The 279,921-nt window shown below is 35.3% G+C and overlaps 37 protein-coding genes, 3 long non-coding RNA genes, 2 other non-coding genes and 3 pseudogenes across 71 annotated transcripts; 18 read left to right on the top strand and 27 right to left on the bottom strand.

The window, feature by feature from the left end:
• Positions 1-6,400: 6,400 nt before the first annotated feature.
• LOC140842062 (uncharacterized) lies at positions 6,401-9,281 on the bottom strand. 2 transcript variants are annotated; one of them, XM_073209882.1, is made up of 5 exons: positions 9,129-9,281; positions 8,963-9,050; positions 7,566-8,101; positions 7,147-7,322; positions 6,401-7,046 (listed from the first exon to the last, which is right to left on the bottom strand). In XM_073209882.1, the coding sequence occupies exons 2-5, from the start codon at positions 8,982-8,984 to the stop codon at positions 6,593-6,595; spliced, it is 1,188 nt and encodes a 395-aa protein (XP_073065983.1). In that variant the 5' UTR covers positions 8,985-9,050; positions 9,129-9,281; the 3' UTR covers positions 6,401-6,592. The 2 variants fall into 2 exon arrangements, with proteins under 2 accessions (XP_073065983.1, XP_073065982.1); XM_073209881.1 differs by having other exon boundaries at positions 8,963-9,264.
• A 1,834-nt stretch (positions 9,282-11,115) lies between these two features.
• Positions 11,116-16,850, bottom strand: LOC140842061 (SNF2 domain-containing protein CLASSY 4-like). Its single transcript, XM_073209880.1, has 4 exons — positions 16,707-16,850; positions 14,407-16,236; positions 13,405-13,563; positions 11,116-13,110 (listed from the first exon to the last, which is right to left on the bottom strand). The coding sequence occupies exons 2-4, from the start codon at positions 16,234-16,236 to the stop codon at positions 11,230-11,232; spliced, it is 3,870 nt and encodes a 1,289-aa protein (XP_073065981.1). The 5' UTR covers positions 16,707-16,850; the 3' UTR covers positions 11,116-11,229.
• A 439-nt stretch (positions 16,851-17,289) lies between these two features.
• On the top strand, positions 17,290-19,227 carry LOC140840647 (uncharacterized). Its single transcript, XR_012120039.1, has 3 exons — positions 17,290-17,551; positions 17,676-18,393; positions 18,893-19,227. It is a non-coding gene; the product is annotated as an uncharacterized lncRNA (long non-coding RNA).
• Positions 19,228-19,545: 318 nt separating this feature from the next.
• On the bottom strand, positions 19,546-25,491 carry LOC140842060 (mannosyl-oligosaccharide 1,2-alpha-mannosidase MNS1-like; annotated as a pseudogene).
• Positions 25,492-28,133: 2,642 nt separating this feature from the next.
• LOC140842058 (calreticulin-like) lies at positions 28,134-31,607 on the top strand. The gene is made up of 14 exons (XM_073209876.1): positions 28,134-28,276; positions 29,113-29,220; positions 29,311-29,503; positions 29,600-29,858; positions 29,956-30,012; positions 30,090-30,137; positions 30,230-30,316; positions 30,392-30,449; positions 30,541-30,608; positions 30,690-30,785; positions 30,900-30,947; positions 31,099-31,128; positions 31,228-31,332; positions 31,425-31,607. The coding sequence occupies exons 1-14, from the start codon at positions 28,162-28,164 to the stop codon at positions 31,434-31,436; spliced, it is 1,284 nt and encodes a 427-aa protein (XP_073065977.1). The 5' UTR covers positions 28,134-28,161; the 3' UTR covers positions 31,437-31,607.
• An 818-nt stretch (positions 31,608-32,425) lies between these two features.
• LOC140842056 (uncharacterized) lies at positions 32,426-36,303 on the top strand. Of its 6 annotated transcripts, none has more exons than XM_073209874.1 (4): positions 32,426-32,613; positions 33,293-34,615; positions 34,714-35,628; positions 35,772-36,303. In XM_073209874.1, the coding sequence occupies exons 2-4, from the start codon at positions 33,293-33,295 to the stop codon at positions 35,820-35,822; spliced, it is 2,289 nt and encodes a 762-aa protein (XP_073065975.1). In that variant the 5' UTR covers positions 32,426-32,613; the 3' UTR covers positions 35,823-36,303. The 6 variants fall into 6 exon arrangements, with proteins under 6 accessions (XP_073065975.1, XP_073065973.1, XP_073065972.1 ...); XM_073209872.1 differs by having other exon boundaries at positions 33,289-34,615; XM_073209871.1 differs by having other exon boundaries at positions 33,237-34,615.
• A 116-nt stretch (positions 36,304-36,419) lies between these two features.
• On the bottom strand, positions 36,420-40,006 carry LOC140842059 (exonuclease DPD1, chloroplastic/mitochondrial). Of its 3 annotated transcripts, none has more exons than XM_073209877.1 (4): positions 39,872-40,006; positions 37,462-38,040; positions 36,932-37,137; positions 36,420-36,847 (listed from the first exon to the last, which is right to left on the bottom strand). In XM_073209877.1, the coding sequence occupies exons 2-4, from the start codon at positions 37,992-37,994 to the stop codon at positions 36,669-36,671; spliced, it is 918 nt and encodes a 305-aa protein (XP_073065978.1). In that variant the 5' UTR covers positions 37,995-38,040; positions 39,872-40,006; the 3' UTR covers positions 36,420-36,668. The 3 variants fall into 3 exon arrangements, with proteins under 3 accessions (XP_073065978.1, XP_073065980.1, XP_073065979.1); XM_073209879.1 differs by lacking the exon at positions 39,872-40,006 and adding an exon at positions 38,545-39,840; XM_073209878.1 differs by lacking the exon at positions 39,872-40,006 and having other exon boundaries at positions 37,462-38,525.
• A 775-nt stretch (positions 40,007-40,781) lies between these two features.
• LOC140842055 (uncharacterized) lies at positions 40,782-42,711 on the bottom strand. Its single transcript, XM_073209869.1, has 2 exons — positions 42,266-42,711; positions 40,782-41,468 (listed from the first exon to the last, which is right to left on the bottom strand). The coding sequence occupies exons 1-2, from the start codon at positions 42,612-42,614 to the stop codon at positions 40,951-40,953; spliced, it is 867 nt and encodes a 288-aa protein (XP_073065970.1). The 5' UTR covers positions 42,615-42,711; the 3' UTR covers positions 40,782-40,950.
• A 457-nt stretch (positions 42,712-43,168) lies between these two features.
• LOC140842054 (GATA transcription factor 16) lies at positions 43,169-44,173 on the bottom strand. The gene is made up of 3 exons (XM_073209868.1): positions 43,597-44,173; positions 43,438-43,530; positions 43,169-43,368 (listed from the first exon to the last, which is right to left on the bottom strand). The coding sequence occupies exons 1-3, from the start codon at positions 43,603-43,605 to the stop codon at positions 43,195-43,197; spliced, it is 276 nt and encodes a 91-aa protein (XP_073065969.1). The 5' UTR covers positions 43,606-44,173; the 3' UTR covers positions 43,169-43,194.
• A 1,956-nt stretch (positions 44,174-46,129) lies between these two features.
• Positions 46,130-47,635, bottom strand: LOC140842053 (GDP-fucose transporter 1). The gene is made up of 2 exons (XM_073209867.1): positions 47,513-47,635; positions 46,130-47,412 (listed from the first exon to the last, which is right to left on the bottom strand). Exon 2 carries the CDS (start codon positions 47,301-47,303, stop codon positions 46,245-46,247), a length of 1,059 nt encoding a protein of 352 aa, XP_073065968.1. The 5' UTR covers positions 47,304-47,412; positions 47,513-47,635; the 3' UTR covers positions 46,130-46,244.
• A 186-nt stretch (positions 47,636-47,821) lies between these two features.
• On the bottom strand, positions 47,822-51,053 carry LOC140842052 (calmodulin-binding protein 60 B-like). Of its 4 annotated transcripts, XM_073209863.1 has the most exons (8): positions 50,895-51,053; positions 50,717-50,792; positions 50,534-50,571; positions 49,820-50,313; positions 49,532-49,692; positions 49,247-49,444; positions 48,953-49,121; positions 47,822-48,659 (listed from the first exon to the last, which is right to left on the bottom strand). In XM_073209863.1, exons 1-8 carry the CDS (start codon positions 50,975-50,977, stop codon positions 48,196-48,198), a joined length of 1,683 nt encoding a protein of 560 aa, XP_073065964.1. In that variant the 5' UTR covers positions 50,978-51,053; the 3' UTR covers positions 47,822-48,195. The 4 variants fall into 4 exon arrangements, with proteins under 4 accessions (XP_073065964.1, XP_073065965.1, XP_073065966.1 ...); XM_073209864.1 differs by lacking the exon at positions 50,534-50,571 and having other exon boundaries at positions 50,895-51,052; XM_073209865.1 differs by lacking the exon at positions 50,534-50,571 and having other exon boundaries at positions 50,877-51,017.
• A 1,221-nt stretch (positions 51,054-52,274) lies between these two features.
• Positions 52,275-55,282, bottom strand: LOC140842051 (single-stranded DNA-binding protein, mitochondrial). Of its 2 annotated transcripts, none has more exons than XM_073209860.1 (6): positions 55,154-55,282; positions 54,797-54,975; positions 54,150-54,358; positions 53,973-54,073; positions 52,729-52,788; positions 52,275-52,583 (listed from the first exon to the last, which is right to left on the bottom strand). In XM_073209860.1, exons 1-6 carry the CDS (start codon positions 55,212-55,214, stop codon positions 52,567-52,569), a joined length of 627 nt encoding a protein of 208 aa, XP_073065961.1. In that variant the 5' UTR covers positions 55,215-55,282; the 3' UTR covers positions 52,275-52,566. The 2 variants fall into 2 exon arrangements, with proteins under 2 accessions (XP_073065961.1, XP_073065962.1); XM_073209861.1 differs by having other exon boundaries at positions 54,797-54,972.
• Positions 55,283-63,570: 8,288 nt separating this feature from the next.
• On the top strand, positions 63,571-65,365 carry LOC140842048 (probable protein phosphatase 2C 34). The gene is given in 6 exon segments (XM_073209856.1): positions 63,571-63,606; positions 63,608-63,826; positions 64,000-64,308; positions 64,402-64,519; positions 64,665-64,888; positions 65,066-65,365. Coding segments are annotated over 6 exon segments (1,119 nt in total). The 3' UTR covers positions 65,279-65,365.
• A 94-nt stretch (positions 65,366-65,459) lies between these two features.
• Positions 65,460-69,261, bottom strand: LOC140842049 (uncharacterized). 3 transcript variants are annotated; one of them, XM_073209857.1, is made up of 8 exons: positions 68,926-69,260; positions 67,893-67,959; positions 67,589-67,628; positions 67,363-67,495; positions 66,957-67,028; positions 66,668-66,748; positions 65,794-65,855; positions 65,460-65,692 (listed from the first exon to the last, which is right to left on the bottom strand). In XM_073209857.1, the coding sequence occupies exons 1-8, from the start codon at positions 69,172-69,174 to the stop codon at positions 65,626-65,628; spliced, it is 771 nt and encodes a 256-aa protein (XP_073065958.1). In that variant the 5' UTR covers positions 69,175-69,260; the 3' UTR covers positions 65,460-65,625. The 3 variants fall into 3 exon arrangements, with proteins under 3 accessions (XP_073065958.1, XP_073065960.1, XP_073065959.1); XM_073209859.1 differs by having other exon boundaries at positions 67,893-68,014; positions 68,926-69,153; XM_073209858.1 differs by lacking the exon at positions 65,460-65,692 and having other exon boundaries at positions 65,815-65,895; positions 68,926-69,261.
• A 668-nt stretch (positions 69,262-69,929) lies between these two features.
• Positions 69,930-72,535, top strand: LOC140842047 (probable pectinesterase/pectinesterase inhibitor 58; annotated as a pseudogene).
• A 2,750-nt stretch (positions 72,536-75,285) lies between these two features.
• On the bottom strand, positions 75,286-76,050 carry LOC140840646 (nuclear transcription factor Y subunit B-4-like). The gene is made up of 2 exons (XM_073207826.1): positions 75,496-76,050; positions 75,286-75,403 (listed from the first exon to the last, which is right to left on the bottom strand). Exons 1-2 carry the CDS (start codon positions 75,905-75,907, stop codon positions 75,327-75,329), a joined length of 489 nt encoding a protein of 162 aa, XP_073063927.1. The 5' UTR covers positions 75,908-76,050; the 3' UTR covers positions 75,286-75,326.
• Positions 76,051-78,608: 2,558 nt separating this feature from the next.
• Positions 78,609-82,029, bottom strand: LOC140842046 (thiocyanate methyltransferase 1-like). Its single transcript, XM_073209855.1, has 8 exons — positions 81,776-82,029; positions 81,572-81,702; positions 80,375-80,461; positions 79,985-80,085; positions 79,809-79,908; positions 79,321-79,367; positions 79,125-79,203; positions 78,609-78,793 (listed from the first exon to the last, which is right to left on the bottom strand). Exons 1-8 carry the CDS (start codon positions 81,960-81,962, stop codon positions 78,740-78,742), a joined length of 786 nt encoding a protein of 261 aa, XP_073065956.1. The 5' UTR covers positions 81,963-82,029; the 3' UTR covers positions 78,609-78,739.
• Positions 82,030-97,779: 15,750 nt separating this feature from the next.
• Positions 97,780-112,286, bottom strand: LOC140842045 (acyl-CoA-binding domain-containing protein 4-like). 4 transcript variants are annotated; one of them, XM_073209851.1, is made up of 20 exons: positions 112,048-112,261; positions 111,317-111,438; positions 110,194-111,151; positions 109,596-109,666; positions 108,987-109,050; positions 108,838-108,909; positions 106,640-106,834; positions 106,475-106,552; positions 106,057-106,146; positions 105,862-105,931; positions 105,324-105,385; positions 105,047-105,186; positions 104,675-104,801; positions 104,448-104,562; positions 102,277-102,365; positions 100,893-100,976; positions 100,610-100,798; positions 99,467-99,622; positions 98,797-98,856; positions 97,781-98,280 (listed from the first exon to the last, which is right to left on the bottom strand). In XM_073209851.1, exons 3-20 carry the CDS (start codon positions 110,338-110,340, stop codon positions 98,092-98,094), a joined length of 1,998 nt encoding a protein of 665 aa, XP_073065952.1. In that variant the 5' UTR covers positions 110,341-111,151; positions 111,317-111,438; positions 112,048-112,261; the 3' UTR covers positions 97,781-98,091. The 4 variants fall into 4 exon arrangements, with proteins under 4 accessions (XP_073065954.1, XP_073065952.1, XP_073065953.1 ...); XM_073209852.1 differs by having other exon boundaries at positions 110,194-110,860; XM_073209853.1 differs by lacking the exon at positions 109,596-109,666 and having other exon boundaries at positions 97,780-98,280; positions 112,048-112,263.
• Positions 112,287-114,363: 2,077 nt separating this feature from the next.
• LOC140842044 (formin-like protein 11) lies at positions 114,364-117,752 on the bottom strand. The gene is made up of 4 exons (XM_073209849.1): positions 115,949-117,752; positions 115,669-115,859; positions 115,344-115,579; positions 114,364-115,269 (listed from the first exon to the last, which is right to left on the bottom strand). The coding sequence occupies exons 1-4, from the start codon at positions 117,487-117,489 to the stop codon at positions 114,544-114,546; spliced, it is 2,694 nt and encodes an 897-aa protein (XP_073065950.1). The 5' UTR covers positions 117,490-117,752; the 3' UTR covers positions 114,364-114,543.
• Positions 117,753-122,810: 5,058 nt separating this feature from the next.
• Positions 122,811-149,906, bottom strand: LOC140842040 (serine/arginine-rich splicing factor SR30-like). Of its 4 annotated transcripts, none has more exons than XM_073209842.1 (14): positions 149,735-149,906; positions 149,523-149,608; positions 149,104-149,169; positions 148,916-148,990; positions 148,725-148,830; positions 148,575-148,621; positions 148,416-148,473; positions 147,936-147,985; positions 147,723-147,779; positions 147,551-147,645; positions 147,363-147,398; positions 147,011-147,044; positions 146,836-146,934; positions 122,811-122,825 (listed from the first exon to the last, which is right to left on the bottom strand). In XM_073209842.1, the coding sequence occupies exons 2-14, from the start codon at positions 149,604-149,606 to the stop codon at positions 122,820-122,822; spliced, it is 813 nt and encodes a 270-aa protein (XP_073065943.1). In that variant the 5' UTR covers positions 149,607-149,608; positions 149,735-149,906; the 3' UTR covers positions 122,811-122,819. The 4 variants fall into 4 exon arrangements, with proteins under 4 accessions (XP_073065943.1, XP_073065944.1, XP_073065946.1 ...); XM_073209843.1 differs by lacking the exon at positions 122,811-122,825 and adding an exon at positions 146,467-146,767 and having other exon boundaries at positions 146,846-146,934; positions 149,827-149,851; XM_073209845.1 differs by lacking the exon at positions 122,811-122,825 and adding an exon at positions 146,467-146,767 and having other exon boundaries at positions 146,846-146,934; positions 149,735-149,784.
• Positions 133,992-136,059, top strand: LOC140842041 (stress-related protein-like). Its single transcript, XM_073209846.1, has 3 exons — positions 133,992-134,151; positions 134,255-134,485; positions 135,381-136,059. The coding sequence occupies exons 1-3, from the start codon at positions 134,116-134,118 to the stop codon at positions 135,846-135,848; spliced, it is 735 nt and encodes a 244-aa protein (XP_073065947.1). The 5' UTR covers positions 133,992-134,115; the 3' UTR covers positions 135,849-136,059.
• LOC140842043 (E3 ubiquitin-protein ligase RFI2-like) lies at positions 136,439-145,214 on the top strand. 2 transcript variants are annotated; one of them, XM_073209848.1, is made up of 4 exons: positions 136,439-136,805; positions 137,135-137,201; positions 141,837-142,006; positions 142,417-143,674. In XM_073209848.1, exons 1-4 carry the CDS (start codon positions 136,758-136,760, stop codon positions 142,477-142,479), a joined length of 348 nt encoding a protein of 115 aa, XP_073065949.1. In that variant the 5' UTR covers positions 136,439-136,757; the 3' UTR covers positions 142,480-143,674. The 2 variants fall into 2 exon arrangements, with proteins under 2 accessions (XP_073065949.1, XP_073065948.1); XM_073209847.1 differs by lacking the exons at positions 136,439-136,805; positions 137,135-137,201 and adding exons at positions 139,866-140,221; positions 144,022-145,214 and having other exon boundaries at positions 142,417-142,475.
• Positions 136,745-136,870, top strand: LOC140842217 (small nucleolar RNA U19). The gene has a single exon (XR_012120348.1). It is a non-coding gene; the product is annotated as a small nucleolar RNA U19 (small nucleolar RNA).
• Positions 138,730-138,810, top strand: LOC140842225 (small nucleolar RNA SNORD36). Its single transcript, XR_012120355.1, has one exon. It is a non-coding gene; the product is annotated as a small nucleolar RNA SNORD36 (small nucleolar RNA).
• Positions 149,907-150,406: 500 nt separating the features above from the next.
• On the top strand, positions 150,407-158,034 carry LOC140842039 (uncharacterized). The gene is made up of 12 exons (XM_073209841.1): positions 150,407-150,542; positions 151,127-151,225; positions 151,951-152,160; positions 152,264-152,388; positions 152,484-152,605; positions 152,692-152,774; positions 154,321-154,467; positions 154,656-154,760; positions 155,433-155,615; positions 155,892-155,986; positions 156,074-156,171; positions 156,603-158,034. The coding sequence occupies exons 1-12, from the start codon at positions 150,501-150,503 to the stop codon at positions 156,701-156,703; spliced, it is 1,410 nt and encodes a 469-aa protein (XP_073065942.1). The 5' UTR covers positions 150,407-150,500; the 3' UTR covers positions 156,704-158,034.
• A 1,217-nt stretch (positions 158,035-159,251) lies between these two features.
• Positions 159,252-165,639, bottom strand: LOC140842038 (importin subunit alpha-4). Its single transcript, XM_073209840.1, has 10 exons — positions 165,305-165,639; positions 164,020-164,116; positions 163,842-163,933; positions 163,620-163,751; positions 163,249-163,434; positions 162,936-163,099; positions 162,679-162,757; positions 161,931-162,059; positions 160,233-160,360; positions 159,252-159,860 (listed from the first exon to the last, which is right to left on the bottom strand). The coding sequence occupies exons 1-10, from the start codon at positions 165,533-165,535 to the stop codon at positions 159,482-159,484; spliced, it is 1,617 nt and encodes a 538-aa protein (XP_073065941.1). The 5' UTR covers positions 165,536-165,639; the 3' UTR covers positions 159,252-159,481.
• Positions 165,640-165,757: 118 nt separating this feature from the next.
• On the top strand, positions 165,758-173,415 carry LOC140842037 (rhodanese-like domain-containing protein 6). 2 transcript variants are annotated; one of them, XM_073209836.1, is made up of 9 exons: positions 165,758-166,087; positions 166,185-166,346; positions 167,136-167,241; positions 167,651-167,846; positions 168,466-168,547; positions 169,691-169,773; positions 170,865-170,997; positions 171,233-171,403; positions 172,203-173,415. In XM_073209836.1, the coding sequence occupies exons 1-9, from the start codon at positions 165,896-165,898 to the stop codon at positions 172,971-172,973; spliced, it is 1,896 nt and encodes a 631-aa protein (XP_073065937.1). In that variant the 5' UTR covers positions 165,758-165,895; the 3' UTR covers positions 172,974-173,415. The 2 variants fall into 2 exon arrangements, with proteins under 2 accessions (XP_073065937.1, XP_073065940.1); XM_073209839.1 differs by having other exon boundaries at positions 165,759-166,087; positions 171,233-171,398; positions 172,213-173,413.
• An 838-nt stretch (positions 173,416-174,253) lies between these two features.
• On the top strand, positions 174,254-176,824 carry LOC140840645 (Golgi apparatus membrane protein-like protein ECHIDNA). The gene is made up of 6 exons (XM_073207824.1): positions 174,254-174,360; positions 174,920-174,976; positions 175,084-175,287; positions 175,414-175,473; positions 175,734-175,860; positions 176,431-176,824. Exons 1-6 carry the CDS (start codon positions 174,346-174,348, stop codon positions 176,517-176,519), a joined length of 552 nt encoding a protein of 183 aa, XP_073063925.1. The 5' UTR covers positions 174,254-174,345; the 3' UTR covers positions 176,520-176,824.
• Positions 176,825-178,751: 1,927 nt separating this feature from the next.
• LOC140842035 (uncharacterized) lies at positions 178,752-181,577 on the top strand. Its single transcript, XM_073209835.1, is given in 7 exon segments — positions 178,752-178,909; positions 179,012-179,080; positions 179,724-179,993; positions 180,630-180,734; positions 180,814-180,861; positions 181,284-181,415; positions 181,417-181,577. Coding segments are annotated over 5 exon segments (660 nt in total). The 5' UTR covers positions 178,752-178,909; positions 179,012-179,080; positions 179,724-179,726; the 3' UTR covers positions 181,525-181,577.
• On the bottom strand, positions 181,355-182,293 carry LOC140842036 (uncharacterized). Its single transcript, XR_012120305.1, has 2 exons — positions 182,053-182,293; positions 181,355-181,579 (listed from the first exon to the last, which is right to left on the bottom strand). It is a non-coding gene; the product is annotated as an uncharacterized lncRNA (long non-coding RNA).
• A 2,035-nt stretch (positions 182,294-184,328) lies between these two features.
• LOC140842034 (shaggy-related protein kinase alpha-like) lies at positions 184,329-191,106 on the bottom strand (annotated as a pseudogene).
• A 2,369-nt stretch (positions 191,107-193,475) lies between these two features.
• On the top strand, positions 193,476-197,936 carry LOC140842033 (ATP-citrate synthase alpha chain protein 2-like). Its single transcript, XM_073209834.1, is given in 13 exon segments — positions 193,476-193,744; positions 194,528-194,714; positions 194,789-194,943; positions 195,042-195,122; positions 195,463-195,514; positions 195,767-195,881; positions 195,975-196,026; positions 196,028-196,057; positions 196,314-196,409; positions 196,509-196,610; positions 196,691-196,807; positions 196,890-197,006; positions 197,599-197,936. Coding segments are annotated over 13 exon segments (1,275 nt in total). The 5' UTR covers positions 193,476-193,645; the 3' UTR covers positions 197,671-197,936.
• A 3,098-nt stretch (positions 197,937-201,034) lies between these two features.
• On the top strand, positions 201,035-203,789 carry LOC140842028 (S-adenosylmethionine synthase 5-like). The gene is made up of 2 exons (XM_073209826.1): positions 201,035-201,186; positions 202,297-203,789. The coding sequence occupies exon 2, from the start codon at positions 202,306-202,308 to the stop codon at positions 203,485-203,487; it is 1,182 nt and encodes a 393-aa protein (XP_073065927.1). The 5' UTR covers positions 201,035-201,186; positions 202,297-202,305; the 3' UTR covers positions 203,488-203,789.
• A 568-nt stretch (positions 203,790-204,357) lies between these two features.
• On the top strand, positions 204,358-208,966 carry LOC140842027 (uncharacterized). 4 transcript variants are annotated; one of them, XM_073209824.1, is made up of 9 exons: positions 204,358-204,509; positions 204,830-205,010; positions 205,741-205,936; positions 206,455-206,625; positions 206,712-206,828; positions 207,617-207,814; positions 207,886-207,945; positions 208,036-208,134; positions 208,645-208,966. In XM_073209824.1, the coding sequence occupies exons 2-9, from the start codon at positions 204,949-204,951 to the stop codon at positions 208,735-208,737; spliced, it is 996 nt and encodes a 331-aa protein (XP_073065925.1). In that variant the 5' UTR covers positions 204,358-204,509; positions 204,830-204,948; the 3' UTR covers positions 208,738-208,966. The 4 variants fall into 4 exon arrangements, with proteins under 4 accessions (XP_073065925.1, XP_073065923.1, XP_073065926.1 ...); XM_073209822.1 differs by having other exon boundaries at positions 204,830-205,085; XM_073209825.1 differs by having other exon boundaries at positions 204,365-204,509; positions 204,916-205,010.
• A 217-nt stretch (positions 208,967-209,183) lies between these two features.
• LOC140842026 (probable receptor-like protein kinase At2g42960) lies at positions 209,184-212,594 on the bottom strand. Its single transcript, XM_073209821.1, has 8 exons — positions 212,278-212,594; positions 211,290-211,949; positions 210,838-210,942; positions 210,599-210,721; positions 210,350-210,520; positions 210,105-210,234; positions 209,644-209,856; positions 209,184-209,524 (listed from the first exon to the last, which is right to left on the bottom strand). The coding sequence occupies exons 2-8, from the start codon at positions 211,946-211,948 to the stop codon at positions 209,450-209,452; spliced, it is 1,476 nt and encodes a 491-aa protein (XP_073065922.1). The 5' UTR covers position 211,949; positions 212,278-212,594; the 3' UTR covers positions 209,184-209,449.
• A 6,702-nt stretch (positions 212,595-219,296) lies between these two features.
• On the top strand, positions 219,297-221,561 carry LOC140842024 (uncharacterized). Its single transcript, XM_073209819.1, has one exon. The coding sequence runs from the start codon at positions 219,420-219,422 to the stop codon at positions 221,559-221,561; it is 2,142 nt and encodes a 713-aa protein (XP_073065920.1). The 5' UTR covers positions 219,297-219,419.
• A 45-nt stretch (positions 221,562-221,606) lies between these two features.
• LOC140842025 (uncharacterized) lies at positions 221,607-223,797 on the bottom strand. Its single transcript, XM_073209820.1, has one exon. It carries the CDS (start codon positions 223,681-223,683, stop codon positions 222,487-222,489), a length of 1,197 nt encoding a protein of 398 aa, XP_073065921.1. The 5' UTR covers positions 223,684-223,797; the 3' UTR covers positions 221,607-222,486.
• A 4,307-nt stretch (positions 223,798-228,104) lies between these two features.
• On the bottom strand, positions 228,105-231,805 carry LOC140842030 (uncharacterized). Of its 3 annotated transcripts, none has more exons than XM_073209828.1 (3): positions 231,516-231,805; positions 230,554-230,908; positions 228,105-230,479 (listed from the first exon to the last, which is right to left on the bottom strand). In XM_073209828.1, the coding sequence occupies exons 2-3, from the start codon at positions 230,898-230,900 to the stop codon at positions 228,523-228,525; spliced, it is 2,304 nt and encodes a 767-aa protein (XP_073065929.1). In that variant the 5' UTR covers positions 230,901-230,908; positions 231,516-231,805; the 3' UTR covers positions 228,105-228,522. The 3 variants fall into 3 exon arrangements, with proteins under 3 accessions (XP_073065929.1, XP_073065930.1, XP_073065928.1); XM_073209829.1 differs by having other exon boundaries at positions 228,105-230,470; positions 231,537-231,805; XM_073209827.1 differs by having other exon boundaries at positions 231,537-231,804.
• A 1,258-nt stretch (positions 231,806-233,063) lies between these two features.
• LOC140842032 (uncharacterized) lies at positions 233,064-235,008 on the bottom strand. 2 transcript variants are annotated; one of them, XM_073209832.1, is made up of 4 exons: positions 234,873-235,006; positions 234,754-234,796; positions 234,143-234,350; positions 233,064-233,456 (listed from the first exon to the last, which is right to left on the bottom strand). In XM_073209832.1, the coding sequence occupies exons 3-4, from the start codon at positions 234,288-234,290 to the stop codon at positions 233,314-233,316; spliced, it is 291 nt and encodes a 96-aa protein (XP_073065933.1). In that variant the 5' UTR covers positions 234,291-234,350; positions 234,754-234,796; positions 234,873-235,006; the 3' UTR covers positions 233,064-233,313. The 2 variants fall into 2 exon arrangements, with proteins under 2 accessions (XP_073065933.1, XP_073065934.1); XM_073209833.1 differs by lacking the exon at positions 234,754-234,796 and having other exon boundaries at positions 234,873-235,008.
• A 457-nt stretch (positions 235,009-235,465) lies between these two features.
• Positions 235,466-240,043, top strand: LOC140842031 (aspartic proteinase oryzasin-1-like). 2 transcript variants are annotated; one of them, XR_012120304.1, is made up of 14 exons: positions 235,466-235,636; positions 236,012-236,373; positions 236,462-236,522; positions 236,612-236,706; positions 236,803-236,915; positions 236,988-237,156; positions 237,498-237,537; positions 237,620-237,684; positions 237,777-237,890; positions 238,228-238,292; positions 238,555-238,711; positions 238,798-238,917; positions 239,300-239,574; positions 239,608-239,903. XR_012120304.1 is itself a non-coding variant. In XM_073209830.1 (14 exons), exons 2-14 carry the CDS (start codon positions 236,017-236,019, stop codon positions 239,833-239,835), a joined length of 1,530 nt encoding a protein of 509 aa, XP_073065931.1. In that variant the 5' UTR covers positions 235,467-235,636; positions 236,012-236,016; the 3' UTR covers positions 239,836-240,043. The 2 variants fall into 2 exon arrangements, 1 of the variants encoding a protein (XP_073065931.1); XM_073209830.1 differs by having other exon boundaries at positions 235,467-235,636; positions 239,300-239,388; positions 239,751-240,043.
• A 10,822-nt stretch (positions 240,044-250,865) lies between these two features.
• Positions 250,866-251,736, bottom strand: LOC140840951 (uncharacterized). Its single transcript, XM_073208089.1, has 2 exons — positions 251,391-251,736; positions 250,866-251,245 (listed from the first exon to the last, which is right to left on the bottom strand). Exons 1-2 carry the CDS (start codon positions 251,734-251,736, stop codon positions 250,866-250,868), a joined length of 726 nt encoding a protein of 241 aa, XP_073064190.1.
• Positions 251,737-252,005: 269 nt separating this feature from the next.
• LOC140840950 (uncharacterized) lies at positions 252,006-255,357 on the bottom strand. The gene is made up of 4 exons (XM_073208088.1): positions 253,522-255,357; positions 252,722-253,455; positions 252,140-252,670; positions 252,006-252,051 (listed from the first exon to the last, which is right to left on the bottom strand). The coding sequence occupies exons 1-4, from the start codon at positions 255,355-255,357 to the stop codon at positions 252,006-252,008; spliced, it is 3,147 nt and encodes a 1,048-aa protein (XP_073064189.1).
• Positions 255,358-264,112: 8,755 nt separating this feature from the next.
• On the bottom strand, positions 264,113-264,918 carry LOC140842023 (uncharacterized). The gene is made up of 3 exons (XR_012120303.1): positions 264,794-264,918; positions 264,639-264,724; positions 264,113-264,315 (listed from the first exon to the last, which is right to left on the bottom strand). It is a non-coding gene; the product is annotated as an uncharacterized lncRNA (long non-coding RNA).
• Positions 264,919-268,064: 3,146 nt separating this feature from the next.
• Positions 268,065-272,126, bottom strand: LOC140842019 (uncharacterized). The gene is made up of 2 exons (XM_073209815.1): positions 271,848-272,126; positions 268,065-271,317 (listed from the first exon to the last, which is right to left on the bottom strand). Exons 1-2 carry the CDS (start codon positions 271,884-271,886, stop codon positions 268,297-268,299), a joined length of 3,060 nt encoding a protein of 1,019 aa, XP_073065916.1. The 5' UTR covers positions 271,887-272,126; the 3' UTR covers positions 268,065-268,296.
• Positions 272,127-273,106: 980 nt separating this feature from the next.
• On the bottom strand, positions 273,107-276,250 carry LOC140842021 (protein NRT1/ PTR FAMILY 4.5-like). Its single transcript, XM_073209816.1, has 6 exons — positions 276,082-276,250; positions 275,930-276,011; positions 275,612-275,829; positions 274,636-275,073; positions 274,430-274,554; positions 273,107-274,217 (listed from the first exon to the last, which is right to left on the bottom strand). The coding sequence occupies exons 1-6, from the start codon at positions 276,082-276,084 to the stop codon at positions 273,260-273,262; spliced, it is 1,824 nt and encodes a 607-aa protein (XP_073065917.1). The 5' UTR covers positions 276,085-276,250; the 3' UTR covers positions 273,107-273,259.
• Between the last annotated feature and the right edge of the window lie 3,671 nt (positions 276,251-279,921).

Raw genomic sequence — 279,921 nt, 5'->3', positions numbered from 1 at the left:
TGAAAATTAGTGTGTGATGATGTAGGTAATGATGTATTTTATTTTTTGGATTATGTGTAATGAAACTCTATAAATAGATCTCTCATTTGTGAAGAAAATCACAATTGAGTAGAGAGAAAAATATTATAAAGTGTGTAGTTTGGTAAATTTTGAGAGTTTGAGATTTTTACTTTTTACCATAAATTTTTACTTTTTCACAACACGTTATCAGAACGAAGCTCTAAAAGTCCTACATACTTTTCCAAGCTCCAAACAGAAGAAAAAGGTAACAAAAGTAATAATATTTATTTTACTGTTATTTATTTATTGTGTATTTATTTAATATATAATATAATGTTATTATTAGAAATAATAAAAATAAATTTTTCAAAAACTTGTTATAAATCCTAGGAGGATGTTAAGACGACATCCCACACTCTCGGTAAGGGATACGACAAGTATAAAAACTTATAAGGTTTTTAAACAAAATAAATTATGACACTCATTATAATAATATGATATGATATACATAATTATTTAAACATGTCTAATATTATATACATCATATTATTACCATAAAATTATACAAATACATACATTTATTTTTTTTGTACACCAACGGTTATAAACGGTAACAAACGGCACATACACATTCAATCACTCCAACTTTCTCTTCTTCTCTAAAAATTATTCTTCATCAAATTTTTCGAAGAAAAAAGAAGATGGCTTTCTCAAGGATATTTTTAATTATTTTGGTTATCATACTCACGAGTCTTGTATTTATCGGAGAATATCCTCCTCGTGCGTTTTCTTTATTTTTACAAATACTTGTACTTGTTGTTTATCCGTTATTTTGTATTGCAATATTTATTAACTAATAAAATGCATCGTAATTTTTTAGTACCACCATGTCAAATTTAACAAAGCTCGAATTTGTTGCGCTCGACATTACGGGAAAGAATTATATGCCATGAACTCTAGATGTAGAAATGCATCTTGAGTCATTGGGTCTAAGCGAGACCATTAAAGAAAATGGCATATGCACGTTACAAGAAAAGGCAAGAGCCATGATATTTTTGCGTCGACATCTCGACGATGGACTGAAATGTGAATATCTGACTGAAAAAAATCCCATGACTTTGTGGAAGGGATTAAAAGAAAGATTCGAACATATAAGAGAAGTTATACTTCCGACCGCTCGGGATGAATGGAATACATTGAGATTCCAAGACTTTAAAAAAGTCAGTGATTACAATTCGGCGATGTATAGAATAATCTCGCAATTAAAATTTTGTGGACATGAGGTCACATAATCTGAGATGCTTGAAAAAACATTTTCCACGTTTCATGCATCAAATATTACTCGACATCAACAATATAGAGTTCGTGGATTCGCGAGATATTCTGAACTCATCGCCTGTCTTCTTGTGGCGGAAAAAAACAACGAGCTATTAATGAGAAATCATCAGTCCCGACCCACTTGATCAACAGCATTTCCAGAAGTAAATGCTGTAAGTAAAAATGAATTTAAACCTGTAAACCAAAATCAATTTCAAAGACAAGGTTTTGATCGAGGTCGAGGTCGTGGACGTGGACGTGGACGTGGACGTGAAATTGGTCGTGGTCGTGGGCGCGGCTGTGGTTTTGAAAATAATAGAGATAGTTATTTTTATAACTCATCTCAAAAGAACGTCTCAAACCATCCACTGAAAAGGCATCATGAGAATACAAGTGTTAATGAGAATCACTCAAAAAGATATGAAAGTTCTTGTTACAGATGTGGTACTCCAGGACATTGGTCCAAAGTTTGTCGAGTCCCTGAGCACCTTTGTAAACTTTATAAAGAATCATTAAAGGGGAAAGAAAAGGAGACCAACTTCACTGAACGCAGTGACCGTTTGAGTGATTCAACTCATTTTGATGCTGGTGATTTTATGAATGATTTCTCTGGAAATGATCAATATGTTGGTGGGATAGAAATGAACAATATTGATGCTGCAGATTTTCTCAACGATTTCTCTGAAAATGAACAATATAATAGTAGAATATAAATGTACAATAATTTATTTTCATGTATTCATAGAATAATGTTTTATTGTATAATTATGATATGTGTTATATTTAAATATATATTGCCAGTAATTTATTTCATTGCATATTTTTTTGAAGTTCAAATATAGAAAATGCTATGAGCAAAGCTGAAGTTTGCATACCCGATAGTGGTACAACGCACACTATCCTCCGAGATAAAAGATATTTCTTGGAACTAAAACCAACAAAAACAACGGTGAATACAATATCAGGTCCTGTAGACTTGATTAAAGGATGTGGTAAAGCACAATTTTTGTTACCTAATGGTACAAAATTTTTGATCAATGATGCTTTATATTCACCACAATCGAAAAGAAATTTGTTGAGTTTTAATGATATATATTCCCATGGGTATGATACTCAAACAATGAATGAAGGGAATGAGAAATATATGTGTCTTATCACATATAAATGAGGAAAGAAATATGTGATTGAAAAACTACCAATGCTCCCTACTGGATTGCATTATACACATATAAGTCCGATTGAATCAAACATGGTAGTTGATAATTCTTCAATATTAACCAATTGGCATGATCGATTGGGACATCCTGGTTCAACAATTATGCAAAAAATTATAGAAAATACACATGTTCATCCGCTGAAAGACCAGAAGATCTTTCAGAATAATAAGTTTCAATGTAAAGCATGTTCTCTTGGAAAACTTATTATAAGACCATCACCAGCCAAAATCCAAACTGAATCACCAATGTTTCTTGAACGTATTCAGGGTGATATTTGTGGACCAATCCATCCACCATGTGGACCATTCAGATACTTTATGATATTGATTGATGCCTCCAGCAGATGGTCACATGTATGTTTATTGTCAACTCGAAATGTTGTATTTGCAAGATTACTTGCTCAAATAATAAAATTGAGGAATCAATTTCCCGATTATACAATCAAGATGACTTGATAATGCTGGTGAATTTACTTCCCAGACTTTCAATGATTATTGTATGTCTATGGGAATCATTGTTGAGCATCCTGTTGCTCATGTACATACACAGAATGGATTGGTTGAATCATTGATTAAACGTCTGCAAATGATTGCTAGACCAATGATTATGAAAACAAAGTTCCCTATTTCTATATGGGGACATGCAATTTTACATGCTGCTTCATTAATTCGTATCAGACCAAGTGCATATCATAAATACTCCACATTGCAGCTTGCATTTGGTAAAGAACCAGACATTTCTCATTTGAGAATTGTTGGATGTATGGTGTATGTGCCTATTGCACCACCGCAACGAAAGAAAATGTGACCTCAAAGAAAGGTTGGAATTTATATCGGTTATGATAGTCCATCAATCATTCGATATCTTGAACCTCAGACATGCGACGTGTTCACAGCACGTTTTGCTGATTGTCATTTTAATGAGGAAATCTTCCCAATGTAAGGGGAAGAACAAAAACATACCGAAAAGGAAATTACATGGTATGTAACATCATTGTTACATCTAGATCCAAGAACACAACAATGTGAAAAAGATGTACAGAAAATTGTGCACTTGCAAAGAATAGCAAATCAAATACCAGATGCATTTACAGATGCAAAAGGGGTAACTAAATCATATATACATGCTGTAAATGCTCCTGCTCGAATTGAAATTTCAAAGAAACAAATTGAACAAAGTCATGACGTCGTAAAACGCCTGAAGCGTGGAAGGCCAGTCGGTTCCAAGGATAAAAATCCTCGAAAAAGAAAATTCATAGAGAAACACGATGATCACAAAATAGAGAATGATGTTCCTGAAGAAACACATGATGATCACAAAATAGAGAATGGTGTTCCTGAAGAAACACATGATGATGAAAATGTTCTGTCAGAACCACATACTGACGAGAATCATGAAATCTCTATCAATTATATTAATACTGGAAAAATATGGAACCGAAAAGATATAGAAGAAATCGATGATATATTTTCTTATAATGTGGCAATCGACATCATAAATGATAATGAAGATCATGAACCAAAATCATTTGGTGAATGTAAAAATCGACAGGATTGGATAAAATGGAAAGAAGCCATCCAGGTTGAATTGGATTCGCTAAATAAACGTAATGTTTTTGGACCTATAGTCCTTACACCTGAAGGTGTAAAACCTGTTGGATACAAATGGGTTTTTATTCGAAAGCGAAATGAGAAAAATGAAATAGTAAGATATAAAGCTCGACTTGTTGCACAAGGTTTTTCTCAAAGATCTGGAATTGATTATGAAGAAACGTATTCTCCCGTGATGGATGCAATTACGTTTCGCTATTTGATTAGCTTGGCAGTATCTGAAAATTTAGAAATGCGTCTTATGGATGTTGTTACAGCTTACTTATATGGATCACTTGATAGTAATATATATATGAAAATCCCTGAAGGATTTAAGATGCCTGAAGCACAAAGTTCAAAACCCAGAGAATGTTATTCTGTGAAATTACAAAGATCATTATATGGGTTCAAGCAATCCGGTCGGATGTGGTACAATCGATTAAGTGATCACTTGATGAAAAAGGGATATGTAAATAATTCAATATGCCCTTGTGTTTTCATTAAGAAAACAACATCCGGATGCGTAATTATTGCTGTATATGTTGATGATTTAAACATTATTGGAACGAATAAGGAAATTCAAGAAGTTGTGTCATACTTGAAGGAAGAATTTGAAATGAAGGATCTTGGAAAAACCAAGTATTGTCTGGGTTTACAAATTGAACAAAAAGAATGTGGAATGTTTGTTCACCAGACAAATTATACAGAAAATATCCTTAAACGTTTTAATATGAATAAATCAAATCCTTTAAGTACTCCAATGGTTGTCAGATCATTAAACATAGAAAAGGATCCATTCCTACCATGTGAAGAAGATGAAGATATTCTTGGTCCAGAAGTACCATATCTAAGTACTATCGGTGCCCTTATATATCTTACAAATTGTACAAGGCCTGATATATCTTTTGCCGTAAATTTGTTGGCAAGATTTAGCACATATCCAACAAAGAGACACTGGAACGGAATTAAACATATATTCCGTTATCTACGAGGAACGACAGACTTGGGACTTTTGTATTCAAAAGATGCTAATCCAAGTATAATTGGTTATGTCGATGCTGGATACTTATCTGATCCACACAAGGCACGTTCCCAAACTGGATATGTATTTACTCGTGGAGGCACTGCAATATCTTGGCGTTCACAGAAACAAACGCTCGTAACAACTTCATCAAATCATGCCGAGATTATTGCACTACATGAAGCAAGTCGTGAATGTGTGTGGTTAAAATCAATGACCCAACATATTCAAATCTCATGCGGATTATCATTCGACGAGAAGCCTATGATACTATATGAAGATAATGCTGCATGTGTTGCTCAAATGAAAGAGGGATACATAAAAAGCGACAGAACTAAACATATTCCTCCTAAGTTCTTCGCATTCACCAAGGAGCTAGAGAAGAATAAATATATTGATGTTCGTCACATTCAATCAAGTGAAAACTCATCAGATCTCTTCACAAAGACACTTCCTATGACAATATTCAGAAAGCACATATATAATATTGGGATGCGCAATCTACGAAATTTGTGAAGAATTGTTCATGTCAACATCAGAGGGAGTTTACGTGACTGCACTCTTTTTCCCTTGCTATGGTTTTTATCCCAATGGGTTTTTCCAAGTAAGGTTTTTAACGAGACAGTATAAAAAACACGTAATGAAGACAATCATTATGATCATCATCACAAGGGGGAGTGTTGAAAATAATATGTAAAATGTGTGTATTGAATATTTGAATGTTGAAAATAAGAGCTGTAAATATTGAAAATTAGTGTGTGATGATGTAGGTAATGATGTATTTTATTTTTTGGATTATGTGTAATGAAACTCTATAAATAGATCTCTCATTTGTGAAGAAAATCACAATTGAGTAGAGAGAAACAATTATAAAGTGTGTAGTTTGGTAAATTTTGAGAGTTTGAGATTTTTACTTTTTACCATAAATTTTTACTTTTTCACAACATTTATAAATATATATGCTCATTTTTTCTCACACCAAGTTCTCAAAATCTCTATTTTTTTCTTCTATTTATTATAAAATTCCATATACATGATTTTCATGGCTCTGGATAGAAATTAGAAAGAGAATCGTAGAAATTTAAATATTAGCTTAGTTATTCTTATTTCATTCGAGATGATAATATTTGAATTATCTTTTATAAAATCAAAGATTATACACTTTTATTTGATTTGATCGTAAATATAAAATAATAATGATATAACAACATAATCTTACAGAAGTTTATACGGGTTGACATATAATGAAACACTACATGTCTGAGCATCACAATAACCAAATCATCACTCGCATAACTAAAATGTTCAATCTAAAACAGCAGATCCAACTATCTACACAAACCCGATAAAGCAGTAGAATCAACCTTGGCTTACTCCAGCAAGGAGATAATTAAAACACGAATAATTCTTTTTACAAATGGTAAATAAACGGATATCTTCGTTCTGAGTTAGGGAGAAGCCCATTCGAAGTAAAGGCAACGAGCACCTCTAGCAGCAGTCCAGTTTCCACATCCGAAAAACATGCTCCCCTTCTTAGGACCTGGTTTCCGAATAACGCCTCTGCTACTTGTCACCCCACAATAACAATAAAGACTTTTCTGGAGAGGTGGAGCTTGTGACTGCCTCAAATTCTGTGGTTGATGCAAAGCTGGAGGAGGGTTTTCATGTGTCGGCTTCCATGCAAAAGGATCACTGATGGACTGATCGGTGAGTGAGTTGGTAATTGAGAATTTAAAGCCATTGTTCATGATCAAGGCAAGTAAACGGGCTGTATTCTTTGCATCGTCCAAACCACAGTGGGCACGACCTTGCCATGTGAGGCCAGATTTCTCCACTGCTTCTTTCAAACTGCACCTTTCCCCACCAAAAACCTCATAGAAAGGAACCCTCAAGTTTATCCATCTGGCCAATTAGTGTAAATTTATAGATAAATATGTTTATCAACAGTTTAATTGGTCAGGAAATGAAGTTAGAAATGAATGAGATGGAGTTAGCAACATACCGATTGAAATATGGAGGCTTTCTAATTTTTTTGAAACGACATTCAGATTCCAACATCACCTGGCAATCCCAGTTGGACCATGTCACCACAGCAAAATTGGTATTCTTTATTCCTTTATTTTCAAGCCAGTTGTCATGCCTAAGAAGAGCTTCACTCAGAGTAATTCCCCTGTCCACCTACAAAAACAAGACAGTAAGATACGTGAATAAATTTATATAAAAAAATTTGGACCTGGGATCACCCAAAACGACATTGTGAATAATTAGTGTAACAAAAGGAATGATTTTTTACAGTTTCGTAAGAATATAAGTTTGAAGCAATATCTTCCTATTATTAATCACCATAAGGTGGAGTCTTCCCCTGATAATGAAAAAAATTTCATGAAGCACGTAAACAAAAGAAACTCAATTAATATAAACCTGAATTTGCTGGATGCCTGTCAGATCCTTACAGAAATCACTCAGGAACCGGTTGCACATTGGTCGAACGTATGTCTGAAAGCAAGCTTCCAGCTGCCCAGTCGAGCTGTTGACTAATACAGACGGGAACTCTATTATCTCTTGTGGATGAAGATTCCTATTTTTGTCACAAGTTGCCTCAAAATCGATCACGACAAAATATTGAAAATCCTGTAAATTGTGATCGTATCTATAATTTTGAGGGAATCGGCCGTGAAAGCTATAATCCAAAGCAGAAGGGTTGAACTGGCTCTGAAAGGCAGTCAGTTGGTTCTGTTGCACTATATTATGATCAGGATATGCAGACCACATGCCGAATTCCTGATGGTAGACGTGCCTTTGCTTGAATTCTCCAGGAGATTCTGGAGGCTCGTAATTCGATGAGTGATCTTGAGTAATGAGATTCACACCCGGTTGAGCATAAAGGCTATCCTTGTGCTTGGTGAAGCCCTCAAATTTGGTATCCTTATATTGCAGGTGGTAGCGTTGCCAAGGATCTGTACATCATAAGAAATGAGGTATAAGTTCGATTCGCCCCTCTCAAATAAAATGAAAACAAATTTAGGAGTTCACAACACAAGAACGATAAAATCAAAATGACATAAAATTATACAATTCTCCCATATGGGTTTTGAGATGATAATTCGGACTTTCATCTTCTACTAACACTGAACCGATTGACACAAGAAATATTTCAGTTAAATATCAACTTCAAAAAAGGATTGGAAACAGGAAATGTGAGTTGGTAGAGGCTCCTTTGCCACAAATCTAATCCAGCATTTTCTGATTTGGATTCCGAACGAACCAATCTTGAGTTCCATTCAAGTAAATACATGAAGGTTTGTTTTGTTTCTGAGTATATGCATATATATTTACATATATACATGTATGCATTAAAAATACAAACACGCACAAGTATACAGTCACACACAGAAGGATACATGTATATTGATATGTTAGGCTTGACATCGGACATTGTATTCGTCTCAAATTCTTGTCGCATCTGCATTCTTTACACCTATCTATATATTATCCCGTTTGTTAACTATGTCTCAAAGGTGTTACATCTCGTTCTCATAAGCTTCTCTTTTTCATAATTACAGTGCTCCAATTGATTCTACTGTCAAACCAATGAATCAACAGCCCAAATCCTGATTTTTAAAACAAGAGCTCACGAATTTTCTTTCTTCATAGATAGGCTCCATTAATTTTAAGCAAATACTAACAAAATTCACTAGGACACAAATCTAGAAACCCAGAAACGTGATCCCATCACAAATCCCGGAACCAAAAGATCTAGATTTGTTTAACAAGAACAAGAAACAACGGAAGAAAAAAAGAAAAGAAAACAAGATTACTTTTATGCGGTGAAGCAATCATCGTGTTTCTGTACGAAGTGCGGATCCGCAAGCAAGAACATCAAATCTACCACTTCGAAATTCCTCACTGCAATTACAGTTCAAATTCACGATCAAGAATCGACACATCCACAGACGCACACGCAAAATTGTGAGTATTGGGTACCTGTGTGATCCGAGGAGGAAAACATAAATAAATTACGTTTTAGGATTCTTGTTTGCAATGGAAATTACGGAAACAAAATCTACGGGTTAGGATTCTCTCTCGAACAAATCAAATTAAAATTCTTCAGGAGATTAAATTAAAATTCTTCAGCAGGAGATTATTATTTTCTTGTATCATTCACGTCTCTATTTCTTTTTATTGAAATAAATATTTTATTAATCTTTAACTACATTTTTTTAATATTATTGAATTTAATATGATAATTATTTTAGCCTTCTTATACAATTTAAATTTGTGCATATCTATATTATTTATTTTTATTATTAATAATAATTAGTGTTATGTGACACATATTAAATTTTTTTTGTTTGGTGATCTTTGTGTAAAAAATATACAAAATATTTTATTAAGATATGATACTAATAAATTAATTACTATGTAAGATTTACTTAGATAGTTTGAATTTTTAGATAAATTAGAGATAAGATGAAGAAAAAATCGAAAAAAAAACAAAATATTTACAAAAATTACTAATAAATCATTAGCTAACAAATTTTATGAACGATAAAATTGTAAAAAAAAAAACTCTCAATTTTAATTAGTACAAATTTTCGTACATTTTTTTTATTTTTTTTCCAATTTTTTCTTCAACTTATCAATAATTTATCTACAAGTTCAAACTAACTCAGTAAATCGTCAATAATAAATATCAAATCTTAATAAAATAATATACAATTTGTTACACAAAAATTATAATTCAAAAAAAAATTAATATGTATAATGTGCTAAAAAATAATTTATATTATATAAAATTTGATGGTCGTTAATTTATTGTAATCTAACAATATCTAGCTAGCTTTTATAAAATGATCTTGAAAAGATTCATCTTAGGCAATTATTTTAAAATATACTATTAAACTAATAAATTTGTAACAAATTTCAGTTATATTTTTTTTTTTATTTTTATTTTTATTTTTAATCAAATCGATCGAGAGTCCTTTGGGTGCTAAAAGAGAAATTTTCATGATTCGTTTTTATGACTAATTAATACTGAATATACTGTATACCCACTATTCCTGCATATATATATATATATATATATATATATATATATATATATATTAAAAATTAATATAAATTTAATTATAATTACATTTTTAAATGAATCAAGCATTAAGTAATATAATATTACCATGAAGCTTAGATGGTGGCCCAGACGTTTTTTTATTTAAATATTTAATTTTTTTGTTCATCTCTATAATTTTCCAATAATTCGTCTATATCATATTCAAACTCAAAATCTATAACATATCTTCTTTTTTATCTGATGTAAATTGATTGACTTGCTTTTTTAAAAAAAATTAACATTTTAAAAATAAAAAAAAATTATATATTACATTAAATGACCATTTAGAGGGATCTAAATATCGGTCGCTCACCGCGTGGACAGAGCTTGAGTGATGTTAGAAAACGCCTTTTAGAACACTCATTGAAACACAATGAAATCTTAAAGTGATGCTACTCGTATATTCATATTTGTACAACATAAAAAAATCAATACAAAAATTCAATTCATAAAAATCTCGCCAAATATTGAATACAAAATCTCGTTATATAATGATATAAATATTGTTGTAATAATATATTTATTGTAACTTTAACATTAAGTCAATTGCATTAACTATGTTTGTTAAGTACGAAAAGTATTTTAAATTTCAATGTTATTATAAAAAAAATTGTTTTTTTACGACATAATATATGATACATACTTTTAGTGCATACAGGCGTATTCATATTGTTCCAAATTGAGTAGTAAAATTTTAATTTCCAATTAACATTGATCAACTATTTACTTTAAAAAATGACTTTCTCAAACGTATTTTAAATTGTTGATTTTTTTATTTTTTGTTTTAGATAATCTATCGAACAAAATCAAAAAATATTTATGCATATGAAAAATTTAAAATACAATTTTTTTTAAAGTATAATTTAATAATATTAAATTCCACGTAGTGACCAAATGGTTTTGAATTACGAAACTGCAGTAAAGTCAAAATTATAAATTCTACACATGACCATGGTTACGTGGTATAATTTGGATTTACCTGAGATCGACGGACTTCAAGATTTCGATCAAATCAGATTCCTTTGGCTGGTGAATTATCTTTGCAAAGCTGTGCTTGAAGTTTTCAAGATTAACCAGAGCATCCAATACTTTGTCATCCCACACCGAACAAGACCTTTCACTGCTATATGTATCTTCATCCACAGGAGAAAATATCAACTGAGACATGCGATCTTTTTCAGCCTGTTGTGCGTACTGCATGAACTCCGATCCAGATGTCATCAAACGATACACGAAAACTAGTCTTTTCTGCCCAAGCCGGAAAGCTCGGCTTACGGCTTGTCTCTCGACGGAAGGGTTCCAAACCGTATCGATCAATATGACTCGGGAAGCTCCTACCAGACTAATTCCTTCGGAACATGCTCTTTGTGATGCAAGAAGCACCTTCGCTTTACTTGAATGATCGTTAAAAGATGCTATTTTTTCTTGGCGATGTTTCATGTCAGATTGGCCGTCCATGTAGAGCACTTGCTTGCCTTCATTCCAAGAGAAATGGGATTCAAGTTGTTTCTTGATAAAGACTAAAGGATCAAGAAACTGACTGAAGATTAAAACCCTCTCACCGAGTGCATCAGCTAGCGATATCAGATTCATAATAAATTTTGTCTTCACTCCAGCATCAACAGTCAATTCTATCTCTTCTAACTCGTTTTTATAATCAGAGAACCGCTTTGATTTAGACACAAGGGAAGGGTGCACAGAGATCAGGGACACCAATTGAATCCTGTGGAAAATGTTTCCTTCTTTGGTAGCAATTTCCAGAAGGGTCTTCTGCAGTTCAGTTGGATGTAAGAAAACGAGAGTGTTTCTCAGTCCGGGGAGACTGTCTTGAAGTATAGATCCTTTGTGCAAATGAACAAATGGATCAAGCATGGCTCGGAGCTTCTTTAGCTCTTCATCGGTATTTTTGCAGATAGAACTAGCAAAATCCATAAATTTGCTTTTCGCTTCATCACTCTTTCTCCCACGTTTTTTGCTACAAATTTGTCGAGTTTCATCAGACTTGAAATGATTTACAAATTTTGGATTGACCAAGCAGAGTGTGTTGTATAACTCAGTGAAATTGTTTTGGAAAGGAGTTCCAGTGAGCATTATGCGTCGCTGTGTTGCAACTTTTGTCAACGCCTTCCACATTAGGCTTTTGCTATTTCGTGCGGTATGCCCTTCATCAAGCACTAAAACACCTGGTGATTCGAGAAGTAGTCTCCTAATTTGCTCGTTTTGTTGTCTCCGCTCTTTATCTCCAGCAAGCTGTTCAAAAAGCCGATAGCTGATTCCTAGAATACTTTTTCTCTTCATCCAAGAATACAATTTTGCCAGCCGGATATGTTCTAAGCCGATTCCACTACCTCCTACTTGCCCAAAAATGATAGAAGCCATGTTACTTTCATTATCAGATAACTCCTCTTTGTTCATGTTGTGAAACGGTACATCAACTTGCCATTTTGATAATTCATCTTCCCACGTGAAAAGCATGCCACGAGGAGCTACAACCACAGGCCGACAGGTTGGATATAGCTTCATAAATGTCAAGAGAAATGCTATCGTGAGTCGAGTTTTTCCTGTGCCAGGGGCATGTGAAATTATGCATCCCCTTCCACCATCAGAAAGAGGGCCTTTTAGTTTCTCTATGTGAATATCTCCAGCTACATTTTTCCATATAAATTCCAAACCCTCACGTTGATGGGGGTAAAGTACATTTTCAATGCCAGCCATCAATTCCCATATGGTTCCTTGGGTTCGAATAGCATAATCGGGGATTCCACAAGCAGGATGTTGCAACTGAATTTGATCGAAGATCAAGCTTCGTGACTCAGCAAATTCTTTCCTGTCCCTTCCCCCTAAAGGGGATGTGTACTGCAAAAGAATGCGAATGCAAATGCAATAAAAAAGTTTAACCAGATTGTGCAGATTACAGGTAAGATGTGCAAAGCAGAAGATGACATCATGACACTATCAACTCTTGATAGAATTCTAAATGTCATTACCCTCTTTCTTCTAAAAGAAATTAGCAAGTCTTTAACAAGGAAAATTTACAAACATGGAAATCGAGGTATGTAATTTATGAACAGGAAACACAGTTTATCATGAGTAGATAATATGACTAAATTTTAAGCAAAAAGAAAACAGCAGCTATACAACCATACTTACAAAAGGTGGCAAGACATATTTTATCTCGAGGAACACAATCTCGCAGTATTTACATCTAATGCCTATCTCTTCATCAAGTATATGATAATGCTCCCCTCTTTGGCAACTAGCTGCTGGACTTGCATCTATCTCTGGAGAGATTATGTCATCAATATCTGTCTGAAAATCAGCACAGATGCAGTCAGCAATCATTCATCATTGAATAAGTTTTGCATGAAACAAAACATAAATGATGGTTTTTATTTAAATTCTTCTCCAACAGGTCATTTTAGGAAGGAAATTATCAAAAGAAAGGGAGAGTGGAGACTTATCCATAGCCATGTGTAGAGAAAGGTCTATTAGATAATGACACAAACACTGACCATGAAATGATTAAATTTCTTGGAACTGCAACACAAAGATATGGCCAGACATTTACAAAATGTGAAATGATGTCAGGAAGGATGAATACATGCAGGATAAAAATCTTGTTCCTCCTCCAAACCCATGAGCCTCAATCACAACAAATTTCTGCCCATTCCCCAATTCCGGCAGGAGAAAACTACGTATAAGTTGATGTGGTTATGAAGCCAATCCAATAGTTTATTTTTCAAGATTTCAACCCATGATCCATGTACATGCAGCCTCGATTGAAAAATTGTAGATGTTGCACAGTGACTTCCTCTTTTCAAGTTGAGCAACATGAGTGCAAAGCAGACCATTTCAGCCTTGATCAGTGTACACTTCCGCAATGAAAATCTAATAACAGCAGCTATTGCATTCTTAGGAAGATTAAATGGAATAATTATTATATCACAAAATCTTTAGTATTATAGGCTCCAGAATCAAATAATTGAAGGAAAAGTAATTGAAAGCAGTCATTCAGGTTTAGCACAATGCATCATTTTTTTCAAATCACTAGAGAAAAAGACTAATAAACTGAGTACCTACCCATATGAGCATGATTAATAAGTAAGCATAAATTAAATCAGAGAATCCTAGAAACAAGGAACAGGCGCATACCTCAGAAGAATTAGGGTAGCCAATTTCACATTCTCGAAGACCCATTTCCAGATCGCCGAAAAGAGAATCAATTTCCTTCTCCCATTCCGATCTCTCTGGTTGAGGCTGCACCTCATCCTCGAACCTAAATTTCAATGGCAGGTATATTTGAGTCCAAACGCTCTCTTCAGTTGGAGATGCACTCTCACGAAGTGCATCTATGGGATCTTCCAGCATCCTGATCATATCAAAATTTCTCCTGAGACGAATCTTTTTCTTAGTGAGTTTAACTGCTTTCTTTGTAGCTTGACTCCTTTTAAGCGTATGTTTAATCTGGAAGCCAGCCTCCTTTATCAAAGATTCAGGCTCCTCATCAGTGGAAGAAGCAGATTCATCACTTTCTATTACAATGACAGGGGAATTTGAATTTCCCTGTTCATTTTTTTTCTTTTGAGACTTGGAAATCAAGGGTGATTGCAGATGTTTTGTGATACTTCCATGTGTGTTCTTGTTATGTTTGTAAAAATCTAAGCAAACATCAAAATCCGAAGTTTTTCTCTTCTTCAAATCAGTCACGATGACAGTGTCATCTTCTCGCTTACTCGCACTTTTTGGCTCCAGATTGACACTGCTATCTTCAAGTTTCCTGGCCCCATCCATGCTAATATAATTTGAACACGGTTTGTGTAATCTATTTATCCTAACCAGTTCATCGTCTCTCTTCCCTTTCATTCTTGTACTCTTTCTAACATTGGGCTCCTCACCATCCACGATAATTATTATCTCCTCAATTTTTTTCCGGTCAGAATTTATTCTGGTACAACTATTATCATTGCCGTCCCCATCACAACCCTCATTATTTTCATTATTCTTTACTTGCTCGACATCGTTTTCTTTCTTACCCTTCACTTTCATACTCTTTGTACCTAAAATAAATGTTTTCTTGTTTTCTATGGAATTTGAACTGTTCTCTTCTCCAGGATGAGCATTTATTTTAATTGGACTATCATCATCATCTCCCACTTCATATTCATCATCCTCTTTTTGCTCAGCATCACTGCTGCAATGTGAACCATCAGAACCAGATGGCTCAATCTCTTTATAGTCCTCATCAGTTGAATTATCCTTGCTACTGGAGTCTGGTCCATAAAGCAATGATTCAGCAGAAGTATCTGATCCATCTGATTTCAAAGCTGAATCAGCTGAATCTACAGCGTTCTCCAAATTGATGGAAGCATCATCAACCCTGCGCTCGTTCAGATGTTTGATTCCCAGCCTTCCTCTACCACACACAACACTATTCTTCACCTGATCAGTAATTAAGCTTGTTTTCTCTACTTGCTTTGAGCTACACGAGACAATCTCATCCACACTAAGCTTTGAATGTGACCCAGATCTTGACTCTGACCCCACTTTCGAACTAAGCCCATTTGAGACAACCTCTTCACTCAAATATATAACTTCATCATCACCCTTCCCAACATCATCATCATCATTGTTAGCCCTCATATCAAACTTCTTCCTGCTCCTCAAACGCGTTTTTATCCCAGCCAAATTATTATTCTTTGCATCCCCGGCTATCATCTTTTTTACAGTTTCCCCAATGTTACCTGAACCAGATATTCTCTTCACATCCCTCGTCCCAGAACCCTCATCCTGTACAGTCATATCCACACCACCAGTGTTTCCACCAGTTATCCCAAAATCATGTTTCTCCACACTTGTTTCCCCACTTTCTTGTGTTTTAATCCCCTTCACCTCGTTGAAGCGATTTCTGTAAAATATATCCCACTGACTTCTGGTTCGCCTCGATACAGTATTCATAGGAATTTTAGAAGCATCCATATTCATCTACAAAACAATATTTCTACATCCCACGTAAGTCTGCACACATTCTATTCCATGATATATATCATGCCAGCGAAAAAAGTGTAGCACTACTTATCACCAAGCAGAAATTAAAGCAATGCGAGTGCACAATCCCCTTTATTCTATACACAGATCAGACCAACATGCATCAACAGAAACAAAATCAAGATACCCATTTCGAACTCCTCCCCATTTGTTAATGTTAGGCGCAAAGTAGGGGCGTAATAACCCATGCAACAAGCAAAATGAATAAAGAGAGAAAAAACAAACTAAAGTTCACAATTTTTAACCAATTAATTTTGTTTCATCTTACCAAGAACAAAAGAAAAAAGGTCGAGTTCCCAAAACTTCCTGAAAAGATGCCGAGTCAGGACCGACTTCACTCATTCAAGCACCAAAGAGCTGCACACCCGATCCACACATTAGAATCTGGTCGAAAAGAAAATACCTACCAAGAAAGTAGAATACTTTACACTTGATATCACTGTATTCACCTTGTAGGGGTGTGTGTGTGCGCGCTGTGGGGCAGAGATGCGAAGAGGGCCGGGAGGAGTGGAATTAGTAGCACCAAATCCGTATAATAACAAGCGAAAGGCGCCAAGCTGTTAACGGAGCTAAACATTCTTATGGCCTAAATGATTTTTTTTCCCTCATCAAAATCTATAATAATTTATTATCAAACATTCAAATATTTTTTAATTTTCAAACTTTAAATTCTTGCAAAGACTAGTAATAAAATTTATTGAATTTTCATTTAAATACAGCATCACTGAAGAGTTGAAAATTTAAAAATCGACAAAAACAAATTGATTTTCAAATTTGGGTCACCGACATGCTATGCTGTCATTTTCACCTGCCACTGAAAAGTATGCCACCCCCCACTGGTCCAATTTCAAATATCAAATCAAATATAATATTTATTATTAATTAATTAATTCTGGCATTAAACCTTCGTTAATTGCTTTCTCCAAATTTTCTGGCTTCCCACCGAGACGTGAGCGAATGGCTCTATTCATGATAAGACGCATGGATTCTGGAGTTCGCCTGTGATGAAGTGGAAGTGCTTTTCTTAATGAGGAGTGAATTAGCTCATGAAGAATGAGAAGTAGCGATTTTAGCTCATTTCGATTGGAGTGAGGAGTTCATGATCAAGTATGGAGTTCCTGTCTACATCTATACACTCTCAAATTAACTGCATCCATTTGAATTTTTGTTGGATTTGATTGTTGGCAAAATCTTTGGGGTTGACTAGAGGATGAGCATGATAGACTAACAAGATAATTTCGTGAATGTAGATGTATGTAAGTTAATTTTTCCAAGTTTTGCAATGCTTAGAGGTTCAATAAGACATGTTTTGTTAATCTGAAAGCATTCTTATATTTAATCTGTAATTGTGAATCATAATTTGCTTAATCATGCAGGTGATTCATTATTGTGAATCATTATAACCTGGATGATCTGCTCCTTGAATCCTGGGACAATTGTGTAGTTTATTGTTGTATTACCTCCACCATCTCAGTTCACCGAATGATGCATTTTAGCTAAGAATATTTCCCGGTCTCTTCGTTGTCTGGGACTTTGTTCTCAAATAGCAAGTGGACAACAAACATCCCCAGTTGTGTATCCAGAAAAACATAGGATGGGGAAGGGGTTTATACATGATTTTTTTTAGAGTAAAAAAGGTTGTTCCTAACAAATCTAAGAGGGCGGAACACCGGATCGATGTTGGAGATAAGCAGCATGATTTATTGGGCTATGAGATTTTTAATGGGAAATTGCATTGCACAAAAACGAATTCTTGTGAGAAATATGAGGTGCAAACATCAGATAATGCAAATTTGGATTCAGTCGATGCCAGACTGACAAGCAAGGCATTTTGTATCTTGATGAACAAGTAGTATTTACTTAAATAGTGTGTTTTATTACTCATATCCTCTAGTGAGGTGGTGCATCATGTGACTTGGAGGTTTTATAATATTGTTTCCAACATGGTACACCAGATTATGAATTTAATACAGAGCTAGTCCCAAAAACCATGTCAAAAGGATTGGCGTTTATTTCTAAGAGCGGCTTCTGAAAATTAGACCTCACGGACAGCTTCTGCATGCCAACATATTGGGACAAACTATGCTTTGAAAGGTAATTATGACTTGTATGAATTCACTCAAATATTGGGTTTTCATGTTCCCCATAAAAATTTCTGGGTCTTCTTGTACTGGACAATCATGTTTTCAAATGAATGGATATACTTATACTTTGAGATTGACTGGAACTTTCATCACCTGCCAAAGGGTTCCTAATTGTTGTTTCTTCTAACCATGGTAGCTGTTCTTCTTTAGCATTTTTAAGCCCCTAGTGGCACTACCGTCTATATCCATTTCGGTAGGTGGCATACAGTTGTGGTGATATGATGACTTGATTGATTGCTCATCATTTTTTTCGAGAATCTATCTGCATTGACTTTCACGCCTTATGGAGTTTGAGTTGCACGTGTATGCACTTGTGCAAGCTGGCTAGAATAGTTTGATATACCACTTTTATCGAATCAATGGAGTTTTGTTCTTAACGAGGTTACAACTTTTGAGAGAACAATTCTTGTTTCCATTGTCATCATTCTTTAAATTTCTCCGAAATGCAGGTTTTGAATGTCATAATAGGCTAGGCATTCTCAGTGACGTGGAGATGACATTTTGTGATTCATCTCCTGAAAATACTATCGAAAGATGGCATTTTCTTGAAGTTGGTTTCAGGGGAGCAAGGCACAACTCATTTTAGCTAATTGTCTTGATCGTGATACAAGCGGCGTTACGCTCATAACCAAGGCGCCGCCAACTTCATGCGGAGAGCTTGGCTTTCGATCATCCTGCTAAACAAAATATGGGTCTATCACATTTTTATGAAATTTGATATATATATTAATGATCTAAAGGTTAATGTTTGATTACATTATATAAAATGTAACATAGAATAATTCATAATTGGTGATGGTGTGTCAATGAAGGACAAGATTTGTGTTCTTTATGGTAACTACATATACACTCGATTATAGAATGAATTGCTTTAAAAAAAAAGTCCAAAAAAAAAAAAAAACACTTCTAGACTTAAATACTCATCATTAGGTGCAGCTGAATTTGATATATTGAAACCACCAATTGAATTTAAAATTATATATTCAAAATATTTGATTTCAAGAGATTTGAGGCACGAGAGTTCAGAGTTTTCAATCGATCGATTTTAAGTTTGCTTCCGACGTCATTTGGCACACGATTCCCAGCAAAAGAGAGACTTCGATTAAATTCAAACTCAGCGATAATATTGATGAGTATAAATAATACGCTGTTGCATTTCTCTAACCATCATCCGTTCCAAAAACTGGTGTGTAACTTCTACTCGGTGAGGAAAAAAAACCCACTAAATTACAACAACCTAGTATTGGTCAAATGTCACAAATCAAAAGAGATTCAATTGTATCTGTTATTCCAGCTCCCAGATGGCAGCATTCACGAGTCTCTCTATCTATTTCTTCGATACAAACCCAAATACTTCGCCTAGTTCTCACCAAATCTGCCTTCTTTCCTGGAACGTGATCGAGTTTCTGGTTTATGTTTTCCAACTGATACTCCCATTGTTTCCACATAGGTCATTTCGAGGAGTTATTCTAATAGGGTGTGCTTCTGTGTTGAAAACCCATTCATCCAGTGAAATGACTGAAGATGGAGAGAAAAGAAGATACAGATATTTAAGCGTCTCTGCCAGAAAAAAGCTTTGCATCATGTTGTCTTTCACACCAGTATTAACCTGACAATAAGTAGAAAACAGCGCGTGTCATGGCATGAATTTTATGTCTCTCAAAGAAAACTGGAAATCAAAAACGAAGAACATGCAACACAATTTACAACATCACAGAATTGTATCAATTAACAGATAATTTAAGTGCCAGAGAAAAGTATAAAACAAACAAACATAAGAACCACGAAAGACAACAAAAGAAAAGAAGCTCACATCTTTTAATCCAACATATCCTGTCTCTATGCGGGAGTTCTTCTCGAATGCTAGAAAGATATTCCATCCCCATTCTTGATATGTCTTATTACCGGTCAAACGCCAGAGGTAAAAGAGTGACTCAACCGTTTCTGGCCTTAATATGTTCCATGAAGTTCCAACACTCATATCCTATACGATTATAACCGATCAAACAACTGAAAAAAAAAGCAGCTTTCTAATACGTTCTGCAATAAATGTATGGGACGGAAGGAAAAAATTACTTGTCCCGAATTAAAGAAGTAATTTTCTCCAGCTAATTTTGTTGGTGTTGATAGGTAGAAATTATAGCACGTCCAAGCTAGCTGCACAAAGAGGTCAAAATTATTCACTCAAAAGCAATAAAGGGCCACCTGCTTCACAGGCATATCAGCTCATGAAACTTTGACGTGAGGAAACTGGTACAGATACCTCCTCTGCCAGAGATAGAAACTTTTTAGCTTCATCAGGAGCATAACCAGTAGAACCCAATGCTAACATTCCTGGAGCAAAACATGCAAGTTCATCCATCTGCAATTGTCTAATGAATTAGAGAAAATGTTCCAAACACCTGAAATAATATATTTCAGCACTAATTTTCAATCAAAGCTAAACCACCTTGTCTATCAATGAAGCTCCATTCTTCTCGCATAGATAAGCAAATGACGAAGGGGTAGTTCTCCGAACCAAGGTAAGAAGACCTTTCATTGATGTCTCCCACATTTCCCTGTTAGGAATCAATAGCATGACGGTTGTAAGAAGATTGCAGGAAAGAAAAACTATCACAAGAATTCAGTAATGCTAGAATGGTGATCAAAACAGCCAGCCAACAAAAAAAAACAAATTTTACTAATAAAAGTGTAAGAGTAAATAATGAAATGCAAGTGAAGCGTGGACAAAAGGACCGGGTAATAGCAAAATGAAGACGAACACATAAAAATCAAAGAAGGAAAGAACTTCACTATTAGTCTGACCTTCAGGGAACATGAGCATATGCAAGTGTCTGAGTGAAGAGATACGTACCGATAATGCTTCACTGCAGCAGGTCTTGTTCCCTTGAATCCACACCTTGAGTAGATATTCATAAAAGCTGCATAATTTGGTTTCTTCATTAAACACTGTAGATAAGCTAATAACTATTGATATTATTTATAAATATGCATCAGTATACAAATATTCTGAAGTTCAGACTATCAGAACAAAAGATATTAAATATTTTGGATACATAGAAACCTGTCCCCCATGGCTCCGAAGGTTATGGTTGAGTGAGATCTTGTTCCTGTGTGTGGATTAATATATATAGGAAGCAAACCATCTGGTGGAAAGGTCTTATTAAGCTCCAATATAACATTTTCCACCTGAAACATTTAGGTCTGGATTTAATTACACTGAGGAAAGACAAATTATAATAAATAGTGGAATTTCATGTTGTTATCTGAATTTTCTTCACTTGATTGTGCTAGCAGGGAGAGGGGTGACTCTTTTTTCTTGTGCGAGGGGAATTTCTTCCGAACATGAATTAAGTCATATTCCCATATTCATAATGTAAAAATAGTGGAATTATTTATCCCCGTCTGATTCATCGATCTTATTTTGTTTTGGTATTGCTGGGGTTTAAACTCCTCTCAGTCGTTAAAATCTTGACAATCTAAATATAGCACCATGTAGACATATACATGCTCCATCACCAATGATACTTCATGAAGTTACTTTCAGTTCTTTGCGAGCATTTTCTCATCTGTCAAAAAATAAATATTTTGGAAAAAAAAAATACCTTCTGCTGATACTTGATGTCCCCTGTCCTTTGGGAAAGAGCAATAAATTCCAGCTGCTCGGTGCCAGAATCTGCCAGGATGCTATCACCCTAAATAAAAAGAAAATATTATCTCTGCATTCATGCATGCTAAAATAGAATAAGTTCGGTGGTACTGTTCAAAGAGAATCTGATTCTATTTTTATACGTAAAAGGTGACTTCATCTTTGACAAAGGCTACGGAGTCAAAAAGATAATTTCAACTAAGAGGAGCTTGAAGGGAAAAAAAAGGAATATACGCCTTGCACTACTCATGCTTCATATTGTCGACAAGGAGAAGAAATACAAAAGAGTTGATCACTGAGAAAAATTTAGAATATATAAATTGAACGTTGAGAACAGCCAATTTATTGGGTGACAGAATGTTGTGCCCTTATTTTGGTTAAAGAAGAAAAAGATTTAGATGTAATTGAACATAAAAAGTGGTATGTCAATAAAACTCTCTTAGGCGTTAGAGAAACGTGCTGATGCATGGTATGTAAACCGTAAGAGCAACATCAAGAAGTAAATTAAGAAAAATAAACCATGCATAAAAGAACTGCTGAGTTAAATTTTCAAGACAACTCATTCCAACACACAAATAAAGTATAACAAAAGCTTTAGATAATTATATAGGCTTAAGATGAGGAACAAATAAATCTTTAACTTCATCTTAGAAAAGGGTGGAGCTTACTTTAGAAATGATAACTTACCCCTGACCACCCAGGATTATGAGGATTCCCATGAGCCAAGTTAATAACATTATATGGTATGCCAGAAGGAGTATCCCATGCAGGCAGAAGTATGTCAGCAATATCTTTAGCTTTTTCAAGAAAAACTTTATCACCAGAGAGATCATATGAACTGAGAAGTCCACCTACAACTCTGGATTGTCGCAAAAAACTAGAACTGTCAGCAAAGAGCTTGAAAGGTTCCTCGTCTCCTTAATTGAAACCGTCAAACCTTATTAGCAATATCATATATATATTCATGCATGCCAAATGACTAAGGAATAAAAAGACATATGAAACCTTGCAAAGCAACCTTATGGTTGTCTCAAACACGCTCGCATCATAGTTCTTGTTAAAGTCCAAGGACTCTACAACCCACCTGCCATGATAAAGATGCATTAAAGAACAATGATGGAAGGTAAAGTTGTTCAGTAACTTAATACGAGATACTTAAAGTAAACAGAAGAAGTTACACAGGAGACCAACAGTTTCATCTCATTCACATCTCTCTCAACTAAGTTTTTGCTTTCATTTTGTGTTGTTCTAGACTTCAGATATGAGTAGCAACTTAAAGAAAAGAAGTCATAGAGTTCTACTCGGGCTGAAAGATCATTTGGAAATGGCTAAAGAAATATAAATAAAAAAAAGCTGCACTAGTGATATGCTGTTATTGAGGGGTATAGAACACAAGAGTTTAAAGTAGCAAAGAAAGGAAACAGAAAGTAAATAAAACATCCCAGATTGATCACAGAAAAACCTTAACTTACGCTCTAGCTTTTTGGAACTGCTCATCCAAACCCATAATGTATAGTGTGTCAAGAGCATCAATTAAAGTTGCTCCAAGACCACCAAAGCTGTTAATGCCATTCTTTGTTTGAGGCTGTTACAGAATTTGAGATCATGGGCAATTAACAAACAATTCTCAGGCTATTTCTTCTCTAACTTTTTTAGCCCCTTCAAACAATTAAATGATTAAAGGACATAACATGACTGCCTAATTAAAACACCGAGGCTTGAGAGCTTGTACAAACAGAAGCTAAGATTGAATTAAAAGAAACGAGAGAACCAAAGAGCAATGTTATTGTCTCTAGCTTTAAGACTTTGAGCAATAAATAAAAAGTAGTTTGATGAGACAGTATTCAGACTGATTGTTCAAAAAAGCCTTTCTTTATGGTTTCTAATTCTGTTCTAATCTTTACTACCAATTGTCATATGAATTGAAACAAGATGGCAAAATGACAATAAATTGAATGAGAAACAATCTTCAGAAGATGGGAGTACATTGTTTATTATTAGCCAACAGGTCTTTAACCTCTTGGATTCCGTTACCAGATTGGCACTGTTCCAAGATAATTATTGCAAAGTATATTTATTTGAATTACTATTATCATATCACATATTCAATCTCCTGCAAAACAAAGTTTCTGACACTAAGGGAAGAAAGTCAACGCCAACAAAAGCAGAAACCATACCTGGAGTTCATCATGACCCCAAGCATATCTTTCATATGAAGTCCATGCATGAATCATGGCATTTCTAACTTTCTCTCGTCTTTCAATATCAATTGGATCATCAGAAACATCTGAATGCCTACCTAAACTATGGACTCGGGCACTAGACTTCTCCTTTCTAGCATCCTCTTGACCAGTCTTTATTTCTTCAAGCTAAAGTATCAACCAAATTCTAAGCACCATGCTAAACGAGTACGAAAGAGAGGAAAAACACCAAAACGAGTGACTATGCTAAGGAAAAAACGAGGGAAAAGATTGCCCAGAACTTTCAAGCATTTTATATATGATGTGTCGTGAGGTTTATTTTCATGATACGATACGAAAATTAGAAACTTCCTTTAATCAAACTTACTGAGAATGCATATCTGCACAGACCTACAAATAATCCTACATGAGAAAGATTCATATTGAACAAAATCTTAGCCTGCAATGGTACGACATGTGGGTTAAAAGAAAAGATGGAATTACAAAGGAACACGATGACAACCTCAAACAAAGTGACTTAAGAAAAAATTGAAACTCTTAAATTGCAGACGTTACCAGATCTTTTAACCGAATAACTTCATCGTTCAATTTAGACACCTCTTCCTGCAAAAAAGTTCAGTGTGTAGTCAATAGAAAGTGGTGTATAACTATTCTTTCACTTACGAGCTGAATCAGCATGAACAGAAAGCAATGCAAACAATGATACAAAAAAGAGGATCCCGTAAAGCAATTCAATCAGACAGCACAGGCAGCTGTGTGTTAATAATTTAGGCACACTTTTGCTCACATATTTAAGATGGCGGCCGCCAACAACACGCAGCACCTAAGCCAGGCCGAAATTTTTCCCCAGTTAGTGAACATATTACATTCCTCTATCTCAACTCTTTCCAGTAATTACAAAACAACCTAACAGCAAAGAAAGCAAAGGGGGCGATCGTACCTGGTGTTCGCGGACTAAAGTTTGACGATCCCAAAAAAGCAAAGTGGAGGAGACGAAGAGCGTGAAGATAAAAGCTAAACGCTTTGGTCTCTTCAGATAATAGGCGGGATTTAGGAATCTCCACCTGTTGGAAGACGATCTACTCCTCGCCATGGATACGGATAGATTGAATTATTTATTTTCAATCTTGAATATATACGTGAAGAAGAAGGCGAAGACTGCTGCATCACAGCATTTGATTTGGGATGGCTTTTATATAAAGATTGACCTTTAAATGCAAAACAAATTTGCGTATACGTGTCACCAATTGATCATACTGATATTTACAATAAAAAATAATATTTTTAATATAAAAATAATAATTTTTCATAGATGACTTAAATAAGAGACTCGTTCACAAGATATGACCCATAAAATCGTTTACCTAAATTTTTACCTAAATTTAAAAAGTCAAAGCTCAAAACACAACATATTATCATGTTAAATATTAATCATGATTTAAATTCTATAATCATGATTTCTCCACTTGAAATTGACAAAAGCTTCACACAATTGTTGTTTGGAGTATTCGTAAATTGTTAAGGGATTAATATAGAAAAGTCCGATATTTTTTTAAAATTGCATTTAAGATCATAATTTTGATCACCTGTTTCTCTCAAAGAATTGCACAGTGGATAAGTGCAAAAAGAATAGAGATCAATTTATTTAATTTCCTCGTTTAATTGTCGTTTTATTTTTGTTTTCAAGTGTTATGTCATTCATTTTTTTCTTATCGTACTTTTTATTTACTTCTATGCTATCTATTTAGTGAGATATTACAATGATAGTAGATGGTTTAAGTAAAACTGTAAATTTGAATTGACATATGTTGTATTATCTATATATAATGCATGGCATTTCATCTATATCTAAATTATTATTATTTTTTGTTACTTTTCCTAATATATAATGTGTGGATGGATTGTTTTTGTTACTTTTCCTATAGTATATATCTAAATTATATATATATTAATTCATATTATATATAATTAGTCTAGTATATATTACAATTATACATGATTTTTGTAGGACCTGTGAAGATTATAGGTTCTATCATCTCCGCTGAACTCAGCAACAAAGACAAGACCTTACATTTACAGTTCCCGGCGAATCAATAACAAAAGCTCGACTGCGGCGGTGGATACATGAAATTGCTCGGTCGTAAAGTTGATTAAAAGAAATTCGGTGGCGATACCCGATAATGAATAATTGTTTATGTTTGGACCAGACATATATCTGTGGCTACAACGCCAAGAAAGTCCATGCATGCAATTCTGACCTACAATGCAATTGATCAAGAAAGATGTCCCCCAACTGAGCCATGTCTGTACTTTTATCCTCGACCTGATGTCATTTACAAGAAGCAAATTGGTAGCTTATATTCGGACTGGGATCGGCCACTCCCTCCAAAAAGAATAACGGACACTGATGCCAAGACACATTCATGTTCATTACTGACCAACACCCTGAAGATTGGGATGATAAGGAATTCATTCCTGATCCCAAAATACAAAAAACCAGAGGTGGATTAATTTCTCGAGTTCATGATTCATATCTGCATAAAACCACCAAAGTGGGTAATTAATTGTAGGTTGTGATTGGATGATGCGATATTTGTGGCGGAATAGGTGAGCCGTGGGGCTGGCTGTTCCATTTTCCCATTTTTGTTTTATTAGTCCTATACTAGATAACTCTTACCAATAAGTTGCTTGTCTTTGATTTTCCCTTACCTTATTCGGGCTTGAACCAATTGAAAAGATTATTGTTGTATCAGCCAGATTGTTTCTTTAATTGTAATTTGATTTCATCAAATATAAATCAGTTGACCAATAATATCCAATTATGTATATACTTACAATGGAATCAAATTATCACGGTTAATGAGATCCTACCCATGTGGGCATTGCATCCATGAGAGGATGGATGACCAAGATCTTGCCAAACATACAATTTCAAAAAAAAAAAAAAGTGGGTCCTACATATGCATAGACAAATTTTGACCATCCATCCTATCATGGGGGCAATGCCCGCATAAGTAGGATGAAATAAACCAAATTATCCCCGAATTCAGATGAGTTTTTGCGATATTTTCCTACAATTTCTACTATGTATTAAATCAACAGGGATATATTATGTGATGTCAGCCATGTCTGTCCAGTTTTTCAAATAATAAAAAATTTTAGAGTTATCAGACATTGTTCATTTCACTCGATAATTGATAGCAATTTTTTTAAAATAAGATATATTACTCATTTTTAGAGACTTCGGTCATATATCGATGATAAAAAAAAAATTTGCTAGATTTTTTTTGTTACATATTCTTTTAAAGGAATGTCAACACAAAGCTTTGCATTGGTTTAGCGCTAGGAAAGTCCAAAGAAAAATGCAACACGATAAAAATAAGTTCTCGAAGCCTCGCCAAAAGTATAAACTTCAAGAAAAACTTTTATGATATCGTTTAATAAGTCGATTTTATAATGAAGATCTCTAATCCAACATGGTTAATAATTTTTTTATTATAAATATAGATCGGATTAACTTAGTTAAATTTACCCTCGATACAATAGGAGAATATTATTTATCAAAATATAGATATTATATTTTGTGGGCCAAATCTCCTCCATTTATATTTCTCCGTTTAAACCATCATATTTACGTGCAAAATTATTTAAAAAGTTACTTTAACATGTAGTATTTAATAAAAAAAAATTCAAATACTTCAAACCCAGCAATTCGTGTAACTCCCAATTAATACTTGCCACGTGTCAAAAGTGACAGCGAACCATGACGTGTTGATATCCTATTCGTTGGAACACCTGACATTCCACGTCATGCAGATGATATATATAAAAACATGGAATTCATTTCTGTCTCTCTTAGCAATCAGCCATGGCAACTGCACAAAGAAGACTCATAAACCCTAATATTCTCTCTCTAGCCCTTGCTTTCTCCCTCCTCCTCGCCATCGCTTCTGCCAAAGTATTTTTCGAAGAGCGTTTCGATGGTATTATTTTCATGTATAATTCGCTGGATTTGGTTACGTTTTTGTTGCCTGGATCTGAGACGCAATAATGTGAAGTAAATCTGTGATGGTTTTTCGAAAATTGTGCTGGTTTATTTCTCCGATTGCTCGTCTTGTTCTGGAAATGCTGAACATTTGATTAATATATGAGATGTTTGTTTCTGATGCGATTGTATAATTGTGATTGACGTTGCAGCTTTGTGGGTCTCTTAAATTAGTCGGTATGCTGTCAATCCCCGTTCCCTGGGGTAGATTAGATCGGTTGTGAATTATGTTGGTTAAGTGAAAGTAAATATACTTGTTTAATCGGCAATCCTGCTAGTAGTTTGTATTAAATACGGTGATTGTACTTGAAGGAAATTGTAGTGGATGGTCGATTACTTGATGGTAATTCTTTCCACAATTAGGTCCAACTTGTCGAAGAATCCTTTGTTTATCCACAATAAAAAATGAATCTTGTCTTCTACTCGTTTACACAAAGAGTAGCAAAATAGTATCTTTCCAGTTGATATAGATGATTACTAGTATTTTAAGAGAATTATGCGAGAGTTTAATTATTTTCTGGAAGAGGAATGATCTGGACGTGTGAGAACAAATTACCATACAAGCTTATTGACTGCTTCATATTCTGGAGTTGGAGCTATCCTACTATACTGACAAGTTTCAATCCATTATTCAGTTTCCTCGTATCCGAAAAAAGATTAACCTTTTTGCCTGCAGAAAAACAGACAAAAGATTGTTGTTTATTTAATTAAATGAAGCAACCCCTTTCATGTTTCTTGTTGTGGTTCTGATTGTCGTTTGGCTGAATTTTTAAGATGGATGGGAGAATCGGTGGGTCAAATCTGACTGGAAGAAAGATGAGAGTATGGCTGGAGAGTGGAATTACACCTCTGGCAAATGGAATGGAGATCCTAATGATAAAGGTAGAAATATCCTTGTGCCGCGTGCTTACCGCATATACTGTGTATCCTTGTATGTTTAAAAGAGATTCTTGTACACGTATGTTTCTCCAGGTATCCAGACCAGTGAAGATTACAGGTTTTATGCCATCTCTGCTGAGTTTCCTGAACTCAGCAACAAGGATAAGACCTTAGTTTTCCAGTTCTCTGTCAAGCATGAACAGAAGCTTGACTGCGGTGGTGGATACATGAAATTGCTCAGCGGTGAAGTAGATCAAAAGAAATTCGGTGGTGATACCCCTTACAGGTGATGAACACTCACTATTTGTTAGTGAAGTATTCTCTTCGCTAAGTTTCTTTGACCTATTTATAACTGATTGGTTGTGTTTGTTGTTGACTGTAGCATTATGTTTGGACCAGACATCTGTGGCTACAGCACAAAGAAAGTCCACGCAATTCTCACCTACAATGGTACTAACCAATTGATCAAGAAGGATGTACCCTGTGAGACCGACCAACTGACTCATGTCTATACTTTCATCCTCCGACCTGATGCTACTTACAGCATTCTCGTTGACAATGTTGAGAAGCAATCTGGTAGCTTGTATTCTGACTGGGATCTTCTCCCTCCAAAGAAAATCAAGGACACTGATGCCAAGAAGGTGCGTTTGTTCACTTCTGCTGGACATCGTTATTTCCAGCCATAAATGCTCTAATACTTTATATTCTGATGCTATTCTTTCTATATTTTGATGATAGCCTGAAGATTGGGATGATAAGGAATACATTCCTGATCCTGAAGACAAGAAGCCAGAGGTAAAATAATTTCTTAATTTATTTACGAATTCTTTGTATTTCGTGACATCACGGACATCGAAGTTTTATTTCCACAGGGTTATGATGACATTCCGAAGGAGATTCCGGATTCTGATGCCAAAAAGGTAATTGAATAAAATTCTGCACTCTTTTCTTGTGCACGAATGAATCAGAGCCTAGTAGTTAATGACTTGTGTAAACTGCTCCCTGTTTGCAGCCTGAGGATTGGGATGATGAGGAAGATGGAGAGTGGACTGCACCGACGATTCCCAACCCTGAGTACAAGGGTCAATGGGAAGCAAAGGTGTGTGGATCTCATTTCCAGTTTATTCGGGTTTGATATTAAATGGATGCTAATTACCCGTTTCTGCATCATTAGAAAATTAAGAATCCGAACTACAGTGGCAAATGGAAGGTACCGATGATTGATAACCCAGGTGATTTGCTGTTTTTTCAGCATTTGAGCCAGGTGCATTTTACTGGTTCCTCAAGGTCTCGAATTTGTTTAATATTTTGGTGTGGTTGCAGACTTCAAAGATGACCCAGATCTCTATGTTTTCCCGAATTTGAAGTACGTAGGCATTGAATTGTGGCAGGTATAGGAATCCTAAATGTTTCTTTTTTATTCCAGTTGACTATATTAACTTGTGGTTAATTGGTGACATAAAATGTTACAGGTGAAATCTGGAACCTTGTTTGACAATGTCTTGGTGTCTGATGACCCTGAGTATGCTAAGACGCTAGCCGAAGAAACATGGGGCAAACAGAAGGATGTATGTTAGTTTGGTTTTGTGTTCTCTCTTCTATTTTCTTAACATCAACATCCCTACTTAAGATTGACAAAAAGTTGTCTCTTTGATGATGCGCGACTGATGTTGATATTGCAGGCTGAAAAGGCTGCTTTTGACGAGGCAGAAAAGAAGAAAGAAGAGGAGGTAAGAACACATACCTTTTCATATCCTATTTGGTAGCATGTCCTATCACCATTCATTGTTTTTTGACTTTTATGGTCTATTTTTATCCGGAATAAGACTGATTCTGATTTGCGAGTGACGTCAATTTAATTTTCCTGATATTTCTATTCAGGAATCGAAGAATGATGCCATTGATTCCGATGTGAGCAGCAAATTCTTTCTTCAAAACACAGGCTGAGTGATGCCTTTATTAATCATTTGTATCCCGAATCCCTCACCTGTTGCACGCTTTGATTTACAGGCTGAGGATGGAGAAGATTCTGATGCGGACTCAGAACCCCACGATGCCAAGGATGATGTCAGACCGGATTCTGAGGAACAAGACGAAGCTGAGAAAGATGTGCATGTAAGGGTTTTACTTTGTTTGACATTTAATTTGTGTAGCATTCAAAGTTATATTCCCAATGAAATAATTCATATTTGGTTGTATATGTGCAGGACGAATTATAGGATGCTTGGTGGGCAGTGAGAGATTTTCTTAGCTAGAGCTCATCAACCAGATGTGGAACATTTTTAGCGAAAATGAATTGTTTTGAGGCTAAGCTTTTAATTTGAACACTCGAACCAAATTGTGAAATCTACTTCATGTTTTGAGATAGAATCAGATTGATATTTTAGCCATTGTTTATGTTACTTAATTCATCGCCCAGTCTACTTAATAACGAGAACAAGTTTCGAAATATATGTGTTTTATATATATTAATTCAATAATATAAAAATCATTATATAATATTTATATAGAAAATCAAATAAAGGAGGTTCCCTTACTTGACCAGTTTACTCCATATCCGATCAAATGTCGTTTTTTTATTCTGAGAGTGATCGAAGGTCGTTGTCGGTAGTTTAAACTTGTGAATGTTGTATTAAAAACATAGAATAAATTATTAATGGTTTTAATGTAATGTAATTGTCGTACCATAAAATTCTGGTTCGTCTGTATCCACCTTCGATATCTAGGAAAATATTCACACCATTTAGCATCTCGTTTGGTGGATCATATATACTCAGACGATAATTAGAATTTACAGGTAAACTGAATTAGGAGCACTGACTATATTGGGAGAAAGATATATTTTGGGAAAAAAGGGTTTTAAAAATGTGGTTGAGATAATATGTTTTTGCCTTAGAGGGTCGAAAAGGGTTAACGATTCTTGAATTTGAAATGATTAGCCGATTGTTTTACCTACAAAATAACAATGGTCTCATATATACCATAAGATGAACATTTTCCGAAATGTGGGATTAAATTATAGTTATGATGATATCCTTTTTTTACTATTCCATCTAAAATTGATAATTCATTCATTTATATTTTTGGAGACGTGGGATTAAATTAAAGGCAAGTCTGTAAAATGGAAATAGATATAATATAAACAATACGTTATTTATTATTACAATTATTTGTGTGCCATAATTTAAGGTTGTTATTATTTGTACAGTGATAAATATAGAGAGATGATGCATCGATGCCAACCCCTTCTTCTTTTCTCTCTCTCTCTCTCTCTAGAACTTGTCATTTTCCCCCAATTTTTTCTTCTTCTATTCTCGTTTGGAATTAATCAGGGCATGAATTTCCCGCTGTTCTCTTGTGGATAAACACCGTAGCCTGATTAATTTGACTCTACGGGTATTTTGTTTATCCCTGGAAATGAAATTGATTTTTTGTGTTTCTGGCACGCTGAATTGTTTTGTCGATGATCGGGCGTTTTCTTGGATGTTGAATGTTAATATTGTTTTGATTGGAATATGATGAAATTGTTCTATTTCGATCTATGGTTCGTTTTTGTCTGCTTTGGGGAAATGTGATTGATTTTTGTTACGTTCGGATATTCAATAGGAAAAGAAGATGGCAGATGAACTTTTTTGGGAGCATTTTTTGCTTATTTGGGATGTTCAATTTTCTTTCTTTTCTTATCTCTTCTTTGTGTTTTATTGAGAATCTCGATCGAACGGTTTCCCGCTTGAGGTTAGTAAGTGTAGATTACGAATTTTGATCATTTATTGTAGATTTGTTGTTCTTCAGCTATTGGTGCACTTAATTTTTTTGGTGCGGGTACGGGTTTCCTTGTACAGAAAATCAACGGTAAATTTGCTTTTTTAGTAATTCTTTAGGGCTTAACAGAAATTGAGCAAGTTTTATGAATCTGGAAAGGTCTGTGGCTGGAAAGCTTATGAGAGAATGAAATAACACGTCGATTCCAAATGTTTTTGGATTGCCACAATGGTTTTTGATTTAATCTCAATATGCAGGTTGTCATATACACGATATTTAATCTTTTCTTCCGATTTTGTTGGTGCATAGCCAGATGGCTAGAGGTGGAAAATTTGGATTGAAGCGGGAGGCCAGGAACAACATTCCATTTAGTAGAAATGGTTCAGATGAGTCGGACGAAGACTACACCGTTGGTGAAGATGAGGATTTCAATGAGTCAGAGGATGAAGATTGTTCTCTTGCTGAGGATGAATCAGAAGATAGTTTAGGAGAATTTGTGGAAGAGGAAGAGGAAGAGGAAGAGGAGGAGCCGGTTACGATAAAAAAGAAGGTTAGGAAACCTGGAGGTGGAAAGTGTGTTCAAGGGAGAAAGAAGAATGGGTTTGCAAAGGGAAGAAAGGAAAAGATAACTTATAGTGACGAAGAGGATTATGATTATGATGACGACGACGATGACGACGACTTTTTTGTCTCTAAGCTGAAAAGAAAACATACACTGTCATGGCAACAAGAGGAAGATGACGATGTCGAAGATTTGTTGGACGGTTTTGATTTCAAAATACCAAGAACAAGTTTTGAAAAAAAGAATGGTGGTCATAAGGAGAAGTCTAGAAAGAGTACTAAAGTTTTAAATCGAAAAGTAGAGGAAAAAGGTGATTATGATGATTCATACGAAGACGATGATGAGGAATTTACACCAAATGAGGTTGATGACTTTGATGAGGAAGAGTTACCTGCCACAAAAAAGAAGCTCAGGGTGCAGGAGACTTATATTGCCAGAGGAAAAAGGAGAAAGAGGAATACTGAGGTCTTGAAGAAGACTAAAAGGAAGGAACCTGTGATAGAAAAAAGTTCGAGGAAAAGAATCAGATCTGATCATGGTGAGTCTACGCTTAAGAATCCTGTGTTTTTGAAGAAGAAAAAGGACCCTAAACCTGTTCGAGGAAGGAGAAGGAAACTGAGTTTGGATTATGATTCAGATTTCGTGAGTTCCGGGTCAGTCGATTGTGAATACAGAGTCTCTGAAGAAGAGAGAGAACAAGTTAGAGAGGCTAGTGAATTTTGTGGAAGTGTGGCCACTGGTTTGAGGAGTTCAAATGCTTTGAAGATGATTAAAGAAGAAGAATTTTTGCCTCTGCAAAGAAAATGCCCAGGAAGGAAGGGCAAGGAAAAGGTGGTAGACATGAATGTTGCAGTAGGAATGCAAGTTTGTGGCATATGTCTGTCCGAAGAGGGGAAGAGGACTGTCCGGGGAATATTAAATTGTTGCAGTCATTACTTTTGTTTTACTTGCATTATGGAGTGGTCAAAGGTAGAATCACGATGCCCCCTCTGTAAGCAAAGGTTCGCAACTGTTTGTAAAGCTGCTCGAGATGATTTAAGAGATTTAGTTATTCAAGTTCCTGAGCGAGATCAGGTATTGGAATGAAACCATCTTTTTAATTTAGGATATTTAGAACTATTTAGCTGCCAAAATATATACTTATTTGTCCCAGTATTGATGACACTTTACAGGTGTATCAACCATCAGAGGAAGAGCTTCGAGGCTACCTTGATCCATATGAGAATGTTCTTTGTACTGAATGCCTGCAAGGTGGGGATGATGCTCTCATGCTTCTTTGTGACATCTGTGATTCACCCGCGCATTCTTATTGTGTTGGTCTTGGACGTGAAGTACCTGAAGGAAATTGGTACTGCGATGGCTGTAGACCAACAGCTCTTACTTCCTTGAATGCTCCACATTTGAATCCTACTCCTGATCTTGGTGCAAGTAACAATTTGCCTGTTATCTCATCACCTGTTGCCACTGTTCGTGAAACTTTTGATCTCAATGAATTATACGTACCGGAAACCCCACTGACTCAAGTAGCCATACCTTCTCCATCCCCGAGACATTCTATTGGAGATACTCAGGCTACGTCACCTGGTTCTGGATCAGGTGCATTTACCTTGTTTGAAAGACGTCGAATTCAGCGACAGATCCACCAACTTCTTAATGGCAGGGGCCACCCACTTAATAACAGGAGTAGACAATTAGACGGAAATGATGCTGTTTCCCCTGTGACTGTGATTAGCCTTTTTGGTTCTCAAATTACTCGTGACGGGGTATTAGCACCTCAACATACCGTTAATCAATCAAGAATGGCACCACAAAACATCCATCGCCAGGGAAGGTTACCGGAAAATTCCACGCCTTTGTTGTATCGTAGGGAAGTCATGTTGCCAAGATTAAGCAGTTTGAGGGGACATGTACTTCATAATCAAGCTTCTACATCCACAAATCACACTTTTGATGGATTGGCACACGGAGAATTTGTTGGTATCAATGAAAGAATCAACCGGGATATGAGTAATCAGCAACTTTATACTTGCAGTAGTACATCGAACACTGGATCTGAAGCTAGCATGTCTCCCTTTCAATTTAGAGAGGTTCATCTCTCCCTTCGAAAAAGAACGTTTGCATTAGTAATAATTTTAATGTTCTACGTGGTGGATTTCTACTTGTTTCAGGCCTATCATTTATATGGAACCTGTCTTCTGTCTTTTAATTATTTCGAATTTCTTGGATGCAGGTTCCAGTACCTTCAAGGACATTGCAAGGATCTCTGCGCACCCCTTTTTAGCTGCACATGTTCTTGAGGACCAAAGTAGTAAACCGAAAGCGCACACGACCCTTAATCTGTTATCACGCTCATCTATTATCGACTGGTTTATCAGAAATCTGGTGTCCCAAGTTCATGTTATTTGCAGATGGCAGAGTTGATCCTGGCTCACATGATCTACAGACATGTTCGGATGCGTGATCTGCGTTTCTGGACGACTGATATATGTTAAGCTAAATCATTTTTGAATTTGTTTTACAGATTCAAGTCACTCATTTGCACACATGGAACAAGAATTAAAAAGTTATTTAGAACAAAAATCGGAGCTTCTTCCTTTCATGTTCACAATAGAGATAGCGAGTACTAGAAGTGGAGCTGCTGGTACCCATTTGTTGTTGATAGATGAAAACATGGAAGAGGCAACCGGTTTACAAGCTATTTTATCACATTTAAAATTGTTTGTCATATTTATATACAAATGGCTTATTTTTCTCGATTTTTTAATATTGGAGCAATATTAATTATTCATCAATGGAAATGCGTGAGTGATCATAAATATTTAATTTTTGTTTCTAAAACGAAAAAATTAAGAATGTTATCTCGGATACAGCAGGAAAATGTTGACTGTTGCTTCCTGAAAATGGAACCAGTTCTTAAATTCATTCCAAGAGGCTAACTTTACAACAAACCAATCTAATCTTAGCCAGTATGATCATTTGAAAGAATCAGTACAACAAGAAAGCGAGCGTAGGCGGGAATGATTCATATTTCTTGAGATATGAGATTGAGTAAATCTGGTGGTGTCTGGTTGTTCTTCCTACTATTCCAACGTAAAATAAATCTCCGCCAACAGTCCCGACAATGCTCCTACTTAAACGATCCCCGGATCAGGTCAGATATTGGCACTTTAAGGTCATAAGTCAACCTTTGTAGAACTAACGCTAACGAGTGCACATCCGATAGAGCTCTATGAGCAGATCCAACCAATGGAATGTTATAGTGTTCCCTTAGGCCTTGCAATGATATCTTTGAAGGAACCTTCGATCCTAGCAGCCAAATGACATTTCCTACAACATTTAATATTATGCACCAAGAGAGGCAAGTGGGAAAGAAAAAGAAAACGAAAAAACCTTTGGACTTCATCAATGCACGAGCCAGTGGAAGAGTGTCAGCGAACAACCAATCTTCAGGAATCTCGTATGAAGATCGACTAAACTCATTTTTCAGAAAAGGGACGTCAAAAGTGCGGCCATTATGAGCTACAAACAAAACGACTCCACCAGGAATTTGGCGGCTTCTAACATACTGGATTATGATAGGAATAAGGTCCTTCATCCTACAAAACAAAACTAGAATAAGAGTTGAGTTGTACTTTGATCAGACCAAAGCTATACCTTTTCGGCGTTCCCATGCCAAAAGCATAGTTTGGATTCAATTTTCCGGACATCATTTTCATCTGAGGTAATGAAATTATATCTCTCTCAATTTTTGGATGGCAAGTATCGGTAAATTATGCATCCCCAGAGAGAGAGAGTGCCAAAATTCATTTAGCAGCAGAACAATAATTTATGCTTGCCAGTCAATTTATTAGACATAAATTACATAAGGGAACATCAATGTCTTATGCAATAGTCTAGAAATAAACGTTTTTGTAAAGTACCTGGGTACGTTTGATCTTTTAACCATGTGGGTAGAAATGCCATGAAAACGTGCATTTGTCACATCACGCCCCGGATTTACAAGAGTCTGAAAAGTGCTGTTTTCACCCCCTCGAAGATCTTGAAATGCTATCTCAATTATTCGATCATACTCTCTACTCAACCCAGTGGTTTCAATGTCGAAACAGATAGTAGTCACGTTCTTGGCCAAGTCAATGTAGTACTGATCTGTTTCTGATTTAATATTTTCTAGTTTACAAGTATTCAACTTGGTGCTTTTACTTTCAGAAACTATCTCGTTTCTTATACTCGTTTTACGTGTTAACTTCTCCTTGCTTCCACTTGTTTCTGTATTTATGGTTCGTCTGGTCCATCTCTGCCCTCTTTTGAGCTCATGTTTATCTGTGCAAAGAACTGTTGTGCTGCTGCCATTCCTAGTTAATTTATAGAAGCCTCCCCACCAAGAATTAGCTAAAGTTTGAATTTTGCATCGGGGCAATTGCAACAGAGAGAAGCACATTCCGACTGTTCTCATCCAACAGGGCCAGATTGAAATTGGTAACTAAATAAAATGGCTTAACCTGCAGAGGGCAGCACAATGAACATATCACAAGTGTGATTTTCTGCTTCCCTATAAGTGTTCAAAACATTTAATCTTAATTTGATATTTTTCATATTGCAACTAAATTACCATGAACAGGAAGCAACATGAACATCAACTACGCAACACAAATTAAAAGCTTTTGCAGTGAAAAACATAGTGCTTTCTCAGGGCATCCGATTTATCGAGCAAACTTCAAGCTAGATGTTCAATACAAGTAAAAAAACCTCATGTTCAAATGTAAGGAATTCCAGAAAAAATGGGATGAAATGTCAGCGAAACATGTGCTTCATATGATATGTATAACAGAGCATCGAACCTCATACACTTAAGTTGAGGTCCAGTACTACACTGTAAGTCTGAATCTTGGAATTCTTTCTCATGTTTTAAATAGCTTGTGCTGAATTAGTCGTAAAAAATTTAAATTAACAAAAAACTACTAATTAGAAAAAAGACTAATCAGCCAAAACACGAAATTGCCAACCCTATCCAACTCAGGGCAGTTGAACTTCCAGTAACAACCCACAATTTCAGTTTCGCCTTTCACCAAATGTGAAAACATGGATCTATTGTGAAATAAATTTTATTAGCATGCATAGGAGAAACAGACTAAAATTAGATAAAATAAACGATCAATTTTTGACAAGATCGTAAAATATGGGTACAACCATATGATTGTAATGAGTAATATCATATCACAATGGATAAATGAGATAGAGTACAACCATTTGAGCCAAAATCAATATATCATATTTACGAGTCCTAGTACAATGGCACTGATAATAAACAGTTTTATCATATTAGGAAGCTAAGCTAAACACATGGGAACCCTAAACTTTACTTCTTCACATTCTTCAATGTGATAAAATCTAGGAATACAAGTCATTTGCAAATCCTATGCTTTCAAACATATCCATATCCTCAATCGCACTTTAAGTAACAAAGAGTAACTTTATATGAAAAACTCTTCAAGCAGCACCAAGACTTTACATTCAATTTCAGACTTTCCCTAGAGCAAAGAATGCAAATACTCTACTGAAAAACCAAAAATCACAGTAAATCTAAGTTCATGTAGAATAGTAATGCTGAAAAATACTGTAAATCCACATGAAACATAAACAATAAAATCCTTAACACAGCACAAGCTCGAACTCTTTCAATAGAATAACTTCTTAGACCTTTTCATTCAACTAAAGCAGAAACTAACTCTAAACTACTACTTAGTAGGAATACGAAAAGTGAAAACTGAGAAAAATAATCAAGAAACTAGAAATTCCCGGAACATTCTTATTGGACTTTTAAACATATCCGGTAGACAGTTTCTATGGGGCGTAGGCCTCCCAAAAGGTAACGGAGGCGTGCAAACAAAGGATTGATACCCATGACTTTGAAGACTCTGCGACAACCCAAAAAATGTTACTTTACAAATAGAACAGCAACACTGACCCCGTGAAACCAAACCCATTGATCGACCTGAAATCTTAAAAATACCTTTTCCCAATTTCATGATGTCATGCTGAGAAGCAAAATAAAATTGCATCAACGACAGAAATGATTAAGGAAAATTGTACAAGCGGTAACATGAGCGAAGTAACCCATTAATTCCATCAAAATCCGTCAAAAAAATCCAGAAAGTAAGCTCCTCTTCCGCACCAAACACACAAATCCAACTGAACCCACGGAAAAAGAAAAACTAACGTGTTTCTCATTAGAGAACATCAAGAGCAGAACCAATAATCAAATATGGAAAAAAGACCAAAGAAATGCTATACAAAAAGAGCAAAGACAAAACAAGCCGGAAAAAGACATGCCTGATAGAATGCAAAGCCAAGAATAAAAAACCAATCTTGAAATTTCAGTAAATGATGTTGGTATAAATAAATGATATACAGGAAGTTGATTGGGAAGAGAGGAAAGAATTTTGGGGAAGTTCAAGTCTGTATGAAAGTGTGGTAATCATGGCCGCAGTGTCCTACAAAAGTGGGGGTCAACAGGCCCGATCCATGTTTCTAGGCCCACTATTTGCTTTCTTCAAAATAAGTCCATTAATTAAATTTTTATATGTATTTAAGTGACTTTTATGTTAAAACTATCTTCCTCAAGGTTTATTTCACCCTATCTTGTGAGGCACTGTCCCTATGAGATGATCAAAGGCCCAGATTTAAACACACATACACCCCATGAAGTGATCAAAGACCCAGATTTAATCACCATGTAAAATCAATGGCTGAAATCCTGTGAGGGCACTGCCCCCACAGGTAGCATCTACTCTACCTATCTTGCAATTAGTTTATAAATTTATTAGTGTTTTGAAATCTGAATAGAATAAACTCATACTCAGTTTGAATGTTTACATAAAAGATAGATCTCAATTATTATTAAACTTTAATTTAAATTATGAAGTGGATGAAAATATAATCCATAACAATACATTCCGAATTTCGTTTCGATCGTGTTTTTGGCTTGGTTTCCTCACAGTGTGGTTGGTTGAATAAAAATGAGATTAGGAATTCGTTACAGCGTGTTTCAGATCGATTGCAAGAAAAAAAAGGGATTTGATATTAGAAATACCATTTGTCCATTTTAAATGTTTGAAACGATGAGATTTCAAAATGGAATGGTGCTATCTTTTAAGCGTGAAAATGAACCTTTCCAGAGTCAAAAAAATCCGCTCGGTTAACCAAGATCGCATTCAATCTGGCGTTGCATAGTAAGCATTATAAGAGAACCCGACACCAATGACATTTAACTCAAAATTTTAAAAATCACCAAAAATAAATAATGATAAAGCAAAAATTTGTAAATCCGATACAAAAACCGAAAGTGTCCCAATTCGATTTGAGTCGAACCTGACTACGAAACTTACAATGGATCTAGTGAAAAGAAATAGCTAGTTTGCCCTAGGAGCAGCCCATTCGACTCGGAGGATGAGATTGTCATAACCATACCCATTAAGCTTGTTGATAGCTCTCTCGGCATCTTCTCTGCTCACAAAGTTGACAAAACCGAAACCTCTGCTGGTCCCTGTCTTCTGATCAACTGCAACATAAACTCGACTCACCGCACCAAATGGACGGAATAACTCGAGTAAGTCAGGCTCCCTGGTGTCTTCAGAAAGATTAGTGACCCTAACAGAGTTCTCTTCATTTCTGCGTCTCATGTCAGTACCAGTTCTCTCAGTGTTAACCCCGGGTCTCATGCTTGGAGGAACATATGTACCTTTTGGAGGACCTGTCGAAAGGGTTTCGAGTGGTGGCTTATCCATGAAGCTCTCACTCTGTTGGTTTAGATCCTTGTAAGGACACCGTGAAGTCCAGTGATCCCCTTTTTTACCGCAGGTCCTACAAACCATGAGAACTCCTTGACCTAGAGAATCAACAGGTGCCTTATTCTCCTCTGGATTAGTACCTATATTCAATTTATCAATTAATAAGAATGCTAAAATGAAATTAGATACGAAGGAATAGAGGTAAAAAATAAATAAATAATTAGAAAAACACTAAACAACCAAGTGCATTTGGAAAAATTAATAGCAACTAGCAGGAAAAGAGAAACAGCAGAAAAAAGTGACAACAATAATCCTTGACTCATACCAGGTATCAACAACGACTAAAGCTGCTATCACAGCATGCCTGAAATTAAAAGAAAACATAACTACTAACATGTGATGATCCACAACATATGCGGTAAGAAGAGCAGGTGCATCGGAGCCACGGTGAAACATCTCACGCCTAATTGAATTTATATCCACACATAATATTCTATAGCCTAAATGCATGAAAAAACAATGATGTACCTAAAATCCACATCACAATTTACATAATTTAAAACACATCGTCCATCAAAATTCGTTAGAAAAAGGGTATTAAATATAAAAAATCACAAAAGATAATCAGGAGACCTCCTATTAGCTCGAGCTCTTGCAAAATGTCATGCCTAACTCTATCTTCGTAATCCCCAATTTACGAGTCTCGAACTTGTTAGATTACAACCTCAGTAAATTTTCCCTCAAAACCTTGAGAATACTTGGATCAAATTTGAACTGATTATTTTGTAGATCACAAAAAACATCAAACCACAAACAGTATCAATTCATAAATGATAGATCATCACTCTCAATCTCTAACAATCCATTCAAATGAAAAACAAAGAAAGAAATATTCATCGGATAAGAAAACAAATATTTAATGCGTAGTTCGCAATACCGGGGGCGCGTGGCCGTTCAAGGAGAATTTCTTCAGTGGAGACCATGGTGAGACGGCTGCCAACATCCACGTGTACCGCATCGCCGAACTTGGACCACGAGCGGCGCTCGACAGCGTGCTTGCTGAGGCGCGCGTTGGCTATCTTTCGGATCCGCGTAGTAGTGGTAATCTTGACCTTGTTTCCATCTCCGTTGAACTTATATTCAATCAGTTTCTTTATCCCATTCGCATCGGGACCGATCAGTTGCTTCGGCGGCAGAAAAAAGTCTAAATCCTCACCATCGTCGTCCTCTTCAAGCTCCCCCCACCGTATCTTGCTCGGTTGCGTCGCTGCATCCACCGCCATCATGATATCAATCTACACGGAAGGAAATTAGGGTTTTCGTTAACCGGATGATACGAGAGAAATGGAGTTGAAATCATTTTTAGTCATTCATATTCATTTATAAATAATAATAATAATAATATCAAGGTCGATAAGAAATTAAGGCCAGGAGTTGAGTATTTGCAAAACACCGTAATTTCAATAACAATTAGGGATTTGCCTTATGATATTAAAAATATTGTAATTAAATAAATTTGAAGAGAGAAAAAAAAACCATTAAAAAATAAACTCGTAATAATTTAGATTATGACAATAAGTACTGAGTTTGTTTTAAACTATAAGTTATATGATTTTATCTTAATTTTGATTTAAAAAAGATTTTAAATGCTCAATTATTTATTTTTAAACATTTTTAAGCAATTAATAGAACTAAATTTATTCAAATAAACAAATATCAAAATAATAGTTATTTCGTACATGAAAAATAAATTTTAATTTAAATAAACATATATTAGAACAAAATAAACTTTTCATTAGCAACATGATATGTACACCAACCACTCGACCTCTCTATAATAATAATAATAATAATAAAGGAAAAAAGTTAAACAAAAACAGCACCACATGAGAGGGCCATTAAAAGCAAAGCAGCTCTCTCCACTTCGCCCCTCGGATTCATTTGCATTACATTTCGGCTCTTCCCTTTCTTCTTCTTGTTGGCATCATTCTTCGCCGGCCGTTTCTTTCTGTGTCTGATTCCACATGCATTGCATAATGACTGAAACACATCCATCAATCGATCAATCATCCGAGAAATCTAAAGCACAAATTACCCCGGTTTCTATACCTTGGGGCCGGAGGGGCCACTTCTCCAAAGGGGAGTTTTGGTGGTCTTGCAGTCGGAGCAACATTTCTTTATCTCTAGCTTAATCAACACTTCCTGAAATAAGAAAAGAAACCTCAGTAGATAGCCAGACCAGTACAAGCACAGAGCACCATCTCTCACCTTTTCCATGGTCGATCAATATTCGAACCAGATACAGCGACGGGGCCCTACTCGTTCCCACAAAAATACGGAATGATTAAACCCTAGTTTTCGATTTATGAAATGACGAAAAGGGGCCTGAACACAGCGGTCAGTCACTACACACGTGTCAACTTGCATGAACCCCTACTTTTCATTTTCTATTTCTATTTATTATCAATAAATATAATTAAAAAGAACAATTAATTATAACGTTTACAAGAAAATTAATTTCAAGTAACTTTTTTATACCTATTATTCCCAGCATAAGGATGCTATCGTACGTATAGGCGGATATAGAGCCATTACTAAACCATTATGTCATAACATAAAAAAAATAACTTAATTGATTGCAAGTAACATAGAAATTAAAATGAATGATAAACTTTGTGGAAAGCAGGGAAACGTAACTTGGACCAGCAACAGGTTTGATCATGGTGTGTGATCGGAATCAGCTTAACAGGACGGATCCATTCCAAACCGGTCAGGAATCGCCTTGTTAAAAACTGGCCCCAACACATTAGAAAAATGGTTTCTTGTGTTAAAAACTGGAGCCATTCGGTTCTGGACCGATAAAAAGAGGGCTTTGGGCGAAGGATACCCATATGTAGGGCCCCTGAACCATTCCGATTCACCTCATAACCATAACGATAATACCGAAACGGTTTGAATTGGTTCCAAGGTAAAATTTGGAACCATAAGTACTGAATCCCCTTTATGAACGCGGCATAGGACTGCACCGAAAGCCCAGGACTTTAAGCATCCCTAGGAATATGTATAAAGATTACAAACAAGAAATAAAATAAATTACAAATGATCTCATCGATATCAGAACTAGCTTATGGACAGGGTGACTTGGAAGTTGACCACAATTATATTATATTGGCCAACATCATCATTAGTTGTTTTGAGACAGAAAATTGCTTATTGTAGAGATTCTGCTCTTTGAAAAGTATCCAATCATAAAAAAAATGGACTAAAAAGCACAAGTCTGACTGACATACAGGGATATAGTCATGACACTCTCATAAATTTTTTTCCACAACTTTGTACACATCTACTACTTATAAGTGTGTAATTTGCTCTTATACAAGTCAAAAGAAAAATGGAGAGATCACGAAAAAGAGAGCTTTTTTGAAAAAAAAAATAAAAAATCATACAACTGACATGTTTACTAGTTACCTTATTAACAATCGCATATTGCTAATACTGTAAATTACAATACCTGCCTCAAGGTTTTCTTTGTAAATGAAGTAGGTATGGCAAACCAAATGCTCCCTAGTGCAATAAACCGGTTCGATGTCAAATTCAAGAAGGATGCTATGGAAAGACTCAGCATATTACTAATTCTGGTAAAATTGTACATTTAGCCCTCAAGAAACATCCGTTTCAAATGAATCTTCAAGTTATATCAAGCGGTAAAAACATATTAGAGCACACAAAAAACCAATATATTACATAACTGCGGTAAACATTTTATTCTTTCACAGAACATTCGTTGACTGGGGGCATGATTACCAGTTTACCACATTAGAGATTTTTTCCTATTTTGCCAACTAGAGTTGGGAAGGCGGAAAAGATTGGAACATAAGCTTACAAAATGTGAGTTTAGCGGTTCCTCACGGCATTTGAACTTTCAGGATAGGACAGACAAAGCATGTTGAATCCCAAAGCAGGAGGAAGTCTTTTATTAAGCAGCATTCAGTTTTTTCTTTCAAGAGAGACACCTGCTTCAAACCGTAATAAGGATTGCTGGTAGATGCATTAATATTTAAATGGGACATCTCTTTTTCTCCTGAATTTTACTAGGAAAGGCGAGTATTGTGGAGAGAAACATCCCCAAAGTTCACACAACCTTGATCACACAGTCAAATGTTACTCCTTAAATCTTTTAAATTATCCCATAAACAACCACCACAATTCGATCATTTAACATTTGAAGCAAAACGTTTTTATTGTCGTGCCACCAAAATGTTGTTCACTAAACAATCCATCTCCCGACAGTTGCATCAACCTGCAACTCAAGAAAATCATACTCGCAAGTCGCAACCTTGACTCCCCTTGTACGTCCAAAATATATAGTCTATGTTAATAGTGCAGTCAAATCTTTTTAATTTTATTGATTACATGATACCATGTTCCAATAAGAGGAACAAACCATTAGCTTGCCAAGTAACTTACATAGGAATCTAGGTTAGCACAAAAACAACCATAAATAACATTGTACTCAGGATCTCAAAAAACAAGGATAAACGTTTAAGAAATGGTTAACCAAGATAAAAAACATTGCTTACTTATAGCAACAGAGAAACACAATATCATCTCTGATTAAGAAAGGCAACTGAAAAAGCAAATAGAAAAATGTGTACTGATCTAAGGTCTCAATTCACATGACATACAGTTTGTGTTTCACAAGTTAAAAAAACAAACCTTGAACCATCAAGCATACAAGTGTAAACAATAAGCATGTTATATCGTAAATTCTCGATGTATAGTTCAAAAAATATCGGACTAGTAAACCGTGAGCACCAAAAAATACAAAATATATGCTGAGAACAGAGTTATATTATCAAGTCACAAACGTGTGCCTCAAAGCTCACATAAGCAGCCTCAGTTTATGCAATTAAAGTTCATACACCAGAAATTTTATCAGAAATGCCTTTTTCATCATCCTCATCTGAATAACCATCGGCACTGCTGCTCTTATCAATTTGTTTGGATAGTCCAGGCTCTCGCTGGTTCGAAGAATTTCCAGCTCCTCCAGTGACTGATTGCTGATAGAGAACCCCTCCAGCAAGAGTCAAGAGCAAGCACACCAAACCAATTGGTGTAGCGTGTTTATCCCAAATCAACACGTTAATCGCAACAGTCAAAAACTTGTTCACCACACCGGTAACTGTGAAAGCAGTAGCTGAGATAGCCTTTCTAGCTGAAAAGCCAAAGAAACTAATAAGCAACCCAAACACACAAGACAACGAGACAGCGAAAAAGGGAACCGGCTCGAAAAAATCCCCAGCACTCGACCTTCCAATAGCCATAAACACATCAACATACTCTCCGGTTACAATCCAAAACACAGGTGCCATCATCAAGGACAACAAATTATTGTAAAACACAAATCCCCACGTACTCAAACCAAGATTCGTCACCATGTGCTTGATGTAAACCATCTCGGTGGTAATAGTCACCAGATATGCTAATGCCCAAGAATAGGCAGTCAATGTGAACCCATTATCCGTTGCTACATAGCCCACCGCACCGCCCAATATGACCACCAAGGATAAAAACGTTAACTTGGATGGACACGGCTGTCTCCTAAACACAGTATCTGCAATTGCCACCAAAAGGGGGGTGAGTGATCTAAAGACTATGAAAGTATCGACATTGGCGTGGCGAAGGAGATTCGTGTTGGTGAATATAGCCAAATAAAAAACAAATGCCGCAGGAAGGAATTTCTTAGCAGTCTCCAGCACGAATGGATCGTGTGCCAAGAACCCTAATTTCCCCAATATCCAGACCCCAAGAGCAGATGTCAGGTACTGCAAAGCATTGAGCAGTCCCGGGTAATTAAACTTGGTGACGGCAAACTTGTTGATCACAGCAAGTAAGCTAGAGCAGAGAGCGTAGCCTATCACAAGACTGCTGGTAGCGTAGTATTGCTTAGATGCCTCCAATCTAATAGAAGCCATTAGGGTTTCTGAATTTGATACAGCGCAACACTCCAATCTGAGCTGAATTTGGGTAAATTGCGACCGTAATAGAGAAATCAAAGGCGGAAACTCGGAATCATCGGTCAACCTTGAAAAATAATGGGAATAATGAAGAAATTGCGATGAAAATCCTCGAAAATGAGGTGAGATCGCAGTTACCAAGATGAAGGGGTGGGAGTGAAAATGACCTGTGGATCGACACAAGGCAGAGCGGACATTAATGAAGACTGACGAGGGAAGAAGACAGGAGAGGAGGGAGGAGGAGCCCTACCGATTCCACGATTCACTCCCTTATCGTTATTTCATTTACTGTTAAGTCGTACGAGTAAATAAATTATTATAAAAAAATATACTTTGGGATAAAACTAGAGATCATTGACGTTTATTTGATCGCAGTTTGATTCCGTCTGTTTTGTTTACTTGGTTCACATTATGATCACAAAAGTTAAGATTGTCAGTCGTCGTGTATGATATTTATGATTTATTCGAATTTGAAATTTAGATCTCAAACGACTTCAAGTTCAAATTATAAAGGTTTGAAATGACAAAAATATATAATACAAATTCAAAAACATCCAAATATAACAAATGAAGAAACAAAACAAAGCAGTAGGAAGCTTAACCAAGGAAAGACGAGAGCCAATTCCATGGGCCATTTTCTTAGGCAGGTGGTTCTTCACTGACCGCTCGATCTTGTACTCGAAGACGACACTATAAAAAGGAAAACAGACACCCTTTGTTGCATTTTACACAAAGGGACCATGACCAGATTGAGACGCCTATAATACACATTGTGTTTGTTACAAAATCTTGCCTAATTTACAACGAGGCTTTAAAAGCCGACCTCGTGTTCTTGCAGATGAGTTGATGTTTACATCAAGTTGTAGAAGCTTTCCAGTTTTCTAGCAGCTATGTTACGCCTAACTAGTATCCACCACTTGATCACTGCCAGAACCTTGCACCACCTAGTCTTGGGCCTATGAATTCCAGAACTAGAATATATTGTGCATATGTTTTGATTGTTGGACCCGAGAAACAGTCCACGCCCTTGCCATGCTGAAGGTTTACCATCCACCGGTAGATCTTGATGTAACAGTTGTGATCCGGCATAGTTATCTTCAGAAGCCCACATATGATCATTTTCCACAAAGAATTCAGCAGGGGAATCATCAACCTCGAAACTGTTTCCCAATGTTAAATTGAACGTCCCTTGGTTTTGATCCGAACTAGATGCCATGCACATTTCCAAGGAGCTATTATATTGTTCTTCGCCTTTGTAACGTTGTGAAAATGAAATAGTTGGATGATTGACATTCATCTGCGCTTCCAGATAATCTGTGACAAATGCTATTTCAGTTTCTTCCGAGTCCAAGAGAGATATTGGCAGTATTAGAAAAATCACAAAGGGGGCTTCCCAAAATGTCAAAAAGAACAAGAGTTTTTATATGATCTTGAATTTATACAGTTGCCATCAATAAGATGCAGTAAATCGTCATGTTCATTAACCATTGAACCACGTACTGATGGAAAAATTTCAAGCCGAACGTATAAAACTGAAAAATGATTGGGACCAAAAAGTAAATGGAAATTAGCACGTAGGAGAAGGGCCATACTTATTAGTTCATTACCATGTTCATCTTCCAAGTTAGCGTGATCCAAGCTTGGCTTGTTGAATGAACTTTCTCCAGCACTAGACAATAACATCCGGATAGGGCAGCCAATAATCGACGGGTCTGCTACCAAAACCCAGTCCTTCAAGTTGTTATATGCTTGCTGCTTCAGACGTTCCACCACCCCCTGGCAACACAGAAGGGAAACTAAATCTGTCTCATATTTCTACTCCATGTGACACAATTTCAAAGTCAAATTAGCCAGTTCTATGCTCAAGTTAAAATAAGAAGTTCCAAAAGCAAGAAACCAACCCCATGATATACGTCGAGTTTATCCAAAGAATGGTAGTTCTGTCCATCAAAAGTTGCTCCTACAACCTTGTGGACAGAGTTGAACACTAGACTGGTCCCTTGCGCATTACTGTACAAGTATAGCTTGTTATCGACTGGACAGGTTAAAGCATGTTCAACGATTGTTTTCCACATCTTATTCGAGATGTTAGGCAGCAACTGCACATCGAGCGAGTAGTATTGGCAAAATTAACATATTTTCAGGACAAGAAGTTAGTATGTAAACTTCGTGCAAGTGTATCTTACATGACGTAAATATAGCTGGTCTTTGAAGTACAGTCTCAAGAAATCTTTGACAGAGTGTATCTCGCACTCCATCAATTTTTTATGGGATGGCCCATCCTTAGCAATCTTCTCCAATCGCCAAACTTCATCATCTAAGGATGGAGGGTAAAGTTTCTGATATGCTACAGAACAAATGATATATCAGCACGTCGTTTTCTACAAGTTAATCTTAGCAGAAAATGAATGAACTTCCATAAGACATCTATATATGGCCATTGAAAGAGAAAGAGGTTCAGAAATGACACCTACATTCTCCACGATGATCTTTAACCTTGAAGGCGTTGCTAATTCCTTCCCTAACACTAATTTGATCAGACCTGGCATGGAGTACTGCACCAAATCTGAATTTCCCACTTCTTACCCAGCTTGAATTGTCTGTGAAGCTAACATCACCGATATGTCCTACACCCTCACACAATTGAACTATCAACTCTCCAGTTACCAACGGCCTTTTCCCTTCTCTGTTCTGCACGATTTTGCGATCAAACTGTCGTCCCATCCAATCATCGTGATCATCTGGATTAAATCCACCATCCAGAACTACGAGATCCACTTTGCTTGAAGACATGGAACCGGAAGTTATTACTCTCTGGGAAGTGGGATCACACAAGACCACTTTTACAGGGATTTTATCATCAGATAAAATCCTACTCCCTGTGAAAATGGTACTGGGGATATTACCCAGAAACCGCAGCTGCCAAGTCTTGGATACGGAGGATCGTTCGATTTGGTCTGGACAGGAACTGAAAGTAAAGTTCAAGGATACATGTTTAGAGTGTCATAAAAAAACAAGGTACATAGAAACCAAAACTGCAATTCTGAAGCAATACTGCAGGCCAATCAAAAAGACCAAGTAAGACTCTGTTATCCCATGAAACCAGATACATAGCAACAATACACTTGGAGATGAAAACGCAAGTGATTCCAAAGGTGACAGCATAATCTAGTAATATACTAACTAACCTCAGTTTTTTAAACGAACTTTCCACCGCCTCACGCACCTATCAGGCAGAAAGACAACAGGGAAACAAAGATACGATTTTTAACATTTGATCAGAGCCTCCCCGCGTGCAAGGGTGGGCAAACGAATCAAGAATACAAAGATGCGTCACTCGTATGACTTAAGAAAACCACAATAATTAATACCCATGTCCGCAGGAGGGGTTCCAATCTGGGTACATATTCTTGCAGCAGCCGTCCAGCAGTCACCCCCCTGGAAATACTGCACAAATCCAATTGAGGAAAAAACGTAAAAAAAAAAAAATCTAAGGTAGCCAATCGGTAAACAAGAAAATTGAACAAGTACAACTACAAGTCCACCAACTTGGAACTTAGTCGCCGGCGTTTATCCTCACCAGCTTCGGAAATTCCCCCACTCCCCTCCCCGAGTAGCCGTTTAGCGTTCATCAAAGAGCGGAAGTGGAGGCAACTATTTGGAATGGCTAAAGAAATTGCATACCAACTACTTTTAAATAAAGAAACTGGTGGGAGAAACAACACAGAAGCTTCGTCCTTATTAAAAAAGGGTGACCATATAATTAGTTGTCAACCATAAAACCCCACAAACCCACAAAAACCGTGTGGGTGTGTAGGACAGATTATTTCTTACCGAGAGCACCAAGTAGAAAGGACAAATCCACTTTGAGGAAAGCATGTCAGACAACTTAACTCCATCGTTTTCCAAATTATATATTTTAAAAACCATTTTTATATATAATATATATTTGGAGTTATGGGTCATACTCACCATCAAAATATTCAATGGCATAATAAATACGAGAATTTTATCACATAATAGAGATATTTAAAGTAAAAGAAAGATTGACTGGTTTGTTGCATGCCTTTTATATAACATTCATCATTACATGATGAGGGGATTTCAAAACTTCCTTTTCAACTAAAGGCATGCATGCATGCCTATACCAAATATTCTTCTGAAAGGAAAAAAAAACTTTTCTTTTTTTAAAAAATATTACATCTACCACATAGACGACACAGAAAAACGACTGGTCTTTAGTGTTCAAATTATATACAAGAGACATATAATTTCATTGCGTGTGACGAAGCCAAAAACGAATATATCAGTTTGTTTGGTGTTGTTTTCAAGCAGGATTCTATCTTCCCCACACTCCCTTTCAATGTCGCTTGGATATTTCCTGGAAATAGAGGTTGGTTGGAAATTTGGGTTTGGGCATGTTGAATCGACCAAAAATTCAATTTTTAAAGAAATTATACATGAATTTCGATGTTCCAGTCATTTGAGGTAGTTTGTCAAAAAGAATTCTGGAAAAATCAACTTAAAAAATACTTGGCCTAAATGTATACTTTTATAGCAAGTTCTTGGAAATTATTTGGTTGTGCTTGTTGGGATAGTTCAAGGAAGTTGTTTTTGTTTCCATGAAATTGGCTAGCATCTATCTGCATGTCACTCTCTTCAACCAAATTAATCCTGGGATCTTCCGCAAATTATTAATGTACTTTGATTGGTATGAACATAATAAATATATTGAAAAAAATAAAATCAAATCTAGAATCTCGAACTTATTCAATGACACTAGATCACAGTAACAGTGAGATAATTTTTTAGATTTCTCGATTCAGTTATTTTTCTTTTTGGTTTCACAACTCAATACCTAAAATAACATTTTGCTGGTTTATAGAATAAAAACATATAAGATTGGATGGTTGATCCATGGAATCAGGATTGGATCAAATGATACATCTATCTAATATCAAGTGAGATGAATATTTTAGATTAGTCCATAAAACAAAGTATGAATGCTACAACTGGTCGTTTTCTGAATACAGGTATTGGTCCGACTTTCCCCTCATAACGTAGCGAGTTTTTTCTCCTTAAATACTAGTTCTAAGAAAACACATTTTTCTCGACTCTTGACTGGATAACAAGTAGCTAGAAGTATAAAATCAACATAATTCCTCGAGATGGTAAAGATCATTCTGACGATCACCTTCACACGAAGTTGTATATTTAGTCATCATAGTAATCCTTCCCCTGCATGTTAAAAGAATATACATATATAAAGAATTAGCTAAACTTCTTAGTGGGAAATCAAACAATGTATTTTCCGAAAGCCATGATTTAGTATCATCCCCGACAAAGGACTATCACTTGCGAATAATTGCAGAATATAACTTACGCAGCTCATCAATATTGATGTTACTCGTGCTTTGCCCTCCCTTTATCAGGCGAATTCGCCCTGCAACAACATATTAAAACAATGAAGAGACTTGATAACAAAAGATGTACAACATTGAGTAGTTATGGTTTGTAGTTAGGTTAAAATCGAGTTTAAATGTGTGATATTTTCATCAGAAACGGCATATATAAATCTTGTCATTTCATCCACCTTTCTTTATGCAGTACACACCAAAACTATGTTCAAGTTCTGGAAGTAGATTGGTGAGGCTTAAAAGAGGCCATCACAAATAGAATGAATGAGCATAGAACTTCCCACTGGTTTTTGCTCTTAGATATCGTGCAAGTTGTTTCAATTCAGTACGAGATAGTACAACTTAAGATTAGACTAAATTACAGAAACTATTTTTTTGTTTGGACCGAAGGACTTTCGCTTCTTACAGATGAGCTGTAGAAATTATCATTTCTGTGAGAATAATTTGACGTTAGAAATAGATGCAAAGTTTAGATGATAAAATTTGTTTAACATAACAAATCAAAATTCTCAGGAAAATGCAACAAAGAAATGGTTTTAAAACAATACAAAAGAAAAAGTTTGTCTAAAAGAAATGACATGTGAAAGGTCCTTTAATATTAATCCTTCTGTGTTAAACGCACTTTAATTAAAGGACCATCAAATTACCTCACTCAAAAGCTCAGAGATTAACAATAAATTGGACAAATAAATAAAACTCCAATCAATTGCAATACAATGCAATACTTCCGACTATTCACTGTGGCATCAGCCACAAACACAATCCTTCAAATCAAGATGAACTATGTGGCATAAAGAAGTATGGGAGAAAACTAGATGGTTTTCTGGCTTTGGGATTCAAAAATGTTCTAAAATCACTAAATTGTTAGTGAAGACGAATAAGATAAACAAATAGGACTAGCATACAGGAGGAAAAGTAAAATAAGACAAAAGACTTCTGATTTATTAAGGTCATCTCAACCTCGGGAAATTATCTTCTTAGACTTAAATGCTTTATTTGAATAAATCAATGGATGAAGAAGAACGGGAAAAAACATAACTAAAATTGTAAAAGAGAATGCTAATTGCAGATTCATGCAAAAACAAACCAATCAACCATAATTAGATCAATGTTTATAAATACCAATGAAGGTGCATGACAAATTCGATTATAGTTTAGATGACACGGAAAAGGCACACAGGAACATGCCTAAAATAACAATTTCACATACCATCACGACGCACAACGATTTCTGGTATACTTTTTATGTCACCATTAATGCTGTCGTTGTAAACTCTTGTTTCAAGTTCGCCCTCAACATAAACTGAAGAGCTGGGAAGAGCATCAATTCATTAGACAGAAATCTCAAATCCAAAATTGGGTTAAACTGCAGTAAATGCATTCCTACTTTTTCACAAGTTGTTGAACTGCATAAGCCCCGAGCATAGGGTTATGCACTGCAATGCGATGCCACTGAGCTGGTTTTGGCAAGTCAGCAGCACCAATTTGCCTTTGGTCATACATGCCGCCAGTTCCCACCGTAAAAACAGTAACAGTCCGGCCATTTCTCAGAATTTTTTGGATAGGGGCTTGCCCAACTTTCCCACAAATAATGGCCTGCCCATATTTAATTAAGGATCGTTGATAAACAACAATCAACAATGCAGTCATCGACGACCAAATTCAGGACGTGATATCTATGTTTAGAAAAAAGAGCAACTCAAATGACAATTATATACAGTACTAGATTGCCATTCATTTTGGAATAAGATGGGAAAACTTATTTCCATCGGGAAAACTTGATGATTTTCCCGAAATAATTCAGCAACATTGTAATAGAGCTTGTTTTTGGGAAAATTATCAAATTAAAACCAGGATTCTCATAAGCTTCACCAATTCATACTAATTCAACAACTACAATGAAATGGGTGAAAAAAATAACAACAACTAAGCCATGGTGAGTTAAACCAGAATATTTAAAATTAAAGTCATCACCAAAAAGGACATTAAACTCTAAAAGATCTGGAATGTGTCCATATGTTTTTACTGATATACCTTGTGGACACCACGAAAATTCCATCCTTTTTTGGGATCAACAGTCTGCAGTTTTAAATCCGGCTTATCCGCAAGAAAATCATCATCAATTTCAAAACCACCTTTCCCACTTTCATTTGCATCAGTGTCGCCAAATCCCCCAGTGGAAAAGAGCTTTAAGCTTTCTTTCAAACCAACTGCTACAGAAATTTCATTTAAAGAATCGTAAAACCCATTTCAAGGATCATTAAAAATAATGAAAAATCACATAAAGTAGCCTGTTTTAGAACTGCTCGCCAAGTGCTCGCTAAAATTCCAGAGCAACCAAATGTAGAAATAGTTCTGTAATATGAAGAAAAAATGAATGAAACAGGTTACCTGTGGAAGAGGAGGGTGCGGTGTTGCGAGGAATTTTGAGGAGTTTGAGGAACGAACTCATTCTGAGAGCGAGAGGCAACGCAAAAGAAGCTGGAGGGGTTCCACAAGAGTTCGAAATAAAGCCTCCTCCTAGACTATATATACTTTTTTTAATGCATAGTTTCTAGTTTTTATACTTGTAATTTTAAATATAAATAAATGAAGAAATTTTTTTAGTATTTAAAATATTTTGAATGAAAATTTTATTAATCTGAAACGATTCATGTAGCGTTTTTACTCGGAATGCAATAATAATTATTGAATCAAATTAATTAGAGTATAAAAACTCATATATATATATATATATATATATATATATCAACGGGAAATAACGAAAATATCCGCTACACCAATATAAATATAAAATACAACACATAAGAATGCATAGTCAACTAATATCATACTCAATACTTACACTCCAGATTTAGATATTATAACCAACATACTGCTATTATTATTATTATTATTATATATTCCTGCTTTATAACTTAAATCATATCCTCTTATTAAATAAGACTGTCGGATCATACGTACATTTCATCCGTTGAAAGCCCTTTGGGATTCGCCGCTGGATCCTTGAGTTTCTAAACTTTCTCAACTCGTATGAACTTCGGAAATGGCTATGGCTTGAACTTCCCAAAAAACACTAGGATTTCAACAGTGTCATTCTTTCATTTGTTGTATTTACTATAAATGTAAAGATCAACAGTGTAATTTGGTAGACAATGAATAACATCATTTTAATTCACAACCTCTGAGCTGTTCTATCTTGCCTTGACAGCTGTGTGTGGGTTCAAAGGGTCCCGTCCTAGCTTCGGAAAGTCCGGACCGACCATTCTAGATGTTGAACAATTGCTTTGATTTGTGTTAAGTGCTGTACGTGTCCTTTTTAATCATGTTTAAATAATACTTATTAAAAACTGCACTAGTCCTTACAATTCATTCAAAAAAAAATTAGTTGGAATTTAAATGGAAATAAGATGTTGATCCGACTAAACGAAATCCCGAAGCAAAGGGATCAATATGACAAGATCCTCTGCTGTGGGGGCAGAGGTGCTGTGTATTAAAAAAACAAGCTAAACAAATAATTTTTTTTTAATCGAATCGGATCCTGTGGCTGTGCTGCGATAACATGATTAGGAGCTTGCACAGCTTGGCTTCTGGAACATGAAACAATGTGCGGTTATGAGGAGTTCACGACCTTCATGCATCAAATATAAAGATACGGGCCCAGACCTTAGCCACCTTGACAAGTTTCGGAGCCAAAATACACGAGCATGCATGCATTTTGAAGCACAATACCGGACTAGATTCATTCAGATTATAAATTAACCTTTTACCAGCTCATGCACCTAACCTATGGAATTAAAGTTGGTTGAAAATTTACCATTGGGTAGATATTATACATACATGTAAATCATAATACTACATGGATTTCAAAACATATCAAACGGTATCTTGTGGAACCCACTGCAAAAGACTGAATTCCGGCCTAAGACACTTGTCAGAAGAAAATAGTTGAGAGACAAATAACCCGGATGTGTGATTAACCTGGCGTGTACGTTCAATCTTGAAGGCGTCATATGTTGCTATTTTGGTCTCATGGGATACAAGCAAGCGAACTTGGTCTGAACGGAACTGAACCCTAGTGTCACCACTCACGGCCATTAGGTGCTTTGCCAGCAGGAAGTTGTACTGGAACCGATTTTCTCCTCCCATGTGTTAATGCTCCAAATGCAAAGCTACAGATAAGGCCAATGGTCGATCGAGTGGGAAACTAGATTTTCACTCATATGAACTATGCTAGAAAAGAAATTTTATATATTACAACAAACTGTTAAGAGACAGCAAATATAATGCAATTTTCAGCCCTTCACCTCTAATTTTACGTTGACAAGGTGAAAATTAAACTTGCTTGATCAGCATCAGCACCAGATGACACCAATATGCTGAGGTTGGAAGAAAATGCCAAACCATTGATGTGCATGCTTCTGGTGGCCTTTTAGTTTTGATTCGACCTATTGAGTTCACCGCATAATAAACTTAGTTTCTATATATGTAATTAAGGCCCGTTTTACAAGCAAAATATATATACAAAACCTTTAATGTGACTTCAAGAAGGATGGCAAAATCTACCTCTTCTATCCTAACATTATATATGTGGATTTTTGAATCTTCCAATATTCCAATTGCTATAACGTTGTTATCTTGTGGATGACATGCCAAGAAAGTAGATGCTCGTGGTGGTGACATAAATGTCGTCATCACCTGTCATTGTATAAAATTCTCCACAACACACATTCACTGATCCGCCTTAAAGTTAAAAAGTGAACAAACAAAATCAGAAGATTTACCTTAAATGTCATCATGTTGAACAATGAAACTTTTCCGCCAGCTGTAGCGCACATGATATAAGAGTCATTCTTTGACAGAGCTATGCATGCATGGAACTGCTTCCTCAAGTTTGACGCCTGAGATGTCATTAGTCAGAAGAAGACCCCTGCCTCCAGGAACTGAAGTATGAGAAAAACCAATTCCCTGCTCAGCGACGACATTTCCTCCTCGAATTTCAAAACAGAAAACCAGATCTAAATCCCTACTCACAAATCTCAACCATACACCGCCCGAAGCGGCCAGTTGTTTTGTATAGTTCTTTCTAGGGTTTCTCTTAAAAACACAGGACAGAAAAGGAAAACAAGAGAGAGGAATTGATAGAGATGGAGTAGAATTTTAAGTGGCGGGTAAAATATCGGTCTCTCTATCTTCTATGCTTTTGGCAGGAGACTATTCATTTCACGGACTCGGATCACCTACAGTGGTACCTCCACTGTAGTCTGTAGGTGATGCTGTGTCTTAGCATTTTTAGAATACTAATTGTGTCGAGCTTACATGATGATGACGCGTTAAATATATATATGTACAAACAAAATTATATCCTCAATTGTGTTGCTATATAAATTTATATAGATAAATAATTTTTTATATTATATAGTTATGTAAATACCTATTTGTTTATATAATAGAAATGGAAAATAAAATAAAAATTGCGGATTTGAATGTGGAATTGAAATGTCTTGGTTACGTATCGCGTAAAGAGACATGCATGTGTTTCATGTTTGTTTGGCCTCACATTAATTCAAAATGACTACTTTTGTAAAAGTAGAATTATTTTTTTCTCCATAAATTCGGTTCACTCATATTTAAATGAATAACATAATTAAATACGACTTCAATCATTTGTAAAAATTAAGTTACATATTGAATAAAATAAATCATTTAGTTTCTTATTATTTACATCCGATCCACCGATCATTGCTGTTTTCTCAAGGGATTAATGTAAATCCAATGTTTATGAATTTTTTCAGTCATTAAAAATAAGACAGAAAAAATATTTTAAATCCAATATTGTTTATGATATTTGATTATATGAATTAATAACCGCTAATTCTCAACAATTTTTTTTTTTAGGTACAACTTTGTAAACTTTATTACAGAATTAAAAATAAGTTGATTTAGAACAAAATGTCGAAACAGCGGGCCTATTAACTGAAAATGAAAATTAGTGAAACAAATCTAAATCAGGCTTCTAAAACTTAGCCCCGACTCATATGACTGGCACGATTCGTAGTGCCCCTTGTAATGTAATTCAAAGATTATATAAAAGAATATATGCTTACAACATATATACAGCTTCTGGAATTTAAAAGTTTTTATCATTCTCTCATGAGCCCTCATCGAAGTGAGAGCTTCCAAAAATTGACGAGCAAGTTCGCACCATATGTAGGGAGGAACTCGCACGCCTATAAAAGTTGTGTTCGTTGCGCAGGTGTTGGCACGACTCGCCGTCTCTAGTCGATCATTGACAAGTCGCCTCGCACCCCCGGCAGGACGGGTTAAATTGGTAAGTGACTACGAACCCATCTTAAATATTAAGTCTCAGCAACCCAAAATTTCAAAGCTCTCGATGTGGGAATTAATTATCTTCCATGGGCCAGCCAAATGCATTACGGCCATTTAGAAATAAAAAAAATTAAAGGGATGTTGTTAATTTTCCACCTACTTTGTCCACTACCTATTTGTTTTTCTCCATATCAACTCATGTTATATTTTAAATCTAATTATAAAGTTTTATCCACTTTTTACAAAGAGTCGTGCTAGGATTAATTAAAAGAACGATAGTAAAAATATAACGATATAGGTATGAGAAATAGATAGCCTTTTTAATATATATATATATATACATACAATTGAGAAGTTTTCAGGTACTATATTACAATGATTTTTTGATTAATTTTGTTACATAAAAGTAAAAATAATACGACAAAAAAGAGAGAATAAGAAGCCTGTGGAATGGGGCTAGTCGGAACTGGACTGGCTCAAATTGGCAAAAATCAAAAGTGTCCAGTTGTGAGCTCAATTCATGTAGGCCCGTCTCATCCAGGAACGAATCCATGATAATTTTGTGGTCAATTAGTTGAGAGTAACATAGAAAAAAATGGGTAAGACATGATGTTACAAATACTAATAACTACATAAAATAAAATATTCATGTATACAGAATATTGAGGTAAAATCGAAAAGATTTTTGATACGATAAATCATACCATAGTGTAACTGAGATAGTATAGATTAAGCTAAGAGATAAACAAACATAATTCAATGGACGCAGCAGTCAAAATATATCCAAAGGAATTTATTACACGAGAAATTACCATTTGTGAGTTACCGTAGGAACGTATGGAATATTTAAATCGCACAAATATCGAGTGGAAAATAGTTATTTTGATGGGTGTGGAGTCCTTATCAAGCGCACCGCCCCACATGCGGATGTTTTTTTTTTAATTATTAATATTGCATAAATCTTTCGGCATTAATTTATCATGTAATTTTTATAGATTGTACAATTAACAACCATTGTATGTTGTTTTTTTTAAAATAAAAAACTTGGTGTTTTTTCACTTGTGATATGGTGAATTTGTAGAATTTAGATCATTCTTTCATTAAATACATGAGTAAATTAGACGTGTAACGTAGATTATTAGAGTAATGTAGTTGGACCGTCACCGACCACCAAATTCTAAAAATCCAGATCCAGATCGTTGTTGACCAATCTGCAAGGGACCATTACAATTAATAATTGCACTGTTGCATGCCCTTTCATCACTCTTAAGATATCAGATAACTATTTATTGACGTGACTCGTCCAGTCTTATACCTACACATTTTTTTTTTAAAAAATCTCTTTCGTTTGGTGTGAGATCGGTTTATTCGTGTTTTTTTTTGTCTAGAAGTCTTTCAAGAGCCCTTCTTTATACATATTATTTTCTGCCCTCTTCGACCATGAGCGTGACAGTAATAGATTTGAGAAAGAACAAATTAAAATCTAATATAAACCTACGAATGAGAATGTTATAAGGTGGTCCTAGATTTTATTAAAGCCTTTTTGTTCTTAATCACCAGAAGAAGAAGAAAAAAAGAAAGAAATGGAAGTGGGAACAATTAAGATGTGTGAAGATCTTTGCAATGAAAGCCTTGGCCTACCATTAATAAATGAATCGCATCCACACATGATCATTTATTTGTGAGCAATTTCCCGAACAATCAACCGCCCATCACTTTCGCTTTTAGGAAAGCAATTTTTGAGGAATATCGTATTAATTATAGCAATGAAATGAACACAACTCTTCAATTCGTACCATTGATAGATGAAATGAATATGATTCGCATCGAAGGAGTTCATTTTTACTATTATGATCGTTATGTAATCAACTCTAGAGTAAGTATTTAGGGCCAAAAATTTAAAATAATAAATAAATAAACTTCGAGACGAGAATAATTGATTTGGGTATATTGTTTCAATTTCAGTTCAAACAATAAAAAAGCAAGATACTGGAAAAGCTAACGATGCAAATACATGGCTGTGAACTGTGGTGCAAATTTGACTCACCATCGCAATTGCTACGAGTGTAAGGAATTCTTTTCCAGCAATATCATTTTCTTTTACCAATCTACTCAATAAATAAATATATATTTTTTAAAATAAATAACTAGCTTGCTACTAATTAAATTAAATTAGTAAAAAACATATATACTACATTAGTTCTTTTTTTATTTAAGAAATTATTTGTGGCCCCAAAACTTGTAGGAGAAACTAATATCGTAAAGTACTTGGCTTTAATATTACAAAGGTATATATATTTTATAAATCTTTATGTCATCTTCCGATTCATCAGCAACTTGGTCCCACGTATTATTTTATCTCATCAAGTGGGTTAATCAATTAAGTATTTATCCCGATTATTATAACACTTCACATATAAAATATACATATTTTACACGCAGTTTTTTCTATGGATAAAATATCTACTTTTCCTAGAAAATTATTGATATAAATACTCTTAGCATATCAAAAAGAGTGTTTTTATGTGTATTATAAAAAATCTATTGGTTTCAGTTACCTATCAAAAGTCAAATTCAGCGTCACAAACTTTTTTGTTTTCACAAATGTGTTTGATTTTAAAAAAACGAATGATGTATTTGTCTTTGAATATTTTTAAAGAGTTTTATGTCTTTTAGATTTTTCACAGCAAGAGTTGGTGTAATTAGCACTATTACCGTTGATATGAATTTACTTAAAATATATATATATATATATATATATATATATATATATATATATATATATATATAGATTTAAATAATGATAATACTATACTCAAACAATTGATGTATATGAAATTAACTTAGAAATATAATTCATGTAAACAAAAGTTTATAACAATTTTATATTATGTTAGAGTAGCACGTGGCATTATTCGTGTTACATCTCATATTTCCATTTTGTGGACAGATTTTAAAAGCCATTTTTAGCATTGATTTATAATATTTATTCAACCATGAATAATAGTCGCAGGTGCTACTTGCTTAGGGTCCACGTACAGGATAAGTATGCAACTTGGTGTCATATTTAATACTTTTTCATAAATTCATAGCCTACATGCCCTCGTGTTAATCTTTTTAATCAATATTTTTTTTATAGACATCTAAAAATCTCTGAATAAAATTATTATTTTTTTAAAAAAGAAATAAAATCGTCACGACGCACGTTATCACTTTCAATATTTTGTGAAAATTTAGAAAGCATGAAACTGCTAAAAAGTATTAATAAGATAAAACATCATTAATTTTTAAAAATCAAACACATATCATTATTATAAAAACTCAGACACATTATTTATGAATGTATCGTTTTCTTGCTGTCTGAAACAATAAATAAAAAATATTAGGACTTTTTTTTTAAAATATTTCCTGTTCTTATTGAAGCAAAATGCATGCACAGTAAAGTTTCAAGAAACAGTCGTATAATATACATGTGTGTGTGTGTGTGTGTGTAAATGGTACTAAAAGGACGCCTTACACGTCTCTCTCTGCATAAACCAAACGCCTTGTTTTCTTCTGTTCTCTCATCATATATCATAGATTAAAGGGGAAAAAATTAACTATGGATTTTGATTCTTCCGTAGTCTCATTCTCGTTTTGTTTCAGCTCCATTCGTCGTAATCGCGTCAGTTCTCGGAGATGACGTCATAGTCCTAGCCACTTTCTTGTTCTTTGGCCTGCTGACTACGCCTACTTCTCCGACCCCTTCTCGCCGGAGGCGCTTCATTTGAATCCGTACTTAAAACTGCCTTTAGCTTCGTGGGTTTTGTTTATTTGATCAGCCGGGCTTTCGGTATGTTTCGGAGTCTACTTTTAATTTCTCTGATTTACGGTCAAACGAATCCTAGCTTGGATTTGGATTTTGTTTTATTTCTCGATCTTAGATCAACCGTTATGATTTGATTAGACAAAAAAAGGGTTGAAAAAGTTATTTGGAAATTTCCACTTTTAAGACGTCTTTGACTTGATCGTTCTCCGAGTAAATCCGAGACTGTGGCATGCCTTTTCTTGTTGATATTTCCGTCGTGTAAAGAGTTTGAAGATTCTTTATTTATCAAATTCAAGATTCATCTTTTTGCTCGTTCGATCTGTATTTTCTGCTGCTTAAATTAATCTCCGTTTTATCTGTCAGATTACATCTTTTTCTCATCTAAGGGTTACACATTTCCTAGTTTGGCCTAGTGTTTGATATTACTTAATGTACGCGCCTGTACTTGCTGAACTCTTCCATAGTAAGTAAAAAAGATGATATGATGCGAAAACACACTGGTACCATTCAAATGAAAACTTGAATATATTGTTATGAAGATTATTCAGTTGAGGGAGCCCCAGGAGAGCATCGTTTGTGTTTATTCATGTAATTTTGGGTATGGATTTCGAGTATGTTTAGATAATTCTTGTGGTTGTGTAGGTTATAAGTTTGCGGGGGGAGGAGAGTCATGGGGCACTTGTCATCTATGTTTAATGGGATTGCAAAAGTCCCTTTCGATCAAAAGAACGCAAAATTCAAAGAACAAACCGCATAAAAGTGATGGGAAAGAGGCTGTTGAGGCTACGGCGAAGAATGCCAAGAAACAAGAGTTGATCTTGAGGACATCAGGCATTGTTAACATTGAGGGATCCAAGAATGTGGCTTCTGTTTACTCTAAGAGAGGACAGAAAGGCGTCAACCAAGACTGCTCCATTGTTTGGGAGGTATACTCGATCATCTGTACTGGTTCACTTTTGGAAAAATTACGTATAAAATTTTATTTTTTTAGGCAAAAACCCCTTTGCCTTCATCGGGTCTGCCCTTGCGGTCACCAATCCAGATGGTGGAAAATGCGGTGTTTGATTTTTTGAACACCCTTTGATATTGTGGATTTCAGGAGTTTGGATGTCAAAAAGAGACAACATTTTGTGGGATATTTGACGGGCACGGTCCATGGGGACACTTTGTGGCGAAAAGGGTCAGAGACTCAATGCCGTCAACTCTCATCTGTAATTTGCAAGAAACGCTTGCCCAAGATTCACTCAGCTATGATTGTGACTCGGAATCGGATAAAAAGCTTCATCTATTCGATGTATGGAAGCACTCTTATTTGAAGACCTGTGCTTCTGTAGATCAAGAGCTGAAACACAACCGTAAAATAGATGCAGTATACAGTGGAACCACTGCCTTAACAATTGTTAGGCAGGTAATCAAAGTTGATGGCTTTTTATTAGTTAAATAAAAAATGGTTGAGTTAACCACTATAACCAGCATTATGACATTCTTCACTTTGTGTCAGGGTGATCTTTTATATATAGCAAACGTAGGTGATTCACGTGCTGTATTGGCCACAAGTTCAGACAACGGCGACTTGTTACCAGTACAACTTACTGTCGACTTCAAGCCAAATTTACCTCGTTCGGCTCTCCCTTCTCTCTATGTTTTTTTATAAATACAAGTTTATATCAAATCTCCCCCCACCCTCCGCATGTTTTTCCTTTATCATAATCTGTCCAGGTCTAATACATAATATCTGAGTATCAGTTAATGATATGTACACAGAGGAGACTGAGCGCATAATTCAGTGTAAAGGCCGAGTTTATTGTCTGCATGACGAGCCTGGGGTTTATAGAGTATGGTTGCCAAACACAGAATCTCCTGGACTCGCGATGTCTAGAGCATTTGGTGACTATTGTGTAAAAGATTTCGGACTCATTTCTGTGCCTGAAGTGACCCAAAGACGCATAACGAGTAATGACCAGTTTGTCGTGATGGCAACCGATGGGGTATGTATATTGACAACCATATATTTCTTGCACTCTTATAGTATGTTTCTTTATAGCATGTAGTGTTTTTACTGCAACTTATATTAGACTCGTGGACATGGGGCAGACACCAGGTATTGACTACTGTGGGTGGCTGGTCTGAGTCGAGATGTAATTTAAAACATTTTGCTTTTCCAGGTCTGGGATGTTATATCGAATCAAGAAGCAGTAAGAATTGTGTCGACAACTCCCAACTGGGCGAATTCGTCTAAGCGTCTCGTGGAGTGTGCTGCTCATGCTTGGAAGAAGAAGAGAAAAGGAATAGCTATGGATGATATATCAGCAGTCGTACTCTTTTTTCAATCTTCTCGTTTATGTGATCAATTTTATGCAGCGCCTACTCCAAAGTAGTTTGTGTTAGGCTCCATTTGGATCCAACATTTCATCCAAGCAAGTGGAAATAAAAACAATTTCAAGGCAAAGTTGAAGTATTGTTCATTTTGTCAACACTTTCTACGCATTTTAAAATTGACGATTAATTAATGATCGAGTCCTGTGATGTATTATGTTCCCGTTTCGGCCCATTTTGTAGTATCAAGCACCGGACTGAGAATTTATTACGATCTATCAAGATATAAGATTTAAACTTTCAAAAGATTTGGATAAGAAATTTGCTTGATTTAGGTAAACGACAGCATGTTCAAAAGCCTAAAAAGTCTGCCACGAAGAAGAGCGAAAATGTCGGAGGTCTAGTATTTTCAATCAAATCTCCAGTTCCGGCAATCACAATGAACCTTGGCCAGCGACGCCATGTAGTCATCAGACCTGAGGTTTGTTCACACAATGTGAGTTATACACTATATCGAAAGGCAACAGGCTGCCCTTAATTTTGGATAAAAGATAGTAACCTTTACGGAGAAACAAACCTTGAACCATAAGGAGACTGAGATGCTGCCATTACGTGAAGCTTAGCCGCGTCCGCCTCATTCTGCATCCCACACATTAAATCAAGAATCACCAAATTATGTCTATAAATCAATCATTAAGCAAGAGGTTGATTAATCTAACCACAAGATTTGTGTCCAAAGTGCATATGATCAACAACAATCCAAATCACTCTTCTGTTGGACTAGTTTAGAGCTGACACGCGAAAGGAGTAACATTGGAAAGTGCTACCCTTGAGTCAGTATTGATAATAAACCCGTGTTCACACACATGTTGGATTAAGATGCATACACTAAATATCAAATGGTGAATGAAAGAGGTATAAAGTGGGTCACTATGGCTTTGGCTTTTTAAGGGTGTAATGTACATCACCTTTTCTAAAAAAAAATTATTTGGAGAGAGAGCGCATGCTATCTGTTTCTCCATTTAGCTCTCCTCTTTTTTTTTTTTTTTAATATATCCGATTCTTAGTTAATTTACTCTGATTTGGTACATCTTTTGATAGAGCTGCAGAACAGCCAACATTCATTTATCAAATCTTCCAAGTCATTCGTGGCACACAACACTTTTTTTTGGATCTTAGGATAGAGCTGGAACTTAAGGTTACAGGAGCAAAAACTAAATCACTCTATATATCTTTAATGCATAATATTAGTAAATTTGAAGATTATAAGGAGGGGGAGGGTTCCCCATCTAGCCACCGTTGCTTCACTTTATTAGAAGTTATTACACATGTCTGATAATCTGCTCTTTCTAGTCTTATAGGGCATTAGAGAAAAAAGTTACCATATCCTTCAAAAAATTACCCTGTCCATGGTCTTTATTAGTCAGACATAAAGTGGTTCAGAAGATTACCTGAGACTCGTAATATAGTCCCACATACAGAGAAGCATAGAAATATTCACTCTCCCGAGCATTGGAAAATGCTGCAACAAGCTGTGTCGAAGACCAAGTTACTCCACAGTGCATAATCTCTTCAAAGCACCAAAAAGAGGCCAAGATTTCGAGAGTAATTTGATTAAATCACTTCAATCATACTGGATTAAAAAATGAAGTGCACTGATAGTATACAAATGATAAAATGCCTTAAAAAGCTACAAGTAGACAGGCAAATGAAGAGATATCAGAAATTCACACAAATCACCTTTTCTGGGTCACCACCATCTTTGAACATGCCGTAAGCTTCCCTCATGACAGATCGAGAATCTACACCAACCTGCACATGGAACACTGAGCAATTGAAAAGTTCATGCCAATTTTTAACATAGGAGTGCAAGAGCGCAATACTCCATGAAAGTCGGTGTGATGATTTCTTGAGCTTCATGACTGCTAATAGAAATTAGGAAATCAATTTAAAAACAAATGCTCTAGGAGAAATCTCCAAAAGAATACTAATCATGCATTATTAGGTACATCAGTACGAAACATGTTTCGTAGTCCACTTCAATTCAACTATACAACAATTTTATACATGACCAAGTATCTGGATGTCATTGTAAAAATAACTTCCCCGGGTAACAATTGTTTTACTCTAACAGTTAATTATATACCTCCAAGAATCTTCGTCTTGCTTCATCAACTCCATACAATCGAGCTTCACAGAGAAAGCACCATATTGATTCTTCAGTATCATTAGGATTTTGTGCAACATCTATTCTAAATTGCTCAGCGCCTTCTTCATATCTATTTAAAAAGATCAAAAGAGGCATATCATATATATGCTTGGTAACAAATGACATCATCAAAACTCACACATTAACATGAATATAAAATTACCTGTTAAGATAGTATAGTGATAACCCCCTCTGCCAAAGATCTGGTTACCGAACAAAAAAGTCTACATCACTATATAATAAGTAACTTAACACTTCAAGAGTGTGACAAGCAAATCAAATATCCGATGTTTGGTAAACGAAAGTGAAGATGAAATAAAAATTAATGGTGGATTGTAATGTTAAATCATTGATGTGAATAAGAAAGCGGGATGTGTACTCTCCACTCAAACAAACTGTATTGGTTCCTTGAGGAAATAAAATGATTTCATCCCATTTACTTATTCAAGAAGCTGTAAGAAACTCACAAGCTTTCTGGCGAGGATCGAGCTCAATAGCCTTGTCAAACTCAAGTAGGGAACCCGAAACATCACCCTTCACCATAAGAACAATGGCATTCAAAATACTGAGGCTCGAAACCATAACATTCCTGATTTACTCAAACACAAAAATAAATTTATCAATCAACTTTACATGTTCAGTGAGAGTGTTCTAGGTCGAACACCTTTTTTAGTGTTACAAACTAATTAAACCCTAAATTACTTTGAGATAAAAAAATTCCATTGTGCATATCATTCTTCCATTGTCAAGAAAAAAGCGAAACCAAACTATATCATGTTACAGCTAGCAGCCCAAAGAAAGTACAGAAAAGCACATTGAAAAAAAGTAGGAGAATGCTTGTTTCACTCAAACCTGTTTAAATATAAATTAACTGTCAAGTCAAGTTAAAGAGGAGGTAATAACACAATAAATTATGTGATTCAACCATTCATCGTACAAGACCAAATAGGCGATGGGAGTTGCATTTCTCTCTTGATTTTGAATTACAATCATCACTTACGGGCTATAGAGATGGACAGTGGCACTACAGAGAATGTGGTGGACTGGTGGCACACTTACACACATTCTCATGTGTGTTTCAAAACTTGCTCCTGTCCATTCATGTCAATATTCCTAATGGCCCATCATAGAAGGTAAATATCCACCCAAAGGCTGAACTAAATTTCAAATGGACAAGCAAAAGTTAAGTTTGTGATGGTGAACTTTAACCTTTCTTTTCCTTGTCTTCCAAAAAAATCAAGTCGAAAGTCTTGGATTGTGTCGACGGGATCCTTACAATCACCAGCCCAGATTACATAGGTTGAAATTTAACCGGTTGGAGCACAGACTTGAGCCAAAGATTCAGCTTTCCTGTGCTCCAAAATCTATTAATTACTTGAGATCGAGTAGGTTCTGATTTAGTATCGATATAAAGAGGTGGGAAATCCAACTATAGCAATAGAAGGAATGTAATTCGAGATATCAATTTCAAACATCATGCTTAAGCTGATGCGCCAATACCTGTCTGAAAAGAGACATTCCACGCCGAATTGCAATGACGGCTTCTCGAGCAGAATTTCCACCGGTTATGGCGTCCCAGAGCCCTGAAACTGAAGCCGAAAAAAGTCTTCTTGACAGCGTTGGAATTGAATTTTGATGACTTTGAATTCTTACAATCGAGGTGCCGCAGAATAGGGAAACGTTAGAAGAAAACGGGAGCAAAAGAATTGAGCTTGTATTTGACATTTTTAAGCTGTGGATCGACGCCATAGTCAAGAAAAATGGAACAAAATTACAGCGAGGGAGTGGCACTTGGAAATGCAGTGTCTCAGATAGATGATATGCTTCTTGTGGTTGGTTTTTTTTTTTTTTTTTTTTAAATTAAATTAAATTAAATTTAATTTAAGATCTTGATCTTGTTATACTTGGATTACACACTAAATTCCTTGAACACAGAAAAATAAAAATAAAAATAAAATAAAAATGTATTTTTTATGATGAACAGCAGGAACAAAATAAAAAAATAAAATGATTGAACACTTGATAATAGTGTACCTAAAATTATTTTGGGATATTAAGAAAAATAAGAAAATTTCGTTATATGATATTATGAGTCAATTTGTGATACAAGTATTTTATTTTGGTATTTCATTAAAAATATTATTTTTATATAAAAAATATTACTTTATTGTAAATACGAATATGATTGATTCATTTCATGAATATATATTTGTGATATTGTGACACAAAAAACTTACTCTCATGTAAATAACTTGGTCAATTTTTTTTTAAATAAAATGAACATATTTGAAAGACATGACAACATAATATTCGTTTTAGATAACAAAATACCCGTAATTTATGGGGTCGGATAAATATTTAATATCATTGATAATAAAGTGATGACCACTCATCTCACATATACTAATTAAAATAAAAGTGATATTGAAGCCTCACATCTTCAACTGAATTAACTACCTTTGGACCAACAAGACCAATCCCCTATTAACCCTCTCCACGCCAAGAATTCATTCTTATTCGTCAAACAACAAGGAGGGGGGGTCAAGTATCTCTTCAGAAATAGCCCTTCTCCAGCCGGAACCATGTTTGGCTCCAACATGGATAATAATCAGAAGAAAAAGATTGCTATAGTTAGTGTCTGTTCTTTGGTTCTTGTTGCCATGGTAGTTGCTCTTACCATTGGATCGTTGGATACGGAGAATTCGACAACCAATGTCGATGTTTCGTCTTCCCAGAAAGCCATTCAGAACATCTGTCAATCAACAGATTACCAGCAAACCTGCGTCGACAGCCTCAAAGCCTCGGGAAGTGGCACCAGTGACCCCAAAGAGCTCATCGAGGTTGCTTTCAATGCCGCTATCAAGTATATCAATGAGGCTGCCAAGAACTCTTCCGTCCTCGAAGAACTTCAGACCGATCCCCGGGCAAAGACTGCTCTCCAGGACTGCCGCGAGCTTGCTGACCATGCTGTGAGTGATCTGGAAAGATCTTTTGCTAAATTTAACGGTTTCGATGCGAGTAATTTCGACGAGATGCTCATGGACCTGAAGATTTGGCTCAGTGGCGCGATTACCCACCAAGAAACGTGCCTGGACGGCTTCGAAGAGGTTCCTGGTGATGCTGGGGACAGGATGCGGCAGGCCTTAACAACAGCCATGCAGCTGACAAGCAACAGTCTTGCCATGGTGGCTGAGGTTTCAACGGTGATCGAATCTATGGGTGTAGAAGGTTTCAACAGTCGACGTCTTTTGTTTGATGATCTGCCTGTGTTGGGACATGGTGATGATCTCCCGTATTGGCTTGATGTCGAGAGGCGTGAGCTTCTTACTGCTACGCCGGTTCAGATCAGGCCGGACTTTATCGTGGCTAAGGACGGGAGTGGCAAGTACCGTACCATCAACGAGGCTTTGAAAGACGTCCCGGAGCGTAGCAACAGGACCATTGTGTTGTACATCAAAGCGGGTATCTATGAAGAGAAGGTGCAAATCAATAGTTCTATTGTAAATTTGATGATTATTGGTGATGGCCCCACGCAGACGAAGATTACTGGAAGATTGAACTTCATTGATGGGACTAATACGTATCAAACGGCCACAGTAGGTACGTCTAACATTTTCGTGAGCAAGGGTCCAAGCAAACAAGTTCCCTACCCCCACTTTTTTTTCAAAATTTGAGCAATAGTCTTTTTTTTTTTCTTTAATGATCAAGCTGTTCATTGCAGCGGTCCAAGGAGACAATTTCATCGCCAGGGATATCGGCTTCGAAAATTCTGCTGGTGCAGAAAAGCACCAGGCCGTAGCATTACGCGTCAGTGCAGACAAAGCCATCTTCTATAATTGTCAAATGGATGGGTATCAAGACACCCTATATGCCCACACGTATCGCCAATTTTACCGAGACTGCGTGATCTCGGGCACCATTGATTTCATATTTGGAGACAGTGCTGCCGTTTTCCAGGGCTGCACATTGCTAATCCGTAAGCCAATGGACAATCAGCAGAACATTGTGACAGCTCAGGGCCGGAAAGATTTGCGCCAGCCAACAGGTCTCGTCCTCCAGAACTGTACGTTTAAAGCCGATCCCACGTATTATCCTTTCAGGAACAAGCTCAAGTCATACCTTGGCAGGCCTTGGAAAGAGTACTCGAGAACCATAATCCTGGAATCATTCCTGGATGATTGTATCCAGCCACAGGGATGGCTGCCCTGGAACACGACATTCGCCCTGGAAACCTTATTTTACACCGAATTCAACAATCGAGGCCCTGCTGCACCCAAGAGCGAAAGAAGCAAGTGGGCTGGAGTCAAAGAATTGCCATCTGATAGGATAGAACGGTTCACGGCGTCCAAGTTTTTGGACGGAAACAGATGGATACCTCCCAGCGGTGTGCCTTACTGCTGCCGGATTCATCTTCCCTGTTCCTAAAGAAGATCCTAACATCAAATACTCACCAGTTGTTCCGGAAGAAAACAAAGATTTAGGAAAGGCTATTGATAAAGCGGCCTTCATTGCTAAGCTTAAACCGGCTGCCGAAAATAAACCTGATTCCAGTGAGAAATCCGATAATGACAAGAAATCTGATTCCGAGAAGAAATCGTTGGATGATTCGAAATCTGATCATCATGATACTTCGGCTTCCTCCTCTTCCAGCTCGAGCTCGGGTTCAATTCCTCAACCCGACACAGCTGTTCCAAGCTCCGTAGGCTCCGTCATTCAACCCGACACAGCTGTTCCAAGCTCGGTTGGCTCGATCTTTCAATCCGACATAGCTGTTCCGAGCTCGGTTGGCTCGATCTTTCAACCCGACACAGCTGTTCCAAGCTCGGTAGGCTCGGTCATTCAACCCGACACAGCTGTTCCAAGCTCGGTTCCTGTTACGATTCCTGAGTCAGGTATAGCAGCCCCTCCAACGTCGTTTTCATACGCTAATGCGGACGCTCCCGCTCTTAGCCCAGGCTCACAGCCGAAGGAAAATAAATTCTCACTTTTGAAGCTGTTCTTCAGAGCGTAATTGTTTCATTTTTATTGTGCATATTGTTTTGGTCTTAAGAGGGCCTAAGACAACAGTTTGTGTTTTTGTTTGCATTAATATTTGACAATTATATATTTAAATTTTGATTCTTATTTAATTCACAAACTTGTCTGCTTTTCTTTTTGACATATATATATATATATATATATATATATATATATATATATATATATATATATATATGTGTGTGTGTGTGTGTGTGTATATCAAATTTACATATTGTTTTACATTAACAAATTATTCAGCAAATTATTCAGATGATATATGTTTTGTACCCCAAAATTTCAATTTTAATTATGTAAGTTTTACTGTTTTAGATTTTAGTTATGTAACTTATAAATGTTTGATTTTCACCTACGTACTTTGGACTTTTTTGTTTTAGACTTTTTTCGCTCGAATATGCTAAATCTATTAAATATATCTTATTGGTTGTGATACTCTCTTATATTAACTTATATAACGAGAATAAAATATATATTATACAGAATAAAATTTATCTAAGCAAAAATAAAATGAAATAATAAGTTTTTTCTTCCCACTTCAAAATACTGTATGTCATTTTACTTTATTTTCCTATGTTCTTATTTAGATTTATTTTAATAAATATGATATTGTTTATTCAAATTACATGATCTACATATGAGAGAAAAAATGTCAACTAAATTATTCGATTGGCTTACTGACTTTTATTTGGCCAAAAATATCAATAAAAAAATGCAAGTTATTTGATGAAAATAAAAAATCCACAAGTTATATGATTAAATCTCAAAATAGTACGTACTAAAAATGCAATTTCCACCTAATAATAAAACCTATACTAAAATTATTTTAAAAGTTACAACATTTAAATAACATATAAAAAAACAAATTAAATACGTGAAATAGTACTTCAATAATATTGGTAGATAGATGGCTAGGTTGATATATAATCATTTGGAATTAGCTAGGGGTACGATAGAATACAACTGCCCAAGATTGGAATTGAAGATTAGTTCAAAATTATATTTAATCGGAAGGAAATCATTTAATTAATTTTGTGCTTATATATTTCATGTTATAATAACTATAATTATATAAAGATTGTAGCATGAAATATATCAGAAAACGGAACGAAGCATGTCATTCTGTTTTCGAGTTCAATATATGATTCAAATATTACTGTCTTCTTAGGAAAATACATATTCAAACTCGAGTTTTTTTTTTCCTCTCGTTTCTACTCAAACTCGAGACTAATATTAGCTCGTGCTTGACCATCATCAGTTCAAGTTTCAGATTAAGCATGAATAATGATATTTAGGACTATACATCGATCGGTACTACGTAATTTATGGTTCATAGCTCACCGTCGCTAACTCGACTCAGCTTAATTTTACCCTCCTAATAAATTCTGTTGTGGGAGCTCTGAAGTTGCAGCTTACTCACACAGATGATTCCATGTGATCTCAAATATATACCGTCTTAATTCACTACTATTTATTTTTTTTAAAAAATCAGTACTATTTCATTGTTGAAAACCCTAATCTTGACATATAGATTGTTACATATATTAGCTTGCCTTGGGCTTTATTTTGATGGCTCCAGACTGGAGTCATTTTTTAAATAACATTTGAGCTAGATTTAGTAAAATATTAAAACAAAAATAATTTACTAACCTGCGTGAAATTAATTAATTAAATATATATTAAGGAAGTGCTTGCAAAAGATTATGTTTTTGTAGAAATAATTAAATTTATAGATTATGAAAAAAATGAGAAAAATAAAACTTGGGCAGTGTTTGAAAATAAGAGGGAAAAACTAGTTTTTTTTTTTTTTAAAAAAAATTTAGAGTGTTTGATAATAAATGATTCTCGTACTAATTTTTTAATACAATAACAAAAATATCCTTATCAGAAAACACATATCTCTTTCATTTTTTCGAATGAATGTAAGAGTAATTTTTTATTAGACAAAATATTATTGGAGGTAAAAATATTAAGAAGAATTTTTATTTGTTTATCAAAATACCATAATCACTTTTGAAAAATCAGAATTATCATTGGATTAGCTTTGAGATTGTAATTAAATTTAGTAGAAATAAAATCTGAGTTTAAAAATCACTAAAAAATGATTATTTTCCAAGTCAAAAGTACTGAATAATCACCTGTTTTAGTGATTGAAAAATGCAAACACTCCCTAAACTGTGCCACAAAAAAAGAAGAAGATTGAAACGTCATCTTGGGACAGATGTAGAGAAACCCTAGTCTGTCATTGAGATTGGCCAGATTGGCGTTAACTTGACTTTTTGTATCTCTTTCAAAGACTGTTAGAAGAGAAGAACTTAACGTCTCTGATATATATATATATATACTAGTGCACCGACGCACGCGTTGCGTGCTTGTATAATATTTTTTATAATTCATTTGATTTATATTTAAATGAGGATCATAATATAACTATAAGAAATAGTGAGGGACTAAACTGTAATTTTGATAGATAAATTAAAAAATAAATGAAAAAATAAAAAAATAAAAAAATGATCTCAATAGGAATTGAACCTTTAATTAACCTAAACCATTAAGAACAAAGACTCTAACCGACTGAACAACATATAACTTACATAAAAATTTTAACATTTTATTAATATATATAATTAATAAAACAGACCATGACACCAAAGTTAGTTACTATAAGTGCCTCACCCTTAATAGATAGTAATAGATATATATATATATATATATATATATATATATATATATATATATATATATATATATATATATATTAATATAAGCTATTCAATGTATAGTACAACTTGAATAAGTTTGCAATCTTGAAGATATAATTTGATGCCAAAACGTAATAACAATGAAAAAATATTAAAAGAGTAATATCAAAATTTAAAACCCATGAAAAGATACCTTAAAATCTCTCTGTAGTACTGATAATAGTATCCATGCTGTCGGAACACTGATATCAAATATACATACATGCCTTTAAATTTCACAGGGTATTTTTGAATAATTAAAATTTTGTCGAAGAAGGCTTGGTTGAAGTGGTACCCTTTTCAAGAATCCCAAAATCAAAGAATGGATCAGCTAAATTAGTTCCGTTGCCGCCATAGCTGGTTTCTTCATCTTTGTCTTCGCTGCTACAACCATTGCTTTGGATATTGTTAGCCCTCTGTCTTTCATACTCCCGAAACCTAGCCAAGTACCTCAACATCCCCTCTGAGTAGTGATCAAACCCTAGTGAACTCAAAGCCCAACAGATGTCGTCGCCGTTGACCGTTTTACGGTTCTCTTTGTGACATTTCTCAGACGCTTCACTAGTCACAAAACTTATGAACTCTGAGGCACATTCTTGCATTGTCTCCTTGGCTTCTTTGGAGATTTTCGCATTCGGGGGTAAGATCTGCTTCATTAGCCGTCCCACGTTGGCGATTGGCAACAATTTTTCTTGGTGGGTACTCATAGATCTCGTAGCTTGATGCTCGAACTAAAAGTATCCTCTATTTGGTTGTGTACGTGTAGTGTGTATTTTGAATCGTTTTGGGGCGTGTCGTCGGCAGGGATAATCGATCTCGATATATTTCGTTCACTCGCTCATGTGTGCACTTTAAATATTCAATATCATGTACTTGTAATTAGTTCTATAAGATGAATATTGTTATAAGATCAAGGTAGTGATGATGCAAAGAGGCATAAGTTGGTGGTTTGAGCATTATTGATACTATTGGCCTATAAGAATCAAGAGACATTCTTTTAATCAAATCACAAGTTTCTAACTTTTAAAAGTTCGGGTCAAATCCGATACCACAATAATAGTCCAAGTGGCAGAATCATGGTCGTTCAATGCAAGAATAATGTCTTGGATGCTATCCGTACAAGAAACCCCATTTTCCCAAAAGAAAAAAAAAAGCCCTAGTTACCTAGGTTAAGTCCATAAATAGTTGTAATTGTGGTCCCTCGGAGTCGTATCATCCCTAAAAAAAGTTCGCTTTCCCCATTTGTTGCAAGGCCCCAACTTGCTTTAGAATATTGTTCGTGTGATTTTGAATTAATGGACCAAATTAATGCACGTTGATCTGCCTAATACTTTAACAGATTATCGAAATAAAGAATTAACATAAAGGACCACAAAACCTAGTTCGTGCTGCCAATCTAATATTTGGTGGCAAAGCCAACTTTAATTAATTAGTCCCCATTTGAAAATTAACTAATAAATATGATCGATATTGTAGTCAAATCCTTGAGCCAAGTACTTAATCAACTCATTTTATAAATGGATCGAACCACTTATTGCTCGGATATGAGCTTTTAAGCGATTTTTGTGGTTCATTAACTTGTCCAATTTTGAGTTTCGATACATTTTGTTTTCAAAATTTGGTTGTCATGACATATTTACCTTTATTTCTTTTTGATGAAATTTGAAAATTTAATGGACCAAAACTTATTTTTATTCATATTTTTCTACCTTAGGTTTTTGAGAGCAAAAATAATAAAAAGTTTATTCCCCAAAGTAATTTGCTATTTCCAAAATACTTTATAGGACTGTCATATATATATATATATACACACACAAAAAATATCAGTGTTCACACACTTTATAGGCCCATCATGCATGCGTTGCTGTCTACGAAGGTTTTTGTGTACGTTCCATATGGAATTATGCATTTCTAAACTCTTAGGATGTGTTTGGTTGAGTGGATTAATAGATAAGGATAGATTAATAGTCAAATAGATGATATAAATCTCCCGTATTTAATTTTATAGAAACTTGCACCATATTGGAAATCTAAAGCCCAGACGTTAGAATTTGCACATTACGAGGAGAATTACTCCAAATAAAACATAAGCAAAACCAGGTTCGCTAGATGATCAGCGAGGTCTACGATGGACCGGACAGTTTCCAGTTGCACAAGAATCCAAACATGGAGTACGTATATGGCTAAGTCTACCATTATTTAGTTTTTTGAGTTTTTCATTTTATTGGAAATGAGTAATAATTATTGAAGAATAAGAATTAAAGTAAAGGAAGAGGACAAGGCTTAGAACAGAAACAGGGGAAGCAAAGACGTGCGCACTTCTAATGCGATCTATATAAGCGCTAGGCCAGTGATTTTTGGCGTTGCATTTACTTCACTTACACAAATCTTTTATCATCCATCCATAGAACCCTAATTGCACCAATCTCCAGTTGAAATTTAGAATTACACGCTTGAATTTGCTTTAGAATTAAATGTGATCAATTTATTTATACGAGCTTATATTTGAATAATTATATATTGTGTGTTGTCTATTAAGTTCAGTCCAAAATTAATGTGATCGGTTAAAGTTTTGATTATTGAGCTTTAATGTATCTAACAAGCTGCAAGCCTATGCGGTGTGAAGACATAAATATAATTTTTGTTTTTATGATTACCTAAATCAGAAATATCATAAGATAAATGAAGGACAATATCCATATAAAAGTCATGTTCCTCATAGCGCGCATAATCATATTTCATATTCTCTCTCAATAAAAAAAATAGTTTAGAATACTAAATGATTTTCAAAGAAAATAGCGTGGAGATCTATAAGATCAATACACGTTGTAAAGAATTCAGAATTATAGTTTTAGTTAACTTCCGCTTAAGTTTTGACTCAAATTCTTAATGATTTAACATGATTGGTTATATGGTTTATAGATTTTTGTCCCGACATTGAAGTCTAAAGTCTGTCTTTTTTTGGAAAACTTGGGTTGATTGATAGTTACACTTAGCCATGGCCTTCGGATTGATAGCTACATTTAGCTACAATATGTAAGAGTTTCAGTGAAACAGAGTTCAATCATCCGGAAAGTTGGTTGGGTTTTCAGACAATAGCACATCGAGCTGCGGAGAAGGGAAAATGGATCCGTTGGCGGTGTTGGGCGGCAGCCACGCTCTGTTAATGAGCCAGTGGTGGACTGGGTCCACGGGAGAGCTCAACATCAGTGTCATTGTTCACTTTGAATGCGCGATCGCCAGAATCTGTTTGGCCCCAATTTAAATCTCATTTTTACACGATTGCTGACTCTTTCAATTTAGTCTGGTTAATACACAGTTTTTTTTTTAAAGTTCTTTCATGATTTTTGAATATATTTGTGAATGCTACAATCGGTTATCGTAAATCAGTGTTTTCACTTACAAAAGTAAAATAAAGGCCCGTTTTTTATCTGTTCATAAACTAACTGATTTACTCAGTGTTTTCATTTTGTATTCTAATAATAAGAACGAATCAGCAACAAAAACATAAAGTAGGTTTGGCATAAAAGAGATGACCATTATAAACACGATTGTGAGGCAAGTTTTCTCCATCTCCCTACTTTCTCTCTTCCCTGCAAAGAATGCAAAAAATTGTGTTAACGCGATTTGATATCGTTAAATAACAAGTCTCGTCAATAACACATGTACTCTTGCTCCATGAGAAACATTCGCAACTCATATTTTAAAGTAGGTCACTTCATCCAAGTCCAACAATCAAGACGGTTGAAATTTTTTAACCCTCACAGATTAAATCATGCTAAGAGGGGGACCATACTGGTTATAAAATAACATCTTTAGAGTTCTTAAATTATAAAAGCATTTAATCGGTCCTTCCACCTATGAAATCTCTCATTTTCTGGTATAATAACAAAAAATAAAAGATTTACTTGTAGATCAACTTACCTTTCGAGGTGCAATAGCCAACACATTTTCAAAGATAGAGGTTGCTCTGAAACCAGCAGGGTGCAAGACATCCTCATAACTACATGTTAAAAAGGCCAATTGTAAGTGAGGAACTAGGAAATTTGCTTGAGTAAAGTTACTATAGCATCATAAGAGAACAGACGAGAAATAAAATCGAGCATAGAAATGAAATTACTCAGTGACTGATACTTTATATGGGGGTCCACCCTCACGATCTTCAATCTGGAAATAATAAAACATGTTGAACATCCAACAAATCAATGATCTCAACAACATAAACAAAAATAGTGAAACAGAAGAGAATAAACTAATCCAATACATAATCTTTATTTAAGACCAATAATTATCAAAAGGAGAACATTCTGGCTAAACTAAACTGTCACAGCAGAATACATCAATATGAAACAGTATAATTAAGCTTGGAAGGATCGGCGATCTTTGAATTGGAAAATATTTTGTACTCAAATAAGGATACTTTTCATGGCCGTAAAGCAAATCTGAGAATTTTACATATGATACCGAGTCTTTCATAAGTGTGCTAGGACAATCTCTCTCTTTTGTTATTTAGAGATCATGCCAAAAATGTCTAGCACAGTTGTTCAAAGTGACAGGAAAACATATAAAAAGAAGAACAAACGAAATATAATGAGAACTATTCCTGACCGGATACATAAGTGTTATGAGCTCTCCATCAGGTTTTAGAAGATCGTGAGTTCTGCTGGCCCAAGCAGATCTCATATCTGGTTCAATTGCACAGAAAAACCTAAGGGAATCATGCAAGACCCGATCAACACTGATAATATTTGAAGAAAGTTGAACTAATCTTTCAACAAACTTACGTGTAATCAAATATGAGATCAAACAACTCAGCTGGATGCCAGGTGAAGAAGTCTTCCTTTAAGAAAGTAAAATGCTCTGCATTTGGTGATGCGGAAGACAACTGCCTCAATATGCAATAATACAAGAAAACATTCAAATATTGATCAGAATAAATGTAAAAAATCAAGTAAGAACTTAGTTTCTTGCACAATGATTGGAAAAAAATACTAAGGTATTAAGTGGATGTTGCATGAAAAAACTGAAAAAAATTGATACATTTGCATTCCATCTTGATGTCATCCTATCAAAACATGGTTCTTGTACTTTGATCAATAGCTACAACCCATTTCTTATTTGCATCCGTGTCTGCAAATTGTTAAGTTAGAAAAGGTGAAAAACTGAGCCCTCACCTCCGTGGCTTTGGCAATGGCGTTGTCTGAAATGTCTATGCCAACAACATATCGTTCAGAGCATGCAATTGCTACAACATCATATCCCTGCTCCATATTTGAAAGTTTCTGTTACTACGAGCAATAGTAAATAACTAAAGGAAAGGAAGGAAAGATATGATGGAGCAAATTTATAAATCAGCAAGGCATAATCCCATTTATAATGTTGTTTCAGCATATCTCACATCTTAACTATTTGTTCGCATATGAACGGATCAAGTTTTTCAGCTGGTGTAGCCCAAGACTTTTGTAGTGGGGCATATATAACATAATTTTTAAAATCATCAGCGAATTAATACATTGCTGCAGCTTCGAATTCTCTTCATTTGAAGGGCTTTAAAACCACGATCTTCAATTCCTCTGCAATGCTATTCACCTTTTCGGCTCCTAAACTCTGGTTCCCAGTTAATCTTTTTAGCTTCAAACCGATCTAATCACAAATTCGGTCACTGTCAACTTGTGGAGAACCAAAAGCATCAAACAGCTAAAATTCACCACTTGTTTGGCAATCCTTATTCATAATCCACTGTTAAATGGGTCCTCTTAGTTCTCAAAATATTCATCCAAAAAGATTGGCTATTGGGTAGTGTGACCTTCTTGAACTAATAAGCTCCTCTTTATTAGTTTTAATATTCGATGTGAGCTATTTGTAACGCTGCGAACCCTTGAGAAGCCGACCTCCGCGGTGACCCACTCTAGACGACTTTCATTCATCTTTCAGGATATTCAGTGCCTGAATCATGAACCTTAATCATGATTCATGCCTACAATTTTTTTTATCCACACTGAGTTCGCTCATTCTCTCGACAAGAACAACAAATGTTAGGTTATAAACCTAACAAAGGTATATATATACCTAAAGAATTTCCCATTGAGTGTTGTAACCATCTCAATCAATAACCATCTTGAGTTTATAAGATACCATTTATTAATTTTAATATTCTATTTGTGATATTTGTAAACATAACATTAGCTCTTATCAAAGCCAGCTCCCAGTGAAAACTACTTATCGTAAAACCATACAGTGATACAACCACTAAAGCACCCCACAAAGTCACACCCTCGAAATAAAAACCCGAATTTTCTACAGAAAAAAAATACACGGATTATGTCCGTGTATATCCGCACAACAAACCCAATAGAAAGCACGACACGTACACTACCGCAGCCAGGAACAAGAGCTCTGCCTTTGGGAAGATCCCCTGTGTTATGAAGATGCAACAGCACTGGCGTGGCCCCCCCTAAATCCCAAGGCGTCAATCCTTCTTCCCAGCATCTGTCCCAACCATCTGGGAAAAAAAGGACAAATTTTTATGCAAATTAACAGGAAATAATTCTGCCCCTTTACCCGTTAATACTTACTGGTGGAGTCAGAGTGAACAATCTGCTGCATTTTGCCAACATTTGAAGTGGCTATGGTGTGAGATTTTTGCGTTGATTCTTGGGGCTGATGAGTCATTTTACTCAGGCCTACTCTACGATAACATGGTAAGATAGCTCGGGCTCCGATTAAAAGTTGGCTGAAGCGGTGGATCAAATATGATCGCATGGATTTTGAGACGAATATGAAACGAACTGTGAGTGTTCGTGCTGAGTATTTATGTGGTAATTAACTACAAATTGCTTGGTAATTGTATTTGTACAGTCTTATTATTATTATTATTATCAATATTTTTTAATCCGAATCTGAATCTCTTTGTGTTTGCACAATATTTGGTGTTGCGGGCGTGCCAGGTGCGAAGTGCACCGATTTGTGTGAAAATGATAAAATCTAACTTCTAAAAACAAGCGATTGTGAATTCTAAATTTGATCGTCGGTTCTAATCTCCTAAAACAACTATAACGCCAAAATAAAGAAAACTATTGGGATTTGAGGAATAAATCTCTGACATCGTTTATATTTTCAATAAACTGTAGAAATTTACAAGACATAAAAAAATATAAAATATGAAGTTGCTGAAATCTACAAACGAGAAGACGTAAATAGAAATATGCTTGAAAGCTTGAAAAAGACTATTGCTTGAATATTGGAAATTTTGCAGAGTGTTTGCAGATTTGTCTGTGTTGAAGAGTTGTTGTGTCCTGTAGAAGTTCTCAGTGTTTGCCGATCCCTTCTTTTTCTTCGCTTTGAAAGGTAGTTTCTTCCACTCCCCCATGAGCCCATGATTTTTCCCACTACCTTCGCACGATTTCCATTTCTTTCCTCCCACGTTGTAATCGGTTTAATTCGATAAGAATTGAATTGATCTGTTATGGGCTTTTATAATTTAATTGGGCTTAACATTAAATTGGGCTTTCATAATTAATTATTTTTAGCCCAAACAATTGCCCCCCACAAGCGTTGGCCCGTGGGCCAAAATGCTTGTATGTAGCCCAATTCCAACTTGTTTGTCGGAGCGGCCCGTAAGCATTTTCTCTTGTCATGGGCTTGTGATTTTGGATTGGGCCCAATTCACACTTGGGTTTTTAACAGCAGACTCCTTTTCAAATTCAAAATCTGTAATCCGCTTTCTTCACTTCTTCCTTCTCGCTGCCCTCATCCGATTACTCCCCGCTGCCACTGTGGAAGCCCGTCGCTCCGCCAATCCTACACCTCAACCGTGGCGGCTCTCAAGCTCTTTCCAGCCGTTCTTTGCTGTCGATTGTTCTCTACTGCTGCCCACAGTCGTTTTATGGCTCACGATCCACCTCCGGCGAATCCTTCCGCATCCATCGCTGTGGGCGCCATTTCTGCTCCGGCCACTGTTTCTGTCTCGTTGCCCATTGCGTTCGCCGGCTCCGCCACTGGTCTTAATCCCTTCCTCGCCATCTCTGGGTCGTCGATTTCCCATTCGGTAGCCAAGTCAACTAATACTTAATTTGATCATCATCACGTCTTAATGGTGTTTGTGAATTTGCCCAAATGAAATCCACAAACATTTCCTTGTATTGCATGTCTGCTTCTTTAGCTTCCATTCCTTCTTGGATTTGGGATTCATTCAACTCCTTACTCTTTCTTGGGCATCAACTCCCCACTCTCATTTTTTTTAATAGTGTTGGCATGTTTACTCATAACAGGTATCACTGGATTGAGATTGGCCATGGGTTGGCCTCAGCTCCCTGGTGCATTTGACACTTAAGCATTTGTGTCATTTGAGGTTTCTTGACACAGGTATTTCTCGACTATTATGTGCTCTTATATGCTCTTATGTGTTGCATCCACTCAAGATGATTCCCTCGCTCCTAACATTATGCATTGCACTTCAGTCGGATCCCTTTCCCGCATACACGTATATGCATTTGCACTTCAGTTGGACCCCTTTCCCGCATACACGTATTTGCACTTCAGTTGGACCCCTTTTCCGCATACACGTATTTGCACTTCAGTTGGACCCCTTTCCCGCATACACGTTTACTTACTGTTCTTGCATGCGGTGGCTCCGCTTCTTATCTGTTGATTGTTGGTTTGGTGTTGTGGTTGTTGGGTGATGGGTGTGGTACGAAGGTGGATTTGTATGGGGTGTTGTGTATTGGATGTTGGGAAGGAGTTTCTATTCGTTCTTAATTCACTTAACCCAACTCATTTTCAATAGCTTCAATCAAAACCATATGTTGGCTTAAAACTCCCCACTCGAGATTATTCTCTCCCTTCATTGGCTATCGAAACACAATGGATCCAGTACGATAAAAGTGGCCTACTGGCCAACTTTAATCGATCGTTGTCATTTTTGAATCATAACCAACAAATATTTACATTAGTGGCCCTAAGGCCTACTTCAAATAAAATCGTACAACATGAACATGAAGCTAGAAATATGCAAAAATGGCTGATTAGCCTATTTTTCTTCCAAAATCAATTTCTGGGTCTTTTTGGGGTTTGCATATTGCCTTTGTTCTCTTCAGTTCTTCCTTTATTACTCATTGCCCGCCAGGTGAGCTCAACTCCCCGCTCGTCTTTCCTGTCATATTCTAAGTGGCCTCAAGGCCTACTTCATGAATCTGTCACTGCACATGCAGACAAACAATTTATAATGGCGGTATGGTCTATTTCACCATGATTTTTGGTACCATAAAAACATTGGAAATAAGTGGCCATAAGGCGACTCCCTAGTGAAACAAATGGCCTTCAAAATGATGAATGAAAGTGGCTTACTGTCCCACTCTCTCTTATCAATTTTATTGTTGAATCATAAACAGATATTTATTTCAGTGGCCCTAAGGCCTACATCACGTGATATCTTGAAATAAGGAACTTAATATATACAAAAGTGGCCATGAAGGCCAACTCCCCACTGAATATTAGCCTTCGTGTTTGCTTCACTCGCAAGCTTTTCCTACTTCTTCTCTCATACTTGGAAAATACGGCTTGAGATACTTGCCGTTTATGCATCTTTTGTGTGGATGGCCATCTATGCTTGATAGCCAATATGCATTTCCGTCTAACACCTTATGTACCTTGAATGGTCCCTCCCAGTTGGGAGACCATTTGCCCAGGTCCCTGTCCTTTGTTCCTAGTGGTAGTATGGTCTTCCACACTATTTCTCCTTCATGGAAACTTTTCTTGTTAACTCTTTTGTTGTAGATTCTTGCCACTTTCTGTTTCTGTAACAGCAAAGCATTGTACGCTTGGATTCTCAACTCATCTAGTTCTTCTAGTTCCATGATCATTGCTTCATTATAATGCTCAAGGGAAAGTTCATTTTGCTTTGCCACTCGCATTGATGGCACCATAATCTCCAATGGGAGCACTGCATCATGGCCAAAGGTAAGGGAAAAAGGGCTTACTCCAGTGGCAGTCCTCTTGGATGTCCTGTACGCCCACAAAGTTTCTGATAATAGCCTTGGCCAATCCCTAGGATTCTCTTCCATCATCTTTTGTAGAATCTTTATCAACACTTTATTTGACGCTTCGGCTTGCCCGTTGGACTGTGGGTAATGAGGGGATGAGTTTATCAATTTAATTCCATAGTCTTCTGCAAACTCCCTCATATCTGAGCCTGTGAACATAGTTCCCTGATCTGTGGTCAATGACTCTGGAATTCCAAATCTATGAATAATATTCTCTTTCACAAAGTTAATAACATCCCCTTGCTCCGCTTTCTTCAAGGGCACTGCTTCTACCCATTTGGTGAAAAAATCTGTAGCCACAAGGATGAACGAGTGGCCTTTAGATGATGAAGGGTAGATTTTCCCTATTAAATCCATGGCCCAGCCTTTGAATGGCCATGGTTTGACAACGCTGTGAAGTTCATCCGCTGGAATTCTTTGGATGTTCCCGTGTCTCTGACATGGCTGGCATCCCTTAGCATATTTGATGCAATCTTTCAGGATGGATGGCCAATAGTAGCCATACCTCCTTATCAACCATCTCATCTTTATTCCAGATTGATGCGCTCCACACACTCCCTCATGAACTTGCTTCATGATCTCCAAAGCCTCTGGGAAGCCTATGCATCTGAGAAGCAGACCATCTAGCCCTTTCCTGTACAAATCACCCTCCACTAAAACGTAATTAAGAGCTCTCATTTTTAAACCATGTGGAATATCTCTCCCGGTTGATTCTAGCACATGTTTTATGTCATCCCTCCAGTCACCAGCTAAGTTTATATCCAAGTTGAGCGTATCTACCTGAATCCCTCTTTGCTGAATTGAAGGGTGGTTTCTCTTTTGAATCAACACCAGCCTGTGTATAAGTTCCGGAGACATCTTCAATCCCGAAGCAACCTGTGCCAACTCGTCTGCCTCCCAATTTTCTTGTCTTGGGACGTGTACTAATGACACTTCCTCGAAATCATCTAGCAGTTGGGATGCAGCGGTATAGTAAGGAGCTAAGGACAAACTTGTGCATTTGAACTCCCCTGACAGCTGTTTGAGTACCAGCTGAGAATCCCCTGATATCAATAACTCTCTTGCACCTAAGTCTTTCAGAATTTCCAATCCAATGACCAATGCTTCGTATTCCGCTTGATTGTTGGTGCATGGGAAATTCAAATTAAAGGATAGAGCGGTTTTCACACCTCTTGGGGAGGTGATCACAATACCAGCTCCAGCTGCTGTTTCTGTACTTGATCCATCGAACTTCAACTCCCAGGGTTGAACTCCCACTCCACAAACTGGAAATCCAACCTGTTCTCCAATAAACTCATCAAGTGAAGGGTGATCAGCTAAAAAATCGGCGATAGCTTGGCCTTTTACTGATTTTTGGGGATAATATGTCAATGTAAACTCGGCCAATGCTAAAGACCACTTGCCAATTCTCCCAGAGAGGATGGGTCTATTAAGCATGTATTTAATCAAATCGGTTTTAGCCACCACAAACACTCTTGATTGAATTAAATAATGTCTTAACTTAGTACATGCATAATACAGTGTTAAGCATAGCTTTTCAATCACAGAGTATTTCACCTCTACTGGAGTAAGGAATCTTGTAGTAGCCCGAATTCCAAATTGGGTAATTAACGGAGTATTGGTGATTAAGAAGGTTTAATGTGTAATTTTGACCGAGTCATGATCGGACGGACCGAAGATGGTTCGGAAGCACCGAAGAGGTCGGAAGGTCCAAAGTGAGTTCGGTGGATCCGATCATTAGGTGTCAAGAGTTGATCGACACGTGGGAGTTCGGACGTTCCGAAGTGTAGGTTCGGTGGATCCGATCATGAGGTGTCAAGAGCAGTTGGACACGTGCATGTTCGGACGGTCCGAAGTGTATGATCGGAGGATCCGATCATGAGTTGTCAAGAGCCAATGGACACGTAGCGTTCGGACGTTCCGAAGTGTTGTTCGGAGGATCCGAACATGGCCTATAAATAGTGCTCGGATTCCTCATTTTGGTATTGCCATTTCTTGAGATTGAATCTTTAGTGAGAGATTTGGAAGGTTCCAGGGTTAAGTTGTTGGTCGAGCGATAGCCAGGAGCTGCCAGGAGTGGTAGCGTAGCGACGTCTGAGTTTCAAGGCAATCGACATCAAAGGGCTGTCGACGGACGAAGGTAAACCCTAAACCTTTGGTAGTACTAGGGAGTACTGGTTTTGCTAGTCGAGCATGGTAGTATTGATTGAGTATGCTTTTGATGCGTAGGCTTGTGCTAGACCTGATTAGCGGTGTTGCGTAAGGCTAGGCTTGCTGTGATAGAGGTACGAAAGTACTATCCGAGATATCCTGGTTGAGTATACATTCTTATATGTGTTGCATGATTATATGGTGCATTGATATATGTCATATGATGCATGCTATTATGTCACGTTTATTACTGCACGTTGCATTTCATGTTGAGCCGTATCTTCTTCGAGATAGCCTTTACTGTTGAGCTGTATCTCTTTCGAGATAAGCTATATCTTGGGGCCGCTCAGCCCTGTCTTGTGGACGCATGGACACCGAGAGTACACAGTGGCCGACGGGTCGGGAGGGCTTCGGTGGTCCGGGACATTTTAGGTCCACGTCTGTCTTGTAGTGGATGCAGTGACCCAGAGGTTGGACCGCGCGGCACTATCCACTTGGCGCCTCTAGACTGAGCATTGTTGAGATCCTTTTGTGACTCCTGTTTCTTGACTACCCCGGTATCATGATCATAGCATGTGCATTTCATATAGGTCTGTATACTCATACTTTTGTACTGGGCGTTCTTATCGCTCACGTCCTCGGTTTTGTTTATTCTTGGACACCCCATTCCCACGGGGCAGGCCTCAGGTTGGACAGCTCAGGAGGAGCAGGAGGAGGACGTTGAGTAGCTGGTTGGTTTAGTTTATCGGTATTGTTTTGATTCAATATGGTTGTATTGGGTATTTTTTATTTTGAGTTATTCTAGACTTCGATTGGGTTGTATAACCATTATTTTGTTGGTATTTTTCCGCTGTTATCTCTGATTTTTGTTAATTAGGTTAATTGCATGCTTAGTTTTTGATTAGTAGGTGATTCTGGAACGGGTCACTACATTTATGGTATCAGAGCATGCGTACGATTTTGGGATATAGATTTCTGTTTTGGGATTTCCGTTGACCAATTTACTAGTTTCCCCATTCTATGTTGTAGCGATGGCTGACCATTTTGATGACGGGAGTAGTCAGGGGAGTGTAGGTCGTTGGGGTGACCAGGACGATTTGTTAAGCGTCATAAGTTACCGCATGTTTCTCTAGATGTCATTCTTTCTGTTTCTACTCCGATGGGTCATTCGGTTTTAGCGAAGCGTCTAGTGATGGGTTGTCCCTTAGATTTTGAGGGTAATGATGTTGTTATTTCGTTTTGTTCATTCTCTAAACTTGATTTCGAGGACGAAATCGTTTTAAGGGGGGGAGAATGTAGTAGCCCGAATTCCAAATTGGGTAATTAACGGAGTATTGGTGATTAAGAAGGTTTAATGTGTAATTTTGACCGAGTCATGATCGGACGGACCGAAGATGGTTCGGAAGCACCGAAGAGGTCGGAAGGTCCAAAGTGAGTTCGGTGGATCCGATCATTAGGTGTCAAGAGTTGATCGACACGTGGGAGTTCGGACGTTCCGAAGTGTAGGTTCGGTGGATCCGATCATGAGGTGTCAAGAGCAGTTGGACACGTGCATGTTCGGACGGTCCGAAGTGTATGATCGGAGGATCCGATCATGAGCTGTCAAGAGCCAATGGACACGTAGCGTTCGGACGTTCCGAAGTGTTGTTCGGAGGATCCGAACATGGCCTATAAATAGTGCTCGGATTCCTCATTTTGGTATTGCCATTTCTTGAGATTGAATCTTTAGTGAGAGATTTGGAAGGTTCCAGGGTTAAGTTGTTGGTCGAGCGATAGCCAGGAGCTGCCAGGAGTGGTAGCGTAGCGACGTCTGAGTTTCAAGGCAATCGACATCAAAGGGCTGTCGACGGACGAAGGTAAACCCTAAACCTTTGGTAGTACTAGGGAGTACTGGTTTTGCTAGTCGAGCATGGTAGTATTGATTGAGTATGCTTTTGATGCGTAGGCTTGTGCTAGACCTGATTAGCGGTGTTGCGTAAGGCTAGGCTTGCTGTGATAGAGGTACGAAAGTACTATCCGAGATATCCTGGTTGAGTATACATTCTTATATGTGTTGCATGATTATATGGTGCATTGATATATGTCATATGATGCATGCTATTATGTCACGTTTATTACTGCACGTTGCATTTCATGTTGAGCCGTATCTTCTTCGAGATAGCCTTTACTGTTGAGCTGTATCTCTTTCGAGATAAGCTATATCTTGGGGCCGCTCAGCCCTGTCTTGTGGACGCATGGACACCGAGAGTACACAGTGGCCGACGGGTCGGGAGGGCTTCGGTGGTCCGGGACATTTTAGGTCCACGTCTGTCTTGTAGTGGATGCAGTGACCCAGAGGTTGGACCGCGCGGCACTATCCACTTGGCGCCTCTAGACTGAGCATTGTTGAGATCCTTTTGTGACTCCTGTTTCTTGACTACCCCGGTATCATGATCATAGCATGTGCATTTCATATAGGTCTGTATACTCATACTTTTGTACTGGGCGTTCTTATCGCTCACGTCCTCGGTTTTGTTTATTCTTGGACACCCCATTCCCACGGGGCAGGCCTCAGGTTGGACAGCTCAGGAGGAGCAGGAGGAGGACGTTGAGTAGCTGGTTGGTTTAGTTTATCGGTATTGTTTTGATTCAATATGGTTGTATTGGGTATTTTTTATTTTGAGTTATTCTAGACTTCGATTGGGTTGTATAACCATTATTTTGTTGGTATTTTTCCGCTGTTATCTCTGATTTTTGTTAATTAGGTTAATTGCATGCTTAGTTTTTGATTAGTAGGTGATTCTGGAACGGGTCACTACATTTATGGTATCAGAGCATGCGTACGATTTTGGGATATAGATTTCTGTTTTGGGATTTCCGTTGACCAATTTACTAGTTTCCCCATTCTATGTTGTAGCGATGGCTGACCATTTTGATGACGGGAGTAGTCAGGGGAGTGTAGGTCGTTGGGGTGACCAGGACGATTTGTTAAGCGTCATAAGTTACCGCATGTTTCTCTAGATGTCATTCTTTCTGTTTCTACTCCGATGGGTCATTCGGTTTTAGCGAAGCGTCTAGTGATGGGTTGTCCCTTAGATTTTGAGGGTAATGATGTTGTTATTTCGTTTTGTTCATTCTCTAAACTTGATTTCGAGGACGAAATCGTTTTAAGGGGGGGAGAATGTAGTAGCCCGAATTCCAAATTGGGTAATTAACGGAGTATTGGTGATTAAGAAGGTTTAATGTGTAATTTTGACCGAGTCATGATCGGACGGACCGAAGATGGTTCGGAAGCACCGAAGAGGTCGGAAGGTCCAAAGTGAGTTCGGTGGATCCGATCATTAGGTGTCAAGAGTTGATCGACACGTGGGAGTTCGGACGTTCCGAAGTGTAGGTTCGGTGGATCCGATCATGAGGTGTCAAGAGCAGTTGGACACGTGCATGTTCGGACGGTCCGAAGTGTATGATCGGAGGATCCGATCATGAGCTGTCAAGAGCCAATGGACACGTAGCGTTCGGACGTTCCGAAGTGTTGTTCGGAGGATCCGAACATGGCCTATAAATAGTGCTCGGATTCCTCATTTTGGTATTGCCATTTCTTGAGATTGAATCTTTAGTGAGAGATTTGGAAGGTTCCAGGGTTAAGTTGTTGGTCGAGCGATAGCCAGGAGCTGCCAGGAGTGGTAGCGTAGCGACGTCTGAGTTTCAAGGCAATCGACATCAAAGGGCTGTCGACGGACGAAGGTAAACCCTAAACCTTTGGTAGTACTAGGGAGTACTGGTTTTGCTAGTCGAGCATGGTAGTATTGATTGAGTATGCTTTTGATGCGTAGGCTTGTGCTAGACCTGATTAGCGGTGTTGCGTAAGGCTAGGCTTGCTGTGATAGAGGTACGAAAGTACTATCCGAGATATCCTGGTTGAGTATACATTCTTATATGTGTTGCATGATTATATGGTGCATTGATATATGTCATATGATGCATGCTATTATGTCACGTTTATTACTGCACGTTGCATTTCATGTTGAGCCGTATCTTCTTCGAGATAGCCTTTACTGTTGAGCTGTATCTCTTTCGAGATAAGCTATATCTTGGGGCCGCTCAGCCCTGTCTTGTGGACGCATGGACACCGAGAGTACACAGTGGCCGACGGGTCGGGAGGGCTTCGGTGGTCCGGGACATTTTAGGTCCACGTCTGTCTTGTAGTGGATGCAGTGACCCAGAGGTTGGACCGCGCGGCACTATCCACTTGGCGCCTCTAGACTGAGCATTGTTGAGATCCTTTTGTGACTCCTGTTTCTTGACTACCCCGGTATCATGATCATAGCATGTGCATTTCATATAGGTCTGTATACTCATACTTTTGTACTGGGCGTTCTTATCGCTCACGTCCTCGGTTTTGTTTATTCTTGGACACCCCATTCCCACGGGGCAGGCCTCAGGTTGGACAGCTCAGGAGGAGCAGGAGGAGGACGTTGAGTAGCTGGTTGGTTTAGTTTATCGGTATTGTTTTGATTCGATATGGTTGTATTGGGTATTTTTTATTTTGAGTTATTCTAGACTTCGATTGGGTTGTATAACCATTATTTTGTTGGTATTTTTCCGCTGTTATCTCTGATTTTTGTTAATTAGGTTAATTGCATGCTTAGTTTTTGATTAGTAGGTGATTCTGGAACGGGTCACTACAAATCTACTCAAATAATAGATGGCTTGTTCATTTCCTTCATGATTATTTTGAACTAGTAGGCATCCAATTGACTCATGAGCAGCAGAGATGTATAATTTAAGGGGTATTCCATACCTGGGCGGCATCAGAACAGGTGGGTTAGATAGATAACCCTTGATCACATCAAAAGCTTTCTGATGCGACTCCTCCCATTTGAACTCCCCGCTGTCTTTGAGCTTCAACAGCTGTGAAAACTCCTTTGTCTTCCCTGCAAGGTTAGAGATAAAACGCCTCAGGTAATTCACTTGCCCGAGGAAGCGTTGCAACTCTTTCTTGTTTCTAGGCGGATTTGCTTCCATAATGGCTTTGGCTTTGTTTTTATCCACTTCAACTCCCCTCTGGTGCACAAGAAATCCCAGAAAGTTTCCTGCCTTCACGCCAAATGCACATTTCAATGGATTTAACTTCAATTCATATTGCCTCATTCTTTGGAAGCTTTTCCTCAAGTGTTCAATGTGATCAGCAGCTTGTTTAGACTTCACAACGATATCATCTATATATACTTCAATGTGATGCCCTATCATGTCATGAAAGATGGAGTTCATAGCTCTTTGATACGTGGCTCCCGCGTTCTTTAGCCCGAATGGCATAACAAGCCATTCAAACGTACCAACAGCTCCCGGGCATCTGAATGCTGTTTTGTGAGTGTCAGTCTCAGCTATTTTGATTTGGTTGTAGCCCGAGAACCCGTCCATGAAAGACAACAACTCATGTTTAGCCACTGAATCAATTAACATATCAGGTATCGGCATCACATATACATCTTTGGGAGTTGCACAGTTCAAGTCTCGGAAGTCGATGCATATTCTGACCTTGCCATTCTTCTTCATTACTGGCACAATGTTTGAAAGCCACTCGGTATATCGGATTGGCTTTATAAACTTGGCCTTCAACAATTTCTCAACTTCCTCTTTCACTTTCAATTCAACTTCTTTTGACATGCGACGAGATGACTGTTGAAATGGTTTGAAACCTTCTTTGAGTGGAAGTCGGTGTTCGACCAATTTTCGGTCCAACCCTGGCATGTCATCATAACTCCATGCAAAACAATCTTTGTATTCCTTCAACATGCTGATCAAGTCTTGCTTCAACTGCTCTTCCAGTAGCTTACTCACATATACCACTTTTGGATTCTCAAGCTCCCCCAAGTTAATCTCTTCCAATGGGTCTTGAACTTCATGTTGGCCATCTTCCAGTTGAGATGGCGCCATCAACAACTCATCGACTTGGAGCTCATCATCTTCGTATTCTTCTTCTTGGACAACTTCAGTTCCATAAGTGTCCCATGCTTCCTCTTCCCTTAGTTTGTCCAGTACTCGCTGCACATGTGCCTTCCATATAGAGGTTGCAGCTACCTCCTTTTCTTTTTGATTCGAATCAATCATCAATCTCCTCAATCAGTGGCTGAATTATCGACCTCGACGGCACGATAACAGTAGGTTTGAGGATTCTTTCCAACACCGAGCTTGGAGTTGGTGTTTGCATGTACAGTGGATTTTCTTTCTTGCTATTGCTACGGATTTTGATAGGCCCAAAATCCCCATTGTAATATCTGGCCTCCACTGCACTTGCACTAGTTTGGAACGGTTGTCCATCCGCTTCTACGACCTCCACGTCACCCCCCTTCCAAAATAACAACAGTTGGTGCATTGAGGATGGTATGCACTGGTTTGCATGGATCCAATCTCTACCTAACAACGCTTGGAAGTTGGCGGAGGAGTTTACCACGAAGAATGCACATAAAGATGACATACTCCCCACAGTAACATCAGCGGGGAGTACCCCAATGGTCTTGGTAGTTTCCCCTGTAAATACAGCAACCGAAACTTCTGAAGGAATCAAGTCTTCCTCATTTTTGCCCAGACTTTTCCACATTCTTACTGGGAGAACGTTTACCGCTGAGCCATTGTCAATCAACACTCTAGACACTGGCTTTCCATTCAAGTGGGCTTTGATGTACAACGGCCTTATGTGCTTGGTCATGGCCGGTGTAGGCTTTTCAAGTATCACCTGTTGAGGCTTGTTTCGGTGACCCTCCTTGATAATCACTTTTGAACTCCCTTCAGGGAGTTTACTTGCCTGATCTTCTTTTTGCGACGATTCATGGGGTATCAACTCCCCGTTCCCTTCTTCTACCATTTTAAATCTCTCGGGTAGTATCACCACTCCAGTGGCACAATCCACAGTGATGTGAAATTCCCCAACGCGAAAATTAATTGATTTCCTTGCTTGATCATCCTCTTCGCTTAATAAATCATCATCGTCTTCAACAAACTTGTCCTCAGTAGCCGATCTTCCAAACTTAGATTTACTCCCCACTGGCTCATTGGAGACTGGAACATCAATTTTGGATTCATTCCTCAGCTTAGCGGACTCCTCTCTTCTTGCAATAGCTCTTTCTCTCAACAGTCGTCTCTTTTGTGTCCTAGTCGGTGGCCTAGGGAACTTTTTGTGTTGGGCCACTCTCCAAGACTCACTGAACTCCCCTCTGGCTGGAAGGACGTATCTCGGCTTTACTCCACTGTTCTCAATCATTTTTCCTTTTGTGATTTCGTATGAACGCCGTTCTCTGCCTTGATCAGCTGATAATTTTCTAGTTTCCACCATTCGTGACTCAAATGCATATGCATTTCCCCTGTCCGAATACCTTTGACGATGATTGCAAGATGACTCCCCTCTAAACCATTGTTTCTCCACCACTGGTCTTTCAAGGAAATGTTGATTCCTCGGCCTAAAGGCCGCGGATTCACCAACATTTCTGGGGAAACGTGGTTGAATTGTGCGCATTTGATTGGCACTATGTCTTCCACGATCTTCAAACAATTGACCCTTTGGAACCCAGTATTTCTTGATTACTCGGTCTTTCACTGCAAAGGATCGGCTTCTTTTCTCATTGAGAAGATCCCTCAAATCTGTCACATTCACATTAACCAAAGCTACCGGGGGGAAAGGATCATCATTCACCGCCATAGACTCTTGTTTGTTGGGGAATTTCACAACTCCCTTGTTAATCCTATCTTGCAAAATGTTCTTGAACGCCCAACAAGATTTGGTGGCATGATTATAGGAGTTGTGGTATTTACAATACTCTCGTCCCTTCAGCTCTTCTGTAGGTGGCATCTTGTGATCAGGCGGGAATGTGATGAACTTTTCTTTCACCAAGAAGTCGAAAACTTCTTCGGTCTTTGATACATCGAATGTGTACTGCATGTCTTTGGGGAGTTGGGAGCTGTTCTTCTCTGTTGGCTTCTTTTTTAGCAGGGGAACTGTGCAAGACCCGGCCGATTGCATCTCTGCCAATGCCACCTCTTCCACCTCCTGATAATAAGACCCCATAGTAGTTTTATTCTTGTACGACTCTTCACGTAATAGTTCTTCGTATTCAGCCACTTTGGCAGCTAGCTCGAAGAAATCCCTGAACTCCATTCCCTGGAATTTCTTCCTCAATTCAAAATCTAGCCCCTTTTGTGCCATCTTCACGAACTCGGTCTCCGGTAGGAACACCTTGCACCTATTCTTCATCTTCTTGAACCTGTCTATGAAATATTCCACATACTCTCCTTTCTTTTGAGTGACTCTGGATAAGTCCGCAATGCACACTTCAGGCTCTGTTCTATAGAATTGGATGTGAAATTGCCTTTCCATCTCTTGCCAACTCATTACTGAATTTCTGGGGAGTGAAGCATACCAGGCGAATGCAGTCGCAGTGAGGGAATTCGGGAATAGCCGCAACTTTAGATTGTTGAAGTTCTCCAAGTTGGCTAATTCCCCGCACTGGATAGTGAATCTGGCTATGTGTTCCATGCTGGACTGGCCATCCTCCCCGGAGAATAAACTGAAATCATGAACTCTATAACCCCTTGGGTACGGGTTATTCATGTCAATGTAGTCTGGATAGGGTTTGTGGAACTCTGGGCGGCCAATCTGTTTCAAGGCCGGCCCATATAACTCTTGAACAGCTTCTCTCACCATTTCTGGATCAATCCCGTGCATGTTCCGAGCGAGGAGTTGGTGATGGTAGTAATTTGCCCCCCGAGCTTGGAACCCTGCATTTAAACCAAAATTACCTCCTGGTACGCCCCCATCCACTCCTTGATGATCCATGTGGGATATGTCATCATAAGCTCCCGGTTGGTACAGAGGATTGGTCACACTGTACACTTGAGTAACTGGTTGTTTCGAGCTCCCCACTCCATGAGCGCGTGGATATGGCTGAGATCTCCCCCCTAAGGTTTCTTCTCTCTTGTGAGGTGGAGTATACCTTCTTTCTGGCTGATTTGGATGAGTAAACTCCGGGCGGCGAGGATTGCCAGCCCTTGAGTTTCCAACTCCCTGGTCAAGTTCATGGACATTGTTATTTCCCTGGACTTGGTTGCTCCCTTCCTTCTCCTTTATGCTCTGTTCTTTGTCGGTTGACTGGTTCGGTTTACCCAATACTGTCTTCAAGCAATCAGACACAGCCTTGGATAGTGCTTGTGATATTTCCTCAATTTTCATCGCAGTCAATTCTTCAACCAAACGGTTTGAAATATGAGCATACATCTCTGGAACATTACTTGGGTGCAAATCCAACTCCCTGGTCGACTCTTCAACGGCCGTAGCGGCCTGCTGCTCTGTCTGTGGAGCGTGAATCTCTTCCTGGCTTGGTTGAGACTCCCCATCCCCTTGATTGACGTTTTCTTTTCTCCTTGGCGGCATAGTGATAGTCCCACTGGGCGTGCCAAAAATATGTTTGCACAATATTTGGTGTTGCGGGCGTGCCAGGTGCGAAGTGCACCGATTTGTGTGAAAATGATAAAATCTAACTTCTAAAAACAAGCGATTGTGAATTCTAAATTTGATCGTCGGTTCTAATCTCCTAAAACAACTATAACGCCAAAATAAAGAAAACTATTGGGATTTGAGGAATAAATCTCTGACATCGTTTATATTTTCAATAAACTGTAGAAATTTACAAGACATAAAAAAATATAAAATATGAAGTTGCTGAAATCTACAAACGAGAAGACGTAAATAGAAATATGCTTGAAAGCTTGAAAAAGACTATTGCTTGAATATTGGAAATTTTGCAGAGTGTTTGCAGATTTGTCTGTGTTGAAGAGTTGTTGTGTCCTGTAGAAGTTCTCAGTGTTTGCCGATCCCTTCTTTTTCTTCGCTTTGAAAGGTAGTTTCTTCCACTCCCCCATGAGCCCATGATTTTTCCCACTACCTTCGCACGATTTCCATTTCTCTCCTCCCACGTTGTAATCGGTTTAATTCGATAAGAATTGAATTGATCTGTTATGGGCTTTTATAATTTAATTGGGCTTAACATTAAATTGGGCTTTCATAATTAATTATTTTTAGCCCAAACACTTTGCTTTTTTAGTTGTGTTATATTTACCACTGTAATTTTAAAACAATAAACTTTAAAAATATATGTCAAGTCTTTTGACCCTAAAAAGATTTTTAAACTAAGTCAGGATCTTACTCTTGTCGATTCCCGGTCGGTCCGATCCGATTTCAAAAACAATGGTACAAAGTATTTATTCGACATTATGTGAAGCCCCCGTGTCTCATTTTAAGAACTATTATTCAACATATATTGATCTCTTTTGATACACCTTTGCATAGTGCTACAATTTTTTTTTGTTAAATAGATAGTTGTATAAGCTGCCAAAGAAAGAGGAAACTGCAATTTATACACTTAAAATTGTTGCAATTTACACACTTAAAAGTTGTTTAAACGCTTAAATCACTAATATGCTTCAAGTTAACCGAATACTTGTTTGTGTATTAGTTTCATAAAAAAACATAGGATCTAACAGTATTTTATACAACTAGCAAACCTTTCCCTGGAGCCTACAGGGTTCAATATATGACTCGTATGGGTAAGAAACTTTTTATTTCCTTATTTGCTCCCAAAAGAAATGAATTATGAAACCAATCGGGTAAAAACCGAATGAATGGGTATCACACCTGCGAAATCAAGAATCAAATAGTGTTGATGTGATAATCACGCACTGTCAACTTTTTGATCCGGCGGCGTTCCAGCGAACCAGCCCCAAACACCTGTTGAGCTCTGTCTTTGTTTTGCATTCAATGCAGCTTCTTCAAAAGAAGCCTTTTGTCGCTGGAGAATTTCGAGCTCTTTCTGTAAGGTGCCCATTTTTTGTAGTTTTTGTCGTAGCTCCGCTACATCTACCTGTAAGTTTGAACTATAAGACAAGCTTTTGGGTTAACGACACAAATGCAACCAGGCTAAATCGAGAACTGAAACTACAGTTGTAATCAAACAATACCCAAGATATTAACAAAGAACGATGTAAGACATGTTTAAGTGTTCAACATGTCATCCTAGTTGAGGTCATAAAGAAAAGACGAGGATACTGAAGACCACATTTTCAATATATTTTCTTAAACCACGTATCCAGCTAATTTTACATTTTTATATCCAACCATTACTTTAACTTCAGCTTTTCTATAAAACCGCTAAAATTTGACTATGGCCCACCATCTTCTCAATGATAGGGTGTATTGACAGTAGAAAATATCTTTAAAAAAGAAAACTAAAACATTTATCAGCTTCTCTAATTCATTTCATGATAAACATTTTCACAAAACATTCCCTAGAACATAAAAAACAATACCAAACATGAGCAAAAATTTACCAAATAGCAATACAAAGAGAATCAGTACGAATTTCTGGTATGATGCAGACCTCGAGTTTGAAACATCTAGATTGTTCTGCGGCAAGTTGGCCTCGCACAGATTGGAGTTCCTGCAAAACATAGGCTCTTTCTCAATGTAGACTAAATTTGACGGGTTATGAATGCTAATGCTGTTGGAACAGGCTTTTCATTAGCCGAACACTAGGGGAAAAGATGAAATAAAACCTCGACATTATACAAGTGTAGTGTTCTCTTCTCTGAACTATGGTAATTCATTATCGTAAAATAAGGACGTGAGAAGTCGCCAGTGTATCCTTTTGCATATACTTGTGTTGAACTATGCGTAATGGATTCAGGAAGTGATATTAGAAAAATCATTAATTCCTACACTGGAAGCTCATTGTTAAGTTAGCCAAAGTATTACAAACGTGAAACTCATCTCTTGAACCAAAGACACAACAGTACAAGTTGAGAATCACCTTGTAAACTTATAGGACTCAATTTTGTATTATTCACACTATTGGGTCAATCCTATTTGTAAGAGGAATTTGAAAGAGTTTACGAGACTCTAAATCAGATATTTTTTAAACAACTTTCTGTTAATTTTTTTGTAAAGTGAGAACGGGTGTGAAATAATTAAAACTCATTGAAGGCCCCCACACTATGAGCTTGAAAGAAAAACAATCCAACAAATATATAATTGAGAAATCGAGATTTTACCTTGTACAGATCCATGTTGCGAGTTTCTGATTCAATCAATTCTTGCTTCAGTTGGAGTGCCCACATTTTCTCCTTTGAGAGAGATGATTCTAGTTCTTCCTTTTCTGATTTAAGGGATGAAAGAAGATTTTTGTTTGTTTCTTCACCCTTGGTAGCCTGACCAAAACATAGATATGGAAATTCTTCAGGAAGGGGTGTTACAGAAATACGAGTTAAATACCATCACCAAAGTTTTAAGCAACTACACTGTAGGAATTAAAATAATGACAGCAGCAATCTTCACAACTGTGTAAATATTGCGAGACAAGTATTAATAGAACATAATAAAAGGTGCATATTCAAGACAACCAAGGAAGAGGTTTATCTCAGTATCAACAAAGTTAAAATAATAGACAAAATATAAGTAAACTACCCTTCAGATCCACAAAATCAAGGAGAAACAATGTCAATTCTACTTCTCGAAAAAATATAATTATAAATGAAATAAAAAATGACATACAGTCATTTTAGTGCATATAAGTTTCACTATTATCAGAGAGACAATATCAAGTGGGAATAGGACCTACCACTGTTCGATTTTTGAATCATAACCTCAGATTGGAACCATCTCTCTTAACACTGAAAATGAAACTATTCTCTGGTTTAGGCTCAAGAATCACAAACAGAACTGGAATTTTAAAAATATGGTTTGATTCCAAATCTTGCAGAGAAGTCACAATGGGAGTTCTATGGATAAGCTTTCACTTGTTAAAAGTAATTAATGACACTAAATATATATAATCTAGTGTTTGTTATACTGCCTCTTCATTATACCATTATTCACATACATTAATATCGTGAATATTATGCAGAAATACCAAAATGATATAGGTCAAAAAGAGAATTATTAGTTTGAAGGAAAAAAGAAAAAAAGATGTAATATGTAGCACAGAACACTTAAAAAGATTGGACATATCATATTTCGTAAGGATAGAAAATTTTAACATGTTTAATTCGTTTGAAGACTTCGCAGAGCTATGTTTTTTTCTTCAGTAAAAATTCAAAATCAGTTTGCGTTCAAAAACTGGAACCTAACCGATGTCAAGGCTATAAGGGAATACATCTGAGAATAATGGTAAATTAATAATAATCAACAGCACATACCCTTTGTTCTGATGCAACATCACCCATAACAATTTCTCTTAATTTTCCTTCTTCGCCAGTCTCAAACTCAGACTCCACATCTCTAGTAGCATTGTTGACATTTTGAACAGCTGATAAGCTATCAGGCACTGAGTTCTCCAACATCTTTGATTGTAAAGTTGATTTATGACTCGGTTTAAGTACATGGACCTAATTGCAGCAAGCAAAACCATATGAAATTATTGAACAAGTTCAACTCCTTCCAAATGCCAAAAAAAGGGGGGAAAACAAGGGACTATCAGACCTCATTGTTGTACCTCCCATTATATCCTCCAAATGAAACTAGAATATCTCCGCTGCTACAGGAACTCGTTACCAAACTCAAACCCTAAAAACAGAAATTTAAACTCGTTTGTAAGTCATGAATAAACAAAAAACTCTGTTGTATCCACACATCCGATGGATTGATTGTTAGTTGACATCCAATTTATTATCAAGAAAACCAACATCTACATACGGGGAGAAATTCTCAAACCAAAACGGTTAATGGAAGGTTCCTTCACCAAGGGGCCTCAGTACCATTATTGATGACTTCCATGAAGAGGTTCATGGTTTAACACATATGTGCAGTTAAGAAAAGAATTTTTTTCATGCGTGACATAGATTTAAAAGATTGCTCCAAAGTACGAACATATCTAAGAGCCATTGCAGTTTGAAATTAAGAAAAATGAAAGCTAGAAGAGATGCAAGTTGCAGCTTATGAAGTTCTTTACAGAGAACAATCATGTCTTCCTTTCCATCTAGTTACTTTGGAGTGAATCCAAGTTTTCTCTCAAGAACACAGAGTCCTTGTGGAATTTTCTCAGTGAAGTAGGAAAGAAAGCATCTTTCATTCGGTACAAATAAATAGGTGCTTTGATCTAGAAATGAAAAAGAAAGAGGAGTTACCTTTAAAACGTAAGATCAATTCACAATCCCAAGAATAAAATCAAATACAATTAACTCATTTAAAATCTATTTTCCCAGATATATTTTCAACAATTTTGAACCAACCAACAAAATCATTTCAATTGATTCAACTATATGGCACTGCCAAAAACTGCTCTATTGTTGTATTATATTTCAATCTAATACACTCATTTTTATTTTTAAAATATCTAGCTCCTAATCATTACCAACTTAAATATCAATTCAGATATATATTAATAATATTTACCAAACAAATTCTTACTTAATTTGACCTGCATGGTAAAAAAAATTATCCACTCGGAAAATAATTTCAAGCACACTTTTTTGTCTCATATATCCATCACACAAAGTCTTTTCCCAAAATATTTCTCCTAACATTAAAATGAAACCAAACATAGTAAATAAGTTTTTACTCTAAAATTGTAGCATCAAGTGCAGAGCTTTCAGTCTTGGCAACAATTTTCCATGGTAACTTTTTCTGAACAAATGTTAAACCATGGAAATTGAAATGAGCTAAAATGGAAAACATGACATCTTCACGCTACATAATGGGTAGGTATACTCCCGTTATCCAACTAATTCGGCCAGGGCGTGAGGCATTTGGATTCAAATCTAAACAGTTGTACAACCATAATATAGACTATGACAAACATATAAAACAGGGAGCATGACATAGAGAGTTGTTAGATTTATTGATATTTTTCTACAGAGTGAAATACCTCACTAGCAAGAGGAACACGTGCTTGGACTGCAGTAACAACTGACCAGACCAATGTGTACATGTTAAGGACAACAGTTTCAGAAACTCCTGCATGAATAAAAAAGAGAGGCAAATTTGAAGAGTATCACACAAATGAGTCCAGGGTTTTCCATAGCAACAAATATTCTCGAAAGAAAACTGATGGAAAATGGGAAAAAAAGAAAAAAAAATTGTAAATTTTCCAAAGAATCCAAAAATATATGAACTCAAGATAAGAACGAGAATTGATGAAACTTGATACACTTTGAATGTTCACATTAGTCAACATCTTTTTTTTTCTGGAAAATTACAGGTGAAACATCATATGAACAATGTTCTAAAGGGCGGTCAAAGCGGCCGCCTACGCCTGACCGCACCGCCTACGCATGTGGCGTGTGTTTTAGGCGGCCCAAGCTATACAGCGTTGGGGCGGTCAAGGCGGGTGGAGGCTGTGAGCAAGCGGGTGAGACGACGAGGAGGTGGGCGAGGCGAGGCGACGCAGTTAACATTTTTAAGTTGTAATCAACAAATTTTAAAAACCTAGTCAAAGTCAACTAATTTTAAATCTCAAAACCCTATCACACCCCACTTAGTTTGCATTTATATATTTATTTGCACATTATCTAGATGATATTACATTGTATGAAGCTTCTTTGTGCTTAAACATTATTTAATTAGACATCTTATATAAAAAAATGATGACTATTTGTGATTATATTGCATGATTATATGTAAAAAATTGCTTAAAAAATTCAATCGCCTAGGCGGCCCCTGCCACCGCCATTTACCACCTTGCATATGAATAACAAGAACAAACCCCAGGAGGGCAATGAAGAAATCTTTGGCAGTGAAATCAGGCACAATGTCTGATTGGAATTCCTAATCTTCAAAACGAAAATCTTGGAATAGTAATTTTAAAAGCTTTGTGTTGCAATTAATAACGATGAATTTGAATGGAAAATCACCACAAGGAAACAAATGCTTCTCAGATTAAACTACTGAGGATCAAATACAATACTGTAGAAACTCACCAAAATTATCTTCAAGATAGAAAACTGGGAGCCAGTTCTAGATGCATCCTGGGAGCCAGTTCAAAGGTTTCTAGATGCATCTCTCAATCAACATGCAATAATTTACCAGCTTAATAAATTCCTATTTTTTCTTGTACTACATTAAAACCATGATGCTTCACACAATTCAACACATACAATTATACAAATCATTACATAGAGCACACCATGGATAGTTGGCAAGCATTGCCACTAAAAGGTTTGTTTGGCTATCTTAAATATCTTATGAGCTTTTACAAGTTACTATAAGATGTTTAAATTTTAAGCTCTTACATCTTATTTTAAAATTAACCTCTTAAATTGTTTTCATCAAATAAGTTGCCTTAAAAAAATGATCAAGCAGAAGAGAAACAAATCAAATGCACAGACAAGTGACGAAAATATGGAGAAAAGAATCAATTTGAGAGGAGCTTGTGATGTAAGGGTAAGTTTTGCTTTTTTTAAAGTCTTATAAGCTCTTAACAGCTTGTCTGTAAACATCATAAGATCTCTGCTGAAAACAATTGTCCCAAAAGTTTGAGCTCATGGAAGACGCAACAATCAAAAGATTTATACTTTAACACAACCCACAAGTGTAAGCCGGAAACCAGGAAATATGTGTTTGGCAATAGTTTCCATGACGTACATGCAAGTGTTGGTCAGGTTTCAGGCAATAAAAAAGCACCCAAGACCAGCTTAAGAATATGTGGATTTAGCGTTGCTGGCATCTTAATCCATTGACCTCCTAGCTCTGAGACAATGTTCAAAGTACTTGACCCCAAAGCTCTAGCTCAATGAAAATAGCACAATCAAAAGTTTTATAATTTAACAATTTTTCATAAGAATGTTCACCAAAAACCTGAGTAAAAGTTTATAATCATCTTATAAGATGTGTACAGAACTCATAAGTTGAAGTTACTTGCCACAAGAGCTTAATTTTCAAATAATATGTAACTGGCATATAAGTTACCAGAGCATCATACAAGTTCCAAAAGCTTATAAGATTATTAAGATAAGTTCAGCCAAACAAATTCTAAGTCCACATATAGATAAGCTGTGAAATTCTGAATATCAGGGACTGAATCAGATATCAAATCTGTACCACTCTTATTGTCCCCTCCACCAACAATGAACCAATTCTCTCCAACTGTAACACCTGCATGGCCAGCCCGAGGACTAGGGATCTCGCCCTGCTGTGTTGGTCTTGACCATTCCATCTACCACATCAACGTCAAAATATAATAAAAACATAGAAAAGAACTTGGGATTTTAGGAATTCATCGAATTCTGACAACTAATAATGTTACCAGGTTAAATAATTTATCTCACAGTTTGAAGGTCGAGAACATGAAGGTCATTAAAGCAGGTTGCATGCGAGCCCCCACCAAATACAAGAAGATAACGATCTGCATGTACCGCAGCAGCATGATCAGATCTTGGAGAAGGTGGCAACCCCCTATAGAATGGATGAGAGAAAAATACACGCAAAGACTAATCAAGATGCTAATCTGTTATGAGAAACTACTCTTCTATAATTGAAACAGAGACGAGGTAAGTGGAAAATATTATCAAATGGATACGATGAAATAAGAATGAGGTCACCCAATTCTAGTTGAAGGCCAAATGTTCAGGTCTTAAATCGGTATAGAAGTCTGAAGGCCAGATGTCAGGTCTTAAAATTGCCAAAAAAAGGAATCTTACACTGTGTCCATCTCATCCCAGGTCATGGTTTCTAAGTCTAGAATGTGCAGATCATTTAAAAGAGACCTCTTGGCATCTTGTCCACCAAATATGACTAGTGTCATTCCCACAAGGGTCGCTGACTGCCCTCCGCGAGAGACCTACATTAACCAATTCATCAACAAAGCAACTACCTTAATTTCTTGCTGTACAAAAAATTATAAACCCGGAACTGGGGAACCATAAATCTCATTCATTTCTTTAAATCAAGATTATCGTGATCAGGCAGAATTTTTACCGGAGGTTTTCCATATGTCTTCAAGGTTGACCAGGCAGAAGTTTGCAGATCAAACACCTTAACTGTAATCATGTATCAATAAGGCATCGAGGTGCAAAACTAAAACAGATTAAAGTCAGGAGGATGCTCAGTAATCATGTGAAAAATCATCTTAATGGACTTCAGAAACCACCCATTGATATGAAATCAACTGAAATAACAGATTCTAGCAACAAACATAAGTACATAAAATCTGTTGCATCCACCTAACAACTTCAGGTGTCTAAAACTCAAAATCATATGGTGATAAACGTCAATAATGTGAATTGAAACGACAAAGACATAAAACCAAACAATCAGAGTCTTCTTATTATTTTGTTTCAACTACGTGATGAAATAAAACATGGAACTGTTACTCAGATATCATCACACATCTCTTCGGCATCACACAAATAAATCCAAAAGTAAATTTCAAAACAATACCTATTTAGTTCAAAAAATTGAAATTTAAAAAAATTTAAAATGAAATACTTGGAGGGTTTGCAATAAGATTTTGAACCTTGTAATGCTTCGGAAGAATCCTTCGTATGCCCAGCAACTGAAAGAAGCTTATTTCCATCCCATGGTACCTGAGAGATGACATGCTGATAGGTCATACAACTCAGAGAAAAACTTGAAATACCAGAGACTGATCATAACATAATTATTATTATTTAACTTTTCAGAAAGGTTAAACAGTAATCTCAATACTTACCAAGGAATGGCCAGCGCGAGCAAGTGGCAGGCCATCCTTGCCTGCCTGAATTTCAACTTTGGACCAAGTCCAACTTCTCATATCCAGAACCTAAACCCCAAAAAAAGTACAAAAGTCATACCCATAGAAACCGAAAAGAAAAATGTAGCAGAAACTTATCATGTAAAACTGAACCCCAGAAAGGTGTATGGGGCATTGCTTATGACACGGAAATTCAAGAAGGTAAAAATTACGAACATAGGTAACATTTGGTGGTGTTTCTACAATAAAACTCGGAAAGTTTCCTAGTTTTCTGGCTCATCACTAATCCAATCCAGCTGTATTAAAGTTTCCCCAGACGAGAAAGTTATTTAAATTGTGATACAGGAATCTCACACACATTCGGCATATACAGGTATTAAAACTTAAATTCCAATACCTGGAGATCATTTAGGTGACGACCATTATGGTTTCCACCAAATATGTAAAATTTATCTCCAATAACTGCTGCTCCATGCTACGAATGTTGTTAATAAAAGTTTAAACCCAAGGAAAACGCAACAGAAACGCCATTCTGAGCATAATAGGACAATAGAAACCAAACCTCGTATCGGCCTTTTGGTCGTGTGCCAGATACTGGTGGTGCCACCCACTTGTCATATACACAAACTACTCCAGGACCTTCAGATACAATATCTTTATCCTTATTTACTGAAAGACTGCCATTATCAGTAGGAATAGTCTTCGTCTCTGGAGAGATGTTTCCATTTTCAGAAACTGCTGCAACTTCTGGAATATGCTGAGATGGTAAAAATGGAAAATCAGGGGAAGAAGAAGGTTCAAAGCAGAAGTAAGGACAATGTAGAGGAGATTCCAGGAAGATGCACTCTTCAGTTAATTTGCTATTAAGAGTTTGTTTCAACCTTATTTCATTCAGGCAAATAAAGGATATAGATGAAGCGACTAGATTTTGAATTGCTTCAAAGCATCCGCCATCCATGAAAGTATTGCTAGGGAAGTTGGTGAAACAAGCATCGACTAAATGAGAAGCACAAACTCAACAATAAAGCTCCCAACACTGGAACTTATACAATAGAATAAGTAGAGAAAGAGAGGGTTAGACACATTTGCACACTTCTAGATAGATCCTTCCTTGCAATAGGTTAAAATACCAATATGAGAACCGATGGCATTCTTTTTGGCCCAAGACAAATACTAACAAACCAATTTTTCCAGAAAGTTTACACTAGCATCTAAAAAGATGCCAATAAATCCATCAAGATGCCCCTTAAACCTGCATAATTCACCAAATAGGGCCCTGAGAACACATCAAATTTCATGTGGTACCCAACTGCCATGAACCTTTGACCTCCAACAACTTGACGCAGCCACAATCACTACTTGAACAATACAAGTAAAATCAGAATGGAGTGGATATGGGAATTCCAACAACAAAAAACTCATTCTGTAATTTCAATGCTTAAAGTTTCCACTTCAATGGATTTCCTTGTGATCTTATCTGGTTTCCATACATACCTTACGGGTAAAAAAAATAAAATTTCACCACAATTAGCTATAGTGACTATTCTGTAGCTCACCCCATAATGCGTTTCATGGTATGAGTATGCAACTTTATTTGTTCAAAATGTTTGGTTTGGTGCCCCAAATATGCCACAACCACAGAAATATAATCATTGACCTCTTCTTTGCAAGTTTATCTATTGGTCAAAAACCTACCTCCCATCACTTTGTGAAAAACTTCTGAGAAATTTAGGGAACTCGGTAAAACTAGTCATGAACCAGATTTTTTTTATTGGTAACACATACTAGAAATTGATTTTCTTAACATGACGAAAGAGGGAATAGAAAAATGGCTTAAAAGGCGCGAGCCTGGCGCCTATACGTCACTTCACTTCAGCAGCATAAATCACCATATGCAGATAAATACAACCCACTACAAACTTTAAACATCAGAGGTTCCCTGATAAAAAAAAATTCGAAGACCAGGCATATTCAAAAATGAATGCAACACACAGACTTCCAACAGAATCCAAAGCTGACAAGCATACGAGATGACAAAAGTTACGTCCTAAACAATGATCGTAGTGTTATCCATGGATTCAAGTCCATGAAAGAGAATCATATTGTCCAGTGGGATGGTTCGAGTTTAAATCAAAGAAACTAAGCTGATGTATAGAAAGAGGCAATCCAGGAAGTTGTTTGTAGCTACTTGTTTGAGAAGTAATACAAAAATGTACAGTTAGAATCAGGCAACTTAACCTATTTCCAGCAAACAAAAAGATGTGAGATAACTGAAATAATCTATGATGGACCCGCCCTCATTGACATTTTAAAAACATACCATGATTGATGTTTTGTTATGATGAGATCTAAAACTAGTTGATGGAGATGCGTATTAATGGTTACTGCGTGTTGCCACTAGTGATTAACCAGAAAAACTCAACACTGGAATGCTCCAGGAATATTTGTCCGACAAATAAACTCAAAAGACTTTTTAACAGAAAAGAACATATTGTAAAAGAAATTAATCGACATACAATAATAAGAAACTACATAAAATTTAAATTCCTCAAAGAAGACTGGGAAACCCCACATTTTGCAGGATATTTCTATTGCACAATGAGTTTTAACTGTAAAACAATCCATTTATGCTTGCACGATACATAAATTTCCTAGAATGTTTTTGCAACAAAATTTAATAGCGCAATCGAAGATCAAAATTACAATGACAGAAGACTCCAACAACAAAGAATGACAGAAATTCATATTATGGAAACTCACTTTAATTTCAACATCCACAGCAGGCTCTGAAACAAAGTTTGACACTCTTGAATACCATCCTGGATCTTCTTCCTGCTCCAGAAATGGTAAAAATAAAATGTTACCTGCAAGATGCACAGTGATATGTATGCATATGACTTTGCACTAACCTCTAGTATTTTAACAAAGAGGCGCATTGCCTCTGTAGAAGCCATGTTTCCAAGTCCGCTCCAGCTTCAAAAAATGAAAAGAAAAAGAAATTTAACAAAATTTGCAGCAGCCAAAGGATGCATAGAAAACGTAAATATTGTAAACATCATATTACAATGGTCCACCATGATCATGATAATCTAACGCAAGACATCACTCCCCAATTAATAAATTCTAGGTCAGACATCAATGTTAAGATCAAATGTTTGAAGAGGTTTCATTGGATCTTCTCACAATTCTACTCCATCCACAGTTTAACTTTGAGGAAACCTTGTGCAATCTGTTCTTGTAAATGTTCCATAGAGTGTCAGTCGCAATTAGCAATCGTTACTTTCTGATTCTGTTGTCAAAGTCTCGGTACTTCTTTAAGCTAAGTATTAATGACTGTATGTCGTTTAATGATTTGTTAGATACATTTCCTTCGAAACTCTTCTCCTCTTCCACAAACAGTGTTTCTAGATTACTTACAAAACAATATACTAAAAACTTCGTTCTGAAAATAACCAAGCAGTTGAAGTAATGCTATCAGATGCATATGCATAATTATCATTGAGTTTGAGCTCCGAGACCTTGTCCATTTGCTTTGCTCAATGGGGCTCCAACCTCTAGGTTTAGGAACGCTGCAAGGTCCTACAGTTGCCTGAGACCACCAATTGCCAATATTATTCACAATTATGATCCAACAAAGGATCAAATACGCAGACAAATAATTGTTCACAAAAGCCAGCGACTCTGGTCTTGCGCAAGAACAGCTAAAGGAACTCCACAAATAGGAGAATGCAGATCAAGCTTATTTTATAAGCTACAGTCATATATGCCAAAAATTTGTATATGGCTAATAAATCAGATAAACTACCATCAATAGTCAACGTGATTAAACCTTGATCAACCCAATGGCTGATATTACAGACAGCAAGTCCGTGTGGAAAAGTAAAGTGAAATAAGCAAGAAGAAAGTCAATTTATCGATTGAATATGACTTACTTACAAGGGTTGACAGTTTAAGGTAAATGAAGGCACGACTGGGTTAAAGAGTTTTGATCAATGTTAAATTTGGACGACCCACAAATTTTAAGCTAAACCAGAAATACCATTGTTGAGGAAATAAGAGTGGATCAGGCTAAAAATGAACAAGTCGTTCATAGAATTGGCGGCAATGCGGTGAAACCTGCTGATATAAGGCGTAAAGGAGAAGAGCTGAGTCATTAGAGAACTTGGAGACGACGGCGGAGTTGGGTGATCCAGCAAAGCCAGCGTAGGTGGCCGCCGCATAGAATCTCTCCGGGTACGCTAGGCCTGAGTTTGCTCTCGCCATGGCTGTTTCGGATCGCGATTTTGGAGTATCTGTTAATACTAAACTGTGCTGAATTTAAGACCGGGAGGTGCATGTGAAGAGGATTGCCTTTTTTTTAATCAAATATTTTGTAAGGGCGACGTGATATTCTTATTATTCATTTCAAGAGCATTTGTACATCGTAAGCCCATTGAAGGGTTTGGGCCTAACTCAGTAAAAGTCCAAGAAGGATGTGGATAAGCATAACCGACCTGGCCCAAACAGTATTTTTTATATTTCTTCGTCGATCAAAGATATTGAATATCAAAATTTCTCAAAGACACGTTGATACTGATTGATATTGCCTGTTAATTCCTTAGCAGTCTGCTATGGCATAATGAGCCTACGTTCTCAAGTCCATCCTGAAGGGAAGTAAAACTGATCACTCCACCACATAATAGAAGTTCATGCATCTGATTAAGTTTTTGTCCTTAAGTTGTGCCGCGATCAAGTGTCATTGAGGTCAATAATTTTCAGTCCAAGCCACGTTCAAACAACTCTCCTACATTATACAAATAATTAACAAATCAAAATCAGAACATTTTAACAAGCTTAATGTTCCCCACACAGCCAAGGGTAGGAGACCTACAGCAACAATCTCTTTACTTGAAGCCAAATGAAGTCCGTCTACTAGGGCAAAAGCAACACAAGGTAAATGAAGACATACAGACCGTGTTTGGAAAAGTCTACTACCATACTGCAAGGAATGGTACAAAGGCAAAAGGATGAGCTGGTAGCGTTAAAAGTTCCATAAGGATCCAGTAGCATAAGGCTCAGCAGAGGTTCCTTCAACCTGAAAAAAATGAGGACTTTCCAAGAGAATCTAGAAGATCTTGATACTAGTTGAGGAAAGAGGAAACTAGTGGGAGAACAAAGAGAAGACCATGGATTCAGAGTTTCCATCAGTGACCGTGTGCTCAGAGTGAGTTCTAAACTGGAGAGATGGAATTTTACTCACCTGTTTCTCTTGAAGTGCTCGGTTATTGTGGAGACAGAGTCAACTGGCACAGCAAAATTCAATCCGTCAGCCCCCAATACTTTCATGATATTGACACCAACGATTTCTCCATAAACATTACCCTGCAGTGCAGTCGCACAAAATAAAGGAAAGGTCTTTGAATAACACAACCTCTTTATCCTAACAATAACGGGGGAAAAATAAGACAAGTGATTGATAGCAAGGTTCTGCTAGTTGAATGGACTACGTAATCCATACTAAATAAAACAACTCAAACAGTTCTATGTATGATCCATCCAACCACAAAATTAAATATTGAACATTATGATACAAGTTCCCACATCACGGAGGTTAAACTGAACATATCACTTATTCTTACAATAATTTAAGATCTATGGAAGGAGATTTCAGCACACACAGAATATACTCATACATGATAATACCATTTGGACAATGCAATAACATAATGACTGTAACTTGGTTGGGACAATACAACTTTGCCCCATAAAAAAAACTACCGACGACACTTGCATTTTACACCATCCTCACCACAAAGAGAAACCAAAAAACTCCAAATTATAACCATATAATTTTGAAAAGTGTATTGAGATGACTACAATAATGACTATTAGTACCCACTCATATTACCAAAATGCTCCCAAATATGGGATGAAAGGGAAATCACAAGCGTTAATTTCTTTAAAGTAAGTGCAGGACAAAGAACCTTTTACCTCATTAACAGCACATTCAGTCTGTAAGTACTCTCTGCGGAAGCCCCCCTGACCTAAGTCACTGCTCCTGCGATCAACACAAGTAAAGGCCATGGTAAATATAGCATTAGGCATAAGGAAAGAAACTATACTTCCATATACATAGTCCACTTCATTAGTTAGTTCATACATTTAAATAATTCAAAGCTTATTCCAATTTGATAGTGTTAAGTGACATCCAAAACAAACAGCAGATGTTAGAGGTAATGGAAGACCTAAATTACCTTACAATACCTGCAGTTACAGTACTTCATCAAATAATCTATGTAAATGATATTTATTTTGATTTACATATTTTTAAATATTTTTCCAAAATTTTCAATTTATATTAATTTTTAAAAAATATTCACGCCGCGTCTGTTCCGGAAATGTCATGAGAACTGGAACGGTGACCTCCGTGATGGTCTCCACAACCGCGATGGAGCAACATCCTTGGAAATCAATTACTACATGAGCACAAGTCAAGATAGTACCATCCTCATCTGTTATAGTCCCTGACCCCACACTTTTACCCATAGTCATCCCACTAAAACCTGCCAAAAACTTTTACCCACAGTTTAGGAGAACTAGCTTCCATCACTATCCATTATCATAACCAAACCTTATACAAAATTCGCGGAGGAATTCCCAGAGATGGACAGATCAACTAGACAGGAACCTTATTCACTCCCCTAAGGAACAGGAACAACTGATCAGTGCCTAGCCATCCGCAAGTTCACCAAAAACCAGAAAAAAGAGTGCACTAGATTGATTCAAGTAAGATTTTACATGTCCATGTGCACCACCCGAAATCGCAAATCCCAAGGCATCTGTAAACCCAACTTAAGAGCCCAAATCTCAACTTCAGCACATGCACGTTGCTATAAAAATCAATACAGGCGTTTCTGAAAAAGTCCATGGGCATGTACAGACAATGGGTAAAACAAAATCCCAAAAAACTTAGTTAATTTCATCAACCTTGATAATCGTCCACCTCTATCGTAATGAGCAAAAATATCATCATCAATAACTAATAAGCATAACAAAATTTAAACTAGTGGAATAAAAAAAAAGGAGCCTCGCCAGAATTTGAGGAAGTAGCGAAACAGAGAATCCCTGAGCCAGCAGCAGCAGCCAGAGTTAGTGCGCGTATGAAGGAGAATTTCCCATTCAAACAGCACAAAAATTTCAAAGGCAATCAATGAAACACGTTCGAAGCAAGGAATGGGGAAGTTAAAGAGTACGTTTAAACGAAATATAAGAGTGCATGCCATTGCAATGGATCTCCTCTGCTTTTATTTCTCAAATTTCCTGTGTTGGGTTTAATAATTAAAAATATGAAATAAAATTGAAAACAAAAGTTAGCTGAAGTTTTTATTAGTATAATGCTCCTAAATTGAGAATATGTCTCGTATAAATTTTTTTCATGTGAGACTGTTGATCTAATTCATATTAAAAGTGAAAAACGAAATTTTTGTATAAGGAATAGTATCTTCGATCAGATAGTTAGATATCTATACAAAAAAATCGACTTACTAATATATCATATGAATTTTATATATTTAAGAACAGTTCCTTTGATTTTAAGAAGCTTTTTTGTTAAAGCTAAAAAAAGTTCTGATATTTGGAATGACCGAAAAAGACAGAAAAAGACATTAATAATAAGCATAGTGTCTTGCTTTCTATGCATATTACTTTTAAAATACTCTCTTAAAATTCTCAGTATTAATTTTTTAAACAAAGACAATGCCATTATATTATATGTTATAAATCCGTTCAGTTAAGATTCAAAACCTCAAAGAAATAGCTCAGATTTTCAGAGAAAAAGCTCATCCGACTAAAAGTCGGGGCCAATTATTAATACCAAAAAATGTGTCTAACCAGAAATGATAGAGCAGATTTTCACCATATCAGGCAAGGCCTGGTAAATTCAGCTTTCCTACCAAGCCAATAATAGGTATTTACTGCCAGCAGGTTAAATCCTCTCAACTCTCAGTGATGCCCTGCAACAATTAATATGGCTCTGCAGTCTAGAATTAAATAGATGTGTAGTGCTAACTAAATTTGGTTGCTAGTGGTCCAGGATATTCGACTTGACGTTTGATCAATTGTCATGATTTCGATTCTTCGTAACAAGACAAGCCTGTCACAATGTTATTTATGTAATTTGCTTGCTATCACGTTAGTATCGAGGGTTACCATAACGAATGGTAACGACTACTGCTTCAAAGTCACCATAAAGAAATAGGTTGCAAGTTATTTATTCTAAACACGTTATAAAAGATGTGTTTGTGGCACGATGAAGGCTGAGAATTCCATACATTCAAGTTCAAAAATTCAAGTACATATTTTTGAAGATGCTAATGATCCATTCCAGCTAATGGAAAGAGTGAAAAACTCACTTGTCATTTGAATATGGTGCACAAATTAATACACGAGAAACTATGGCAGATCAAGCCATAATCTTCTTCTACTCTATCAGAATACAGATAAAGGGTTAGGACTTCGAGGCGTTTTCGAGCTTCTCAGTTCCTTGCACACATGATCTAACATACTCAAAAAGTCTCTTACAATTACAAAAATATGAAGTGGGTTCGATTCGTCTTTGCTTACGTTTCCATGAAAATATTCGGTGATTTCTTTAACATGTAACAAGACTCTATTCTCATTTTGTTGCAGTTCTTTCACCTTCGTTTCTGCATACTTCAAGAATGATCTCATCGAAATAACAAAGTTACCCTTTGTTTCTTCCATTATCATGTCCTTTTGAACCAAACGTTGCAGCTTACTCGTTTCCTCGGATAAATTTGTAACCGAGCTTGCAAGAACATCTAAGTCTATTGTTGCTGTTTTTTTTACATTGCATAGCTCAGTGCTTAAACCGGAGACAAGGTCTAAGCCCATTTTCCTGTAGTTTTCTTCCTTGTCTTCAATGTTTAAAGTGTTGCTTCTCATGTTGATTCTGCCCATTATGCTTTCTGATACTCGTATGCCCTCTGACCGCATGATTTCTTGGACGACAAAATGAAGGAGCGTCGTTTTTCCATCTGTTCCCTTTACATCAGCAAGTTTAAGAAGGGTATCGAGCTTGAAAGCTTTGGCGCCTCCTCTTGTCGTTCCAATATTCATTCTGTTTCCTGTTTTGAGAACTGCCTCGAGTAGTTTTAGGAAGAGTCGGCTCGATCTTAGTTCCTTGCACGCCTCCTAATATCAACAAAATTCATAAATTCATAAAGATGATAATAATATGTGGAAGATTGGTTCTTTTGTATTATTACCTCGAGCATTGAGAAAGATTTTATGAGATGAAAGACCTCATCTTCAAAAGTCTCTCGGTATAGCATAGCCTTTATTCTTGCAAATGCAAATGGTATCTTGAGCATCTCCTTCACTAATTTCTCAGCTGATCCTAATTCAAGAACATCTCCTCTGTAGTTTGAGAGCTTAGCCTCTTCTTCCTTGGTGGGAACCATCTTTGAGAGTGCTTCTAAATCTTGTAATGACAGACCATCCCCTATTTGTAAAAAAATTAAGAAAAGAAATGGAAACATGGTATTCATGTTTTTCGCTCATACACACATGGAAAAACTTCAAAATTCATACCTCGGATTAGCGCCCGGCATACTTGTGCTGCAGTGACATTCAATGCTTTAGAAAGTATGGTTATGTTATGTAGTCTTTTAGGATCAAGGACATGCTTGCTCGGTGATGGAGTTTTGCTTTTTGCTTCATCCATCTTGATGGTATTTTGGAGGTTGTACCCGAAAAGAGACTCGATCATTTCCTCATCAAATCTATGCAATGTTTCATGATCATTATAAACTTAAGCAAAATCAATGAAGTAATATAGAACTTTTATTTGGTGTCTGAAGTAATTTCTTACTCGAACGAGCTAGATCGAAGCTTGTCCCACACCGTTGATCTATCTGGTGTAGCTCTAACTTTGTCCCAATGGAGTGGTTTGAGCTTTGGTAGTGGCGAGCCATCTTTTCCTGATGGCATATGTTGATTGTGCTGGGAAGGTGGAGGCGGTGGAATTTTGAGAGGATTATTCACGTTTCCTTCCAAAAGGGATGGTGGCAGTGGTGGGGAAGGACTTGTTTTCGGAGCTTGGGAATACGAAAAATTCACCAATGTGGACGGTTTAAGGCTGGATTTGGTTCTTGATGAAGGAGATGAAGAAACGATCATGAATGGCACTGAAGGTGGTGGAGGTGGTGGCGGTGGCGGTGGCGGTGGCGGAGGTAGCAGCGGCAGGGGAGTACCTGGGGCTGATAAAATGGGACTAGAGTTCGAAATCTCTGAAGATTTAAAACCGAGTGATTCCTTATATTGGTCATCTTGAGAAGTAACTTCAAAAAATTCGCCTACGCTACCGGCTGATACATTGGAGTCTCTCACTTGCGGCGAACATGAATTGCAGAAAGAATGGAAAGATTCACCATCAGATGAATCAGATTCTTCATTGATAATCTTATCGTCAAATTCATGTATTTGTTCTTCAGTAATCAATCTTTCACCACAAGAAAAGTGACGGTCCTCATTTTTATGCTCGACCGACTCAGAAATTTCATGCACAGTAGTGATTTCCACAACTGAACAACGCCTACCACTAACATATTCAGAATGCATAACTTTCTTATCAGATTCTTCACTCTCATCATGCGAACAATTTGACATGTTTCGAGCAAAAGCCGTTTTTCCGGGATCGAAATTCGGATTGATGAAACCATGTTTTTGGTTTAGTGCCGTTTCTAATGAATCAAGGTAAAAAAGGTCAGGGCCTGGATCTGAACTCACCTTTTTCGCTGAGCTTTGGGAAGTGGCAAACTTTGATTTACCTTTGTTTCTTGGCTCACTTGTGTGCATCGATACGCCTTTTTTGGTCCTCCATTTTAGTTGTTTCTTGAATTTCCTGCAGCAAAAGAAGAGCCCAATTGCACATAGTATAGAGGTAACCCCAACCGACGCAAATACTGCACTCAAGATTCTTCTATCTTTCATGCCTTTTCCTTCGTCTTCTTTCCGTTCTTTATGATCTCTCGAGGACGAAGAGTGGTAAGGCAGCGGCGGATGCGCGTGTCGGTGAGTGTTCACCACCGGAGCTGTAGTCCAGGCTGGCGCTGGCGAAGGTGATGATGATGGAGGAAGATATGCAAATTGCCCATTTCTTGACTTGTGAGATCGGAAGCTTGGAAGTCCCAACAGAACTCTAAACTTCTTCAAAAACAAGCCATTTTTATCTTGTTTTCCAGCAAATTCATCCCCATTATTTCCTCCATAATACATTTCACTGTTGAAGTAGTACTCTTGTGCATTGAATGAGGCCTTTGCAATCAAATTGTGTGTACAGTAGAAAGATGTTACAAATAAAAAGAAGATCAACAAAAACAAGTGGAGAACTTGAGAACCACCAAAACCCATGTTCTTGAATTCAAAATCATGGAGCACTTGACATTATTTTGGCCTATAAATCTACCTTAATACTTGCCATTTCTTGCTTTATATATACATAAAAGAAAATCGGAGTCGTAGTTTGTTTCGGATGGTAAGAAATATGGTAGTAGGGTTGTAGAAGTAGAGAAGATGTAAAAACAGTGTCTTTAATGCTACTCCAAGGAACCCCTGAGCCTGCAGTTGTAGGTGCTTTATTTCCCCTGTTTATTTGCTCTCCTCCCATTAATTTCCCCTTGACTAGTGTGCTAATATTTAGTACATCATCTTCTGTTTTGTACACTTTTGAGTTTTGTCTTGATTCTTTGTTTAGGACAGCATCTGTATCCCAAACAACCCTCACCACATTTTTTTTCTTTTTAATTACTCCAGTTTGTTGGTTTGTTTGGAGAGTTAGTTTTTATGCCACCACCATTTTATTGAAATCTGTAACGCTGTCCCATTGCTTACAGCACAATTAGCTAGGCATCATTGTTTTCTATGGAAGTCAATGATGGTATTTTGAGCTCAAAAATGCAAAATAAGATTTCATAGGACTTTTAAGTATCACTTTAATCCATCTTTCATTCATGAAATGATTCGGAATGCATAATACAAAGATGATAAATCGATATAAAATATCTATGTACGATATCAATCGTTTATATAACTTGAGCTATACATTAGATCAAACAAAGATGAGTAATCAATATATAAGTTGAAATCACGGGATTTTTAAACTTGAGTGAAGTATGTATTACATGTAACTGAACGTCATTATTCATACTAAAAGTATATTTAGGTGGGTCCTAATTTGTTGGAGGTGATGGTGTAATCTCACCAACCAATGAATGTAAAAACCTGGATTGACTTTCTCACGTGATTTGGTCAGAATAATAGCACACTTTGTGAGATTTTGAGGTTGAATTATCCAAGATTCAGTGTCTCTTTCATAAACCTTTTTCAATTAGCTGCATATATTTCGGAATCTAATCACCATTAAAAAAATATAAGTCAAATTTTGTCTCTTCTGTAACTACATGAGAGAGAAGGAAGGTGGGGGCTCGGCTTCTGAATTTTATCTTTTTCACATTGGATAATAATTCAATTTTTTATTTTTTTTTAATGATTCGACTTCTTTTGGATGTTACCCAATTAAAGATTCAGAAGTTAAAAATTGATGAACTATTTTTGGCTCAAACTCAAATTTAAATCAACAAGATTACTAGACTATTGACTAATTAAATGTTGATTCTTAATATTAATTAGTGACATGGTGTTTATACAGTATTTTATTTATTCAAAAAATGGATTGTAATCAATTTTCTTGTAATGAGTTTGATTTATATTATAAATTTGTATAATATTATATTAGAACTGTGAAATTTTAATTTGTTAAGGAATAGTTTTATTTCGATGTAAGTTAGTGTAAAATATTATTGTTTTATGGTTTTTTTCACTGTTTGAAGTAATTTATTTCAATTTATTTATCAAAGTAACGTGCATAGTAGGATTTTATCAAAATAAAGTAAGTCACCCTTATTAAAGGCATGCTGTACATAAATATTTATATTTTTAAAAATAAAAATAAAGCCTCGCCTGTATAAGAGGTGGACATTTATAATAATAAACTAGTGTATCGACGCACGCAATTTTATAATTCATATGATTTATATTTAAATGAGGATTAAAATATAATTATAAGAAATAATTAATGACTATACTATAATTTTGATATATAAATTAAATAATAAATTTAAAAATAAAAAATTTAGTGAGAATTGAACCAATAACTTAAACACCAAGAAACAATGATTATATCCGCTTGAACTACATTTAACTTGCAATAAAATTTTAACATTTTATTAATATATATAATTATTAAAACAGATAATGACACTAAAGTTAGTTACTCTAAGTGACTCAAACTTAATAAAATAGTACAGAAGTATAGATTTATGAAAACTTTTTATTGCCCTGCCTGGCCATTTTGCGGAGATGCCCGCTGGCTTGCAAATTTTTTTTAAAAAAATAAAAATAAAACCAAAACCAAATATTTTATAAATAAAAGAATCTAAAATAAAATAAAATAATAGAATTAGCTAGACATACGTACATTCATTGAAATGTATAGTAGGTGAAAACAATTGATTGTGAGTTTTCTCGTATGAAAGTCTTTATATCCTCATTAAAAATATATTCAGCGCATTTTTCCAAAATTGTCCAAAACCAATTTGAGGAAAATTCCATTCATAACTTCTCGATGCATATATGTGATCATATTATTGCTACCAATTTCAAATAGTCGACGTAATTAGTCGATCATTCGTTCAGATTCCGCATATATAATTGGATATATGATGCTTCTGATACACAACTTTGACAATGCCTTTTAACAATAGAGAACATAGGGATTAATTAATTAATTAATTTTATATATATATATAAAAAAAAAACCCTAAACCCCACGGACACGCTAAATAAAATCAAATTGATGTATTATGCACACAAGTACGTACAAAAATGGATCAACTAAAAATGTGAAAAAAAATGAAAAACATAATCATAGAAAGAAAATGTACTCATCTCTATCCTTACGAGCACTAACATTGTTATCTATGACATGACCGCTCGACTCCTTCTCGGTAGAATTAATCGGGATCGTAGCAGTCGGGTTAGTGGCCAGAGGAGTGTATGGGATCACATGACCACTCGATTCGTCCTCAGTAGAATTAATCGGGATCGGAGCAGTCGGGTTAGTGGACAGAGGAGTGTATGGGATCACAAAGCTGCTAGAGCTAGCATTCCACATAGGAATATAACCAGGGTGTGCTGAGAAATTTGTCGTAGACGAGGTACCTGCAAAAGAAAGATAATATGGAGCCAAAGGAACATTGTTACCAAAGAGATGGATTCCCCCACTGCCAAAACAATGGGGAAATTGATCGGAAAACCCCGGTAGATTAGAGCCAAATCGAGGATCAAAACTAGAACCAGTTGGTTGGACCAATTGAAAGTCAGTTGCGGTGCCAAGATTTGGACTTGGCCCAAGAAAAGTATACGGAGTTCCGGTGAAACTTTCGTGTTTTGCCTCTTCCTCCTTTCCAAGTTTATTCTTGAAATCTAACACCTCCCCTTTCAACTCATCAAGCTGATGGTAGTTAAAGTCCTTTATTTGTTTGATTTTACCCAGTTGTTTATCGATCTGCTCTAGTTCTTTTGCCTGATTTTTCGCGACATTCATCTGATCTACAACTCGGTTCAGTTCTGCATTTGCATTTGCAATTGCCATCATGTGACGTTCGTTCTCGAGTGCTATTAATTCGCCAGGTGTTGGGGAAGAGTTGTGATCATCTTCATCAAGAAATCTGGAGATAACTCTTTCGACATTCGGGTGGCCAAAGGAAAATGGTTTGCCTCCGGGAGAGAAGACAACTATGGCGCTTTCAGCACCACAACGAGTGCTAATTTCACTGGCTTTCTTGAACAGTCCGTTACGCCTTTTCGAGAACGTAACCTGGAGATTAGCTTCGTTTTCCATCTTCGCCATGGGCACCTTTCGACGACCTTTACCCTTTCTTGTTGGGTTTTCTTCATTATTATACTTTCTTGTTGGGTTATGATCTTCATTATTACCTGAAGTACTCATGGCAAAGAAACGGGAAAATAGAAAAAGAAGTGGATTATGGTTTGGACGTGCATTTGTAAAGGAGAGAATACCCATTTATAGTAGGATATTTTGCCAAGTTGGTTCCAAAAATTCCATGTAGTGGATCTCACCCTTACTGAAAACATAATGATGCAGAATCGGGCGGTGACTACTAGCTGATTCAGTTTCTTAAAACAAGAGAGAATAATTTATTTCTTTTAGAAAGAGAAATGAAAAAAAAAAATGATTTTTTAGTCCACTAAATTATTTAATTTTAGGTTTTGAGTTTTTAAAACTTTTGTTTCCATACATTAACTTTTATTTTTGACTATTTTGATTCAATTAGTAACGTGATATTGGACAACTCATCAGTTTTCGATGTCACATCAATGTTCTATATATGATCAAAAGCCAAAAAATTTCAAAGTTAGGGTACTAAAATCTCAAGATGGACAAATTTAGTTGAGCAAAAAAAGTTATTTTCCCAAACCGGAAATAGACATTAATTATATTAATAAAAATAAAGACAAAAATTTGTGTTAGACAGTCTCACGAGTCATATTTTATGAGAGGATATCTTATTTGGATCATTCATGAAAAAGTATTACTTTTTATGCTAAAAGTATTACTTTTTATTGTTAATATCGGTAGAAATATTACTTTTTATGCTAAGAATATTACTTTTTATTGTAAATATCGTTAGGGTTGACACGTCTTACAGATAAAATTCGTGAAATCGTCTCACAAAAGACCTACAAAAGAAGATAGGAAATTAGTATTCCAGGAAGTAATTTAACCCACAGGAGATAGGAAATTAGTCGTCGAGGGGCCTACGAAAGGAGGATCATTAATTGTTTGATGCCAATGGAGCATATATACATAGTTACAAATTATTTTCTTGTTGCCATAATAGGGAAATCGATTGGATAGCCCCTGCAGATTAGAGCCGAATTGAGGATCAAAACTAGAACAAGTTTGTACGACCGACCAATTGAAAATTTGTTGTGGTGCCAAGATTAGGGTTTACCCCTAGAGTACTGAGGATGAAACTTTTATCTTTTCCATCATCAGTTCCCAACTTATTCTTGAAATCCAACACCTCCCCTTTTAACTGATCAAGAAGTTGGTACGACCGAACAATTGAAAAAATGATTTATTGGTCCACTAATTTATCTAACTTTGGGTTTTGGTCCATAAATTTTTTTAAAAAAATCTCATACACTAACTTTTAATTTTTAGTTGTTTTGGTCTAATAGTTGACAACTCAATATATGAGATAAATTTATATTCACCTTGCATATTTTAGGTATTAAAAATTTATGTAATCCATCAAACAAAACTTTTATATATAATCTTCTCATCTCATAATAAGATTACTTGATGGATCAAAACACATCACACGTATCACACACGCACTAAAATGGAACAAATAACACACAAAAAATGCACGCACAAATTAAAATTAATGTATCACAAAACATTTGCACGTCGTTGCCACTATAATTTCTTCAAAAATTTACTCATGGCTATCCTTACGAGCACCACCAATGTTGTTCCATGGGGGCTGGGGCATCACCACTTGATTCATATATTCTCAGTAGAATTGATCGGATTGTTGCGGTTACGCTACAGTTCTGTTGCATGATTTTGCCTACTTGTTTAGTTATCTGCTTCAGTTCTTTTGCTTGATTTATCGCGAGGTCCAGCTGATTCATAGCATGGTTTAATTCTACGATTAAATTTGCAATCATATATGTTACGCTTAGCCTCGATCGAGATAATCTTAATTGATGATCAGTTGTTGGGGGCAAGTTATGATCATTTTGATCACCAAGAAACATGGAGATCACTCTGTCGATGTTCGGGTGGTCAAAAGAATAAGGTTTGCTGTTGGGAGAGAAGACAACCAGGGTGCTTTTTGCACCACAGCGAATGCTAAGTTCACTGGCTTTCTTGATCAAACCATTGCGCCTTTTCGAGAACGTAACCTGGAGCTTAGATTCATTGTCCATCTTCTCCATGGTCACCTTTCGACGACCTTTAATTTACCCTTTCTTGTTGGGTTTTGTTAATTATTTCCTCAAGTACTCATGGCAAAGAAATGGGGAAATATAGCAAGACCAGGATTATGGTTTAGACGTTTTTTTTATTAGATAGAATATACCCATTATATTATAGTATAGGATATTTTGCCACTCTGGTTTTCAAAAATCCATCTCATTTAAATATGATTTTTTATATCTAAATTAATATATAAATAAATTGAAAAGTTATGTATCCTATATATAATAGTTAGTTGAAAAAAAAAATGTAAAAATTTGATGGAAAATGCTTAGTATTATTACTATATATATACATAAAATAAAATCTACACATATATATAATGTAAGGGTGGTGTCTCCCTAAGTTAAACTGTTAAATATAATATAGGTACACGTAACGCGTGCGAATGGACACTAGTATATGCATTATATTTTGGAGCACTTCATGACTCCACACATAACGCACATAAAATGCACATGCGGCACACAATTTTTGGAAGTTTAAATTATAGTTATGAATATTAATTGTAACAATCTAAATTTTATGTTTGCATTTAAATACACGATCAAAATAAACGAATTTCTTAGTTTATATCTTTTATTTATATAAAAATTACATACGGTGCTATTTGTGCATGGTGTGAAAAAACTTTAGAGCAACATATCAATATTTGATCTGGTCGGATATATGATCAGGCATAACATGTCTATGCATGTGACCATAAATTGGATAACATTTTACTATAGAACATTTAGACTATTCTTTTTTTTACTATACTTACACTCAATGATATATATATATATATATATATATATATATATATATATTTATGTTAGGCATTAAAAAAACTTGTATAATCCATCAAACGGAACATTAATATATATTAATCTTCCCAAAATAATAAGAATTGATCGATGTGGATCAAATACATTACACATATCACGCACACACGAAATGGACCAAATGTATCACACACAAACAAATTGATGTATCACACACATCATGCACACAAGTACAAAAATGGATCAAGTCCGAATGTGAAAAAAATTAAATAAAAGAGAAAAACATAATCATAGCATGAAAATGTTACTCGTTTCTATCTTTAGGAGCACCAACATCATTGTTCTCTATGATATGACCACTCGATTCGTTCTCAGTAGAATTAATCGGGATAGGAGCAGTCGGGTTAGTGGACAGAGGAGTGTATGGGATCACAAAGCTGCTAGAGCTAGCAATATTCCACATAGGAATATAACCAGGGTGGGCTGAGAAATTTGTCGTAGACGAGGTACCTGCAAAAGAAGGATCATATGAAGCCAAAGGAACATTGTTACCAAAGAGATTGATTCCCCCACTGCCAAAATAATGGAGAAATTGATCGGAAAACCCCGGTAGATTAGAGCCAAATCGAGGATCAAAACTAGAACCAGTTGGTTGGACCAATTGAAAGTCAGTTGCGGTGCCAAGATTTGGACTTGGCCCAAGAAAAGTATACGGAGTTCCGGTGAAACTTTCGTGTTTTGCCTCTTCGTCCTTTCCAAGTTTATTCTTGAAATCTAACACCTCCCCTTTCAACTCATCAAGCTGATGGTAGTTAAAGTCCTTTATTTGTTTGATTTTACCCAGTTGTTTATCGATCTGCTCTAGTTCTTTTGCCTGATTTTTTGCGACATTCATCTCCTCTACAACTCGGTTCAGTTCTGCATTTGCATTTGCAATCATGTGACGTTCGTTCTCGAGTGCTACTAATTCGTCAGGTGTTGGGGAAGAGTTGTGATCATCTTCATCAAGAAACCTGGAGATAACTCTTTCGACATTCGGGTGGCCAAAGGAAAATGGTTTGCCACCGGGAGAGTAGACAACTAGGGCGCTTTCAGCACCACAACGAGTGCTAATTTCACTGGCTTTCTTGAACAGCCCATTACGCCTTTTCGAGAACGTAACCTGGAGATTAGCTTCGTTTTCCATCTTCGCCATGGGCACCTTTCGACGACCTTTACCCTTTCTTGTTGGGTTTTCATCATTACTATCCTTTCTTGTTGGGTTATGATCTTCATTATTACCTGAAGTACTCATGGCAAATAAACGGGAAAGTAGAAAAAGAAGTGGATTATGGTTTGGACGTGCATTCGTAAAGGAGAGAATACCCATTAATTTATAGTAGGATATTTTGCCAATTTGGTTCGAAAAAATCCATGTAGTGGATCTCTCACTTAATGAAAACATAATGATGTAGAATCAGGCGGTTACTACCAGTTGATTGAGTATCTTAAAACAAAATAGGGAAAACAATTTTTTTCTCTTTGATAAATTCTTCAATTTTAGGGTTGGTCCACAAAAAGTTTAATTTCTTTTTTTGTCCCTAAATTTTAGTGTTTGGCTATTTTAGTCTAATTACTCATAACTCATAAGACATCGAACAAATTAACATTTCTAGTACCATTCAACACTTTGGTGGAATAGGACAATAAGCCGAAAAAGTTCCAAGGTAGTACCAAAACCCAATAAGCAAACGAGTGAACCAAAAAAATTATTTTACCAAACAAAATATTTACATTAATTATTACAATAAAGAAGCAACACAACATTATGTTCATTCATCATACCAGATATGAATCGCGAATGGAAAGGCGAAAAAGCTCTTGACTGCATGATCCACCCATCGAGAATGGACGAAAATTCGTCCTTAATTAGTGATTTGGCATTGTCGAGTGGAAATGTCAGCACTTAACGGATAAAAGTTACTCTAAGAATGATATATTAATCTTTCTCAAAAGCTCATGCTAGCCTAATATATAGGAAAAAAATTTAACAGTTATTAATTTAACTTTAATTAGTTACCATACATGACGCATGTATTAAATTTATTTTTTTTGAGCATAAAAATATAATTGCATCTCATATTTTTCTAATAATTTTATTTGGTTAAAATTTAGTACATTTAAAAGTTTTATGGAAAAATAGTAAGAAGCTTTTAACACAAAAACTCTGGTGAAACGGTCTCAAAGATCAATTTAGTGTGTCGAATCTCTTATGTGAGTCTTCCATAAAAAAATATTACTTTTTATGCTAAGAATATTATTTTTTATTGTGACTATCGGTAGGGTTAAACCGTCTCATATATAAAAAATCTTGAAACCTTCTCACAAGAGACTTACTCAATTTTTAAATATATTTATATAACTCTTATTATTTTAGGAAAATAATATTCTATCAAAAAGAGATATATTTTAGGAAACCCATACTCGGAACGGTGAGCAATGTCGTCATACTTAATTTATCGTATAGATGAATCAAGCGGCTAATCTCTACTTCATCAATTTAAAATTTACTTGACAAATAAATAAATAAATAAATAAATAAGGGTTCAAAAAAATGTTAGTTAATTTTTTTTTTTGGTGCCAAATCCAAGTGTTTATCATTTTAGAGCATTAAGTTACTAGCATTTTCAAGAGACTAAAAGTCGTGTTCATGATTTCGAACAAATTAAGGAGTCATTTCAATTTTCCTTAATTTCTATATTTAAATATATAATTATATTTGACAATTAACATAACATGTGGTGAACATTTAGTTAATTTAGTATATATAAATGCTGTACCAAGTAAAATAAAATATTTAAAACCGGTCAAGATGATTAACATTTGGTATCATAAATCTAGCTATCTATATACATTTAGAAATCATAGCAAAGTAATGAAGAAATTATATTCATATATAGAACTATGTTACAAAAATAAGATATTTCCATTCACCAATATATCAACAGTATAGGTGAATAAAAATTATCTTTTTTTTTTTTACCAAGTGAGCGTTTGGCTAATGGTTTCGATTATCACAATCATCACTTTTTCGGGCGAGCTTGTCATACTGGAATTGTCCTATGTGTTTTACCCGAATAACATAGGTTTGCAAGCTATTACATTAGTGTCAGGGTTTAAACAATGCACATCAAAAGATAGGGACTCACGACTGTATGTTCCCATGGAAAGATTTTATTTTTTGTAATATAATTATATTAATTTAATTCCTTCATTACTTCGATATGATTTCTAAGTGTATATATGGATGCATTGATTGATGTGTGTATTTTTTTCCTTTTTATCAATCTACTTGGGATCGTTTCTATTAAATGTAATTTCCAATTTATGAAACATTACAACAAATTAAATATTTAAAGAGGGCTGCAAAGAAATAGTCGATCGACCAAACTACATTGACCATATACACTAATTAATAAATAAAAATTCTTCAAGATTAGATATTTGGATTGAGACATATTAAATTAAATATACTAGATATATATCCTATGATGTCTAATATATTTTTTGAGTACTTGCAGCTTCGTTTTGTGTAATATATAGGTTCTTTTTTCCCGTCAGAAAAAACTTTCTAGGAAATCAAAAGTTAAAAAATTGGAGTACTAACTAATATACGATAAAAATTTTTAAAAAAAGTAATAATATTTATCTTGCAATCTTCCTTTGTTGTGATATCCATTTCTTTCATCGTATTTCCCCTTTTCTCTCTTGGCACCACCACTATATATACATATATATATACATATATATACATATATATATATATATATATATATATATATATATATATATATATATATATATATATATAATTAATTAATTAAGCTGATACAAAGTTGTAAATCCAATTCATTTAATTCAACATAAAATCAATAAATATATTTTGAGATTGATTAACCAAGTGCATAGTAATATTTGATGTGATCGGATGCATATTTTTAACACAAAAAATGGTGTATAGAAATAAAAAAATTAATAAACAATATGTATATATAGAAAATAAAAGAAAATAAGATTAATCGATGGATCAAACACGTACATATCACGCACTAAAAAGAAGCCAATGACACACACACAAAAATTAATGTATTACACACATCAAACATGCACTAAAGAAACACAAATCCATAATAATTAAATCAATTAAGGAGTCTTAATTAATTCACACACCGAATATTCCTTCCCAACGTTACTCAGGTTTCCTTACTAGCACCACCAACGTTGTTCCCTGCTGGGCCAATACCACTTGATTCGTTCGCGTTAGTGGACAAAGGAGCATTAGGATTCACAAAGCCAGAGCTAGCATTCCACATAGGAATATAACCCGGAGGGGCTAGAAAATTATTCGTCGAGGTACCTGCCAAAAGAGGATCATTCGAATCCAATGGAGCATTGCTACCAAAAATATTGATTCCCGGTTCGACCAATTGAAAATTTGTTGTGCTGCCATGCCCATGATTGGGGTTTGGCCCAAGAAAATTACTCGGAGTACCAGTGAAACTTTTATCTTTTCCACCATCAGTTCCAAACTTATTCTTGAAGTCCAACACCTCTCTTTGTAACTGGTCAAGCTGGTGGTAGTTAAATTCCTTTATTTGTCTGATTTTGCCTACTTGTTTAGTTCTCTGTTCCAGTTCTTTAGACTGATTTTTCGCGAGGTCCAGTTGATCCAAAGCTTGGTTCAGTTCTGCGGTTGAATTTGCAATCATGTTACGCTCAACCTCGAGAGATCTTAATTGATCAGTTGTTGGGGGCAAGTTATGATCATTTTGATCACCAAGAAACCTGGAGATCACTCTTTCGACATTCGGGTGGCCAAAAGAATAGGGTTTTCCCCCTGGAGAGAAGACAACCAGGGCGCTTTCAGTACCACAACGAGTGCTAAGTTCACTGGCTTTCTTGAACAGCCCACTGCGCCTTTTCGAGAACGTAACCTGGAGGTTAGACTCATTTTCCATTCTCTCCATCGTCACCTTTCGGCGACCTTTACCCTTTCTTGTTGGGTTTTCTTCATTATTTCCTGAAGTACTCATGGCAAAAGAATGGGGAAATATAGCAAGACAAAGATTATGGTTTTTACATTTTTTTATAGGAGAGAAGACCCATTTATAGTAGGATATTTTGCCAATCTTATTTGAAAAAATCCATGTCATGGATCTATGATTTAATGAAAACATAACCAGGTGATAAATACTACCGATTGAGTATCTTAAAACCGGATACTAACATTAATCATTATAAAAAATAAAATAAAAAATATACGACGTTTTGTGTGTTCATCGGACGGAGATTGGCCCAGAAGCAAATGCTGAAGAGCGCTTAAATGCAAGATCCACCCGTATAGTAGGGATGAAAGTCGGCCTTAGTTATTCGACGTTGTCGAGTGGAAGGAACGTCGTTTAACAGATAAAACTTACTCTAAGGATAATAGCTAATCTCCCTCGAGAGCTCAAATCAACATGAAGATTTGACTGCTCCATCTCCGTTCTGTGTTGAATTGTTAATAATTGAATACCAAAATATTTATATTGCGACAATGAAGCCTATAAATAGAATATTTTTTAATGGTATATCGATTTAATTTTAATTATCAATAATAATAGTAGCACACACATCTAGTGTATCGATTACTATTATTAAGAATCTCTATAATAGAGACAAAAAAAGTGTCTTGGTCTGTTTTTTGATCTTCTAATTTTACCCTATGTTATACTATTATTACACTTTTGTTTTTATTTTTATTTTTATTTTTAATTTCAACAAACATTTTTGTTTTTGTTTTTATTTTTTTTAATTACAGCAATTCAAATAGCACTTCATTCTCTTAATAATTTTTCAAATTTCACTTTAATTCCTCGATAATTATAAAAAAAAACTATACACACATCACGTGTGCAAAGTAACTAGTTAGATATTATATTTTTTTGCTAATATAAAAATTTAATTAAGTTTTGTATTTGATTAATAATATTATTTTGATAAAATGTGATACATTTAAATATGTATAAAACATACGAAAAAGAATAATTGTTTAAGAAGTATTTATCGATATATATATATATATATATATGTATATATATATATATATAATATCATTAATTATTTTAGGAAACTAATATAATATAAAAATGGGTATTTTAGGAAACTAATATTCGGTGATCTATGTAATTGCCTTATTTAGTAAAGTAAATAAATTCCAAGGGTTCGTGTTTTTTTAAATAATTTTTTCTTTTTCGAGATCGAAGAGAAAATTCTTTGTATATGATTAATTTGTCGTGTTAAATTTTAATTATAAACTAGTATAACGACGCACGCGTTGCGTGTTTGTACGATATGTTTTTATAATTTATTTGATTTATATTTAAATGAGGATCAAAATATATTTATAAGAAATAATGAGTGGCTACATTATAATTTTGATATATGAACTAAAAAATAAATTAAAAAAAAATAAAAAAGACCCAAGCAAAAATTGAACCTACATCCTCATGATTAAAAAACATAAGCTTTATCCACTAAACTACATGTGACTTACTTTTATTTTTTAACACTTTATTAATATATATAATTAGTAATGTAGAGAATGGGGGTGAAGAGTATTTTAGGTATTTTAAAAAACAGACCAAGGAAGTTACTCTAACCTACCCAACCTTAATAAATAGTAAGAGATTGATCCATAGGCATAGGATGATCAGAGTAGCTTTGCGAAAGTAGTAATAGTCGGTTATGAGACACGGAAAACACCGACTTCCTAGTGAAGTTTTTCCATTATAAATTCTCTTTTTAGTGGTAAATAATTTTAATTTGAGTGGCATTATTGTCAAAACAACAGACTCCCCAGTCCATTTATTATCCCCCATATTCTCTCTACTTTAATCTCCGCGTGTACGTAGGCTCTCTCCGCCCCCGTCACCGAAAATTCCAAATAGACAAGGATAATTTGTAGAAATCAGAGCACGGATTTGGTCGGTATTCTGCGTTTTGAAATGACAGGCTACTGGGAATTTCTGCGGTTACTGTTCTTAATCTCATCTCTGCTGCTTTTCCGAGTGTCGGCGATGGATTCCGGGGATGCATCTGTGTGGATGATGCCGGCAATGAGATCCGGCTGCAAGGGTTCGGTCGGCGAGTGCCTCGTCGATGAAGACGTTGAGTTCGAGCTGGATTCGGTGTCCAACCGGCGGATCTTACTCACCCGCAAGTACATCAGCTATGGTGCGCTGCAGAGGGACAGTGTGCCCTGCTCTCGCCGCGGCGCGTCTTACTACAACTGCCGCCCCGGCGCACAGGCTAATCCATACACCCGCGGATGCAGCGCCATCACTCGTTGCCGGAGTTGAAACATTTGTTAACTGCAGTATTGGTACTTTATTTTTTAATTTTAATTTTAAATTTTATTTTTTTGTGTTTCTGGTTTGTTTGTTTGGTATACCATAAATTTGTGGTCACTCTCTGGTGATGTATAATAATGAAGATATTGTTATGTTATTTATTGGTTGTCATATATATAATTATATTTATTTTTAATGAATTTTGTGTGAAAATAATATTCTTGCCGACGCATGCTTTTCTAATACTTTTTTATGCAAATTTTTGTTCCTTGTTAATAAAATTGGTCGGCCTGTACGTTCTTTAAGATCTTCCTCTTTTTGCGTTAAGGAAAATGGTTAATGAAAAGTAAAAACTGGTGATCTATTGTGTTTTATTTAAATAATTTACTAAATTTGAAAATATTGATATTTCCATAAAAATTTGAGTACTTTTATTAGCTATTGGGGTTGAAATATAAAGTAGATAACATTTGAACTGAGAAATTGATAAGTAGATTTGGAGCTGCTTTACTTAGAGACAGCCCATATCTACCTTAAAATCCAGCTGGAGATGGGTATTATTATAATTGGGCTGCTAACTACTACCCCTCTTATATTTAGAAAAATAGATTTGGTTAATTATTTTTTCAAAAATATCTCCCCATAAATTTATACATGTGAGATGAGTTTATTTGTTCAATATATATGATGAAAATTAATATTTTTGACATAAAAATAATATATTTTAATCATCAAATTGAACGAGGACTTTTTTTTTTTATAAAAATAACTTATAAGATGGTCTAACGAAAGTTTTTGTATATATTAAATAAATAATTCTAAATTTTAATCAGCATAAAGCACAGATAATAATTTTTTAAGAAATTTAAATATAGCCCTCCCATCTCACTGTAATCCATGTTGTTGGGATATATTATTGGCTTTACATAATCCATGTTTTATTTTTGATGGATATTTCTATGATTGAAAAATCTATTAATATCTGTTAATTACATATATATCTCATCTGAGATTTATCATATTAAATGAAATCGAATTAATCACTTCCATTCATCTGAAAAATAAAATAAAAAACTTTGAAATGGTTGAGATATTTTTTTTTTTTAAATGTTGGACAAGGCATCTCTTGTACGCAAGATGTTTGGTACATTTGTATTAAAGAGTTTCACATGCTTGTGTTTTTAATTATGATATTTATTTAAAACCGTACGTGTAAATGTCGTGAATGTTGCATTTCAATTATCCACTTTTACGTTTTCATGCAAATATTATTTTTATTTGGGTATTATCCTAAACCGAAGGGAGACAAAAGTTATATGGTGAACTGGACGTTCGAAAAAGACGGCTGGTTAAGGACTCAGTTCTTTTTTTCTTTCCTGAAATTATTGTAACTGAGAATTAAAATGATGCTTGGATAATCGAAATTTAAATTTGAATCATAGTTTTTTTTAATTTCATATTTAGTTTTACGATTAAATTGATCTATTCTATTTTTAAAATTAAAGTTTTTATATTTTATTTTTTAAATCAGGACCATTGAAATTTAGTTATTTTTCTTAATAAAAAATAAGGGACGGTTGTGCTTGCAACAGACCGAGTTGAATTCACCCGATGCGGTGTTGGTCTTTGGATTTTCCGACCTATCAAACCGACTATTCATAAATTGTTGTTAGATCAACGTTGAAAATACTCTCTCGGTGGTTGCTACGGGTGATGCAAAAGGAGAAGAAAAAGAAACCACAAATCTTCACATAAGCAAAAAACTTGTATGAGACTCACGAGTCGTATTTTGTGAGACTGATTTCTTAAAATATTATTTTTATTGTAAATATTGATAAAATTGACACATCTTACAGATAAATATTCGTGAGACCGTCTTACAAGTTGTTTTGAACTTGAAATCCAACACAATTACTGAAAATAATTGTTTGAGATATGTATTTGTCCAAACGAATCATTTGAATTGATCGGATTCAAATCAAATCTGGTCAGTTTAATCAGATGAGATCTATGGTGTCTCATATGGTTAGAATTAATATTTTCCATTACAAGAATGATAATTTTGTGTCATATAGGTGGACTCGATTAATAATCAGAGTAAAAAAGAATATTTTAGAATAAAAATATTATTTTTTATGAGTTGATTTTGATAGAAGATATGTGTAATAAAATTTAATAATGAAATGATTTTATAGGAATTTTTGTGAAAAATAGATTTAGGCCAATGTCAATTTGATTAAAAAAAATGAAGAGAAAATAAAAGATATAAAATAAATTTTTTGATATATTTAATAGAAAAATGGGGTAATAGATAAAGATAAAGATTTCAAAAAATTGAGGGAAATAAGAATAATAATTCTGTAAAGGCAAAAACTTGTGTGAGACGGTTTTACGGGTCAAATTTTGTGAGACGGATCTTTATTTGGGTAATCCATGAAATAGTATTGTTTTTTATGCTAAGAGTACTACTTTTTGTGATGAATATGGGTAGGATTGACCCGTCTCACATATTGATATCCGTGAGACGGTCTCACATGAGACCTACTCTTCTGTAAAAGGCACAAGTGGACGTACATGGGAATAGGCAAAGTTTCTTAACCTCGAAGCAATCAACGGCCCAAACCGTAGTATACGCGTCAGACCACGCGTTCCCATTTTTCCTGTATAAATACCGCAACCACACCTCGTTTCTCTCCACACAACGATTCCCTCCTTCGAAACAGCGAGAGAAAAACAACCCGAGAGAAGAGATCTCAATTTCAATTCTGTGGCAATGGCGCAAGCTGATTCCAACCCCAAACATAACATCGTAAGGATTTTACACAAATTTGTCGATTGATTCTTTTATCGTGATATTGTTTTGCTTTGCTGTATTTATTTATGAATTCGTCTTTCCTCTGTGTTGTGTGAAGATGGAGAAGGAGAGCGAGGAGAAGAGGCTGAAATACCTTGAATTCGTGCAAGTGGCGACCCTACATGCCCTGATTTGCGCTTCGAGGCTCTACAATTTTGCCAAGGAAAAGTCGGGCCCTTTGAAGCCTGGAATCCACTCCGTAGAGGATACCGTCAAAACCGTCGTCTCCCCTGTTTACGACAAATATCATGATTTACCTATCGAGGTCCTCATGTTTGTCGATCGCAAGGTCTAATTTTCTTCCTTTTTTATGTTAATTAATAATTAATTAACTAACAGGCTTCGTTTGAATCTTTTTTATTTTTGTTCATTTGATATTGGTTTATTTCCAACGCAACGATTTGATATGGTTTTTTTGCGTTATCTTTTGTTCCAGTTCTTTTTCGAGTTTGTTTCTGTATTATTTTACGTTTAGGTTGGCTGACAGTTTTGGGATCATTAACAATTGCTTGTGGATTTGAATTATTTAAATTATTCCTCAGTATGTGAACATGTCAATTTTAATATTTTCTTTTATTTTTAGTTGGATTGCGATTTATTGCCCTGCGGGAACTGATAATTTATCGTATGAAATTATAAAATGCTTATTAATTAGATATAATACAAGGATTCATGATTCTGCGTGGAATGACTTTAGTTTTTGTTGAAATAATAAATACACTAGCGCTCCTTCTTGAGACTAGCTTTGACAGATGCAAGGACATGTGATTATTATACATCCTTAGACGAGTACAGTAATCTGTGAAGCTAGATCAAGCCTTGGTAATCACATTGAATTCAACGTGGGAGTCGAGTCATTACTGTTGTCGTATCTCCATTGCTTGTTTTGTTCCCTTCCACCCGAGGGGTAGGGTCTGTTTTGCTGGGTATGAAATGTGTAATTCTGTAGTGCACTTGAATATTGATCTCATAATTGATTTTCGAAGTCGCAGACAGGGGTGCTCATGCACTAATGTGTGTAAGGGTGGAAGCTGAGGGAGATATCATGCCTTGATGTTTATAACAAAACAGTGCTTAAATTTTAATTTTTCCACACAATGGATTAACCCTCTAGCATCATGTGCTAGGTTAATATTGATTTTTTTTGCAAATGAAGAACTTGAAAAATTTTGTTCTTATTCCAGGTCGACGAATCTGTGAACAAGGTGCAGGTTCATGTACCCACAACTCTGAAGCATGTATCAACCCAAGCAATCGATACGGCTCAAAAAGCTCCACAGGCTGCTCGTTCAGTACTGGCAGATGTCAAGAATACGGGCATGATGGAGACTGCCTCGGGGCTGGCAAAAACTGTGTACACAAAGTGTGAGCCTACCGCCAAGTACATGTACACAAAATACGAACCCGTAGCTGAGCAGTGTGCGGTGTCCGCATGGCAATCCTTGAATAAGCTGCCACTCTTCCCTCGAGTGGCTCAAGCAGTTGCTCCGACAGCCAGTTATTGTTCGGAGAAGTATAATCAAGTTGTTCAAGTTTCAGCCGAGAAAGGGTTCAGGGTTGCTACGTATCTTCCATTGGTACCTACAGAAAAGATTGCTAAGATGCTTAATACTGGAAACATGGAGGAGCCTTTGGTTTCTGGTGTCCACTAATGATGCTCTTTTCACTATGACCAATGATATGCGTGGTAGCAACATTTGTGCCTGGGTTTTCGTTTTGTTAGCTTCGTTATGTTATTCTCATGTTTGGACTGTCGGTTGATTCCGATGCCAAATATGAGGTAGAAAGTTGTATTACAATATCACCTTTCATTCGTTCCGTTACCAACAATACGTATTATTTACAATTCCTATTTCCAGTGAATTCATTTCAATGGCTGAACCAGCTGATATCTTCGTAGCTGTTAAATTCAAATTCAAATAATTTTTAAAAAAAAAAATTGAAGACTAGGTTGTTACAGTTACGATCTTGGTTTCAGATTAGCTACAACAATTCAATTTAATTTTGCTCATGTGAATATTTAATATGAGACCAACTCTCCACTTGGAACAACTGCGTTGCACTTTACTACACGAATTAGCTTGTTTTTAAATTTATTCCACGTATAAAATAGACACAATTCACCATGGGCAATGTTGAGTTTCACGTTAACTATGCGAAATAGACAACCAATTAATTAATCAAATACATGATATATGATGAATATTGGAAGAATAGTGATCGTTTGAAAATAAAAACAATAATTCAAAAGGAAAAAAAAAATTAAGGCAGGAACCAACCCAAAGCCCATGGAACAAAAACATTTATCCTTGATAAGCGCAGCCCATTATTGTGCTCCACTGAATAAACAAAACCCTAGCATGCGACTCCGCCGTTGCCCGTGTTTATAAACATCTGGGTTTCGAGTGTATGTCTTCTTACTGTGCGTGATTGGTTGGTGATAGAACATGTGCGAATGAGTGTTTCTTGGCTGAGGAGAAACAGTGCCTCTGTTGTGTTGAATTGGACGCCTCTTTGAGTAGCCATATGAAGAGTTCTCTCATCTCATAGCCGGCTTAGTTATGATGCGGACACAAATTCTCTCGGTTCCCCTTTTTGGAACTTGGGAGGTAAGGTTTTTTGAGTGGACTTTTTTCTTCTTCGTCAATTGTCCTCCAAACAGCCTTAAACATACCCCTATCTGTGCTTCTTCTTGGATTACTACAGCTTAATTTTCGACCCATTTTGATGAGCTGCCCCATGAAAATTTTATGTAGAAATTTAAGTTTTTTTTTCCAAGACTGTAATTTTTAGCTCATTCCAACTTAATTTGGAATGGGCTCTCGTCAAAAATGTTCATGGCCTTACACAGGTTTACTTTTAGAAAAGTTTTTAATAAAAAAAATTCGGAATTATTATTTTTATTACTGAATGCCTCTTGATTCTTGAATAACTGGAGCGGCTCTTTCGAGGATTTGCCATTTTGGTTCAGACGGAGGCGCAAATCAACTTGAATCTATCTGAAGGTGAGGAACTATTATCATTATTTCCAGCTTTTCTCTTAGTTTTGCTTCTGACATATTTAGATCGAATGAACATGTTTTGACATTTTGGCTTTAAGTGGTGTGTATTCAATTCAGAGATTTGATGACTTTTAATGACTTTTTTAAATAATAGATTTTTATGGATTTGATAAATTTTTATTGACTTTTATGGAATCTCACAGATTTATAAACAGATTTATGTGGATTTATGTAGATTTTTTTGCAAGATTTTTATAGACTTTTGTAGATTTTTTTTTATAGAATTTTATAAATTTTGTAGTTAACTATAACATGTGATTTTTTATTAATTTCTTTGAACCAATAATTAATTGATATATATAACATATTCAATTTGAAATTATTTTTAATATTTATATTAATAAATAGATTTACTTATTTAAAAGTTAAATCGTTTAATCCTTACATGTATATATATGTGGGTTTATATGCATGTTTGTAAATTTTTTAAAATACATCAATTGATTAACATGTAATCTTATTTTTAAATTGATAATATAAATGTAAAAATAATATTATTTATTATTGTGTGAATATAATTTTGTATAAAAATATCATAACTTACATATTAATTAAAAATACGAAAATGAATTTAAAAAATCATTGTTGTTACGAAACTATTCAATTATTAAGAATTAAACAACATTTTTTTGATCATCTTTTATTATTATTGAATATTACATTAATTTGTATAAATCATAAATTAAAAATCACAAAATCAATTCTATAATTCAAAATTTCCCCGTGTTATTAAAATAAAAAATTATTAAATGAACAATCAGCCAAAAAATGAAAAATTTGAAAAAGAAAGATGAAAATATATATAGAGATACACTTCGAAAATTTGAGAGAGTAATAGAAATAGAAGTGAGGAGAGAAGATATGAAGATATGTGATGTGAAGCGACAGAGAGAGAGTTAGAAGTTTTAAAAATCCATTCAAATCTTTGGGGTGAACCAAATACAATTTTTTACAATTTGTAGTTGTACCTTAGGCTTTAAATGTTTGTATGTCAATGAATTCCATGAAGTTATTAAAAGTCCATGGAAAATTTGAATACCTGTAGACTTTTATAGAGTTTATAAAAGTCAATGTTGAATACCACTTGACTTTTTAAAACTCCATGAAAGTCTATTTTGAATACCACAAGACTTCTATATAGTATGCAAAAGTTTTGATTGAACAACTCTAGATTTTTAAAATCTACAAAAGTCATTAAAAGTTAATAAATTTCCCACGTTGAATACACCCCCTGAAATCTCTTGGTTTCTAAGCTGGTTAAGCTGCCTCTTGATGCATGTTCAAGTGCATAATGATAAGATGCTCCCTGAGAATCAGCTATATCAGCATTTTCATGGCCGATCACTGACCAAGTGGGCTTCCTTTATTACTAGCCTTGCTTCTGTCTCGATACGGCACATTTTTCTTTCTTTCTTTATTTTTTTTCCTGCAATCTTGATTACTGGAATGTTTTTGCAATCTTCGATTTGTGGGGCAGATGATGAGCAATTTTATACATTGGCTTAATAAACCATGTAGCTATATAATTCGAGCTTTTTAAAACTGATGCCCATATATTTGTCATTTTAGCTCTTCTGAAAATTGGAGCTCTTGAGTGATTTCTTTGCCTCGAGGTTTTGGAAGTTGTGTTCAAGCAATTGGGTTTTTTCGATGCCATCGAAAAATCCTTAACGATTGTGAGGCTAACAATCACAATCCATGCTTTGAGTATTGCTTGTCAAAAGTTTAGGTTGTGGTTTGTGAAATAATTTTTTGTAATGGATAGAAGGATTTCTTAATTTTGTATCGAAGCCATGACTCCTTAGTTTGAATCAACTCGTTTTGCTTTGGTAAATTTCAAGTCTATAGTTTTCAAATCCTTTGAATAAATTAAATTTTGTAATATTTATTATATAATTTTTAAAAGACATGAAAAAGCACGACTAAACACGAAGCATGAGAAAAAATACTTGCTTAGAACTGAGCCGTTCAATCTAGAGTAATGGCATTGCCCTCGCTTCTGCATTCAATTTTTCCTTAGTTTGCCCCAGTGGCATAGAAAAACCCACAATAGTGATAAAGTTTGATCTTGATTCTTGGTGCAATTATCCTTACTCTAGAATGTAGATCAAACCAAAAGTGAGTCGAGTTAGAGATGTCAAAATAGATTAGAAGTAATCCAATTCCATTATATAAAATACGGTGGATGGGTCGACAATTTTTCAACCTGTCAAAATAGTGGCTCGACCCGCTAGTCTGTTTGGTGTCACACATTGAATCATGCAAGAAAAACCGAAAGAAACTGCACGAGGATCGAACAAAAGCGGGATGAAATATCATAAAACCGAAAATCAATAATCAACAACTCGACATTACATTTTCCAGATAAATTCGATTCAAGTACATCTCAGTTTCTTTCTTTATTTATATAAATTTTTTATTTCCAACAATATGTATGTCTTCATTTTCCAGCAATTGCGTTTCAACTTTCATACTTTTTTTTATTAGAGGGTCACCATCCTTTTAAAAAAAAATGTTACCTCATAAAATTATGTATTTATTTTCAAAATGGCATAGTTATTCGCAATCTTGTTTGTGAATTCAATTTCATTCATTTAGATTTTTAGTTTTTGTCACCAAACCAAAATTACGAAAATTGAAAGAAAAAACGGTTCACAGTTTATCCCTGTTTCTGTCGTCTATTGCATCTTAATTTTATCTAAAGTATCCATCGCCATCCTTTTTTTTCCCATCAATTTTAAGCTGAAGAGAATTTCCATCGACAACAAATCGTGAATTCTCGGAATTAACGGTTAAAGTTATGGGATTGGGCGGTGCGGATTTCCTCGACGACTGCGATGGGGGTGGCGGAGGAGGACTGGCGATGGCTATGGCCTTGTCTTGTTCGATTTGCTTAGAGGCTGTCATGGATGGCGGTGATAGATCTTGGGCTAAGCTTCAATGCGGCCATCAATTTCACCTCGGCGAGTGATTAACATTTCATTTTCTGAAGAATTAATCGCGATCTTACCATTTTTTTTGTCCTGCTCGCGCTAAACTCTTGAATTATTCTTTTCTATTTATTGGATTAGTTTGAATTGTCAATTCACCCGGAATGTTGTGGTTTAACGACGGATTTTGTGGTGTAATGTTTGCCCTCAAAGTCTCACTGCATCTAACTTGTTATTGGAATTGGGGAATTACGAAAATTTCGGGGGAATGCTAAATTTTTTTGAGTTGATAAATAATTAGAAATTCACTGTTTGAATGATCTAATGTAGTTCCGTGATTGGAAAACGAAGTTAATTTGTTTGCTGGAAGAAGTTGTAGGTGTCTTTACTCTCTGGAAATACACTTGCATGGAACGTCGAGTCGGTGCATTATAGTTTAACGGAGGTGAAATTTTGAATCGGTGCCTGTTGGATAGAATACTATAGATGCTTATTGATGGATTCATTCTTCTAGTCTTTCTTACTCTGTGGTTGGAGATGTTTCTTTTGAAACGTTCTCTTGTTTTAACTTAGTCCGACCTCACCTGTTTGTAGTTGTAATTATTATTTTATGGAATACATCTCTAATGATTGTTTTGTTTGAAGTTTTTACTCTTCTCTTGGAGCTGTCCTTTTGTTTAATCGTTATGAAATTCATGTCTTCTTATTGTTGGTTACCTTTTTTGACAGTGGCGAATGGCGACCAATCTACATCACTAGTTCTTCTTATTGAGCTTAGAAAAATCTATTTTACTGAATCGATCTTATCTGAGTCTAGGATTTCGAAATTAGATTACCTGCAAGTCACTTTGAATTTGATTTGGTGAGCAACTGTTTAAAATGGCATGGGAAGCGAATGCATTACCATTTGTCGCTAAATTGGCCTCAGCGCCTTGAAAAATTAATCTGCCTGATGCGTTTGAATTTTGATTTTCTGACAAAAAGTTAGGATGATCATGAATTGGAAGAGAAAAATTGTTGAGTTTTTTGTTCTTAAATAATTGGTTCTATCAAATGCATCTATTCATTCAGATAACGTGAATTTTCATTGCTATGTATGAGGCCACCTCTGTGATCAACGTTGCCAATGATTTTACCCTTAGAAATGTAGTCTGTTTAAACATTTTTGGATTTTGAAAGCATATTTAATTCGAACTAAAGCAATATCGAAATGGAGAAGTGGTTGCCTAAGGTGAATTATTTGTTTTTGCTAACCTTACTTTGGAACAAATGAGCAGCTCTGCTCAGTTGTAGCTTTTATTATGCTTGGAACAAAATCTTTCATCACTGCCAGGGGTGGAATTTGTTCATGGCAATGTTGAAAGCATTTTTCTGCACGTATTGGCCTTTGGTTTAGGCCAATGATCTATCAATTATCGTATTAGACTGTTCAGTGGTTATTCGTACAAAAAGGAACTCACAACAACTTCTGCATAATGTGAAATGTGCTGTTCTGGATGGTGGAGGCCTTCACAAGAAATATGTAAATTTTTATACAAAAAGAAAATTCTATAGGTTGATGCTTTAAAGTTTGAACTTCTGCTCATTTGTTTTTTTTCTAAATGCATTTTTTTCTCTCACTATATTGTGGTTATTATGATCTGTACAGATTGCATTGGTTCAGCATTCAACATTAAGGGGGCAATGCAATGTCCCAACTGTCGGAAAATTGAGAAAGGACAATGGCTTTATGCAAATGGCAGTCGTCCCTTGCCTGAATTCATCATGGAAGATTGGGCTCATGATGAGGATCTCTATGATCTAGGCTACTCTGAAATGGTTATTACACAAATTTAGTTTATAATTTTTTTTTATTTTTATTATTTGTGTAACTGGAAATTGCAGATTTGATACAGTTACCTGTAAATTGTAAATGTATAGGTCTTCTGGTTTCTCTATATGCGAGGACTCCCACCGATGCCCCCAAATTTCTTGATTACATTTTTTATTTATAAAATCTGGTCATAGACAATTTTGAAATAGGTTGCTTATACTGAATTGTCACTGTCATTTATTGTTTATACTCTGACTCTCTGAGTTTAGATGAACTCCAACCTTGCATTTCGATGTTAGGTTATGTGGACTTTTGCATTTCTACCCTTGTAGCCTATTGTATGTATAACTACGTATAAAAGCTAGACAATCATTTTTCTGATTAAATTTTAAAATAATTGTGGGTTATTTTGCAGTCGTTTGGAGTTCACTGGTGTCCATTCAGTGGATTGACAAGGATCCCTGCTTCTTTTGAGTAAGCCCCATTAACGATTATGAGTGTAAATTTCGTTACAAGTCCTAAGTGTAGTTGTATTAAATTTCAGTCCTATGTTTGAATGGATAATACATCTTAGGACGATTTTCATTTTCAGGTTACTTTTAGATGCCTACAGAAAAATATATTCTTTTTTCCTTTGTTTACTAGCAGCTTGGCACACATGATGGTTGCACACAAGGCATTGAAAGTCATTTAAGATACTTTCTGTACCATTTCACTGGGTACTGTGGCTTTTGCAAATTTGACGCCTGTGCATGATATATTGAATGCTTTAAAAGCTTTCTGTTAAAATTACCTGAACAACTTTTTGGTTTGGCGGAACAGCATGACAATAAGAATGTTATGAAATGAAGAATGTTATTTAAGCATACACGAGTCTCCACCTCGTCGGGCTTTATCTATTCTCATTTCTTCCACCAATGATAAGTCATTGATGGGAGAAGCTTACCGTTGATGGGGGAAGCTTACGAGGGAAAATTATACTAGCAGCTACCAGCTTGCTTTAAGTATTCATTAGATTTTTAGCACGACCATCTTATATATATACAGTAAAAACATCTGAAGGGGTCCAATCAGTCAAAGATTCTCTAACTTGAAAGATAAACTACTGTCTGAGTACATACACCACATAACACCTTGAAACAAACCATATTTTCATTTGGACACCGTGAATTCCGTGTTAGATAAAACTCTTTCGCTTTTTCCGCCAACTGACATAATAAATGCGATGTTTCCTGCATAATATTTTCAATGTATTTGAGCTTCTGTTTGCATGCATTATTGCATTCAAAACAAATAAACAGTGCATATACTTACTATTCGTGAGCCATATATTTGTGATTTTATATGTGGGGCTTTTGTTATTAGATTTAGTAGATATTTCTACTTCCAGAATATTCAATTAAACACGCAAGTGCTATAGATGACTGACATCAAACATTTAAATATGATTTATGTAGAGCACTTGAAACTGAGTAGGAAAAAATTGCAACAATTTAGAAGGAATTCACTAATTTGGTGTTTAACGTTTCCCGTCTTTCTGTCGTACTATCATGAAAAAATATTTAAAAAATGGCAAATATATATCACAGGTGCAACCTTTCCAAAAGCAACAAGCCTCGGATTATGAATTCATCCTCAAACATTGAAGAAAAGTTGGAATATTATACATCAAAGTTAAAAATAACCGATGCTGAATTTTATAGGGTTAGAGAGAATCATAATATGATCTAGAAATCCCTGTCCAACTCATTATCTAGTGCTCCATTCCACAGATAAAATCACACTAATATTAAATCAACATGGTTAAATGCGTGTAAAATCTAACGAATAATCTTCTTGTTACTGTGATGTATACAATTATTTATATGCAGTGAATACGCTCAAGAAAGCTATTTGTTACAGCTATAACTTTATATCTGTTTGCCTAACAATGCTTTTAGATCTCAAATAGGTACCCACTATAGAGGAGGTATTAAATCTTTTCCAAAATTTAACACAATGAAACCTAACTAAATTGCAGATGAGGATTCTGGAAAACATAGAAACTGAAACTATTTGTAGACCAAAAACACAAATTTCCCAAATTGCAAAACATGATTTCCAGAGGTAAGGATAAAGAGGATTAAGGGGAGAAAAGGAAATGCTTTGACATTGGTGGAAGAAAGTCAGAGGCATAAGAACAAGCAAACGTGTGTTCGGAGAAACATGCCATATAGGTGTGCAGAATGGATTCTGGGTTTTTATTTTTATAAATGTGCAGAATGTGGATTCTGGGTTTTTATTTTTATATAACTACAGTTCAAACCTTTTTGTTTTGTGTGAAAATATACAAATGCGGTCTTTTTGTGGAAACCATTTAAAGTTGGTATTATAAATACGTCTCGACTGAGTAATGGTCTCTTTTTGCCACCTGAATTTGGAGTTTATCATGCTTAAATTTTTTTAGAGATCACACAGTTAAAAATGAGGAAAAAAGAAAAAATTACAACTACTTGTGAGACATAACAAGTTTACACTTTTGGAATTGATTATGTCCTTGGTCCTAACATTTAACTAGGAATTAGTAGCATAACCTTAACCTTCTGTGCAGGTAGTATGTTTTTTTTTTAACTTCTTGATTCGAAATCTTGCAAACAGTGAGATGATTGAACAGCTTTTCAACTAGTCTTTACGCTTTAATTCTAGCTTTTTGAACTGGGAAAAGAATTAATTATCAGCAAGGGAAAAGCTCTTCAATTGCCCCTTTATTCTGTTTCCGTTAATTATTTATAAAATTTTGGACTTCAAAACTAGGTGTTGATTGGAAACATGCTTTGATTATAGTTCACTGCGGTGAAATATTTTCCTGCGTGTACGGGGTGAGATTCCGTACAACACACAGACACCGTCATAGTCATACAGAAGATTTGTTAAAGAAAGACTAAATTAGTAGGAAAGTATGTGACTAATCTAATACTTAGCATGATTAAACTAGGTTTTTATTTCTTGGAAGTGTTTCAGTTAAACTTTTTCTATTTTATGGTTATAAATTTCTTGAGTTATTTAATGCCGACACAGTTCTGGTAGTAGAGCTCCAAGCTCCATTACCACGTCAGTGATTCCACATTACCCTGGTATTGTTGCGCGACCTCGTGACCATGCTCCATCGCTTCAAGCATATTTTCCACAATCCAACGACGCCCCAATGGCACGAACTCCTCTTGTATCCACAGGGAGAAGATCCAGCGGCCGTAGAGGTTTGGCTCAAGTTGTGCCTCTCAATTCATCATCAGATCAGTCAAGTGGAATTTACTTCTTTTCTTCAAATTCATCTGGAAGAACCGTTCAAGAACCTGAAAATACCCGTCAAGATCAATTCCATACTTGGGACCGGTATTACCAGCGTTCCCTCCCCCTGAACCCCGTTGATCGAGATTCCATGTGGGGGCCGTTTTAGCCACCAGCTGGTGGATCTGAAACTGGAATGCGATCCACTGGTTTTCATCATTGGCATGAGAGGACACCCCAAAATCGGCAATAGGTGTCTTACTATGTTAAATCGAAAACTGAGACTGCTATGACTGTAAAATCATTTATGTATATTTGAGCAGCAATCTAAAATGGTTGGAGTCTGCCAAGCACGGCAGGGCTGAAACTGTTGTGTGGCTTCGAGCTTATCGTGTTCCTTTTTATTTTAGCAACCACGAGCTGTGCGGTGGACCGTGGCTCTCTCATCTCTGGCACCTGTCCCCTATGGGTGACCAGGCTCGACAGTTAAATCGGAACTGCTGCATTTTAAAGGGCTTCCATGTTGTGGGTATTCCATGCAACATCCTCATTTGATTGGGTTTTCTAAATAATATCTATTTGCTGAGTGTCATGTCTTGGTGGAATGGTTTACATGCAATGAGCTGGTCTTACAAGAAAAGGTATAAAAAGCCTGTAGTTGTAAGCATTCAAATATCAGTTGGAATTTTTTTTTTCTGAGAATGATATCAGTTGGATTTGATTCCGAATGTGTGTTATTTATTTTAACACAGATACCCCGCGTCAAATTTCATTGTTTTCCATCGTCCGTAGAGTTTTAGATTTTTTACCCTTTGAAATGACTTATTCTTTTAGGAAAATGCGATAGTATATGCACTTAGGCTACACTAATGTTTTCATTCAGTGTTTAAATAGCGAGTTTAATTCCACCACATGCCTCATCATTGACAAATCTCCGCTTAAAAAAGTGAGACAACTACAAAAAAGAAAAAGAAACACATTCCATTTGGCTCAAGTGATTCAATTTTCAAATAAATTTATTAACTAATATAAATTATTGGAATATATTCATATTAAACATGAATACGTTTATTTTGATGAACCCCGATGACTCCAAAGTAACGTAATTTATTTTGGTGGACGTATATAAATTTAAATATAAAAAGTTATTTCTCTCCATTTCAATCGGAATGAAACATTTTTAATGAGAAATTATCATAATATTTATTTTTATTAAAGACAAAACATTATCAACGATGAGCTGGCTAAAAATGTTTCGACCATGTCGAGCTCGAAAATCTACCACTGATGTTGATGAAAGCAGCAGCAACGAGCAAACCACACAAGAAACAAAAGTACACAAGCAAAGTTGTAGTTTCACCTAAATAGTTGAACAAATAAAAGTTCAAAAGCACCTAATATGATATTCAATGATTCTGCATATCAAATCTTTTCCTCTTAATTCTATTGCCCCCAGCTCGCTTCAGTCGACAAATTATCAGCTTCAGTCAGATCTCCCCTGTAAAACGTAAGAAAATCATTAAAGAAGAGCATGCAACACAGTCAAGATGTCACATTGAACAAAAACAACCAAAGTCGAGGAAGATACCCTATCCGAGTTGCTCCTGCTCCTACTCCTGCTTGGAGTTTCCCTAGGACTAACGGTCAGGTGTCTTCGTCGATGAAACTGGACAGTGACAAGAAGTTGATGACAGAAGCACATAATAGACTGTCATGCACACAACAAACAAAGTTACACTTACAGGTGATTCGGGAGATCTCGATCTTGAACGATACCTGTATGATTTCCATAAACCATCAATTCAGAATTTACCAACAAAGTTCCAACTACAAAAGCAGCTGCAATAGGTAAAGGCATCACATCCACGTTTTTTTATTTCTAAGTGGATTCATTTTTTTGGCTGGCTGATCGTTCAAAATCGAAAGAACCAACCCTTGTATTTGCATTACCACGTCTCAAGGCCCCACAATGCATATTGCTCATAAGATAGCTTTAAACTCTTCAAAGTATATCTAATTATATATTTATCCTAAACTTATCTAGATGATGTAAATAATAACGGCAAAGTCAAAGTGAAAAGCCAGTCGTCATACCTTGATTCATTGCGAGGAGGTGATCTAGATCTTGACCTTGATAAGGATGATGAGAATTTAAGGGTTAGAAGAGAAACAGGTGCACAGCATATTATATTTGCAGAACACACACATAAATACAGATAATATTTGTGAAATGTTTTTCTGTATGATACTGCAAATAAACCCAATTTAATTTCAAAAGACACCTTCTATCCCTGGGGTCATAATAGCTGTGACTGGGACTTCTTGAGTAAGGATGAGGGCTCCTGGAATAACCACTCCTCCGGTCATACTCTTCTACCTAAAGTTTACAGAGACATGAATTAATTTGATCTTCACGAATAACAAATCCAAAATTGATTCTTTACGATAACATACCCGTATGTAAGCTCGAGAAAACTGATTCCGAAACAGAGAGTCATCTAGCTTTCTGATCTAAGCGATGGAAAGATACCAGAACAGTGCAAAAGACAATGGATATTAATTTATAATCAGTCACCAAATTAAGATAAATGATTCTGAAAAACACACATTAGGGAAGCAGTCAATATGAGAATTAGTTTCAAAACTAGAAGGAATAAATATACTAACAGCATATTTCATGTCGTCAGAGTTTGTATAGTCAATTACTCCTCGCATGCCTGTATGATTAACAACAAGAACATCATCATTGTCAATTGTAATGTACAAAAACCTATCGAGAAAAGGCAAATCAATACTTGCATGAATATAATCACAACAGAACTACTCTGTACAGCAGTTTCAGAAAGTGAGTTTCCAGAACACTGGAAATAGCATTTATGAAACTTAAGCAGCTACCTAGATGATAATTACTGAGACATAAGTGAAGAGATGAGTAAGGTTCAAGAAAAAGATCAGATACCAAGAATCTGGTAACTACTTTATTCCACTAACTTTCAGAATAAACCCACTAACAAAATAGCTATCTGACTTCTGATACCAAGAATCTGGTAACCAATTTTCCATTTGTAAACTGTTTTTGCCTTCTCGTATCTGCTCAGCCAGAACTTTATTTCATATAAATTCAAAATTCAAGGGCATAATAATTACCATCTCGATCGCGGTAAACTTGAGAGAAGCAGACATCTCCTGCTTGACGCATGTGATCCTAGGAACACCGATTCAAGGAGGTGAATTACGATGTTGCAGTGGAACAAATTTCTCTCCCCAAAACCATATACATGCACCCACAGAGAGGAAGGGACATACCTTTAAGTCTTGCCAAGAAGCAGAAGAAGGAAGGCCAGTAACCAAGACTGCAAACAAAAACAGTGTTGGAATATTTAGAGTACACTTGCAATCACCACTGCATGGTGAGAATGCAAAATCATAATTTAAATACATTCCAAATGGTCCAACCTCTGTAATCAGACCGCTTTGAAATTCCCCCATGGCTACTTCCACTACTATAGCTACTGTGGCGATCATATGATGGTAATCTTCGTCCCCCATGAGAAAGTTCAACCTACATCAACCAAAAAGAAATGACAAATGTTTGAGATATGAGGACCATAAGCATTCTTATGATGTTGTAGAGTTAAATAACTAACCCGTAACCTGTAACCATCAAACCTATAACCATCTCGGCCACGAATAGCATCATCAGCATCGCGCGAATCTTCAAACTGAAACAAAACAGCATCAAATTCATTATAGCAAAAGAAAATGACCACCAAATCAAATTACGATCCCATCGAGCAATAATTTGCAGCCTCCAAATTCTCAAATGGTTGCTCACCTCAACAAAAGCATAGCCAGGCGGTCTGGATGGAATTTTCAAATCAATGTTAACTATAGGCCCATACTACAATAATAACCAAGAAAAGACATAATTAGCTCGTAGGAAACACTAAGACTTCATTGACTCCAAACACCAACCAACCAATTGTAAATAAAATATTCACAACATGTTATTTCAACAGTAAGCAGCATAATTCTCACGATCCATCATCAAAGCAACTAAGTCCTTTTTCACACCCGAAAACATTAACCTCATCCCTCATGGTTCATTTCAAGAGTAACTGAACAAGACACATTATTTTGGGCATCCAAGGACTAGTAGTACCGCATGCTGAAGTGAGGATGCCAGATTTACTTGTTCTCTGTGTAACAAAAATAATATATCTTCAATCACACAAGGAAAAAAAAAAATCAAACCTTGTAAAACAAATCTTCAACCTCGCTCTCGCGAATATCCTCAGGAAGATTTCCCACATAAATAGTGCCGGTTGAGCGTCCCATCACTGAGTTAATATCAAAAAAAATTGCACAGGAATAAATAACACTGCAATTGCTCTATCTGAAATTGCATGCACGGGCTAAACCATATTAAATCAATAAGCAAAATGAAGGTTAAATTAAAAAACAACCTGAGAAAAATCTTAATGAAACAACAACTGGGTTGGTAGGATCCCAAAACAGAGAAGAATTGGAACACGTTTTTGCATAAAACAGAGATTACGTGTGGGAAGGCAGAGGAGGAATTAAAGGAAAGCATGTGTACGGCCAAGCGAATCTTGTAATGACATATCACCTTTTACGTGTCAGCAAATGGGGTTTCAGTTGACACCATAATGGAAAATTCAAAAGGTATCAAAAATTTTATACATTTTTTATTTTGAGAAACAATTTTCCTAACTTCTCATATTTTTTTGTTAATATTTTACATTGATTTGGTTAAAGTAGGAATACTATAAACATAAATTTAGTTTGGTGTCAAATCGATTACCATATTTTTTTAGAGAGGGTAAGCATGAAATTAAAATTAATTAATACTATTACTATTATTTTCATGTTTTCTTAATTTTTGTTATTATGATTTTATTTTGTATCACTCATATGTTTAGTTACTGTTTGCAAGAACTTTTCTTTTTAAAAAAATTATTAAATTTATAGATTACCCAAAAACAAAAAAAAATTAACAGTGAATAATATTTGAAAACAAAATTGAAAAATATAGTTATTAAGATATCGTGTTTAAATTCCGCTGCAACATGGAACTTGTGAACAATTATTATCGAGGAGTGTTGTCACTTGGCACGTTAAAGGACAAACGCTTTTCCCGTAAGAAACACGATTTTAAAAATGGGCACAAAAACCTGCAGAAGTCTGTCTTTCCGCAGTGAATAACGAAGAATGGCTAAAGTACCTTCCAAGCACTCTCGGGATCAAGCTCCGGTATTTCTCTTTTCATGTCTTTGAAAATGCCAAATTCTTGTTCTAATTTGAGCACCTTTTTCAGCTTGCTACTTTTCGGGATTTATCTGGTTGAACTAGAGGGCTGCCCGTTTGATTTAAGAGAAAAGTAGGTTGTGAACGGAGACGATTTCTAGTTTTTTATGGTTTAGCTATCAGTTCAGTTTAACTTTTGTGAAGGAGGCGGGTGGGGGTCAACAATTCGAAACGAATGGAATTATCTCATGGGTTCATGGTTTTGTTAATCGTGTTAACAGTGTGGTTAAAAACTATTTATTTATTTAGATTTTTTGAAAAAGTATACTCCTTTACTTCTCCGTTCTCACTTAATCTTAAGCGTTGTGGGAATCTACTATCGTTGAAGCTATTTCTTCATTTAACAGTAATGCTTAGGAAGAAAAAGGAAACAAAAGGTGAAAAAGAGAATCCATGATTCCTCCTGCATGAAAAATTCCTTGAAACAATCATGAGATTGTATTTTTTCTTTTTTAAATTATGCTTCTCATAATTGTGGATAAAAGCTTATTGCAAGTTGTTTTTATTTACTGGGATTTTTTGCTTTGTAGGATTTTGAGGGGCTCCTGAATAACTTACAAGATTGGGAATTGTCATTGAAGGAAAAGGACAAGAGACTGAAATCGGGTTCTACTGGCAAGGAAAAGTTGGTAATTATATTGATCTGAGGATTACTTTTATCATTTACAATGAAGAATCTGTAATTTGTGGTGAAATTTTTATCAGATGATTGTTATGATGCATCTTCATGTAGTAACAAAATAATTTTACGCAGATTTGTGTTTGCCAGCATCCTTTCATCTTATTTTTCCTGTTTAGAATTTTCATTTGTCCTCTTTATTCGGTCAAATAAAATTATGATGTAGACTATCTAATTATTACTGAGGGGAAGATTGGAAGCCGCGTGACCTACAGCAGTACAGCTCAAACAGTTTTATATGTTTATGAACTTAAACCTCCATCCATGATTTTTTTATTTACCCATATTTATTTGCCCTTTATCATATATGGTAATAAATATATAAGACTATATGTATTGTTCGTATCGTCATAATATCTGGCCACAACTAAAACCTTTTATCAAATTTCTCAAATACTCTTTGGGCTGTGGAATTTCAAGATCAAGTTTATGGAAACTCTTGGGGTAGAACCATTGCGAAAATGCTTGATAAAATAATCTTGATTTTTTGTTTTCCTTTTTTATCGTGATACTCTAGAAATTAGTCCCAGGGACTTGTTCTCTTCCAATCTTACAAATTTATAAATAACATCAAATATTCCCTTAGCTTTTACGATGCATTAAACTAGTGTTTGATCCTCTTAACTCTCCTATATGTTACGTGTCTTATATTTTGTAAACCTTGTCCTTTTTAAGGATTTGCCAGTTAAGACTAGTAGAACGAATAGTGGTCAACTTTCTAGTTCTGGAGTCAATGGAAGGCAAATATTGGAGAAAACTCCAGCTGACAATATCGGTCCCTTCAGAGACTATGATCATCTGAAAGGCTTTGATGCTCTCAGTCGTTTATCTGGTGGATTCAGATCCGAGGAGAGCTTTGTTGATGCAAATTCAGAAAAAGAGTTGGTATTCTCTGCCTTCAAACGAGTATAATTCCTATGTTGTAAATTGACATGGCATGCTTGAAGTTATATTTAATGTATGTCTTCATTCTATATCATTTTTCCAGGGTAATGAGTTTTTTAAGCAAAGGAAATTTAATGAAGCAATAGACTGCTATTCACGAAGCATTGCATTGTCGCCAACTGCAGTAGCTTATGCAAACAGAGCAATGGCTTTTCTCAAAATCAAAAGGTATTTTTGGTGTATGAGGCAAAGTCTGTTGCTTCAGTGAAGGACTTTACAGTTTTCTCGTCCTAATTTCCGTTGTTTATCCATGAGTCGATTAGATTCCAGGAAGCCGAGCTTGATTGTTCTGAAGCGTTGAATTTAGATGATCAATACATAAAAGCTTATTCTCGTCGATCAACGGCTAGAAAAGAGCTTGGCAAACTCAAGGAATCGCTTGATGGTAGAGTCTTAATATAATAAAATTGAAACACCTTTTTAGTTTCATTTTGAGTATCTATTTAGTTAACTGTTTATAGTCGAACTCAGATGCTGAGTTTGCTTTGAGGTTGGATCCCCAGAACCAAGAGATAAAGAAACAGTTTGCTGAAGCAAAATCTTTAATTCAAAAGGTAAACGTTATACTCTGCTTAAATTAATGTTTTTTGGTTCCCCAAGTTCTTTTTGATATAGTGATTTGTGGTTTGGTAATTTTCTATATTTTTCCCTGTGCAAAATGGATTTACTTCTTGAGGTTTACAAACTAGTATATATTTCTTTACTGCTTAATGTGGCCAGTACATTGAGCCAAGTAACTTTCATTTGCTGCATACATTTTTTAAAAATCTGCCAGATATTAGAGCTTCGCATTTATATTGTGGTGGTCAATGTATTTATAGTCTGTGACTACGTGGAATCACATAGATAAATTTTGTGGAGTATTATTTAGACCTGTGCATTCAATTAGCTATTAATCACGATTCAAGAATGTATTCTTAGCATGTAAATCACGGTCTGCAATTTTCGTTGCAAAAAACGAAAAGAGAAGAAAATAAGAAAATGAAACACACCTGGTCAATATGCTGGATCTTTAATGAAAATTCCACAAAATACCGGAGGAGAAAATTAAGGAAGTACAATCATGTCATTGCCTTGAACTTGACATATGCAAGATACAAGGGGTTGTAAAAGTTGATTGTTGTAAATCCTCTCTCAATGGAGGCTAAGGGGTTAAAATTTAACCAAGTCTAAGATCATTATGTGATCGTTTTTTTCCAACATAGAGCAATTGAAAACAATGCAAATTGGTTCATTTTTCTCTGGTTAATTTTGCATTTGTGCGTATTGGTTATATTTTAACACCCATATCACCAATCATAAACTAACACCCATATCACCAATAAACTGTCACTCAATAAAGGAATAGCTCTAGTTGGCTCATTAGTTGGCCATCGCTCAAATAGTTTATAATTGGTGATATGGGTGTTAAAAGACAAGTGTTTTAGTACAAACTACATATACAAGTGAACTGAGGGATGGAGAGAAAATCGAAAGAAAACTTGAACTGCTTAGAGATATGCAAAATAAATATGGGGTAAAAAAAGAAGTTATGTGAATGGAGTCTGAGATCTCTTATTCATAACTACGTGAGACTTCCTCAGATAGTGACATAATTATATTGCACTACAAATAGCTTGGTAATGGATACTGCTCTCACTACTTTTGAATCTGAACTGTTGAACACTTGTTTAACTCACTATTTTTATTTTTCGAACTACCTAATTAATGTGGAAGTGACTTGGCTTCTAATGAATCAGACTATTCATCATCGTAGACAGACTCTTTTATAATGGAACTTGGCCTATCAACTCTGTGGACTCAAACTGAAAGAGATACATTAATCCAATCATTATCTTCAGGTCATCTCATTTTTGTGAGGTTTTCTTGTCTTTGTGAGAAGCACAGTGTAAAGTTTCAATCTAGATTTCTAAGGTAGCAAAATTTCTTGAAGAATGCTGCATTGCTTTATTGCTTGTTATCGTCACTGATAAGCATTCTGTCCTGATACTGTTTCATTTCCAATTTGTTTGTACTAGCACTTTATACTGAAGATGTTTATGGATTGTTGTCCTTTAAGGAGCTTCGAGAGTCCAACCGCTGCCTTTTTTTTAATTATAGGAAATTCTTAAGAAGTCATCCAGAGCGCTAGAAGGCTCTGTTGAGGGTGTACGAAGAACACAAAAGTCAGAAGTGCAGAAAATTTCATCTGTCTCATCAGATTATCCTGCTCGAATGGTGACTGAGATACTTGATAATGATGCCAAGGTCAGAACTACTCGAACACGCTTTTTTTTTTCTTTTTTAGGCCGTGATATCATTTGAGGAATAAGTTGATTCTGAAAAAAAAATGATAATGCTTTAAAGTCAGGTTAATGCTAGCATTGTAAACTTTTTAAACGCTGTACCTGTAAATCTGTTAATTTGTATTTGACCTATGAATGTTTCTTTTGTAGGATGATAATAAGAGGGATGTTCCCTCGGAATCATTGAAGGAAATTAAAGGCGATAATATGAGAATTAATGGGTCTGATGCTGATACCACCTTAGAGAATGCAAAGGTTTGTTTTTGGTATCCTTTCATTGACAAATGGCCTTGTTTGGGTCCTGTGCGGGGTTAAATCGTAATCTTAGCCTTGTGTGTTGAAAGGCACCAGCACCTTAATAGAAGGAGTTAATTCTTTCGTAAATATAGCTACAATAATAGTGTTTACTATCTCTATCTATCCCAAGCATTTCCATATTTTCACCTGAATCAAAGGAAGTACAATAACAGTGTTTACTATCTCTATCTATCCCAAGCATTTCCATATTTTCACCTGAATCAAAGGAAGTACAATAACAGTGTTTACTATCTCTATCTATCCCAAGCATTTCCATATTTTCACCTGAATTAAAGGAAGTATAAAGTGGAACGTGCATGGATAAAAACGGAAGCAAGATTATCAAATTTTTAAATTCATTATATACCTAAGATTGAGGAGCGCAATCACTAATGTCGTCAAATTATGTTTAAACCTCATCATTTAATCTATTACCCTGCAGTCCTGGATTGAGCTGAAAAATGTTGTGCATTTTACCGATTAGAATTGATCGCGGCTAGAGCAGCATTTGTGATTATTGAAAATATAATATTCTGCATGTACAAAATCTTGTCGTATTTATCTTTGTGCTAGATTTCCTTCTAGACTTCAAGTTTGTGAACATTTTGTTCCTGATTAAAACTCTCACAGATAAAACACAAAAATGAAGAGCAAGATTTGAATGCATCAGTGCAAGAGCTTGCTGCAAAGGCTGCTAATCTTGCCAAAGCTGAAGCTGCAAAAAATATTGTTCCACCTAGTTCTGGTTATGAATTTGAGGTTTCTTGGCGAAAACTTTCTGGAGACCGTGAACTGCAGGCTCGTTTATTGAAGGTGGAGTTTATAATTTTCATTTGCTCTCTAATTAATTTTGTTTAGTGAACCATATAATATTCCCATTCTTGTATGTTTTCCTTTTCCCATGAGGGAGAGAGTATTCAGGCTATTTGTTGGTGGGAACCTCAACTAATTTACAGTAAAGAAAGCTGAACGCTGTTTGTTGAACCTTTTTCTAGATGTGGGGAACAGAACTGGAAAATTTTCTTATTATGACTGATGGTATGTTTGTTTACTGCTTTTTCTTAATCATAGTTATTTTGTCTCGATCAGGCAATATCACCAGCTGCATTGCCAGGGATATTTAAAAACGCATTGTCTTCTCCGGTGCTTGTTGACATCATTAGGTGCATTGCCACCTTTTTCATGTGAGCTATCTAGTTCTTTTAGACAGTGATGAATTTTTATGCTTTCAGTTTGATATCTCATAACATTTGGTTTCATTTGTTTGGCAGGGAAGATATGGCACTGAGTGTCGATTTCTTACTGAATTTGACCAAGATTCCTAGATTTGACATGATCATCATGTGCCTTTCATCAACGCAGAAGGCGGGTACGTCCTTGTTAACATTCTGTGGTTTTAAGTTTCAAAGTGTGTATTTTGGTCGTCATGCTGTCATCTGAGTTCAGGATTCATCTGGTGATGTTTATCTCAACAGTAATTTTATTTTTGGGTTATACAAGATGCATTCGAGCTCTTCTGGAATTACAATATGTTGCCATCATAGATTATCATTAGCCTACATCCGCAAGATATTCTGAAAAATTTATGATTTTTTTTGTTCCAACGAAAATTTTCTATTTTAAATATATTCGATGATCACGAAACATTAAGAATAAGTTAGAATCTTACAAATATCCAAGGGTGGGAATTGGACTGGAATCAACCATCCCTTGGAACTGGAGAAAAGTTATTATCATGATGTGACTAAGGTATATTGCAAGTAGTATGTTGCACAGCTGACTGTAAATTCTTGGGAGCAGATCTTCTCAGGATTTGGGATGAAGTATTCTGTAAAGCATCTCCAGATTATAATACCGAGATACTAGCCAATCTACGCTCAAGATACGGCATAAGACAATAAGGGATGTGCTTTATGACTCGTTTACTTACAAGAGATGGCTTCGCGGGATTTAGGGAAGTTGGCCTCTATCTCCAGATGGGGCAGTTGCTCATGAAACAAAGAAAATGATTCGGAGGTTGACTACCCACCACCCAGTTTACTTGTGTAAAGCTTGCAGAAAAAACACTCTTTTTAAACTCAAAATGCAGTAAATTTGAAAACAGCTTGTTATCAATTGGCCCACAATTTTTGTCTTCTGTTGGTTGTGTCAATTGAAACACAAAAAACCTGAATTATGGTTGGATCTGATTACATGGTGACATCCAATGGTTCATGAGTGGCTGTTCAGTAATATCTTGGCAATCTTGTAGAAAACTCTGAAATATTTACAATTTGTCTTAGCTAAAGGCTCTTTTTGAAAATATATAATACAATATTCTACCAAGAATTGCTACCATCATTCCTCATCCTCAACGATAATCAACTTAACAAGCACCTTTATACGATGAGCCAAGCCGCGACAAATAAGAAGATCAACTGCTGCAATTTGATGCCTTCACAAGTCCAGTCCACTTTTATGAATATATTTGGACCTGTCAATTTGTTTTGTCCGGCCCAGCCCACAATTTCAACCTGAAAACTACCCAAATACTCTATGGGTGCAAACTTTTATTAATATATTTTTTATAATTGTGTCGATATTTTTTGGATTTGGTCGATCTTATAATTCGGGTATTAAATTAAAAATATTTAAAAAAAATGCTGGAGGCAGATTGACAAATTTGCCCCTCTTCATGTGAAGTTAAAGGCAGTCAACTAACTTAGAAGGCCACGATGCTTTCTACTACCACACTATGAATAATAAATGTTCAGAAAAAAAAAGGAAGAAGAAATTCACGCGCCGCCGCACCTAACGATCTGCCGCCATCAACCTATCGGTACACACGCAGTGAACTGAAATCGATCACGGTTTCAAACACATTCATATGGTGCAGCCGCAGAAGATGAAGAAGAATCCTAGCAGCGAGACTAGGGCGACCGACTCCACGGCGGACACTACAGGCCACAGCAAGTCGTCGACGAAGTAGAAATCCGGAATTCGCAGACTGCGAGAACCACCGCGTAGGTTGCGATGCCAGCTCTGAGTCTGAGATGACTTCTAGGCGGTGGTACGTCGGAGATGAAGAGGCGATGGCATCGGAAAAAAGAGAAGCTGGTGTCCAACCAGCGGAAAGCCGACCACCAAGACATAATTCAATTTTTCTGCATGTGGGTAAGTAATTGGATTTGAAGATAGATAGACGACGTATATATAAAGGAAAATGGTGGATTGATCTGCACCGTTGATTGATTTGCAGCTTTGATAAGTGGTAAGCTATTAGCCTATATTAGGGACAATAAATTAATTTCACAGTTTGAAAAATGTTGGAAACCAACGGGAAAAAATTTGAATTTATTTTTTGGTCATAAGAAATTATTGAATTAATTAATTACCCCAACTGTAATCATTTAAGATACATTTAAAAAGAGAGTATTATTGACATTCTTTAATTAGAATACATTTTATTACTTGTTTTAAGACTTTATAAGTGATAAGAGTTTATTTTAAAAATAAATTGTTAAAATATTTAAATAAAATAAGACAATGAATCTTAAACATATTGATGTGTTTTGTATTATAATATTTTTTAAAGAAAATTATCAAAAAAAGACATAACATTATTAAAAAAAATAAAAAAATTATTTTTAACATATTAATTATTCAATATGATAATTTTAATCACAGATATAACAATTATTAATATTCTTATTAGTATTACTAATATTTTAATAATTATTATTAATTTTTGGTTAAATCATTATAATAATACTAATATTATTGAAATAAATATGAATATTATTATTTATTGCTATTATTGATTAATAAGTTAAAGAAACACAGTTTGTCTAAATACAAACTTATAAACTATCACCTTAAATTCGATTATTAACTTTAGCTGGATTTGTTCCCAACGTGGGTGGTCCGAAGCAAACACCAGCTGGCAGTGCATTAACTTGTTTTTTTTATCCTTGTTTTTTTTTATCTAGACTAAAAAAAATATTATTTAGTCTTAACAAAGCTATGTTATCATTATAAATATTTCATGAATAATATAACATCAAGATAAATTAATATTTTATAATATATCAGGTAAAGAATAAATAGGAGTTTTAGATTTCACTACTTTTGGACTCATTTGTAAAGCCATGTTAAATCGATGAGTAGAGCCATATACAAGCTTTGGACTGAAAGCCAAGAAACCGAAATTTAGTTATACTTGGACCATTTTTTATAATAATTGAAAACATAAGGAAGAGACCAAAACTAGATACCACTAACAGGATAATTTTGGTGGATTTGCTTACTAATTGTAGCCTAAACATATAAAGTCTTGTAATATTTAACTACATTACTTTCAAATACATCAATAAATGTCAAATATGAGTAAATTTTACAGATTCTGTGAACCTACTCTATCATTTCCATGAAAAAACACAGTTCACAGTGATGCTTAAATATATCACCATGTAGTCGAAGACAACACGACTTGCAATCATAATTACACTGTCAAAAATCCAGAAATAAGTTTTTCTCTGTAATGCAGTGATAAAATAGAATATTACAAAACAAGAATAAATTCAAGGCTTAAACTTCCAAAAACCATGATGATTGGCAATAAGAAACACAAACAGACGCCAAAGACTATGTAACTTAAAGAATAAAATAAGACCTGAAACAGAAAGCAGATCTGATACCATTCAACCGAATTTGAAGCCGCCGGTGGGAATATTTGGCTGATTATTGCCGAAGTTGAAACCTTGATGATTTCCATCTACATGATTAACGAGATTTTGATCCTCATCTTCTTCAGCCCAGTACCTTTCCAAAATTTTAACAGCCTTCTCATATATTTCCGTGTTGTCGTGGCTCTGGAGATTTTCTATTTTGTCCAGTCCTTCACAATCATCGATCATTTGTGCGTATATATTGATTCCATCATTCAAATCATTTTCTCTATCTGTCTCACCTACTTTCAAAATGTTTTCAAGACCCTCCAGGCACACAGTAATGATCCTTGGGTCTGGACATATTAAGAGATCGCATAGTGGCTTAATGCAACCTTGGCTCGCCAAGAATCTGCAACAGTATTTATCATATGAGAAACCATTTTGTTCAAACATGTTTGTATGCTATAATTATAACTTGGTGGTAAACAAGCAAAATCCTAAAATTTCTGGCGTGCAACTATAGAATTCAAAACTGTATAATTATCGACCACATTTGAATATTTTATCAAGAACATATTACAATGTATTACAGACCTTACCTGATCTCTTTTGATTTTTATTTTCTTTGAAAATTCTGGCAGCTAACAATTCCATTTTCTCAAGATGTCAAAGAAAAATGACAACTCAAATTTTATTCAACTCCCTCTCTAATTTAATATAAAGTTAAATTCAATTTTTGTATTACTGACACCTCATGAAGATACAGGAAACACCACAATACCTAATCTGCTCTTGAGATCCACCAGAGGTGGCATTTGATATTGCCCATGCAGCCTCTTTCTTAATTTCGAACTCTGCATGTTGGAGAAGTTGCACCAAGGGAAGAAAGATATTAGCCTCAACGACAGCCTGTTCAAATAAAATTCAAGAAAATTACATAAGAAATGCTCCCACACAAACACGCCAAAAGTAGGCATACACTGACTGTAACGACCATGGGCTATCCCGATCTTGGGCTCCCTTGGAGGCCTTGTCCCATATTGGGTTTCTACTGAGGTCTTTTCCCTCACGGGCTTTCCCATGCGTCATTACTCATAAGACTCCCCACACCAAGATGGTGGAGTGGTATCTCCCCAAGTCTCTAACCCATGACCTCCTGGCTTAAGTACACAGTTTAAAGAGGCTATGTACTTATGTCAGGAGATCATGGGTTCGAGACTTGGGGAGGTATCACTCCACCATCTTTGTGTGGAGAGTCCTATGAGTAATGATGCATGGGAAAGCCCGTGAGGGAAAAAACCTCAGTGGGAACCGAAGATGGGACAAAGCCCCGAGAGAGCCCAAGATCGGGATAGCTCATGGTCGTTACACTGACTTATTCAGATTAATTGTCCCATGTTAACAAAAAATGATCAGCCATCAGTTAAACTAGTACTGCCGACTAAGCTTGCAACCTTTTATATAAATGTGAAATTGAGGCCCTTACAATCTTTAGCCGAATGCAGAATGATAGTATATTATAACTTTAATCACCATAGGTTGACTCTGACTGCAGCTCTTACAATGCTAGCCTCAAAAGAAGATCCTAAATAGGTCAACACGGAGTACTGGTCTCTAGTGACAAAGCATATTCAACACGTGTCCTTGGAGTAAATCATATTATCATATATATCCAATTTGTCAACAACAAAAAGTTCACCCAAACCGAAAATCTTGGGCAACTAAACTTTCATTTTTTTTTTCAAAAGAGGACAATGAAAAATGGATCGGAGTTAAAGAAAGAAAACCCGATTCAAAGCAGAAGGCTTTAACAGAATCATTTTCAACAACAAGGAGACTTCTTAAAACTGAGATTTATCTCACATATATCTGAAAGGAGCCACATGCACCCACTTTTCTACTTAGAGTTACTAAGGCCATCACAAAAACTTGAACAACAGATATCCCAGTCCTCCTAATTACTTCCTTACATCTGATTTTAGATACTTCTGCTTTATTGAGATTGCTGTTTTTCCTAGGTTTGCCATTACATCTAGTACCATAGAGCATCTTATTCTAATAAAAAATTCTTCTCAGATAATGTATACACTTGAGACATATATGTTTGCTCGCCCTATATCTTCTATTTTACAATAATTCATCCAACATTCAGCATATCAGCCACACCATTTTAGGATAAAAGTTCCAACACTTGCTCCATATAACACAAGGCTAACAGATGTCTTGTATGTCTACCATCTTAACCTTAAAAAAAATAAATCAACTACACAAACTCTAAGAAATAGAAAGAAATGAAAAAAAGGAAATGAAGATAGATGCGTGCTAAAAGTAGTGAGTGTCCGCTTCATGTGTATTTGATCAACCTAATAAATTCCACATGTTCTCGTGTCTACCATAAAATGATATCATGAAACAATTCACTTAAAGTAGTTGGCAAGATCTAATTACAAAAAACAAGAAACAGAAAAAATTACTTTACCTGTATTTGAGCTTTATTTCCAGCAGTGATATTAGAAATTGTCCAGCAAGCTTCTTTTTTAATGCTTTTCTTGTGATTTTGTGTCAGAAGTTGGTAGAGTATCGGGAGAACTTGGTTGTCAATTACAAACTGTATCAATAAAAAACATTTTGAAGTAATTAAGAAGAACAAAATGGTGGTGATGATAAATTTTCATGCGCTATCAGGCACTTGTCATAATTTATCTCAAAGTTATGTATATGTGTGCGTGTATGCTTCTGTGCATGTGTTTACTTCCAGACTTCATCGTCATCGCATAAAGAGTAAAGAAAAAATAATGCATATCAGATTCCAGGGATGGACATTGCACATGTAACATTTAGCCCCTAAACAAACTACATCAAGTTGATTTTTCACATGGATGAACATTATCAAATCCTCCACATTTTGTCAATATCAAGTATTAGTATAGAATAAGTGGTCCAAATTGATTGTTAGCATACTCAATTAAACAGGTGATTTCTCCCCATACATTACCCGCTTAAAGTCAGCATCCATAACCACAAATCCCTTGGATGGAAATTAATCAAAGGTCGTAACAAGAGAAGGAGCTAGTCAATTAAATCCCACAAAACATATAACCCTGCCAGGAGAATCTCGAAGAAAAACTATTATCACATGAAAAATTTAATTTCCAAACAGAAGTCCAAATATCCATGTATCGGTAAAGGGAACATCACCAAGAAAAGGACAAAATGTATCATAATACCTGTGTCTGAGCATCATCACCGGTGACAATATTCCCCACAGTTCGAAGAGCAGGTACAAGAACAGTAGGCGATGGATGGCTTCATTAAAAATAAAATTTCATCAGCAGCATAAGATGCACAAATTTTAACATTCCTTTAGCATTAGCAGAGAGCAAAGCTGAATGGGATCTGGAGAGAGAAACAGGACAAGCAGGCAGGAAAAGAAAAGGAAGAAACATAAAATATTCAAACTCCGGTAATGAGAATAGTAACATACAGCAAAAGCTCCACAAGTCGGGGACAGACACCTGCCTCAATCACAGCTTGAATTTTATCGTTCGTTCCATCAGAAAGATAAGAAAGAGCCCAGCAGGCATCAGTCAACACCTCCTCATCATTCAAGTGAATAAGTTGCCTAAGAACAGGCAAGGCAGGCCTCACCTGATCAAGTTTCCAAAAATCAAACCATTTGTCACACTAAGTTACCCACCAAAACAAATTACGAACACAGCATAATCAAAGTCATCATTTTTTCCGTAACTAGAGGCCAAAAAAATTGAGACATCATATGACATGAAATCGCCTCATACCTGCTCAAAGGGCGTGGGTGGCTTCCCACGGCAGAAATTAGACAATGTCCATGTAGCATTTCTCAGCATGGAAAGCTTTGAATTATCATTCAACTGAGCTAGCAGAGGCGCAAGAGCACCATATCCAAGGACAAGATCCCTGCAGGTTGGAGAATCACCTGCAACATTACCCAGAGCCCAGACTGCCTGCTCAATAAATATCATGAGGCAAATACATTAGCCATGCCGGTGATAACGAACAAAAATCAACATAATCACAGATGCCAAAAGATTAAAGGTTATTGGAAACCAAATATTTAAGTGCCACGGGCCACCAGAATACAGTACAAAAGTCCCAAGAAAACATCCCTCAGTGAGGGCCAAGAAACTACCTGCTCACGGACATCATCACTGGTAGAACCAAGAAGGTGCGCAAACTTAGGAACAGCACCATGTTCAATAACAACCCTTGTATGCTCAGACGTCCCAGAAGCAACATTTGTCAAAGCCCATGCAGCTTCAAACTACAATGTAAAAAACAATTCTTCATAACCAACAGGATCAGAAGTACTGTGTAGAAGACATTAAATGAGGAATCCTCATGGAGAACTTACTTGAAGCTGAGGCAGGTCATTCCTATCAAGGAAATCCACAAACCTAGGGATAACCCCAGATTTAATCACCTCATCAATTGGAGGGCTTCGCTCTGCAAAGTGAGGAAATTAAAAACAACAAGGTAAAAGGATGCACACCAAATTTTTCAAATTTTTAGCTTTTGTGAAACAACAATACCAATTGATAGAAGCTTTCTAAATTGTGTAGTTGCCTCCACTTGAGCAGCAGGATCATCAGACCATACTCCTTGGACCATCAGAGGAACACTTTCTAACTGTCAAATTAAATTGATCGTGAACACCACAAAAGTAGTGCTAGCAGCTTTTATCCCAGATTAAAGGTTAACCAAAAAATTTAACTAAAACAACAAATAGGGGAACACCACTGATTTGAGATTACAAGATATGTGCCTGTGTCAACACAATATGCATACAGAATAGGGAAACCAGAGGCAAGCAATATTTCAGACCCTCGGCTGAGAAGCATAACTCCTATTTTGCACAGAAAAGGATTTTCAGAAACCAGAAAGTAGAGGTCTGCTTAAGTAACAGTCAATAAAGTAATGAGAATAAGCGGGCAGGGAAGTATCAATGACATTTACAGATTGGACCAAAAAAATCCTCCGATACCAACCTGCAATTACACAAATCATCTTCACAAGGCACTAACAAATTTTGTAACCCAACAAAGACTCTGATTCCACAAATAAAGCATTAAATGTTTACGACGTGAACAAGATTAACTTCCAAAAATGTAAAAAAAGATGAATAAATCATAAATCACAAACTTTGATATGAACCATTCCCAGATACATTTTTACTCAAATAAATCATCAAACTATTACAAGAGTATGGTTACTGTTAAAATATAATGAAACGTAAGAAAGTTACAAAAAGAAATAAAATACGGCATCTAAATGGAACCCTTTCATTAACACTTCAGCTTATGCAGCAAATAATTAGATGCCAATTCCCAACATTTAAAAAACGACAAACAAAATTCCTTCTGTAATATCTATAGCACTTAGGAAGTAAGTCATAAGTTCCCCAGCATTTATCTGAAACCAACATCAAGTAAAGCAAAATCATATTATCCAACGATCTCTCGCACTGTTTGCAGTACTCGGCTTCAATTAAGTCACAATCAGCATCCAAATTACCAGAGGAAAAGTAGATGAATTATAATACCTACTTTTACATTATCTTGGCAGCACAAATTCATCAGTAAATTAAAGATTTCATCGATGAAAATTTAAACCAGCACTCATAATTGTTTTGAAAATAAACTAAAACATATTTATCGCAAACCCAGCTGAAAATCAGAAAGCATGCCCTCGATCCGGATCTCTATCCACGCCAGTAAATGAAACACAGATAGATAGATCGGAAACCACCGAATCGATCCATAACAAAAGTACACCTATTTACAAACACGGTAACTAAAATGAAGCGAAAGTAATCACCTTTTTCTCGATTGCCGCAGAAGATTGGGAAGGATCGAGAGGAAAGAGCTGTTGGGGTAGACTTCCATTGGGAAGACCCTCGCGCCGCTTCTTGAGAAGATTATCTTCGCGCTTGCTCTTCCTGATCTCCACCAGATTATCCTCCCTCCGCCGCCGAGCCTCCTCCGCGTCGACTCCAATTTTGTAGTTCTTCTTCCGAACATCTGCCCTGCTGCCCGGCCGCAGTGACATTATCACTTGTTTATGGCGCAATCGCACTCCTCCTCCTCCAGTGAATGTATGCAAATTGTTCGAGGAAAGTGGGAAGTAGAGGGAAATTGACGGAGTGAAAGGGGAAGAAGAGAGTTAGAAAAGGTAACACTGTGGGGACCACACTCACTGGACCCGATTTCAATTACCCGAACCATTACCGGGTCGAATGTGACCCGACATATATAATTATTATTTAAGAAAAAGGATGATTCCGCGGAATCAAGAATGTTTTTTTTTATTATTATCGACCAGTAATAACTGGCCGGAAGTTGACATATTCCGGCGGCCCTCCTCCGAAATCCCCCAGCTGTAAAACCTCTGAGGAAAATACAATTATCAATGGCGGAACCCTGCATCCGAATTCGTGTAGAAAGAGAAGAGGAGAATGAACAACACTACGGCGTTTTATTGTACTATAAATACGCAGATATTCCTGACCTTCAAGACCTCTTCGATTTTTACCAATCAAACTGTACTTCGCTCTCTCTACTCGGCCGCGTTCGTCTCTCTGCTCACGGAGTGAATGTCACGGTAATTACTGGTCTCATTTTTTCTTTATCTAGTTTACCCCCAAAAGGTGTGCCTTTTCCACCTTTTTATCGAAACTGGACGTATTATTGTTGCGTAGGTTGGTGGGAAATTGAAGGCATTAGAGCAACACGTCGAGGCGGTAAAATCGATTAGTTTGTTTGAAGGGACGGATTTCAAGCTCGCATCTTGCTTTGAGCCGATCAACGATCGAGTCGCAATTGAATGTGGATTCACTTCCCTTTCCATCCGGATAGTCAAGGTCGAATTTTGTGTTGAATTATCGATTATTGGATGCATAATCTTTTTTTCTAATTTCAAAATTACGAATTGTCGAGAAATGTTGTTTCAGCTGTTATTCATGTGAAACTGTTCTTTTAGCAGTTAGCACTCAATTGTTTGTGTTTCACCCTTCAGCCAAAGGTGCTTTTTAGTTAGTCAAGTAAATCTCCCTTAATGTCGACTGCTCTCTAGCTAATAGTGTCTCTCAACACGGTGACAGGTATTAATATTCGGGATCTGATTGTCAGGCCATAAGGGTGAGATTTTAAAACTTTAATCCATTCTGTAACATGAACATAAACCACGTTATTTATGCCAACCCGAAAGATTAGTTTTCTTGGTAAACAGCATCCTAAATTTATTGGTCCCTCACTCCATAGTTCCTTATGCAGTCAATCTAAGGTCACAATGTTACTAACCTTGTGAGAAGCCGACGTTTATGGCATCCTAAAGAAAGTAGATGTCATGGCCGATGATTGCATGGTTTGTGAACAAAAACAGGAGAAAAAGAATTAAATTATTTGGAAGAAGTGAGTCTATACTAGTTTGGAATTTGGATGGCCTATACTAGTTTGGAATTTGGACGGGCTGCAGTAATTTTTGTTGTTTTCATTTCTTATCCACTCTGGGAATGTTTAGCAGTGGTGATTTGGATGGTTGGCCTTTTTTGCTTTTCTTTTATCATTGAAATCTATACATGTTTCTTCATTTGTAGTAAATGCCAAGTCCGGCCATATTTAAGCTGATACAGGTTTTGAATTGTCTGTAGGAATTAGTGACTTTATGTTCTCATCCCTCGTCGAACTCTCCAGAAATTTTGAATGCTGGAAGGCATCTCTCTGCAGCTGAATTTCATTCTATGCTTCAGGACACTGGTTTCATTTCTTCTTTTGATTCATGAACATACTCGATTTCAAGTTATTTGCATTTCGCACATTGCAACTGTTGGAGTTATATTTCACTTTGTATTATCGATTTGAGTCTTAGTCAGTGAAATCCAATCCAGGTTATATTCCTGGAAAATTGTGAGTGATTCCATGGCTGTCGGTTTTTTATGTTTTATCAACGTTTCGGAGATCTATCCATGTAGACTATGCGTCCTTTTGGTCAATTTATGGTTAAAAATTTTGAGGCACTTTATTGATCTCTCTAAATTATTATATCCGTTTTAGAATTTCAATGTGGGAGTTTGTGCATCATTGGATACTTGATTTAAAGGATGGTAGTTGATACAGTACTGAAATATATTTGACCAGCCTTTTGATATTTAATTTTTTTCCCCAGGAAAATGTCTAGAGAAGAGTTCTGGTTCTGATAAAAAGATGATTCTGTTAGATGCAAGAAACTTGTATGAGACAAGAATAGGAAAGTTTGATCTGCCATCTGTGAAAACGTTGGATCCAGAAATTAGACAGTACAGTGATCTTCCATCCTGGATAGATGAAAACTCTGAGCAATTGCGAGGGAACAATATCCTTATGTGAGTACTTTGCTTAAGTAGAGCATGTAGCTTGAGCCAAGAATCCTGTATTGTCCACTTTACCTGAAATGCTTGTACTTCATCTACTATCTGAGATTTTTGGTCGCCAAACCACATGGAAATTATCTAACATCGGTTGCCTGGTATACAGGAATTATTTTTTTAACCTTGTCATGACCCATTACATGGATCATTGATTATTTTGTGCCACATTGCTGCAAATTCTACCTGGTGATGAACTTGTACAAATTTGTATCAACTGATGCTTGTACTTTATCTTCTACCCTTTCTGATTGTCTACTACAGTTGTTGAGATTTTTGTGTCTGATTATATTTTGAATCCATTTTTACTTCTTAATTTGAGTGTTTGGAAATTACTTTAAATTGCATTTTTTTATTTTCCTGAAGTATCTTGATTTTCAATGGCATTACTACTACTTTCATGGTATACACTATCCAAGTGATTGTATTGAAACTATGTGGTTTTCAACTACTTTCATCATCCCTCCAAGTCAGCAATCTTTTGTGTTCTGCCATATCTGTTTCTTCTAATATTGAATCTTTCCAATTACATTACATCGTCTGTAGATACCATTTGTTTTGTAATTGTCATTTGCAGGTATTGCACTGGAGGAATAAGATGTGAGATGGCATCAGCTTATATCAGATCCAAAGGTGCTGGTTTTGAAAATGTTTTTCAGGTGTGGTTCTTCGAGCCTTGTTTTAATCACTATAAATTTATTTGAGTATTTTGTCTCCTCCAAATACGGTCTCCACTCAGCTAAATAGAATAAATTCAAATGAGCTTCAAGACTAGTAGCAATGAGCTTGTACTGGCATGAACTAATCTTGAGTTTTATGCTATTTTACTATCGGTACGATATTTAAAATTTTCTTCTTTCCTTTTTAGTTCCACCTTCTTCTCTGTCCTTCTGGAAATGCTGTGTATCTAGCTATCAAGTTTGTGTGAGCAGCAATTATCCTAAGTGATTCAATACACAATTATCTACATGTGGAGTTGGCTCCTGGATAATAATTGAGTTGGATACTTATTATTATCTATAGATTTTATATAGCTGCAGATGCCTGAATGAAATGATGGTCTAAAGTAAAGGAAATATGTTCAATTTCTAGGAGTTTTAGGAGCAATCATTGCAAAGGAACTGCCGAATCTATGTGATTCCCAACTTCTAGTGCAGCTGTCTAGGTACATAGCGATTGCAACATGGCTTTGAAGATCAACCTTGTGGTTTTAAATTTTGAATGCACCATTATTATCAGTTGTAGCTTTTGATGGAGCAGCGAGTTTTTTGTCCTAAATAATATTTTTCATTGAAAAAAATCTTCACAATTGCTGACATCTTTTGATGTGTCTCTGTGGGGCTTGCATCTATATGTATTGTCTCGTGTCTCAGCATTTCTTGTTGGAAGTTTCATGCTTATCATCTAGCTAAAGGATAGCGTGATTGAGGAATCACAGGGACTTGCTTTGTTAGGCTGTCAGGTCTGAAATGTGTTACTTGATAGCATTTCTGTTTTTATGCGTTTAATGGAGAAAGTCGTCCATTCTAGAAACAAAATATTTATTATATAACTGATTAACTGCAGTTAGCGTGATCATGGTATCTCTGCAGTTTTTCCTATTTAACATTGAGGCGACTGATTTCTCTTTGTTTGGTACGCTGCGTCTTGATATTCGGGGTGGTTTCTTTGAAGACATGCCTGATTGTGTTCTTTGCTTTGTTTATATGTTTTTGGTGTATGTTATTTTCAAATATTCTCTAAGAAGCGGGGAAGTTGCTTAATATGTCTCAAGTTGATGCTTGTTTAACATTGTTTTTCAGTTATATGGTGGAATTCAGAGATATTTGGAACAATTTCGAGATGGTGGCTTTTTCAGGGGGAAAAATTTTGTTTTTGATCATCGGTATATCTTTTTCGTTACATTCATTCGATTAATCCGACCTTTACTGTGACCGTGCCATGTATTAATGTTTTTGGGTCATGCTTGATAATGTTTTTGGGTCATGCCATATATTTAGTATTATCGTTGTTGCACCATTATTATTGTTATTATTAAATAGTAATTATTATTATTATTTTATTATTTATAATTATTAAAAATTATTATTATATTTATTGTAATTTTAAATTAATATTTTTAATTATATTAGTTCATTACTATTTTTAATATTTATTTATAATTAAAGTTATAATTTCTTTATTGATTTTATTTGTTATTATTATAAATATTATTATCAAAATATTTCAAACAATAAATATGAGAAATATATATATATATATATATATATATATATATATATATATATAAAGTCGTGCGAATGGAAATGAGTAAACCCAACCAATATTGTAGGAATGTCTATTCCCATGTTCGTGGGAGTACCCATTCCAAAAGCTACATCAAGCAAAAAGAATGAAATAAAATCGGCGAATGTTCATTCCATTCTCACCTAATTTCATCCTACCAAGCATGCCTTTAGTTAATATATATATGGGCCGTTTGTATAGTATATGTTGCTTATTCAAAGAAAACATACTAAATTTTGATGCTTGATTTGGTAAAAAAAAGAAAAGAAAGAAAGTTCTGGTTGCTAGATATCTTTTTATCAAATTTGACATTGTTTTCTTTATGTCCTTTAAACTTTTAAAACTGTTGGCTAGGATTACATGATGCCCTTTTTCTACCGTAGAGAATTGACCTTTCAGATTAATTTGATTTTTGGTTCTTCTTTTGTATTTTGTAGTCTCTTTCTCAAACTTTGTGCAAATGTTTAAATTCAACACAACGAAGTAGCTACAATTTCTGTTGAAGCAAATTTTAAATTTGAAATCATTTTATGTTTTAAATTATTTGAAATCAATTATAAACATATATACAAATTTTAAATCTTTGTTATATAAAGCTAATATCCCTTCTTTAGCATTGTTCATTAACTTTGGCCAGTTTCCGAGAAGGATTATATCTCATATCTTAATATTTTTATCTATTTATCCCAGTGTTGCAGTTGGGAGCTTGGACACGACCATTTTGGGAACTTGCCTTCTTTGTGGTGCTACATATGATGATTACTCTTCGCGCAGCCGGTGCAGTCACTGTAGAATGCTTGTGTTGATCTGTGATAGTTGTCAGGTATGCCCTATTCGGAATACTTGAACACTTGATTAACTGCATACATAATACACATCTGTTAAGGGCATGCAGTCATGTGTTTATGAATTGAGATAGAGGTTTAAGAATAGAAGAGAAAAAACCTTCTCAATACAAAGTTTTCAAGGCCAAACTGCATCCTTAGGTATTAGCATACAAAAGCACACAGCTCTTGACTTGTTTTGGTTGAAGTGGGACGAATGTATTTTTTTTCCAGAGAAGGAGTTCGTTGTACATTTGTGAACTCTGTCAGGCAAGTGGCAAGCCGATGTCAATTTCCTTTGTAGATGATATGTCAGAAAAAATATCAAGCACAGTGGCACATGAAGTTAAATTCAACCTAGATCGGGCCTTGCATTCCCCTCTTCTATCACTGAGGAAAGGTAAGGTCAGTATGCTTTAGCATTCTCTTTTTGGCTTGTAAAATTCTCTTATTGGCTTGTATTTTCTACATATTCTTGTCCGTTTCAGGCATACAATTTTTATAGTAATGTTTTCAATAACCTTTAGAAAAAGGTTCTTGATAAAAAAATTTAATTGTAGAAAGATAATGAGAAAAGCAGCTTTCACGTCATATAATTTATGCATCCAAAAGGGTGGTGGAAGAAATCATCCCAATTCAATCAAAATAAATTAATATTAAAGATGTTTTGTAATCTCGATGATATATGAATTTTTGTTGTAGCATATAATCTTCTGATTGAACATAAAAATATTGATTTTTAATGTTCTTATAAGTAAAAATGCCTTGAAGAAATTCTTCCTCCGTGGTATAAGTTTAACCAAGTGAATCTTTCAGACCATAAAGTTTAAATAGTGAATCCTGCTAGATATTTGTAACATGGGATAGAGAAGAGACACACAACATAGGATTTACATGTTTTGGCCATAAGGCCAACATCAATGGGACACATTGTCCAATCTTCCTTTTATATGGGTGTGAGAGTGTCCCGTGGATAAATATGGTAAACAAATCACTCTTATTAGATGATGATAAAATTACATTAAAGCTTTGACTGCAACATGTCATCTTTGATGCTTGTAACAATCATCAGCAATATCCATATTTTTAGTTAACACACCATCTGACCACCTTGACTCAAAAGGCACAGTCATCCAATTTATTGATATTCCTTGCTTCTGGCTCGTGTTAACCTTCATAGCACAGCTCATTATATGCTGGTTAGCATTGTGCAGAACAAGATTCAACCGCTAAAGGGACATCGAGGAAACTTCGAATTTTATGCTTGCATGGCTTCCGGCAGAATGCTTCCAGCTTCAAAGGAAGAACAGCATCACTGTCCAAGAAACTCAAGAACATAACTGAGTTTGTTTTTGTTGACGCACCACATGAACTACCATTCATTTACCAACCTCCTGTAGCCAAGCAAACTTATACTCATGGTTCAGTCCTTACACAGGAATGTCCATCTTTCAAGATTTCCAATCGAAAGTTTGCATGGCTTATTGCACCAGATCATGATAAATTGACTGATAATGAGTGGAAGATGGCTAATATTCCGTTTGACCCCATGCAGTACCAGCAGCAAACCGAGGGATTCGAGAAATCTCTCAAATATCTGAACACTCTATTTTCTCAAGCTGGACCCTTTGATGGGATTCTGGGATTTTCGCAAGGGGCAGCAATGGCTGCCTTAGTCAGTGCAAATCAGGGGATGTTAAAAAATGAGGTAGGTTTTAGATTTGTGATCTTGTGCTCCGGATTTGCTGTTAATATGGGCGACTATGCTGAGGGATCGATAACTTGTCCATCACTTCATATTTTTGGTAGCAAAGAGGGCAACGACAGACAGATAGATTGCCAAGCTAGTAAGTATCTGGCTTCCTTGTTTGACAGCAGCTGTTCTACCATCATCGAACATGACCTTGGTCATATAATTCCCACCAGATCTCCATACATTGAAGATATCAAAGATTTTCTTCGACGGTTTCTGTAATTTTACCAATTTTATGGGACCATCGTCATGAGATGCTGATGTAATCAGCTTGGGGACCAACTTATATGGTGCTTAATGTTTCTATTGTATTATCGACGATTTAGGATGATTTGTTAACTCTCTTTCATTGACAAAGACTTATTTTGGGTTCCATTGGATTACGATTACGAAAGCATACACCGGAAAAAGGAAGAGGAAAATGATCTTATGGATTTTTTCAGGGTGAAGAAAGTGGTTGCTAGATACTGATCTTTTCGGAAGCCTTTTTCCTTTCTGAATAAACAATTAAAGTTCTGTATTCCTTTCTTGAGGGTTTGTGTAGTTTTATGGATCTCTAGCACTGTGTTCTCACGTCGAGGTAATTGATATTTCGTCACATTTTTTGTTTATGTTAAATATGTTACAAATCTATTTGTGAACAATGGTTTTTTGTTAGTATGTCTTGTTTCTACTCCATTTTTTATGTGGAAGAAATTGTAAAACAATTTCGTATTATTAGATGGAAAGGCCATTAACAAGAAGTACGCTTTTGTCATAGTTCATTTTTTTCATATTATCTTTCAATTCAACATTTTTTTCACCAAATTGTGGTGTTGCATCTTATACGTCAATAATTTCCAATGCACATTTTTGATTATGACGTCTGTATTCCGATAAAAATATCTTGAGAACATAAAACACATATAAAATTGATTATTCTCATTTGAGATGTGTATTCTAACATAAAATTTTGATTAAAGTCTCGATTAAATATATGTGTATAATATAAATATCTCAAATCAGTATTGATTAAATGTCTTGATTAAATAAAAGTATAACACAAATATTTTCATTAATCAACGTACAACTTCCAAAATACAGTTTTAAATATATTACTCACAAAATCAAAAATACAAAACCACACAAAACATTTGAGGGTGGGTCTCATGTGATGTGAGACTGTCTCACGGATCTTAATCTGTAAAACGGGTCAACCCTACCCATATTCACAATAAAAAATAATACTCATAACATAAAAAGTAATACTTTTTAATGGATAACCCAATAAGAAATTCGTCTCACAAATACGACACATGAGACCGTCTCACACAAGTTTTTGCCAACATTTGAATATTCCAAATCAACTTTGATTAAATGTCTTTGAATTTTGTTATATACAAGATGAGATTGTGCATCCATATTAGTTTTTTGATAAAATAAGAATAAATAATTATATATTAAAAAAGAATAAAATATGTATTAATAAATATTAAATACACAATTAATTATGAATAAGAAATAAAAAAAACATTTAACATATTTACAAGGAACAAACCACAATATCATACATACAAGGAAATGGAAGCGGTATTGAAGGCATAATCTACCGGAAATGGATCTCAATCCTGTGAGTTCTCATCATCCGCTCTGCTTTTACGCTGCATTCCGAATTATCTACGAAATGATTTTGTGTTGATGAAATCGAACCGAGTGATCTAATTTGTTTCGATTTAGGTCCACATATTTTGCAAAACTGAGTTTTTAGGGCTGTTGATTTGTGAAGATCGATAATTGGTGACCTTTTTGTGATTGGGATTTTCACTGGGGCGAAACGATTAATCGAATTGGATGCTTAGAAGATTTTTGATGAAATGATAATTTGCCTTTATAGTGGCTTTACTGGATACTTTGGCGTGCTTGAACCTGTTCTTAGGGAATTCAGTTTACAGGAGTGATGGATCATCAAAATAGATTTGTCTTTATGTAGCATACAGGAGAAATGTCTCACTAATATTTCATGAAGGACCCTATCTAAATATGTGAAATATTTGATGAAACCTATGTTCATGCGATTATATGAACTTGTGGTTTATCCTACGACATTTTCCTTTTGGAAGGCGACTAGTAATAGTTTTCATTTTGATTTTCCTTGTTGGATATTTCATTGAGGTTCTTTTTGTGCTCAGCCTGCAGAAGAGAATTACGCTCATCCAAAGATATGTTTCTTCCATGTGCTTTTCAAGGTTGATTAGAGTTTGCTTTTGTGTCTTTATTTGTATTTTATAATTTTACTAATTTTACTTTGTGTTTATAAATCTTGAATGTTCAAACATTGCTTTCCATTTGACAGGCTGCTGCTTTGGCATTTTATATTCTTTCAGCCCTCTTTTTTGATAGTTTCGTCATCATTTTTGTGGTCACTGTACTTTTGTCCGCACTTGATTTCTGGGTCGTCAAGAATGTAAGTGGACGCATCTTGGTGGGCCTTAGGTGGTGGAATGAAATAAATGAAGATGGTGAAAGCATATGGAAATATGAATGCCTTGACCAAGAGGTGAGGAGCTTTGGCATCTCAAATGCGCTCTTTGACATATGGCCTGTGCTTTATTAATTTAGCATTGATTATTTGGGTTGAATGGATCCTGAGTATTCTATCCCTTGTCTTTTCCCTCTTTCTCAGTCTCTGGCCCGAATGAATAAGAAGGATTCTTGGCTGTTCTGGTGGACCTTATATCTTACAGTAAGTGAATATTTAAATGAAAGGCCTTATATCCTTCGTTTATCTTATCTTCATCTGACATATTGTAGCCCAAAGGATAAAAATGTAACGAGTAAGCACACTCGTGAAAATTTGAAAAGTTCTGTATAGTTTCCATCATAATGTAATTTGACGTTGCTTCTGCTTTTAGCTGTCACAATTACTCGTTTGTTGATGGCATATTCAGAATCTTTTTTATTTGGTATAAAGCAGTCGACTTAAACATTGCTTTTCGGATGTAGGCGGTTGTGTGGATCTTCTTTGCAATATTTTCTCTCATTAGGTTTCAAGCGGACTATCTTCTTGTTGTTGGTGTATGTGCGACCCTAAGCGTTGCCAACATCGTTGGCTTTACCAGATGCCGCAAAGGTATGTGTATTAACTGATACATATCTCATGTTTGGAATGCTTTTCCAGATAGTTACATACATGAATTTTTCTGTAAATTGACATTAATGTCCATGATTTTGGGAACCATAAAGTGTTTCCGAATGTACGATCATTATCATGGTATTAGAACAAGTTTGGTTTGACAAAATGAGTTAGTTAGAGAATATGCTTATAATTAACGAGTTTTCCATGTGTTTGGTTAACATTATTTTGAGCTCCTTGTTCTCCTTGTAAAACATATGAAGTATTCATTCTTGAAGACCTTGGCCAGGAATAATCCATCAATAACAAATCTAGCATATACAATCTGCTACTTGTAAATAATGTGTGAGGACCACTACCAGAAAGCTTTCCATTATTACCATAAATATCCGTGGGTCACCAATCGTCCACCAAAAAACTGGTGTAATATTCAATTAGAGGTCTGTGCTTATGAAAATTCTTTTCTGCATGATGATAACTGTACACATGTTAAAGAAAATAAAAGTTGCTTATAAATTTTTATGATCGATCTCCTTAATCGAGCAATTATATTGGTCCTTCGCACAGATGCTAAGCAGCAGCTTCAAGCATTTGCCGCTCAGACCATTGCTTCTCGGGTGACATCTACTTTTCAATCGGCATTTAGTGTCGTTTGAATGACTTACAAAAAGAAGGGAGGAAAAGAGAGATTGGATTCCAAAAGAGTCGTTCAATTTTCATAATTGTTTTGTCTATCGATACTAAGAGAGGCATTGATTTTGTAGTCCTGTAGCCTGTAGGTATATATAACAGTTTATAACAGAGGTCTATACAATATTTCGATTTCTTGAGGCCTTGTAGTAAGTAGTACCTGAAATTTTGCAAATTGTTTGGCGGAATCAATTTGTTGGTTTTTGATTCCATATTGCGTTGATTCATACTGTTGAACAAATGGTACTGATGGAACTCTTATTTCAGTTCATCGTCTTGCTTCTGTGTTAGAAGTAACTATGTCGAGTAGCTCCTAAATGTAATTTAACGTTAATACAGTGATTATTCTCATTGACATGGTGGAAGTTAACTGAAAGTAATCCATGTTTTCATTGCTGAATATATGGTCGAAAGAATAGTGAATAGACAACTACGTTAACATAGTGGAAGTTTAGTGAAAGTTTTAGGAGTTGAAGCAAGCTCTTAAAATTGATCGAAATTTCTAAATATATGTTTTTTTTAATATATCAGATCAAGTTTTAAATCCATATAGAGTCGTTGTATTCGTCTCTACACTATTTTCAGAATCACTACAAAAATTTTCCCAATTAATTTTCGCCTAACTTGATCTGAAAGATGAAACATCAACCTAACCTTGTTTAGGTATTGGATATGTATTTTTTTTTTTTTTTGTACTTTCTTTTAATTCAGGAAAATAACTTTAAAGTTTTCAATTAATTTTTATATGGAAACATTTACATAAGTTTTTAAATAACCAAATACATTTTAATCTTTCACCTAAATTATTAAAACCTAAAATCTTTTTCTTTTTCAAAAAAATCAACATCGAATTAAACATCATCAAGGAAATAGCAAACTTTGAGCTCTACTTTGAAGATTAAATGGGTATTAAAACTTTATTTTGAGCTTTTCTAACTTTCACGACTTTAGCTTTTTAAGCAATAAAAGAAGGTTTGGAATTTACCTAAACATCCGGCTCAAAAAACAACAAAAAATATCCTACCTAAACATCCACAAAATACCTAAAACACATTTTATGTAATATATAATTTTAAATTAAGAGTTCTATCTCAAACTGCATTCAAAATCTTTAGAACACTGATCAAACCTAAACATAACATTATTTATTATTATTATTATTATTATTATTATTATTATTATTATTATTATTATTATTATTATTATTATTATTATTATTATTATTATTATTATTATTATTATCTATAGTATTATATTAAGCGATATACTCTTTTATAAATCAATTTTCGTATGAGTGTGCGACATCAAATTAAATTTATGTATGTAGTAACCATTGTATTTTATTGATTTTATTTTCCTAAAATAACTTATCTTTAAATCTTTAAATCCTATTATTAAAGAGACAAAACGTGTGGTGTGTCATTAGTTTGAGTGAGTCTTATGTGAGACCGTCTCACGGATCATAGTTTGTGAGACGGATCAACCCTATCCATATTCACAATAAAAAGTAATACTCTTAGCATAAAAAGTAATATTTTTTCATGGGTGACTCAAATAAGAGATTCGTCTCACAAATACGACCCGTGAGACCGTCTCACACGAGTTTTTGCTCATTCGTTTTGATGTCTCAGTTTTGGTCTTTCAGCTTATTTTTGCTCGCTCTTTATTAATTTTTATAATTATAATTTTTGTTTATTTTAATATAAATCAAATTAATTAAAAATTGTATAACCACATAATGTGTACATGAAAACGCTATTATATATATACACGTGTGAAACATATATTTTATATGGATTTTAGACAAAAACTTATCTGAGACGGTTTCACGGTCGTATTTTGTGAGACAGATCTTTGATTTGGGTCATCTATGAAAAATTATTACTTTTTATGTCAAGAGTAGTACTTTTTTTTGTAAATATCAGTAGGGTTGACACGTCTCATATATAAAAATTCGTGAAACTATCTCACAAGAGATCAACTCTAGATTTTAATAGTGAATATCAGAACATGTGAAACCATAAGCCAAGGAGCTGGTGGCAAATGTACATAACAATATAAATAAACTTTTTAAAAAAGAAATTAAACACTTTTTAGAGAAAAAAGAAAAGAAAAGAAAAGAAGGAGTAATACAATATATTATGATTTAATTTGAAATCATTTTAAATAGTATTAGTTCTTGATTGAAAACGACCCCACCACACTACACCACCACCCATCTCTATCCAATTTTCTTTTGTCTCCTCTAATAATAAAATGATGAAATATAAAGAATTATTGCTAATCGATTGTGTAGATAGATGAGGTAGTGTTCGAGTCGTTTTGGTTTCTTTTTGCATCTTTGTGTAGCTATCCGGTGAGTATATTCATTGAAAGGCATCGTCTTTTGCTTCGTTCTTACCTGATTTTAGATTTAAAGTTGGCTTCTCTAAGTTAAATTGTTCATGGGTTGTTGTAGATCGGTGCGTCTTTCGCCATCTACTGAAGTCTCGATAATCTTTGCTGAATTTCAAGTGGGTTTTTTCCGGTATGTCTGATTCTGAATTTGGAATTTTTATTTTGTCAGAGCGTTTTTAAGATGATCAAAATTTTAGGCTTGATTGATTTCGATCGTGGTTTTGGTGGTTTGGGTTTATTTCATCGCACTGATATTTATCATATCTTCAGTCTTTTCGTAGTGTTCTTCACTCTGTGTCTGTTCTGTCTTTCTGTTTGGATTCAAGGTTTTGTTGATAATTTTGAGATTTTTGGTATTTAATTTTTGAGTTTGAACTCAATGCTAGGTTCCATGACAGAATGAAAATCATGAAATTGTCGGGCGGAGCTCATAGATTTTAAATAAAAGATCTCATCTTCAAACAAAAGACTTTATTTTCTTAGATTTAATTTTTTTTAATAGCTGAGATTAGATAAAAGAAAATGTAAGGTTTTGGTTACGAGGCAATTTGTTTCTATGGATCAAGGACTTCACAAAATATTGTTGTTCAATTTTATCACTTGTTGAGGCACTTGACTCCGTGGGGGATAAGTTTTCTCATTGTCGTGCTGTTATTGCTATGAGTTCCAGCTATAAAATATTGTATTCTTCTCTGTTAATATTTGTTTTTCATCAGAAGTGAATCGAGTTAGAGATTTCATGCTTTAACATTGATTTACTACCTGATTCTCAGTAGATGGGATCTGAAGGACCTACTTCGCCGGTAACAATTCATGTGACAGGATTTAAAAAGTTTCATGGGGTTGCAGAAAATCCAACCGAAACAATTGTTAACAATCTCCAAGGTTATCTTAATAAAAGGGGTGCGCCAAATGGGCTGATCATCGGTAGTTGCACAATTCTTGAAACTGCAGGGCAAGGAGCTGTTGGTCCTTTGTACCAAACATTGCAATCTTCCGTGAGCAAGGATAACACACTGTCCAGTTCTACCAGGGTTATCTGGGTATGCTGCTCCTTTGCATCGCACTCTTAACTTGAATTGGGATCAGTGTTGCACAAAATAAGTTAATTTCCCAACAATAAGTCAGATTTCTGTGGATGTTGCAACGGATTTTATAAATATAACAGTGCAAATGGTGTTACTCAAAAGGGACTTGGTGGCTTAATTTGTCTTTTTCATCACGTCATTCTTGTCACTAAAGCTTGTGATATCTACATTTTTGAATTTGTCTTGTTTTTCCGACAGTTGCTACGAGACATACTAAAATTGAACCCAACTATTCCTTGTATTAAATGGGTATCTCTCTTTCCATCCGAGACTTAACCTCATGACATATTCTGGCGTCATGCAAAACATTATGTACAACATCGAATTATATATTGGCACTTACGAATTATATATTGGCACCGTCAAATTCTATCACATTTATTGTTTATAAGTTAGTTTTGCTAATTCTACAGGCAATTCTCCAAGTCTGTTGTCCATTTAAATTCTAGTTGTCGCTATCAAAACATCTACAATTTACAAATATGCTAGATGTTTTGTGATTAAAATTTTCCTCACTGCATGGACAGAATGAAACTCGTTATCATTTTTGACGATGTTGTCTAATTTTTCTTCCTTATTCTGATAATTCAGGTCCATTTTGGAGTAAACAGCGGAGCTACAAAATTTGCTCTAGAGCATCAAGCTGTCAATGAAGCCACCTTCCGTTGTCCAGACGAGATGGGGTGGAAGCCTCAGGTCAGATCGGTCAATTAGTTCACTCCAATCATCTCTCAACATGACTAGTTTTATATAAAGATGATCTTTTTTATTGCAGAAAGTTCCCATTGTTCCTGCGGATGGTGGGGTTTCACGGGTACGAAAGGTATACATACATATGATGCTTATGTTAGTTTTTTACCGTAGGCTCAGTTGTTGAATATGGAAATGGGTAAGGCCTTCCTTAGCTAGTTCATGGTTGGAAACATTAATCCGGGTAAGCAGTCCTGTTTCTGTACACATTGGAAAAGGAAAAAAAATATTTGAAAAATATAGATAAGTACAATGGAGGATAATACATCACGTGAGACGAAATTACAAATAACAGAGCCAGCTTTTACAGCCTTTGAAAATTTTCCGTTTCCTCTCTTTGCCCAGTTTCCATGTGGTTATGTTACTGTAAAAACTTTAACTTATAGCATGAAGCCTCTAATTCATGCAGCATCACGTGTACTAATTAAAACTATTCACCCAGAGTAGATGCCTGGATTTCGCTCATGCTTTGAGTTTTATAATTTTAAAACGCAGACTTTACTTTCCATTGAGGATATTATGAAGTCGTTGGTGAAGATGGGTTATGAAGTGATGACTTCGGATGATGCTGGTCGGTTTGTTTGCAACTATGTATACTATCATTCCTTGCGTTTTGCGGATCAGAATGGAAGTTAAATCGATATTCGTGCACGTACCTCTCTTCTCAACCATTGACGAAGAGACTCAGATGCGATTTGCTGCTTCGTTGTTGGAGGTAATTGCGGCGTTGGAGTAATCTGAGCATTGTCGTGTTCAATAATTGTGAAGGTGATGGATATATATCTATGTGGCTGCGTTTGGTTCGGGTGATTAGTCGGGATAGATTATTTTATCCCGGCTAATCACCCGTTTGGTTGGATTTTTAGGAAATACGAGGGCCCGTGATAAAATTGAAAAGCCCGCACTGTAGCTACTATTTGTTGGACAAATAATACTGACAATTTAGGTGTGATAAATTATCCCACTCTTAATACCTCCTATTTTTCCATTTTTACCCTTCTCCTAAATTCAAACTCAAGTTAGCGACGGTTTGTAAAAATCTGTCCCAAATAGCGACGGTTTTCTCAAAAACCGTCGCTAATAGCCACGGTTTTCTCAAAAACCGTCGCTAATAGCGACGGTTTTTCAGAAATTGTCGCCGATCTAAACAAGATCGGCGACGGTAAATCCGTCGCAAGACCATTTCCGGCAGACCATTTCCGGCAAATCCGTCGCTAATAGCGACGTTTCAGGCCCTCTCACCCGCCGACCTTTTCCGGCAGACCATTTCCTATGTCAATGTGGTGGTTTAATATTGGATTAAGTTATAATAATTTTGTTGACTTTTCAACTTTGATGGATTCTTTTTATATATATTTTCTTTAATGTACCTTTGGTTTGTATGCAAAATACTGCATCTTCCAAAGTACTGAGAAGGGGGGCAAATCCAGACTTGTGTGCGTGTGTATATATATAGAAGCACATGAATGGTATTTAATATAAATATTTTATATTTATTCAAAAAATGAAAATTTTACTGTCTTCATTATTTTTTTATATACTGTATTAAAGATTAAAAAAATAAAATCCTCTTGAGGACATTTTGACTCAAAATAAAGAAAAACTATCAAAAAAGAGGTGAGAGCGGAGAAAGTTTTGCTATTTAAAAGCGGAGAAAGTTTTGCTGTTTAAACGAAAGCCAAACCTAATATTCCATCAAACCATTATTAATTTCTCAAGTTCAGGATTACTTAAAGAATACTGTAAAATCTTAGTTAGGGATATATCATTTTGTCAGTTTATTTTTGTTGAATCAGACTACCATCATTCTGATTAGGAAAGTCGTTTTTATGTCCGATCGGATAAGATGGGTCACACAATCTCCAATGTTATACTTATTACAGATGTGATTTCATAATATTCTCCTGTTTTCCAAAAAACACACTATCCATTGCATAAAGAGGTGACACAATGTGGTCCAAGTGTGGCGGAAAGGAAGAATTTTTGTTTTGTTCACTTTGCATAGTCTGAATTAATAAAGAGTATTTTGGTCACATTATGTATGTTACATTTAAATCAATCAATGACTACAAATATGTAAATCAACGAGTTGGCGAAAAGCAGAATCTTCTGCGACAACGATTATACACCGTAAATGAATATCATCGATAAATAGTCTTGATTTTTTTCAGAGCCAATCTTTTAAAGCCATAAATCTCACCCTTAACATATAAAAGCCCATTTGAATCAGGGATTTTATGTACTAACGTAAATATATTTTGAACAAAGAAAAACGAAAGTAAGTTTTCAAATGCTAGATCTATAGACAAATGTGCATAGACAGTTAACTGTGCAACAACAGTATCTCACTTTAAATAACAAGCACAATTCTGAAACTTAAGCATATGCAGGTGGTATGGCTATCACCATCGATGAAAGGTAGCGGCGGATATCCAATCCACCCTCAGGAGGTGGGCACAATGATGGAGTCAGGTTTCCAGGGTGGTTCCAAATTGACTTCCAATTACACCTATGATGGCAAAAGGCATTTCAGCATATCATAAAGCATGATAGCTCGACGTCAACTTAAGTGCAGGGACACAAATAAAAGGGAGGAAGGAGTAAACTTTCCAGTATATGACTGCGCATTAGTGACAACATTTGTTCCTGAAAATTGGAAATGAATTCACAAAGTGAAACTCTAGACTAGTAGTAGTATCAGTGTAAAAAGGAAAAGAAAACAACTAAACAAGTGCACCACCTGCTATTCCTTGAAAGTTTGGAGCCGACCATATCCTTGGGATGATAGTATTTGCAAGAATCTCCATATTGGCACGAGCCCTAGAACCAGAGGAAAAAAGCCATAAAGATTCAAATAACGAATGTAACAGTTTTTCCGACTAATGAAGCTTCTGTGTTTCTTTGTATGGATGCTCTCGTACCTTTTTGCTAGTGCATAATATAATAACTGGAATGTCATATAAAATAAAAATAAAAAAAATATTGGTGGTTTTGCTTGATAATTTAGAATAATAAGATAATCGAGTCATTTGGGTCAGACATCTGAATCGAGAAGTGATTTTCGATACTCCAAACCAACCCAACTAATTACCGGAACTTCTCGACTACTCCTACCCTGTCGGGTTCAAGTCAGGACCAAGCAACCCGACCGGTATGTCCACCCGTAATTTAGATGTATCATTTATAAATATTTGTTTATATGATTTCATTGTATTTATTATTTTATAAAATACAGAGAAACCGAACAATTTGTTTATAAAATACCTAACAGAGAAGAAAACTAAGCTACTTCAACTTTCTATTAATAACTTAAAACAATTGATGTAAATAACCATATAAAAAAATTATTTTTTTCAGGTTTTTTAATATTACGGTGGTTAAAACATACTGAATATATTTTCAGTGTCTAATTATAAAAGCCCATCCTTCAAATGGTAACATGAAAACTCCATAAAAATGGAACTCGAGAAAATTAGCTCCTGTGAACCAACCAACGAGGTAAGAAAATGGGAAGTCGAAACAACACACGGGAGGGGATAAAACACAAGAAGTTCATTCATATATAATAGTAGCATCTTCAGTCACGCGAGGTTACAAATATCCAGCAGTAAAGAAACGCAGCAAACACAATAACAATTCACTGAGTCACCTACATCTTCTTCTTTTACAAAAAACAAGGTAATACTTGCACCATGCAACAGCACGTAATTAAAGAGGAAAACCGGATGCGAATCAACTCAATATATCTTTACACGGCAGCCTTGGAGTTTTCATGACCCTAGAAAGGGACACTGCTTCTTAGCATGCTCAGGAATCAACTTCACTAGGATTTCCCCAGGTACATCCTTCAACTCTGAGAAACCAGAGTGCAAATGCAAATACTAGAACCTGAGTTTCAACACAAATAACGAAAACTAAAAAGGGGTAGGTAAATGAATATGAGAATGCACACCGTGAGGCTTGAAGTTGAACAATGGAGGAAGGAAACGCCCATTCGGTAGTCGGGTGTTTGGATCACGGAGCTCATCAAAAAAGGTGTGGGTCAAGGTATCCAGCTGTTACATAATTACATTCAACAATTTCTAAAACAATGCCGACCAGGAATCCGCATAAACAAAAGGAATATTTTCAGTAACCAATCGATTTCAAGAATATAATTTCTTAACAGCAAAAGCGAGTGTTGACATCCGAACAGCACGATCAATCATAATTCTACTACCACAATGCTAGTTACACAAGCCCACATCATTGCAGTTGTGAGAAAGCAGATGAAAGACATCTTAACTTTGAAACCACAAGATAAAAGAGTACGGTATTGACATCTTCTTTAACATCAAAAGAGGCAAAACTTTCTAATGAAACTATGCACAAGATTCTAGCAACAGAAAATAGCGCACAACATCAAGATATAAAAATATATCGATACTCACAGCTGTGCAACGGAGATTAGGAGAATATTGTAGTAATCTCGAGACAAGATCAACAGCTTCAGGAGGCATGCGTTTGTGGAATATCTGTTGCAATATTAAGAAAAAAGATATGGTGAAACAAAAGCAGTCGAGAAACAGAGAAATCGGCATATAGGCAGAAGTCCAGGTACCTTGTGCCATGGATGAGGTTTAATTTGTGGAAACTTGAACTCTATGTAATTAGGACTCATGCATTTTATTTCTTCCCGGGTTGGAGTACCTAAAACCTGAAAAAAGATACTCTTGGTGATTGGGGTGATAATCACAGTGCACTGAGGAAAATGCAACAACGAGACACAACCTTGTTGCTCCAACAAATATAATCACCCTTTTAGGATTCTAAAAGGCTAGAGACAGCTGTTTGAGTCACTTCATAGAACATAGACAGAAATGAAAGTATTAAAACCCTTCTATTTCAAGATCTATATATTGCACAGAGAACACCAAAAAAAAGACCTTGTAATTTGACCAATGTATGAATTATTCAGGGTTTGAAAGAGGATACAAGCACCGTAGGATTTCCATAACCACCAATCCAGAAGGAAAAATAACTAAAAAAAAAATTGTCCAATGATTAATGCACTCGAGAAACGAAGTAAAAAAAAGATGAATTCACAAGTAATGTGTACTGTATCAGTGTGACTGTGTGAGGGTGTAGTTGTGTGCATGTCTTTGTGTGGGTGCATAAGGAGAGAGGATGAACCTTGATGATCTCAACAAGCTGGTCTACTCCACTATCACCAGCGAAAAGAGGCTGAGAAGGCAAAATCCAATAACACAAATTAGGAAGGTTCAGATAATCCTATGTCCGTTGAAGGCTTTATCGATTAAGGAAAAAACAAAGAGAATAATAAATACCTTCCCAAGAAGTAGCTCAGCTAGCACACACCCAGCTGACCATATGTCAATGGCTGTAGTATACTCTGTTGCTCCAAAAATAAGCTCAGGTGCTCTATAATACCTAGAGCATATATAAGATATATTGGGCTCCCCTTTTACCTGCAAAATAAGACTCCGCCTCAACTGAATATAATGCCATTTGCGTAAATGAAATCCTGGCAAAGAATAGCATCATACATACCAACACTTTTGCACTTCCAAAATCACATAACTTAACCTGATGGGTGTGCGGATTCACCTGCATAAATAAGTTTTATGAGCTTCAGAATATTGTAAAGGACATAAAAAGCTAAACCGAGCCAACCAAATAAAGAAGTTCGCTTTCTAACCAACACATATGAAGCAAGTCATTTTCCAAATCAAAGGAAAAACAAGTTCAATAGTCATATCATTGTATCAAGAGGAGATGCTGCTTAATGTAATTAAAACAGAGTAAACTGATATTCTTCTATTTAGCTAAAGGGACACAAAATATGTATTGTCACAAGAATGGATTATATGTGACAATGAAACATGTTAGTTTCTTCTTACCAGTGCAGACTTCTTCCATAATTGCTAATACAGTTCAGATTTTGGAAAATTATAAAAGTGGAGTATTGAATTCAATTATCAGTAGTAGCACAAGATAAAGGAGAACTCTACTAAACCTATAGTTAGACACAAAAAATCACCAACACCTTTTTATGGCTATCAAATAAATGAGAACAAAAGGATTGCAAACTATGAAAATCATGATAATGATTACACAGGTACTACATTTACCTAATTAGCATCAAGTCAGAGAAAAGTTATGTATCTAGGAAATAATTTGTATGGTAGGTACTATTGATACAAAAGTTTAGAAAAACCAGCCTAACAAGTCAAAAAAAAACTGCAGTAACCATGTAAACAAACTAGGGCATACCAACAAATTCTGAGGCTTTATGTCCCTGTGACATACTCCAACAACACGATGAATGTAAGACAGTGCTCTGAAAATCTGCCCAATAGCAACATAGTTATAGTCCAACACCGTCAGCTAAAAAAGATGGAGTATAATGATTCAAAATAGAAATCAGATTTCTGCAAAAGTAACATCAAACAAAATTCAACTCATTGAAAAAGATAATAATAATAATAATAATATCCAATACAATTCCAGGCAGTACTAGTGAAATGATAGCACACCCTAACTTGTAAACATATAATTCAGTTTAATCCAAACAAACTATCGAAAATATGACAAATACACAGTACATACACAAACCTAAAAGGCTTACATGATTGCAAAAATCGGGATGAGCAAACTTCTAGAAAACAGCAGTTTGCAACGTTACCGTTATGATTGCGTGGAATAATCAATATCATGACAATTTTTTTTAGAGAACAAAGAAAACAAAGAGGTGCACCAAAAGTAGGTCAAAACCTGATAAGTATACAGCTTCACATGTATCAGCGGCATCCTTTGGTTCAACTTACTGTAATGTTTGATAACCCGATGGACAGTTTCAGGGACATATTCGAGTACCAGGTTAGATACATCTCATCCTTTTCAGTCGTTGAGAAGAAGCAGTGTTTCAAAGACACAACATTTGGATGGTCAAGTACACGCATGGTTTGTAACTCTCGATTCTTGTAACGCTTGTCCTGCAGAACCTTCTTTATTGCAACAGATTCGCCAGTCTCTAGGCATTTTGCCTGGATTTTCAATCAATAAGGTTAATGAACAGTGATGTTCATGATCGTCCTTGATAGTAGGAACGCGTAATATAGTATCCAACTCCTCATTTCTCAACACAAAAACTGATCTCACCTGGAACACTACTCCAAAAGATCCTTGGCCAACAACATGCTCTGCCATGTAGCTAATTGTCTGTAAACAAAATCCAAGGCAGGCAAACTTGGTAAGAAGCCATTACAAGTGGAAAAAGGGAAAGCAAAAAAAAGGTTCATTGACGTGCAATCAGATGAGTTAGTCGAATTCCATAACTAAGTTAAATAGCTGATTAAATGAAAGTGTTTTGAGTTCATAAGATCCTAAATCAAATCTTCTAGGATACCACCACCTTTTTCTTGATTCAGAAACATTTAAACCCAAATCAAGGTGGAGTTTCTCTTGCTAATAGTGTGATATCGATTGATTGTAACGATATTGATCGTACTAAAAAAAGAAGAAAAAATTAAACCCAAATCAAGGCGGGCTTTCTCTTGCTAATAAAGAAATTTTAGAAAATATCTCATTGATTGAACAATCATTCCAAGTTCATTAACAAACAGAGAGTCGTGAACTTGTTTGCTTCTAAATCACTTTCTTGAGGGTTTTTTCTTATTCGAGGGGATTTCTGGTTTTTCTTATCCATTGAGAAGGGGGTCATTGTCATAAAGAGTGTCATTATTGCAATGGCACAATAGTCACGGCACATTTCCAACTTTCTCTTTGCTTCATCTGATTCCTGAATGTTTCATTTTAACTTTTTCTTTTTTTCCCAGGACACATTGCCTGCAAATTTTTTAATGGGAAAGGCAGTTTCTGATGAAAAAGTTCCATAACTGGAAGGCCGCATAGCATGTAGTAAGTAGAAAGTTTTGATGCTAGATGCTGAACATTACCTGTTTTGGATGACCATTTCGACCACCAACAGTTGTCACTATTATGTGCCCTATCTCCGTACCATTACCGTTCACAACCATTGCTTCCATTTCCTACACAGCCAAACATATTCAACATCGATATGGCCAAGCTGCATTGAAGACAAAAAAAAGTACCATTAAAAAAAATTATTCAAAGCAAAAAGACTTTGGAAACACCTTGTCATCCCTGAGTTTCATGTCATTTATCTCCTCAGGCAACCTATCAACCGCCACATCATGGATTCCAGACTCTCTTATGTCAAAAGTAGGAGCTACACCCACTGAAGCCATTTGCTGAAATAACTAGTGAGTTTTTATGATTTCAATAAGCCATTAACCTGCAAAAACCAGCAATACAGCGTAAAATTCTCAGGAAACATGTCTACGAATTTATACCTTTTTCCTGCATTCTTCCTTCAATTAGAAATAACCACCAGCCATTGATAATAAATAGGTGTAATTGTTATATTGACCATGAGTGATGGAAATTACATTCTAAAAATATCATGCATGAAAACCAACTTCATAAAAAATTTAATGAGAATTGACGAGAAACCTTTAATGGCATCACAAAAAAATTTACAAGACAATAGATTGCCAAGTACAATGTTTGCTATACCCAAGAAATACCAGTTGGCACACAGTATACATTTATTGGGCACGATTAATTTACATGCAAAAAGAAAATATGAAGTGTTTATTACGCGTCAATAAAGCAAATACATGATATAAATAAACCATGGGCTCATAGGTAACAAACCTTGGAACTCCAAAAAGAAGAATGCATGAAAATAGAACTTCTTTACTCAATTGCAAATTTATTAGACAGTGGAAACCATAATATTACATTTACTCCACGAGTACAATTTCCTTTTGCACATTCATGATACCCCATGGGTCGGGTGTCAAACCCAAGCCTAAAACACAGCCAAAAAACTCAAACTTACCAGCGTAGGACTTACGATTGGCTTTTGTCAAAAATAGCAAGAATTTGTTAACTACTGTGATAGAAGTTTATTACACCAATTTTAAACCAGTCATAATTTCCTGAACAACAATAGGAGATGCTCCAGGAATGTGTTGCTTTAATTGAATTACAGAAACTCTGAGACAATAACTATGTTGCCCCCATATGTCGTGCCCTCGTACTTACTTTGATTTAGAACTCCCACAAGGTTCATAGTCTAAAAATTTCCACCCATCTCTGGGTTCCTGTTGCTTTTCCCACTATCATTATATGGCCATTAATTGAAACTGCCACTCATTGCTTTCAACGTGCTTCAAGAACCATTAGAGACAAGGAAATATAAGACGAGGATCATTATCCTTTATCTAAAGGAGGAGAAAAAGAAGGAACATAATTCTACATAAAGTTGCCATGAACAACCACTGTCTGCGGCGGGCAAATTCTACATGGTAACTAAGGAAGAAGTTAAATTGAAGTTTCAGTTTAACTTTCTCTTATTTTCGTATATGGAAAAAATTTCCAGTGAATCAAGATCAAATTTTTTAATGTGATGTTTTTCAGATTTTCTTCCATGAAATAAGGAAAACACTTGTTGAGAACACGCAGAACAATTTTCGGAAGTTAGACTCGAGTTCCGGGTTAATAAGCTCATGCACGAAATACTTGACTAACTGCGGCGCCAATAAACTACTCAGTTGGCCATAAAGCAGTGATCATTCATTCATTTCCTATATCTGTTCCTCACACTAATAGGAGTCAAAAAAGTAATATTTGCACTTCCATGATAATAACTTTTCCTTCACCTGCTCATTTAGAAAAGTAAACGCACAACAAAAGGAATTAACCCAGCCTAAAGACAGAAAGCAGCGGGAAACGTAATTTGGAACATAACTATAGAACACTTGCGGTAAATAACATATTTAAGCTAACCCACGAAAAGCGCAGTAGAGATCTTCCAAATTTAAAAGTACAATAACAATTAAAAAGAGAAAACGGTCAGCTCTAGATTCAGAAAACAATTGGACAAAAACAGAAAACGAACTCCTGAAACAAATGTCACCATAAAATTCACCGATCCATGTCAAGAACAACAAAAATCAAGATTCCGTAAATCTAATAAGAACTTCATATTCAAACGAAAACAACTGAAAAATGACAAATAAATATAGGGAAAAAAAATCTTCCGCAGTCGATCAAAGCAAAAGGAGGCGAAGGACGCACCGATGATAATCGGGACTGAATCTGAGGATCATATGATATCATCACACTGAGAGAGACGGGCACAGACTTAGAGGGAGAATGGAGTAGCTTAGCTACCTAGAGAGAGTCTTCTTTCTTCCCCACACAGAATTATTTGGTCTGTTTTTATTTAACGTCCATTTTTTATTTTAATATTTATCATCAATTTCTTGTTATTATTATTTATTTGAAAATAAAATTATTTTTTATAATATAAAAAAAATAAAATATAAATATCATCACTCATTAAAATTACAAATATTATTTTCCATAATCTTGTTTCTTCAGATTTTTTGCAAACCATATATTATTTATTTTTTATCTTTTAATTTATCGTCTCGTTACATGATATAATTATACATAAATTCATTATTTAATTAAAGTTTTACTATTTAAAATATTTTTGAATAACAACTTTAGAGATAATTATATATGTATGTCCAACCAAACATTATGTATTATTATTGTGGTGGGGTGGTTTTAGCTAAAGGCATCATCTAGAAAGTAGGATTAAATTGGTACTTATTAGTAGGCAAGAATATTTTACAAGTTGGCACATGATGAACATGTAATTGGCCACCTATAATTTTAATCAAACTTTGACCGGGAATGAGTGGACCAATAATGGGATCTAATCTTTTAACATGTCTCTTGTGAGACAGTCTCGTGAATCTTTATACATGAGACGAGTCAACTCTATCGATATTTACAATAAAAAGTAATACTTTTAGCATAAAAAGTAATATTTTTTCATATATGACTCAATTAAGAGATCTGTCTCACAAAATATGACATATGAGACTATCTTACACAAGTTTTTTCTCTAATCTTTTACCCTTCAAATATATGATCGCATTTTGAGGCAATTTATGTCATATTCATTATTTTTTTTTACTACATTGTTGACGTGAAATCGGATATATCAACGATTATATGAGTTATATCATCAAATTTTGGTGGCATGTTGTCTTTTTCCCGAGTAACATCAATACTCTGATAAAAAAATGAATAAATTAAAAATTAGTGGACTAACATTGTTAATTGACCGATAACATAACAAAACATGAAAATATGTAAGATACATTATCAATAATATAATTTTCCCGGCACATCCAATCCAATAAAACAAATTTGTTTATGATACCCTCGGGATAGCCCGGGTTGTGCCCGAGTCATGGACGATTCTTGTGCCCGGGGCATGAATGACCCAGGATACTGGATAGATGGCCAGAATCAGGACAAGTCGGCTGGAAGGGTTCATCAGAAGCCGGGCGGGTGAATGCCCGGGACGTCTCCTCGCAGGGCCCACTGGACGCCCGGGCTCTCGTACAAGCTCCCGGGAACTTTCTACCCGAGCCACCTCGATATGAGCACCGCATTCGAGTATACTAGCAGAATAAGATGTTGGCGAATGTCCATCTCTGACACCATGTCGATGGGTTGATAAAATCAGGGTGGGCTGGATGTGACTAGTGTGAGATTTGATATGTCAGAATATATGGTGTATTCAGCCATCCTACTATAATTAGTAGGTAGCACGGAGAACGAGGTCATCATTACTTCTCCTACTATAAATATCAGGTTCTCTATTTACATTTACATTCATTCATTCACACCAATATCACAACCATAAATTGGTTACATTGGTTCTTGGCTTGAATCATTCACTGACTTAAGCATCGGAGTGGCCAGCCGGACACCCCTCCGACGCCCATTCACGTGGTTATCTCATTGTCTGCAGGTTACAGTGGAAGCTATAGCTCACAGATTCATCTACTTTGCTCATTTTTCTGAACAACATTATTGATTTGATCTGGTGAAGCTCCTGATCCAGCTTACCCATTTCACCCGGATCGCATCAGTTTAGTTTGCATGTAGGATTATATATATTGAAATCAACGAAGACATGCATTCCTCGAATCAAATATATTAAAAACAAAATTAACTCGTCTTTAAGTGAAAACTAAAACTTGAAACAATTCCAATCTAAACTATCCATGCACTAAGCTGCTCTGCTATGTCAATGGCTTTCATCTTTCTTCTGCTCTCATAGACACTATCGGATTTTTTGGTTTGGTTTTGGTTAATTTTTTAAAAATATTGGTTAAACCAAATAAACCAAGTTTCTTAATAAAAGTCAGTGTTTTTATATTATATTTTTTAAAATGAAATTTTGTTTTAAAATGGTTTTTCCCCTAAGAGAACCAAATATTTTTTTACAAAATCGAAAATTCCAAATTTCTCATTAGAAACCGAAAAAGTGAACCAAATTAAAATAAACTATTTCGGTTTATATCTGAATTAATAATATTGTTTTTATACTCTCGTTTATGGAAAATGCTGTAAATAACGATCGACCACAAAAAGAAGAAGATATTATTAGAATTTTATTTAAATAATAACAACTAGAATAATATTTAGCATTATAATAAAATTGCCCAAAAAACATTTTTATTTTATATCTTATTTTATTATATTTATACAAAAAGTGTCCGATTATTGTTCGAATCGCCCAACCACCATTTTGAATGCCCATCCACTCACTCGTACATACGCACTGCACCAAATTTCATCCTTTTGCCCAAAGCTCATCAAATTCCTTTTTCAACAACCAATTTATGCAATTCTCATTTATAATTTTTTAGCTTTGGAACAGGATTGGAACAAGAAATATGGCGAGGAAGAAGATCAGAGAGTACGATTCCAAGAGGCTGCTCAAGGAGCATTTGAAAAGATTATCTGGGTTTGATCTCCAGATCCGTTCTTCTCAGGCATGAATTCGTTTTAGTTTTGCTACTTTTTGTTCGGTTTGTTGATATTATGATTCCACGTGATGTTTCGCAATGTGATGATTCTGTCTGTGACGTCAGTTTTCCGTGGGAATGTTTTTAATCCGTCCATTTAACCGTTCTCTTTATTTGATTTGGGTTTTTGGATCTCCGTCTGATTCTTAGAGTTTTTTAGTTTTCGTGTTTTGAGGTAGCTTTTCTTTTTTCTCTTTTATCCCGTTTGATCAACTGCTTAGCCAGAATTGTGTCGTCAGTCTGTTAAATTTTTTTTCAGGGAAATTAATTCTTCTCATATATATTTATTTCTGAGTGGCTGATTATGTTCTAGGCATTATTTTTAATGGCAATCTCCCTTCTTAACAATGGCTGGTTATCCTTTGATCTCACTGCTTCTCCATGTGTATTACTTTGATCAAATATTTTGAAACTGTTTTACAAGTCTTATGAAAGAGTTTCAATCACTTGAAATCAATATTAATGACAAGATAGATATGTGTGAGTTTGAAACCTCAGTTTTAGATCCCACTTCTACTAGTTTAAATTGAGAAGACAAAAAATTCCTCGTTATTTATTATTTTTCGTTTTGACAAAATATAGTTTGTTCATGTTATTATTATTCCAAGTCCTTGTAATTTTTATGTGGAATCTATTTTATTGCATATGTAGTTGTCATTGAAATTTAACGGGATGCTTGGTAAATTTAATAGAGGTTTCAGCATAAATATGATCAGAGCTGCTATTTCTGTCACGAAATAATGTCCTTAGGTGACTCAATCGACGGAATTTACCGATTTAACCAACAAAGAACCATGGCTATCGTCCACAAAGTTGGTTGTAAAACCTGACATGTTATTTGGGAAGCGTGGGAAGAGTGGCCTGGTAGCTTTGAACTTAAATCTTGCTGAAGTTGCTGAATTTGTGAAAGCACGCCTTGGTGTTGAGGTGACCGAAAATTTTAACCTATGGCTCTTAACTGTTAATTTTTGGTCATACAGACGTTGAAATTTATTCTTCCTAGGTTGAAACTGGGTGGCTGCAAAGCTCCCATAACTACATTCATTGTTGAGCCTTTTGTCCCTCATGATCAAGAATATTACCTGTCCATCGTGTCTGAAAGGTTAGGATGTAGCATTAGCTTCTCAGAATGTGGAGGTATCGAAATTGAAGAGAACTGGGACAAGGTAAAAGTTGCACAATGTTGATAATACCTCCTTTTGATGTTGTTGCATTAATATTTTTTTTGGAGAAACTAGGATTGATTCTTTATTTGGTTCTGCAGGTTAAGACAATATATCTTCCCACTGAAAAACCAATGACCTTGGAGGCATGCGCTCCACTAATTGCTACACTTCCATTAGAGGTAAGCTTTTTATTGACTTATTTTGCTGTTTCTACCTGAGTGTCGCTAGTTCATATTCCAGATATTTTTTTATCTGTAAATCCCAGATGTTCTTTGTTGTCTCTATATCAGTTCCGGCGGATTCGAGTAGAAAACTGGTCTAGAGAGAGAATGGGTTAATAGATTTAGAATTAAAAAAAAAAGAATTATGAGAAATAGTTTTATCAGAGTAGCTTTAAGTTTTAACTACTCAATTTTTGAAAGATGGTGAGTTGCAATTAACTCTATTTAATATGCAGAAATCACTGTAGAATTTTACCTTTCTCCCTCACGGCATACTAATTTTTTGTTATCAATTCAGGTCAGAGGGAAGATAGGCGACTTTATAATTGGCGTTTTTTCTGTTTTCCAAGGTAAATAATCTTTGACAACCATGAATTATTTTTCTTAATTTTTTATTTTTTCTTTTCCTTGAAATTAGATGATGGAAAGAGTGAAAATGGAGCATCTTTTTTCTCTTTCTGGAAGCAAAATAAAGATTTTGGAAGAAAGAGAAATGCTTAACTTTTTCTTAAAAAATTGTGTTGCACTTATGTGTTCGATGAGTCCCAAATTGAGTATATTGTCTTTCTAACTTCACATTTGATGTACTCCATTGACCCCAGATCTGGATTTTAGTTTTCTTGAGCTGAATCCATTTACCCTCGTAAATGGGGAGCCATATCCACTCGACATGAGAGGAGAGCTGGATGATACTGCTGCCTTCAAAAACTTTAAAAAGTATGACTCCGTAGTTGTTTTACATGTGTGGAAAGGTTATTTCTGCTTTTGATATTCGTTTTCTTGCCTTCTATGCAATTATTTTGTTTTCAGATGGGGCGATATCGAGTTTCCCCTGCCTTTTGGACGTGTATTAAGTCCAACATGAAAGCTTCATTCACACATTAGATGAAAAAGTAAGTACCCAGTACTCTATGTATTGTGAATTTTGTTGATTTTGATTGCTCCATTACTCGAAAGCTTGTCTACTAATGCAATATTTTTTCCTTTTATTATATTAGGAAAATGGACATTTTACTTTTTATTTTTTTTTATAGTTGCAACATTCTGTATGATTCATTTGTTTTGAATGTTTAGTAGAGATCACATCTATTGAAATACTTCATCAATACCTTGTTAACATCTTATTTATTCATTTGTATCATGTTACAGACCAGTGCATCATTGAAATTTACTGTCTTGAACCCGGAAGGACGTATCTGGACGATGGTAGCTGGAGGTGGTGCAAGTGTAATATATGCCGATACAGTAAGTTTCCATATCTGTTCATGTGACTATACCTGCCTAACAAAAAAGTTTTGTTTAAAGTTGATAACTCTTTTTCTGTTCTCTATTATTTGTCGAAAGGTTGGGGATTTGGGCTATGCATCTGAGCTAGGTAATTATGCCGAGTACAGTGGAGCTCCAAACGAAGAAGAGGTTTTGCAATATGCCAGAGTGGTGATTGACGTAAGATCTTGAGCTTAAAATCTAAAATTTTCATTCTGACTTCCCTCATCTCTCTTTTTTTCCCCTTGCTGCTCCCCCAGTGTGCCACAGCAAACCCTGATGGCCGTAAAAGAGCTCTTCTTATTGGGGGAGGGATAGCAAACTTTACAGATGTTGCTGCTACTTTCAATGGAATTATTCGGGCACTCAAGGAGAAGGTTTAATTCAACTATTTTGATGCATTTGGATAGTCTTACTTACATGCAAGACTTCACATTCTTTTTTGTTTCAACTGAGTAGGAATCCAAGTTGCAGGCATCGAGAATGCACATTTATGTTCGTAGAGGTGGTCCGAACTACCAGACTGGTTTGGCTAGAATGAGGGCTTTGGGAGAAGAACTGGGAGTTCCAATTGAGGTAAAAGTTGTCGTCGGTTCTGTATAAGCTGCATTTAGTTTGTTTTAGGTTCATGTATAAGCATGTGAATTTGCTCTAAGGAAGTTAATTCTAATGAATTGGGATTGGAATCTAACAACTATGTTATCTTTATTTTATGTTTGTCTGGATGAAATTGAATTGATCATCTTTCTGATTTCGATGGGTCGGAATAATGATCACAAAAAAGGTTGAAATTCATACTTATTTGATCTCTCATCACTTTTTAACAAGGTTTTTAAGCTTGCGAAATCCAATTTTGCAATCTTATAGGACCTTAAATTTTATAAACATTTTAATGCTTTTTGACAAGTTCAGTCACACCTTCTAAGTAGTATCAAAGACTTTATAAGCGAGGCAAACACTCCCTCAAATTAGCTTCCTAAGTCAAAATTTCATAGTCCTGAAATATTCGTGTATTTACTTCTGATTATGTTTTCGTTCGCTTACAGATGAATTTAAAGGATATTCTTTAATTTTATAGATCATTTTTTTTTAAAAACGCGTGAAGTTATCTTAGTCGAGTTTTTAAATCTGGACCCCCGAGTAACATGAATTTCATCTATGTGTGCAGGTTTACGGACCTGAGGCAACAATGACTGGTATTTGCAAGCAGGCAATTGATTGTGTCATGTCCACTGCATAGATCAAACCTTGCATTCTCATTTTCAAGACATCCATTAGGATTATTCGGTTTCAGAATTCCAATTTGAGCAGTAGATGAATTGTCCTAAAAGCATTGGCTGGATTGCTTGCTTGTTTGTCACCTCTCTCTCTCTCTGTTTGTGTTTTTTTTCAGAACCTGAATCCAGTTCGATTTTCTGGCATGATAATTTATTACTTGAGGGGATGCAGACAATAATATTGGCTTATTTGCTATCTAGCATTGGATTTTGTTTCGTGGTGTAACAAGATGTGTTACGTGTTCTTCTATTACAATTAATAATGGTTGAATTTGGGTGGAACAAAGAATTACTATGAAGAAAGGATATGTATTCTTTAGATGACATTATTTGACAGAATAACATAATAGTAGATAACTGATATCCCTAATCCTTTTTTATATAAATAGGTTAACATAATCAAATTTGGTATCTTGTTGTGTAATAATCAATTCTAATTTTTACTTTTTTTAAAAGTAGCACTAGCTAGTAGTAGTTACCTATAGCAATTGCTGTGATTATTAATAATACAATACAGACAAAACCTTGTGGTGACTGGTGACAAAGCATGCTTCATGCTCCCAGGAATGCCAACTTTTCTCAACAGGTCATCTACTTCGTCATAAAAGAGACAAAATTATATGTTTTAGTTATACTTTTAGAATTCTGTATTGGTTTCGATTCGTCCCTTTTTTAGCCTTTATTTTTTTGAATGAAAGAAATTTATATATAAAAAAATTGTACATGTGTTTTTTAGATTTATATTAAATTATGTATAAATGAATAATGTTTTGATTATATCATATAATTAACATGGAATTCCATATCTCATATTGCTCCTCTCTGAATTCAGCACCACTCGACAACACAATTTGGTGACTTGCTATCCATAATATATGATGGTAAAAAATTTGTGTGAGACGGTCTCACGGATCGTATTCACGTGTGAATATGGGTAGGATTGACCCATCTCACAGATTATGATCTGCGAGACTGGTCTCACATGAGATCCACTAATATATGAATTATATATAAGGTGTCAACTGTCATGTATTATTACATTTAAATTGGTGTAGAATTTAAGTGATGCAAACTGCTGACTTTAATTAATTATCATGCATGCTGGTATTGTTTTCTTTAAAAATAAAAAAAAATATATCGCACGTTAAATGACATCATCTTCTCACGGTCAATGTTGTTCCAGCAAGAAAATAACAGCAATGAACAATAGAATTGGAGTAACAAATTTTTGCTAGTTCCGGAGTCGTGTGTGTATATATATGCACATCTGTGGGCGCCTGCCTACGTGGCACGCCCACAACCACACAAAATTTTTTGTTTTGTTTTTTTTAAAACAAAAGCTGATCGATCATGCACCGCCATGTAGGCGATGCTCATGATACCCTGCACACCTGGTAAACAATAAGCCAAATTTATACGTCTTGCAATTAATTAGGCGTCGATGGTATGATTAATGAAGATGCAAATTTAGCATGTGTTATGTGAGAAAATGAGATCGATTATTAATTTGCATTAAAAAAATGAATTGACATAATTGTAAAATGGCATGGCATGCACATATTATTTTTGTTGTTATATATAGTAATAATCAAGTAAAATTAGTGTCGGCGGACTGGTATTAGCATAGTCTCGGGACCATCTTTATAATTAAATGAGATTAATATTAATCTTGACTCACGGATATCATATAACCTAATTTAAATTTATAGCTAATTTAATTTACTACACGATGCAAATTACGTGTCTAGATGCCGAACTTTTAGCTAGCATACTATAATTATCTGAATATATTAACTTTGAGGTTTGTTGTATGAGCTTAATTAATTTCCCGATTATTTCAGAAACAAAAATATGGTGCTAGCTACAACTATTTGTTATTTGATTTTATCTATCAAATAAGATATATCATATTTTCAAATATATCTCCAAAAATAATTATTTTTATCCTGGTTACCTAACGTAAAACTTGGTTAAAGTAATATTTTTTGAGTAGGTATCTTGTGAGACGGTCTCACGAATTTTATATGTGAGACGAGTCAACTATATCGATATTCACAATAAAAAGTAATATTTGTTCATGGATGACCCAAATAAGAGACATGTCTCACAAAATATTACATGTGAGACCGTCTCACACAAATTTTTGTCATATTGTTTTCATATTAAATATTCAAACTCATTTTATATTATATTCTTGAAATAGGCAAATAAAAAACAGTAATAAAGCATAGGTCGTGCCATAACTATTATTTGTTTATATTTGTTATATACTTAGTAATTAAACGATTTATGTTTGTGTGTGGATAATATATTATTTAAACATTATATATTATGTAAAATATTTTTTGGTATTTGATTCGATAAATATTCTAAAAAATTAAATAAGATATAAGACTTAATACTATTTATATAATTATAAATCAGTGTAGTGTTTATTGTTAAATATCTACTAATAATTTTGTTCCGAAGAGAAAATAGGTCGAAATCAACTAGAGAGAAAGTAAACAACGTGAGCTGAATAATTTAAAAAAATAATATTTTTTCATGGACGCCAAAAGATGAAAAGAAAAACGTGAGGCGGAGGCTTTGATGGGTTGGTGAATGTGATTCCAAATGCAAAATCCCATTCCCACCAACTTTTATGTTAAAAATAATTTACGTACTATATTATATTCTATTTTTTTTTTATCCTCAGTCAACATTTATTTATTTTATATATATATATATATTTATTTATTGATTTATCATCTTTATATATATTTCTTTGTCTTATCTTTTATATCAAACAATATCATATTATATTATTTAAATCATGCCTCAACCTGGAATATCATGATAAAGGATACTCGATAAAATCTAACCTATTTTAAATGATGTCATGGATAAAAATATAGGCAAAAACTTATGTGACACTCGTATTTGCGATCTCTATTGGTTATCTATAAATTTTTTTGAAGTCTATGTGAACGTTCACGATTATAAATATGGAGAGGGTCACCCTACTCATTCACATTTAATTAAAAGTAATACTTATAAAAAGTAATACTCTTTATATGATCCAAATAAAGATCGTCTCACGCCCGTGAACGTCTCACAAGTTTTTGCTTTTTTTATGTAAGAGTTTACTTTTATTGGATAATGTACCCTCCATTGTGAGACGGCTACATGAAACACTCAAAATAGATATTAAATAATATCTAAACATTATTGTAAACTTGAGTCACTAAACCTCCGCCAAACAAGCCAATGTCACTCTCTCAACGACTGCGATCAGTCTCCACCGTTGGATCACATATCCGGACGGTTCAGAATCCCATAATACAGTCTCCCACCATAGATTTAACTGTACAGTTCACCGTCTCTTCCATCTATAAATAACCCACTTTCTCGCCTCTTCAAGACTCGCAAGCATTTGGTGTAGTACCCCATAGCTATAGGATATACACCCCTTTTGTCGGCAGCAAGCGTAATCTGCGAAGGTACTTGGATTTTTAGCAAATCTTTGGCTTCTTCGTCTGGTTTTTTGCATTTATCAAGGTTTCTATTCTTGGGTGTGGTGTAATGTAATGCTGCTGTTCTGAAGCTTAGCAAATCTTTGGTTTTTATGTCTGGTTTTAGCATTTACGTAGGTTTTTTGTTCATGGGTTTTTTTTATGTTTTTGCCTCCTTGTGCTGTAGATTCTAGTGTGTGCTTCTGAAATTGTTTCTTGACTGATTATGTTGTTTGTTGAAGTCAGTATTGATAAGTTTTAAGCTGCTAACTATTTGAATTTTTTCGATTGTATAGATGATTGTATCACCAAGATTTGACCTTCTTACATGACTTCTCTTATCCCAGATCTGCTACAAAATTTGGGATCCGTTCATGATCTGTAGGATCTGGATAACGTCTTTGCATTTCTCAATATCTGGGGTTATGATTTTGTCATAAAGTGTGAAATACGAAAGATCTGAGCTGGTTTTTGCTTCTAAAAGATAGCAGCTTTTATTGCTGCATCATGTTCTTGGTGAATTTCCTCATGTTTTTAGTTTGCATGATCTTGTTTCATTTCAGTTTGATCCTTAAGTTGAAATTTTTGTTTCTTTCAATTTTCATATCTATTCTTGATGTGCTCTGCTTATTGGTTTAGAGAAGAATTTTCACTATGAGGAGATTCTTGATTTTTAATCACTATATTCTTGTTGATGTTCGGAATTTGATTCTTCATTATGCTTCACTTGGTGAAAAGAAAATATTCTTGTATTCATTCTGCTTAAAAACTTGTTAAAGCAGGTTCTTATCTTTGATGCAACAGCCTAAAATTACAAAAACTGTGGCTTCGTTTAAGGGATCCTTTTTATTCTTGAACACGTCAGTGTTAATGTAGAATTCTTTGGATTTTGGTTCATAGTGACATTTTTTGGCGTTGACAAACTCTCAGATTTGTATCTTGTTTTTGACTTGGAACACTGTTTGTAACCATCTCCTGACATTCACAAATTTTTAATTAATTTGAAAAAACTTTGAAAGTTATTTTGTTTTGTCTTATCTACGTTTGTATCTTATTAATTGAAAAACCGTACAAGTTATTTGTGTTTTATCGTTGAAGATTGGGGGAATGGACACCTTCCTATTTACATCCGAATCCGTGAACGAGGGCCACCCCGACAAGCTCTGTGATCAGATATCTGATGCAGTATTGGATGCCTGCCTAGAACAAGATCCGGACAGCAAAGTTGCTTGTGAAACCTGTACCAAGACAAACATGGTGATGGTCTTTGGTGAGATCACGACAAAGGGCAATATAAACTACGAGAAGATTGTTCGCACCACGTGCCGTAACATTGGATTCATATCCGATGATGTTGGTCTCGATGCCGACAAGTGCAAGGTCCTGGTTAATATCGAGCAACAAAGCCCAGATATTGCTCAAGGTGTTCATGGACACCTGACCAAACGCCCTGAAGAGATCGGTGCTGGTGACCAGGGACATATGTTTGGCTATGCAACTGATGAAACCCCCGAGTACATGCCTCTCAGCCATGTGCTTGCTACAAAATTAGGTGCTCGACTCACAGAAGTTCGAAAAGATGGCACTTGTCCTTGGTTGCGACCTGATGGCAAGACTCAAGTAACTGTTGAGTACAACAATGAAAATGGTGCCATGGTTCCGATTAGGGTACACACGGTTCTCATCTCAACTCAACATGATGAAACTGTCACAAACGATGAGATCGCCAAGGATCTCAAGGAGCATGTCATCAAGCCCGTCATCCCTGAGAAATACCTAGACGAGAAGACAATTTTCCACCTCAACCCTTCAGGCCGGTTTGTCATTGGTGGGCCTCATGGTGATGCTGGTCTCACTGGTCGTAAAATCATTATTGACACCTATGGCGGCTGGGGTGCACATGGTGGAGGCGCCTTCTCTGGAAAGGACCCAACTAAGGTCGATCGAAGTGGTGCATACATAGTTCGACAGGCTGCCAAAAGTATCGTAGCCAATGGCCTGGCTCGTAGATGCATTGTACAGGTCTCATATGCCATTGGCGTGCCTGAGCCGTTGTCTGTTTTTGTGGACAGTTACGGTACGGGTAAAATCCCAGATAAGGAAATCTTGCAGATTGTGAAAGAAAGCTTTGATTTCAGGCCTGGCATGATCTCCATCAACTTGGATTTGAAGAGAGGCAGCGGCGGAAGGTTCTTGAAAACAGCGGCGTATGGCCACTTTGGAAGAGATGACCCGGACTTTACCTGGGAAGTTGTTAAGCCCCTCAAATGGGACAAGAGCAAAAACTGAAGCTTTTATATGTTGCTTACAAGTTCTGAACAAATATATACCGTCGTCTGCTGCTAGTCTTTCGCCGAAACTTTTGTTCTATTGTCGTCCCCGTCTATTTTAATTTTTACATGTTCGCCCATGGTCAGTAGTTTGTTTGGTTTGGAAATTCTGATAAAGTCTATGAAGACTAGGATACTATAATATAGCATTTAAGGAATCTGTGTGTCGTCTACTACAAAGATGATGTATTAAAATTAGTCGTGTGAGAATAAAGTTAGTGTTCTTCAGTTGATCAATGAATTGTTGTTGTTTTGCCGTTCTGATTATTGGCTTTATACACAATTAGCATGAACTATTTTTTACTTCAATCTGTGTGACAATGTGGACTGTTGTCGGCCTCAAAGATGAGAGAATAAAGCAATCTTTTCCCAAAACTATGAGATTCCTATTTTGTCGGAAACTCAAGAGCAGTGAAAGAAGTGAGCTTTTTCTCGAGAAGAAGATTTATCAGGGAATCCAGAATCCAACCCGTTTGAAAAATATCAAATTTTTGAAGAATATGATGCTTAGCTTATTGGTCAATTTATGTTTGAGACAGCAACTCTGTCGTCTGATTTGGGTCACACCACCCGCATTAGCCATGAATCACGATTCTGAAACAAATGTTTCGCATATATCATCAACATTTAACTCACATCATATCTTTTTGCAAACAAAACGAATCGAGCATAAATTCGAACTTAAACTGTTAAAGTATTTATAAAAATATTTATTTAATATATAATTATATTATATCAATAAAATATTAAATTTTGTAAATAAATCAAATATCAACATGGTATAGTATAGTATCATATTATATATAAGCTGGACTTTCAACATATACAGGTGTATTGATAATGACAACATATTTGGCCAGATGTCTGAAGTTTCCAATAAAAAAGGGAGAAAATTAACCATCGGGAAAAATCTATTTCTTCTCCTAAGGAGAAATGATCGGAAATTCGAGCTGTTTGGATCATGTCTTACGATTGCTGCAGGTTTTTTTTCCTAGTGCTGAATTTAATATTTTGAACATCATTTGATTTCTTTTAAAAAGTTGTCATATTTCTATGCTAGTCGGAGAAATCTTTGCTTTGTCCTGTGAAAATTTTATTCTGTCTTTGTTTCAATGTGGTGTAACGCTTCTCCTTTGATACCCCATTTAATTGATATCGGTATGTGTAAGTATAGGTTTTTAACTATTACTCGGTGTAATTCCTAGAATTTACACGCATTAGAAATCAATTTGAATGATCGCGCGGGGTGATTTCCGTTGTTTGATTATGGTGAACATATGCAATTTTATGTTTTGTTTCAGTAAATTCTGGATTTTGTATCGAACGGTAATTTAGAAATTGGAGACTGCACAGCAATGTGGCGGAAAGTAATATATTTTCATCTCAGAGTTTAGGGCCTGGATTTTAAGGAGACTGTAGGATGGACAAGAATAGAGTGGATGACTACGATGCTGGACCGGTGGTGCTTCCTAAAGTTGACAGGTTTGGATTTTTGAAGCAGGAAAATAACTCCCCTGATGGTTTAACGATAAGCATATCAGCTTTTGAGCATGAGAGGTGTGCATTATTTAGGAAGTTAGTAATTTGCCGTATTGATTTTCTTACTTCAATGTAACATATTCATATTGCCTTAGCTTTTATGCGTTTAGATCCCATGCCAAATATTATCCTGCATTTGATTGCTCTGATGATTTTGATGACTAATACCATGATTTATTGACTGCAATTCTTGGTGTTTTTCCATATCTTTACAAAAGATTCAATTTTAGCTCTATAATTATCACCACAAATGTATGGTTGCTGTTTTTGCTTGAGGGTAAAGTATTTCATCTTTCCTGACTTTATATGATAAAGCTTTCCCCTAAACTGTCGATCAGTTTAGGGGGAATGTAGCAGAGTGATTAAAAAGCTAAAAAATATCCTAACATATAAGTATCATATCCTAATAAAATAATATATTTCTTTACACAAAAATTATCAAATGCAAAAAAAATTAATATGCTGACATTTTTGTACCCTTCCGGCCTCCGCTTTATAAATAAATTGTTAGGGTTTTTGTTACAAAATTCTGAATGATTGGTAAGACCCAAGTCATTTGACCTGAATGATCATTTCAGAAATAAATTGTTCGGGTTTTTGTTCCAAAATATTTTTTCTTGTTAAAACAAGGGTAGGCTTTCATAATGAAATCACATCATTATGGGATTCTCAGGGATGAAAGAAGAATTAGAAAATGGAGAAAAATGATCGGAGTTGGAGGAAGTGATTGGAAGCATTATGTGAGGAGAAAACCACAAGTTGTGAAAAGGAGAATAAGGAAAGGTATTCCTGATTGCCTAAGAGGACTTGTCTGGCAGTTAATCTCTGGCAGTCGTGACCTCTTGCTCTTGAATCCGGGAGTCTATGAGGTAACCATTTTGTTGTTTATGTCAAAATTGCATGGGAAAGGTGCCCATGTAATGAAACATTTTATTTTGTTTGTTACGTGGAATTGATAGTAACAACGGTTGTGGTTTCATCTCAAAATGAAGTAATTTGTTTAACTGTTGCAGTTTTGTCTGTTAAGAACCTGTTTTGTACTTGTTTGAGTTGGTTTAATCTACTCTGAAGTCCCATAAGTTTGCGAATATGACACTTTTTTTCGGTTATGTACTTAGAGCTTTTGAAACCCATTTATCTGTCTATGTGGATCAATCTGTTATGTGGCTTTCATTTGCGGTGAAAAAATCTTGGGGGAGATCGATTTAGATGATATTGGAATTGTTGGATTTGAAATTTTTTGCCTTATTTCTCCTTTCACTCATTATAACTAATTAGCTGTGATTTCGTGAGGTCATATGTAGGAACAAATTTCTTTGTAGGTGTTGACCCAACATAAAACAATGTTACCACGTTTCCTTATTTTTGTTCTTATGTTTCTCTGCAGCAACTAGTCATCTATGAGACATCTGCTTCCGAGCTAGATATCATTCGAGATATTTCTCGTACATTTCCTTCACATGTTTTCTTCCAGCAAAGACATGGTCCAGGTCAAAGATCTCTTTACAATGTTCTGAAGGCGTATTCTGTATATGACAGAGATGTTGGATATGTGCAGGTGTATTATATATATAAATCGATTATTTATTTTACAATTAACTAATTTCCTACCAACTATTCATATTAAAATTCTGTTGGTTTCAGGGCATGGGATTTGTGGCAGGTTTATTGCTCCTTTATATGAGTGAAGAAGATGCATTTTGGTTGCTGGTTGCTCTCTTGAAAGGAGCTGTTCATGCTCCGATGGAAGGAATGTACCTGGTGCAGTTTTAATTGATGATTTCCTGCAATTTGATTTAGAGTGTGCTTAGTTTTTAATATTATTGCAACTTGATGACGTGCAAAACATCTACATGAAATATGATGATGAAATAATGTAAATCCATAGAATGGCATTTAAACTTATCACTTCGAATGCTATACTAACTTTAGATCTGTATGTGTGAACAGTTTCGCTTTAAACCAATTCAAATATATGAGAGCCCATCACGGCAACAAACTTTTATGTGGTTTGTGCTTAGCTCGTATAGTTTCTAAGCGTTGGTAATAAAATTACTACCTTGTGAAAGGTAGAAACCTTTAAACAATTTGCTCTGCACAGAGAAAATTGCCACCTTATTACTATCAATATTCCGGGGGTTCCTTGTGTGAAAGGATATATATGGCTAGCCCTGGCATGATTCTACTAAAAGAATCGCTGATACTCTTAGTTGATTTTATTAATGCGATGTAACAGGAAATGATCAGCAAATAATGCCAAGAGTAACACTTTTAATTTTGACTAAAGTCACACTTTAGGTGCCGTTAACATTTTATATTAGGAGTTGAAAGTTCGAGGTTCACAGTCGATGCATTATTTCACAATATAACAGCTTCTGTAAAATTATGATACCTGATTTTTGTTGAATTTCTTACACATCTCTTGTGGAACTGTCATTGACACGGTTTTATTGTGATCAAATGCCAGTAGAATAATATTGCATCTATGCTTCATAGCTTGTGCATTTTTTTCAAACTTGAAACTATGAAGAAGATTTTGAAATGTTCAGGTAGGGTTGCCTCTTGTACAGCAATATCTATTTCAGTTCAACAATTTGGTGAAACTGCACTTGCCAAAGTTGGGAGAGCATTTTGCTGAAGAAATGATAAATCCGAGTATGTATGCAAGCCAGTGGTTCATAACTGTTTTTTCATACTCATTTCCATTCCATTTGGCTCTTAGGATTTGGGATGTCTTTCTCTATGAGGTTAGTTGTTGCGACGTGCTTTAATTTTTTACTTTCATCCTTACACATTCTAAATTGTTCTTTTTCCTCAGGGTGTAGTCATTGTCTTTAAAGTTGGTTTGGCTCTGCTGAAATACTGCCATGACGATTTGGTGAAATCACATTGCCATCATATCTTGAATTCTTCTAAGTTCCGATGCTTTTTGGTGGCTTATCTCAAAGAATTTTTCTTGTTTCAACAGGTAAAGTTGCCTTTTGAAAAAATAATACATGCATTACGCAACTTTCCTGAGGCTGCCATGAATCCTGATATGTTACTCCCAATGGCCTTCCCAATTAAGGTTCGTTTTCTCCCTTGCAAAAGTGTGAAGAAATTTGTCTTGGTTTATTTGTCCTACAATGGGTGGTTCACAAAAATTTGGAGCGACTATTGAGCTCGAAATGCCTTGCCACTTGATAGGATAGTCTGTAGGAGTTTGAGCCCTCTTGTTAAATTTATGATTTAACATTGGTGCTTTTGGTAAGAACCTGATGATATGAAAAAGGCTATGATCGTGTTGGTGTCAATAACATGACCAAGTTCGCAGAATAGGTTAGATCAAGGTGCACACGTATGGGTAGGTGAAAGAGTCACCAGTGTGGCTGTCGTCAGCGTTAGTTTGACTGCTAGTTTTTAGGATTTTCTGCTAATTTTTCATGGTTATTACCTCAATACTCTTGAGACAAAAATAACAGAAAAACACACAAACACACAAGCCCGAAATACTTTCTTTTGTTCATTTTTATTGATTAACCATATGCAACCGTTGAATCTATTGCTTTGTTTGCATTCACAATCGAATGATATTTAGGTGTCCAAGAGCTTGGAAGAGTTGAAAGAAGAATATGAGAAACAAAACGGGAAGCTATCGGATCGTATTAAGCAGAAACTGCAGTCATCTTGAATACTTTCCTTTGCACCACCCGACTTCAATTGAGCAGAGCAAATTTGTGAATATTGTTTTATCTTTTTGTTAAAACAAATCTAAAAAATTACGTACGTAATTAATTTTTTTTCTTTTTTGAAAATTAGTTATTACATTTTTCGATCAACTTGTTTTAAGACATGTGAAAAATATTTGTGGGCAAAATTACGCTAAAATATGTAGCATTCTATTATTTTTGTTGGTGAAACATTTAAGGACCTACGACCTAACTTTCCTGTATGAAATGGAACCAGGCTGCCCAATAAGTCGTCTGATTGTGTCGTATTCAAATTTAAAGAAACATTCAACTTTTCACGTTATGGACAATTTAATAGGCAAGAGCTAGCATTAAATAAAATCTGACCTTTTGAAACCTAATTTTAATAATATATAAAAGTCAAAAACTTGTGTGAGGTGGTTTCATGAGTACATATGCGTGCGTGCACACACAAAATTTATATACCATTTTCTTGAAGAAATGAACTGTTTTCTGGAAACTATCACATAACTCCTCTCTTGAGCACATCTTATCAATGTATTGCATGTTAACATTATTGTATTAAGAAACTCCAATGACCAAACCATTACACGTTTCTAGTCTCATTTCTTCCAAAATTGTTGAATGGCTAAAAAATTACCAGTATCCCATCAGTGCACGTTCGATATAACTACTTCGATCTCTTCTTTTTATCTATCGCTGGATAGTTTTCTCCGGCTGAGAATCAATTTCTACGCCACTTTCTCGAGTTCTTCGGTGCCTTCGATCCTATTACATTTACTTTATCATAAGAATCAAACCATGGTTCTTTACTTTTAATCTGTCGTAAGAAGAATAACTTTGATGTCAACAACCTAATATATACATTGAAGAATTGGAACACTGACCTCTCTTGGTATAGGATATTCCTCTGATTCGAGCATTCGAACAACCTGGCTCATCCTCGGTCTCTTGCCAGAATCTGGATCTACACATCTCAAAGCAGTCAGAAGAGCCCTTTTGAGGGCTCGAGTTGGTGGCCTCGTGTCGATTTTTGAATCCACCACTTCCTCTGAGCGCCTACTTCCAACCATCATTTTCAACCAGTCAATCATATTAACCTGTGAATGTCGGCAGTTTCACACACTTTGAATTATACTAGGATGTGTAAGACAAAACAAAACCAAAATACGCCGATAAGAGTTGCTGAAGAGTAATATATCTAAGTGTCAAAGGGGACTTGTCTATAATGGTTCACATGTTACCCGGATCATACTTGATCTTGTCAAGATTCTGATGACTCGATGATTAGAAAAAAATTCTACAAATATATATTACACTCTTCTATTTGTAACACTCGAAGTAGTACCTCTGGAGCAGGACGTCCATAGTCAATCGGATCCCTTCCAGTGATGGCTTCTAATAGTACGACGCCAAAGCTATACACATCACTCTTTTCGTTTAGAAGTCCAGTGTTGGCGTATTCAGGAGCCACGTATCTGAATAGTAATGGACAAGTGGATGAGGATGGTTCTTACATCAATCTCCATTTTTACGTACAATCTAGAAATATTTCAGCTGCTATCACAAAGAAAATGGAAAAAAAGAACTAACCCAAAGGTACCCATGACTCGAGTTGTGATGTGACTTTTACCATCACCAAGTAGTTTAGCCAGACCAAAATCAGATACCTTGGCATTAAAGTCTTCATCAACTAGTATATTGCTCGACTTTATATCTCGATGGACAACTTTGGGCTCAATCGCTTCATGCAAGTACGCAAGACTGCAGCATACATATCACTTGCTGTGAGACCTAACATGATTGAAAAGGAAAAGGCTAAAAGCAGCTTGGCTATCTTACCCTTTAGCTGTGCCGAGAAGAATCTTCATCCTCGCCTCCCAAGTAAGAAATCCATGGTGACGCATAGCTCCATGAAGCCATTGCTCCAAATTGCCGTTGTTTACATACTCGTAAACTAGCATCCTTGAAGATAAGATTAAGTTTACAAATTCAAAGTAGAAAGGAACTATTCTGTTGGCTATGTTATCCAAATTACAACCACACAAACTTAACAAAATTTGATGCCACTGAAATAATACCTATGAGTTCCTTCAATACAGTATCCCAAAAGTCGAACCAGATTTTTATGACGCACATTACCGATGGCCTCAACCTCTACTTTAAATTCTTTTTCTGCTTGACCCCTGCACATGAAAAACAAAAACATATTAATGTTCACACAACTTAATGAAAACTAAATATATCGAAGAGCGACTACCATTTTACTAAAGAAAATAACTAATGATTCAGGTACAAAGACCAATTTGCAACTCATACCATTTGTACATGATGAGTGCATGCCATGAGACTAAAAATTACACTTGGTGATTACGGTCAAATGCAAAACTTTTAAAGCATACAGCTATTCAAACACCATGTTTCGATGGCTGCACTACATAGACGGCCACACAAGACTACTGGACAGGCAATTGTTCTGCAAGACTGCCCACTAAATATATCATAATGTAGAATATCGTCAGTTGAAACTCACAGATTATTTAGAAGCTTTTTGACAGCTACCGGGGAGCTGTTCATAAGCTGTCCTTTGTAAACTACTCCATATCCACCCTCTCCAATAACATTTTCCTTTGAAAATTTGTTCGTCGCTAGTTCAAGATCTCGTAAAGTAAACCAATGCCCCCAACCCAAATGAGAAAACTCAGGTAGACCACTTAAAGGTGAAGGAGCAGTAATTGGGTTCGATGAAGAAGGTTTGAACGTCCCCGAATTCCCTTCTTCTCCCAACTCTGACCCACGATAATCTTTATCCATGTTAAGGAATGAATCAGAATGACTGCTGTTATCTGCATTTTTTACTTTTGGCATTGCTAAATGGACGAAAACTGGATCAGATTCTTTGCTGCTTGACTTGTCATGAATGGTGAGACGAATTCCATCACGTGGAACAAATTCATCCGCTGACACTTGTTCTACTTGCACTTCTTTAATTTCCTTCGAAACGGTAGGTATTTGGCTTAGAGGGAGCTTGTCTTGAGCTCTTCTTGATTTCTTTCTTTTGGTGAGATAAAATGTCAACACGAGGAGGATAGCCACAATAAACACGCCGACTATGATTCCAATAATTTGCCACACCTTGAGTCCGAAAAAGCTGGAACTCTTCAAGAGTTGTGCATCAAGACCGGAAGCCATCCTCTAGGGTGTTGAAAAGACAAGCAGAGTTTAGCACAAGAAACACACAAAAATTGACATTTCTCTAACAAATTTTGCATATTTGAGGAAGAAAGGGAGACTATATTTTGAGATTTGAATAAGCCGAACATTTCTTGTGAAGATAACAAAAATGAAGGTTTAAATACTGATCATAACTAGAACAAAATGCTCATACGATCCAAGAAAATGTACACCATCGTTCATAGCATAAAAAAATACACTACACTTGAACATACACCAGTAAAATGTCTTTAAAAAATAAAAATAATAACTACAAGAACAAAAAGTGGACTTTTCAAAAGCTTTACCTTTCTTGGAACTGTATACGCCCGAGTAACCTTCAAAGCCAGGATCTTGAAAACCCCATCACCATAACATTGCCTCGGACTTAAAAAAGAAGGAGACTCAACTCCAGAGAAGCTCAAATATAATCTCCACTCCCAAAAATCTAAACTTTGCCAAGAAACAGCTCTCTCTCAAATGGAAAATCCAAGAAAAGCCGAAGCTTGGAGAATGCTAAATGGTGATGATAATGATCAATGTGCCATTAATGGATTCATAATTGTTTTTAGTGGTGGTTTCCGGTAAGGAGCATGAACATAAATTATTATCTATATACACATATATACGATATATATAACACTGGGAAATCAAGGCTAGAATTATCAGTGGTGGGTCAACAGAAATGCCATCCTATAAATATTAATATAAATGTAAATAAATAAATATAATTACATTTAGTTTGAAAAAAACTCGGTTTCATAACTCATCGTTTACTTATTAGAATTAAATGGATCGGTTTCATTTTCAAGAAGTGAATAAAATATCAACTCTGGTCAATCACTCAAACATGGTAAAGGGAAATCTGATTTTCAAGAAACACAGTTCCAGTGAGAGATAATGACTGATTTTTTGTCACACACAACCGACTTTAACTGTGCGCAAACGGATTGTTAACAGACATCATAATTTATTCCGAATAAACAAAGATTTTATAATTTTATGTATAATAAAAAAAAAATCAAATCTCATACTTTTTCAGACCAACGAAAATTGGATTGAGTCGATGTTACAGATAGAGTATAACTATTTTTATATTTTCATACCGAACATTATATATTTTTATTTTGAATTCGGAGACAATCTCGGAGATGTTAGTGCGATTTCAAAATTACCGACAATTGAGAATATAGTCAACACATGATATTCACATTCCAATTAATAATGGATACAATAAGCCTCACAAATTTAATAAATGTATATATAAATATATGTTCAATAATAATAATAATAATAAATATATATTCTTCAAAATAAAAAATAAATAAAAGATAGGAATTTGGAAAGAGGGGTGTGAGGCTGGGGCCGGGTGTTTTTCCAGCTGTGAATGTGGAGCCACACGCACATTTGACTATTCAATTCAATTCCAATCTCAGTCCACTTGCTTTTGTAGGCCATTTTAGAAAAAGTTAACGGGACAAGTTTTTTTTTTTTTTTAATTAATGAGCTTATTAAATTAAGGGCAATTTGAAAAAAAATACATCTGCACATGATTTACTTAAGATTCAGTACCTATCAGTTTTTTTTTTCTATTTTAATACCTGACAAAAGACAAACTTAGTTTTTAGTACATGTTTTATGCATTTTTACCTTTTTACCCTTATAATTAATAAAAAAAATTATATAAATACATATTTTTGTTTGTTGTCTTCTCTTTCCACTCATGACCGAAGCATTTGGATGATATGTATATTTAATTTAAATATTTTTTTATTTAAAAAAATAAATTCACAACTAAGAATTGAACTTTTTGAAATACTTAGTTTTACTTACGAAATAATTAATTTAAATTTTAAAATACTTAATTTAGTAAATTAAATACTCAGAATGTGTATTAAAATACTGGATATTTGAATATACAACGCAAGTTAACCAAATGCTCTCATTTCCATCAAAGATGCATTTGGATGACACGTTCATTTCATTTAATTATTTTTTACTGTTAAAAAACAAATTGCAACTAAGCATTGAAGTTTTTCAAGTACTTAGTTTTACTTGTGAAATACCTAATTTCAGTTTTAAAATATTTTATTTGGTAAATGAGATACTCAGAATGTGTATTAAAATACTATATATTCAAATATGCAACGTAAGTTCACCAAATGCTCGCATTTTCATCCAATATGCATTTGGATGACATGTTCATTTCATTTAATTATTTTCTTTATTTAAAAAACAAAAACAAATTCGCAACTAAGCATTGAACATTTAGAAGTATTTACTTTTATTCGCGAAATACATAATTTCAATTTTAAAATACTTGATTTGATGATTGAGATACCCATAAAAGTTAATAAAATACTGGATATTTTAGTAGGCAATGTAAGTTCACAAAGTGCTGGCATGTCCATTCAAGATGCATTTGGATGACATGTACATTTCATTTAAATATTTTTTTATTTAAAAAACAAATTTGCAACTAAGCATTGAACTTTTTCAAGTACTTAGTTTTACTTGCGAAATACTTAATTTCAATGTTAAAATACTTGATTTGGTAAATGAAATACTCAGAATGAGTATTAAAATACTGGATATTAAAATATGTAATGTAAGTTCACCAAATGCTCGCATTTTCATCCAAGATGCATTTGGATGATATGTTTATTTCATTTAATTATTTTTTTTATTGTTAAAAAACAAATTTGTAACTAAGCATTGAACTTTTTCAATACTTAGTTTTACTTGTGAAATACCTAATTTCAATTTTAAAATATTTGATTTGGCAATTGAGATACTCAGAATAGGTATTAAAATACTGGATATTCGAATATGCAACGTAAGTTCACCAAGTGCTCGCATTTCCATCCAAGATGCATTTGGATGACATGTTCATTTCATTTAATTATTTTCTTTATTTAAAAAAATCGCAACTAAGTATAGAACATTTTAAAGTACTTACTTTTATTTGCGAAATAACTATTTTCAATTTTAAAATACTTGATTTGGTAAATGAGATACTCAGAATGCGTATTAAAATACTGAATATTCGAATATACAATGTAAGTTTACCAAGTGCTCGCATTTCTATCCAAGCTATATTTGGATGACATATTCATTTAATTTAATTTTTTTTATTGTAAAAAAACAAATTTGCAACTAAGCATTGAACTTTTTCAAGTACTTAGTTTTACTTGTGAAATACCTAATTTCAGTTTTAAAATACTTGATTTGAAAATGAGATACTCATAATGAGTTTTAAAACACTGGATATTCGAATATGCAACGTAAGTTCACCAAGTGCTCGAATTTCCTTCTAAGATGCATTTGGATGACATGTTCAAAGACTTTTCAGCAGCTACAAAGCTTTGAAAGAGAAAAATAGGCTTGAAGCGAATATTTGAAGATTCCAGGCAATGTTCTTCGAGAGAATAGCATCTGATAGGAACGAGTAGCATAATCCGTGAATTTACAATTTACATAGAAATATAAAGTCGGATACCCGTTGATAGTCATAGTCCAGTAGGTCGAAATAAAACGACATGCAATTCACCCTTGATAAATAATTAAAGAGATTTAGTTACTTCATTGAGTTGAATTAGTTTGACATAGCTTGAGAGGGCATGTTCAATTGGATAGGAAATCTCTTCGAAAGAATAGATCATTGTCGAACGAATTAAGTAGATTAGCGAGGGGTAGGTGAACCGAGATTCTCAACAAATTCATTTCTCATTGAACTTTAATCAATCATTCTAGCTTATTTATTTCATCATTTAATCCTTGAACCATTTCATTGAGTTTTTATTTAATAATTGTAGTAGTAAACAATCATCTGAAGTATCGCTGCTAAAAATTGAATAAATGAGAATAATAATTGAGAAATACAGTACTTAAAGGAACGATAATCATACTCTTGTACACTATATTATTACTTGATATCGTGCACTTGCGATTATTTTGAGCTTGAATATTATTAATTTTTACTAAGAATTTTACAATAAAAGATTTGCTCGATCACTAAGCATTGAACATTTTGAAGTACTTAAATTTACTTGCGAAATACCTAATTTTAATTTTAAAATACTTGATTTGGTAAATGAGATACTCATAATATGTGATATAATACTGGATATTTGAATATGCAACTTAAATTCAGTCATGGTTGGTTTTTCCAACTAAGATTTATTAAAATACTTATTCATGTCATTTAAAGAAATGAACACAGTTCATTACTAATCGTGGAGTAAGAATAAGTTGTTTGTAGATCAAATTAAGCTTGTTTGTAGATCAAAATAAGCACTTACTTTTAACAAAAATATAGTAGCATACTTGTCCCGGAGTAAAAGTAAGTTCTTTCTTTGTATACCGAAATAAATTGTTATTTTTATTTCATGAGGAGTGATGAACAATGTATTTGTTAAAATTTCAATTGCATTGAAATTTCATCATGATGAATATTAGAAATATCCAGTATTTTATTACCTATTCTGAGTATCTCATTTATGAAATCAAGTATTTTAAAACTGAAATTAGGTACTTATCAAGTAAACTAAGTGCTTTAAAAGGTTCATGCTTAGTTGAGAATTTGATATTTTTTTTTACAAAATAGACATCACATGAGAATGATATGTCGTCCAAATGCATCTTTCGAGAAAAGATCAATAATTGGTGAATTTACATTGCATATTCGAATATCCAGTATTTTAATACCATTATGAGTATCTCATTTATCAAATTAAGTATTTTAAAATTGAAATTAGGTATTTCGCAAATAAAAGTAAGTATTTGAAAAAATTCAATACTTAGTTACGAATTTTTTTTTTTTTACAAAACAGATATCACATGAGAAGGATATGTCGTCCAAATGCATCTTTCGAGGTAAGACCAATACTTGGTGAACTTACGTTGCATATTCGAATATCCATTATTTTAATACCCATTATGAGTATCTCATTTATCAAATCAAGTATTTTAAAATTGAAATTAGGTATTTCGCATGTAAAAGTAAATATTTGAAAAAATTCAATGCTTAGTTACGAATTTGTTTTTTTTTTACAATAAAAAAATAATTAAATGAAATGAACATGTCATCCAAATACATCTTGAATGGAAATGCGAGCATTTGGTGAACTAACATTGCATATTCGAATATTCAGTATTTTAATATTCATTCTGAGTATTTCATTTACTAAATCAAGTATTTTAAAATTGAAATTAGGTATTTCGCAAGTAAAAATAAGTACTTCAAAAAGTTCAATGCTTAGTTGTGGATTTGTTTTTCTTTTAAAAATAAAAAAATATTTAAATGAAATGTACATGTCACCCAAATGCATCTTGGATGGAAATGAGAGCATTTGGTGAACTTACATTGCCTACTAGAATATCTAGTATTTTATTAACTTTTATGAGTATCTCAATTACCAAATCAAGTATTTTAAAACTGAAATTAGATATTTCGCAAATAAAACTAAGTACTTGGAAAAGCTCAATGCGTAATTGCAAAATTGTTTTTTTAAAAATAAAAAATAATTAAATGAAATGAACATGTCATCCAAATGGATATTGGATGGAAATACGAGCATTTGGTGAATTTGAATTACATATTCGAATATCCAGTATTTTAATACCTATTCGAGGTATCTCATTTACCAAATCAAGTATTTTTAAAACTGAAATTAGATATTTCGCAAGTAAAACTAAGTACTTGAAAATGTTCAATGCTTAGTTGCGAATTTATGTTTTTAAAAATAAAAAAAATAATTAAATAAAATGAACATGTCATCCAAATAGATCTTGGATGGAAATACGAGCACTTGGTGAACTTGCGTTACATTTTCGAATATTCAGTATTTTAATACCAATTATGAGTATGTCATTTACTAACTCAAGTATTTTAAAATTGAAATTTAGTATTTCCAAGTAAAACAAAGTATTTCAAAAAGTTCAACGATTAGTTGTGATTTTTTTTTAAATAAAAAAATATTTTAATTCAATGTAAATGTCATCTAAATGTATTTGTGAATTATGATTGGAAAGAGAAGGACTAGCAAAAATAAGAATTTAAATAGTTTTTTATTAGTTAAAAAGGGTAAAAAGGTAAAAAAAACTTGAAACAAGTAGTAAAAACTAAGTTGATCTTGTGTCAGGTACTAAAATACAAAAACAAACTTGTGGGTACTGATTCTTAAATAAATCATTGGCAGATGCATTTTTCTCCAAATTACCGTTAAATTAATTTCTTTTTTTAAAATTGTTGATTGAATTTTTGTAGTATGTAAATACATATTACACGTCTACATACGCAGATATGTCGATTTTTTTTGTTCTAAGAATTTATATTAATAGGTTTAAGAGTTATTAAATACATATGTATGTAGAATATTTTGTGGTAGATTTAAAATATATTTTAAAATTAGGCGTTCCATGGAAAAGTGATAGATTTATCCTATTTTATAAAATCGTGCAATATTTAAATTTTTAGGATAGAGTATGGATGGCAACTTTCCCGCGGGTTTGGGGCTCTGCGGGGAAAATCCGAAATGGGGATGGGGATCCCCGATTTTTTCGGGTTTGGGTTCGAGGATGGGGATTTTTTTAAATCCCCGATGTATTTCGGGACGGGTATGAGATTACTATCCCCATCCCCGAAATCCCCGAACCCGTCCCGAAAATAATATCCATGATAAAATAATAGTATTATTAACATTAATAATATAATAATATTATTATTTTTTAAAATATTAATAATCTTATTATTATTGATATTTATATGGATATTAATATTAATATTATCTTTAATAATTATAGATAATAATAACTTTTAATTTGAGAAAGCCATATTAATATTTTTGAAACGAAGATGGGAAGTTGATCCCCGAAGTTTCGGGTTTGGGGATTCCCCGAACCCGAAAAAACGGGGATCAGGGCGGGGATGGGGGTGGGGATGGAATTCGGGGATGGGGATGGTAATGGCAAACCCGCCCCCGCCCCGGTCCATTGCCATCCCTAGGATAGAGTAGGTCTCTTGTAAGACGGTCTCACGATCCCATAAAATGTAATATTTTTCATAGATGACCCAAATAAGATATACGTCTCATAAAATATGATCTGTCAGACCGTCTCAGACAAGTTTTTATAAATTTGATTTTTGGTTTTATAAGTTGATCGTGTTTTTGTTTCGTATTTTTTTCATGTCAGAATTATTTACGTGATATTGGAACATGTTTACATAAAAACAATCATTATCCCCTCCATTTATTAACAAGCAAGTTGTCTTAGAGTAAGATTCTAATTTCCAAGAACTAGTGAAAGACAATTCGTTTTTTTTTTTTTAAAAAAGTGAAAGATTTCAAGTAAATAAATAAAATTAACTTGGAATTTTGCAGTTTCAAGACGATGATATTCTGAGATGAAACTATGTTAAAAAGACCAATTCGTTTTCTGGATTTCTTGAATGGCTATAAAACTCTTGCCGGTCGAGAGAATTTCAAGTAGGGTTTCTTTGAACGCCTTCCTATCTTCGATTTCATGTGCGATTAAAATCCAAGCCACGGACGAGAATCATTCGAATTCCTCGACATTTGAGGCAAAGATGCAATTTTTAAAGGATAAGCTCCACCCGGATAGCTTAATCTCTGTATTGGACAGCACACCTGATTTGAACTCATCAGTGAGGCTATTTGAATGGGCTGCCCTACAGAAAAGATTCCACCACACTGCTCGTACTTATCAGAGCATGATTCTTAAGTTGGGCATGGCTGGAAATGTGGAGAAAATGGAGGATTTTTGTCATGAGATGGCAAAGGAGAAGTTCCCAGGTTTTGCAGATTCTTTCTTGGTGTTGATTGATTCGTTTGTTAGGAATCAGAGGCTCGATGAGGCTTTAAGGGTTCTTTATGTTATGAATTTAGGTAGTTTTAAGCCTTCCATAGAGGTGTTTAATGCCTTGATGGGTGCACTTGTGGATGAAAAGAAAGATTTTAAGGATGTTTTGTTTGTGTACAAAGAAATGGTGAAAGCCGGAGTACTTCCAAACGTTGATACATTGAATTACCTGTTGGAGGCTTTGTTTGAAGATGGGAAAGTTGATACAGCTGTGGATCAGTATGTGAGAATGCATAATAAAGGATGTATTCCTAATAGCAGGACTTTTGAGATACTAATAAGTGGTCTTGCTGCCACGAATCGAGTGGAAGATTCGATTGTTATATTGAATGAGATGTTTCAGCTTGGATGCGAGCTCGACTCTCGTTTTTATACTCGTGTGATACCAATATTCTGTGGGTTGCAAAATCTAGAAGTAGGAACGAGGCTGTTTAAGATGATGAAGGCCTCTAATTTTGCGCCAGATGATGTCATTTATAAAAACATGATAAGGTGTTTGTGTGAGCATCTTTGCATGGATGATGCGATCAAACTTTTCGAAGAAATGATGGATATTAGCTTCTCACCCGATCATGAAGTCAATCTCGATATGATAAGAGTGTTCTGTAAGTTAAACAAATTTGACGAGGCCAAGAAGTTCTTAGAAGAGAAAAACGTGACAGATGCTTGTGTTCATAACGCACTTCTTGAGTCCTATTGCCACAGAGGCAATTTTCATCTGGCAAAAGAGATGTTCGAGGAAATGGTCGACAGGAATATAGCGGATACTCGTTCCTGGGATATCTTCACGGGGTTCCTCTCTGAGAAAACAGGGATCAATAAAGTGTTGGAATGTTTGTCTAGAATGGTGGTTTCTGCTTTCGTTCCAGGCTCTGCTACTTATTCTGCTCTTATTGTTGGTTACTGCAACAATGGAAATGTCAAGAAAGCTTTAGAATTGTTTCAGCGTGTAAGATTGAAAGATTGGGTTTTGGATTCTTTTTCCTATGACCTACTTGTCGAGTGTCTATGCCAGAGGGGAAAAACTCGAGAGGCTGCAGAAGTATTTTCATACATGTCTAGTAAGGGTTTTACTCTCCAATCCACCTCATTCAGTGTGTTGATTGAAAAAATTTGTGTGCATGGAAACATATACATAGCAATCATGTTATTATCATTGGCTCGTGTCACTGGTACGGCCTCGTCTGTTGCCACTTACAATAGTATTCTGCGCCGTTTGTCTGAGTCGTACCAGAAACATTATCTGCTGGTGATATTTTCACAAATGATTGTAGTTGGCTGCACCTTTGATAAGGAAACTTATTGCATTTTGATTCAGACTATGGCTACTCTGAACCGAATAGGAGATTGCATTACTGTCTTCAACTTAATGTTCCTGGAGGGCTTGATTCCAGATTCAGAAACATTAGCTTACTTCTTGTGTTACTTAGCAAGCCATTTGCAAATGCATTCGATTTATCCTTCAATAAATAAGCTCGTCTCCAAGGCGGGTGCTCTTGATTCAGCAATGTATGATATGCTGGTCGATGGCCTGTGGAGAGAGGGATGGAAACGTGAGGCGAGACATATGGTGGACTTAATGTTGGAAAAGGGTTGGGTCCCAAATGCTTCTACTCACGGATTGTTAATGGGAGGTTCTGTTGGAAGAAAAGAAACAGTAGTTAAAGATAATGTGAGTAGTATACTTGAAGAGGGCTTGGAGAAAATGTGATAAATTACACGCCTAATCCCCTTCCAGTCTGACAAGTGACATGGGAACGTTATTGGGTTAAATTTATTCCTGATCATTGAATGGTACTCAACTTGATTCTGTAAGTGTGTGCATACATGATCAGATCCGATTCGGAGCTCGAGCAAAGAACTAGGAGTGGTCGGCATATAGCTTGATATCGGCATTTGCTTGGGATACATTTGTATGTGTTAATAGAGTGTACGAAACTAGTGTGGCGCAAGCAGTTAAAGCAGATAAGACACTCTTTTCGTTGAACCTTCGTGGTATTCTATGATGTAGCTGAACACTAAACACGCTTAGGTATTCGCCGCTTATAAATAACAGAATTCATCGACCGTGTCTCTGCTTGACAATAATAATGTTTTTGCATTTTTATTTTTTTAATCATATTTCTGGTCATCGAAGATATGACTTTTTTAATTCTCAAGAAATCAGGAAACAAGTTTGCCCTGATCCGGTACAGCTTCAGTCCCCATGACCGTACGTAAGATCACATCAGTAGTAGCACTTGAGGCCAGAGACCTTCGTATCATTCTTTATAAAACCAGAGGATCGATTGCAAATTCAAAATACTACACCATTGAAGCAGATGTACCATTTGGTGGCATGAGCTCAGAAACAAAATTAACATGTGAATTATAAAAAACAAAAACAAAGCCCAGTACACTATCAACGGCTATAAATCCCAAAATAACAGAGTGACAGCACTCACATGATCATCAATCACCATGTGATCACAAATGCAAGGCTTGCAACTAGCCTTTCAATAAAAGCTGAAACCAGGAAAAGTTGGTGGCGTGCCTTCAGATAAATAATAGCTAAACCAGCAAGTCCAATCCTAGATCTTCAAAATCTCACCACGACATTCTGCACAATTTTGAAAACATTCCTGTGGAGAAATGAACTATAGTGGAGTCCCATTGTCGTGTTGCTGTCCACAATTACCGTTCTCCATCGACTCCATTTGATCTGCCATAGGTTGAACCAAAACAACCTCACCGTTCACTTCCTCTTGTTCATCTCCCTGCATATCGTGATCAACTTCATCAACCCCCACATGCGCAAATATCGCGGTCTCACTGTTGCCATTGTCCCCCTCCAACATCAATTCTGCAACTTCTTCTCCTGCAACCACTCTTGTCCTAGCCTTTTCATCCACATCCATCACCGCGTGATCATCATTTACAGGTGCGCCCAATTCAACAACTTGTGCTGATATCCCACTTATCTTATCGTTTTCCTTCAGTTCAACCGCATTTAATGCAGCCAACACCCGAGCTGAGTTATCTACTTCATCTACATTCGTTTTAGTATCAACAATTCTCTCCTCCGTAACCACCAAAGAATCCACAGCACCACCCACATTCCCATTTCTATTACCAAGAATAACATTCATATTATTTTCTCTTTTCACATTAGCACCGCCAAGACCGGCAGCACCACTAACACCCAAATAAGAGACACCAACTCCACCAGCCCCCGACCCAGAAAATGCCACTTCCTTGTTGCTCAACCTCTCCTTCATGACCAAATGCGCGACATGTTCCAATGCCTCCTTCGCCCTCTTTCTGGCAAAAGCTGCCTCCTTCGCCCTTCTCTCCGCCTCCAACTTCGCCGCCACCACTGCCTTATTCATCGATGCGGATGCAATTTTAGCAGCAGCCAATAATTTCTTCGCCGCGTCTCTATCAATCACCTGAAAATTCTCATTCCCTTCGTTAAATTCAACATTCGCCTCCTTGGCCGTTTTCAATTTAAAAATCGGGGTATTAGGGTTGGTGCAAAGGGGGCAAACGTACGGGCTGGGAAGGGACGTGGATCCCGATGAAACACAATGGGAGTGCGAGGAGGAGTAGCATTTGCAGCAGTTGATGACGGCGTCGGTTGAAGGGATTGGCGGGTAGACTTGAAAACAGGTTGGGCAGAAGGACTGTGCATGGAGGCGGAGAACGCAGGTAGTGCAGAGACGGCGGAAGATTCCGCGGTGGCGGACATGGTGGAGAAGACGCTGCTCCTCCACGCCGCAGTTGCCGCATGCTACAACGGCGGAAGAGACGGTGGTGGTGGTGGTGGTGGTGGTGGTTTCCGGTTTTATCATCATCTTTTATACTTCGACGAGTTTAGAAAATAAAAAAAAATGGAATCGCAGGAGAAATGCCAGTTAGGGTTTCGCAGGGCGGGAGATATGAGAGAGAGCTGACAATGTGACGGATTATATTTACGATGTCGTTATGGTCAATTTATTATCTTTTGAATTAATCCAGTTCAATTTTATTTTTTATTTTTACTATAGTGTGACCCTCAATAAATATTGAAATAAACACAATAGAGACTCATAATATCAACAATCTAAGTTGAGCTCTGACCGAATAAAAAGACTATCATAAAAATAAGAATGTTTAGCTAACACATGTGTAATTTTGTTTGCTTGTTTATGGGTAAAATGAACAGAAAAACCTTGGTTTGTAGCTATAATGTTTCTACATCTATCCATTATGCCTCCAAACTCCGTTCTATCAGCAGTTGTTTCTGTCATCGAAATAATCTAAACAGCAGATCCAAGACAGAGCTTCCAACAAGCCTATTGTTTCTCCTTCTTTGACACAACGAAATCATTTGATTGAGTTAGTTCCGGCCATAAGAAATCTTCTCTCTTCATCTCACACCACCATACTTACCCCATAAGATTTTATGTCATCAAAGAAGGCTGCATCAATGTTACATTTTATAGTGCCAATAGGGGGTCGTGTCCAAATAAAAGTTTGATTCCTTGTACCTGCTTTGTGTGATTCTTTGTTGCTCCTTGCTTAAGATATCCAGTCCTAAAGGAAAATCATTGTTGTAACTATCACTTTAGATGAGGTGTCTACGTGGTTGTTCCATAACATGGAATTCCTTTGTTTCCAGATTACCTCTCGAACTTGCTCAACTTTGCTCAACTCTACTCCACTTAGGTCTTGGATGATCTTGAATAACTACTGTGTGAACCCTTCTGCTACGTCTGCTTGGGAGTCCACTACCTAACTCAACTTAGCGTTGGCCCATCATTCATGTGTGAATGGGCAGGTAATAAATGTATGTCATGAGGTCTCCAGTTCCATGTTACACACCACACATAAAGGAACCACGCTTTTGCATATTAATACGTTGAGGAAGGCACTCTCTACAAGTTCGCCAGAAGAAAATTTTAATTTTCGAAGGGACATATAATTTCCAGTTTGCCTTCCAGTTGCCATGGATTTTTCTTGACTCAACATTTTACATCCAGCTCATAGCCACATGATAGCCTGACTTCACTGTGTAAGCACCATTCTTTCTGAAATGCCAGATTCGGTTATCTTGGAGTTGTATTGGTCCTAGTGGGATTTCAACGATTGCTTTAGTATTCATGTCCTCAAAGATAGTTTCAATGATATCATGATCCCATTCCCGTGAGCCCGGAACCATCAAAACATGCATTGTACAATCATGTGACTGCGGAATCATAGGTTTTTCGATAAAGAAATTTGAGGGATCAGGAAGCCACGGATCCTTCCAAATGTTGATATGACTGTCATTACCAATCCTCCATCTATAGCCTCTCTTTAACATTACTTGGGAAGCCAAAATGCTATACCAAGCAAATCTTGGGTTATGCCCTAGATTGGCATTTAAGAAATCCCTTCTCGGTAGTATTTAGCTCTGTAGATACGAAAAATTGTAGCATTAGGATCACTATCGGATTGCCAAGTTAAAACCATAGAAGCCTCGGAAGCCCATTTCACCAAATTCTTTCGGGACACACTATAAGGCAAGTGGATATAAAATTGGGGCTCACGCTGAATAAATAATTCAGGAAATTGGAATCCCACATCGGGATTTTTTCAATGTTGATTTAGAAATTTTTTGTAAATTGAGCCTTCCTTGTTTGTTTTTAGTATCCCAAAATCAAAAGTTTTTTAGCTTTGATAAAAAAAAATACATAAAAAAATGTATTTTTTTCTTGAGTGCGAGAATTTTTTTGTGTGAGTTAGAGAAATTATTTTCTCGGTAAACTCTGGTTGGGAGTGAGAAATATTGAATATTTCTTTCAATTATAAAAGACCAGCACTAGCTCTGTGGACGTAGGCTACATTGGGTGAATCACATAAATCTTTGTGTTTTTGTTGATTATTTTATTCCACATTTTTTGTTACTATTACAATCGTGATCCGCATCGCTTCGGTTTAATTTCTCAACACACACAACTTTTCCCATCGAAACTGGTTCAACAAAATAAATCATCGGTTTAATGACGTCTTTGTTGCTATATTTAATCGATCATCTTCCGATTCGTGATTAATCAAAAAACATGTAAATAGTAGATCATGCTATTAACAAGAAATATTAAACTAACATCGATCAATAATTAAAATCAAGAAAAATAATATATTGAAAATAAACCAAATATCAAACAAAATATTGTTTGGCCATATCATGGTATTAATCTAAATAAATTTATTCCATGAATTCAAAATAGAAGTGAAAAATCAGATTTAATTTCATAGAATAAAACAAAATAAATAAGGAAAAAAAAGAATTCTCAATGATTTTTGGCGCGTGTTGAGGAATTTCTCATGCTTCTGGCTCTTCCTCTCTGGCATTGTCTTTTGTCTAGTCTTCTGTTCACTTCTATTCTCTCTCTTTTGTTCTCTTCTCTCTGTACGCTTCTATCTCACTGTTTCTTTCTTTTCTTCTCTCTTCTCCTTTATTTTGCTATATTCATTCCTCTCCTTACGTCTCTCTACTTTGTCTGCTCTCTTCTGCGCTGCTTTTTCTTTTCTTTTCCTTTTTTTGCACTTCCTTCTTGTTGTTCACATACGTTGCATTTTATATTTCTACATGGGCCTGACCTCCAACTACTTGAAATCTATGTCAATTTCAAAAATTGTAGAAATTTTATTTATCAAGAGCTGCACATTTTTTTTTTTCCAAAAATTCAATATTTTTAAGATAATAAAATATAAAAAAAAATTATTTCCTTTCTTTTGGTATTTTGTTTCTTTTAAAGTTTTGTAAAATTATCTTATCTCTCGAATTAGGTTTTTTTTCTCTTTTATTCAAATCTATAAATATTATAAAATTAATTCACATAAATATATATTTAGTGATAATAATTACAAATAAACAAAAATATTATAAAATAAAATTTCTATAAATTTTGGGCTTATCAATAACAAAGGGATCTTCTGAACTCTGAAGTATCACAATAAAAGTTCACGCAAAATCTCAAATTCCATGTTTTCTTTAACTTTGGCCTTTCTATTTTTTTTTTTAAAAAATAGAACCTAATCAAGCACTTCCAAATATATTTTTCTAGAAGAAGCGATTTTATGTTCTTATATAAATATTACCATATAATATTTAAGTTGGTATATATACTATACTCGTAATTGTATCTTTTCAATTTATTATAAGAGTAATAATTAGTTGCTGTAAGGCTCTGGCGTTTGATGGGGGGTAATAAATTAACATGACTGCTTTATATTTTTTATTGCAATAACTTATCTATAAAATAGAAATGGTGTTATTAATATTTTTTAATTATTATTTTTACGAGAAATAATTACATTATTAATTATGCACCGAAAATAAAAAAAAAATCAAATTAGAAGCTACGAAATTCTCATCTTGTATAGTCAAATTTATACAACCTTCCGCTGTACTCGAATATATCCATCAATCACACCGCCTTGAGATTTCACAATCAATCATCTTCTGAGATGAGATATAATCATATTGGTTTCGATATACATTCATCCAATTCATATCAAATTTATCCATGTCCTGAATAGATTGCACCATTATCTGATCCAAAAAAACAACAATAATTAAAGCACAAAGCCTTCCAACAGTTCAAATTGCAATAAAGTTAAAATCTTTGAGAAGAAAGAAGATATTTTGTTTCGGGGAAAAACCCGTCCGACAATGGGCTTCATTTCCGGCGCCGCTGAAATACACAGGTCTCGTTCACATCAGCAGAATTATGGAAGTGTCGAATGGACCAAAAAAAGAGAGGAGAGCCAGGGAAGAGGCAGTGCATGGAAAGGGCAACCGGGAGGAGCCTATACCCATCTCATGCTCAGCCTCGCCCCCGTCTCCCCGTCTCTCTGTTGGCCGACCACCAAACGAAATACCTGAAATCAGAGGAAATAATTCAGATTTGATTTTATGGGATTTGTGTTGCTTGAGAGAGACACACTTATGTAGAAAATTTGTACAATTAAATGATCATGTAGTACAGAACGTACTAGCATTTTTATATGTACTTGAACTGTACCATCAAACATACGATCCACTAGTACAATATTCAGTACAACAATTTCCAACTTCAAGCCTCGACAATCCCATCGGATGATTGCTAAGTAAAACCCAACTTCTTGTTTGACTATGTTTTTGGGAGTGAAAAGGATTCTTTTCGTATAAAATATAAATACTTTGAATCGATCTCCAAACAAGCATGACAATTGCAGCACAATAGACTTAAAAAATAACTCATGGAGATGAATTTGCTCAAGGTATCATTGGGATTCCATTAAATATATAAAAGTCTTTATTCAATTACAGAAAATAATATGGGGATCTAGCTTGAAATGGGATGTTAAAATATGTACACTGCAACCTAAGGAAGTCATGACTTCAGCAGTCACTCTCTACTCCTTTCCGCATTACCAACATCATCTGGTTTCCAGAGAACAAGAAGTTGGAAGGAAGATCAAAATAACCACAGGACTTCGACCAAGAACTGTAGCCCGGCTATTTATTTTGATCCATATTTTGCCCACTGAAGAAGAAACTGAAACATCTATGTTACACACCCCTTCCATTTATCGCGAATTCGGAAGAATGTGATAGCCATCGTATCTTAAAACGACAGCAAATTGATATAGCAAGAAAGTGCACAATAAACCTACCTAATATATCACTCCAACAAAAACTCTTTACAACTCGACCTGTTGTGCCCAGTAGCCTTGCATCTACTGCATTGGAGTTGGCGTCGCCCAACTTGTGAGCCGCCTCTCTTGGTAGTGGGCCGGCCAGGTGGCCTACGGGTTGGTGGTGGGGTCACGGTTACAGAACCACCATTCTGCCAGGGACCTTCTACATCCAAAATGGGGTTTATTGACTCTGAATATGTAATTCTGTAGCTGTCTGCTGTGAAGTATCTCGAGCAATAATCATATGGGTCGCGACCAAGGCAAGTAATAACAGCAATCGCATGGCAACAAGGCAAACCGCTAAGTTGCCAAGATTTACAAGAACAATTGCAATTATCAACATCAACAGCTTCAACAGTATCTCCACGAACTTCGAATTTGTTGCCAGCCGATATCAGGACATGTAGAGTCCTAGCCTTCAGGCTCTCTTTTTCGAGCTTTTCTTCACTTGATGGAGTCAATCTTGTCGGCCACTCACTAGATTCTACCTGCTGGGTATAAATCAACTCCATAATCTTACTACGTATTGTGTCAACCATTTGGATAATTGGCAATTCGTGCGCATCAGATATCCAATTATAAAACGTCTCACCAAAATTGGATTTCATGTGGTTGTATCTTGCACCTTGGAAGAATGCATTGGCCCAGTAAATAGGTTCACTTTGCATGACCCAATTGTATGCTTCTACTGAAATGGGTTTTATGCTTTCTGCATACTGGTGGAAACCTTCGGAGGTAGGGGAACGAGCAGCACCAAACAAATCTTCAACCATAAGTCGCTTCACTTCATGAGAAAACTGCCCCTTCAAATCTCTAATAAGTTGCTCCGACAGATAGTGTAGGCAGAAGCTGTGGTAAAAGTCCTGGTCGTGAAAATTTTCAGCAATTGATTCTCTCAGACCCTTCTCTCGATCGGCCACAAAAGTTATTCCGTGACACGTCCGCAGTGCACTTTTCAATTGTTGTAAAAACCAACACCAGTTTTCATCAGATTCCATGTCCACGATGGCAAAAGCGACAGGGAAAACTCGATCATCCCCATCGGCAGCTGTCGCTGCCAAGAGTGAGCCTTGGTATTTTGACTTCAGAAATATGCTGTCGAGGAAAAGTAATGACCGGCACCCTCTCTCGAACCCATGTAGAGAAGCATCAAATGAAATAAAGAGGCGATGAAAGCTTGAGTCTTCTCTTGTGGAAAAGGTAGCTAGACTTCCAGGGTTTGTTTCCATTATCTTCTTGCACAGAGATGGTAACTGGCTATACGCCTCTTTATATGAACCCTGAAGCTGTTCTTTAGCAGTCTCTTTTCCCCTCCATGCCTGGAAGTAGTTGAGCTCGATCCCATATTCCTCTTTGATGTCATTAACAATGTCCTTAGGCTTATAGTTGGGATAAACTTTCAGTTTTTCCTTCACGATACCAGCAATCCAACTTCTTGTAGCCTGATATCCGGTTCTTAGCACGGACCCCTCACATGTATGAGTTGAGTTCATTTTCTTAATGCAAATCAATGGGGTGGTAGCCAATCTTGATGCATGAATTCTCCATGGACATCCCTCTGATTTACATTTCACAGTCACCCGATTGCCGTCGTTCTTCTTGTACTTAAAAGCAAACTGATGGGCAATGGCATATTTTCGCAATGCATCTCGAAATTCATTTACGCTGCTGAACCTTTGACCCACGCCAGTGATGTTGTTCGTCCATTGCTGTGCAGCTTTAGAATGTTTTTCCGCATATGAATTAACAAAAGAAACTGGCATTTGAATTTCCGAAACAGGCATTTCAGTTGGCAGTCCGTCATGGTTATTATCACCAACCAAATCAAAAGTAGCATCAAACAGGAGACTAGGCATATTCATATCATCCACTACATTGGTCATCAAAGTAGGAGAAGCATCCTCATGCGCCCGGTTTTCCAAAAAAATTGTTCTACTTGACCTGCAGGATGAAATTTTACCGTGTGCATGCAAAATATACAGCAATAGTATAAAATTAAATAACTAAAAACCTACCTACTGCCCGGCATGCTGGACTCATCATGGGAAATCATTTCTTTAGTCACAACAAATATCTCTACGGTATCCGAATCATTGTGAAATTTGATCATACGCTTGATGTCTTTATCATTTGATATGCTTATAAGGGTCTTTCTGTTTCCTGGAATGAAATATTTGATGCACATCATATCAAGATTATAATTAAACATCTCCGCTACCTCCAGCTTCAAATGTTTAAACTTCATTCTATCATCAATTTCCATTGCATGAGCATCTCCGCCTTTGTACGACAGCACACCATCTGTGTCCGATTCAAATTCACCACCTGACTGACAGATGGCAATGACTTTGTTCACTGGCATGCCTCTCACTGTTCAATAACATGAAGTTTAGGAAAGGTACAAAACATATCATAGCTGAAAAAAGAAAAGGCGATATACGATTTCAGAAAATTATAACTGGAGAGGTGTGGCAAGAAGATCATATTCACAGAACCATTATAGATGTTAGAGCAACTACAACCTCAATATTTAAAAATCCATAATCCGCAGAAAATTAGTCGTTCATGGTGAACAACTCTTACGATATGGTATTTGCTCGTGTCTAGAGCCCATAGCACACAAAAAACAGCATAAAGCATGAACTTGATAGCCCAACACAAGTTTTTTCTTTCTTGCACATACGAATCACTGGTCATTCAATCGAGGCACGGGTTAGACTAGAGCCCACCCGGAGGTAATTGGGGATCTAAATTTATCCTCTAGAGGAAAAAAAACATTGGGTCCTCGATACCACAAGACAATTGGATGAGCCAGGAGAATCCAATACAGAAGAATTCAAACATCAATGCACAAATTTGCAGCATGATACAGTCCGCACTCTTCCCTCTAACACATCCCCCCCAACAAATTACATAATCAGCACTGCGAAACTATCTCACAACACATGCAATACACAATCTTTAAATCAACAGTGACCTTTTGAAAGAAAAATAGAACCTCAAATCCCAAATTCAAGCAACAGTCACAAAGAAGACTGAATCCTTGATCAGACAGTAGAGCAGCTCCCGGGGCAAACACCGAACAGGGGTCTCAAAACAGGCTGAAAAAATCTCGAAAGGGATTTCGAGGGCGACGGATGATTTGAATTCAGGCGTCAAATCTTCTGGGCCAGCAAGATTTGGTTGATACACTTCCAGAGAAGGGGACGAAAAGGAAGACTCGTGCTTTGATCAGATTTATTATTTTATATGAGAAATATGCAAAGAATCAAAAGAGAACATCGCGCATACTATAATCCAATTAATACATTGTTGTGTCCTTGTAATTTATTTTTTCCTGATTATAATTTTTTTTATATATATATTAAGTAATTTTATGTTAACAATTATATTAAAATTGATAACTTTGTAAATAAACTTTTATATATAAAAAAATTATAGTCAATTGAATAATTATTCAGGTGGATAAGTTTTTGTTGTTTTTATGATATTATCTATTTCTTTGTAATTTTATCTTGTACATTAAAAATTAGGTTTTTCTTTTGAATTAAAATGTATGGCTAGAATCCTGGTTATTTGGGCAGTTACTCTTAAACCAACAATTTAGTAGAAATTGAAAAAAAAAAAAAAAAAAAAAAACACACACACACACACACACAATACTCGAGCTACAAGCCTACATCGATTCAAAGTAAATTTTGAGTCATTTGGCCTAGAATAATAAATTTTTATTTGTGAAAAGCAGTTTAGAAAATAAACGTTAAAGTGTATAATTTACAATGAATTTTAAATCAAAATAGTAAGTTAATTAATATCTCAAAAATTAAAAATTTTAAACTAACACGAGTGCCCTAATTCGGCTCAAGGGAATTACTTAGGCATTTTACCTAATTCCGGCCATACTTGGATCGGCGGTTAAGAAAATATTTTTGAAGCTCTACTCGTGTTTAAAACAACCTTGAAAGCTAGCTATACATCGTCTTCCAATCATTACATCAATTGACTTGCATTCAAACATTAGGACTAGAGAAAGTCTATCAAAATACAACTTCAATAATGGAGTTTTGAGGGGACCTCTTTCTTTCTTTTTTCACTTTTTTTATTATTGTTTTTTTTACAGCATTTCACTTTTAAAGATAAGAGTAAGTATCATGTGAGACCGTCTCACGGATATTAATCTGTGAGACCGGTCAATCCTACCCATATTCACAATAAAAAGTAATACTCTTAGCATAAAAAATTATACTTTTTCATGGATAACCCAAATAAGAGATCCGTCTCACAAATTCGATCCGTGAGACCGTCTCACACAAGTTTTTGCCTAAAGATAATTACATAATATTTTTCCTATTGTTTGACATAAGAATAAATATTTTATTATATACTCACATTAACAACACATCATATAAAAATACAAAGAAAAATATCGGATAGCGACATATCACATATTCATGAAAGTATACATGATATCTGCATCTACCAAATTAATATAATAATTAATTAAGGATTTTGAAAAGATTGACGATAGCAAAAATTAGAAAACTTGCAAATACTTGAGCAAAGAGTTCAGTGAACTGATTAAAATCACAAATGCAACAGTCTTCACGCAGTTTATAATAATAATAATAATAATAATAATAATAATAATAATAATAATAATATCTTATGACCCAAATCAGAATCTAGCTCGATTATCTAACTAATGGATTGTTAATGATGAACCATGGATCTACAACACACCTCTGGATTAACTTCAACTCTTGGAAGAACAAGCATCACTTTTTCCAATCATAAGTCGCTATATTTTGTGGTTCGCATTCAGGACTAAATAGTCGAACCAGTAAAGCTGTGGTTGTGCTCATAGAGACAGCCCCGCAAGCAGCCCATCTGAGGCTTCGAGGAACTGTGATTCTAGGACCTGAGTATGTATCAAAAACAGATGTTTTATTTCAACTTTAGCAAGTATAACAGAGGAAGAAATTGCCTTTGAATGATGAAAATTTTCCACATGGAAACAACAGATAGCCAAATGAGCAAATAAACAGTATTTCACAGTTCAATCTCAAAGCATCACTCTTAGGAATGTCATGGTTCGATCTGCTCAGATGTGTATGCAACAAGGATTGATTCCTCAACTTACTCTTCACTTGATATCCTTTCAAGTATAAATATCCACTTCTATTTCTCAAACCCAAAAAACTTTAATTAGCCTCACGAACATCATTGTTACAAGAAACTTCTAGTGCATTAAATACTTTTGTTTATTTCTGAAACGCCTGAAAAAAAAGTTAATAATATTAGTCTTAATCCATGTCCAGGCCTGACAAACCGCTGAATTGTTCCCCAAGAAGTCAGATAGAGTTGTGCAACATATCATATGAAATACTAAAATCTGGTTCTTCCAAATGTGTCCCAGCTTTTAATAGTATCAAAATAGCACTAATACTAAGTGGATGAAAACAATCAAGATCAAGATAATAGAAATGGCACAAAACTTTTCCCTAATTTGATCATTAAGTTCAAGAAACAAACATGCACATTCTTGATGATCACATTAAACAGAACAAAGATCAGAGACAGAAGAAATTGCAAAAGGAGACAAACCATAATGCAAGCGACAAAGCACCCAAAAGCCTAAACCTCCTCCCACAGTAAATATCCCAGCAGTTTGCCTCATCAATCGACTACATGGTTTTGAATCAGACCTCATCAATTCACCATCAGAGAATCCAAGCATACGTCTTAACGCCATTGGCAACTCACCTTTCAGAAACTTCTCTAAAAAATAACTTATGGTTTTGGGAAGCTATACCTGTAAACAAATGTATTTTTCAAATGGTTTACTGGATAACAGCAAATATTGACGACAAACATATCAATTATTCATTTCAATATCCTCACAAAACATTTCTCCAAAATACTTGTTATTCATTTTCTCCATGCATAAGGACCATGACAATAGATGCATATAACCATCCAAAGAATGGACTATGAGGATCCAATATGCAGTAAACATCTGAGCTAAACAAAGTTTTCAGCAGTATAAACAGTTACAGGGCCTTAGCAAGACAACATCACATTCTTTTTCTTATTTAATGAACTACAAATTAGGGGTCACGTTAATTAAAAAAAAAAAGAAAAAAATAACAATAAATTCAGTTAGACATTTTGTCAAACATATTGTACGCAATCAAGAGTCCAAGTTCGGCTCTCACCCACTCTATCCCGCCCGACAGCGCATCAGTTCTCGAGCGAACCCTGCAAACCCTTTGATTCTGAATATAAAAAAAAAAACTCTAAAAACAAAGTCTTGAAGCAAAAAATTAGAATTCACCTTGATGCTTTTTCTTGGCGGTAACACAGCGTTTGTAGTCGCGTTTAGCACGTGCGTTTTCTTTGTGTTATTTTCGTCGTCAGAAGTTTCGAGGAAGTTGTGGTCAGACCACGTAGGCACTCCTCCCACCACTCAATTAGACTTGTTTGTTTTTGTGGAATAACAATCCAAATTTTCAAAAACCACTATATTCTATGTGTATTTGCAATTATACCACTTTAGTTGATGGAATCTGTCATTTAGCCTCACTTTTCCTTAATGTTTTAAAAATTGTTAAAAGGAGAATTTGAAACAGCTTTTGATTTCAACGAAGAACAAAAATACACGAGTAAGAAAAGTTCAAAAACAAAAGTGAAAATAAAAATAAAAAATAAGTAATGTATGATAAATAATTGATTCTAATGTTAAGTTGTTTACTATTATTATTTTTTAGAAGCAAATCATTATTTCATTCGTTTCTATATTGCAATTAAATTAAGAAAAAGCTAACTTAAACTTAGATTGTAAGAAACACAAAATTTTGATTATTTTAAACAAAAAAATATATTTTTTTCTACATTCCCAAGATATCCATAAAATTTACAAGAAGTTAAAAGAATTGGTTGCAAACTGCAAATAAAAATACTGGAGGGGTGCCAAAATATCAAGCTACAGGAAGTGCTATCTCCTAGTTTTGTGGGCTGGGTGTTCACTTGTTATTAATAATTGCCCAGATTGTAATCTTGACTTGTAGCAGAAACTAGTTTTGATCTTCAAGCTACGAGGTTAGCTTATCATCTTCTAAAAATTATTTGTACTTTGCTTCGTTGATCATGCTTGTATCTTTCAGCTGCGGTTGCAATATTCTTGATCATCGACTGCTGTCTGCATTGACTTTTTCTTTTTCTTTTTCTCTTCTGTTTTTTTTATAGCTTGAATTTAGTTAAATATGTAGAATTTTGCTTCTGCGAATGTTCATATAATTACGTGTAAGTTATTGTATAAATATTTAGGTATGTGGCTCTGTTTTCTGCCTGGTTTTGTTACTTAAGCTGTACTTCAAATCTTGAATAGACTTTATTTTTGGGTTAATGACCAGAAAAGTTGTGCGGAATTTGGGGGAGAGTATTGAACTCGCGTCTTATTTCTTGTTTGAACAGTGAATATGAAGGGCCACTATCTTCTTACAGTCCTCTGTTTGTTGGCTTTGATAACATGCTCCCTTGTCCCTTCTTCGGATGGTTTACGGAGAATCGCTCTAAAGAAGAGGCCTTTGGACCTTCCGAAAATCATCGCTGCGAAGCGAGCTAGATCCGAGGGGGAAAACAGATTGGGAACAGGCTTAGAGGGTATGCAGCAAAATCTTGGTGATTCAGAAGGAGATATAGTGTCTTTAAAGAATTACTTGGATGCTCAATACTATGGGGAGATTCATATTGGGTCACCACCTCAGAAATTTACTGTTATTTTTGATACTGGGAGTTCCAATCTTTGGGTTCCTTCGGCAAAATGCTTCTTCTCTGTGAGTTAACTTCGAATTTAGTTTCTTTATTCGGGTTCTGGGATTTTGTCTTCTCTATAGGTACTAAATAATGCAATTTTATTTTCAGATTGCCTGCTATTTGCATCCAAGATACAAGTCTGGCTTGTCCAAGACATATAAAAAGAATGGTAATATGTAGTTTGTTTACAGCGGATCAGTATTATAGTTAAATTTAGAGCTTTTAACTTGGTATTGATGTTTTCCTCATATGATTCAGGAAAGTCTTGTTCGATTAGCTACGGTTCCGGCTCAGTTTCTGGATTTTTAAGCCAAGATAATGTTGAAGTTGGTGACGTGGTGGTGAAAGATCAAGTTAGTTCTTTTTGGCTTTGAATTTTAAGTCCAACCGCTGATCTTCTTGTTCCTTTTAAATTGTGCTTATACCTAGTTGCTTCGCTATACATTCAGGTTTTTATCGAGACCACGCGAGAAGCAGGCCTTACCTTTTTGGTGGGTAAATTTGATGGGATACTTGGGCTTGGTTTCCAAGAAATTTCGGTTGGCAATATCGTACCAGTCTGGTATGCATTCTGCATCTTCAGAATCAAGGTTTTTTGAGGATGTTCTCCAATATTTTGATTGCGAAATGGCAGGTATAATATGGTGGATCAAGATCTTGTGGATGAAAAGGTATTTTCTTTTTGGCTTAATCGGGACACAGAGGCAGACTCTGGAGGTGAGATAGTCTTTGGAGGAGTCGACCCTGAACACTATAAGGGTAACCACACTTATGTACCGGTGACAGAGAAAGGCTACTGGCAGGTATATTAACATAAAGGCGGATGAACCATCACTTTTTGCCATTTGTTTGCATTTATTTTCTTGGCAGTGGTGGAGTTAAAAGGGGTTTGTAAGGGCGGTCGCTCCTCTCCCTTTTAAATTTTCCTGCTAACTTGTATGATGTTTGTTATATATACTTTAAAATATGGTGTCACCACCCCCCCCCCCCCCCCCCCCCCCCCCCGCTAATTGTTTCAAGTTCGAGTTTCCCTCCCCCCTCCATTGTTCTTCATGCTCCACTACTGTTTATGGGTGTCATGAAACAAAGATTGGTTTTACATGTTTCTCGTTAACTCCTGAGTGCATGTATCTATCTATTTCAGTTTGACTTGGGAGATGTTCTCGTTGGAAACTTGTCGACTGGTAAGTTGAGCGCCATTCGTAACACTGAATAATGTTACAAATATTTAAAGTAGAGCTCTGTCCTTATCACTTATCCCACCAGCTTTCTGTGAGGACGGTTGTGCTGCTATTGTGGATTCTGGGACATCTCTTCTTACCGGTCCAACTGTACGTGTGTTTGCCGCGTTTATTCTTGTTTAGTTTTCTCAAGTCAGAAAGAATGTTCATATGTTCTAATTGTAGTGTGCCTAAAATTTCAGACGGTTATAACGCAAATCAACCACGCCATTGGGGCTGAAGGGATTGTGAGCACGGAATGTAAGCAGCTTGTTTCTGAGTACGGGGAAATGATATGGAATCTTCTTGTAGATGGGGTATATTCTTGATTTTACGATATCTATATTTATTTTATTACTAGCTAGATCCCCTCTTGGGAGTTCTTTTTATCGCTTCGGCCTGTTATCTGTGTTTATATGATTTGAATTAACCAAATAGTTTTTCTATAATGGTTTTTCTTTTCTTATCCAAATTAACAAACGTAATGTAATTTCTTATTTAATTTTTTTCCAAATTTTAATCTGTTTGGTTGAATTAATAGGGTAAACTATAGTATATAGACCAAATGATTAGAGTACACATGCATTTCATGTGCTTTGTAACTAGAACATATATAATGCTTCCTGGTTCAATTGAACTGCATATTTTCTGCAGGTGCAACCAAACAAAGTTTGTTCACAGCTAAGCCTGTGTGGTTCCAATGGAGCTCATTCTGAGAGGTCAGGCAACATTAAATTTTTCGTCTTAACTTTATATCACTCAAAATTTTTACCCGCTTGATACTTGCTGGCCTCCCTTACTTTGAGCTGGATTTGAACCTACACATTCAAATTCTGTCTTCCAAGTCTGTTTAAAGGGACCTAGGAAAGAAAAAGGGGTAGCATGTAGTTGAGTTCTCCTTTGGCTATTTTTTCTTCCTTCGCTTATGATAAAACTAGATCACTTTATTATTTTCAATAATCCTCCACTGGATTATTGCAGCTCCAATATTGAAATGGTGGTCGACAAAGAAAGGAAGGAGGAAAAATCGATCGGCGACAGTCCATTATGTGCTGCTTGTGAGATGGCAGTTAGTTGGATAAGAAGCCAGATTCAAAATGATGGGGTTAAGGAGCAAGTGCTCAATTATGTGAATCAGGTCAATCTCCGATGCTATGCCATAAACTGAAACATCAGTTACATATTGTACTTCTGAAAAGCCGTTCTTGTGTTTTGTGTTGATAGCTTTGTGAGAGCATCCCAAGTCCGTCAGGAGAGTCGACAATAGATTGCAATTCCTTATCAAGCATGCCAAATGTCACATTCACTATCGGAGGAAAACCTTTCACTCTAACTCCTGAACAGGTTTGATCCTCCCCATGAACCTGTTACAGTTTCTTAATGATTGTGTTTATTTTGTAGCTTTTCTTGGGCTAAAAACTCGAAAAGCCATCCAATCTTTTTGGTCACATAGGAAGAATGACATAACAGCACTTGTCATGACATGTTCAAAACCCGGTGTTTCTTTTTTCGGCTTATTGGTTTATGTTGTTTAGGATTCTGATATGCCCCTGAATGAATTTACCAGTTTCATCTGATAAATGAAAGGGAAACTTGAGTAGGAGGGATTGGGAGTATCATTGTTTCTACCAACACACTGATTTATGGGCCATTACTTTTTGAGAAAAACAAAGTAGTTAATAATCAAAAGAACAAAGTTATGACTAAACATTTATGTTGGTTGCAGTATATAATTAAAACTGGCGTAGGCATTTCCGCTATCTGCATCAGTGGATTCGGGGCTTTGGATGTGCCACCTCCTCGAGGACCTTTGTGGTACGTGTGTTGCATCTTTTTAGTAATGCTTGATTTAAAAAATTGAACAGAAAAGTATGTAGAGGGATTGTAGGAAGGAGACATCTTCATCCTATTAATAAGTAACATATCAGTGCGAAAAAATGGAGCAACGTTGAGGCTTGGGAAAGAGAGTTGTGTGTTATACGTACCACCCTATACTTTTATGTATCTCCTCATTTTTAGTGCCTAGAATGAAAGGACTTGTAGGTGCCTCCATATGAGTGGGTGAATGGGCTTCGGCTGACCGTGTTCTCGTCTAGTATACTAGTTGCTGGAGGAGCTCATTCTGCAGATGCCTCGTTAAATATGTTGTTTCTGAAAATTTATCTGTGAGTCTGCAGGATTATTGGAGACGTATTCATGGGTCAATATCACACGGTATTCGACTATGGCAATCTCCAGATAGGTTTTGCTGAAGCTGCTTGAGTATCCCATTTGCAGAACAAGCCTCCGGTGTATGTTTAACACGGCTATGGGTTTTGTAAAATATGCACCACTTAAGAACACTGCAATAATCCATGTATTGTGTGCCGTGTCGAATTATGGACTTGAATGTGATTTAATGGTGAACTTCTTCGCTGGACAATGTAAAATAACTACTAGATATTATACAGACGTGCTTTGGAGTAAATAATCAGAGTCCCGCAATGAAAATTTTAAAATATTTATATACTAATGTATCTTTAATTTTTTCAAATCAAATAAATTTAATTTTTATCTTTGAAAAATTGAATAATATTTACCTATCTGATTGGGTTTTATTTTTATTTTTTTACGATAATAATAATTGATAATAATAGTGCCTAATAATGATAAATACTACTGTAGCTCACCCTCTTTGAGAATTTTGTGTCCCTTGTGGCTCCCTCCTTCGTAAATCCAATCAAGTATTTGAATTATTTGTATTTAATATGTGGGTGACGGATTATATTTACCCAAAAAAATTGCTGATTGGGTTTTATGTATGATTTGTTCGATTTTGGTATTTTATTTATAGAATTTTAGTTTGGCATGTTATTTTTGTTTTTATTTACTTTTTGTTTTTGTTTTCTGGCGTGACACTGATATGATAATGATGTGTCTATCTAATTTCAAATAAAAACTTCTCCTTAAAATTACAATATATTAAAAGACAAAAATTGTGAAAAATAAACATATATTATAAACCTAAATGAAGTAAAAAAAACAAATTTTTGCTTACATTTATTCAATTCATGTTAATTATAATAATCTCTTTATCTATATTATTGATAGCTTTTTATATATATATATATATATATATATATATATATATATATATATATATATATATATGTATAATATATATATTTTTAAATATTTATATATATTTAAAGTGGTATAGATCCATGAAACTTTTTAGATTTGGATAATTAGCTTTTACATCAATAATATTCCATCTAATCAGTTAAAGTTTGTGGCAAATGAAACGTAGACAACTTGGAATCAGGAATTAAATAGTTTAATTAAAGACTACATTGGTTAATAATAAATTAATTATGTTAAATTGAAGATGAAGTTGAAGAGATTCGTATATGATCTAGAAGAACACGTTAATCATGCCTAACCATTCCACCAATTTCCATTCATATAAAAAGTTCTATGCTTATTCCTAATGGGTTTTTAAACAATATAATTTCGTGTCATTCTTTGAAGAAAATCGAGCATTTGTGATTTTTCCACGCGCTATGACTGATGCATATGATTTAACTTAAATATATTAAACCGTACAATAATCAAAATATCATATGTAATGAAATTAAGCTGTCAAGTCGTAACATCGAAGACTAAAATAGTTAAAACATTACAACAAAAAATAGTTATTGTGACACTTTTTTGTAGACACTTTTAATTAAATGTTGTTACAATTACTTAATAATGACACTTGTAAAAATATAATAATGTGTAAAATAAAAAAACATATTAGATTAGTTATCCTGATATTTTTAATTGATGATATTTTTTATATGGAGTGAAACAATTATTTTTTCCACATCGTAAAAAATCATTAAAAAACTAAAAATTGTCACTATAAATAAATGTAGAAATATTTGGGTTGGATAAATATTGGAGGAGGGAAAATAATTGTTTCCCTCCATATAAAAAACGACATCAATTAAAAATATCAGGATAACTAATCTAATATGTTTTTTTATTCCCACATTTATTTTATCTATTTTTCCCTCCTCCAGTATTTATCTAACCCAAATATTCTCATATTTGTTATTGTCACTACAAATAACATACACGGCACTTTTAGTTGTCATTATAAATGATTTTAACTGACATATAAATTTGTCATTATTACTATAATAACAAGGCATGTATAAATGTATTTAAAACATAAGTTTTCCTGATATTTAAAATTGTCATTATATGAATAATTAGTGACACGTATGAAGTTGTCATTAACATCTTATAATTACATTAAAAAATGCCGGGAAGTTTAAGACGACATTGGAATAGAGGACATTTGTTGGAGGTGTCACTAAAACTTAAATGTCACTAAATATTGAATATGATGACATTTATGAATGTCATACTAAGCAAGATATTCTTGCAGTGAAACCAACCATATAAAATCTATTCTAAATATATATAAAAACAAACCGAGTTGATGTCATCACAAGTTCAATTTAATTGTACTCCCATTCCTCCAAGTAGGGTACAATTAAAAACTGATTATTTTAATAAACGTGAAGACAGCAAGAGCACACTATCTAATTTTATAAAGATATACGAGTTTCTGCAAGTACAAAAAGAATGGCGTGGCTAATGTACTGTCTTGTTTAAGGGTCTGATTTTTTTGTAAGAATCCCTAAAGCTGGACAGCTTGAATGCAATATTTGAAGCCTAAACAAATTTCAAAATTTGAAAGAATCAAGATTCGGAAAACCCAATTATATTATTGCGCAGTAGTTTAAAGGGTTCTTTTGACTCTTTTATTCCACTTTTGATGAGTTTTTTTTTTAATAATTTTTTGACAAATTATACATATTAACCATCCAATCAATTCGTTTCTTGTACGTTTAAATGTGACATTAGTTCAAAGAAAAAATCTCTAAGTTTTTAACTTTTTTTAACCATCCTGCAATGATTATTTAGGTTCCATACGCATGCCTATAATATAAATTTAATGATTTTAAAAATATGAAATTATGGAAAAGATATTTGAAATCTGTGGCACTGATGAGACTTCAGATAGACGAAAGTGGAGAGCTAATATTAAAATGTTGCATGCATGTGTATATAATTACAAGCACCCTGAAATTTAAAAATATGGGGCATTAGTCATCAAAGGTATGCACTAATTATTTGTTAATTGGTTAGATTAAGTCTTCGTGTCGTACTCCTAAGTTCTATTGAGAATATAAAAATAAATAAATATATTCTTTTGTAACATATGACGCTATTTAACTTAAATGGCCGGCATTTATCGCTCGATGTGAATTTTTGTACGAACGAATAGCAAACACGATTAAAATCGAATCGCGCCCTCAATTCAAGAACGAACAAAGAATCGTTGTTGTCCCGATCTTTTGAATCAAGTGTGTGTGTGATTTTCACCTCTAAACTGTGAAAAGTTTAACAACAAATAATCACAGAATAAACAATCGATATTATGACGAACCTTCAAAAAACAAGTCGACGACAATCCGCACAAGCACGATCGACAAACGCCACAAAGTTTAAAACTTTGATAAGTTTGATTTTGTTTAACAAAGCAAAAGCTTTAATTGTTTGAGAGAAAAACTCGAGAACAATGATAAAATATCAATAATAATCTCAATTGTGTTCAAAATTTCGTCCCAATATGTTTTGATTGTTGAAAGTACCTGGTGTGCTTCTCGAAAATTCTGAACAAATTAACAGCAACGATTCTTTAAGTCGAGGCAAGGATAAATCTTTTATCCGCAAGACGATATTGCCCGTGTACTAGTGCTTCACGTTAACGACAATCGTCTCTAAGATACAACGACTAGTGTCAAGAGAGGTAGCACAACGATCTCTTGATTCCAACGAACACAAAATGCTATAACTTTCAAGTGAGTATAAAAGAAATCTTGCAGCAATATGGAGGAAGAGATTGATGCAAAAAACGTGCGCAAAATAATGCAGGTAGGGGATATTTATAGAACACCAATGCTTGGCTCGAATGGACACACCCTATCGTCCAGAAGATGCAACCTTGGTTGACTAGATGTGTTGTTTCGGTGAAGGAGTACAACATTGGCGTGTGTGGCGTTTCGCACATTCAGAACCAGAGGCGCGCGCGCACCCGCGCGACATGACGCACGGCCGCGCGCATGGTTCTGTTCTGCGTGCACTGAATGTCAGTGTGGCGCGCGCGCGCGCGCGACTTCATGCGCTGCCGCGCGCTGGCTTCTGCCCGCGCACACCGAAAGACCAGTGTGGCGCGCGCGGCTGCGCGACATCATGTGCGGCCGCGCGCTGCATTCTGTTCGCAAGCAAGAATGCCGCATCCACGCAGGAATTCGCGCAAGGGCGCACCATCTACTGTTTTGAACACCAACAAAATTTATTTCATCAAATAATTTTGGTCCAAAAAGATAAATATTGGTCAAAGACCACACCTCACCTCACCTCACCTCACCTCACCTCACCTCCCCGCGCCGGGTCGGGCGGGCGCGCGCGTGTGTTTAATTCACCGAGACCTAGCCTAGTAGCGTCTCCCCCCTTCTAAAAGCTTTGGTACCCCTTGGGGCCCAAACCCTTAGTCCACACTAGAACTAATAAGGAGGAAAACTTTTCTCTAAGCTTCCAATGTGGGACAACCACATTTCCATTCACATTTCCATTTTATTCACATTTTCTCTAACATTGATAAGCAAAAGATATCAAAAATCTAGTCCCAAAATAATTAAAACTCTAGAAAAGGAAATTTTCTCGCCCAGCTGGAAATGAACTTCAGCTGGAAACAATATATCTCAAAGAAAAGGAAATTAAAACTCCGTGTAAGGGTCCGTGTACACTCGGGAAATCAACTTCAGCTGGAAACAAGGGACAAGGACCCCGTGTCCGCCTCCGTGTACAGGTCCGTGTACACACGGTCTTCGCAAATGTCATAGGACACAGACCCCGTATATTGGTCCGTGCTCGGGTCCGTGTCGGCACGCAAATTCTTCATCCTCGGCTGTATAGGACACGGACCCCGTGTGCAGGTCCGTGTGGACATCCTTGTAAGCTCGGCCTGATTCAGCAATGCTTGAATAATATTCCTTTGGCCTCCAAACGTACTCCCATGTATCAGTACTACTCCTTCATGCTTGTTCATGACTCCCTATAGTGTCTCCTTGAACTTTTTTAGTCATCCCCTCGTGACTGGTCCCTCCGGCAACTGCAAAGGATCCCATGCCTTCCTTGAGGCTTGACCACCCATGTTCGTCTAGGCTTAGACACGTGCCTGCATGACTGCATAATGAATATATGTAACAATTATTTCATATTACTCTTTCCTTTACGAAATTTTTTAATCTAAGTTGAGTAGCTATAAATCATTTTAAATTCTGTTTTTTATACATGTGAGATGATATATTACGTATATGATAATGATGAATATAAAAATAAAAGAATCATATTTTTTGGTGTAGTCCAGTGGAAAGTGAAAAGCTGAGTCGTCCAAAGGGAATTTCTTTTTTTTTTCACAGTAGTCATAGAATCATATTTTTTGGTGAGAATTTTTAGAAAGAGTTGATTGTGCATATTCGAGAACTGAACCGTCTCCTCAGCTTAAACTCGACGAGGTGACCATGAAGAAGACGTACGTATCCAGTTTTAATTCTTTCTTCTAAGATTCCTTACTTTATTATCAATATAAAATTTCAATTCTAAACATTCTCGCATGAGTTTAAATTAGTGAAAATCTTACTTAATTATTATTATATATATCTGTAATTTTGGTCGTATATGTTTTTTTTTTTGAGATATTAATAATCTATGTTGTTTAATTTCAATTTTAGCTATGTATTTTTCAATTTTTAACAATTTTAGTTTTTTTATTGGAAGTGTTGATCTGACTATATACACATCAGCGTAATGGTACTAGAGCTACGTAGTTGTCATGTCAAAAAATATTGATTAAAATGATCAAAATAGAATATTAAAATTGAAATTTAAAAATATATTAGACAAAACTCGCAGTAAGATATATACATGACTAATGCATATAATATATTATAAAACTTGGGTATAATGAGAAAAATCATGGGGTCATGATATCATTTTTCAAATATCCCTATTTACTCTAATTAAAATTTTGAGTTTTATTTGTTTCACACATTCAATATATTTAAAGTTTTTAGACTTAATTTTTATAATAAAAGTACCTATATAAAAAAAATCGATTATATACGCACATAACACGCTCATAACATTTTTTTGTATACAACTCGACGATCATTTCGGGTTAAAAAATTGATCCTATTAGGGAAGATTGATTAATTTCTCTCAACATCAATCTATGTTGATATTTACAAAACTCGAACTCCAAATCGTAAATGGAAATCTTCCACCAATCATTCTAGGGTTGGTACGTAGAGGGTTTTTTAATATGCATAATGGGGAATAAAGGATTAATGCACCACACAAATAATAATTATTTATGAATTAAACTTTATTAATAAGCATGCATGCTCAACTTTAGAGGCTGTGGTCCACATTCCATGTTCTTTGCCTAATTAAGTTTTTTAATCACTAGCTCAAATCTATATTATATATATATATATATATACATACATATATATGTGTATATATATAGCTGATTAACCTTGTATATATAATTCATTTCATTGAACCACAATTGATCCCTCGCCATTGGATCAACTCCAATATCTGCTATAAATTCCAAACAATCTCACCACCTTTAATTTGCAAACCAAAGAAAATAAGCAAAACAAATATATAGTTTGCCATTCTTCTCCAACCAAAAAAAATAAAACAAAAAGAAAATTTATGGCAGGAAACAGTAAGCAGAAGAAATCATCTGCTGCTGCTGCTTCTTCCCTATTCAGTTTCTTTAAAGCCAAGAACCCGAGGCCGAGAATTCCGGTCCAAGACACGAAAGATGATTATCTGAAGGCATACAAAGTGTATCCGAGCGACGAGGATAGAGGGTGGTGGGTGGCCGAGCCCGGGATCGACAAGAAAGCTTCTGCTTACATCTCCTTGACTACTGATAAATGGAAAAACGTCGGAGTTGCTAACTAGTTTTGAGGGGGGTCGTCTTATTTCTTTGTTTGTTGGTTCATTATATTGATTAAATAAATTCATCAGCATCAACTTCTACATTTGGTTGTGTAATATCGACTGCAATCTGTCTCTCTTGGAGCCCAGTTTTTTGTAGATTGTGAATTAATGCCAAAAAGAGTATGAATAAAGTGGTCGTGCATCGGTGCATGTTTCTGCCAATTTTCTCTGCTTCCACGTTAAGAAAGAGTGACCACCGTATCTAGAAAAACTACATCGGAATTGCCTCTCCAAAATCGAAATTGCAACCTCTATATTACCAAATTTATCCAGGAAAAATAAATGAAATCTGCTCCAAAAATGGACAAAATATTTTTCTTCAGCTAACATCCGAAAAAACCGATAAAAACGGACAAGATTTTTTTAGTGCAAAAAATGGACTATAGAAATTTATTTGGTAACACATATTTAGAAATTGTAAATATTTTGGATTAATTATTGTATTTGGGTGTGAAATAGATATTATAAATGTGCACAGGGACGGATCCAGAAATTAAAGTTGAGATGAGCTTGAAAATAGTTAGCAAAATGAACTTGGTATTTTTTTTTAAAAAAAAAAACCTATTGTTCCTAGCGTATTCGAAATAAGAAAGTTAATTTTCAAAAAAAAAAGTTTAATCAATATCATTTTTAAAAATTTATATATTATTTAAATTAATATGTAACCCGTGTAATATAAGACAAGTTTTACTTAGATTCAAAATTTATATTTTAAAATTATTTTAATATATTTTAAATGTACTTTCAAAATTAAATTCTATTAAATAAAAGAATTGATAAAATAAATTTATCAATTTTATGAGTTATTTACACCAAACCCCCTTTGAAATATCGAAAATCTACATTTATTAACTGTGAAAGTTAAACAAGTATTCTAGATATTAACTTTTATGAGTTATTTGCGTCGTGATATTTTTAAAAAAAAATAAATTGTGCTTAAATCTCTATATATATTTACCAAAAAAAATTAGAATTGGCTCGAATCTCTATAACTCCTTGTAAAAAAAATTGAGCTAGGCTACAGCCTAGGATGGGCCAAGCATAGGTCCGCCCTGAACATGCAATTTGTGGTGGTTGATTATATTTTTTTTACTGATTTAAAAACATTAAGGAGGAAGATTTTTTTTACCTTTATCAATTATTAAAAAAAATTAACATAATTAAATTTTTTCATACCACATTCATATATTGTATTTCATACACGTGTGTGCGTCTGCCGCTAGTCTTTAATTAAGCATGAATGCTTCTTTTTCTTCTTTTTATTAAGCAAAAAATTAATTTGTTCATGATGTTGTATGGTTCGAATTCGAATAGATTAGGGAAGAAATTTTGGTAAATTCTTCCTATTCTTTTAATTCCCCCCAGCATACTCCAATTTAATGTTCGGCACATGAATTATATACCGAGGGATTTTATCTATTTAAAATTAATAAATAATAATTAATGGTCTTAAATATTTAATGAACATAGTTTTGGAAAAAAATAGGATTATATACATGTGAATAAAAATTGAGGTTTGTATTATAAATCAATTGGACAGAGTTGTAATGAAACCGAGGAACAAATATTTATGTTTTTTTTAAAAATCTAAACAACGTTCCTTATTATTACTTCATGTATATCTATTGAAGGAAAATCATAATTCCATATTTAATTGATATATTTCTTAATTTAAAGTATTTTCTTAATATTATTTTTCTTTGCAAGTTTAATTGACTATACTATTTAATGTGATTTTGCCTTTCTATGATAATGAGATAAGTATGGAAATATATATTCTAGATATGATATTTAATATAAAGATTTAATGATATATGATATCAATGTTTAAATAGAGTTTATTTCTAATAAAACTCTACCTTCCTTATGAAATAGGTTTTGTTGCGGAGTAAAACTCTTCATCTATAAATAAGACATCAAGGACATTAGAAAAGGGCTTCTTGAATATCGATCATACATACACGGAGTGAAAATTTTTCAGAGAGGAATAATTCTCGAAGCCATTGCTGTTTGAAGAGTGGTGATCACTGTGTTGCTCTGAATGTTGCCAACATCTACTGACAACATCTGTAACGATGTTGACTGAAGATTACATCTAATTGATCATGTTTTTCGGGATCAAGTTTTGGTTTCTTAAATTACGTTTTATTATTGTTGGTTGTTTTTAGAAAACTTTATTTTCTCAAAGTGTTGAAGAAATTGATTTTCGTGAAAATCACTAGTGATAGATTTTTGTGTAAACGATTTGGTTGTCTAGTGATTAATTTTTGTCATAAGACATCGCACACGCATTTATACTTGTGCGAATTTAATCTTGTCTATCTATTTATTTAAAGTCAATTTGTGTTACAAAATATAATATTCCGCTGCATGTTGTCCGATATATTGTAACATCTGGCACAACATTTAATTTTGATAAAACACAAATTCACTATTTTACATCTTATACTGATGTCGGACAAAATAACTCTTACATCTATAATGCTAGTAATTATTTGAATATTATAAAGTAGAAAATATACTTGAATAAGAATTTTTTAGACCAAGGGATGATTACGATTTAAGAATTTATACAAATTCAACCAACTCAATTGAAATGAAGTTATAATATGATCGATAATTAACATAAGATTCCGCATTCGAAAAATGATCGAACTAAACATGTTTTACATATTATTGTTTCATTTAACATTTTGCTCGACTTTTATATATATATATATATATATATATATATATATATATATATATATATATATATATATATATATATATATATATATATATATAATCATCTTATCTCACGAATCAAATAACGATTCTTTTGATAAACAGATTAGTAGGTACCATCCTTCTTCATTATACAAAATATTAGTTGGCCCTCCTTAAATTACATTGGGCTTATTTAATAATTCTTTGGAGAATCAAACAATCAGAAATAAATGAGCCAAAACATATATGAGTTGTTCAGCCATAAATTATTAAATGGGCTACGAAATGACATAATTGTTGTCACGCCCCGAGACCGGGGTTAGTCGACACCGGCGTTATCTCGCAATCACATAACTGCAAGACAACTAGCCTCGTAGTACAGCATATACCAAACCAGTTTATTATCATAAATTTCTCAAAAGTTCAACGTCTTTACAACTCAGAAAGAAATGGAAACATGCGGAAGCGTAAATACGAAATACTGAAAACATAAGACTGAATAATAAATCGGTCACGAATCAGCCTGTTTCTTCACCATCCCCAAAAGTGTTCTTGCTCCTCATCCTCAATTTGATTCTCATCCTTATCTGGGTGGGAGAGTAAGGGTGAGTATTTCGGGGAAAATACTCAGTAAATGGGGGGGCCAATCGGACATGAAAAATATCGAGGTTATACATATACACGAATTATCACAATTTCAATATTTAGCATGTCGAATCAGATACAAGAAAAAGACAACGGATACAGCACTGAAATCATCTCATTTTCTATGGTTTTTAACTGATCAGTCCCCTATATGTTACTCCTCTAAGGGGCGAGGCCAAAGGAACGGTTATTATAACCCACCGCATCAGGGCCTAAACAAAGATTTCAAAGTTCGGAATTTCCTTTACCATTTCTAAATCGAATCATTACAGTGCTTTTACAAATACTCAACATGCTTTCAATAAACGAAATTCCAAAAGGGTTACATACGAAGCAGAACGAATATATCATGCCGATATCATTTTCAAAGTCATAGCTATTTTCGAAATATATTATGCCAAATGAAGTAGTAGCAAAAACCCACTTACAGTATTTTGATTGCTCAAAGAAACGTAAACACGAACGGCGAGATTGCGGCAGAGCTTATAGAGGGCGAAGAGCTTCGAGACTACAGTGTTGCTAGAGAGGATTTCGAGAGTGGATGTGCCAATTCGAATGAGGAGCCCTCCTTTATATAGGCACGAACAACCTTCTACAAGGTAGGCTCCAGTCGCTCCATGAATTACGCTGCGTTGATGGCTCCCTGAATGACGCTGCGTTGATGGCTCCATGAATGACGCTGATGGCTTGATCAAAGGGTTGGTTGCATTAACTTCTCCCGGATGAAGGTGGCCACTTTTTGGTTCAAAGTGCTCACTCGATTTTCATGCTGAAATGGAGTGATTTCGGCTGGAGTGATTTCGGCTGGTGCATGGTGTTCACATTCTCCCCTCCTTAATGTAAGTTTCGTCCTCGAAACTTGGATCATCTTGTCCTTCGAAAAGGTAAGGGTAATGGTTTCTCATTTTCTCTTCGAATTCCCAAGTGGCTTCTCTTTCGGTGTGATTGGACCATTGTACTTTGACGTATGGAATCGTTCGTCGTCTTAGCACTTGGTCCTTGGCATCCACAATTCTGATCGGGACTTCCTTATAAGTAAGGCCTTCATTCAAGTCTCCCTCGATTAAGAGTGGTTCAGCTTCGAGGATGTGGCTTGGATCCGAAACATATCTTCTTAGTTGTGACACATGGAAAACATTATGGATTCTAGACATACTCGGTGGGAGTGCCAATCTGTATGCAAGTGTCCCCACTTTCCCTAGAATTTCAAAAGGTCCAACATATCTAGGGTTCAGTTTCCCGGGTTTGTTGAATCGAACCACACCTTTCATTGGTGATACTTTCAAGTATGCTTTATCTCCCGCTATGAATTCCACTGGTCTTTTTTTTCAAGTCAGCCCAACTTTTCTGTCGGTCTTGTGCCACTTTAAGTCTCTCCTTGATTGTAGCGATTTTATCCACTGTTTCTTGGATCAATTCGGGTCCAGTGATGGCCTTTTCTCCTACTTCGTCCCAATATAGTGGTGACCGACATTTTCGCCCATACAGAGCTTCATACGGCGCCATTCCGATGCTGCTGTGAAAACTGTTATTGTAAGCAAACTCAATCAGAGGCAGATGTTCACTCCAATTACCGCTAAAGTCTAGGGCACATGCTCTCAGCATGTTTTCTAAAGTTTGAATTGTCCTCTCTGTTTGACCATCGGTCTGAGGGTGGTAGGCCGTACTGAGGGTGACCTTAGTTCCCATGGCTTGTTGAAAACTTTTCCAAAAACGAGATACAAACCTCGGGTCTTTGTCTCACAATATACTGACTGGGACTCCATGTAATCGTACGATATTATTCATGTACAACGTGGCTAGCTTGTCCAAATTATAGTTCATGCGGACTGGTAAGAAATGCGCAGATTTTGTGAGTCTGTCTACGATTACCCAGATGCCATCATGGCTTTGTCTAGACTTTGGTAACCCAACCACAAAGTCCATGGAGATGTGTTCCCATTTCCATTCTGGAATTTCTAGAGGTTGAAGAAGTCCTCCAGGCCTTTGGTGCTCTGCTTTGACCTGTTGGCACACAAGACATTTGGAAACAAATATCGCAACATCCTTTTTCATTCCACTCCACCAGAAATTCTTCTTTAAGTCTCTGTACATCTTGGTACTGCCAGGATGGACTGAAAATTTCGACTTATGTGCTTCTGACATTACTTCTTTTCGAAGGTTATCTACGTCTGGTACGCACAATCGTCCTTTCATCCAAAGGACTCTTTTGTCGTCGATCTGAGTATCTTGAGACTTTGCTTCCTTAGCTTGTTCCTTAAGTTTTGCTAGAACTGGGTTTCGATCCTGGTTCAACTTGACGATTTCTCGCAGACATGGTTGAGCGGAGAGTGCAGCTAAGGTCACCTTATTCATATTCCTCCGACTCAAAGCATCAGCTACTTTGTTTGCCTTGCCTGGATGGTAGCTTATAGTCAAGTCATAATCCTTCAACAGCTCAATCCGTCGCCTTTGTCTCATATTTAATTCTTTTTGGGTGAACAAGTATTTGAGGCTCTGGTGGTCCGTGAAGATTTCGCACTTGGAGCCATAGAGATAATGTCTCCATATCTTCAAAGCAAAGACGACTGCTGCCAGTTCGAGGTCGTGAGTGGGGTAATTTCGTTCATGCGGCTTCAACTGCCTTGAAGCATAGGCAATCACTCTTCCTTCTTGCATGAGTACACATCCCAACCCTTCCTTCGATGCGTCACTGTAGATGGTGAAATCCTTATCTTCAGTAGGCAAGACTAACACTGGTGTAGACGCGAGCTTTTCTTTCAATGTCTGAAAACTTTTCTCGCAGTTGTCATCCCAAATGAATTTAGAATTCTTTTGAGTAAGCCTTGTTAATGGTACGGCTATGGAAGAGAATCCTTCAACGAATTTCCTGTAATAGCCCGCCAATCCAAGAAAACTTCTAATGTCTGTGGCGTTTCTCGGTTTCGGCCAATCTAGAATTGACTCCACTTTCTTTGGATCTACTGATACTCCTGCTTCCGATATCACATGCCCTAAAAAGGATACACTGTTTAGCCAGAATTCGCATTTCTTGAACTTGGCATAGAGTTCTTTCTCTCTTAAGGTTTGTAGAGTGAGGCGGAGATGCTCTTCGTGATCTTCCTTGCTAGGAGAGTAGACAAGGATGTCATCAATGAATACCACTATGAATCGATCCAGAAACGGCTTGAATACTCTGTTCATTAGGTCCATAAAGGCTGCTGGTGCGTTTGTCAGACCAAAAGGCATCACCGTGAATTCGTAGTGTCCATACCTTGTCCGAAAGGCCGTCTTTGGGATGTCTTCAGCTCTGACCTTCAATTGGTGGTAGCCCGTTCTCAAATCCAATTTGGAAAACACTGTGGCTCCCTTAAGCTGATCAAACAGGTCATCTATCCTTGGAAGAGGGTACTTGTTCTTGATAGTGATCTTATTCAATTCCCTATAGTCAATGCACAGTCTCATGCTCCCATCTTTCTTCTTGACAAAAAGTACTGGAGCTCCCCATGGAGACGCACTTGGTCGAATCTGCTTTTTGTCTAGCAATTCTTGAAGTTGCTCTTTTAGCTCCTTAAGTTCAGCTGGTGCCATTTGGTATGGTGCCTTGGAGATGGGTGCCGCTCCGGGCACTAAATTGATTTCGAACTCAATTTCACGGTCCGGGATTGTCTCTGGTAGTTCTTCCGGAAAGACGTCTGGGAATTCTCGCACGATAGGGATATCCACTGGTTTAAGTTCAATCTCTTCCTCCACTACGTTAATCATTGCTAGATAGATATCTGCTCCGGATTTCACGGCTTTCCATGCTTGGGATGCGGAAAGAAGTGACTTCCGTTCCTTGGATTTGCCATGATACACGACCTCTTTTTGGCTCGGGGTTCGGAGCCTAACGCTCTTTCCCTTGCAATCTACCATCGCATTGTTTCTTGCTAGCCAATCCATTCCTAAGATGATGTCGAATTCCACCATTTTTAGTTGTATCAATTCTGCTTGGAACAGGTGCTCATGGATGCAGATCTTACACTGTCGGTGTACTCTATGTGTTTCGATTGTCTTACTAGTAGGAGTTGCTACTCTAAATGGTTCGACTAGTAATTCAGGTGTAAGCCCTAGTTTCTTAGTGAATCTTTTAGATATGAATGAATGAGTAGCACCACTGTCAAACAACACATAAGCTGGCATTTCATTGACAAAAATGGTACCTGCCACGACATCGTTTGCATCATCTGCTTCTTCTTGGGTTATTGCAAACACACGAGCGTTGGGCTTATTCTCCCTTGGTTTGTTGGGGTTAGCATCGGCATTAGGCTTTGTACTTCTCTTCAATGGCTCGGGGCAATTAGCAATTCGATGCCCTAATTTCCCACAATTGAAACATGCTCCCGTCTGTCGGTGGCATTCTCCAGAATGACGGTTATTACATTTGGGGCACATCTTTGGTTCTTGGTAAGATGGGTGGGACGAAGCACCTTTGAAGGGTCCACTGGACTGATTCGGTCTCTTGAATGGTGGCTTCCCTTGAGATGGCTGTCCAGTAAGAGGCCGTTTATTCTTGTTCTCGTCCTCCCGACGCTTGATGTCGGTCTCAGCTCTTATTGCAGCTCCCATTAAATCAGCAAAGCTCGTAGGTTGATAAACTGCTAAGAATGACTGAATACGGCTGCTCAATCCCTTTTTGTATCTGTGCATTTTCAGAACTCCATCTGCCATGATTGTCGGGGCATAAGTTCCGAGGTCATTGAATCGGGAGGTGTAATCTACCACTGACATGCCTGGTGTTTGCGAGAAGTTCTCAAACTCGCTCAATTTCTGTAGTCTGACTTCTGCTGGGAAATATTGTTTGAGAAAGACATCTCTGAATTGTCGCCAAGTGATTGCTCCGGCGGCTGTCAGGGTAGGTGAGACTGTTTCACACCACTTGCTCGCCTTATCTTCCAGGAATGGTGTTATTACCTCTACTTTGAGTGCCTCGGGTATCTCTAATAATCGCAGCTGGGTTTCCACACTTTTCAACCAGTTCTGGCTACTTTCAGGGTCGGCGTCTCCCTTGAACACTGGGCAACGGTTCTTACGAAGAGACTCGTAATGGTACTTGATTCCATTCTGTGCCGGTGGTGGTTGAGGCTGCTGATTACCGTTACCATTGGGGTTTCCCAAGCCCTGGATAGTTGTTGCCACTATGGTGGCTATAGCCATCAAATTTGCTTGGCTCAGGCCCATTCTGGGAGGTGGTGGCGGTGGATTTCCGTCAGGATTCGGGTTCTCATTATTGTCATTGTGGTTGTTGGCGTACCGTGGGTTGCGATTGGCTCGTGGAGGTCTTCCGGCCATTTCCTACAAGTGTACAAGTTTCTAAGATATTTGTTGCACAAATTTGATAGAATGCATTGAATAATTTGTGCGAAAATAAATTGATGCCAACAAGTAATCGAAATAACAACTTTTATTGATTTCTCAAATAAACATAAACAACTGAATGGGAATTTATTGGAATGGAAAATGGCGACAACGGAAATAAACTAAAAATGGTTCACTAAAATATTCTAATCTGATATCTCTCCATTCCCCACAGCTACGTCAGGTGGGGCTTCTTCCTCCTCAGAATCCTCCTCCGGCATCTCCGGGTCTAAAAACTCTGCCAGCTGCATCTGCAGACTTTGATTCTCCGATTCTAATTCAGCAATCTGTTCCTTATGAGTCAGAATCTTCCCTATTGCGTTGTCCAACTCATTCTTTGCACGCGCGCAGTTGGCTTGATCCTTCTGAATGAGTGCCTTCTCCCTTGCCTTCCTTTCGTCTATCTCCCTTGATAGCCTTTGGTTATTTTCTGACAATTGCATGACCACCTTCCACGACTCTTCCATTCTCTCCTTATCTCTTACCCGTGCGTGACGAGCTTCAGCCAATTCTACGGTACGTCGGTCCAATTCATCCATAGCTCGTTTGGTTTGGCCCCTCGTCAGTTGTAAGGACTCTCGCAGTTCGCCGTTATCTTCATTAACGAGTTGGAACATCTCATATACCTGATCGATCCTCTTTTCTGCTGCCAATAGCTTGGAAGTCAGATCCTCCACTTGCTTCCTCCTCTGCATATTGCTAGCTCTCAGCCTCCTAACCGTCCTATCGTGGCGTGCTGGAGCCAACTCATCTAAACGTAGAAGGGACTGGGCGCGCGGGCGAGGTCGGGGACTGTCTAGTTGGAACGTCTCTCTATGAGTAATCGAAGCTACACTCTTACGGGCAGTCAAACGTGTGCGAGCCATTTCCTGGAAAAAGAAGAGAAATGCTCAGAATATCAACAATAGGCCAGAATAAAAATGTCAGAGTCGTATAGAGTCAAATAACGGAAAATAGAGAAAACTTTTCGAAAATTTCCAAAAATGGAAAGTTTCGAGATAGACATATGGATCCGAAGTATATGTCGAGAGGATTCCAGAACAGTTGACGGAATCGAATTCGGAGTTTCCTACGAACAGTTATAGGAGTTACGAAACTTTCCTAAAACGGCAAAATCGAGGTTTCGGAGGCCTAAACGAAGGAATTTCGCGATTTTTCACTGGGGCTCCCGATAGGGTCGGGAGTCTTGATCGTTGGTCCGTTTCAGAGGGGAGAGCATTGGCCGATTTATAAAATTCCACCGAAATTTTTTTGAACATTTTCCTTCCCCAACCGGATTATGAACCTGGCTGCTCTGATACCACTTAAATGTCACGCCCCGAGACCGGGGTTAGTCGACACCGGCGTTATCTCGCAATCACATAACTGCAAGACAACTAGCCTCGTAGTACAGCATATACCAAACCAGTTTATTATCATAAATTTCTCAAAAGTTCAACGTCTTTACAACTCAGAAAGAAATGGAAACATGCGGAAGCGTAAATACGAAATACTGAAAACATAAGACTGAATAATAAATCGGTCACGAATCAGCCTGTTTCTTCACCATCCCCAAAAGTGTTCTTGCTCCTCATCCTCAATTTGATTCTCATCCTTATCTGGGTGGGAGAGTAAGGGTGAGTATTTCGGGGAAAATACTCAGTAAATGGGGGGGCCAATCGGACATGAAAAATATCGAGGTTATACATATACACGAATTATCACAATTTCAATATTTAGCATGTCGAATCAGATACAAGAAAAAGACAACGGATACAGCACTGAAATCATCTCATTTTCTATGGTTTTTAACTGATCAGTCCCCTATATGTTACTCCTCTAAGGGGCGAGGCCAAAGGAACGGTTATTATAACCCACCGCATCAGGGCCTAAACAAAGATTTCAAAGTTCGGAATTTCCTTTACCATTTCTAAATCGAATCATTACAGTGCTTTTACAAATACTCAACATGCTTTCAATAAACGAAATTCCAAAAGGGTTACATACGAAGCAGAACGAATATATCATGCCGATATCATTTTCAAAGTCATAGCTATTTTCGAAATATATTATGCCAAATGAAGTAGTAGCAAAAACCCACTTACAGTATTTTGATTGCTCAAAGAAACGTAAACACGAACGGCGAGATTGCGGCAGAGCTTATAGAGGGCGAAGAGCTTCGAGACTACAGTGTTGCTAGAGAGGATTTCGAGAGTGGATGTGCCAATTCGAATGAGGAGCCCTCCTTTATATAGGCACGAACAACCTTCTACAAGGTAGGCTCCAGTCGCTCCATGAATTACGCTGCGTTGATGGCTCCCTGAATGACGCTGCGTTGATGGCTCCATGAATGACGCTGATGGCTTGATCAAAGGGTTGGTTGCATTAACTTCTCCCGGATGAAGGTGGCCACTTTTTGGTTCAAAGTGCTCACTCGATTTTCATGCTGAAATGGAGTGATTTCGGCTGGAGTGATTTCGGCTGGTGCATGGTGTTCACAATTGTCCTTGCTTAACATCAAGCTGTCAATTCTTATTGGTCTGATTTCAATTCTTATTGGGCTTATTTATGAATTATTTATTTTAAAAAATGTTGCTTGCAATGTTCTGGTTATATATATATGTATATGACACACATAACAAACAAAATCAACATCACACAAATTCTTGTGAAACTGTTTTACATCTCAATTTTATAAGATATATATTATATTTGAGTCACTCATGAAAAAATATTACTTTTTATGGTAAATATGAACATATTTGACTCATTTTACGAATAAAGATTCATAAGACCGTCTCACAAAAAAATTACTCAATGAATATATATCACCTTCTGAATTTTTGGTATATCTAACTGAAAAATTATATTTGAACATAAATAATCGAAATTTTAAATATTAGAATTAAAGTCACTTTAAAATGGTAGTTTCATTTCTAAAAATTGGGAGATTCTGAAAAACGACTTCTCTTCACATATGTTTGAAAAAATGATGTTAATTTATTAAAATAGCATGATGCAACATGTTGCATTACGTGTTTTTAACAAACAGATGTCATTTTTTTAAATTGTCGTCCGGAATGTAACCCAATGTTATTAACATGCAAAACTAAATAAAAGAAAACACATACATGCTCGAATTAATAGTTTTTTTAATTTAAAAAACATTTATTATTTCAAATAACTCGATCCTAATGCATCATCATCAGTTAATCAAAATGAGATTTGTAAAAAATTCTGATCTTATTTTTTTCCCCATATGTAAATTTGTGATTTTTTTGTATCATAATTCATACATACTTTGGTACACATCTCCTTTTAAGGAAACTTTCATTAATTCTTTTTATATCTCTACTTTTGATTCAAAGATCCTCGTTTGACTCAGATTTTAGGTGTTAAGTTATATATATATATATATATTAGAACAGTGCACGTGCGTTGCACGTGGAAACGATTTTATTTGAAATAAAATTAGTTGATATAATAAATAAAAAAGAAAATTATATTTTTTTTATAAATTCATATTAATTACATATATGAAATTTATATGTACTCACATATTTATTTTAAATAATTACTTTCGTTATGTAATTTTGTTTGTTATTTCTGTGTACATGTCAAGTTTTAATAACAAGTACGGATATCGTACGACAAAACTTGATATATTACAAATCTACATTAAAAAAAATTCTTTAATTAACTTGAACTAAAACTTGAATAAATTAATAAACTAAATTGAAATAAAATAAAACGATGAAACAAATACAATTTAAATAATTTAAATTAAAATATTAATAAACGAATGCTCAAATATCGGTTAATGCACATATCAATTCTTAAGCAATACTTTTGAAAGAATTTATTATTTTATCAATATACTATGCCAAATTATATTTAACTAATTCAACAACATACAATAACCAAGTGTCATTTTGTTATTTAATAATTGCAATTGCAACAATGAATGGTGGATTTCTCTAGCTTTCGTTTTTTAGTCTATGACTATCAGCATGTACTCAATCTCATATGCTTTTAGGACCGGCTAGATGTATAGAGGGGGTGAATGAATACTTATTAAAACTTTCGGTATTATTGGTTTAAGCTGACAAAATACAATCGCTTTATCTCAACCCAGTTGAGTTACAAGTCAACAAGGTAAAATATATGCGCAGAAAAAGAATTGTGTTCAAAGTTGAACCAAAAAAATACTAACACGATAATCGGTAGATGCAGTTATCCCAATGCCAAAAAATTTCATGATGTTCAGTAGTTTTTCGTTGATGAAAATACTGTTAAACAAACCAATTCAAGCTGATTTTGATGGAGAAAATGGAGAAGAAATGCAGCATCCTTTGGAGAATGCATAATTTGTAGAGTACAAGTAACGATCAATAATCAATTAACATATTTCAGTCAATGAGACAGAAAATGAACAAAGATCTCAACGATTTAGAAGAAGAGCAACATGGATGATAAATTATGAGGTAACTGGTAATAACCAAATTGAAGATTAATTTGTTCATTTTGCTCTATTTTCATATTGTGATCCAGTAGTTTTCGAAGAAGGTGTCAAAGAATCAAAATAGCAAAAGACAATGGATGCTGAAATCACATACATCGATAAAAATAAAACTTGGGAACTCATCGAGCTTCCAAAAGATCAAAAAATGATGCGTGAAGTAGATTTACAAGAGTAAATTGAAAGAAAATGGAAAGCCGACAAATTCAAGGCACTGTTGGTAGCAAAATATTACAAACAAGAGTTTGGGTCGGTTATAAAGAAATATTTGCTCAGTTGCAAGACATGATACGATCAAACTGTTAATTGCCTTAGTAGCACAATATTCATGGTCTATCTTCTATTTGGCTGTGAAATCGACGTTCTTACATGGAGACTTGGAAGAACATATATATGTATCCATCAACCTCCTTGTTATATTAAGTTGGAAATGAGCATAAAGTGTATAAATTGAAAAAAAAACCTTTGTATGGGCTAAAGCAAGTCCCACGAGCTTAGTATAGTCGAATTGAGACTTATTTTTTAAGGTATGTTTTCAAAAAAGTCCATATGAGTATAAACTTTGTACAAAATTGAAGATGAAGGAAAAATCTCATTGTTTGTTTATATGTTAATGATCTTATATTCTCTGAAAATGATAGTGTCATGTTTGAAAAATTTAAGAAGTCCATAATAGTTGAGTTTGATATGTAGGATCTTGGCAAGATGCGTCATTTTCTTGGTATGAAATAGTTCAATCTACTTATGAGATTTTTATTTCACAAAAGAAACGTGTTCAAAAGTTTTGTGCAGATTTAATATGAAGAAATGCAATTCTACAAGTACTCCCGTAGACTATGGTTTGAAGCTAACAAAAATTTGTGAAGGAAAGAAGATTGACAACACATTTTACAAGCAAATTGTTAGAAGATTAATGTATTTGACAGCAACAATGTCGGATATTATGTATTCTTTCAGTCTCATAAGCAGATACATTGAGAATCCTACATAAATGCATTTTTAAGCTGTTAAGAGGATTTTATGATGCCGACAACGAATGCAAGAACTTGGTCTCTACTATAAGAAAGGAGAACAATCAGATTTGAAGGAAATCGAGATGATAGAAAAAGAACTTAATAATATGATTTTTTTTCTTAGATCAAGTGGTTGTTCCATGAACTTCGAAGAAACAATCAATTGTTACTTTATCAACCATTGAAGTTAAATTTGTTGCATCAACTTCACGTGCATGTCAAGCTATTTGGTACAGAAAAATTCTTGAAGAGCTTAAATTCAAGAACCATGATCCTTTTGCAATTTATTATGATAATAGTTCAGCCATAAAACTATCAAAGAATCTATCCATGGAAGAAGCAAGCTCATTGATGTGAAATATAAATTTTAAGTGACCTCACAAAGAATGAAACAATTGATCTCATCTATTGCAAAAGTGAAAACCAAGTAGCTGACATGTTTACCAAGTCCCTGAAACTGCCTGCATTTCATAAACTAAAGGAGCTACTTGGTATTAGCATACTACAAAACAAATTTGAGGGATGATGTTCTTATTAAGCCGATGTTTACCTTATCGGTTTAAGGGAGATATTATTGAATTGTTAAAGGTTTGTCGAAGTACTTAGTTATCTGTCTCGTCAAATAAAGTCTGTTAGTCATTATTTATTATTAACAAAGCATTACAGAAAATAATTATCTTAGCATATTTGTTATTTCATGGTTTAGTGGTCAAAAATTGTTGCTATTTTTATGGTTTTTTTCATATGTGTATTTGCCTATAAAAGGCTCGTTGTTGAATAAATAAAATATATAACAGAAAACAAAATTCTTCTCTTTGTTTGATTTATATTTTATTCTCTGAACCACTAACCACAAATCTATATGTTCATTTAACTTGAAGTTTAAAAAATACAGTTCGAACCATTTTCTCTGAACCACTAACCACAAATCTATATATTCATTTAACTTTAAGCTAAAAAAGTTAAGTATGAATCATTTTTTGTTAAAAAAATAGAAAATATGTTATAGGTTTGAAAAATACTAACCACAAATTTATATGTTTTTTTAACTTGAATTTTAATAAATACATTTTAAATTATTTTTGGTTATAAAACATATATGTTTATTTAATTTGAAGTTTGAAAAATTAAGTCTGAACCGCTGACAAAAAAATTATATGTTCATGTAGCTTGAAGTTTAAAAAATTAAGTCCTTACCATTTTTTGTTATAAAACATAGAAAATATATTAAAAAATAGAAAAATTTATTGTAGGTTTAAAAAATACTAATCATAAATTTATATATATGTTCATTTAACTTAAAGTTTAAAAAATAAAGTTTGAACTATTTTTAGGAAAAAAACAGATATATTTTTTTAACTTGAAGTTTTAAAAATTAAATCTGAATCGCTAACCAAAAATTTATATGTTTATGTATTTGAAGTTTAAAAAAACATAGAAAATATATTAAAATAATAAAAAAATATATGGTAGGTTAAAAAAATACTAACCATATATTTATATGTTCATTTAAATTAAAATTTAAAAAATAAAGTTTGAATTATTTTTAGTTATAAAACATATATGTTTTTTTAATTTGAAGTTTAAAAAATTAATTCCGAATCGCTAACCAAAAATTTATTTAACTTGAAGTTTAAAAAATTAAGTACGAACCACTAACAAAAAATTGATATGTTCATGTAACTTGGAGTTTAAAAAATTAAGTTCGAACCATTTTTGGTTATAAAACATAGAAAATATATTAAAAAATAGAAAATATATTTTAGGTTTAAAAAATACTAACCATAAATTTATATGTTCATTTCACTTGAAGTTTAAAAAATAAAGTTTAAACTATTTTTAGTTATAAAACATATATGTTTTTTTAACTTGAAGTTTTAACAATTAAATCCTGGCCGCTAACAAAAAATTTATATGTTCATGTTACTTGAATTTTTAAAATTAAGTCCGAACCATTTTTTATTATAAAGCTTATAAAATATATTGATGTGAAATAATGCATAGTAAAATAAAATGTATTAATTAAACAAATTAGGTAATTAGATAAGAAAATTGAAAAGTCACCTAAATGAATAAATAAATAAATAAATAAATAAATAAATAAATAAATAAATAAGACATTAATTAAGTAATAATTGGAAAAGGGTAACCAAGTAAATTCACAATATATTGATGTGAAATAATGCATAGTAAAATAAAATGTATTAATTAAACAAATTAGGTAATTAGATAAGAAAATTGAAAAGTCACCTAAATGAATAAATAAATAAATAAATAAATAAGATGTGAAACAAATTAGGTAATTAGATGTATTAATTAAACAAATTAGGTAATTAGATGTGAAATAATGCATAAAATATTACTTTTTATGGTAAATATGAACATATTTGACTCATTTTACGAATAAAGATTCATAAGACCGTCTCACAAAAAAATTACTCAATGAATATATATCACCTTCTGAATTTTTGGTATATCTAACTGAAAAATTATATTTGAACATAAATAATCGAAATTTTAAATATTAGAATTAAAGTCACTTTAAAATGGTAGTTTCATTTCTAAAAATTGGGAGATTCTGAAAAACGACTTCTCTTCACATATGTTTGAAAAAATGATGTTAATTTATTAAAATAGCATGATGCAACATGTTGCATTACGTGTTTTTAACAAACAGATGTCATTTTTTTAAATTGTCGTCCGGAATTTAACCCAATGTTATTAACATGCAAAACTAAATAAAAGAAAACACATACATGCTCGAATTAATAGTTTTTTTAATTTAAAAAACATTTATTATTTCAAATAACTCGATCCTAATGCATCATCATCAGTTAATCAAAATGAGATTTGTAAAAAATTCTGATCTTATTTTTTTCCCCATATGTAAATTTGTGATTTTTTTGTATCATAATTCATACATACTTTGGTACACATCTCCTTTTAAGGAAACTTTCATTAATTCTTTTTATATCTCTACTTTTGATTCAAAGATCCTCGTTTTACTCAGATTTTAGGATATATATATATATATATATATATATATATATATATATAATTATATATATTCTTTGAGTTGAAACCTGAGATTGACATAATTGAGTCTCGAACCGAAAATATCGTCCAAAACTCAAGACTTGATGTCAAGTGAACTACAAACCAAGTTGTGGAAGCCGTATTACAACCTTATAAATATGTATTATTGATCAAATTTACACATTATCACATACAACGATGGGTAAAAATCAGAGATATATTTATTGAAAGAGAGAAAGGGAACTCTGGTCTTAACACAAAGTGATGGGAATGGGAATATTATATGAATAGAAACAGCAGCCAATCAGTATTGTCCATTAACTCTTTCGAATCAGCTTCTTTTACCTGTCAAACATTAAAGGAAAAAAAAAAGAATATGGTTCCTCAATTATTTAAAAAAACTAGAAGGAAAAAAATCATTTGTAAATTTCCAAAAATTTTACCAATGATTAATAATCACTAAATTTGGTATATACATGCTAATATTACATGCATGGGATAATAAGACCGATTTTATGGCTTATTAAACTAATCTTTAAATTTCAAATGCAATTTCCAATATTAAAAAAAAAAAGCAATTTCCAATATTAAAAAAAAAAAAGCAATTTCCAACGATAAATATATATTATAATATAATAGAGATTGAAAATAATAATAATAATAATTACTTAAATAGAGCGATGATATAGAGTGCATAGATAATTCCGGGGATGTAACCCAAGGTCGTCAACAGCAGGCAAATCCAGAACTGGGACTGCACAAATTAAAATTTGAATACATAAAATATATTATATGAATCATGCACGTCAAATTAAAATAAAACCTTGTAAGCATGCCTGCGGAAGACACAGAGAGGAGGCAGCAGAATCGCCATTAAATACACTTTAAGACACTTGTTTCTATCACTTTCTTTCGTCATTTCTCAAACGAGAGAGAATTACGTAAATTTTATGAAACAAAGCAGCTGAGCGAGCTGGTGTACGTATTTATACGCAGGAGGAGAAATTATTACATTAATTAATTAAACCTAGAAATAATGATATTTTTATTAGATTCCAATTTCTAGATATTGACTGTTTGTTAACCAAAAACTATATATATATATATACAATATTGTATCTGAAAACAAAAAAAATTTTGAAAAAGGAGATGAATATGTGCTTCTTCTATAGAAAAAAAAAATTACCCTTTATTTTTGTTATTCGAGTCAAGTAATAATAATTAATTGTACGTTGCCGACCAAAATATGTGCACTTTCATTTTGTTCCCCGAACAACTTCAATAGGAAATTTTGTTGTGTTTATTTTTTATTCTAGACTTCCCAAATTATAACTAAATTTATTAACAATATAATTAACTATTATATTATATACCTTTTATGAATAAATGGTTTTAATCGTTAAATAGTCAAAATTCGTCCTCCTTTTTTTCCTTCTTTTAATTTTATTTTGACGGAGTTCTGATGTGGTGTTGTGTTAGTATTATCCAGCATCATGGTAGTAGAAAGGTAAAATTATATGACAGGAAGCCAAAATAAACCTGATTTACAGGACCAAGACCAAATTTATTTGATAAAAATATGGATAATTTTCGATTTTATCGATTTTTTTTAATATAATTAGAGAGATGCTAATTATATTTAAGTACATCAAGCAATGTTTTTCGAATTAGAATTTCATATTTTGTCGGGATTTGTTCATATGAGATGTCCAGAAAAATTGGCATAAAATTATAGCTGTTCTCACATAATTAACATTGAAAAGGAATATATGCTTTCTTTTTCTAGACTTTTAAGACAATAATGATCGTAAAATATGTTCTGAAAAGGTGAAATTTTATCTCTTTTTAATTTATTAATTTTTTTATTGTACTCAAAATTATTAAATTATATCAACCACTATAATCATAGTACTATTGTAAAATTCTTTTTTAGAAGTTTTGAACTCAAATATACACATATCTGAATACGATCACGTTATTTTATTAATAATAATATGATCCCAATATTGAAGAATTTACTATATATTTAACATTTCAAAGTTTAGTTATGATAATATATCACTAAGAAAAATAAGTGCTATAATTTTTTTAAGTGGATTTTGAGATTGTTCATTCATAAAAAGATCTTGTAGAGAAGAAATTAAACAATTATAAGCTTCGATATATATAAACTTGAATGATATATGCATGTATATGATTTTTTTAGTATATGCTACATATTATTGACTATTTTATCCATGTTTTTGAATAAAATTTATATTAAATACATTTCACTTGATATAATCTTTTGTAAACAAGCTTGTGGATTACGTCTGCTCCTTGCGTGGCCCTTGAGAACATTTGTTGCGTAATAATTATGTGCTGTATTTATCTCATCACCATCTTGTTATTACTGTATTAAAAAAAAAGTAGTAGTTTCAAGTCATGCCAACCAAGATGATTCCATCCCAATAAAAGTGGAATAAGAGAACCAATGACTCTACAACAAAATCTGTTCAGGAGTGGATATTACACATGTTCCTTAGCTACTCGGCTCAGTTTTTGCTTTCTTGATCAGTAGAAATGGCAAAAAAAAAATATTATATCAATAAACTTATATGTACTGCAATCATGCTTCAAGTCCTCACTGAAATAAGGTGGCATGTCCCCTTCAATGTCTTTTCTAGGAGGATTCGTTCTTAATCAAATACCATGTGTAATTTACATGCCATGTAATAAAACAACACTGTTAACACAAGTAACATAACTGTATATAAATCAAACAACCAATAAATTGTATATCCTTGTGCACAAATATACAAACCACAAACCAATGGGAACAATATATCTCAAAGAAAATCTTCCTAGTTTGCACAATATTCACTACAACAGTAGTATAATAAGAAATCAGACAAAAGAATCACACTTTTGATAAAACGAGTCACACAAAAAATTAATCGAAACCATATCATACTTCTGATACTTGTAGAAATTTCTTCCGTCTTAATTGAGACGTTATTTACTAACCTCGTCGCCCTTTATCTCAGGAACCGGTGCTTTTGTGTGTGATGATTTGCCGACGATGGCTTTCTTTGCCTTCGCTAATGAATGTTTAACCATCTTCATGATGTTGTTTGAGTGCTTATGTGTAGACTTCACCGAAACTTCTTCTTTACACGCATCTGCTGGTACTTCCGTATGCTCTGATTCATTGGTAGTTTCTGTCTGAACGTCAGATTTGGTTGTTTCATCTTCTCGTTTCTCTTGCTCCAACTTCTCTTTAAATGAGTGACCGATGCCTTCTATTTTTGTTGCAGCCTCACATTTCTCAGCTTCTTTTGTTGCTTCTTCATCACCATTCCCCTCAACCTCTGCTTCATTTTTGGTGTTTCCATTTTCGACATTTTTGTTAGCTTCACTCTCAGTCGGCTTTGCTTCTTCACATGCAGTCAACTCTCGGGCAGCAACACTTTTTCCTTCTTGGGCTTCAGTTTCTAATTCAGTTTTCCCTGAGTCAAAGACTTTTTTTCTGGTAGGGGATCAATTTCCCGAGATTTCTGTACAGATTCCTTCAGTTCATTTGGTGCATCAGTCTTTTCTGAGACTTCTTCGACTTGGGTTTCAAGAATAGCCGGTTCCTCTTTATTTGAAAACTTGGTTTCATCCACCTTTTCTGCTAAATCCTCGTCATGACCTAGTTCCACAGGCTCAGAAGCTGGAGCATCTCTCTCACTTTGTTCTGTAACTTCAGATTGTTTTACCATGTTTCTCCTTCGGTGTGGATTCGGAAATTTCTTCAGGTGTTAGCTCAGCTTCTAAAATGTTCGCTTCTTTCTCCACAGGCTCAGCAGCTGGAGGCTCTTTTTCACTGTGTTCTGTAACTTCAGATTGTTCTCTCGGTTTCTCCTCTGGCGTGGATTTGAAATTTCTTCAGGTTTTATCTCAGCTTCTATAACTTTCGCTTCTTTCTCCAAAGTCTCAGCAGATGGAAGCTCACTCTCATGTTTCCCTGTAACTTCAGATTGCTTTACCAGTTTCTCCGGCGGTGTGGATTCAAATACTTCTCCGGGTTTAAGCTCAGCTTCTAAAACTTTCGCTTCTTTCTCTGAAGGTGCAGCAGCTGGGAGCTCTTTCTCATGTTGTTCTGTAACTTTAGATTGTTCAATCAGTTTCTCCATTGGCGTGGATTCGGAAATTTTTTCAGGTTTAAGCTCAGATTCTAAAACGTTTGCTTCTTTCTCCGAAGGCTCTACAGTTGGAGGCTCTTTCTCATGTTGTTCCGTGACTTCAGATTGTTTAACCAGTTTCTCCTCTGGCGTGGAATCGGAAATTTCTTCAGGTTTAAGCTCAGCTTCTAGAACTTTTGCTTCTTTCTCTGAAGACTCGGCAGCTGCTGGCTCTTTCTCCACGCTGTTCTGTAACTTCAGATTGTTCAGCAAGTTTCTCCTCCGGATTCGGTGCCGAAAGTTCTCCAGGTTTAAGATCAGCCTCTAAAACATTCGCTTCTTTCTCCACAGGGGCTTCCCTTTCTTTGGCAGACAACTTTTCTACCTTTTCCTCAACAGCTTCTTCCGTTGATTGCTCTGCAACATCCACTATTTTTTCAGGCTCAACCGGCTTTTCTTCAATGGTCTCAACAGGCTTGGTTTCATTGATTTCTTCAGGTTTATTCACATATTCTGAAACTTTCACCGCATCCTCTGCAGTTGCATCCAACTCTTTTGTAGGTACTTCCTCCTTGCTTCCCACCTTTTCCTCGACTCTCTCTTTTACAAAATGCTCTGGAACATTGACTATTTCTGAGGGTCCGTATAAATTTTCTTCAACCGATTCAAGTTTTGATTCTTCCTGTTTTTCAGCAGGCTTGATTCCTGAAATTTCTTCATGTTTAAACTCAGCTTCCGGAACTTCATTTTCTTTCTCTGAAATTGACTCCACCTTTTCGGTAGGCAATTTTACCCCTTTCACGATCTTGTCCTTATCGATATCAGGTGGGGATTGTTCTTGCACATCGGCTATTTCTATGGATTCATCTGGTTTTTCTTCAACTGAGGCAACTTCCGATCCCTCCAATTTTTCAGTAGGCACGGTCTCTGCAGGTTCTTTGTCCTCGATTGCTCCCATCTCTTTAGCAGGCAATTCTTCTGCTTCTCCCAGCTTTTCGTGAACTGATACTGGAACATCAACTATTTTTTCCAGATCGATTGACTTTTCTTCAACTGATTCAATGGGCTTCGTTTCTGAAATTTCCTCAGGTTTACGCTCAACTTCTAAAACCTTGGCTTCCTTGTCTTTAGCTTCTTGAATTTGTTCTACTATATTAGCAGGTAGTTCCACAACTTTTTCAAAACTTTTATCCTTTTCCTCAACAGCCTCTATTATTTCTTTAGGTTCGTCTGGCTTTTCCTTGGGTAAATCATCTTTTGATTCCTCTGGTTTTTCAAAAGGCTCAATATCCGAAAATTCTCTGTGTTCGAACTCAGATTCTGGAACTATCACTTTTTTCTCTACATCTGCTTCCACGTCTTTTGCAGGCAGTTCCTCCACCTCGATCGACGATTGTTCTGGGTCGTCAACAATCTTCACGGGATCGACTGAAATTTTTTCAACAGGTTCAACACTCTTGGTTTTGGAAATTTCTTCAGGTTTAATCTCAGTTTCTGAATCATCTTCTTCTTTCACTGCAGTTTCTTCCACTTTAGCAGGTAATGTTTTCTCCACAATTTCCTCAATAGCCTCGACTGAAGATGGTTCAGCTGTTTTTGTTTGTTTGTCTACCTTTTCATCAACTGACTGGACTTTGAATTCCTCCTGTTTTTCAGCAGGCTCAGCTTCTGACACTGGGACTTCTTTCTCTACAATAACTTCCTTAACAGGCAATTCCTCCAAAATTTCAACCTTCTCCTCAACAGGATTCACTGAAGATTGTTGTGGCACTTGCTCTGTTTCACCCGGTTCTTCCGGCTGTTCCTCAACTCTGGATTGCTCTAGTTTTTTAACAGACTCAGTTTCTGAAATTTCTTCAGATTTACTCTCAGCGCCTTTCACTTCTTTCTCTTCAATTGCTTCCACCTTCTCACCTGGATTTTTGTCTACATTTTCGGCCTTTTTCTCAATGGCCTCAATTGAAGATTGCTCCCCAGCATTGATTGTTTTTTCTTGTTCATCTTTCTTTTCTTCAGCCTTCTCAACCTTAGCAAGCTCAGCCTCTGATTCTTCCAGTTCTTCATCTGGCAATACCTCAACATCACCTATGTATTCTCTAGCAGCTCTCTTAGCTGGTAATTGTTTCGAGACTTCAACTACTTTTTCTTGTTCACCAAGCTTTTCCCCATCAGCAGGTTCAACTTTCAATTCTTCCTGTTTTTCAACATTTTTGTAATCTAATTTCTCTTCTGTTTCGCCTTCAATTGAAGTTTTCTCCTCAGCATTGATTATTTTTTCTAGTTCATCTTTCTTTTCTTCAGCCTTAGCCAGCTCAGCCTCTGATTCTTCCACTTCCTCATCTGGCAATACCTCGACATTACCTATGTATTCTCTAACAGCTCCCTTACCAGGTAATTGTTTCGAGACTTCAACTACTTTTTCTGGTTCATAGAGCTTTTCCTCCACAGATGGCTCAGCTTTCGATTCTTCCTGTTTTTCAACAGTTTCGGGGTCTAATTTCTCTTCTGTTTTGCCCTCATTTAAAGATTGCTCCCCGGTATTGACTATTTTTTCTAGTTCATCTTTCTTTTCTTCAGCCTTCTCAACTTTAGCAAGCTCAGCCTCTGATTCTTCCATTTCTTTGTCTGGCAATACCTCAACATCACCTATGTATTCTCTAGCAGCTATCTTAGCTGGTGATTGTTTCGAGACTTCAACTACTTTTTCTGGTTCACCAATCTTTTCCTCCACAGATGGCTCAGCTTCCGATTCTTTCTGTTTTTCAACAGTTTCGGTATCTAATTTCTTCTCTGGTTCACCTTCGGCCTTCTCAAAATTGGATTCTTCTGAAACACTATTTACATCTGGTTCAGGATGAGGTACTTTCTCCACTTCTGCATTATTGTTATCGGAAGCGTCCTCAATTTTCTTTTCCTCTTCATCAGGAGGAACCTCAACATGCGTATTTTCATTCTTTTGCTCTGGTTCTTCAACCTTTGCTCCTGATTCAGCTTTCGGATTTTCATCAATATCATTTCCCTTTATGTTTTCGGTCACAATAGGTTTGGTTTTGGTTTCCTCAACCTTTGCTCCTGATTCAGCTGAAGTGGCAACATGAGCAGGTACTTCCTCAGGTTCTGGGCTATTCACACTCTCCTTTGGAGGACAAACTTGAACATGCTCCAAAGTTTTCACCTCCGGTTTTAATTCCTTTTCAACAACCTGCAGTAAAACAAATTATAACAGATCCCGGCAATAAGAAAGATATCATTTCTATATATCTAATGCTGTTTTTAAATTCATAAATAAGACGTATGAAGTACTCCAATCTTATGCATATAATATAAATAATTTTATTACTGGACTACTTAACTTTACCACCTTTTTTCATCAATAGAATTTTGCCAAAAATTCGATTCTTGATGAGATTTCTTCTGTCGGAACTAGATAACTCAGAACTCAAAATTCTTGAAATTCAGAAAACGAGCTTCTATCTTTCATTTTTCCAGTTTCGTGCGGTGAAAAACAGGGGAAAAAAGCAGTTTCAGTTCTGCTATGAACTTCACGAACATGTGTGAATTCAAGAAATTTACATCAGCAAAGACTATAAGTTTTGCTACTTGAATCATGTATCCAAATGCCCAAAGACCAAGTAGATCCCAGATATACTCAAAAAAGTAATCACGAAAAATGGACACATTTACTTCAGAATCAACCGCAGAATCAAGAAAGTAACAAGCAAAAGAAAATACCTCAGAAGAATGATCCGTAACAGCAGTCTCGCTAGCCATGGTTGAATGATTTGTGAACGAAAAAAGAAAAGATCCCTTCAAATTTAAGCTTACTAAAAATGAAAAAATCACTCTCTTTCCTCAAGAAAAAAAAAAGGAAACAAATAGCGAAGAATGATAAATTTCACACCAGTGATTATCTGTCAACAGTGAGTGGAAGTCCTTGAAGAAAAATCAAAAAAATACCAAAATATCAGAAAATATAGTGATAATTCCAACAACAATAACAATTTATCCAATAAACGAAAGACCATTCATTATTTCTTGAATAATACATGAATAAAAATGGAAATGAGGTGCTGTCAATGGGAAAGTGGCCACCTTTATTATGGGACCGTATGAGTTTAAATTAGCCAAATATTACTTCGCCAACAGTTGTCGGATTTTGTCGGATTATGCAAAATCCAAAATTGAAATGGAGAGATCTTTGGCCAAATTAAATATATTGGATTCTTTTATTAGTCTCACCGCAATCCGGCAGAATAAACCATTAACTTTTTAGGATAAATTTTTAAATTTGTGGACAAATGGTAAGGAGCTAAAATCTCTAGTTTATATATGATTTGTAATTGTAATTGTAAAATTTTTAACAATGATATTTGAATTTAATTATATGATTTTTTAGGAGAAGAACCAAAATTGACCATCGGGACATAATCACACGACCATAAATGATTCAACAAAAGACAAAAATGTCACGACACAATATATACTGAATAAAAATTGGCATTTTACGTATTCTAATACTAATCAACGATATTTATAATTGGATGGATTCAATAATTGAGAATATGGATCAATATATTTTCAGATTCTTTAAAAATAATCCGGACAGATCACGTGCAAGTCCGAACTTTGATTCCAACGCAATAAAATGATGTTTTGTCAAGATCTCGATTCTTTTGTTATAACTTCTGATTGGATTTGAAAAAAAAAAATCGCATAGATATTTGTATAATTGTCTAGGTTTGAATATATATTTTATATTCATAATTTATGAATTGTGGTCCATAAAATAAAATAAAATAAAGTTTGAAACATATATAAATTTGTCGTATAATTGAATCTGATAATGGTCCAATATACTACTTCCCATGATTTAGTCATCAAGTAGCTGATGATCTAAAAGCTCAAAACTTTAGGCCAATTCTGAATCTCAGACATTATATATAAAGCAAATTAAGGATTTTTTAAGTTAAGGAGTAAATTAAAACGTGCGTTACGAATGACCATTCAAATTTTCATTTTCTCCAAATTTTTCCTGACAATCTTATTGTGGGCAAAACTACAATCCAAAGATACAATTTGGCTATGAATACGATAATGTACTAATTTCGACCTCTTTTTTTTTTTTTGAGTTTCCATCAACTTCATCAGTTTCCCTCCTTGCTTACCTCCGCCGCTCCAGGGGTGGGACCACCGCCATTTTCGCTAGCCTTGGACACATCTTCCCCGGCAGCAGCCGCTTTAAGGAATGGTACACCGCTCATCGACTGTGGTGCCGCCGCCTCGTCTGTGGTAGCCTTAATAAGCTTATCATCTTTTTTGTATTTGTACCAATTTGCCCAATACAGATAGTTAAAAAAGTTGAGCACACTCAAGATTGACAAAAACCAGTAGAATAGATTCAAGTTGTTGTAATCCAAAAGCTTTCCATGCAACCATCCTTGTCTACTGGGAGTGATTTTCTGTGTCACCGAGTTGATAACTTCCACAAAGATACTGCTCAGAAAATACCCGAAAGAGAGAGAAATCCACGTGAAAGAAGTCGAGAGAGCTTTCATGCCTGCCGGAGCTTCTTTATAGAAGAATTCGAGCAATCCCACAAGTGTAAACATGTCAGCAATCCCAAAGATCCCATACTGGAAAGACAGCCAAAAAAGACTGATGGGTTTCAAAGGATTCTTCAAAGAATAATGCTTTCTCTTAACTTCGATCAATGCTGCTGCTGCCATTGACAGCGCGGATAGAACTAGGCCAACCCCGACTCGTTGAAGCTGAGTGATTCCAAACGGATGCCCGGTGAATTTCCGCACAAAGGGCACGAAAACGCGGTCGTAGATTGGGATGAGAATGACCATGAAAAGTAAGGGGATGGCTGGGATTGATGCCGCGGGAACTTTGAATGATCCCAGATGGGGGTTCATGATGTAGCCTTGTTCTATAGAGAAGGTTTGAAGCTGTGCCATGCATGTGTTCATTATGATAGTGCTGCCTATGATTGGTAGCATTCTAGTTAGAACTTTAACTTCTTCTACTTGTGTCACTGTGCAAACTTTCCATTGTCGGGGATCTGTGTTTTCTGGAAGAATTGCAGCTTTGTCCAGCCACCTAGTTCAGACAACATGCATGAAGAAAAAATCTTAAACATATATGTCATTTTATTCTGCATAAATATCATTTTTTAAGTGTAATCATGACTTCAAATGTACAATTCCCATCATCTTGTAACTAAAGGGAAAAATGATATATATAAATTGATTTTATTGTACAGACAAACTTGTTTAAGTGATGAAGTGTATAGAATTAAGACATAACTGTACCTGAATTGTTCCGTATGAGCAATTTTCGCCTCTGAGAATTCGGCATCCTTTTCGTTGATTTCATACAATTCACTATGGCTCTCCGGAGGCGACAAACCTCGATTTTTCGTAGCCACAACTATAACCTGTACGTGGCAGAAATATAATCAATCCACTATTCTTTTATTATTTATATGGTCGCTGAAAGGAACGTTATATTTAATTACCTCAGCGATTCTGACAAGTGGGCTACCTCCGGGGACTTGAATACGGTAAAAAGGACTTCCAAACGCAAGACAAGTGTAACCAAGAAACGCCCCGGTTGTCGTAATAAGAAAACCGATCCACCAGTTCTTGTTATTCGGGTTTGTAGCAATCCAAACAATGACCGTAACTCCAAGAAGTGCACCAGAAACAGTGCTAAGCATGAGCCAGTTGAAGTAGCTTGCCAGACCCTTGGCTTCTTTGGGATCTCTTGCATCGAATTGATCAGCCCCGAGCGCCGGAAGAGCACCTCTTACCCCGCCGACACCGACGGCTAGCAAACAAAGTGATGAGTAGAAGTAAAAGCCCATTCCACCCTCCAAGCCATTAACTGCCTTCGAACAGGGCTCTTTCGGTAGCAAGTTAGGGTTGTGTGCTTGATATGTCATCATTGCGCAAGCCTGAAATATGGATGCACATGCACTTTTTATTTGAAGTGCATTGAGAAATATTCCACCACTGAGACATACAAAATTATTATTTCTAAAATTCTGAATAAATAATTCCCATCTGAATTTGCCTCTCCACCCCAATGGTCTAGAAATATGAATTTAATTGGTTGTGCGTGCTTTCTTGACTGTAAAATGAAAGTGATTGCAACAAATACAAAATGATTAGTTTTTTCGATTAAATTCATTCAATTATCTCTTTGAACACTACCTTAATTAGCACGGATAAATAATGCTACATATTAAAACTTTTAAAAATAAGTACATATATAATTTCTTTAGCAGTTACTTAATATTTTTCGAACATATATACCAGATTAAACTGCATTTATCGTTTTTTCCAAACCCAAAAGGTCCCACGTACGATTTCGGACAGTGCCCTTGTAGTCAGATATCAATTATTGGATGCACTCTAAAACAACGAATTTTCCTTATGCAACATGACAACAAATTAAAAACAAAAGCTAGTTAAGCAGGATTAGTTAATTACCACGACTTCAATCGTCCCGAAAATGAGACAGGTTTTGAACCTGTTGATATAGGTGTCGGAGATGAAACCACCGAGGATGGAGAGCAAGAAAGTCGATCCCATGAGATTTGTGAGCGTGTTGGCCGCGGGCGCCACATCGAAACACAGCCGGTACGAGAAATATATGACCAAGCTCACCATGTTGGCAACAAACCCCATGTTCTCCAATGCCAACAAAGCTACACAACATATACATATCATACATGTTATTTCGGATCATCGTCTCGAAATCGCATATAAAATCAACTAATCAGTGGAACAATACAAAGTTTTGCTGACCATATATGAAAGAAGTGGCTTTAAATCCTCCTTTGCCTTTGATTTTCAATGGGTTGTAAACTTGCTCAGCGTCTTCTTCCCCCTGTTAATCAACAAGATGAATGAATGAAGCTGAACTATACATACAGAAATATACACACTAACATACTAACCATCGTTCCAAGCTGAGGATTGATGATCAGTGTGGGGGTGAGAAGTATAATATATATATGTGAGTGAAAAGGGGAATGGATTAACGTCGGTAGATATAGCAATGACAAATATTGTATGTATCGTCCGATAACATATGAATCATCGCCTTTCTTGTTTTGGCTCTGTCCCTTTAATTTCTTATACTTGTTTCTCTTTTATAATGGGAATTCAACTACGGTTGATGCTTTGAGCACCAATTGGATGGTGCGGCACCTAAGTTTTGGCTTCCACTTTCACCAAGCAATATTAATTGTAATTTGTACGTGTGGGTTCTCTACGCCCTCTGGCTATGATTAATATATGTCTATATATAATGCAAAAAAAAAATCTCATGACACATTTAGCTAGTGTAACATTAACAATTGATCGACACTGATTTGAATCATCTGTTGTGGTTGAACACATAACACCGGTGTCGTGCTCTTTTACACGAGATGATTTTGTTTCGCCTGACAATTTTTAAATTTATCTCACTTTGTGAGTTTCATCAGATGATCAACTGAACATCTTGTATATAAAGTGCACAACATCAACTGATGTACGTTTCAACTACCGCAGATGATCCAAATCCGGTCGAAACTCGGCGGGTTTTTGTTGGTGTGATCGTTTTTTAAATATGTTAAATTAGAAAGCCAGTTCTAGTTTGATACACTGACTATCAATAATTAATGTTATGTTAATCGTCGCAGATAATAACCTCCTTAAATATACCAAATCACTAAGTAAACTAAAGAGGTGCGTTTAAATCATTAATTCAAATTAAAAAATGATCATATCTAAGCATAATATTATATGGTTTTTAGCAATATATTCAAAATTATATAAAGTTATTTTTATTTAGATGGTTTCAACTATATATACTTCCAGCTTAAAAAAATTTACAGGGATATTCTTGGAATGATGATCAATTTGGGACGTTATTTACTAGATCTTGTGGCACGTACCAAATTTAAATTTCAATTATAATATCATTTTATTTTTTTGTATTTTATTATTATAATGTATTATGGAATGCAGATGGTAGCTAGTGAGGAAACAAAAATCCGGGGTTTATGCATGAGAAGTAGGCACAAAACAAGCTTGGTTGATATATATATATATATATATATATATATATATATATATATATATATAGATAATTTTGTAATAAATTTTATATTTGGGACCGAAGATTACTAATTTTCCAAAAATAAAAATGATAATTTTTTAATGATATGACTAATAATTTTTAAACAATTATATAAACCTTCGTAATTGTGTAATTTGAGAATATTTGAGAATTTTGAAACAAAATATTTCTAATAAAATAAAATTTTCACAAGACGGCGTTAATTAATTGAACCGTATGAAACTTCTTCTGAAAAATAGTGTTTATATACATATACACACTTTGTCACAAAACGGCGTTATATACATTAAACGAAAGCTATCCATTTTTTCATTAATTTAATTATATCATTAGGAAAATCATTGTACTTAATTCAATTTTTTTTTAAAAAAAAATCCCCTTTTATTTGATTAATGTTATAGTTTAAACGCTTCTCTTCCATTTTCTCGTACTTTAATTAATTTTCTTTAGACTCACATGTTTAGCTTAAACTAAAAGGAGAAGCCCAATTTCCCAAAAGTCATTAAAGTTGGATTGTTATCAAAGCCCATTAGAATATGAGGCCCAATAAATTTGGCCAACAACCTACCGACTCTGCTTCATCGTGGACCGACAGCGTTCTTTAATTACAGCTGACATATGATTAGCGGTAAACATTAATTTATTTAGGAGGGCCAAACTTAAACAAAACAAAACAAAAAACTCAAAATATTTTGTCACAATCGGTGACTATTATTTTTAAAAAACCAATTTTACATTAAAAAAAAAAAGAATAGGTCTCTTGTGATTTATCATCAAAACATTGGCTTACTCTATCTACTTCCTATCTTTTTTTCCCTTCAAGTGTAGAAGAAGAATGATTTATATGATTTCATATTTCAACTTAAAAAATAGTATCTCAGTTTCGGCCAATATCAATCAATATCTGTTAATTGTCCCACATCGGTTGGATAAATAACCTTTGAGTGGCATATATTGGCTTGAACAATCCTCCCCCCTTGAGCTAGCTTTTGGGGTTGAGTTAGGTCCAAGTTCCAATCTTAACAATATCAAATAAGAAAATTAAACTGGCCAAGTTCCAATGCCAGATATTAATCTGACTTTGTGTCATAAAAAGTTTCTATGACTTCAACTTAAAGCATCTATATTCTTGATCATTTTCATCTCACGACGAACTCTACCTTTGATATTATACATACTTTCCCGAGTAATTTACTTTATCTAGGAAAAAATATTTAAAAGTACATTAACTATGGAAAACATACGTGAAAGTGTTCACGTAAACGAATTCATGTCATCCGTATAAACATTAAGGCATAGTTTGGTACACATGATAGGATAAACATGTGATATATAATATAAGGATAAGTTAAAGATAAATAAGATGTAGAATATTATATTTAATGTTTGGTATGATTTTAATAAGAGTGATTAAATTTATACATTATATTGTCATGACAAAATTAACTTTATCATAATAAATTTTATAATTTCAAAGTTGTTGCTTGAGTTCATATTTTTTATCTGTTCATGTGCCGATAGTACTTGCATGATTTATTTATTTTTACCTAATTTTGTATATTATATAATATGATAATTGAGGCATTGATTTTGTGACTCGAGTCAAATATCAATTTTTAAGGTTAATCGAGTGATATTAATAATTTTATTGAGATTTATAAAAATTATTTATATAATTATCTCGAATTCATTTATATAATTATCATATTACATAATATATAAAAATAAATAAAATATTTATTTGATTTTAATTTCTACATACTAGCATAGATTTATAAAAAATCATTTATAAATTGAGGGTAATTAAGTCATTTGTAGTGTATTTTATCATTAAATTAAAATTATCACACCTTCTATTAGGGATATTTATCCTTCTAAAAAATTATTTATCAAGGGCCCATGACATTATCATGAGTTTTTTTAAAAACGTACCAAACATGAGATAAAGAGAATTATTTATCTATCCATCTCTTATCCCATGTACCAAACTATGCATAAAAGTTTTATTCTTTTTAGAGGAAATGTATTACTACTTTTAAACAACTATATGTGATATTGAAAATATATCAAAACCATTGTATGAAGTATGTATCAATTGTCTCAAAACAATCATTAAAGCAACAGATGAAATCAGTTATGTAAATTGCACAAAACAACAAGTTCAAATGATGCAAAGGTAAAATCATATTCTCAATTGTTGTATTTATGTTCAAATATATACTTATACTTCAAGTGAATCTCTATAAACATCAGTTAACAATAACACATCAACGAGACTTACATGATTTGAAAGCGTGACTTCAAATTTTATGGTTTCCTCGATTAAGGAATCCATTGAATTGCTCGATAAGGTACACGTAATTGTAATCTTAAATCTAAATGCCAAGTTTCTAAATTTACTGATTATTAAATTGTCCGATGAAAACAAACAATAAAAGGAACACGATGAAAACAAACTTTTAGCATAAAAAGTAATAACTCATGACATGAATCATGAGTTATAATTAGTTATGATGAAAAAAGAAAATAATTGATTAGTTATGTTTTTTGCAATTACTAATATTATATGAAAGAAAATCTTGTATGAGACAGTCTCACAGGTCGTATTTTGTGAGATGAAACTCTTATTTGGGTCATCAATGAAAAATTATTACTTTTTATGCTAAAAGTA

Source organism: Primulina eburnea, chromosome 9, assembly GCF_022965805.1.
Source record: "Primulina eburnea isolate SZY01 chromosome 9, ASM2296580v1, whole genome shotgun sequence".
Lineage (NCBI taxonomy): Eukaryota > Viridiplantae > Streptophyta > Magnoliopsida > Lamiales > Gesneriaceae > Primulina > Primulina eburnea.
The sequence above is the reverse complement of the archived record's forward strand: the minus strand, read 5'-3'. Positions and strand labels throughout refer to the sequence as shown.

Bases quoted from the DNA above. Each gene is read 5' to 3' on its own strand.
- LOC140842062 (XM_073209882.1), bottom strand. From the start codon at position 8,984: ATGATTGCTTCACCGCATAAAA. The intron at 8,102-8,962 runs GTAATCTTGTTT...TATGATGTACAG, and splicing joins GATTGCTTCACCGCATAAAA to ATCCTTGGCAACGCTACCAC. The intron at 7,047-7,146 runs GTATGTTGCTAA...CTAATTGGCCAG, and splicing joins AAGCCTCCATATTTCAATCG to ATGGATAAACTTGAGGGTTC.
- LOC140842061 (XM_073209880.1), bottom strand. From the start codon at position 16,236: ATGAATATGGATGCTTCTAAAATTCCTATGAATACTGTATCGAGGCGA. The intron at 13,564-14,406 runs GTATGCGCCTGT...GCTGATTTTCAG, and splicing joins GCTACCCTAATTCTTCTGAG to ACAGATATTGATGACATAAT. The intron at 13,111-13,404 runs GTAAGTATGGTT...ATTCTTTTGCAG, and splicing joins AATATGTCTTGCCACCTTTT to TACACATCCCCTTTAGGGGG.
- LOC140842058 (XM_073209876.1), top strand. From the start codon at position 28,162: ATGGCAACTGCACAAAGAAGACTCATAAACCCTAATATTCTCTCTCTA. The intron at 30,450-30,540 runs GTGATTTGCTGT...GTGTGGTTGCAG, and splicing joins ACCGATGATTGATAACCCAG to ACTTCAAAGATGACCCAGAT. The intron at 30,786-30,899 runs GTATGTTAGTTT...TTGATATTGCAG, and splicing joins CATGGGGCAAACAGAAGGAT to GCTGAAAAGGCTGCTTTTGA.
- LOC140842056 (XM_073209870.1), top strand. From the start codon at position 32,759: ATGGTTCGTTTTTGTCTGCTTTGGGGAAATGTGATTGATTTTTGTTAC. The intron at 34,616-34,713 runs GTATTGGAATGA...GACACTTTACAG, and splicing joins AAGTTCCTGAGCGAGATCAG to GTGTATCAACCATCAGAGGA. The intron at 35,629-35,771 runs GTTCATCTCTCC...TCTTGGATGCAG, and splicing joins CTCCCTTTCAATTTAGAGAG to GTTCCAGTACCTTCAAGGAC.
- LOC140842059 (XM_073209877.1), bottom strand. From the start codon at position 37,994: ATGAGAACAGTCGGAATGTGCTTCTCTCTGTTGCAATTGCCCCGATGC. The intron at 37,138-37,461 runs GTACTTTACAAA...TTTGTTTTGTAG, and splicing joins AAAAGATCAAACGTACCCAG to GATGAAGGACCTTATTCCTA. The intron at 36,848-36,931 runs GTTTTTTCGTTT...TTTGGCTGCTAG, and splicing joins TGCATTGATGAAGTCCAAAG to GATCGAAGGTTCCTTCAAAG.
- LOC140842055 (XM_073209869.1), bottom strand. From the start codon at position 42,614: ATGATGGCGGTGGATGCAGCGACGCAACCGAGCAAGATACGGTGGGGG. The intron at 41,469-42,265 runs GTATTGCGAACT...AATTGAATATAG, and splicing joins TGAACGGCCACGCGCCCCCG to GTACTAATCCAGAGGAGAAT.
- LOC140842054 (XM_073209868.1), bottom strand. The intron at 43,369-43,437 runs GTATAGAAACCG...GATGTGTTTCAG, and splicing joins GTGGCCCCTCCGGCCCCAAG to TCATTATGCAATGCATGTGG.
- LOC140842053 (XM_073209867.1), bottom strand. From the start codon at position 47,303: ATGGCTTCTATTAGATTGGAGGCATCTAAGCAATACTACGCTACCAGC.
- LOC140842052 (XM_073209863.1), bottom strand. From the start codon at position 50,977: ATGAACGCTAAACGGCTACTCGGGGAGGGGAGTGGGGGAATTTCCGAA. The intron at 50,793-50,894 runs GTTGGTGGACTT...GGATTTGTGCAG, and splicing joins CGCCGGCGACTAAGTTCCAA to TATTTCCAGGGGGGTGACTG. The intron at 49,122-49,246 runs GTTGGTTTCTTG...CTGTGTTGCCAG, and splicing joins AACTCGACGTATATCATGGG to GGGGTGGTGGAACGTCTGAA.
- LOC140842051 (XM_073209860.1), bottom strand. From the start codon at position 55,214: ATGAGTTCGTTCCTCAAACTCCTCAAAATTCCTCGCAACACCGCACCC. The intron at 54,976-55,153 runs GTAACCTGTTTC...AAATTTCTGTAG, and splicing joins CGCACCCTCCTCTTCCACAG to CAGTTGGTTTGAAAGAAAGC. The intron at 52,789-53,972 runs GTATGTGAAATT...ATGTTGTTGCAG, and splicing joins AATCGTTGTGCGTCGTGATG to GGCGAATTCGCCTGATAAAG.
- LOC140842049 (XM_073209857.1), bottom strand. From the start codon at position 69,174: ATGGCGTCGATCCACAGCTTAAAAATGTCAAATACAAGCTCAATTCTT. The intron at 66,749-66,956 runs GTGATTTGTGTG...TCTTCGACACAG, and splicing joins ATGGTGGTGACCCAGAAAAG to CTTGTTGCAGCATTTTCCAA. The intron at 65,856-66,667 runs GTAATCTTCTGA...TGTGGGATGCAG, and splicing joins GACTATATTACGAGTCTCAG to AATGAGGCGGACGCGGCTAA.
- LOC140840646 (XM_073207826.1), bottom strand. From the start codon at position 75,907: ATGAGTACCCACCAAGAAAAATTGTTGCCAATCGCCAACGTGGGACGG. The intron at 75,404-75,495 runs GTACCACTTCAA...ATTTGATATCAG, and splicing joins TTTTGGGATTCTTGAAAAGG to TGTTCCGACAGCATGGATAC.
- LOC140842046 (XM_073209855.1), bottom strand. From the start codon at position 81,962: ATGCGATCATATTTGATCCACCGCTTCAGCCAACTTTTAATCGGAGCC. The intron at 79,909-79,984 runs GTAAGTTTGTTG...TGATTCCCTTAG, and splicing joins GATCTCATATTTGATTACAC to GTTTTTCTGTGCAATTGAAC. The intron at 79,204-79,320 runs GTAATTTCATTT...TTTAACATGTAG, and splicing joins TATAAAGTATCAGTCACTGA to TTATGAGGATGTCTTGCACC.
- LOC140842045 (XM_073209851.1), bottom strand. From the start codon at position 110,340: ATGGCGAGAGCAAACTCAGGCCTAGCGTACCCGGAGAGATTCTATGCG. The intron at 106,835-108,837 runs GTGAGTTTCCAT...TTACCATCTCAG, and splicing joins CTGTGGATGTTGAAATTAAA to CATATTCCAGAAGTTGCAGC. The intron at 104,802-105,046 runs GTAAGATTCCTT...TCCATTCTATAG, and splicing joins TGGGATGAGATGGACACAGT to GGGGTTGCCACCTTCTCCAA.
- LOC140842044 (XM_073209849.1), bottom strand. From the start codon at position 117,489: ATGGGTTTTGGTGGTTCTCAAGTTCTCCACTTGTTTTTGTTGATCTTC. The intron at 115,580-115,668 runs GTATGAATTTTG...TTTTACAAATAG, and splicing joins ATGCCGGGCGCTAATCCGAG to GGGATGGTCTGTCATTACAA. The intron at 115,270-115,343 runs GTAATAATACAA...TGTTGATATTAG, and splicing joins AATCTTTCTCAATGCTCGAG to GAGGCGTGCAAGGAACTAAG.
- LOC140842041 (XM_073209846.1), top strand. From the start codon at position 134,116: ATGGCGCAAGCTGATTCCAACCCCAAACATAACATC. The intron at 134,152-134,254 runs GTAAGGATTTTA...TGTTGTGTGAAG, and splicing joins CCAACCCCAAACATAACATC to ATGGAGAAGGAGAGCGAGGA. The intron at 134,486-135,380 runs GTCTAATTTTCT...TTCTTATTCCAG, and splicing joins TCATGTTTGTCGATCGCAAG to GTCGACGAATCTGTGAACAA.
- LOC140842043 (XM_073209847.1), top strand. From the start codon at position 140,059: ATGGGATTGGGCGGTGCGGATTTCCTCGACGACTGCGATGGGGGTGGC. The intron at 140,222-141,836 runs GCGAGTGATTAA...TGATCTGTACAG, and splicing joins CGGCCATCAATTTCACCTCG to ATTGCATTGGTTCAGCATTC. The intron at 142,007-142,416 runs GTTATTACACAA...GTTATTTTGCAG, and splicing joins ATCTAGGCTACTCTGAAATG to TCGTTTGGAGTTCACTGGTG.
- LOC140842040 (XM_073209842.1), bottom strand. From the start codon at position 149,606: ATGGGACGCTCAACCGGCACTATTTATGTGGGAAATCTTCCTGAGGAT. The intron at 147,399-147,550 runs GTGTCTTTTGAA...ATCCTTATCAAG, and splicing joins TATGACCCCAGGGATAGAAG to GTCAAGATCTAGATCACCTC. The intron at 147,045-147,362 runs GTATGACGACTG...GAAATCATACAG, and splicing joins CCTCCTCGCAATGAATCAAG to GTATCGTTCAAGATCGAGAT.
- LOC140842039 (XM_073209841.1), top strand. From the start codon at position 150,501: ATGGCTAAAGTACCTTCCAAGCACTCTCGGGATCAAGCTCCG. The intron at 150,543-151,126 runs GTATTTCTCTTT...TTTGCTTTGTAG, and splicing joins ACTCTCGGGATCAAGCTCCG to GATTTTGAGGGGCTCCTGAA. The intron at 152,606-152,691 runs GTAGAGTCTTAA...AGTCGAACTCAG, and splicing joins ACTCAAGGAATCGCTTGATG to ATGCTGAGTTTGCTTTGAGG.
- LOC140842038 (XM_073209840.1), bottom strand. From the start codon at position 165,535: ATGTCACTGCGGCCGGGCAGCAGGGCAGATGTTCGGAAGAAGAACTAC. The intron at 164,117-165,304 runs GTGATTACTTTC...TTAATTTGACAG, and splicing joins CTGCGGCAATCGAGAAAAAG to TTAGAAAGTGTTCCTCTGAT. The intron at 163,752-163,841 runs GTAAGTTCTCCA...TTTACATTGTAG, and splicing joins ATGACCTGCCTCAGCTTCAA to TTTGAAGCTGCATGGGCTTT.
- LOC140842037 (XM_073209836.1), top strand. From the start codon at position 165,896: ATGGCGGAACCCTGCATCCGAATTCGTGTAGAAAGAGAAGAGGAGAAT. The intron at 166,088-166,184 runs GTAATTACTGGT...ATTGTTGCGTAG, and splicing joins CTCACGGAGTGAATGTCACG to GTTGGTGGGAAATTGAAGGC. The intron at 171,404-172,202 runs GTCAGTATGCTT...TATGCTGGTTAG, and splicing joins TATCACTGAGGAAAGGTAAG to CATTGTGCAGAACAAGATTC.
- LOC140840645 (XM_073207824.1), top strand. The intron at 175,288-175,413 runs GTGAGGAGCTTT...CCTCTTTCTCAG, and splicing joins ATGAATGCCTTGACCAAGAG to TCTCTGGCCCGAATGAATAA. The intron at 175,861-176,430 runs GTATGTGTATTA...TCCTTCGCACAG, and splicing joins CTTTACCAGATGCCGCAAAG to ATGCTAAGCAGCAGCTTCAA.
- LOC140842028 (XM_073209826.1), top strand. From the start codon at position 202,306: ATGGACACCTTCCTATTTACATCCGAATCCGTGAACGAGGGCCACCCC.
- LOC140842027 (XM_073209822.1), top strand. From the start codon at position 204,949: ATGGACAAGAATAGAGTGGATGACTACGATGCTGGACCGGTGGTGCTT. The intron at 205,937-206,454 runs GTAACCATTTTG...GTTTCTCTGCAG, and splicing joins TGAATCCGGGAGTCTATGAG to CAACTAGTCATCTATGAGAC. The intron at 208,135-208,644 runs GTTCGTTTTCTC...AATGATATTTAG, and splicing joins CAATGGCCTTCCCAATTAAG to GTGTCCAAGAGCTTGGAAGA.
- LOC140842026 (XM_073209821.1), bottom strand. From the start codon at position 211,948: ATGGCTTCCGGTCTTGATGCACAACTCTTGAAGAGTTCCAGCTTTTTC. The intron at 210,722-210,837 runs GTATTATTTCAG...CTTATCTTCAAG, and splicing joins TGTATTGAAGGAACTCATAG to GATGCTAGTTTACGAGTATG. The intron at 209,857-210,104 runs GTACTACTTCGA...CGACATTCACAG, and splicing joins ATGGACGTCCTGCTCCAGAG to GTTAATATGATTGACTGGTT.
- LOC140842024 (XM_073209819.1), top strand. From the start codon at position 219,420: ATGGCTATAAAACTCTTGCCGGTCGAGAGAATTTCAAGTAGGGTTTCT.
- LOC140842025 (XM_073209820.1), bottom strand. From the start codon at position 223,683: ATGATGATAAAACCGGAAACCACCACCACCACCACCACCACCACCGTC.
- LOC140842030 (XM_073209828.1), bottom strand. From the start codon at position 230,900: ATGCCAGTGAACAAAGTCATTGCCATCTGTCAGTCAGGTGGTGAATTT. The intron at 230,480-230,553 runs GTAGGTTTTTAG...TTCATCCTGCAG, and splicing joins TCCAGCATGCCGGGCAGTAG to GTCAAGTAGAACAATTTTTT.
- LOC140842032 (XM_073209833.1), bottom strand. From the start codon at position 234,290: ATGGCGTTAAGACGTATGCTTGGATTCTCTGATGGTGAATTGATGAGG. The intron at 233,457-234,142 runs GTTTGTCTCCTT...ATACATACTCAG, and splicing joins GCTTTGTCGCTTGCATTATG to GTCCTAGAATCACAGTTCCT.
- LOC140842031 (XM_073209830.1), top strand. From the start codon at position 236,017: ATGAAGGGCCACTATCTTCTTACAGTCCTCTGTTTGTTGGCTTTGATA. The intron at 236,916-236,987 runs GTATGCATTCTG...GCGAAATGGCAG, and splicing joins GGCAATATCGTACCAGTCTG to GTATAATATGGTGGATCAAG. The intron at 237,157-237,497 runs GTATATTAACAT...TATCTATTTCAG, and splicing joins CAGAGAAAGGCTACTGGCAG to TTTGACTTGGGAGATGTTCT.
- LOC140840951 (XM_073208089.1), bottom strand. From the start codon at position 251,736: ATGGGAACTAAGGTCACCCTCAGTACGGCCTACCACCCTCAGACCGAT. The intron at 251,246-251,390 runs GTTGGGCTGACT...TTGAAATTCTAG, and splicing joins GGCACAAGACCGACAGAAAA to GGAAAGTGGGGACACTTGCA.
- LOC140840950 (XM_073208088.1), bottom strand. From the start codon at position 255,357: ATGGCCGGAAGACCTCCACGAGCCAATCGCAACCCACGGTACGCCAAC. The intron at 253,456-253,521 runs GTACTTTTTGTC...GAATTGAATAAG, and splicing joins CGTCTCCATGGGGAGCTCCA to ATCACTATCAAGAACAAGTA. The intron at 252,052-252,139 runs GTACAGAGACTT...GTGTGCCAACAG, and splicing joins CATCCTGGCAGTACCAAGAT to GTCAAAGCAGAGCACCAAAG.
- LOC140842019 (XM_073209815.1), bottom strand. From the start codon at position 271,886: ATGGCTAGCGAGACTGCTGTTACGGATCATTCTTCTGAG. The intron at 271,318-271,847 runs GTATTTTCTTTT...GTTTTACTGCAG, and splicing joins TTACGGATCATTCTTCTGAG to GTTGTTGAAAAGGAATTAAA.
- LOC140842021 (XM_073209816.1), bottom strand. The intron at 274,555-274,635 runs GTAATTAAATAT...TGCCACGTACAG, and splicing joins CACTTGTCAGAATCGCTGAG to GTTATAGTTGTGGCTACGAA. The intron at 274,218-274,429 runs GTACAGTTATGT...TGTCTGAACTAG, and splicing joins GCTCATACGGAACAATTCAG to GTGGCTGGACAAAGCTGCAA.